Genomic DNA, 240,532 nt, shown 5'->3' on the forward strand with positions numbered 1-240,532 from the left:
ATAATGATATATCTGGCAAAACCTCCTGTGTCTCTGTATTTAGACATGATCAACAAGGCCAAAACTTGAGCACAACATAGACGCTTTTTAGTTCAGTTCAGTTTCATCTGGTTTCAAAATTGAGGTCACCGTTAGTTCATAATGTAAATATAGGTGTAACTGATCAAATCTACTATTACATCATAGCCTGGTTCCAGTGACGTGGCTGTTCATGGCTGGTGAGGCTCTGATTTCATCATAATTAGATTTACAAACATATGAACCTACAGAGTAGCTTATTCACCATTTAATTAGCAACAGTGAGTCGGTTATGTTTAAAGTCTCATAGCATACATACAAACTGTAACACACAAATAAGCACACTTGATTAAAAAAAAAAAGTTATGTTGTTACCTACATGTAAGGCACGGCGAGTAGAAAATAAATGAATGGCTGCAGTTTGCTGCCTGTCACTTCTTCTAAGATAGCATTAGTATGAGTAATCGTGAACAAGAAGGTCACTCTGATAAAAAATATTTACTATCAGTGTCATGATTTTTTACATACGTACATTTAAGCTATATCACATGATAAAAATAACTGTGGTGCTGATTAATATTTTTGAGTCTAGCGGGGTGAAAATACTGTATCTTGCAAAAAAATAAGAAAAACAGATTGTCTCTCTGTAAAAAATGTCACTATAATCTTTCAATGCCTTTTATGAGATGCATAAATAGCACACTACCAAATGACCAAAAATGTACAAATTAATTTTGAAAAAGTAAATAAAGATTGCTCCACAAAACCAAAATGTGAATTTATAACAGTTTTGTTAACATTCAACATACAGATGATGCAGGGCATCAACTGGTCCCCACTATACTTTAAAATAAAAACAGATTTTTAGCTAAACAATCTGATTTCAAATACAAATATGAGGTTTGTTGTTACAAGACCTTCTCAAGGCTTGCAGAATTCAAGCTTCAATGAATAGTGCATTGCAATAACACTCTAGTTTTTCTTCTCATCAAAACTCATTTTCAGCTGTTGAGAAAGGCTAAACCTTGCCATGGGAATGACAAAACTAAAATAGATGTCCCCTAGATTTTTCCTGAAGATAGTCTGATATCTGCTTGTCTGGTGTCCTTCACCCCCCTATTCCTCCCAAAGGGGAAGATCGGGCAATAATGAGGGAAGAAATCTGTGACAGGTAATGGGATTTCCTGTACTTTTAAAGATTATTATGCTTCTCAAGGGATGTGAAGGTGGTACAATAGAACTTACCCTCGTTCAGATAGGCACATCATTTATATCTTTAGATTAGATTTTGTCCTCTGAATACAACTGAGACAGAAAGGCTTCATGACGTATTTCTGTCCCAACATCCTTGAACACTGACAGCCCTGAGGATGAACTGTTTTTTATATATGTCACAAATCAATGCATTCCGTATAGAGATAATTGGGTCAGAAAAACAGAACAACTCTGTCGTCCCTGTTTGCAGTAAATTGTGATGATTTTCACCAAATAACATTTATCTTAAGGTGAGAAAGTTGCTCAAGTTGGTAAGCAGAGAAGCAGAATTCACAGAAAGAGGTGTTTTTATACTGACTGGGGTACAGACTTGAATTTTCACAGACAGCAGACGCCTTTTCCAAGAACTTGTTTTCACAAGTCTGTCTGCTACATAAAGCTAAAGAAAAAAGTAATAATAATGGAAACAAACTGTGTTTCCTTTGATTTGTTTTATTTTCTGTAATGTACAGTACAATTAACGAAAACCCAAGCAGCGGGATAAGTGTCAGCAAGTTTGTTGTATAAATGCCACAACTAATACTGTTTGTTCTTGCCAATTAAAACAACAACATGAGTCAAAAGCTTAGAGGAAAAATACTGTTTGCATTGCATATTATTACAAAATAATTGCACAACTGGAGTCAAAATTAATCATCACGTTTACTCTGTACATATTGTTTTGTCAGTATGTATAAGAACTGGTTGGGTTTTTTTTGACCACATTAGAAAAATACATCACAGTATCATTATAAACCACATGTATTTTTTTAAAATTTAGCATTAGTCCTTCATGGGCATTTTCTACTAACGAATAGGGTGTTTTCATTCAGATGATGTCATATAAACAACGTGAATCCAATCCATTCCACAACTCTTGGCGATGTTGGAAGTATGTTGATGGAATACAAAAAGCCACTAAAGATAAAATGCTTCAAAAAATAATTATCATGCCGTTAACATCAAGAACTAGTACACCGTACTGGGATGCAACAGAGAAACAAAACAAACAGAGGAGTAAATGAGCAACCAGTCACCATTTGTTTTATCTCTAAGCAGTCAGGTGAGGTGACAGACAGTGCACAGCTGTTTGTACAGCATCATATCAAAAGACACATATCTAATTTTTAATGACATTTGAAACTAGCTGCTGACACTGGCTGTCCACGCTTACAAATATCATATAATTCCTGGCAAAAAAACCCCCAACTATCTGTTTTAGTTAAAGAAAATCCGGGAAAGACTATGGTTGTATTATCCAAAGAAGTGTTAGTAAAAGGCTAATTAAAGTTATTATGAAACCTCACTTATGGTACATGGACATGCTTTCTATCCTCATGAAGATTATTGGGGGTTTATGCAAATGTGTTTAGAGGATTTAGAAAAGACCATGTTCCCTACAGATGTAGCAGTGTGGCTGCTGAGATCATCAACTGTTTGCCTGGCCCCCCTCTGCTGTTTGTAAGAATCAATGCACAGCAGCATCATGTGCTTGGTTTGTATTGTTAAGCAAATCTTGGGCAATGTTTGTAAGATAAAGGCCACCTTTATCTAGGTCTAAGAAGGTTTTGATATTTTGACAAACAAAAATCATTCTCCCAGCTTTTATTTTTGACCAAGATAGAACAAAAGAGATGCTTTTCACAATCTTAACTATTTCATCTTTAATAATGTACTCAATCCATATAGCTCACTGTCAAATAAATTGAAAGTTATGTTTTCTGTTTATTATAACTGTTTGTTGTTTATTGCTCATTCTTAATTATTGTTTATTTTATTGCACGTAGCATCCTTTAGAAAAATGTTGATTCATCATCTTTTAGCAGTTAAACCTGTCCTGAAATTTAAATATCATACTTACGTGTTATGTTCATTGAGTATTGTCTATTAAATCTGAATTTGAGTAGCTTATAGATAAATGTTTACAAATGTAGTTAAGTGAGACCTGTGTCTGTCAATAAGAGCACCATGATCTTTAATCCTGGCAAGACTTTTTTTTTTTTTGCGACACAGCTTGCATTTGTAATCACACCGACAAAAACATAGAGATGTGAGCAAGCTTACCCACAACGTCCTGAGGAGGAAAACAGCGCATCATTGCTTCAGACACTTAATGCAGGGAATGGTGTGACATGTGAAATGTTCAGTTAAAGAAATATATCTACTGTAGGTTTGTGGGGATCATCTCTCCCACCTGCATGAAAAAGATCATGGATGGTTACATTATTAAATTCATTACTAAAAATGGATGTTCAGTGACACTAAGTGCCACTATTGGTTGATGTCCTGTCATACAAAATGCGAGAAATTCAAGATGCATAGTGAGGTCATCTCTTTGCACCAACATTATATACCGGCACTAAATGGCTTGCAGAAGAAGGTCCTTGAAAAATTAAAAGAAACACAAAACACCTTTTATAATGAAAAAAAGCAGGATTTAACAGTTTCATACCGATAAAGGAGCAATCTCAAGATTTTGACTGCAAATATTTATGTTCATTTCTGTGTGTGTACTGACAGTCTTCTTTAAACAATGAAACATGGTTAATTCATTTTTCTTGTAAATTAATTACAGTTTTACTCTTTGAATGCTGTCATTTGTTTCCATTGTAGCTTTTTTTGCTCTGTATGAACCCTTGTCCTTTGCTTGAGCTCAGAAGTTACACTTTCATGTCATGTCATCGGTTTGTGAATATAAAGTGCCACTGTGCTTCCATCTTGTGTTAACAAGACATTGAGACTAGCTGTGAAAGGTCAGTGAGAGGCCAAGTGTAGATGAATACTCCATTTCCATGGAAGCACAACGAAGCAAATTACTCTACAATATATAACTTTTCTGCAGTAGAGTTCATTTTAGTAATGGCTGTATTTTTTTTACCAGGTCCCAAGGTTCAAGTCTGTATACTGTATGTGTGAAAATACAACACATTATATCATCTGTATGGAGCCTACACATCCCTTCCCCATACTTTTGCAGATAAAAACCTGCAGTATATTATCTAGTTTACCTAGAAATCTGGCTCTTGTTATTCAGGACTGTGCCAGCACAGATCTTGTTAATCGCTTTAACAAACATTGCTTCTCCAGAGTGGCATAAATCGAAGCAGGAAACAGTTGTGGCTCCTTCACTGTGGCCTAATCTGAGTGTATCAGCTGGTGTCAACTCACGGACAGAAAATCCATATGCTGTCTGTCTGCATAGTTTGCCAGATATTGTTTGTGTTGTGTATGACATGAGGTACTGTTGAATAATCTGATAACAAAGCCAGCTGGTAGAAGGAAAGAAAAAAGCCCAACAGACAATGTTGTATTGAAAATTTACGTTTTTATGTTTACAGGAGTAAGCCTCTTAACTCTTGTGAGTTGAAAAGCCATTTAAAGGTCAGGAAAGAGAGAGAGATGTAAACTACAGTTTACAGGCAGTCATTTGCCTCCAGTTTTCTGAATTCAGGACAAATTAATTTTATGAACAGGAATGTGAAGACATGTGATTGCCGTACTGCATGGGCGAGTGGTGGACATTGGGTTTTCAATGACTGCCATCTAGTGGACATGTTCAGATCCCCCATCCAAATAGTGGGACACAGAACTGACAGCCAGTGTGTCTCTGCCATTGTGCATGGTTTCTTCATTTACAGTTGAGAGAGGGAGTAAGCTATTTCCATTTCTGAAATTTTTGAACAATTTGATTACTGTATTCTTCAATTTCCAGTTCTGAAATTGCTTGGTATCCCAGAAACAATCTCATGTGTCATTTCCCCACCTACAGTATATATGTGAATAAGCTCACTTGAAAACCACAGGCTGTCACATTTAACTCCACCCACTACCTGTCAATCAAGCACCCCACCAATCACGACGCCCAACCGAAACTTTTTCTATCCGGGGGCATCTCCCTGCGACGAAAACCGCTGTGAGGTTAGTGTGTGTGACCTGTGTCTACATGTAGACGGAGTTAAAACCGGCTATTTTCTGACGTATAACAGCTCCACGTCGAAGATGCGTTGATAGTTTGGATAGTTGGATATTTGTTCATCTGTTTCTTTTTTTTTATAAGTCAGAACGTTTATGTATTTATTCATTCATTCATTCATAATTCATTCATTCACGTTCCTCGCCCACGCCAGTTCTTGGTCAGCAGGGGAAATATTGTCAAAAAAAGAAAGAAAAAGAAATCACCTGCCACAGTGGACAAAAATGTTGTTTTTAAATAAAAACCAATGATATGACCCAGGCATAATCACTGGCATAATCACTCAACATTACAAAAGCACAATCGATGTCCATACCCCAACCCCAACCACCCTCCCATCACTACATGTTTACTGTATTTTCGTTTTCATCATGTCCAAATGATCATTTTCCATACTGCCAGTGTGTGTGTGTGTGTGTGTGTGTGAGAGAGAGAGAGAGAGAGAGAGTGTGTGTGTATACTGTAAATGTGTGCAAGCATTTGGAGTTAAACAAAAGTAATTTCCCCACAGGAATTATTAATAGATTTTTTTATTTTTTACCACACACACACACACACACATACACACACACACACACACACACACACAGAGAGTGTACTGCCATCACTAAAATATACTGTACATGTCTTGCATACTTCCTTATTTTGCTGACATTTTTATTCACAGGCTTTCTGCAAATTGCCACACACTTCAAACTCATGCCAACTGATATTTTAGCATGCAGTGGATGTACTAGAGCAAATGAAGCCTCATGACGCTTTGAACTGCAGTGAACCGATTGAAAAGCTTCAATGCTTCATGGGGCTTCATCTGCCTATCACTAACTATACATGGACAGTTAACTTCACAGTTAACATAATTTTAGTGTGTAATAACTGTTCATTACACACCACTGAATTCATTCTCTAAAATACTCAACTAAATTTTCCTATTTTGCATTTGCTCGTTTTTATTTTTGTTATTTTTACTCCTGAGTTGATTGTTTTAGTCTATCACAAAACACAAAGTGTGAAATCAGTCTTTTATTTACAGTATGTATACTATATTTTTATTTAACTTAAATATGTACACATATTAGAATGCTTTTAATAATGACACCATATGTTACACATTACAATGCATTACACAGTACACTCTGTTATTACATCTGTATGAAATAAATCAGATTTAAGGTAATTGATTAGTATTTGTGTGTTGACTGAAGTTATTATTTATTCCAAGAGAAGCATTACGCTCTCATGGGAAAAAGTTAAGATTATTTATATATGCAAATTTTTTTTGCAATGAAATTATTAAAGCAAATTATAAAACAAAAAAAGCAAATATTTCTAGCATCAATAAAAAGCTTTTGTTTTTTTAAACACTGCAGAGGAGACTCAGGACTTTGTTATTCGTTTACTTATTTAAACATTGCTATACTGTTTATGAGTTCATGTAAATTAGCTAATTCTGCTCAAAATGTGTTTTAGAGATAGCGTCTTCCTTGGAGCATTTTTGCTTTGCATCTTCTTGTGCAGAATTCTGGTGATTACAACTCTACTCAACTCAGCCATAATTTACAATGAACACAAAACACTGTTGCCACATTAATAAAGGCCAGCTTTATTTTTCCTTCTCACAATGCTTTGATACATTAAAGGTATTTCCAATCAAATGGATAAAAGTTCAAATAACTAAGCTGTAAAAGGATGTAAAACAAATGCATTGTCACAATGTCATGGTCACAGCACAGCAAAATGAGTTTTCCTTTGAACACCTCTTCAAAGAACTGTTACAAACAAAATTTTGAAAAAGTGCCTTGTTGAGAGATTGTTGCAGCATGTTTTTTCAAACATTACAAAAAGTCCTACAATAGAATTTTTTAGCAATACGTGACATTTAGTGGACTAAAGCAGAAACCATTTCCACGACTAATGTGCTTTCTTTTAGTAAAATAAGAAATGATGGTGTGAAATGTCTTAAGGAAATTACCAAATTAATTACACAATGCACACTAATGAGCAGACTCATTTATAAGGGTGACACATGGCATAATCTGACAGCTTCTCACACAGAATGCCATGAAATTGCAAGATGTTAATAAAATCACATTTGAAAAAAATCTATGGAAAAATGTAGTGAATAAAACTCGGGATTTTGAAAAGTAGATTGAATTGACTGTGAAAAGCTTTGGATATATTCCTTAGTTACAGAACACATTTTAACTTACTTTCTCTCAGGAATTTCATTGCTATTAAAAGGAGCTGATACAAATGGCTACACACAGTTAGATATATTTTTGTACGAGCAATCAAAATAAGACAGTAGTCAGTTTCTCATAGAGATGAATAATTAGTTCTGTTATAACTACCACTTAAATCATAAGTGACCTGAGTTGAGGAGCAGTCTGTAAAGAAGTTAGGGAAGGCCAAAGTGCACAGTGTGTGGTCGTCTATGGGCCCAGCTGCCTCAGAGGGGCAGTAGACAGAAGGCTGGACTGGGCGCTGGATCCCCGAGAGTTTCTTAGAGTTAGTCCAGGGCTCAGAGTAAAGGATACCATCCACTAAAGGATGAGCATCATAGGAAGCAGGGTCCAGGCCACCCATCTCTGGCTGCACTCGGAGGGGAAGGCTTTGATAGAGGTCCTGATCACTGACCATGTTGCTGTAGTCAGGCCCCAAGAGCTCAAAGAACTCTGCAGCCTCGGGATTTCCTCGTTCTAAGTCCTTGAGCGTCATCCCTGAGGTGGAATTGACTTTGGAGCAGTTGGCAGGCTCAGTAAAGAAAGAGGGAGGCAGATTGCGATGCCTCAGGGGTGGTTTCTTGGCTTTTTCACCCCTTATATCCTTCACAGGACTGAAGAGGGCTGCCAAGCTCTTACTCTGTAAGTTAGCTTGTACCCCCTCACGCTTGGGTGGCATTTTGTTCTGCAGAGGACTGGACTGAGCCAGGGGAGAGCCTTGTCTTTGTAATGGGGCCTCTACTGTGTTTCCAGGTGTTATAATTCCAGAGCACCTCTTGATCTGCTTCTGTAGATACTTCCGGTGGTTGACTTTCCTCTTGGATTTTACAGGTTTGTCCAAAGCCAGCTTGATATTGCTGGAAGCTGAGTCTATGAAGCTCAGCAAGTCCCTAGTGGTCTCTTTGTAATCCTCGTCATTATCTGCCTCACCAAGAAGACTCCCATCCAGACCTTTCTCCACATCGTATTCCATCACTGAACCAGGGAAGCAGAAATTCATGAACTGGGGGTTCATGATTGCAGCCTGAACAGCCATTACTGTTGAGGCCAGCGGCTACAACTGTGCCACTCACTGTGTTCCCTGAATCTGAAGATTCTTCAGAGCATCCTTTTTTTTAATCTGACAAAGACTTAGTCCTGATACTGCTCATAAACTTCCTGTAAACATTCCAGAAAAGAAGTGATGGGGTTCGTGCAAGGCAAGAAGATCTTTCAGGGGGCTGGCCCAATGATGTCATAACATCAAAGAGGAGGGGCAAAGAGACCACAGGATTTAACTCTTTGCTTGTGCCTGACCACCTGCATCTAAGATAGATTTATGTGAAAGCCCCCTCTGGGTTGTAGACAATTAACTCCATCAGCTCTCTCTCATTTAACTGTTTGTGTGTGACTGAACCAAAACTGCTTTCATCAATGTAGAGGTTATCACTGTAACAAAGATCTTACAAAACTTAAGAATCCTGATAGGCAAAGAATTTTTGAAAGGTATAATAATTCTAGATATTATAATGAAATATACAGGGGGGTTTTAGAATTAAAGTTAAATAACTACTAATATGTAAAGGTCGAGTTCCATAAAGGAATATATCATAAACTTCTTTACTCATGTGAGTAAACTCTTGCTTGCTTTTTCAAAACAGACAACTTCCTGCCATCGTCCCTGTTTTTCTGCCTGCATTTCCAACCAGAAATCAACTTGTGATCTAATTACTGTTCATTTAACTATCAAACAGAGGCTACATAGTGTTGGGGAAATGCTTCTCTTTTGTGGGAAAATCTTTGTGCTCAAACAGATGCCCCTATTTAGGAGAATCTTCCCAACTGCTTGCTTGTGTCTTAATCTGCTCATGGCAAAAGTTGATTTTTAGTGCATTCCCAGGCCAGTGGGAATATCTGCCCTGGCCTGACAACTATTATGGGCTGCCTTTGACATAAAGCCCTACAGGGTCTAAATAGCCTCTATTCTTCGCCCAGCAGTGAAAGGGAGCTTTGTGCCAGAGATTCATTAAATTGCACCTCACAGCCCCTTCGTAAAATGGGTCTCAATAATGAACAGTCGATTTAACCAGAAAAGCTGCCGGAGCTGTTAAATTAAAGGGGAATAAAGTGAAGCTCAGCCTCGGTGTGCCGGTAGAAATGCTGACCTTAAAAAAACCTGGGTATAGAACTTCTCTTGTAAACAAAAATGTATTTAAGGGACATTTCTTTGCTGCTAGTTAATACAATGCCAGGTAGTTGGCAGCGCTGATCCCGTTTTAGTGGAAGTTCAAGTAGATTTTGAAAAGGGAAATATAGTCCAATTAAAGGTGTGACTCAATGTTATTATTTCTATCTACGTTTGTTATGTGAAATAAGACTGAATGAAATTGACGTTGAAGTAAGGCAGTGACTAATTTCAGAGTTGCTTCAATAAAAAAATAAAAAAAAGTCTGAGGCAGGGAGGGAGTAAAGCCGTTAACAACATTCTTTATTATGCTAATTTCAGGGGAGAAAGGGGACAGAGAAACTGAAACTGATAGCACTGATCTAATTATCTTTGGCCCAGCCCAAGGCTGAGTGAAAAGGAGTCCAGAAAAACAAAGAGTTAGAAAAGAGAATCTTTCTGTTTCTACAGATGGCAATGAAAGACATTCTGTTATGACCTAGATTAAATAAATCATACTGAGATACAGCACAGACTTTGAATATTAAGTTGCACTCACTTCATCTGGAACGAAAGCTGGGTATTTATTCATGAGTTCAAAATGTTTTAGTCCCCTATGTTGACAAGTGTAGGAGGAAAATGAAAGTCAACTGAAGGGGTATCATGACACCATTTCAGTGGAGGAGCATTGGGTGCCCAAATTTATTTTGAATGCCACTCTTGCCAGCAGCGTAATTTTGGCGTTTTGACATTGTTACTGTCACACCAGCCATATCCCCTCTTTTTTTTCTTCCTCCACTCAAGCAGCTTTGGCTTTTGTGCTGGTGTGTTATTCACATCACAAGGTCTGACGCACAGACCCCGGAAACAAGTTTCTATTGTTGCATAAAGGCTAAGAGGGTGAGAGGGGATGGGCTGAGGCATTTTGGAAAAAATAAAATAATGAACTGAGAGCACAACTGAGGACTTTGAATTTTTATTGATTCATTTCAGCATGGAATTTACTTTGTTGTGGTTTTTAATTTCGATATTTTAGCAAGTTCCCCCTCCGGGATCCATCCAGTATTCAAATTCTGATTCTGATTAACAATTCTTTTAACATTAACCACCAAGGTCACATTATTGGCAGAATTTTCAAAAGCTCAATTTGTTTGATTTAAGCCTCTGGAGAATTCTGAGAATCTCATCTGTAATATACTTTGTCTTTTCCCACAAGTTGGGTTTCTCTGTTAACGTTTCTGTCATACACTATCTTTCCCAGAGATTTGACTGACCCAGCAGTACCCAAACCCAAGGGACCTGGGTGTGGAGTAGAAAATTTGTGGCACACACAGGCTTAATCTCTTCCTAATAGTGTGTGGTCCCTGTCTGAACAGGGACATACTCAGAGTTTGGGGTCGGGCGAATACTAATAACAGCGCTGATTGATGGGTAGTGTCAGAGACTTAGAAAAGGCTGACAAAATTAATGACCTTTCAGAGTCCTGAGAAAAGTTTTAAGGATGGCATTTAGTGGCTGAGACCCTGTCCTCCCCCATGTTTAGCTATGTTTCTTTCCATTTGGGTGTCTGAAATCCAGTCATGCCTGTGACAAAATGTTGAGAAGTCAGGCTTTGTGTCCGCTTGTAGAAAATCAACTTACATACTCATCTCTTTCACAAATATGTTTTATTTCAAGAACTTCTGCTTTTAAAGAATCAACCAGAATAGCTAAAAGAAAGTTACAAAGCAAGATGTGTTTCCAAGAGAAATAGTCATAGTCTTGCTATTTGAACTTGTTTTTCTTCTGTTTATTTAAGCAATGAGGAGAGAAAAGATGAGACTTAATGGGGAATTACATAAGTTTTCTTCAGTCCAATGCCTGCATTTACTCCTCACTTCACTCTTAACCTTCCATCAACCTTTCTCAACATCTTTTGCACCCCAGGAGTTGTATTAATAATATTACTAGCAGGAGGGAACAAACCAGCGTCTACGGGCTGCCTTGCTACTGCAATTTAGAGCTTTAATGGGAGCTGGTGAATAAATGTGTGTCAAGAGGAATCCCACAGGTTGGTCCACAGGGGTGAGGTCAGCAACCCTAAAAGCAATAACCACCCACCACTCACTTTATTGGCATCCTCCGATTAGGCTTTTATTAAATCTCAAGCACACGCAATTGTTCCTGCTCAAAGGAAGTAACTTATAAGTCTGAGTCAAAGTGTGAGCTCTACAAGATAATAAGTAATATTATCATTTCCACAGAAAGACGTTTTTTTTTAGATGACAGCACCTTGAATGAAGGCAGTACAAGACATTGTTTTTCATTGAAGAATGATAAATTGATTTTATAATGAAAATCACTGCAAAGCGGACATGAAAGGAATGGATTTTCTTTATATTTGGTGCCAACTTTTTCTTTCCTGAGACCGAGACAGTGAAAGTGTTGAGAGACCTTCTACAATAGTATACACCTAGCTTTTACAAATGGACCTGACTGACAAGAAAGAACTCAGTGACGTTGATTTTTAGTGATGAAATTAAAATACGGTGTGAGCAGCTCCTAAAGCTGGAATTCTAAAACTGACTGAAACAAGACAATACAAGTTTGGGCTAAGTTTTAGAGACCTTAATGTCTTTTGGGGGGGAAAAAACACATTAGGTTAATTTAATCTCCTGATAACGATTCCAAAAATAAACTGAGGCAACATTCTTATAAATAACTCCATCCAGGCATTTTCTTATCTGCCTTGCGGGTGATGGGTCTCCTGGAGCCTATCCCACCCAGCCAATCATGTGGCCACATGAAATACAAACAACCACAAAAGCTCACATTCACACACCTATAGACAATTTAGTGCCACCAATTCACCATGGTTTTGAAGATGGGAGGAAGCCGGAGAACCCAGAGAGAGTTGTGAAAATAAAATAACTTTCAGATGATTACAATAATTTTTAAAATCAAAATCAATAATGAGGATAAAAGCAGAAAAAAACTTTGATTCTGTTTCAAGAGTCATCCCTATACACTGATTAAAAAGAGACAAACTTTGGTATAGAAAACATATTTAAAGCTTAGAAATCCTGGATTTCGTCAATGTCTCAAACTCTTAAGAATTTATTGTTCTTAAGGACTAGAGGGTCGATGGAGTTGACATTTCTTTTTCGATTGTCTGATCCACTCTTGAAAATATATCACCTCCAACGACCGGGCTGCTTTGACTGAAGGTGGGTCATGGTCATTGCTGTAGCGCAAGTCCAAGTGATGGGCTCCTTCAGGAATCATTATAGACACCAGAGAATCTGTAATGTTGTAAGATACTCCACCAGCTGACCACGGGTCCAGTCCTCCATTACTGATGCACAACAACAGACAGTTTGCATGGAAAATACATGATTAGATACTCTTACAGAACGGTGTTCAAGTAGAGCAAGGAGCAGCAGCAAAACACAAACACATTCTAGTGAATTCACACTTTATAAACAGTCAGTGTCTTACATATTCCCATCCAGAGGCATTTTAAAAACAGAATGGATATAGGTGAAGTCATTGACTGATTAATTTTTATCTAGCATGCTATACTAACGTTATAAAACAAAACACAAGATTGTATGTACAGTCAAACCTCAGTTTTCAAACGCTTCTGTTCTCGACCAAATCGGTTTTCGACCAAACCGAAAGTAGCCGAGCGTACCTGAACGCGACTCACTCGGGAGCCAAGTGAACTCGAATTCCCAGGATGCTTCCTCCGTAGCGCATTCGTGTTCAAAGTTCGATAGGATATCTTTTATTAAAATAAAACACAGCGTCTATTTCTACCCTTTTTTATGTATGGTAAACAGTATACAGTGCAGTTTATGGTGTAAACCGAAAGAAGCAGAGCGTACCTGAACGCGAGTCACTTGGGAGCCGAGCGAACTGCCCAGGATGCTTCCTCCGTAGCGCATTAGAGTTCAAAGTTCGATAGGATATATTTTATTAAAATAAAACACAGTGTCTATTTCTACCCCTTTTTATTTATGGTAAACAGTATACAGTGCAGTTTATGGTGTAAAATACTAAAAATAAAAAAAATAAAAACTTGTTGTTTTTTAGACTTGGAACGGATTAAAATTATTTACATTAATTATAATGGGAAAAATAGTTTCGGATTTCAAACAACTCGCTTTTCGAACAGCCTTCTGGAACGGATTATGTTCGAAAACCGAGGGTTGACTGTACTCCAAATGCACCACTGACAGCTCATTAATTACGTTTCTGACAGTCCAAACTTTTTTATAGTTGGACATATGACATTCATATTTATTCGATTGGGTACGACATACTTCAATGTCCGTCATGGAGGGATATCTAAATCTTTTTGCATATACATTTTAGATACACCTGTCTACCTCTAGCAGTTGCAGTTGCATGCAGAGATTTGTAAGCAATATTTACCTGAAGATTATGTTGCTGTGGGAGGCTATGTCCTTCCCCCCGTAGACTGTGCCAACCCATTCAGATCGAGGCCTAACACCAAATATGGAGTTACACTCATCAGAAAAGGCCTGGAAGTTCCACTCTTCAAATTCAAACATGTCATGGACGCCATCTGTGCACATGGGCATCACCATCTCTGTACAAGCCTGGATGAAGGATTGAGCATTTAATGTGGCAGCTAACAGACATCTGTGAGGTGTTTTATTCAGAATGACAAGACTGATTCATGTGCTGTGTATTGGAGCACCTGGTAATACCAGCCCAGAAAGCCCAGGCTGCCAGTTGCTGTCTGAGATGTGTTGAGACAGGAGGAACTTCCAGTGTAGTTGTAGTAGACCTTCACTGCTTTAGAGACACCGTGCAGCAACTGGTAGTCAGACACAGTGGAATCCAAAGCAAGATACTTGCACACCACCTTGAAAATGTTGCACAGTAACATGCATAAAAAATAAAAAAAATCATAGCATTAAAAAAAACACAAAAATATCTATTTCCCTTATATTGTTGTTTGCAAGACTGAAGATTTTTTTTCTTGTAGCCCATAAGACAAACATCCATCATTTACTGAAAGCAAACGATCCATCCAACATTTTGCTCTCCTCATGACTGTTTTATCTAACTACAGATGATTTCTTAGTGTCAAATCTAGATGGTAAATATCTGAGTTTTAGCTTCCGTTAAATTTCACTGCCCTGTTGTTATGGTTGCAGCAGCAGAGTTGGCTGCCACTGTTGTTTTACACTCTTTGTGAGACAGACAAACTGAGCTTTCTTGTTTAGAAGTTGGAGGGGCACTGCACTAGTGTGAAGTCTGTTACTAAGGCTTTTGTCTGCGGGCTGGGGAGGAGTTGGTGGTCGATGGATGAGGAGGGCCACCGACATGTCCAACTAAAGATTTATACCATGAACAAAAAAACACTGCAATTGCTCCAAAGCATCCTCTCCTTACTTTTCAGATAGGATTAGGCTTATGTATTCATCTCTGCCAACAGATTTCCCTCCTCTAAACCTTCAATACCCCGTTCTCACACTCACTCAGATAATCACATTAGCTTTGTCATTAAAAAAGCTTCTCTTTGCACCCACTGCCTAAACCGCTTAAACCCACCCATAGGGGTCGCATACATTAAAGGCAAGAAGCCAAAAAACACAAAATGTCAGTTTAGCACTTGTTTTGCCTTTCATGGTGCTCCAGGATGTGTTCAGTGGTTACATGATGAACAAACAAATATAGAATCAAAAATGTATCACACTCATAGAGGTTCAATAATGGGACTGCTGTATGGGGAACTTGGAGGGGTGTCAAGGCACCCAACAAAGAGTAAGGGGTCAATAGCAGGGCTTGGTTTATGCACGTGATATGCCAGGGTGATGGATAGAATACACTTCATCCCAGTCAATCAGCCTTCGCTAAACAGCCGCTGCCTGTCACAAACACTTTGGCATAAAAACAAACGAACACTTTGTAATGTCGAAAACAGGAAGGAGAGTTTTAAAAACACTATTTGCATTGGCCGCAGTAAATGATTGCAGTTTGGTAAGTAATGCATTTTTATTTCCACATCAAGGGTCTAGTGAAGTATTTACTCCAATCACATTTAAATGAGAGTGGTGAATGTTTGTTGTAACTCCTACACGAGTGGCTCTGAGCAAAAGTCCCGAACATCCGGAGAAGAGCACTTGAGAGATCTGATGGAGTGTGGAGCACTGATAAAAGTAATGAAGAAAAGAAAAGAAAAGAAAAGAAAAGAAAAGAAAAGAAAAGAAGTTTCCTAGGTGCTGCTCTTCTAAAGAATATTAAAAACTGAAAAGAAGCAAGATCCTTTTGAACAGTTAAAACATTAATTGTTGTAAACAACAACATGCAAGACAACAACACACACTTGCAGCACAATCAGCTGAGTCACACATTCTTTTCTATTAGTAATAGGCTAGCAGACCAAATCTGGTGTTAAACCAAAGACACCAATTTTAACGTTACATTTCGGTGTGAAACTTCTGCAAACAAACACTTAAAAATTAACCAGAACTTTTGTCCATTAACACTTATTTTAAAATTCTGTATTTGATTGTGGCTGCATGTACCTGGATTGGCCAAGGAGGAAGAGGTTGAAGAAAGTTTGCTTCATAGGGGTAGTCCACCATGGCCAGATTCACCCAAGTCTCCTGCAGCCATCTCTTAAAACTAAAAATGTTGTTTTTGTTCTTTAGAGGGGAGCACAAGCTGAATTCTTCTGACAGCCACTGAAGACCAGAGACTTAAAAGACAACAACAAAGAAGATTGCTAGTCACTCCTTTCTTATGTGAAATGTACAGTACAGTCCATGTTAATTAAAACAAGATGATATAAAACCCTCATGACAGCTCCCAAATGATAATACAATGAATATTTAACTCTGATTAACTTTCCAATGAAAGAACAGTCTGTCATTCTTTTTACTGCCTTACCAACTTCTTAAAAGCCATGAAGTACGTGCTTTGTGATACTCTGGACAATCGTCTGACATGACAGCCTTCTATTTTAGAAATAATTCAAACAGAAACCAGAAATGCAATGCCATGTTGGTGCCATCAAATACTCATATACTAACAAATTATTAAATTCAGCTTACTAAAGTTGCAGTACAGAACATCTGTCTCATCTTTCGGCTGGTCCATTAAAGTAATTACACAAAGACTACTGACATATTTATGATGCTGTACGCAGCCACACTAGCTGTAGCCTACTTCAGTGCTATGGTTGTTTACCTTTCAGTAACATAAAACTATTACTACTAAAAAAAACACAACAGTAAAATTAGTTGTCACAACTGTGATGCTGAAGTAAGATTTTACTTGTCCTCATCAATGTTTTTACAGTACCTGTTCTGTAAAGCATTAAAATGATCTAGTACCACTGTTCACACACATTCTTTTAATTTGACATCCTATTAGAATCCTCTCTTCTTTTGGCGCATCATCACCACCGATGGTGTGACAGGAATAAAAAGAACCACTCAGTTCAGTGAAGCTTATTTCAACTGTCTTGAACTGAGATAGTAAAAACAAAGCTTCTCGGAGATCCTGCAAGTAAAGGTACTGTATATTTTCTTACTCAGATGTCAAGAGAATATAAAAGAAATCCGGCAGTCTAAGTTATGCAGGTTGTATATTTTATGATCTATGTTTTGTGCTGTAGAATCTGTGACCAGAAGAGAGGCTCTATGCATTACAGTGTAACCATCAGGAACAGCTGTGTGCTTTCTGGTGTTGGTAGACAGTTAATTAAATTCACATGTAAATCAACATGCAGATATTCTTCTAGTCTAATCTTCCTCATGAATAATTATTATTAATTATTCATGGATCTTTTTTTTTTATTCAGTATAATTCACCTGTGACAGACTCTGACAGTGTAGCATAAGATAAAATCCACTCATCATAACCCTGAGATTTACCGGTGGAAGACACATTTTTAATGGCCTTCCAAGACTTTCTGATGTTTGAATCGCAGTTGTGTCCACTTCTGGCAAAGTCCTGTGTTACTACTTTGTAGAAGTCTCCACATGGAACCAAACCAGTGAACTGCCAAATTGGTGCAGAGGATGCCAGAGCACTGAAAAACACAAGGAAACAAACAGTATATTGATGCTGCATCAACATTTTCCTGAAAGTGACAAAAGCTGCACATCAGTTATCTAGAGTGGATGATGTATGCTGTAGAAACATCAGGATTGCACAGGCACAGTAGAAGCACATGAATAGTTGATTTTTAATTGTCTATTTAATATCTCAGATTTCTGGTGTCAAGGCTCCACAGTAGGCATGTTAAAGAGATCCTGCTGGCCTCTCATGTTTATTAAACTCATTTTCCTACTGGAAAAGCTGAAGCAAGAGCTGAACAAGCAGTCTGTACAAAGCATACTGAGCTTCAGAAATCAGATCATTTTCTCATTCCTCTCACTCTCCTTCAAGGGGAAGTGATGACAGATCACAAAAACAAAAAGTTGCCTTCCAACTAGAATGTCCCTCAAACTACAGAAACGTCTTACCCAACAACTATGTGAGGATATTTCATCCTGAGCCAGGCAGAGAGCATTCCTCCATAGGATCCTCCGACTGCAATTACAGGGCTGTGCTGAGCTCCGGGTAAAGTTGTCTTCAGGTTTTGAATTAGCACTGCAAAATCTGCAAGGGCCTGCTCCGAGGTCAGGTAGTTCAGGTGTTTGCTGTCCTGCAAGCAAATGACAAGTATTCTTAAAAATTTAAGAGGGAACTAAAAATTCACAGGGAAAAGTATTTTCTTGCTATGAGAGTTATTTTTTTGTTGAAAAATGTTTGATACCTTTAGACACCTATATCATTTTACTTACACTACCACAAATGTTTCCAACAATTTTTTAAAAAGAGAAATCTTTTTGTTCAAGGGATCATTGTTATTGTCAGTGTTGGTCGGTAAAGAGTGAGTCCCATGACTCCACACTACTTTTGTCTTACATTTTGGTTAACATAGACAACCCCAGTGCCAGAAAATGCAGACTGTGCATTTCTACTGTTCAATTTTACACAAACAGTCCATGTTCACATACATTGTAAGATTCTTGTCCAAATGGCAGGGAATCTCCATAGTAACGATGCTCTGCAAAAACCAGCATGGCGTCCAACTTCTCTGCAGTTTCCCACATGAAACCCTGCAGAGAAAATTATAAGTGTTGAATTAGACAGAGGATCATGTGAAGTCCAATTACAATATACCAGATGGGATATTTACAGTATTGTTGCAGAACCAGGTGATGTCGCCTTCATTGCCAGTGTAAAACAAAATGGGTCCTCCAGGCTGCTTCCAGTGTTTGTCAGCTATAAGGTATCTCTGTCTGAAAGTGCCATCCTCTATGAATCCAAAATGATCAATCTGTAAAAGATTTGTAAATTATTTATTCAATATATAGCATTTGAAGCAATGGAGTCTACATAGACTACCTGTGATGGGAGGAAGTGGAAATTTCTCAAGCTGCATTCCAAGGTAATGAGCGAGGTATTTCAATTTTGTTCTTAAAATGCTGTTACCAGTTTAAGGGATGTCACATTAGTTTCGTTTGATGACCTTTGACCTTTTCATGAAATGTCTAGCATCTTCCCCCTTTATAGCTATTGTTTCCTTTGGACTTTATTTAAACTTTATTTAAATAATCTTAATCTTTATTTAAATTTGATTTAAATAAAGTGCCTGTGGTCTTTATTTAACCAGCAATTCTGCTGGTTTTTGCAGAATTGCTGGTTTGCTTTAACAAAAGCAAACCGACTTTGCTCCAACGTTATCGAAAGCTGGAGCAAACCACAACTTAGCAGAGAAAACAACCACATGAGGCTTCCAACTGTCCTGCACTTGAAACAGCCTGAACACTTCATACAAAATGTTGTCCAGTTTTTTCCCCCTCCTCTCTCACTTCACTCTTTAGTGGATACAAAAGAGGCAGCAATTTTATGACCCACTGACAGTAAAAAGATTCTGGGACCTCAATATGTTCATTCAAACCTTGGCTCCTTTGCTCTTGGCAGTTCTTTTAAGTGTGGGGAGACCTAGAGGCAGTTTAAAGGAAAAGTCCAGTTCAGCAGCAACATCTCAGTATCAGTCTCAGTGGCGTCGGCCGCCCGAGACATAAAGACAGGCCTGCGTGGAAAACAGTCCAGTTTCCTTCCTATTTTAAAAACATTTTAATTGCTTGCTATATGTTATGTGTCATTTCTTAAAACTAGAGGAATACAAAGTCTACAGTTCTTAAAATCCGAACCTTTTCTTCAATATGCATTTGCACTGGGATTAAAATGTCAGAACTAAATGACTATATATAATATTAAACAGATAAATTGCTCTGCCAGAAGGATTCCTTGTGAGTATTTATCGAACACACATCCTGTATGAACAACCCAAACTTGACATGAGACCACTGTCATTACTGATCCACACCCTTTTATTTAGCGCCACTGTGTGGTTAGCGCAGGAAGTCCAGGAGCAGATTTTTTTTCTGCTAAAATTCACTTCTCAAGTTGCTCAGGTACTGAACTAGTGTGTCTATTGTTGCAAATACAAGGAAAAATATTTCAGATGTTCAGGTTAGGTTCCAGCAAACGGATCCATGAGGGAAACAACCAGAGCACCAACTCCACTTAACTACCTCAGTTCATTTAGAGGACACTAAAGGACACTTCCATTCATTGTCTGGAGGCAAAAGGATTTCCTTTGGACAACTGCTGGATCACTCAGCGCTCCTCTCACAGCAGCTTAACCTACAGAAACGGCAGAGGAGGGTTTGCGTGGTTGATGATTTGAAAAACAGCAGACTTGCCAACAGATAAGGGACGCATAACCGGGATTGCATTTGTTGTACTTGTTGACAAGTACGATAAATATTGACCCTTCTCACACCCACCAAAGAAAACACAGTGGACAAGACAATGAACATCAGAGGGAAGGAAATGCTCCTCATCATCTTGTCAGCATGCCTGATTAGGAAGGATGCCGTGGGCTTCCAGGTGTGGAGCACTGTCTCAGGTCCAAAGTCTGTTCAGCACAGATACACGGTAAACAGCCTGGAAATATCATCCTGTAACGCTTCATTGTTGATGACTCCAATACTTGTTTTATCAACTGATCAGTTCGGTCTTTAGAATGTCTAAAAAAAAATATATATTTTTTTTTTAAATACTCTTTTAGGGAGACATGTTGTAACCACAATGGGATGTCTTGTTTTGTTGGAACAATTGTCCAATGTAAAAATATATTTAATTTAGTTAAAATTAATACAAGGGAATACAAACCAAGGGAACACAAACAGAACACTTGAGAGTTTAAAACTATCAAATATTTGACATTTTTGCTTAAGTAACAAGAACTGTCAATTAATTATCAAAAATAGGTGCAACCCACAAACTTTAGCATTTGAAAAAATGCTTGATCCTTATTTTAAGTGGGTTGTCATTTCTCGGAGTCAATAGTCAAGTCTTGGCATTGTTTGTAAAATCTCCAACATTTATTTAGAAATACATTTCAAAGGGTTAACTGACTTTCAAGCTTAAGGGTTAATAATAAAAAAAACTGATGCTGTAAGTGTGCTGATTCAAAAAATGAAAGTGACTTCCTCTCTTTCTCTGAAACCCTGTAAAGCCTTCAAATTAAAAATCACAACACCTTAGGACATGAAAAATATAAATAAAATGACAGGTGTTATGTTATTCTCTACATGTCGCATTTACCTTTTAAAAACTTTTAACTCAGAAAGAGGAGCACAGACGCAACTGACACTCTTGTGACTGTATGAGTCTGGTTCTCATTGGACAAAATATAGAGCTGCTTGCATTCCACCACATGCTCTCAATCTGCTATCTGTAAATGGCAAGAGTAAAGCCTGGATGGAAATCTCTATACAGCCCAGAGATAAAGCATTTCACATTCACTGGGCCCTGGAGACCTTTTTGGGCAGGGAGCCAGGAGGGACAGTTGCAGTCATTTGTGATGGTTCTCTCTTAACTACAGGAAGAAAGAGGGAAACACCCATTGTCTGCATACACAACAAATTAACAACTTATACAGATTTATGAAATTTGAGAAGCTTAGACAGCGTCTGTGGTCCATAAATGAGTAAACAGCAAACCTTTCTTTCCAGAAACGATTGCTGATATTTATCTGCTCATACTTACTGTGGTGTTAATTTATCTGGTCAAACATGGAGATTACTTACTTTTTTTTTTCGGTGCCTACATTTAAATATTGTCCAGCACAAATTCAAAAGTGGAGAAAATGAAGTGAAAGAGGAAGTAACAATTTAAAAAAAAAAAAAAAACCAACAGACACGTCCACAGATGGATAAACTGCATATAGAAAAGTTTTTTTTAACTCACCTTCTGGTCAAAATAAAATGTTTTATAGCTGATGAGGACGTCATCGCGGTCAGGTGACCTGTGAAGTCTGCTGAAAAGTTGCGATCTAAGGGCGATCACGTGTAAACAGCTAAAAAAAACCCACAATATACATTTAGCTGCAGCTTTGTTCAAAACCTCCATCCTGACTCCAACCTTGATTAAAACTGCTGTCAACCTAAAAACATCACAACATCTGGATCTTCACCACATCACAGTGCTTCATCTCAATCTGTGCGCAGTGGGCGGACCTGTCCCGTACGAGACAGGAAGTGAGAATCACTTGTCAGCAAATCCAGAGACGCGCTGTTGTCAGTCTAAATTTAGGGGGAGAGGCGGTCCGCACCTCGACGGGAAACTCCGCGTTCAATGCCTTCCCGATACTTTGACAACTTTATTTTCATTTTACTGTCAGGGTATAAACCATGTTCTCTGTACGAAGCCACCCGCTCACTGCAGCAATGTTATGTTTGGATTCAAACGTAATTTGTTGTACACGAGCGTTGTTGTTGCTATCTGTTGCTAATACAGTGTAAAGAAAGTTAAACCGGAAGTATATACCGGAAGCGGTACTATACGATTATGTCACGGGTTCAAAATTTTAAGACGTTTAAATCAGATTGTCGATCAGCTGCCTGTGGGTTTTGAGATATTTATTTTGAAAAACACGACCAGGAAGTGGAAGAATATTACTGTGTCTGCATTTGATACGACTATGACTAATTTAATTTGACAGTTCCTCGTCATGACCGCCAGGGGGCAGAAATCACCTGTGATCCTGATCACGGTAAATCAAGGTAAGCAACAGCTACCAGGACTGGGCAAAAGAGAATGTTTGTTTTAACCTTGGTCCTTTTCAAGTTTGTTTGTGTGAATACTTGGTCAAAAGAATGGTTAACCGGTGTGTGTTTTTCAACGTCACAAATGTATACAATCATCCTGAGGTAATGGTGAAACCAGTTTTGTACGACAATTGTAAATCCCATATACTTCTCATATTTTTTGAACATCTGACATTTGTCTGGAGTGTACCTTCATCCACACGGTGCATGAAAGACTTTTTTTGCCTTTGAAATTTTCAATGGCTTTTTTCTTTGACCCCCCCACCGGCCAGGTCGGTGAACTACAAGACTGAACACAGGGTGTCGACTGACATCAATTCAACCAATATGGCAAAAGAACTGTTTCCGTTATACGTTCAAAATAAAATGTTTTAAAAATCGGATTATATTCAAGTTATGCAACATTAACCCCGCATGCGCGTTAAATTAGGAATAATTTACATAATAAAACTCAGGCCATCACATAGTGGCGTGATCTACTAATTCTCCTGATTTCTGTTTTTGTGTGCATCTCATATCCAGTTCTATTTAATATTTAAAAGAACCGAACATAAATGAGAAACAAGGGCAACCTGAAAAGATGCGTATGAATTCAAAATTCAAGTAATGCATAGCCCTTTGCATTTTAAAAAAAAACCCCACAACTTTGGTTGGTTTTACTTGTGAAATTTGATTCGAAGATGTGACATTTTAGTATGAGATACACACAAAAACAGGCGGTGTGCCATTATATTTACAGCACTCAACCAAATCGTAGAACACTGGATCCTAAACACATCAGGTATTTCTGTGAATTTGTGCATAATTTCTAAATACTATCTTCTGCATGTGAGAAGCCTGTGTCCTTTTTCTTGAACTGGGTGCAGAGATCATCTCTGAACAACGTGACGAATACAAGACATTTAGTCAGATTATTTAATGTTATACAGAGTATTTTAAGGATTGTTTTGTGCACATAAAGAAGCATATGATCCCAATAGTGTTTTTCTTTGTATTTATCATACTGTGTTGACAAATAAAGGCAAATTATTAACAATAATTAACTGCCATTAAATCTAAGGTAAAAAGCAAAATAAAATGCTGGCCAGTACAAAAGGATTACTGAAAATAAAGTTATAAAATCAAAGTGCCAAAAATGTACTACAAGTCTGTACGACAAAAGACACAATCTTACATTAAGTGTGCAGTATATGGCATTGTGCAATACAGTACATTACAGTTATGGCAAATATATGAAAGTTTAATGCTACAAATTATGTCAAAACATGCTAGATAATTTTAAAAAAGAGTTCACAATAAAAGCATATGATGCATAAGAAGTCATATATGAAACTACATGAACATACCCCTTCGAACAGATTAGAAGTGATACAATTTCATGGTTAGGCAGCAACAACAAAGGCAGAAATATTTACGTCTATTGAAAAAAAAAAAAGCAGGTGACAGTAAAAAATAAATTAATCAATTAGACTGTTTAGAATTTCTACTGACAACATGAGCCTTCCAAACCGCAGCATATTATATCAACCAACTAACGGTAAGCACTTCAAGTAACCTAAAGAAAATAACGGTAGTCACAAAATACTTTTTCAATGTTGTGTTTATGCTTGTGTTTCAGTTTGTGTTGTCTGGCATAAAACATATTTCAGCAGCAAGTAAGAATCTTTCAATGAGAACAAATATTTCACAGTATGTAAAGACGGGTGCAAATAACTCAGAAATCAGATTAAGAAATTAAATAAAACTGTATGCCATTCTAAGAGCAGTGTACTTAGTGAGAAATGAAGGGTTAAGCAACAGATTTTTGGGTTACGCCTGCCACTTGATCAGACCTGGTAATCTTAAAAACATAGTGTATGTAAACATATTGTTACAGTTTACTGACAGTGGTGATGACTCTTGTTGTCAGTTGTTTACAATCTGTAACAAAACACCTGTAGAACTCTATACTTGTGTAATACTGCTGGTGAAGGTTGATCTTGAATGAAAATGGATCATTAAGCCCAAACAGAGAAAATCTGCAATTTCAATATGAAGTGGGACCAATTGAGCTGTACTCAGATTCCACGTCCAACTTTATATCCTGTTGCATTAAATGGCAGACTCTTAAAACGTTTCTTCCAGGAAGGCCAAAACTGAAGTTGACTAACTTCCTTGTACAGCTTAAAAAGGCATGACTAGGAAATAAAAGACTAAGAAGTGGCATTATGCCATCTTAGAAGGACGGAGGAATTAGTGTTCAGCCAATGGCGACTGAGTGACCACAGCCTGAGCTCTCACTAATTGATGTTGCAGCAGTTCAAATAACTGATGGTTTTACCCTCACCGGGCATCGGAGCAGTGTCATTGTTATCCAGCTTGTTCTGCTTGGCCCCTCGGATCAGCTGACAGGCCAGGTCGAGAAAAAGTTTCTCAACATTGTCAGACTCTTTGGCGGAGGTCTCCAGATACAGCATACTCTGAGCCTCAGCAAAGTCTTCAGCCCTCTGTCGGAGAACCTCTCTCTTCTCAGCCAAATCTATTTTATTACCTGTGAGAAAAATAGTGAACATCATCCGTCAACACAACATGTAAGAATGGGGCTTCTTACATCACAATCTGAACAGCAGTTCATGTGTGGGTGTAGATGAGATGGGTATGGGATAGATGGAAGCAAAGACAGCGTGGGAGTTTTTTAATCCAGACCACAAAAAAAAAAAAGATTCTTTCTCTGAGACATGAGTAAGATTTTAGAGAAATCAAACAATAACATGGCCAAAATGGCATTTTTCTTTAGAAAACTATCCAGCTTTGGGTGAATCACACTCATATTTAAATGTGCTTCGCAAAGGAAACCTGTTCCAGTACAACATGATGCACACCGATATTTAAAGTTCTCTCACAATGACTCTGCTGATAATAGAGGCCCATAAATTATGAAGGCACAAAGTAAAGCTTCTTACCGACTAATATAGTCACCACTTCGTTGTTAGCATACTGCTCAATCTCCCTCAGCCACTCCGGAAGGCACCTGAAGGAGTCCTCACAGGTAATGTCATAAGTAAGAATGAGGGCATTGGCACTACGGTAATAACTCTGAGTAATGGAGCGAAATCTCTCCTGTCCAGCTGTGTCCCATATCTGCAGCTGGAAAACATAATTGATGAAATGAGCAACTTTCTATCCAAGCTACTATAAAAAAGAAAGCATTTGATTTTGTGTATAGTAAAAATATATGTGTGTGTACCTTGACCTTCTCCCCGTTTAGTTCAACTGTTTTGATCATGAAATCTACTCCAATAGTTGCCCCTTGTCCAGGTGGAAAAAGGCCCTAAAATAATTTTTTTTAAAAACAGAAAATGTAATGCAGTCTAAAAATCTATAATATTAATTTCTACAGTGATATGCTCAGACTTTTACAAACCTGAGTAAAGCGCCGGACGAGACATGTCTTCCCAACTCCTGCATTTCCTATGAGAACTATTTTGAACAGGTAGTCATAATCTTCCATACTCATGCTAAACTGTGAAGAATAGAGGAAAAAAAGAGTTGAGTGATTCAAGTGTATCAAACACTTTAATGTACAATGCTTTTATTTGTCTCCAGTACATGATGCCAATTTGGGTATTTTTATATCTTCAAAGCAAGAAAATTGTCAAGGCAACTACCAAACTGATGTGAAAGTGACTAAAGCCAGACATAACATGACCTGTTTGGATGATCACTGTGTTGCTTGTTTTAATATAACATTAAATATTGATATCAACACATTGAACTTTTTCTATGACGTTCCATCATTAGGGCTTATGCCGATGTCAATATCAAGAACAACAATATCCACTGACATTGTGTTGCTGTTTCACTTCTCCACTGCATTTCCCCATTTTTACATCCTATATTTGCGCACAATAACAACATTTTTGACAATCATAAAGGCCTTGCGTCACTCTGGACTACAAACACTGTCATGGTGACTGATCAGTAGAATTAGGAAGACTTGTAGCTAACAGGTCTCTGTTTCTATTGTCGCTGTGGACAAATGGCCCACATGTGGACCATAAGAATCCCGATTTCCGCCACCATCATCGTGGATTGGATTTGACACCTGCCTGAAGATAACATGTTGACTACAATGTGATTCACGCCTAAACTAACTGATCACAGAGCTGATCTTAAGAATATTACAGCTGGAATCGATGATGTAGAAATGAAAATACTCCCATGTTATATTTTTTCACCGTGTATCTGATCTCTTTGGAAACACTGTTGAATGCAGCATAAACTTAATCCGAGTCAACACAACACCTCCTCTCATTTATGTTTCATTCCCTGCCGGAGTTGATCAGCTTTAGGGCGCAGCTAGCAGTAGCGAGTAGCAGCTAGCGGCTGACTCTAGCCATTTTGGTACTAGTCTGCAGATGCAAGAGAGGAAAAATCAAAATCCGCCCTGCGTATCGTCCCTGCAAAAAGGTAAGACTTACCCAAAACACGAGGGTGTCCCGGACTTACAAACACTTGGTATGCATCGGTCACCTCATCAAACAGGCTAATGCACTGCTGGGCAGGGCAGAATTCCTCACTGTGTATCCTCAGCAGCAGCTGAAGGAGAAGACTGCATGGATGATGTCATCAGCTCCGACCATTGGAACTCAGAGGCTTCTGCACATCCGAGGAACTGCCGCTGCTTTTATTCCACTGCGTCTCAACCCTTGGCTCTAGAAACGTGTGTATCTCAGTTTCATTTCGCAATGCAATGACGAATAGGCTCATAACTGATCAATCCAATTGTTGATGATCATGCATAACATGATCGAATTGAGTTCGATATAGGGTACATGATTTATACATGATCGAACTCAGCAATACATAAAAATAAACTTGAGAATAGAATGGAATTAAATAAATATTGAGTTGTGTGTAATTAAGGAATCCAATGAGGCACCAAGAACATTATGTACAGTATATAACCAATGTATATGTCAACACCAGTGTCCATGAACTACTTTGTTAAGTTACTGATTTTATCACCATATATTCTCTTTCTTACTCGTTAATGTGATTATTGTGTTATATATTATTGTATATGGAATAGGTCTACTGGTAATTTTCGCTTCGTGATTTTTGTTTGTTCTCATTAAAAACAGAAAAACATAAATAAATCCATTTTCTAATTTTCACTCCGGTTTGGACTTCAAAGAAGGAAAATGTTCTGTATCTTAATTCTGGATTTCTATTTTAAAACAAAAAAAATAAAATGACCATTCATTTTTCTGTAACTGTTTCTGAGACAAAGATCGATCTGTCATTTTGCCACCATAATAAACAAAATACACTGTACAGTAGTAAATTTGTCATCGGACTTTGGTTGCTAGGAAAGATTGTGCGGAACGACGTGACGTGTCACAGCAGTCCACCGGACGTTGTACTCGGTTGCACGAAATGTCCTTGACTTCCTCCGAGATTTGTTCCCGATAGGTCATCAATATTTCTTAAACGAAAGCGCATTTTCTCGCCATGGGGATCATTCCAGACGAGGGAAAAGGTATCCCTCCTCCCAACCTCGTTAACAAGGACTCGACGTGGTTTTCGTTCTTAGGTTGGTGCACCGCGCTGATTCATAATGGATTAAACCACAGGCCGGTGCTAAAAGCAGGTTAGCATGTTTGTTGTTATCCAACTAGCTTGACATGTATGTGTGCTGTCCTCTCAGTATCATGCTAATCACAATGAAATGAGTCGCAAATGATAAAATCTGCCGTGAAACGTTGTTGAATGCGTCTGATTCAACCCTTTGACACATGTTCGTTTTTTCAAAGTATAAGTCTGGTTCTGCAGACTGAAGCCAATAGTTATGCCCTCGGTCCTATTTTTAATGTTTTTACAAAAAAAAAACTAATAACTGTTCTCTTGTAGGTGTTCATCGGCAGGTCTTGCTGGCAACCATTGGTTGGTTCGTTGGTTATCACTTTTCAAAATATGCAAAGTACAAGTACGCCAAATTTGATCAGGAAATGAATGAGTACGTCAGACTCCATCCCAACGAATTTCAGGAAAAGGGTAAGTGAATTGAAAGACAGACTCCAACAACATTGCTATTCCAAAAGATATTAGTTATAAATTTAAAACAAGTTTACACTGCCATTTTAATCCAGATTGGAAATCCAAAATTAATCAAATCTGGAAGCAGGGGATAATGAGTTAGCTTTGTGGAATATTAATGGAATTACATTGGATAACAGTGATGTTTTATTCAAGTCAGAGGTACAATTGATAATAGAAACAACTGCACTGACCTAATATTTTTAATACAAGCATGTATTACTCCACACACGTTTCATTATGCGTGTAACCCTTCTCAATGTGTTTTAAGACAGACCAGAATTTTAGAACCACAATATGTCTCCACAAACAAATTTTTAACATGGTGGCCCTTGTATGTGTTTGTCACAAAGTGTTTCTGATGTCTTATCTCACCAGAAAAAAAGACATTTGCAGAAATCATCGAGCCATTCCATCCTGTACGCTAAATTTCTGTGGCTGGTGGTGGAAGAGGAAGAAACCTGGAAAACATTTGCAGAATGTCCAACTGATCTGTGTTTTCTGTATCTGAAATATTTTGTCATTTATTGTGTGAAATATAGTCATGTAAATAAAAAAAATATCAAAAGCCAACATTTTCTGGAATATTTCTGACAAATTATACTATTAATCTAAGATCTGGGCAGCCTAGATGACTACTTTGTTTTAAGACTATCACATCAGTTCACATTTTTGCAATAAATACATGTAGACATTGAAAAATGGAAGGAGGTCAAATGACAAACACCTTTCTTTTGACTAGAAATATTACCCTTATGTGTCCTATGGTACAGTTTTGCTTCTTTCTTGTAAAACTGTACTTTCGTAATTTTGGTGGGATGAAATTTTACAAGGATTTTTTTTTAAATCAAAATTTTAAAAATTTGGACCTTAAAGCTATAATACAATGATAAGGCCATAATACCCTGCACAAGAATAAATTCCACCTTTTACCATTGACATTTTATGTGCCAGTGACTAATTTTTTTTTATCAGACTCCAATTGTGGCACAAGGTTTTACATACAACTGTCTTCAATTAAATTTTTGGCTGAACTTTTTTTTTTTTCTTCAATCATGACATTTTCCACTATGTGGTTAAGGGTTACATAATATGCTGTCTCATTGAAGCCTAGAGTACATAGAGAATATTTCATGTTTATTAAAATACATTTGTTAATACTGTAATCCAGAAGTGGCGTGGAAGGGTTAAAAGTACTGTAAGTAAATTTAATGTTTTGGATTTAATGGAATGAAATTGAAAAATGTTATCATAGTTTTATTTTTATTTCTTTATTAGTGTTTTTTATTACACTTTTAAGGAACTGAATGTGGTTTTGCATGAAGAGTAAACATGATGGTGGACCTAATTATCGTAAAAGTATGGCATATAAGGTTAGCTATCAAATTTTACAAAATTAAAAGCAAATCGGTCAGGACATTACAGAGAATTTATAGGGAAATGAAGTTAGCAGGGATAGTCATCAAACACATGCTTGACTCGTCTTAATTCACCAAGATTACAAGAAAGTAGCGCTATTTTGATAAAAGCAATGGGAGATTAAACAACACTGTTTATGTAACGTAATTTATCATGCACAGTAAGAGCATGCATGTCAATTGGTTGATAAAATTAAGTTAGTTTTACTTTTGTTTTTTATTTAGGGTGGGACTTTTTTTACAAGGCTGGAACAGATAAGAATGTTTTTAGTTATTTTTAATGGGAAAAATTTGTTTGAGATGAAAGTATGACCTACAAGCTCAGTAACGGAACACATTATCTCAAAGTACTACTGTATCTGGTGCAGTTTTTATTTGGTGTCATACAGATTCTTCAAATCCAATTATTTTGTAGTGAACTAAGCCGCTTGCTAATTGTGTGAACTTTCAGACATTTTTTTCCCTGAAATTTCTTGCCTTCCAGCAGAGAGTGGGTTTGAGGGGGAAAAATTAACAAAAGTATGTTGAACACCTTTCTCATATTTATGTAAATTACATGGACCCATATTTGCTATACAAATCCATTATCCTACTTACTCGTCTCTACTGGTTATAAACTACGAATGACCCACATGGGTGTGAAACATGACAATGGGAGTGAAACTTAAAAATGTTCCCTGGCCTCATACCATGTGTTCATCATATTCCTTAAAAATGGTTGGTTATCTTGGGACTACTGTATTCCAAAGCTTCTTTGGCTTGGTGGAGTATATTAAGTAGCCACTAAGCAATAATCCTTTAGCTGAATAGATTTCTATTTTGACCCATGCAGAAGATCAGTGAAGAAGTGGCCCATAGTTGCTCTCAGTTCTGCTGTCCAGTCATACCAATTCAGGTTAGGAAATTTAGATCAATAATTCATATTAAAGTAAAGGTAATAAAAACTATGAGTTTGAATAACATTGTTCCGAATAAAGTTGGTAGATTTTTTATCTTTTTTTGTATCCACTTTAATGTGTATTTTGCAAATCCATAGAGCCACTAAAAATCAAAAAAATAAATGTGAGTAGATCTTAAGTGAATGGATGTGCGAAATTTGAATCTCAGGACATAATCTGAATAATAATAAAGCAATAGTTACACAAGTTAGCTAGAGTCAATGGACTCTTTGAAACTAAAATAGGACATTGCACAGACAGACAGACAGAGAGACAAATAGATGGATAGGAGTCTTCTGTCAGTATCAATATACTTATTGATTTAAAAAAAATACTTATTAATTAAACTTGTATTAATAATTTGATTACTATAAGCAGCATAAAATTGTTAAAAATGTGCGGTAGGTTCTACGTAAGTAGATAATGAATGGTAAATGAAAGGAACAATGCATCAAAATATTCATAAAGAATATTTTTTAAATATCACTAAGTCATAGTTTGTCTTATTATAGTTATCAAATTCAGACACAGAATTGATCAGTTTCTGAAACACTTTTATTCCATAGGTTTTAACTTAGAGGCTTTTGGTCACTGAGTGTCAACAGATTAGTCTTAGAGATGTTTACATGTCTTTGTTTCATACAGCATTTTAAGTAACATCAGAATTGGTTTGATATCCATATATCCTGCATGTTTCTCTAATTTCCTGCCCCAACAATGTCCATGTATTTCTCAGTAAGGCCTTGAGTCTTCTCGGTGAGGTCTGTCATTACAGAAAACAGTCCTCGCAGGTGGAATCGGAAGATAGTTTCAGGATCTGCATCTGAGAAAGACTCCAAGTTCTTGATGAGGGTACTGCTGTTCCTAGTTTTGCGCTCATCCAGAGGAACCAAACCACTCTCCACTGTGTTTCTTATGGCCTTGAGCATCAGGTAGTTAGCGTACAGATCTGTGCAGGAATTCTCTGCTACATCACAGGCAAGCACCTCGTCAGAGGGCACATCTCGCAGTAGGCTTGGCAGGAGAATGGTCTGCTCCATGTTGCTGACGGCAGCGCTGTATCTCCTCAGAGTTAACAGCAGGCTGTTTTTGTTGAATCTGACCTCGGCAAGCTGCATGTTTCCAGTTGGAAGTGAGGAATTGCTCCTGTGCTGTGGTGGCTGACAGAGCGGAGCAATGTGCAGTGCAAAGGTAGGAGAGCAGGTACAGGTGAATTTATATGATCAGCGCATGTTTGATGTTCATTGGAGTTACGTAAGTGCATCATCCGATATGCTTGGGAACGCTTTGAGTGCTATGTGGAGTCATACTCTTATCTTTATTTGATTTACACAATATGCAGCTTCTTTGAGGTCAAAATAATGTCTGGCCAATGGACACCAAAAAGAACCTTCCTCAAATCATTAACCGGGCAGATCATTATGTTTGAATGATCATACTGTCTGTTCTGCGAGAACAGACAGTATGGTGTGAGACAGTATTAAAAAAAAATCAGCTGAGGGATGTCACATTTTAACTCATAAAAAATCTTAGTTCAAAGCTAAGGCCAGTAGCACTTAGTTAGGATGGTTATTTTATGGATTAAATTCCAGTTCTTCTCTTATCCGCTTGCTCAGAGAACTGGAAAGGCAAAAATTAATTGAATTCATAGTTTTGTAGTCCAGTCTGGTAAAAGAAAAACCTGCATCACAATATAAGTAGAAGATTAACAATATCAACACTGAACTGAAATCAATCAGATGAGCCTGGTTACTCTAAAAATAATAGGACAGCTGGTCATTAGATTCCTACACTTGTGTGGCTAGCTCAGGTTTTTTCTGCACAACCAGAAGCAAAGCTCTGCAGACAGCCTCTACCTTGGCAGACTAACTCAGAAGAGGAACCAAGTGATTCTACGAACACAAAATAAATGTTTTTTTAAAAAACACATTACTATTATTGTATACAATGTAATTTTGGGATCTGTAGCCCGGTGCAGCATGGTTGCATCGCTCACCTCATATTACATACAGAATCCAACACCATTTTGGAACACTGCTGCTGTGCACATGAATGCAGTAAACCTTTTTCATCCTAGGAATAATAGTTCAGGTGAAATCTTAATACAACAAATCAAAGAATTATATTATTCACATTGGTGCTGCAATAATTTTCCTTCAAAAAAAACAAAAAACTGTTTTAACAAAACAATTGTATTGACTTTTAAGGCAACACTGTAACCACAATTATTGTAGTTTAACATAATTAAATGTTACATTCATTCTTCCTGACTTATATTAACATTAAATCTCCATTCCATTTTTAAATACATATAACCTCTGTTGATTTCATGTTGATTTTGCACAACAAAAGGAGACAGCAACAATGTCAGTATCTTAAATGTATTGTGTTGAAGTGTTAGAAATACCCAAGTACTGTACTTTAATTGTAACATAAATGGCGTAGGAAATGATAGTGGCGTTTAGCTTAATTTTTAAGTTGTGCAAGAAATTCAGAATTTGGCAGTTTGCTCCAATAGGATACATTTAAATTCTAAATGTGAAATGTTCAATTATGACTTGATACTATGAAATTATTGTAAATTTTAAGTCTTGGTAAATAAGCCTCTCTGAATTTTACAGTATACATTATACATTATCCCATGCCATGTTTCCAGCTCAAGTCAAAGTCAAATTCCGGTGATTTATCCAACTTGCTTTTGTGCCATCTACTGGAAACAGCTGCACCCCCCCCACACACACACAAAAGTGACTCTGAACACATCACCTCTAATGAGGACTTGTAAATGTGAGAGCACAAGCGTTCTTCAGGCTATAGATGGAGATGGGGCTGCGCGGTCAGTACATTTAGTTTTTTTCTGTGCAGTTTGACACAGGACTTTGCTCGTCATCCATTATGCAGGCAGACTCTTTCCTTCCACTGCTGCGTCCTTAAAATCCACCCCAAATTATCCTGATTCTTCACAAAATATAAGGGATTGTTACCCATTCATTTTATAGCTTTCTTCCGTTGACCTCTGACAATAATCTCAAGGACGTGGGTAAGATCCATCATCTTGGTGAGCATATCCATAATGTCAGGATGCTCCCTGGCTCCACTGATGAACTCCTCCAGGGTCAGTTCACCTTAGGACACAAGCGACATCATAAAAAATGACCTCAACACCTTTTAAATATTAGAGTTTGTCATAAAGGGCATAATTGTTTTGCAATAAATCATATATGAGGTGATTTCACAGCTGCTAGAACCAAGTTTTAAAACTTATGTCATTTTTTAGGATTGACCTGGTCATGGTTTCTGTTTTTGAACTAAAAATAATGTTGTGCACTAATGACTCACTATGTCATTACACTAGAGCTTACCCTCTCCATGGACATCAATCTTCTCATATATAAGTGTCACAATCTCTTCTGGAGGGATGTCGTAACTCCTGGTGATATCTTGTATGGCCTGATCAAAGAGATTACTATATGCATCATCTTAATATCACACATTCTTACTGCTGAACACAAAAACCTACACATTTGATAAAGTAATATTCAAAATGTATATTCTTCTGCATCTACTACTGAACATAGAGGGTTTCCATTACCACAACTAGGACAGGCATAAACCTGAATACTTACAAATAAATTACACAATTACTAATACAATGATGGCAAGATGTCATGAAGTCTGTGTGGGGATGTGCGTGACCTCTTCAGTAGGTGAATTAGGTCACAGTCAAAGCTTGAGGTAAGATAAGACACCTCTGGATTAGGTGTCACATCTAGTTCATGGAAGGATAAACCCTTTTTTCTTCTTGCTAGAGTAGCTAAGCACTGAGTTTCACAAAACTGTGAACTTGTTGATATAAAATATATTTTACCTTAAATATAGTCTCCAGTTCGTCTTTGTCAATCTTCCCATTTCCATCTTGATCAAAGAGCTTAAAGTACCACTTCAATTTCTGGTTAATTTCTCCTTTCAGCAACAAACTTATTGCTGCAATATATTCAACAAAGTCAATATAGCCATCCTGGAAAGAGACACATGAAAACTGCTATTAGAGGATAGACTGTAATGGACAGTCTGATTTTCTATTTTATCATTCCATTCAGAGATTTTCAGACACTGAAATACATATAACACCAATATACAATTAATGGCCTTTCTTCCTCAGCATTGTGACGGAGCACAGAGCTGGCCAAGTAGAAAAACAGACCTCCACTCAATGACAATTCTTCTTTAAACTCCATAGATATTTTAAGAACAGTCCCTCTAATGTCAAACTCACACGAAACAACCTGTAACGATACACAGCCTCTTACTGTTTGCTTTAATTATATTTGACCAATTATTCGATCTATACAATTCATCGGGAATTGACAATGTCACTGTCTCATCAGTTGCAATATTGCACCAGGCATAAATAGACTTTAATGGGGATCACACAAACCATTTGGGTGAGAAATTGTGAATGAGGTTCAGAAATTTTTTTTTTTTCTTACCCCATCCATGTCAAAAGTGAAGAAGACCTGGTCCACATAGCTGCTAGCCTCCTCAGTCATGCCGTTCATTTCAAGCATAGTCTTGAGCTCAAATAGTGTTATGAGCCCTGATGGAGACTCCCTCATGAATTTTGTGTACCAGTGGTGCATGTCCTCCTCCAGGATGTCATCCAGGCTGGAGCAGTGGGTGCCCATTATTCCCAATAGAGTTTTTTGTGCAGGATTCTCCAGTCAGTGGTGAAGCTCAGACCAGAGAGGACAGAGCACTGACAGGAATGAAGTCTGGAAACCTCATGCAACACCCTTAATCTTTAAATCTTGCGATATCCAAAAGGAGAGATAACCCTTTAATTGGATAACAGCAGAAGTCTTCCAAGAACCACTGCACATTGCACGCTCTCTGACTGCAGGAGAGGGGCGTTGAACACCAGGAAGTTGGTTCCAAACTAAAGGAAACATTCTCAATTTGGGCAGGAAAAGATTTGTTCTTTGTTTTCTTTTTAGGTTTGTTATAAACACTTTTCCATTTTCTGTTTACACATTTTTTTAATCATTGATCTTTAGTGAGTTAATTCCAAGTATTTAGAATTTTTTTCTACATACACCTAAGATTTAATTCTCAGAAATAAATGGTCTAAATTTGCCCATGGGTTTGTGCACCCATTCACTAATGTTAACGCACACCTCGGGATTTCACAGGAGATGACCTGGGGGGCGGGGGCATGGAGGGGGATTCCAGCTTATCCTATTTTTAAACACGACTAGAGAAGGGGGATATTTATAACACACAAAATGCACCTGAAGCTTTGAATGAATTGTTGTGCAAATGAGTCTAATCTATGACACAGACATGGGTTGGATAACTTATTAGACAGATTATTTATCTTGCACTTTATTTTTGGGAATCTTCTGTGACCATGTGTAAAACCAAAAGCTTGAATTTCAATTCTAAAATAATAACAGCTTTATTACTGAAATTCTTGAAGATTTGTTGAAGCATTTCAGGTTTAGATTTTGTAGTCTGAGATATAGTATAGATATATACTTTACCTTGCATGCACCCTGGGATGGATTACTAATGCCTGACCAGCACTCCAACCGATAGCTGACCCCTAAGGATTATGGGTGCAACAAAGGCTAGAGAGTAGAGAGATTGCAGCTTAACCGAATCAGGCTATCAAAGTCCAAAGTCCTTATTATAGCAAATCTGACTCTAGACAGTTGACAATCCTCAGATTAGATCTTGAAAAAATTGACATTCACTATAGACATCAAAGTTAACTTACATCTAGTACAAAAGGTAAACATTAAATGGATGGATGCTACCACGTGCCATGGAACAAACTCTTTCACTCCTGCTAGAAAATAAAGGAAATGTTTACTTTAACAGAGCAGACAGAGATACCTGCCAAAAGTAAAGAACAGCTTAAGTTAAACCAGCTGGCCACTCAGAATCGAGGCTGTCTTAGCCGAAACATGCAGGTTTTGTTTGTGTTTGTCTTGACACAGAGCAGGCAGTGGAATTTTGTGGGAAATGAATGCTGAAATCTTAGATTTCACAGATCTGTACTGTTGTTTAAACTTGACCCTTTGTGACATCATGTCAGGTAGCAATGACATTTGAAAACTACTAAAATATAGAGCGGCACGGTGGCGCAGTGGTTAGCACTGCTGCCTCACAACATGGCGGTTCGAGTCCCGCTCTGTGCGGAGTTCGCACGCTCTCCCTGTGTCTGCGTGGGTTCTCTCCGGGTTCCTCCCACCTCCAAAAGCATTCACTTCAGGTTGATTGGCCGTTCCAAATTGCCCGTAGGAATGAGTGTGTGTGTGCATGGTTGTATGTCTTTGTGTGTGGCTCCGTGGTGCACTGGCGTCGTGCCCGGAGTGTCCCCCGCCTCACGCCCTATGCCTTGATAGGCTCCGGCTCCCCGTGACCCGCTGCGGCGGATATAGCGGTGGTAATCTGAAGATACTGACATAAAAATATACAACTCCTCAGAAGTGGTGTCATGGTGGAAAAATAGCAGTCCCTTCTTCCACTTATGCTACTGTTAGATATTGTGCTTCATATACAATATCAAAAACATAAGTCAATCAGAACTTGTATATGATTGTTTATCTTCTTTTTATTGGATTGTGTTTTGGAATTGAAATTTACATTTGATATCAGTTTCAATAATGGCAAATAAATATGTAAAAATATTCTTTATTGCAGAATTTAATGTTGTTTGATTGTTCTTACTGCAAGAGAATAGCTGATTAAAAAATTCATGGTAAGATGTTAATTGTTTCTTATTTTGGTGCAGCTGACTGAAAAGCAACTGATTAGTACCCATATGGTGGAGGGAAATAGTTTTTATGGAGCAGATGTTTTGGCATCAGCATTAAATATTAAACTTATTAATGGACAGATTATATTATCACAGCTTGCAATCTGACATCCTGACACAGTTCTGGCTGATAAACACTGTATACAAAAGCAAGGCTATTAAATGCAATATATCTTAATATATGGAAAGAATAAAATAAAGCATCAGTTCAGACAGACAATGGCAGCAGAATAAATAAAATAAACAGATTGCTGTGGGACATGTACTCCCTCTACTGTTCAAATACAGCAGGCTGATGAGGGGGAAAAACATTTATTCATTCATTCATTCAACTTCTTAACCGCTGTTTTCGCTTTTGGAGGTCATGGGGTTGCTGAAGCCTATGCCAGCGGACTGATGGGCAATTGTCAGGGTACACTCCGGGCAAGAAGCCAGTGCACCGAAGAGTGGGGAAAAACATGTCAAATAAAACATCAGTTACACAGTTCATGATTTTCCAACAATGTTTTGTCGCTCTTCAGGCAAATGTCAATAACAAGTTCCAGTTTGGGTTTGAAAATCATGTTTGATTGGGAAATAAAATGCATAACTAAAGCAAATAGAAACACTTTCCCATGTATTATTTGATTAAAAAACACTTCAGTCACAGGTTTTGCACAAATAAACATGGAATTAATATAAATAATTATTACAGTAAATACACATGGTATGGTAATACACTATGCAATCTCAAATCTGATATGAACAATTATTTCAAAAACTCAACAAGGTCCTGCTAATTGTTGGTTTCCCTTATATGGCAGATGTTCATTTCATCCAGAAAAACGCTGTTGATGAATGTTCACATAAATTATTAAGGCCTGTTAAACAGAACACAGCGAGGTTATCCAGACGCCCTCCTCCCACAATAGGTTTATGTGACTGACCTTTTCTGTGGTTAAAAATGCACCATATGCAAACTTCCTATAGACTCGTGTTTTGATAATCACACTGAAGAAGGCAAAAGGTTGTAGAGTTGCTTGGTGTCTGCTTAAAACCGCTTTTGCAGTCTGTTGAGGAACACTTGTCATTGCTGTGTTAAAAACATGTTTAAGGAACCTGGATCGATGAACATGGGCTCTGACTCATCTGTGTCCTGGTCATATAAGAACTGTCTGAACACGTTGAAAACCATTTCCCTGCTCAGAGTAAAGTTTCTCAGCTGATCCTGCTGGTCTTCTGGCATGAGAAATGTCAGCTGGTAATCAACGATGACTGAACCATTTCTGCAAGTAAAATAAAAACAGACCATTTGTACATTTTTCGCTTTGGAGCTTCAAACAAGCAAACACTTAGATTTCATCTGGCAGTGCTCAAAATTCAATGCAGAACCACTGGTTGTGCTGTGTGATTACCTGAAAGCATATATTTCAGCCTTGGAGAAATATCTTCCCAGAGCAGGAGAGGACCTGTAGAGGTCAGAAAGCTGGGTGCGGCAGGTTCAGACATGCAAAAGCAAACAATAGATGAAATGTTTTGGAAGATATGAAGCTGCTGTCACTTCATTGTGAAGTCTACTCTGCTGCCACATTTCTTTGATATAACCAGTTAGAGAGGGTTTTCAGCTCTTGGCATCGGCAGGTATGAACAGGTTTCTGTTTTGTAACGCTGGCGGGTGTCACTGTCCCAGTTAAAATGTTTCATAAATGTTTGTATGGATTTTTAAATATAAACTTTTACTACTATTACTATTACTACTACTGATATTGACCTTAATAACCACTGTAAACAGCACTCAGAGTGCACATCTATGTGAAGGCAGCACAATTTCAATACAGATTTCCACTAAAACCTGATGGTTTGGTTTTGAGACCTATTTCCTCAAAAGCGATGAAGAACTTCTTGAGTGATTCTGCAAACAGACTGATGAATGTGCTGATAATGTTGTCAGCAAAGGGTGGAATGTGGTTAACACAGGGTTAAAGTTAAACCTACTGTAACTTGGGTAAAGGTTATAGCAGGGTGGTCACAAAAATTGGAAAAGATCAACATAAGGTTGTAATTTACAGCCATTGTAATATAGTTATACTGTAAACAATTTGAAAGATTGCTATGAAACTGGTGGAAGGGTGGGGCGTGTGCCATGGGAAAATAACCACAACTATAAGTCTGACAATGATATCAATGTGGTTTCAAATTCTACGAGGTGGTTTTAAAGATAAAGATTCATACTGTGAAGTTCAAGCTAGCATGGGTCTGTATATCTATATTGCAATGGCTGTAAATTACAACCTAATGTTGATCTTTTCCAATTAACTTCATGTTCTTCTCTCAAGTTGGGACAGGCAGCCAAATGGACGTGCTGTATAAAAGAGATTTTATGGGCTCAGGATCACTTTGAAACAGCTAATCTGCAAACTGCACTCTGCTTTTATTTACATTTTACAGAGTGTCCCAATTTTTAAGATAAGAGTTGCGCTACATTACGATTATGTAATACTTAATGTACATATTTTTATCTTTGATGATAATTCTATGATAAGTTATTAGAGCAGATGTCAGGCTTTGTGGATCTTTGCCTATTGGTTGGTTGTACTTATGACGTGTTTACACAAAAGAGACAATACACAATAAAAAAAAGTTAAAGATGACTCTGACTTCATTGAGCCATATTTTAACATACCTTTTCTTGACAGATATCCGCAAGTGTTTGACTTTGATTGGATGAAAGGACAAAAAACTCTTCTGAGAAGACCATATTGGGCATTTGGAAGCTCCCATCAAAAAACAGAGGAATTTTAAACAAGGAAGGGTCAAAATTCTCAGTGTCCTCGTGGATTGCTGTTCAAAGTGAAAACGAGAAGAAAAAAACAAACATGTATATGTTGTTATGAGCCTTGTTCTGTCTTAACCTTCTGTAATACTCGCTCATCACGGTGAGAATTGAAAATGATCTAGCATGAGCATTGTTAAATTATTAATCAACAATTAAGATCTTACCTGCACATATAAGCAGTGTAACTATCACAACAGCAACGATGAGAAGAAAGATAAAGATGATGACCATCCATATTCGAACTTTCCAGAAGACAATGTCATTCAGTGTCTTCTTTATTGTGCATACAGATCCTATCTGAAAACATAATGAAGGTATTTTTGCAGTAAGTAGCTGTCTGTTTGATAAATTTGGGGAGATTGGGGGGATATAAGAAACAAATGAAAAGTTTTCACACCTCAGGAGAAGTGTATGTGTTTCCAGTACTCCTGTGCTTGTCTGCTGAATGACTGACGGGCATCTTCTCTCCATTATGATCAGTACTCTGACAAAAAGACACAAGTACTGTGATGTGATTTTAAGTAATTTCAACAAATGTGACTTACATATCTACGCAACTTCAATCCAAGCTCACCTGCACATGAAGCAATAATTCTTTCTCTGTAGCACCAGGGATCCTGTAGGCCAATCCATCTCCATTACCTGCTGTTACCTAAGGCCAGACAAATGCAACCCTGAGCATTCCCTCCAGCAGTTCCCTTCTCCAAAAATTCCATTCCTTTTTAAACTCAACACTAATACTGACTTGTTCACCAGAAAACCATACACATAGACCTCAACAGGATATGTTGAAAAAGTAATTTTCCTTTACTTTTTCAACATATCCTGTAACTACCACATAAAATTGTCATGCAGTTATTGCTCAACACTGGCCAACAGACAAATAAATGCAACCAATTGTTATAATAATAATCATTGTTATTCTTATTATATCATTATTATTTATTATTATTGATGGAGGTCAATGTGAGACCTTCTCTTCAAGATGTTTGTTATATGTTACCAACAGTCCAAAGTCAGGTTTTTCTATTTCAATTATACCTTTGAATAGTTAAATATTTTGCCTTAAAAATGTTGAACTGCCATTTGACTACAGCTAAAATTCAATGTTTAATACGAACAAATAAAAAAAAACAGCTAATCAGCTTAGACATGCCATGTTTTTAATTTGCAGAACTATTATTATTTATATTATTATGATAATGATTGGAATTACTACCAACCTACTGCTACTGTAGGAATATCAACCTTGTCATCTCACGCTGACCGCCTCACCTGCTCGTTAGACTGGAATGCTGATCCATTGTTTTTATTGGTGGAGATCGCCTCCAGTTCCACGTCCATGCTGGTTTCCTCCCACTCCCACTGGCTACTGGGAGTTAATAGTTAGCAGGTCCCAACCCGGAAGTTTCTATTGTCAAAACTTCAATAATTTCAGGACAATCCGCGGGGAAATAACCGTGTCAGACGGTCCTCATGACGGGACGCGGGAAAACCAGTTCTGGTGTCGGTCGGGGCTGCTCCGGGTTCCGGACCGCCAGCCCAGGTGCGCTCGATGCGGGAACGTTTGCCGTCTCAAGGCAGCTGACGTGGGGAGGCGTTGTCGAGAAGAAAGACCGCGGGGGGAGGAGACGACACGAGTGACCGTGACGCGTCGTCCTCACTGAATCATACATTACTGACTAAAATTCTCAGCTGTCACCCCGCTGGCATGTCGGTGATCTCACGGACACTGACCGGTAACACGCTACCCAACGCGCGTCAGGTGATCCAGGTGTTTCCTGCGCGTAAAAGCAGGTTTCTCTCAAGACATTCTTGACATGCCTCGGATGCCCTGAGCCCGCTGGTTGTGTAACAGGTGACTGTGTGTCACAATACAGTATCCAGCGGTGGTCACCTGCCGCTGCACCTGCTCTGAGCTCCACTTGAGACAGGACACTTGTAAAAAGTGTGAAAAGAAAGTGTGAACATGTGGATGAAGAGGTTAATTTTTTTTTTTTTAGAGGGTAATGGAAATATAGTTGATTAATGCAGTCATTAGACAATATTTGTAGCCAGATTACAAATCTAAAAGGATGTTAAAAATGTTTTTTACTAGATGTTCATACCATGTTATTAACGCCCTGAACAACAGCTATACCATAACCTAAAACTTATTATACTGTAGGCATGTATGAGGAATTTTATTTTCAGAAAAAATAAAATAAAAATAATTCACTTTTCATGCTGGATAAGAGAATATAAATCACCTGACCTGATTCAAAAATTGTGCATGCACACAAGTACTTTTAAATATTTTAGAAATGATTGTAAGAGGATCTCTACTAAACTCTGTGGAAGAAAAGTATGCAAGTCTATATAGTAATAAGACACATCAAGGCCTAATTTGGTCAACCCTAAATTGGTGTAATATCGTGGTTTTTCAGTTGAGATGGTTTGGACATGTTCAGAGGAGAGATAGTGAATATATTGGTAGAAGGAAGCTGAGTTTTGAACTGCCAGGCAGGAGGCCTAGAGGAAGACCAAAGAGGAGGTTTATGAATGTAGTGAAAGAGGACATGAAGGTAGCTGGTGTGAGAGAAGAGGATGTAGAAGACAGGGTTAGATGGAGGCAACTGATTCACTGTGGTGACCCCCGAAGGGAAAAGCCGAAAGGAAAAGAAGAAGATTGTGGTTTTTCAATCAAAGCTTGAGGAGAAAATCTGTTTGGTGGAGAGGGACCTGGCCTTCGGCCACATTTACATTTACACATTTATAGGCTCCAGGGAAAACCCATGACCCGGACCTGGCTATGCGGCTGAAGATGAGAGGATTGCTTCAAGAACAGGAACGAATGAATGATTATTTTACAACTAACACACTTTTCCCCTTGTAGGCATGAACATATGTCAATACACTAGTTAAACATGTAGGCTTTATGAATGTCACTCTGTTGTATTTCACTTTATTCTTTTACACTTTATGAAACAGCAAACTGAATAAGCAAAATCAAGATAAAAAAACCCAAAGATGCACATTAGAGTAATTAATCAGCCAAATTGACAAAAAAAATTCCTGCACTTTGTGTATGGAATAATTAAATAATTAAAACTCCTCAGTGGGCAGTGCATGTTGGTCACTGTGTTGTTATGTTGTTTGCAGGTTGACTGAACAGGAAATCTGTGGCCTCCAGATACCCTTGGCACTTCAGAATAGGTATTATCATTATGTTTTGAGTGGAGTCTGTTGCATCCTAAAGTTGTTCATCTTAAAGTGTTTGTGTTCTATACTGCGTCTACACAATCATTCACGCAGACACACAAATAGCACTGACAGCTTTTCCACTGTAGTGACATTATAGCTGTCCCTGGTTGTTTACTCTGGCGTCAGTTCAGCAGCCTTTCAGGTCATCATTTCCTTTGCTGAATTGCTTTGCTGAAAAGACAGGAGATGAACAACATGCAGAGAGCCTGGAACCCCGAGAAGAGGCCTATATTAGGAAAGTAACTAAAATCACCTGTTCATGTGTACGGAACTTCAAAACTTCACTTTTAAAGTACCATTAGTTTTAGTTAATGTGACTGAAGACTGTCCGAACAGAAGCAATTGTGTCAGGAGATAATACATGTATATAGTATATATAATGTTGAGTATTTAACAGGACAAGTCTACTAGAATAAAACAAAAATGTCAATACTGACCTGTATTGATTATTTTCAGCAAAACATGTGACCAAATAGATGCAATGTCAACATTTTTCTCATAGAGCGAACGACTGCTTATTATGCATTATCCAATATTAACTGCAGAGGCCCGAAGTATTCCACAGTATGTCTATAATTTAGATATGTTGTACTTTACAAAATGACAGGCATGAAGAGAAGAACCCTAACATACATTAAAAGAAAACAAAATAAGCAAATTGCATAATGTCAACCTGAACTTGAAGTAATTTGGTCAGATGTCATGTTTGGTATGTGCTAACAGACAACAACTGTGTGAATATAATCTTTTTTTTCCTTCTTTCAAATCAGCATTCATTATTTCCTTCTGAGGTTGAACTCTTCACAATGACTTTAGTTTGAGACAAATGTCAGCAAAGGAAAAAAAATAATGTAATCATAAAAATATGAGTCTGGTCCTGCTCTGGCTGCAGAACCAGTACAGTATGACATAAACTCCTCCACCTGTTGCAATGTGAATAATACTGTGTGCAGAAAACTGCTGCTTTGCCCATTGCCAGTGTTTGTACGACCTGTTCCATGTATGACCAGGGGGGAGCAACAGAGGGATCAAAACCAGACTAGAGGATTTTTCAAACAGTTTTCTTCGTAAAATCATTAAATAACTTATTCATTTGTTTTTTTTTACATACATACATAAATATTCACAGCTCATATCTGATCATTTCCTCCATGTAGTTCCCCCTGAGTCATTTCCCCTTCTTCTTCTTCTGTCCTAACATCACCCTTTATCTGCTTGACAGTACAAGGCTCTGCAGGATGTTGTTCTTCCTCCACAGTCTCCACGCTCTGGGGTTGTTCTACTTGCTCCTCCTCTGGATCTCTCAGGCTGTCAACGCCACATTTTGCTAACTCATCCTCAGGTGTTAGACAGTCCCCATCCTTCTCTTCAGCCTCTGTAATTTTTACTGGCTGTCCGTATTCAACTTCTTCTGTTGGGCTTTCCAATACTTGGTCCTTGTCCCCATTTTCTCTTGAGCTGTGTAGTTCACATGGGGACAGGACACCTCTCCCCTCCTCTCCTGCTGATCGTCTGTGTTGTCTTGTAGGCGGGCGTCGCTTGAAGGATAGCCGTGCACGAGTCTGTGTGGAAGCAGGAGAGAACCAGCGGGGAATTTAGGTAATGTTTTTAAACATAATCTATAAAATACAGTCTATTCACAGTTTTAAGACAGTTAAGAGTCTACACTCAATTTCAATTTATTTCAATCGTTAATGGTTTCTGATATCAGTCTGAGTGTAATTAGTATATGTGGGAGAGCACTGCATAAATTGGTGCCTGGAGACTCTAACTAGGCTAAGGAGATTACATCTTCAATCCGCCTGTAGCGGCCCTCATACACTCCAGGGGCATCGTACTCCAGCTTATGAAAGGCCTGCTTAAACAAGCGAAGCAGCCCATGAGAAACACATCAGAGATGTTGACCACGTGTCTGACTGTGACATCATAGCTCACTCAGCGAATAGTGGTAGGGAAACACAGGGTCCTCAATGTGACACAAACTTGTGCAGCTCAAGTTTATTATTTGATGACTTCAGGTGGATTTTCAAAAACCTTCATACATGTGAAAGATTATCTAGTTTAGAGTTTATCATAGCTAAGAAAGTCATGACGCTGTAACAGATAGACCAGAACTATTTGTCATGGAGGTTGTCATGGTAAATTTCAGCTTTTCAAGAGTTCATGTTTACCTTGTTGAAGCTCGGCAGTGGCGTGGAATCAGGAGGGTTATTGAAACTGATGGAATCTTCCTCTTCATTGAGTAGATGTGAGGCCCCCAGGCTGGGGCTCAGTTGACTGCAGGGTGTGGTGGGGGACAATGGTTCTGGTTTGAGCTTCACCTCAGGACTCTTGGGTGAAGGCAGTAGAGCAGTGGGTGACAGAGCAAGATTGGCCTGCAGGAAAGAGTAAGATTAATATGCTACAAGCTATGTAGAGAATAAAAACAGAGGTTTCAGAGAGTGGGACAGGTAAAATCCAACATTGTCTGAAATGAACATTTTTGATACATACTTAATACATTATGTTACTTCCATCATAAGTGCATTAATGAAATAATCAATCGTAAAAATGAGTTACACAGATATACACGGGACATTTCTCTGGAAGCACCTGCCACCCTCCAATATTCACACCTGCTACATGTACAACCTGGTTAAAAACAGCAGCAGCCATTTTTCCTCTAGGATACAAGTGTATAAAAAGTCTGTGTCTAAGACACTGTTTGAGTTTAGATGACATTATCCTACCTCCACTGGGGAGAAGAAGAAGAGGGAGAAGCGACAGCCCTTTTGTCCCATGGCTGCCAACCGTGTCTAAAGGAACGATGGTGGAGCCTCAGCAGAGGCTAGGTAGCCCATGATCCCATTAGCTCATTAATCTGAGCCAATTGAAGCAACAGGGACAGTCCCTTCCCCCCTTTTCCTCAAACAGCTCAGGCACTGGTGTCAAATGAACAGTGGGTGGCAGCAATGCTTTGAATATCACACTACCCCTGTTAACTCCTCTCTGTATTGGTGAGACCTATAAAAGAGTCCCGCTTCCCTCATTAAAAACTCTGACATGGTGCCTTTACCTGAAGTTTCCCAGTGATGGGTGAGTTCATCTTGATTTTAAAAGGCTTTGGGAAAGAAATAGTTTTCTGCAAGAGAACACAAACATGCAAGACTCAAAATAAGACTTCAAAAAAAGGGAAACAAGAGAAACTTAACCAGCATGCTGGGGTTTTTTGTACCCTGCCTTTAAATATTTAACAAAAATTTATATAAATCCATATTAAGTAATCTTATATTCATAAAGTGATTGCAATCAGAATGATGTATCCATCTCTGGACTTTTATTGTCTATTTTGCAGCAGATTATTGTTTGATGTGTTGATTTTGTTGCAGTGAAAAGTTGCAATGAAAATATACAGTGAACAAATTCAGCAATGTTACCCTCTTAATTAAGAAGACACATATTTACAGTATTGGTCAGAAATGACTTACATCTGACTCTTCATCATCATTTTGATGTTGTAACTTCAGGGAACAAGGTGGTCTTCTTTGAAATGGAAGCTACAAACAACAATAAGTAGACATGGAAAGTGAAATCACTACAAACACGATATATCAATTGACAAAAATTTTTTTTGATTTCGAACATTTTTGCATGTTGTAAAATACAAATACCTCATCCTTTGAGGTGGGCATTGGAAAAATATGACCTTTGAATCTTCCTGCCAGCTCAGCAACAGACAGCTTGGATGGAGAATCCTGTTAGAAAAGTAAAAAAGTGGCGCACAAAGGATTTACAAATGAATCTAACTGATTTAAAATGAGTGATTATTCTGTGTTTTAGGATTTAAAATAAACACATCTGACATACCAGCTTTCATCTTTGCACAGATTGATTGTTCGCTATGACATTTCCTGCTGATCTGAGATATTAAACAATACCCTTAGATGCACAATGTGATCAGATTAATTTAGATCTATGTTTGGTTTGGTTTTCATTTCAATTACAACTTAATATTTCCTGTTTTTGTCAATCAGCATGACATGTGCAGAGAGTCATTTCATAGCTGAGCTGTTGGATGCTTTAAAATGAAGAATATGTTTCACTTCATTGCCAATTGAGAGCCACAGCACAGAGAGTGAATAAGGAAACAAAAAACCCCCCAACAATTTCATCAGTGTGTAGAGTTCTCTGCTGTCCTTGAAGACGGTTATCTTTTCTACTGCTAAAGAGCCTGTTTCATTCCAGCACAGGAAGCAAACCCCTCTCTCTACAGCTGTGTAACATCCTGTGACAGCAGGGACCTGTCCTTACAGGCTTATACTGTTATCACTTCTTGGCCTCTTTACTTTCAGTCTCCCACTCCTCCCAAGCTGATTGCTAAACATCCCTCCTCTGCACAAATATAAAACTTCAAGACAACATATCAATATCACTTTGTTGATCACGTTTTAGGTAAAACCTATGGACTGTGGGGGGAGGTCAAGACATCTGTTTACAGCTTCAAGCAGCCTGAGCGTTCCAGTAGGACTGAACATTCTCATTCTTCATGTCACCAGTTACAAAACTTGTATTTTACAGTTATTGCTTGTTGTGATCCGCCCTTTCTCTCTTTGGCTCTCATACTATTTGTCATCTCCATTACACTTTATTTGACCACTAAAAATTCACGATTCTCCTCACAGCTGCCAGTTTTATCACATTTCCTGTGCATGCACTCTCAGTTCACTCCCCTCTTTGCACAGTTTGAGCCATAGCCATGGAAACATGGTTGTCCCAAGTTTTACAGACACACATTCCACATGTTAATCACACAATTTATTTTCATTTTTCCTTGCTCTTACCATGACCTCACCTCTTTACTTTCACCACACAAAAATATTAGAACACCAGCTAGTCCCACACTGTGTCTGTACCACATTTAAATCCTATAATCCGAATCCCAACCCTTTTCCTGAGTTCTTTTTTCTCATCCGGAATAAATAGTAATCATAAAGGACCACCCAACCTCCACACCGTTATTTTGTAATCTTTAATTGTTTAACTCTTTCCTGTCCTTCCAGAACAAATGACTCCTTTAGAGAACAACCTCCAGTGCAGGCAAAGGAAGCGGGGCTTTGTTTAAATGATAGCAGAGATGTTTTGGGTGAACAAAATCAATGTTCCACCTCAGCTATTGTTCCAACTTTAATGAGGTTTGTCTACCAGCCCCTTTAAAACATAACGTACAAATGTTTGTTTAATTTCCATATAATAACCTCTAAGATATTTAAGGAATACTAAAAGTATAATATTTGTATGTGTATGTTTGGTATTTGGTATCATATTTTACTGTTAATGTTAAGAAAGAAATGTACAAGTATGATTTTCCATGTTAATTACCTTTAAAAGCATGTTACTTCAGAAAAGTCATCCATTAATATTCTTCCATGTATCTTTTCACAACAATAAGCCCTTATAATTATTGAGCTTCTTCATGTGGAGTGAAAATCAGGGGAAATGACAATATATTGACTGTTACTTAAAAATAGAGACTTTAGTTTTTAAGCTTTTAATCTTCCCTGATTATTATTTTTAAAAACTGAGTCATTGTCTGAAGTATTTCCTGTTTGTCGCTTTGAATATGTTTTAACTAAAGTATGTCTCTCATCTCATTTCACTGTTTCAATGAGCTGGCATAAAGAAACCTTATTTCCATGAGAAATGCAAGCATTTTTGCTGTTTATCAGTAATACATGCAGCTTAGTCACCTGGGACCCCATGCTCACTGAAGAGTGGGAAACTTTGGGCCACTGCAGCAGAGAGCAGGGGAAACTATTTCTGGGGCTCTGGGCCTGAGAAAAAGCCCCAGAGTTGTGTGGGCAGCTTGGGCCGTGGCTCTGCTCTGTAACCCCTCAGCCCCTGAGAGACTGGCCCTGATTATGCTAGACCACATGTGAAACATACCGTGCTGTAGCATACAGTGCAATTGAGCATGTCTAAACAAGGAAACGATGAAAAAGAAAGCCACTTAAAGCAGAGCCTTACCCGTGTGATTAACTTTATTTTTTCCCAAAACAGTGAAGGAGTAGAAAGGTCTACCTCCTTTCAAAAAAATCAGCTATTTCTGGACTGACTCCCTAGAAACTGCACTGGATGATTTCTTCACAGTCACAGACAACAGCACTGATGCCCAATGATCAACGATAGCTTTCTGATTATTAAATAGCAATTAAAAAACAAGTATTTTCTTGCCTAAACCCTAACCCAAAAAACTCAAAATCTGACCATAAAACAAATGTTGATACATTGGTACATGGTTATCCTCCATCAAATCCTGAAGTAGTAAAAATTTGTGTTTACGGATATTATCAATTTCCCTGGCGGAACCTCATTAAGGGATCAATAAAGTACTACTACTACTACTACTACTACTACTACTACTACTACTACCAGGCGTCTAACATTATTTTTCATTTAATAAAAGTTAAATGTGTGCATCTTCAGTGAGCTTCATTTGGATGACAGAAGGTTCATTTTAATTTCCAGGCTGTGTGGAGACACGAGGTTTACTGTATGATCATCGGATGTAGAGAGAACAGAGTCAATATCACAAAAAGCTGGCTGTTGTCTGTTCCTGTGACTTCTAGTTCCGCAGGCAGGGAGAAGTACATGAATAGAGTCTCAGTAAATCCCAACATATCTCCTTGATATAACAGTAGTGGTCAGAGAGCAGTGACCATGTAATCCACCATGGATCTGATTAAGATGATGTTTGGCTCAGGGCCTTTAACTCTTTGTTTTCTGCTCTCAATCTCCATAAGCTGTTTCTGGTGTGCCCCACGAATAAAGCCCCACACTATAGCACAGATGTTAAGCAAGATCTTTTTATTAACATCCCTAAGGGTAAGGGCTTCAGCTTTAGCCTGCAGACTTTGTTTTCCTAAGTCAGCTTGTTCTGCCTCGGGGAAAACCCAAGTGAGCTGCTCCCTTCTGCCTATACTTGTTGGTGGTAAGAGAGCAGACAGCCATCTTCTCCCTCGCTCTTTCCAGGAAAACATGATGTGTTTTTGGCCTGGACATCATCTGAATATCTCACTTTTCCACAGCTCTGACTAAAGTGTGTTATTTGTGTCTTTCTACGCATTGTGTTTGTAAAGGTACCCTTGAAAGGCCCTCAGTCGGAGCAATGAGGTAAATGGACGCACACATCTGCAGCACATGCAATTGCTGCCTCTTTCATAAGGGAAATGGGTGGAGCTGCAGATGTCGTCTAGTGCTGCAGGGTGGGGGAACAAATATTAAATAACACAATAAGCATCTAGCAAGGAGGAAAATGAATCTGGATGACATGGGAACAGTTGATAAAGTTAAATTCTCAATTGGAATGCCTTTTTCCTTTATGAGATCAATGGCACAATTAATGATTGAAGTTCCCAGCTACTAAAGTACACTATTTGACACGGAAACTATATAAAGATATATTAACACATGTAAGAGCCAGTCCTGGTAGTAGAATGCACAAGGATATTGCAATATGATAACTCCAGTGGCCTGTATAATATGATCTGAGCTGTTGTTCAGTGAGAGCTGGTGTGGACAGAATGATTCCAAAGTGTTCGTTGCAGAAAATATTTCCTAAAAGCATCTGTTGGGGATTCTACATGGTGTTCTGGTATTCTCATCCACTCTGATTTCGCAATCACACCAACAAAGACCATCTGGACAGAGGATCAGATAGCTGAGGACGAGGTTAAGTATCACAGTCATACTGTAGGATGATTTCATTCATCGACCCAGCACCTTCCCTCTGCAATAGCATGCAGAGATCCAGTGCCAAAGGGTATGGCATTCATGGCTGACTTATTTTAGTGTCCAGTAGTCTGCTGTTTAATAGGAATAAGGAGGGACATACAGTGTGTGAGAAGTCGTGGCTCCACACAGAGGGTAGTGGAAAGTCTATTCATGAATTCAGAAGTAGAAAGTGACTACATTTCAGTTTGCAACTCTTTGTAGGTTCGCACTTTTTATATAGAAAAAATAAATAAAATAACAATTTTAGCTTTGTGATAAAAGAAGAGTGTGAGGAGGAGCAGATATGATAGTTCAACTGTTCGGCGGGGAGGTTTGGAAATAAATTTAAATCATCTTGACATTGTTTTTTCGAGTTTCTGTATGAAACTCATGTGCTTAACCTTTATACCTATACAAGTTTGCAGATGTCTGATATCAACTGACTGCCACTCTGAAATATTCAAATCAAGCCTGGTTTGACGGAAATTACTCCCTCAACTTGCTCCCAATGTCTCAAAAGCTTGACTGGAAAAACTATTGTACACTGAGAAAGAGCTTGAGAGAAAAGCTGAAATCAGTTTCCATGTTTGAAGTCATTCCACTGAGTCTAAGCATCGTGACATAACTTCCTTCAAGCTTACAGCATATGTTTTCTTTAACAGATTATTATGTCCTACTCAATATCTCCACTCTAGTTCCCACCCTGGCTATCTCTCTGGCCCACACACTGCTCCAGACTGAAAGTCAGGGCCAGATAATGAGATACAGAGAAAAACACATTAGCGTATGTGACTTTGAGGGGCCTATTATGACAGTACATAATAACAGTGTTTAAGAAAAGAACAACAACTGCCCTGTAAATGAAAAGCAGCTAAGCAGCGATGGAATTAGGACGCTTTATGATGCATCTTATTGGTCATAAAGGAGCAAATGTCCTTCAACGAACCAAGCTTTCACACAGTTACTTTATGACTCAAAATGTAAATGTAAATAATGCAATAAAAGGGGTTAAAAAAAATTCACAGAACAATGCAACCAATCTGTCAATGTCGGTACAGTGTGTAATCAGTAAACTGCTCATTTTATGTTAGCAATTTTGCATCTCACATAGTCTCATACAGGTTTTTTACATTGAATCTTTGTCAACCTAAACACGCATGTGCATCTTGCAGGCCTAACATGTGAACCTCTAGAGAACATCATTTAGTAGTGTGCAATATGTCTGTCTCAGGTGGTTGTTTAAACGATGAGTGAGTAGATATTGAGTGCATTACTCACTGTGCATAAAAAGTCCAGATAATGACAACCATGCAGTATGTGCTGCAGCGTTCAAGATGAAAGTAATCTCTGTAATCCTAGTTTTTGCGATGTCCAACATCTGGAATATGTGGCCACATAATTATCTAAAAATACAATATGGATGCCCTGATGATTGGCTTGTCAATAGTTAACCATGTACATCAATAAAAGATATACCAATAATGCATATTATTGCGGACATCATTGGGAAAACTGTAATGGTGTAATAATCACATCCCATTTTAAATGAGTATCCACTTGTTCTCATTTCTCAGTTGATAGACTAAGAGGGGAAAAAGATATGAGATCAGTTAATCAAGTGGTACTATTAGTAATAAAATTACTTTTGTGATGACTGTAGTCTCCCTCAGTCACATGGCAACTGCAGCTAATTATGACTCAAGCTAGTTGTAGCTGCTCCACTGTTACTGTTACCACAGGGGAAGCAGGATATGTTATGAGACTGTACAGAGTGCAATAACAATGAATATATGAAGATATTTGCAATCTGCTCATTCTGCTGTTTTCTACATCAAATCAACTCAAATTAATGCCTTGGTGGGCATTTTTCACTTACAGCAGTAAGATCCAACTCGAGCATCAGTTGCATGGGGCAAAGTTTGTTTTTTTTTAACTGTTTTAAATTGGTATCCATTTGATACTTGAGAAACCATTCATGACTTGTTTACTCCATGTCATATTCTACACACCAGGTCTGGTGGGAGTGACTGTAGAACAAATGGCAAATGTATGTATAGTATGGGGAATATTCATGTAAAAATAATAACGAGACACAATTTAAAATTGTATTCCATACTGTTGATGACTAAAACGGCCGAAAACCAACACATTAGCACATGTCTGGCTGGTGCAGACTGAGGCCCCGTGTTATTGGGCTCTTAACTTTACTATGAATTATATAACAAACGTGCACGCCAAATGGTTGGCAGGGCAATCCTAAATACTCACTCCTCTGGCTGTGGTTTTATTTTTCCATCAAAAGAAAACCCATCAGCACAAACCACAACCCAACGCATATAGTACAACTCCACAGGTGCATGCACGCACACTGAAGTGCACATATTTGTGGATTATATAGTTAAAATGTTGTCATTCCGGCAAGTAAAACACAACGTTTAATAATTTCCATGTGTTAATCTCCCTTGACGGCTCAATTGAGGCAGCTGGTGTAAATCATTCCTGGTAAACATGAACCCATCTTATCTAAGCCTAGAATATAAACTAATGTGACATCATCAAAGCTGTAGCAGTTTAAAAGACAGCCAGTTCACAGTCAGTAGTGGCTCAACATTTGTATACAGATACTTTAAGTAAAATATACAGTAGCATGAAAATATTAGAAAAATAGATGGAAAACTTTCCAGTACAAACTATGAATATCATTGAAAACTGGTTGCTTTTCCCCAAACTCATTTCTGGGGTTAAAATCTTCAGTATAGTAAGAAAAAAACACTGATGTGAAAAACTCTGAGATTATCCTTTGGGGGCGCTGAGAAGAAAAAACAGACGGACGACATTAAACACACTAACCTAACAAAACTATCTGGATTGTTAGACTTGACTTCATGACTGAAAGGTTTTTGTGACAGTCATTGATATGTCATATTTTACTGAACAGTCAACAGAAGTTTGATTCTGAAAGTGATAAAGTCAATTATAATTAAAATGTTAAAAAAAATATGACTTTATCTGTGATAAAGGCAAATTTATCTTGACATTGAAGTATGAAATAAGCATTTAAATTATTGAAGTCAATTTAATTTTTCATTGTGAGGTTTCTTCCATAGTCGAGTCTGCTTCCCCATCTCAAAGCTTAGTGTCTTATGCATTTTCAGGATTATTAATGATCCTAATACTTCATCTCTCATCTCTGGGGGAATCCAAATACTTTTACTGCAATTTTTGCAACAGTGAAAGAAACATACGTTTTTAAATCTAAGATGAACTGTCTTAAAGCACATGTGTGCTAAGTTTGAATGGTGTAAGCACATAGGAGCCTTTCTGTTGTAGACAGCTAATGTTCCCACTCACGTGCTGTGGGGAGGAAAATGGGTGTTTCTCTTCCTTTTCACCACATGACATTAAATACTTGAGAAGATGTGAGAAGTCTAAGGGAATGCCTTGTTATGTAGGGAGGAGGCCACAAATCTGTGAGCAAACCCTGCAGGAAAAACAGTTGAGGAAAGACTTGGACAGGCATCCTATACCATAAAGACACATGTTTTCTACAGCTATTCTTAAACTTAGACATGACGGTAAAGGAAAGTCAGCCTCCAGGGAGCAAACACATGGTGAGGGCGTGATGGGTGGAAATATCTTATTGGAAAATTCAATCTTAAATGCCACATGGATTACAGGGAAAAGAAAATTAATCAGTAGCGTTTCCTCAACAGATTTATCACAATGCACAAACATCATCATCATCATCATCATCAATCACGAAAAATAATCTGTTAGGCATTAGTTAGAGATGCTATCAGCCTGAAGCACAATAAAACTATAGCTACTGTCACTGCAGTGTGTGTGTGTGTGTGTGTGTGTGTGTGTGTGTGTGTGTGTGTGTGTAGAAATAACAACTCCACCCTTCATTAGGACAGAGAAATACATTCATCAATATGAAGTTGTTTTTTTTAGTTTTTATTTATTTTAATATTTAGTAATATTAAAATCGTAAAAATAGTAAAATCAGAAATATCACAATTATGCCAAAGATTATTTAAATTCTTTTACAGTAATGTAAAGTCATGTGATGCTCCTTGTGTGCACTAAACAAATGCATTACTGTATATTAAAAAAAATAAATCTATTTGCTAAACAGTTGAACAGAGAAGTCCAGGTGCCTCCAGAAATATTTCGGTAAGAACACAGGCTCCTCAGAGTCCTCTATGATGGGATGTTCAACCCAAACTCAGTTGAATCACCTTAAAACATTTACAAGTAAGCTCAGACCACAACAAATGGATGAGTCTCTTTTTGTTTTACCTCCATCCTGGGGAATGGACCTCCGATCGTCTGCTCTGGCTTTATTTTTTGTTTGTTTTTCGGGTTGACTGCCCGCAAGTGGAGAAGAGAGTGAGGACAGAGCGGAGTAGAGTGTTTATATCTGGAGCCAAATCATTCTCACGGGAGGGGGGCGTACAACTTTTACACGGACAGTACTTGTCCTCCTCAGGTCCGTCAAGTTTGTCCTGCTAAAAATAATAGTTCCGGTATAGAATTTCAAAATAAAACACACTGTTTGAATTCCTCTTAAAGCAGTAGCGGGAGCAGGTCAGAAAACGTTACTTCATATTTTACTTACAGACAATACTAATCGTACCGATCAATCAATAGTGACATCTAAGAGCCTACTCACTATGAGCTAAGAATTTAAAACATGTTTCAGTTCTTGCTACACCCAAACGGGTTCATTCTGCATTTCTTCAGCCATGCCAGCTGATGGAAAACACCTGCTGTGACGTCAGCAGTAGGAATGTGGCCTGGTGAGTAGAGCAGCTGTTTTTTTGTTTGTTTTTTTTCCTCTCCGTCAGAAGTAACACTCATATATATATTTGCATCTGAACATTAGTTGTACGTACATTGTTAATAGCTTGAATCGAATTTATGCCACACTTGTAATTTGGTACGTTCTTTTATTTTGAAGGTGGCAAAATGTTGTTCCAGCTGCCTTGTCTGCAGGCTGTGAGCCGTCCTCACCAGACTACCACAAACTAGGTGCGACTAATTACTAATTAGACTGTAAAGGGTTTAAAATAATTATAACAACTTAAAATATAGTTCAACAATCAATGAGAACTCATTATCTGCTCAGGTAAGATGCTACTGTGCACATTCTATTTTTATTGTGTTCTGCTTTGTAAAGAGTGTGATAGGGAAATGATCAAATATTTATCTAATAAAATATTATTAGATTTAGTCCGATTAAACACAGAAAAAAAACCCCACCTCCCACCACAGGATAAACATCAGTTTGTGCTAGTATGAAGTTATCATAACTTTTATCATAGGTGTGAGAAAGATGACATGAAAATCATTGAATGAAAGTTATGTCTGAGTGGGGGAGGAAAAGCCCATTGAAACAATATAATATGTGTGACATTTGTATGGATGTGAAGAGGCCTTGCTACGTACCTCGTTACACATGGACTGACAAGAGTAACTCTAAATGCCCCACTGGGTGGGGGTATAAAATGGTATCTCTCTTTATGAATCATTTGCAAAATGTTGTCAGACAAATCCACAAAGAATAAATTACAGCTCAATCCGTGGATGCTGGCTGCAGCTCTCTCTTTCAGTAATGCACCAATTTCAAAAATTGTTGTTCCATTAGACCAAAAAACCTGGGATAATACAATAGAATTTAAATAAAAAATTTACTTTTCTCCCATTATATCTTTTTTACTGCAGAAAAAAATACACTTGGCAAGATACTGGCTGCTGTTGTCCTTTTAATTTTATGATTCATAGCAGCTTCTTACTAATTAATAATGTGTTGACAATCTTATTAGCAAACCACTTATAAACCATTCACACAATGTTTGTGAAGGTGGCTTTATTATAATTAAGTTCCAGTAAAAATAACAAGAAGTTCTGTATGCCCTTGTATGCCAGTGGCACGTGACGGTTATTCCATAACACTCTATAGTTCATATTTTGTTAGATCATTTCAACCATCCTTCAGTACTTACAGGGTCTCCAATCCTCCAAATCTTCTTCTTCTTCTTATTCTCCTTTCAGCTTTTCCCTTCAGGGGTCGCCACAGCGAATCGATTGCCTCCATCTAACCCTGTCTTCTGCATCCTCTTCTCTCACAACAACTACCTTCATGTCCTCTTTCACTACATCCATAAACCTCCTCTTTGGTCTTCCTCTAGGCCTCCTGCCTGGCAGTTCAAAACTCAGCATCCTTCTACCAATATATTCACTATCTCCCCTCTGGACATGTCCAAACCATCTCAGTCTGGCCTCTCTGACTTTATCTCCAAAACCTCTAACATGTGCTGTCCCTCTGATGTACTCATTCCTGATCCTATCCATCCTGGTCACTCCCAGAGAGAACCTCAGCATCTTCATCTCTGCTACCTCCAGCTCTGTCTCCTGTCTTTGACCTCAGTGGCACTGTCTCTAGACCAAACAACATCGCTGGTCTCACCACAGTTTTGTACACCTTTCCTTTCATTTTAGCTGAAACTCTTCTATCACACATCACACCTGACACTTTTCTCCACCCGTTCCATCCTGCCTGGACACGCTTCTTCACCTCTTTTCCACACTCTCCATTGCTCTGGACGGTTGACCCTAAGTACTTGAAATCTTCCACCTTCTTGATCTCTTCTCCCTGTAACCTCACTCTTCCACTTGGGTCCCTCTCATTCACACACATGTACTCTGTCTTACTGCGGCTAACCTTCATTCCTCTCCTTTCCAGGACAAACCTCCACCTCTCTAGCTTCTCCTCCACCTGTTCCCTGCTCTCACTACAGATCACAATGTCATCTGCAAACATCATAGCCCATGCTGATATATTTGGAGAGTCCAATCCTCCAAATATATATCAGCATATTCATCTTTTTTTTTTTTATTACAACAAAACTATAAGCGTAAAAGTAGCTGGATCAAGAACGACCCCTCTTGGATAGAGTGGATGACTAACATTAGGTATTGCATTCAAAGCTGAGCCTCCTCTTGCAACTTATCAAATACCAGAACACTGCAAAAGATGGATTCTGATTTGGCACATCTCTTACGCTGTTTTCTGCTGAAAATGGTGTTTTGTACTCTTAACTTCATTAAAATCCACACTCATTGCAGGTAATTTTATATAGCTTATTTTTTCAGCTATTCTCTGTCATTCTGCTGAGAGGATGGAGGAAAAACAGCTAGTCACTTATGGGGGTTGTTGACGTAAAGAGAAGCCATTTAATGGTTAGCTGCAGGAAGGGTGGAGACTAACATTAACATTTTGTTCCTTCAGGTCTGTGAATCAGCAGCTGAATCAATTCACATGAAAAGTCTGCTGCTTAAAATAATTTTTTTTGCGATTTCTGTCATTTTTTTGTCTCAGTGTAAAGCAAAGATCACACATTCAATAACACATTCTAGTGTAGAGGATGTGCATAATCCTGCAAGTAGGCCAGGTAGCTTTCATGATCAAACACCTCAGGGTTACCAAGCATGTGTTAGCCTGAAATTTGCACAAATCTGTCAAATTATGTTGGAGAAACTTGGCCTTGACTTTTGAAATAGTAAGGTTTTTGGTTAAATAATTTCTAAAAGCTTTAGAAGTGAAGTGGTAATATAATTAAAGTTTATAATAATTATTTTAGCCATTAAAGGTACAGAAGGTGCACGGAGTGCCTGCTGATTTCTTAAAGTTTGAAATTAAATTAAATGAAAATCTTTGCACTTCTGGATCCATGGAGAGAGAAAAAAAAAACTCCTTTCACGGGAAAAAAATGAGAAATGAAGATTCCTGTCTTATCCAACATCCATTTTACTTAGCATTCATGTGGTCACATGGAGGACCAGCAGGCATAGGAAACCAAACAGGAGGTGAAGTTTTGCTGATAATTTGCAGAAATGGACAGAAAGTGAAGGCTTATAAGCATCACTTACAAACTCATCCTATAGGTGGACTGCTGTTTTCATGTAGATTCCAAGAACAGAGAGAGACAGAGAGACCCTGGTTCCCCCCTCTGGTAGAAATGTCAATTACGTCAGCTACATTGACATAATGTTGGTGAACGCAGCTGCATTACAGGATTGCAAGCAGAGTGGTAAGCAGAAGGAATATAACATCACAGTAATTAATAGAACATTAATGCTACAAGCCTTTTGAAAAATATACCTATATATTTTATTTATATATCTAGCATCACCTTCCTTTCGGCACATCCCTTTAGGAGTCACCACAGAGTGTCATCTTTATTCCATTTTAGATTAACGCTCACATTTGTTTGGCAAAGTTTTTTCATGCTGGATGCCCTTCCTGCCGCTTCTTCCACTGTTGTATGTCGCGGGGTTGCTGGAACCTATCCCAGCAGACTTTGGTAATGGGGCAGGGTAAATTCTGGGTGTGACACCAGTCCACATGGAGGACAAGCAAACACGTATGCACACACTCACCTCTATGGACAATTTGAGACTAGCCAATTCACCTGAAGTGCATGTTTTTGGGGGTTGTAAGAAGCCAAAATACCTGGAGAGAACCCGCACAGACACGGGAGAACATCCAAACTCATGCACGGAGCAGGGCTCGAACCAGGAACCGCTTTGCAGTGTGACAACACTGCTACTCACTGCGCTTCCATGTCGCCCAGCATCTTTATTATAATTATGATAAATAAGTACCTCTGTAATTCAGATCTGTGCACAGCTGTGTGCAGGATGTGAGAGGTTTGATGATAGAGTAGAGGTCAGGGCCTAAAGAGTAGAACTTAAACAAACAAACTGTATACTTCAAAACTAAAAGATTCGAGGTGGTGTGAAGAAGGCCAGAGGGAGGTGTTGACAGCTCTGCATGAGCTGTTTGCAATCGCCAGCATTATCGGAAAGGAAAATAAGCAACAGAGGAGCGTGTGGAGGAGTCTGTGGGATATACGCTAGAACCCACTGCTTCATCTCCTCTGACAGAGATGAATGGCTTGGTGAAAAAAGTGTCATGAGGATGAGTCAGGCGAGAGCGACTTTGTCTCTTTGTGTTTGTGCAAACCAAGGCCTGGTGAGTCATAGGTAAATATCACACAGCCTCTTTTAAAGAACAAGATGTATGGGAGAAAGTGAAAAACTTATAAACGCATATTTTTAGTTTAGACTTTTTATAGGTTATAAAGCATAACTTTGATGTTACCTTTCTTGCTACTGTGCAAGAGGCACCAATGTGCGTCATTTCTAATGTGAATGCAGCATCAAAGAAAGAATTGCACAACATTATGCAAGTGGAAGCAATAAAAACAATAAAACCTGGCACTGCTGACAACCTGATACTTTTTTTCCTTTTTAAAATGCACTCGGAGCAGCCATTACTTTGAATATGGTGATGCAAGGACATTGGCTGGTATTGTAAATCAAACATAGAGCCCACATAATATAATAGCAGTGACAGATTAAATATGATAGGCGACACATATGCATCACCAACACCTCAGGGCGCAGGTGGTCTCTGCATCACACACACAAACAACAGGTACCCCATTTCACTGTAATTTGTTTTTTTCTTTTCAGGTTTATGTTCCGTCTGTTAGAGGGATGGTAAACAGCTTTACACACACACACACACACACACACACACATGCACATGCACACGCACACATCTGAACAATTAATGGCCCACAGCTAATAGGCTTACTTGCTTTGTTTTTCTTGATTAAGAGAACAAACAGCAACAAGTACGATAACAATTGTTCACCATACATTTACTAAATTCAATTTTACAACTGCCAAGACCACAATTAAACATTACAAATGAACAGTCACGTCAAATGTGACAAACATCATTTTTCACTAACAAAGATGAATGATTTGCTGCTGATTGATACTAATTGTTGACTGAAATGGTGCATGTGTTCATTAAGCACTGACATCGAGCAAGAAAAACATGGAGCAGGGCACAAGAGGTAACGTCTTTTGTATGGCGTGCAACACTCAAATAAGCAAATGTAAATGACATAGTTTTCACTGAAACCTCTATTTTCTTGACAAAAAGATAATCGTCAGGCACGACTGAATATCTTAAACAGTAGCTGTGAACAAAATGCCACCGAGTGGTAGAAATCTAATTTTGCATTGAAGTGCAGAAAAGCACTTCGATCTTTTCTAGCTCAAAAAAGATCAAATGCAACAAGCATTCCTCCGCTACACAACTTCAACAGGTTTCACCTTTAGCTTACACTCCTGAAAAAAGCAAATTAAGTCAAACAAGCCTCTAAAGTTCACAGGGCCTCAGACTCCCGTCAGACTTTCGTTCAAGGTGGAGATGTGGTCATTGACACAGAGTTGTCTCAGACCATGGTGAGCTTGTCTGGGCCTGTGGTGTAACAGGAAGAGACGCTTGGCTGCAGTCCTGTACTTCCGTGACATGAGGTTGTAGACGACAGGGTTGATGGAGGCGCTGAGGTAGCAGAGCATCATGGAGGCCATGTTGAATTTCTGGCTCAGCATGGCCGTGTCATAGTCGTCCACCTGGGCAAAAAGGTTTCTACCAATGTGGTAAGGCAGCCAGCAGATTATGAAGGCCAGCACCACCACCACTGGGAGTGAAATCAAATTAAATGAGGAAAATTAGTACAATTTTTAGTACATAACATAGTTCTATTAAATACTTATTTCTCTCTGCTTTTCAGCTAATGTACACTTCTTTGAAGCACTACTCAAAAGGTCCTTGCAGTGAAGGACCTTTTGAGTAGTGCTTCAGTAGGCCTTTACAAGATTTATGTGATTATTACCTAAAATAGCGCATACGCTCATTCTGAAAAGATCCATGTGATAAGATTTGATTTAAAGAATATGTAGTAAAGAGTATCTAGTAAATAAGTGCACAAGTCAAGGGCATCTTCTGTTTCTTCAAGTACAGCAATCTATAATTCAAATCAAATTTTTCAAATAAGTAACATAGAGCATACAACACAAACATCCGAAATGTCACATAGGCAATACAAATCCCACAAATAAATTTAAAAAAGAACAAAGGTTTATTGAGCTTTTGAGAGACACATTAATCACTAGCTCACTAATGTTGATCAAAATTTCCCAGTGGATAAAATTGCAATGAGTTTGCCTCTGAGGGGTAGTAGGTTCTGAAATTAGAATCTGATCTTAATAAATAAAAGAGACAGGTATTTGGCCCTCATAAACCAAATTATTTATGAATAAGTAATTGCAGTTATTCATAAATGGCAATAATAAGAGAGCAGAAATACACCGGCAACAGATACTGAACAGATAAGTGATATATTGATCTTCTCTAGTTGTATGGGAAGAATGATCATTGCGTGACTGCTGACATGTGTGACATATGCAGATTAAAAAGAACTGTGAGAGCATGCAAATTTCCATTAAGGCTGATTCATGGAAGCCTATGATGACAATCCAATTTGGGATTCAACAAATGTGGATACAAATGGCAACAGATCTGACAACATGAGCTCTGTGCAATGTGTGCTCAGCTAATGAACAGAATTAATATCCTAATGGATGCATCATGATTAGGTATTTGGTCAATGCAGTTTGGCCTAGCTACAGTCTTTTACCGTTAAACAGGGTTTCCTGCACAATATGCCAGAGCTGCATATTAAGCCAATCAGTATGTGCAGTTGCAGAGCATTAGCTTCAGACAAAATGTGATTCACCAGCTGATACCAGCAACAGCCTATTGTACCAGCTTTCTCCTCCACACACTAACTTGCATTAAAAAGCCCCGTCAAAGCACCCTGAGAGAAGTGTATTGAACAGGCTGGTGAAACCACTTTGGGTTTAACATGTAGTACAAATTAAAAATATGTAGAAATTTTGATTAAATATTCATAGAGAATGAGTGGCAGTGTGCCCTGATTGCTGTCTGTCATCAGCATTAATGACACATAACACATGTCTCCCGACATTAAGAACAATAAGAACAACTCACTTACCCAGAATCTTAACTGTTTGCCTATGGGATCTTTCACGGGCCAAAGCACAGGGGCCTTGCAGATCATTTTTCATTTTCCACAGTTTACACCCAATGGAGCCGTAAAGGAAGAGAAGGCAGAGCATTGGACAGAAAAAATAAGTGGTGGACATCCAGAGCATGATGTGCAGCTGTCCGGAACTGATGGCGTAGCTTGTGTGCTTGCACTGCCTTGTGTTGTCATCTGGATAGGTGTCATTGTCGTACTCCACCCCAACCAGGAAGAGTGTGGGCGCGGCAGAAACCAGGGCAAAAACCCAGAGGGCAAAAATTATGTACTGGACCCTGCGTCTGGTCACCACCACCTTGGTCTTGAGGGGGAAGCTGATGGCCAGATAGCGTTCAATGCTCAGAGCAGTGATGTGAAGTATGGTGGCAGAGGTGCACCCCTCAAATATGTAGTGATAGAAGCGGCACACTGCTTCACCAAATAGCCAGGGCACATACTTCCACAGGCGGTAGAGGTCAAATGGCAAGCACAGGAAGATGATAAGATCAGACACCGCCATGCTGGACAAGTAGAGGTTGGTGGTTGTCTTCATGTCTTTGAAATGCTGAATGATAAGAATGGTCATGGTGTTGCCTGTAACACCGATAATGAAGATGAGGATGCAGATGACAGTGACAGGGATGAGGGTTGAGGTGGGGAAAAGGGAGCCCTCGTAGTGGTGATCGTCGATGTTGTACTGATCCATGGCCTCTGCTGCACCAGCATGAAGGTCCACCTTGGGTCTGGTCCAGGGCATGCCAAGCGCCACGACGTGCTGGCACACTAATGTCAAATCAAGACTCAAAAAGTAGCTGCGTAGAGAGAATCGGAGTAATACAGGACAAGTCTAAGTAGGTTCTCAGACATCCAAGTCAAGGAAAATCAAGAAGAGCACACAAAGAATCAACAGCTTGTTTAAGGTTGGTTGAAGACAGTTTACCTCTCATCCAAGAGGCTTCTTCAGTTTGGACAAACAGGACAAGCCCTGACATTTCAAAAGTTTGGTCTTTCTTAACATCTCTGAGGTTGATGCATGGATGTATTTTGTAAATTTTTCTTTTAATATGTTTATGACATAACTGTGATGATATACGGTACTCTTCTTCAATGTCTGAGCAATATTGCCTGTGACTAAACTAAAACATAGATCTAGAGAAGAGAGTTCTAATCTGTCAGTCATTATAAAAGTAATGTGAAGGATTGCACTTCTATGTGACGAAATTATACATCAAGATACTTTTGAGAATTTTTTATTTAACCACAATGTATTCATATATTGTATTGCTACTATAATCCTAGGTCTTTCATGTCAAGCCATTCATGAACCAAATAAATTTATCTGATTGATAATACGAAATAGATCTTAATAACCATAAAAAGAAGAATTACATTTTTCAGGTTATTCAGGTTGAAGTTTTCTCACTAACACCTTGCTCTGCAGTTAATACTGTCATTTAGCAAATTTAATATTGTGCTGTGAACTGTGATACAAAATCATAATCATCATAATCATTTTACAATGGAAGTGCCTTAAAATGGGAGTTTGATAAGAAACATAAAATGTGAGAAAATGGTTTTAGACCCCTTGGAGAGTTTTTATTTTCTACATTTTCTGTTTATATTAACCTCAGGCAGTTATTGCTTTCTTCATATTCATGTATAATCTGACTGCCTGCGAGCAGTGCGTTGTACCTGGCATTAAAAGGCTAAAAGGTAATGCTCTATGTGACTTTAAATTATTTATTCCTGCATATCTTTGTAGGGATTATGTTAACTCAAAACGGACACTAAATAAGAAAACTTGCCTGCTAATTAATTTTCATGACATACAATTCTGAAAACAAGCGAATGCAAAAAATACATAGCCATATACAATAATTCTAAAAATGTGAAATATAATTTTTTTCTAAAATGTGGAAAATCACTAGTACAATTCGTTACCTTTTGCTATAGAGTATAAAGATATCCTTATTTAAAAAGTAACTTTGGCGGGGACGATACCTTTGAAAAGAAGCTGGTCTCTCTATCGTTTAACTTTTTTCTTCAGCTCGGTTGTGTTACTGTGAGTCGATGCAGAGTAGCAGCAGCAACAAAATCTCATGAAGTGGTGGAGCCAGTCGCCGAGGCTCAACAAGCAGTTGAGCTCTGGTGAGGGAGGAAGAAAGGAGCACCTCCTCCACAGCACCCCGAGGAGTCAGGGAGTAAAACTGAGGCTGTCTGCCCACGTGTTTGTCTAGTAATCTTCATAATCAAATGATGATGTGACTGATGACGGTTTAAGCATATGGACTGAATAAGATTTGAGGGGACCCCACCAACAACATTGATGCTCTTCACAGAGAATAAGCACAGCTTTAGGTTGGTAGTAATGTGGATAAAGAATAAATATATAAGCAAAATATACTTTTAAGACAAATATAACTTTATAAATAAGGGCATCAATCACTGTAAAGCCAGCTTGTTTGCTAGATTTTCTGGAACAGTCATTGAAAAATGTGTTCTGTCCATCAGCTCAGTTTATCTGCAGCTCCTGTCTTCCTAATTAATGTGAAGTCACCTTTAACTTTTGAAAAATAAATATCAGTGATGCAGTTGATGGATGCAATGTTGACAAATTCTGTGAATTCTGGTTTATAGTTACAAGTAGAATAAAATACCGTAAAAGTTTTTATGCTGTTGCTCGAAAGAAAAATCAGGCTGTACTCCTTTTGACAAAAAATAAATATTTTGGTGGTGGATGTAACACTTGATCTACACCATACTGGTTTTTGTTCTGTACATTACTTGTCGTTCCCTACCAAATGTGTTGCAAATAAAGGCCTCCATGGCACAACCATGGACATACTCAGGTGTCACTTCCTGCTCTACAGGTTTTCATGCCCACAGTAGCATTAATCACCACAGCCTGAATGACCTGCTGGATGACCAGCAATGTGGTCTGTTGGTTCAGAGCCACCATATCCATTAGATCTCAATGAACCTTTGTAACAAGAGTCACACTGACATGAGGTTGTATTTGAGTGTTTACACAGCCAGATGCACCACTAGGAACTAAAGGGTCAGCAGGAATGTTTGTCTTTGTTTATGCCTGTCGAAGACCTGACAGGCAGAGCTTATTTGTTCATTTTTATTGTTTAAAAAAAAGGTCCAGTCTGTCTCTCAACTAGAGCTAAGAATGTGACCGAGATTAGTAAGCCCACTTTTCACTCTCATTAATCACAGCTCTCTGTGCAGGAAACAAGAACTGTACCTTCTTTGAAAGTTTTATCTTCTCATTCACATTTTCAGACAGTCTACAAAAATTATATTGATATATATATATATATATATATATATATATATATATCTCATCTGCTAATATGGTAGTGTAGCAAAGTAAATGTATGTACTACTAGCACCTGACAATGTGAGTACTGTCAGTACTTTTAGTGTGAAGACTTCTGTGATGGCTGCGTCCCAGTTCAAATCATGTTAATGTTACACTTACAGGCTAACCTCCACCCTGGCGCGTGGAGCTCCTTTTAGGCATCTTATTTGTTTCTATTTAGTTTCTGTTTCAATTACTACATAGCATCTGACTGAGAAGGAACATGTTCTGGCAATAGTGGATAGATTGTGTACTCTGGAAAAAATGTTTCCATCCACATTATGTCGGGTGACAGCAACGTATGATTATCATATATGATTATTTTGTAGTTACTGATAATCTCAAAAGTAGACCTGGAATTCAAACAAAAAAAATTTATTTCTGAAATAATTTAAGTAATCAAAAATCAAAACTTCACACATGATTAAGAATTATAAATCTTTTATTGTGCATGGATCCTTTGTAGATATCATGGCTATACAGATACAGTTTCGATACATATCTATGATTATACACTTTTCCCATAACGAACATTTTTAAGTGATATGTCTGGAAGTATGTATAACAAATATCATTTTGGAATGTACGGTGTATGAGGTAACTGCAAACATTAAAATTACATAAAAATGGTCTATTTTTGTGCATATTTTACTAATTTTTGTAGCATTCCATTAATTTCTCCAACAAAAGGTAGTAAACCCAGATTGGAGAGGTGTTAAAATGGCACACGCTGCAATCGCTATCAAAAATAGGAATTTGAATTATTTAAATGACAAGGAGAAGACATTTGTCTGAGACCCAATCATGTAATTATCCAAGATGTTTTGCAAGGTACCTGTATTTCATTTTTATGGGTGCAACAGCAATTTATCTGCCCAAAACCAAACAACACTAGACCCTACGGCCAGATTACCACTGAAAACTCAGTTTAGGCAATCTGCTACAAATATTTAACACATAAAGAAAAGGCAAATTTAGATTCACAGGAAGTACATGATATAACACAATTTGTATCTGTCATTCGTGTTCCATGATTCATGAGTACTCAGGATTTATTATTTTCTCTGACGAGTATTAACTTATATTACTTCAATATTATAAAAAAATATACTTCACACATATATAACTTGACAAAACAAATCAAAATTAATCATGATACGCAGGACTACTTTCAATAACTCTCCCTATTACATTTTATTACAAACACTAAATAAATGCTGCAAAGTAAAACACATTTTAGTGTTTACTAATACTAAAAAGAAAAAGAAACACCAAAACATAAGAAAAATTAAGAAAATTCTCCCAAGATTTTTTTTCCTCTCCAATTAAGGCCTCTGAAACAACCGGTTTGTATTTATTTTTCTTCTTTTTTTTCTTGCTAACATCAGCTGTTTCAGTGACACGTTATGTGATACTACAACTTTTAAAACACCCAAAACACAAGGAGGGCTTGCACAATCTCAAAGTGTAAAATGCATCACAAGACCAAGACGCAGTTAGTCAAGGTTTTCTTTCACTAAGGTGCAAAAATCAATTACTGGGGGGGGGGAACAAAATAAAACAAAACATACAGGTAAGCATACATTTTTTTGTGCTGGACAACAATAATTTGGAGTAAAGCAGCAGTATAACTATATAATAGTAAAAATAATTAGAATTCACTGTTAGTTTGGTTTTTTGTTTTCTTTATACTGATTTTTTTTTTCTCAAACTTACAGGTCCTTGTGTCTTCACTGTACAAAAATATACTAACATTTCTCCAGTCATTTTTGCATCCTTAAACATTCTGAACATCAAAAAAGGTTGGAAAGTGCTAAATGAGCCTTCTATAATATGAGCAAGATTTAAATTTCCATATCCTCTTTTGCAAGTCCCCTGAAAGTCAAACAGGGGGTAAAGTCCCTTCATCTGGCCCTGGAGCTATCCCAGCCGTGTACCTCTGTGGCATGAACTACGAACTACATACAGTATACATATCTGGACACGCACACACACATGCACACACACATACAAACAACCACGCACACACACCACTGTGCAAACACTGGCCCACCAGGTCCCAGGATCAAATAGCACATAGGTTAATGACACACCTACATACTATTATCAGAACAAGTCTATCAAAAACAATTTCATACTAGACACACCAATGGAAATATAAATAATGACTGTTATCAATATATATATATATTATATATATATATATATATATATATATATATATATATATGTATATATCTATATATATATATTACACACACACATACACACACGACAGGTTCACAAGTCCTTAACGCAGGAAGCCAATCTTGATGGAACACAAATTTGAATAAACCACAAATTTGGGACATGATAAAGGCAGGAGAGTCAGGAAACTGTCAGGGATGTCAAATAGATGTTCCTCGAACTTTAACTGCTATTCTGCCCTCACTCCTCAGCCCTTCCTCACTGCAACGCACCCAACATGATTACTCATTGACAACAGAAAGGTACAAAAGGAAGTGTACAAAACAACAGGACTGAAGAAAAGAATAAAGCTATAACCCTGCAGCTGGGTGGCACACACTGCTCATTTAATGACAAAGTACTGAATGACAAAAGCGATCAGAATAGCGATGACGGCAAAAACCATGAGGAGGAGGAAAGCACACTGCTCATCTGTCAGGCTTCGTCTGGCTCGGTTGGACTCTGTGGTGGCCCTGGACCCTGAGCCGGCCGAACCACTGCCCGCTGCTGCATCGTTCCGCTGGGGAGAGAGGGTCACTGTGGGGCTGTAAGGACCACTAAGCTCAGGAGTATCCTGGCACTGCCTGATAGCGCACACCCGGAATCTGTAGTCACTGTTGGGCTGCAGGTTCTGGACATGGAAGGAAGTAGCAGAGCCTTTGTATGCCTGCAAAAAAGGAGATAAAACGAAAATACTTAAAAAGTGTTGCAAAGAACTGACAGAAGCGAATTGCATCAAAAACCTGTTTCCTATACATGAGTCTTGAGCCATAGCCACTGAGTCTGACAATAAGGAAGGACACACACTCCTGCAGGATGGCAGCCACATATTTCAACTGCCTAATTTGATTGCAATAATGTAGAGAGATTAGCATAAACCTGCAGTGGCCATTACTCCGCATTTATCATGGCTGGAGGCCCCTGAGAGGGGAATGAATCTGTTGACAGGGACTAGACACCTGGGATGCTTTACAGATTAATGACCTTTGCATAATGGGCAATTTAAAGACAGCAGTGGCTCATACAAAAATGCAGCAAAGTCACAGTGAAAACATTACACCTCTAGATCCATCTTGATCTGCATAAAAAAGCCACTGTGATAACCGGTATGCAATCCACACATAGGAACACCAGACATGAATAGAGACAGCCAAACCTTCAATCAAAAATGGCAGTACCTGTTTAAACTCAGAGTTTCCCATCATGCACTGTAAAGCATAGAGGATTGGATCTCCCTTCATTGGCAGCAGGGCCTCCCATGTGACTTCGCAGCAGTTGTCATCCAGACGTTCCACTTTCGGGGCTGGAGGGTGGACGAAGAGGGAGACGATGTACACTCTGATAAGCATGCCTCTACCACTGGATTATGAATTCTAATTTATTCATAAATAAATACAATATAACATACAAAAACTCAATGAAAAGGAAAAAGATTGCATTAGCGATGACACTTACATCTAACTCAGAACCCCTTATAACAAGATCACTATATTTTTGCATTTTTGTACAATGGCTCATTTGTGTAATGCAGAGTAAGTTCTAAGAAGCTTTACAAGTTCCCCCTTAAGCTCCATGATAATGAGTATAGCTCTTTTTTTACAGGTGTTATTTAAAACAAAAATCAAAAATGATAAGCTAGATGCAGTAAAGGGTTAATCATTAAAAAAAAAAAACAGTAACAAGGAGGTTTATGATCCCCTGGGGTATTATTTTATTATTTAGCTTAGGTTAAAGTGGCTAGCCTGAATTTAAATCAGTTGGTGGTGCATACTTCACCGTGTGGGGCAGCAGGCAGTGTTAATCATTGCTGACAAATTGGCACATAACAGTCTTATTCAAAAGAGACCCAGCACTGAGAATAAAATCCACTTCCTCATTACGGACCTCAACTTGTGAGATCAAAAGAGGCTTCGTAGAGGCTGGCTAATAGCAAAGCAAAGAGCCCAACAACCTGACTCATGTTGACAAGTGAATCCAAGACTTCTGGGTCTTAATCAAACGCAGACTCAGGCAAAGTGAGGGTTAAAGCTGAGCATGTCAGCCGTGAGTTATCATAAAGATAATAAGAGCTGATCTGCACCGGGTAGATAGAGACAGAGCGAGCGAGTGAGTGAAAGAGACAGAAAGAAAGAGGTGCTGCTGTACCTTTCACAGGGGCTGGAGGAGAGCGTGGGGTAGTGAATGTGTAAACATTGGAGAAGGGCCCTTCGCCCGCCTCATTAAAGGCCTGGATGCGGAACGTATAAGAGGTAGACTCATTAAGCCTCTGGACTTTGTGTGTGTGGCATGGTCCTTTATACAAGGACAGAAATCTGCAATGACAGGAAAAAGAATAAATTTAATGAGTAGAAGAGAAAAGATGATGAAATGCAAACAAGATGAGAGACTCCTCTGTCAGGAAAAAGACTTAAAGTAGATCATTAGTTTCTGTCTTCTTACAAAAACACTGGTACATTACTTTCTATGTACTTCACGATCCCTGATGTAGATATTTGAAGCTTCTGTTCCCACACCTCTCTCCTGTCAAAGATTTGACTCGTGTCACGCTCTTCACTTCGGCTCACTGACCTGCCACTCTTGTCCCCCATCTGCAGCTGATACTGGAGGGCATCTGAGGTTGAGGCTTTGGTCGGGCCATCGCCCCACTTGAGCCTGAGGGTCTGGTGGCTGAAGGCGGTGCACTCCAAACGGGGTGGCTGTGGAGGCAAGGGCTTTGTCTTCAGCTTAAAAGAATGACTAAAAGGTCCTGCTCCCAGGCTGTTCAGGGCTTGGATTCGAATCCTGATACAAAAAAAGAACATATTTCTAAATCAGAGAATTGAAACGACGAAAGTGACTTAAGCAGAAACACTGCAGTGACTGTCAAAGCGGCATTAACCGTATCTGATTTCATTAGTCAATGGTGATGTTCAGCCTTTTGTAGGGATCTGTAAAAATGACAACAGATCTTGACAAGGCATCTTTTTGTGAACACATTTACCCGGAGTCGGCAATTTAATTCATCCATAGTCAATGTGAACACAGAATATCGCAAAATATATGTTACTACAACATCCATCCATAATCCATCCATCCATTCTTTGCAAAAAGATAGCAAGTTATACAAAGATATGCAGTGGTCCCTCCATAATCACAGGAATCCTGTTCTAAAAGTAACCCACTAAAGGGAAAATTCACAAAGTAGTCAGCTTTATATTTTACAAATATTATAGATGTTTTAAGGCTGTAAAACCCCTCACTACACAGTTTATACACTTTTTTCAGACGGGCATCAACATTTCCACACTTTTCTCTCATGCTTAAACACACAGGACGCAGAACACAATGCATCGTCAAAAAAAATATGCAAAATTTCACAAAAAACCCCAAAAACTGAGTCTGCGAAAGGTGAACAATGTTTAACCAAGGGATCATTTTAGTACCAAAATAAGAAAGGCACTAAATAGAACGCATGTTTCATGCAAGGCCCAAAAAGACCGCTTAATAATATCACATCCAAATACTACATATTTTCCCAACTATAAAATTAAACTAATAAAAATGGTTAAAAAAAATAAGCACAATCTCGCAATCTTAAAGGAAGTCAACAACAATAATTTGCTCCTTTCATCCAAACCCTCACAAAAATGTGATGATTCTTTCTTTTGGGTACATGCCTCCCTTTTTCTGCCGCGTTAATTGGACTCCATAAAGCAATAAATGAGATATAAAGGGCCAACAAAGCTGTATCTTCAAATGTTAAATAGAACAATAAATGCTCCTGATTGTTTATCTGTAAAGATCCAGCAACAAGACAAATCAACAGACATGCATGAGAAAATCAATTTTGACACAGTTAACTAAGCAGTGATAGGTATTCAGTAAGTTTTATAGGTATAAGAGGGTTGTTCACTCGCATCTCCAGTAAGTGATACTGAGAGGTAATTATCACTGCCAAGACTACAGGCAGCATGCTATTCCACAGTAACAACCATCATTTACTACATTCTCAAACCAGATTAAAATCTAAATAAAATTATCTACAGTACTACCACTTTACCAACTTCTTTGGTCAATGATGCAGATAGATTCATAGATTAATGTTCATTTCAAGTGTTGCTCTATGATTGATGAAAACACATTTGACGTCGTTATGTTTGGGATGTGAGATGTCAAGAATTCAAACGCAGATCATTTATCTAAATATCACTGTCTGAAATGTTTTGTCAAATCTGATGTATAATTTGACACACAGCTAATAAATAAAACACATTTTTTAATCTAGTATCACACTTTTAAGTACAGACAGTGCCCAACTTACAAGGACAATAGGCTCCGTCTGTTCGTAGGCTAAATTGTTCGTAAGTTGTTATATACATAGTTCACCTTCCTTCCTGCTGCAAACCCCCGCTGAGCAGCACTGCTCCATACGCACATGTCCAATCTCCTTCATCTCTAAAAACTACTGTAACTTAGGAAACAGCCTCTCAGAAACTATTGTGTTCCTAAGTTGGGACTGCCTATGTATTACATTTCAAACAATATAACAATGAAATTATTATTTCATTTTTACATTTTATTACTCTTGGAAGCTCCTTTTGATATCTGGAAGGTAAAGGAGCAATACAACATTTTGATGTCGGGTTGAGGAAGCACCCACCTATAGCTGGTGTCAGGCTGCAGGTGCTGGATGATGTGTTTGGTGACAGGACCAACAGCAATGGGCTGGCGCTCTCCAAGGTCAATTAAGTAGGAAGTGATCTCAGAACCATGATCACACGGGGGGTCCCAGCAAATACCCAGACAGGTAGAGGGAGAATAAAACTGTGGAGACTGAGGATGACCATCTTCGTCGTCGTCTTCTTCTTCTTCATCTTCATCGGTTTTACTCTTGTACCTTTGCATCTCTGATTCCTTTAGTGCATATATGTTGCTGACGCCTGCAGGCACAGAGCAGGGTGTCTGGCACAACACTGCCTCGCTGAAGGGCCCCACGCCAGCGACATTCACAGCCTGTACAACGGCAGATCACATGAGTCAGATGTTGAAGTCAAAGGCAGCTCTCACTTGTGATGTGTAAGAACCCATGTAACACTTAAGTTCATCCACAACGCAGATTTCCAGTGAAACATGATCCTAAGAGCTTTAATGAATTGTAATGTATGGTTTGGGGATTCCCCCCCCCTCCAGTTATAAAATGACATACAAAACTTGGATCATATGGGTTAGTTTCTGCTACACAATGCCAGCTCCTATGAATTAAAGTTGGAAATGTAAGAGTAACTCAGAGAGGACCAAAGAGGAGTGTGGGTTTTACAAATGTTGTGATTAGAGAACAGTACATTGCATGAAATGGAAGTAAGAAGGATGAAAGAACTAAAATTTAGTGATAGAGATACCAACAATAAACTTCGAAGTTTTGATCTCCAGTAATTATCACAAATGATCAACTAATCAGTTACAAATACTTTGTCATTCATGAAACCAGTCAAAAGCCAAAAACGTGTTATATGGATTATAATGAGGAAAAGGTTCCCCCAAACATTTTGTTTTGCTATATACATTTGTTCACCGATGGAAGTGTTGGTAATCATAGAGACCCTAGCTTTTAAATGATATCCAGCCATGGTTCTCCGTGCTCACCTGTACTCGACAGAAGTAGCTGGTTGCAGGCAGTAGCCCCTTCATTTCGTGGCTGAGCCCTGAACCACTGTAACACACCTGCATGCAGCCCTCAGCAGCTCCCCACTCCAGACGAAACTCTGTCACCTGAGCTCCATTACAAGGAGGGGCCTAGAAGACAAACAATGAGAAAGCTCATCAACACTTACATTGATATTACAGTTTCAAGTAATGAAATATGTGGAAGTTTTATGTTCCGTTAACAGAATGATGCATTTAAGGCAAAGGAGAGGCAGAGGACAAAGTACACTCTGGCTTACCTCCCAGCTCACAACCACACAGCTGGGGGATTTGCATGTGGTGGAGGGAGCCTTGCACTGATCAGGGGCCCCGGGGCCAGTTGTAACCTCATAGCGCTCTGAAGGGTGTCCAAACTATTCGTAAAGCACAAAGGATTTAATTTAAGTAAGAAAACCACCCCCCCGAAACTTTTGTTTAAATATTGTTTGATGAAAAATTATTGAAAGCAGCTGCAAGGCAGCAAGACAAGCAAACATAAACAATCTCTCCTTTTAATGATAAATCGGTGTTGACATTCTACTCACCCCAGCCTTGTTCGCTGCCTTGAGCCGGAAGCTGTAGGTTTTGCCAGGCATTAAACCTCCCACGGAGCAGTCCAGCTCTGGACCCTGGTAAACCTCTCTGCTCTCCTCAGACTGGTGCCCACTCATTTCTACACTGTAGCAGGACACTGGGCTTCCTCCATCTACCTGAGGGGGCCCTATGGAGTTCATGAAACCAGTATTTATAAGTGGGTATATTTTAAAATTTGCTTTCCTAGAACAAATACAATAATATACAAATAAAATGCACAAAAAAAATCAAAACACCAACTGCATAATCAAAGCCCACTCCTGTGAAGTAGTTTACTAGACAAAAAAAACAAACAAAAAAAACTGCATCACCAGAAGCGAGAAAACATCCCACACAGATCTCAGAGAGAGGAATGACTCACCCCAGCGCAGTTGCACTTCCTTGGCTTTGGGCTTGCCTACTAGCCGAGGGGGCTGGCATAACCCTGGAGGCACTGCGGGAGTCTGTACCTGCAGGGTTTCCGACAGCTTGCAAAGGAGAACAACACAACAATTAAGTGACCCAGTATAAATAAACTGGCATCTTTATTTATTCATTCTTAAATATTTTGTTCTATGCATTAACTACCAGACAGATTTTAGGAAACATGGCATCAAGGGTTGCAGCAAGGAAGACCCTACCCAATTTTCAAGTTATCCATATAAAGGGGAAAATCATCTATTTTCCCCACATTATCTAACTGAGCAATTAGGATTTTTATTTGTGATCTGGATTAGATTTTTACAAAGAACTGAGTGACCATCTCATTTTATTAGTAATTATGGCACTACGTTATACATATTACAGAAAAAAGAAACACGTGCCGTTGCAAAATTCCTATCAGTTTCTAATAGAATTGTAACTGATTCCAGCCCCTGTGGTGATAGTGAATGACTCACCGGGCTCTGTCCACCCTCGCTCATGCAGTAAACACGCGCCTGGTAGGAGCAGCCAGGCTTCAAGCCTTCACACACATGCTCTTTGGCAAGCCCTGAGTAAACCTGCACCCATGACAGGCCTAGGAGCAAACAAATTAAAAATACATGTTATTAATTTCAACAAATTTATATCAAAATAAAACTTCAATAAATAAACATTTTATTCGTGTCATTTTAAATTACCAGTCAAATCCTCAGACAGCTCCACAATGTAATCTGTGACTTCTGCTCCACCATTATCTTTTGGGGGTTCTAAATCATAAAAACAAACATCAAATATATCATTAACAAACTACACTACTAGGTAGCCAGAAAATTGCAAGAAGCTTTGTTTCATTGTGTCTGGAAATTTACTTAAAAAACATTTTCAGAAAGATTCAGAGTTGGGGAGTGATTTGGTGAAGGTAGACTTGCTGCCTCCGAAAACACCAGAACCTCATTCACTAGTATATGTAAAAGTACAGGACAATTGAACCTTCTTTAGAAAGTGATTGCAGAGACGAGAGGTAATTTTAGAAAGCAGAGGGATATATGTTGAGATTTTCAGAACTCAGATCCTTTTTCATGTTGAAAGCTAAAAGCAAAATACACGTCGTGGGTGACATGATTTCCAAGTGAGATTTAGGAAGGATTGATGCTAGTGTCTGAGGAGGAAACAGTCATTCATCCACTGCAGACGAGTGGAAATGTCATCTATTTAATCTATGGTCAGGCAATGCTCATAGAGAAGAGTAAAATTGTAAACTGGTCATTCAAGAAAGTTTACACCGTGTAAGACTAAAGGGACTTTAAGGGAAACTCACCCCAGACCATCTTGAAGCTTGTGGGCAGAACTCTCCCTCTGATGACAGGCCTGCTGGGACTGCTGGGTTTGTCTGGGTGTGTGATGAACTCCACCACCTGGCTAGGGTTACTCTTGCCCTCTGAGTTGTATGCAGCCACCTGGTCAAGTACATGAATACAGCCAGTCATATTACTCCTGACAGAATATTGGCTGCTTTTTGCAAAGATAGTAAATGAGGACAAGTTCATAAAGGTCACAGAGTTTCTTGATAGTGGACCATGATTAAACTCAGACACGTGAATGAAGGAATCCAACACTGCACCACTTCCTACATGCACCTAAAACAGCCGCAGAAAAATAGATTATAAAGACAATTCAGCTGCAGGCCTCTAGAGATACATATCAACCTAAATGATTTGACACACTAAGCATTGCAATCAAGCAGTCAATAGCTTTAATGGCATTTGCATTTCAGTGTTGCACATCTGCAATTATATGGAAATCTCAGCAAGCATGCCAAGTGTGGTTAATCCATACTTGGCATGCTTGCAGAGAATCAAGATAAACGTACACGGCACCCAAGCTGCATTCACCCTGTACATCTGGATAATTGGAAATGAGAGAAGAAGTCTTGAAAGTGACTGATGTGGAGAATTTCTTGGTTGATGTTCTTTTCTAGAAATGAGTACAAACTTCAGTCTGTGCATGGGCATGAGTTCAGATTCTTAAGCAAGGCACAATGCAAAATAGGAATTTTTCTCAACTCTTAGTGCTGGAAAATAACTATAATTAATGACAATCAGTCAAAGTGCAGATTATGTCCATTCATGTCATATCTATATGTAGTGGACGAATATCACTGCACTGATTCCTGAGGAAAACTACTTAAGAGTAACATGCTCTTTAAATTTAGCAACAAATTTTGCAGAGGAATACAAAGGACTGAGAGCACTGTCGCATTATTGTGCTACAATAATTGATCTGAAAAACCAAACAGCACATGGTTAACCACAAGAGGAAAAGGAAGCTGGTAGTCATCCAGCCATTAACAATGAAGACTGAAGGCTCATGATTAAAGTACCTAGGAGTCCAAATAAAAAGAAATATTGCAATCTGGACTCACAAAACTGAAGCAAAGAATTCTTCCGCACAAAAGTATATTTGGCTTGACTCGTGTGGAGTGTGCTCCGCTTCTGCTCTGTCTTTTAGTAAATACACTGGGTGCTCACATGCTGAACCATTATGGTGATCCTAATAGAACATATTGACATTACAATGAGTGTAGGTGTTTTGTACCATTTTCTACTTGACTGTCTAAGGCTTTCCCCTGTTTGATAATAATGTGGATATCAATGTAGTATTCATAAACACAGTCATCATCACAAGTGAGTCAGTAGCTTTAAAACATACAGCCTGAACTCTGTACCCTCTAAACCAAAATGGGTATTTCCAAGAGTGAGATTGCCCCTGAAATTAGCAAATAAAAGCAGAAATGTCTAAGTCCAAGTTAAAATGTCTTGTAGTCCAAGTAAAACTCATAGTCATACAAAATATTACTCAATGTTTGCTTGTATCTTCACATAGTTAATGCAAGCTTTCAATTGTTGGGGGGTGTAAAACCACACTTGTCATAGGGGGGTACAGCCCCCCGCACGGGGGATCGGGGGGCCCCACGGGAAATTTTTTAGAAAATGGGGTTGTTTTCTGGTTGCATTCTGGTGCATTCTGAGGGCAAAATCTTCTGTTCAGTTTACCTACAAAAATACACTAAAGTCAACAGTTCAAGCTGAACTATCTTTATTTCTGTCCTACTTTATGCAGGAATAAATGTGAGATTCAACAATTGAAAACTTGCATTCACTATGTGAAGATAGTCATACAAAATATTACTCAATGTTTACTTGTAAGTTTTACTTGGACTAGAATACATCTCAACTTTGACTTAGACAACACCATTGGTATGCCATTGTTTAATTAAAAAAAAAAAAATTGATAATATTATTTTTCATTTCAATTTAAAAGGCATATAAAATAGCAAGCGAGGTGAATACATATTTACATGCATCGCTGGTTATTCCTGCCGGTCATAGAGATCAAAAGTCTAAGACTACAAAAAAGTATTGATAATATCTTTCATTTACCTTCTGATCGGTCTGTCACCACTCCTACCCCCTCTCAGCATTCACCATTTGTTGTTCAATTAGAATTTTAACACAAAATGTACTATAAAACACTCCATTCTCATTTTCTTTCAATCGATCGTCCTCGCCTTGTCGTACACCAATTTGTGGGTTTAGCTTAGAAAAAAAGAAACTTTTTGTTTTTCATTGGACAAGAGGAGGTCATGACCCGAGTGCATATTTAATGATCGGGAGCGTTCGGGTCACTTTGGCTATTTCCGTCGGTATGCTTCGGCTAAATCCTGTCGGCATGCGGAAATAGCGGCGCCGGCGTAAATAGCGGCGCGAGCGAGCGAGAAAGTATTAAGTTTTAGCCTTTTTTCCGTAAAAATAAGAACGCCACTGTGGCTACAGAGTCTAAAAACTTTGTAGCCACTCCGGGATTTACTTTGCCTATGGCATCCTGAGCTTGCTAGCGCAAGCTCAGGATGCCAAAGCTTAAAAAGCCAAAGCTTCAAAAACTATTAACTACACTAGTTTGACATTTTATGCTTTTTCTCCTTTTATTCTCATCAAGCTCAACTAGCACTACATACAGGCTGTCTGCATCTCACTTCAGATTTCTGTATGATATTCATCAGACTGTTTAACTTCCGGCTAGTGTGAGGTGAAGAAGGTACAAACATAATCACAAGATACTGCCACTGTCTATGTACTTCTTCTTGATAATTGGGAAACAACTATAGAAGACAAGAATCCAGGAGTCAGAGAACTCAGCCCGAAAGACCTGACACCACATCAGCAGCTAGATCTAAACCCCAGACAGAGATTCTATCTGGTTCATCTGCTGTTCTATCTCTCTCTTTCTCTTGCCTTGTCCCTATTTCCATTATATTTCTTCTCCACCCAACCGGTCAAGGCGGTTGGCCACTCTTCAGAGTCTGGCTCCGCTTCCAGAGTCAGGCTCTGCTCTTTGGGGCCTGCCTGGACTTTCTTCCTCAACGAGGGAGTTTTTACTCGCTGCTGTCTCATACTTGTTCTGGAGGCTTCTGTTGGGTTTCCCTAGCAATGTGGCGCAGTGGGTAGCTCTGTTGCCGCACAGCAAGGCGGTGCCATATTTGAGTTCCACTCTGTGTGGAGTTTCCATGTTCTCCCCGTGTCTGCGTGGGTTCTCCAGTTTCCTCCCACCTCCAAAAACATGCGCTTCAGGTTAACTGGCCGTTCCAAATTGCCCGTAGGAGTAAGTGTGTGTGCGTGTTTGTCTGTCTCTCTGTGGCTCCGCAGTGCACTGACATCGCATACGGAGTTTCCCACGCCTCACGCCCTCAGTCAACTGGGACAGGCTCCAGCTCCCCGCAACAGCGAATGAAGCGGTAGACGTTGACGCAATGCATCAGAATGAGCGATGGCTGAGACACAATAAGGCACAGCGACAAGGACAGAGATGCTTGCCTATCCCTAAACTTGGTCACATGACTGCCAGTCAAAACACTATTGAGGATAAAATGTAATGCTTGTTTTGATTCTCACAAGGACTCCACATATGATGAGCATCAACATCCTCCTGTTTATGCATTCAGTCGCCCACCGCCTTTACTGGCACAATCCTGCAAACGAATGAGTCATAGGGCCACTGTGGGCATCAGCACCCTCCCAGCCTGAATACTGACCCCTCCACTGAAACACACTCCACTGCAGTCTAAGGCAGTGGATGACCAGCTGAAAAGATTTCACACATCACAAGGATGCCTTACCCTAAACTTGTACTTTGTATTCCTGTGGAGATTCCTGACGTTGCAAGACAGTTCTTCGCCGTCGTAGCTTGGCTGAAAGCCATAACCCTAGGACAAAGACAAATGACAGAAAGAAAAGAGCTCGGTGAGCAACGACTTACCAAATTACGATCCAAAACACAAGAAACAAAATGGTCTGCAGGAGATGAACAGCTTCAGGGACCAGGGGGAATTTTTTATGTTCTACCTGATGGCCACTATGTCTACAGGTAGCTGCTTTAGTGCAGAGAGAGGTTGGAAAATGTAACAAAAAGAAATTTATGAAATGTCAAAAAGAAAAAGATATGAATTTGTTTTGGTTGGCTTTAATTGGACAAGAAAACCCGAATGAACTCAACAGTTAGGGCATACATCAATCAAGAAAATGGAATTCTATTAATAGCTGATGATGGTTATGAAAACTGACAGGTTTTTATGATACTTGATACTTGCTGTCTGAAGATGAACTGCAGACAACAACATGTAATGTGCGACACTGCCAAAAAAGAAAAAAAAAACCCTCTCCTTTTGTTGCTTAGGGTTTTGATCTCAAAGGACTTCTCTATTTAAAAACACAGTGCCAGTGAGAGACATACCGAGCCTTCCTCCTCCATCTCCAAAATATAGTAGATGTCATCTTCCTTTGGAGAGCTAGTGGGCCTCTGCCACTTCAGACACAGCCAGGTCACCCCTGCCATCTCCAGCTCTGGAGGGAAGGGTGGCAATGGCACACTGCATGAGGTGAACAGGTCCACCACTTCACTGAACTCGCTGGGGAGGGCAGAGAGAGACAGAGGATGGGAGAGAATGGAAGAAAGAGACAGGAGACAAGAGTGAGGAACACACATGCACACAGATGGTGACAGTGAATGGAAGAAATAGTGACATAAAAAAGGACAACAGGGAGGATGCATCCAGGAAATAATCTAATCTGTGAAACCACCTACCTTACACCCATGTCATTTTTGGCAGCAAGGCGGAATGAGTATCTTGAAGCTGGCGAAAGCTTGGTCACTCTGTACTGCTTCTGGGGCCCGTAGTAGCACTGCTCGTAAACCCCAGTGCCCTTTCCCTTTATTGAGTAAAAGGTCTTCAGTTACAATAAATCATTAAAAATCTCAGTTACAGATGCAGCATGGGTGCACAAAGCATTCACAGCTCTTGTCATATCAGCCCAACAGCTTTTGTAGATACATACAGTGCACATTTCTTAATCCTTGTTGACATGTAGTTAAGTATAGTAATATATTTAAAGCATCAACTTCAATGACTTTTCTTTTGTAATTTTCATTTTTATACCGTTTGGAAGGTGGTGAAACCCATTTTAAACATGTTTAGACCTGGGAATTTAAAACTGTTGCTGTTGTAAAATGTCCAAAAAAGATCTTTCAAAAATGTCACAAACAGGATGCGGACAAGATGAGGTTAACCACTTTGTTAAATAAAATACGGTATAAACAATATTACCACATGATTGCATTCCATGTTTCTTCCAGTTTTACAATGTCACAACTTCTTATTGGAATTAGTAATTGTAATAAAAATAAATACCTCATCCCATTGAAGAATGTAGTTTTGGATTTTTGAGCCATTGTCACATGGAGCCTGAGAATAAACCAGACATACTTTGAGTTTAACATGCTAATATAATATGCACATATACAATAACATTGCATAGGTTAAGACAGGGCTTTGGATGACCTTTAGGTGTCATAATCACCATCATTGTTTCAATATTTACTGCAAAACATTTTCCATAACTGCTGCTAATTACATAGCAGCAACCTTCAGCTCTACTCATAAATAATGTGACTCCAGTTGCACACAACATTCTTTGAAGTTTGCTGAGCATGGTGGCTCTTGTTGGCTATTCACACATATTGAAGAGGCAATCTGCATAAAGACACTGAATGGTGCCGTAGGGAAGGTTGACAAAGAATGACTTGTTTCTAAAGTTCTTAAATTCTCTACGACAGTTGTGGGGTGTCCTACTGAGTGACTTAACAATTTACCATAGAAGGCAAACGTATATAAAAAAAGACGCTATGGTTTAAAGTTTCTGACTTTCACATGCTTTCTCCAACCTAGTTGATTTTGTTGCTTGTCCTCCCCCTTTAAATCTGCAGGCTTAAATCCCAACCTCATGAAACGTCCTGTTGTATTTACCTTCCACTGGAGTACAAGTGTGTTCTTGGTCCCACTGGTCTTCTTGGGAGGATTTGGTGGATCTGGTTCACTGCTTAAGGTGGTAAAGCTCACAGCCTCTGATGGGCTTCCTTGTAAAAAGTTACACATGGCCTGGACCCTAGGCAGAGGGGAAATAAGCGGGTAAAAAAATTGTTCCCCAATGTTACAACACTAGTTACAAACAAAAGCATGATGAGGGTTACCTTATGTGATAGTCTGTGGCTGGTCGAAGATCTTCTAAAGCAGCACTTAATTCTTCTCCACTGCATCAAAGGAAGGAAAAACGTTTAGTATTGTTTCAAATAACTGTCAAAGTAAACTCCAGAAGAGCTATTGCTCTTCAGCCATAGTAGCATCCTGCAGCCAGTGCTCACCGGTACAAGCTCTTGTACTTTCCATCTTTGCCACTGAATGAAATGGAAACCTCATAGCTGAAGGGCTCCTGAGAGCTGCAGTCATCGTCCACACTTCCGTTCTCACTTTCAGGCTTGGTGATCGCTCTCCAGCTCACTGCCGCTCCTCTTGGCTGGATGTCTGACACCTAGCATATGAAAGTGTCATTAGTTACCAACCAAGAGTCTTCATAACACTATTAAAAAACAGACACAGAATGAGAGACTTTGGTCCTCTAACAAAATCACATGAAAAATGTGAAAACAGTAATTTTAACAATTTGGAAAAAAGATCAAGTCGGGTAAATAGTGCTGCAAAGTGTTTCCAGGTCCAATGTATTTATAATAAGAAAAATAAATCTAGAAATGTTCATGTTGTTGAGCAGTCTTGTTAAGTAAATTTCCCTCTTGCTCATCTTAAAATTCATATTGTCCTCTGTATTTATAACCGTTCTGCTGCGAGTTTTGTATTTCTCAAATATTTTTTATAGAATTTCAAAGCTATGGCTTTTGTGTAGTTCTGTCTAATTAGTGGCCCAAGTCTAACATATAATCTTCAATTTTGTAACAAAATAAATATGAGCCATTAAGCACACAACCATGACTAAGTGAGAGAATGGTAATTAAGTAAAAAATCTGTACCACTATTAAAGCAATGTTCAAACCTTTCTGTAACGGCTAATATCTTTGCTAGAGGCACATTTGGGAATAGAAATACCCACAAGGTTGCAAGTCAGGATGCCTGATTTCCTAAGAGAAATGTCTCAATGATGCTAATGGAATGTTTAATAGTGCAAAACATTTGCACCATTGCAAATTGCATTACCCTTCCCTGAACTGCCACTGTACCACAGTGGAGGGATTTGGGTGCCTAGTGATCCTTGTGAGAGAATTCTAATTTGGTAGGGATCTGAATAATAGGGCGGAGGAGGTTGCTGGATGAACAAGGCAGACCTAAAAGAACCATGAGGGCTTACTTAGGAATGTCACCAGGAAAGCTTCAAGCACATACCAGGAATGCCAGAGGATACGGAATCTGAAAAAGACACTTTCTATGATATCACTGCTAGTGCACCAGTATGAAGTGGTCATTTCAAGGCTGCGGGTGCTGAAATCCACCACAATCCAACTTCTGGACCTCCGAAGTGAGAATCAAAGTGCTGTCAAACTGAGGCAAGAGTCCTACCGGGCTTGGTTAGCTTGTGGGAATCCCAAAGCAGCTACCCCAAGCCAAGCCTGTTGTGTTCAGTCTTTCTCAAAGTTCTGGAAATTGTATGGATGTCAAGGTTGACATATCTCTTAAACGTTGCACTGACATTGGGAAAAGTGCCCCAGTGATTACAAATGGTGGTTCCTCTTTTCAAAAAGAGGGACAAAAGGGTTCCCTGCCAAGTGTGAAGCAACTGGGATGAGGAACATGACCTCCAAATCTGAGGCCATGGGTCTTGATCAGAAAACTGTAAGTTGCCAACTTTGGGTCGCGGAAGAGTTGCTATAGCAAGTGGAGATGTTCGAGTATCTTTGGCCTTGTGTGAGGGAAGAATGAAGCATGAGGTCGACAGAGAGGTCGCAAATTTGGGGTAGCGAATCAGAGTAGTTGAGCTGCAAAGAGAAGTTCTTGATTTAACGGTCGATCCACATTCCTAACCTCACCTATGATCACAAGCTCTGTAGTGACCAGAAGAACAAGATCGTGGATAACTGTGACAGAAATGAACTTTCTCCATAGGGTGGACACGCCCGGCATCAGGAATATGATGAGGCAAGCGTTCGGACATCCTAGAGAGACCTGACGGAGTCGCTGCTCCTTCACATCAACAGAAATCAGTTGAGGTGATTCAGGCATCTGGTCAGGGTACTCTTTGGATGTCTTCCTGGGGAGATGATTCAGATTGGAGAAGACCCCAAATAACCTGGACACGATGGAGACAATGTTTCTCATCTAACTACGGATCTTCTTAATATCCTTCCAAAAGAGCAGGTGGAAGTGGATGGGCAAAAGAGTCTCTAAGACTGCTGCCTCCGCAACCTAGATCCGAGTAAGCGGAAGAAGAGGAAGATAGAGGCAAACTGCATTATTTATATTAAGAAAAACAAGGAGCAGACAAATACTAACCACTGGTTTACTGATGGTACTCAATAGTGCTTGCAGGGCTTGAGCTTCCTTATCCAGCTCTGAGGAGACAAACACAGGTGAATATGAATAAAACACAGTATTAAAAAAAAATTCCGAACGTAATCTCTCCACCATTACAGGGACATAATGGCCAATTACGCAGTACAGTAATCCCTCGTTACTCGCGGTTAATGCATTCCAGGACCATCCGTGAAAAATGAAATTCCACAATGTAGCGTCAAACAATTTTTTTTTTAGTATTTACAGTAATTCAAACATTTATGAACCCTCCCCATACTTATATCAAACCACCGTATATCTATAATACCTTTTCCCACACTCTTCTAGATTGTTTAAAACACTTTTGTGTTTCACGGAAGTGTGCTGCGTTCTGAGACTCACGGAACGCAGAGCACACACGGATGCTGTCAGCCAATAGCATGCGCATACGGTATCATGTGATTAACTACTAAAAATCCGCCAAAATCAGCAAAAAGAAGCAAAGACAAGGACCTGTTGTTCTTTAGAATACCTCCTGGGAAAGTATCGCGCTAAAAATGCTCACGCGCTAGTATGTCAGTGGGATTATCCATATTATGTTAGCATTGAGCTAACCGCAATTTATTACTATTGGACTGTGTGGAATTAATAACAACTCTAGTTGTTATTAATTCCACAGTAAATTTAATTGAAAGCGGCACCTTTTTGCTGTTCTTTTGACACAACCGTTCACCGCACAGGTAACAATATTTTTGGTGTTAATCGCGTCTAGAATTGCATTGTTTCTCATGGCTGCTAAGCTACCTTTGGCCCCAGTGACGTATGATGCCCACGTGACCACTGAATGCGGAAGCTGCTGCGGAGCAGATTTTAAGCTTTATTGACCAAAAGGATGATGCTACACACATAAAATTTATTATTTCTTCTATGTTTCACAATGATGAATAACATATATGTCACTTAAAATTAACTTTACTGTCCCTTTAAGGCCCCTACAAAGCATGTGTGAAATTTTTAAGGTTTGTAGAAAAGTAATGGTGAGAATTTCAACATTTTTAAGGCTACATGTCAGTGGTAAACTGGTCAATTTTGTGGGAAAGAAGTGGAATATTTTTTAAAAATTATAGTAATTCCTTAATTATACACTGGGGTTATAAAGAAGAACTGTTAAACTCAATGATTAATGAGCAGCCAGAGTTCATGTAATCAAGAGTAATGTTGGCAGTGTTACTGATCCCATCTCCACAACCAGCTGCTGCAGCTAATGAGGCACTATTCTAGTACCTGAAAACAAACCACTCCTGATATTCAGAGAGTACTGTGTTAGCTCTGTTGCAAACATCAACAAGCCTCCACTCTTTAATCTCCTTACCTCCTGACTCTCTATTTTTGCCCCTCCCTGTATGCTTGTTCGGGCTGGCCAATGCGTGAGTGAGCTGTCCCTGTTCGGCCTCCAACCCTTTTCCTCCAACTCCATTAGTAATGTCCACCACTGGAGGGCTGTTGCAAGTCTTCTGTGGCGACGGTGGAGGACTGTCCTTTACATGCCCTCCTCCTCCTTGACGCTCTTTCAGTTTCTTTTGTAGACGCTCAAATGTTTTACTAGTTCTGTCATCTCTGTGAACAAACGGAGGTCGTCCGTGCTGGGGGTGAGATTCTGCAGAGACTGAAGGAACATAAAACACTTGTGAGTATACAGACACAAAGAAGCAGCCAGAGAAGCAGGTCAAAAGCGGTAAACCTGCAAGCTAATATGAAAGGGCATACACATAGACAAGGCTGTAGTGAGATACTGAAAAATTCAACAGTCTAATTCAGGCCTTGCTTTTTATACCCTTACTCTGCAAATCAAGTGTTTGGGGCACATACTGTACATTGGAGAAAATACAGTACGCATTTGATCCCCCACCTATTTTGAGGGTTTGCACACTGACAAATAATAGTTTACAAATAGTTTCCTACTAGAAATATGGACAGAGCCCAGACTCTGCTCGCACACACCCTGCTCTGAGTAGACATGAGCTGGATGGTATTGGGAGATGTACTGAGAACCCATGTCACCAACACCCCCTGCTATGCCTGTGTATAAGTGGGGCGGTGGGGGCATCATGGCAGGGTGTGGGATGAAGGCAGACAGGTGGGCGTGGGGCGGAGGTGGAGGGTGATGGAGAGGGGAGTGACCCCCAGGATGGAACTCTGGTTGCTGAGGTAAAACCAGAACCCGCCGTACTCCATTCTCTTCTATTATCTAAGAGAAAAAACAAATTAAAAAAAAAAAAAAAGCTCTTAGTGCAGATTTTAAAGCAATTCTGAGTTCAACAAGATGTCAGTCAAAACACTGGATTGAAAAAAGAAGAGAATACCTGTGAAACATATCCAGGAGGCACATAAATTGGAGGCACTGAACCATTTGGAGACATCATGGGAACCTGAGCAGGACCTACAAATGAACAAGATCAAACATTACAAATCAGGAAAACAGCTGCTTACGCCGTGGTTAATGGATTGAAGGAAGATGATGACACTAAAACCAAAAGCATAAAAATCATGACTAAATGTCTCCCTCATATACAAATGAATCAACATGAACAAAGCTTTTTTTTTAAAAAGCTCACACTATTATTTGTAGGTATTGCTTAAATTGTAACATCTGTAGCCACTATGAAGACTGATGCATGAACAATAATTGTCCTATTTGTTAAAGCTATTAAACTTAAAAAAATATTAACAAAAAACAGTAAAAATTTGTTCTGGTTTCAGTCCTGGTAAACAGGACAAGACGGTCTTATGAGGCTCTTTATGATTCTGAACAAAAATGTGTTTTAACACAAATCACACAAAAACTTGTCTGTAGGCAAAAATAATCCAATAGTCATCCACTCGTCAAATGGATGAAATCACGTCTACTAATGACTTTGTATTGATTATTTTGATAGTCGACTAAATACTGATTATTTTTTCGATTGGCCAACTAATCGGATCATACATACATTGAATGTAAAACAGACACCTTGACGCACCAGCGTGAAGCTGCTCTTATATAACCATTAGATTTCAACAGATAGATCATCAAAACTTTATTTGAAATACACTGTACCTGTAGCAGTAAACAATTAACACTTCCGCATAAAGTGCAAACATCTTAATCTGTCTTTTGCGTCAAAAATGCAACAATCAGGTAGGCACGTGTAACTAAGGAATCATTTAAGTTTAGGTCTCACTGACTCAAATATAAAAAATGTGTTTTTCAATTTTATTACACTCTGACACCATATAACCCCAAATTGCACAATAGTCTTGTTCATAGCCAGGAAAGTTAGCATTTCTACATGTATTGAATTAAAGCTTGCTCTATTTTAAGGGCAGATACCCCCTGCAGTAGAGAAAATCTGCTCTGATAGGGTGGAGGTTACAGGGATGCACAGAAAAGATTTAGGTAGCTTTGACAGTGTAGGGAAACAACCCTCATTTTCATTCAATTTCAGTTGATCTTCCTTTTTAGCAAATGATGCCTCTTCAAAGTACAGCCAAACTTCATTTATCACAACTTGGATCTTTCCGTCCTCTTCAGATTCTCCACCCTCATTTTCACTCAAACTGTCTCAGTCAGACTGAAGGAGGGTTTCCAGAGCACTCTTTCTACCTGAACCATTGGTCCTCTGCAGTTTTGCATTCGATGTCCCAGTTGTTTTTGCTTCTTTGACAGCAAGCACTGCAATACTCCCTGGCAGTCTGACGCCATCTTCAGGAGTCAAAAACTTCTGCTTTCTGTATTTGTGGTCCAAGGCAGCTGCAAGAAGAACTGGATTTTCTTTGTATCCCTATTATCTCTTTTTCTGCACTGGAATTGAAAGATTTTCCTGAGCTTGTCTCATATTGTCTTCAGTGTACAGGCCGGATCATCCCTTTGACTACCTGTGGATGAACTGAAGGGGTTGTGTGCTGCTGTCCAATTCTTCAAAAAGCTCTGACTGCTCTGGCTTCAGGTCACAGTAGTGCTTCCCCCCCTTGGAGTTACCTCAGGATCTGACAGAGTGGCAGTGAGAGGCCAGGGCTGTTCAAGGAGTCTTTCAATCATGTGAAATGTGCTGTTCCATCTTGTACTGACATCCTGGATCACTTCATTATGCTTAACGTTCCTTTGCTCCTGTTTCATCTTTAACTTCGTACTCGCCAGCTTGTTTCTCTCCAAGGGCTCCACTAGCTGCCTAGCAGCACCTGGAGCTCTTCTGATGGTGGTTTCTTTTAGAGCAGTGTTGACTATGAGTTGGAGTGTGTGTCCAGCCCATCCATGTTTTTCTTCCAGCACTTGCATTGCTGCCATCATATGGAACCCTTGTTGTGAACTATTGCTTTTCTTTTGGTAGGCAAGATGTCAAACTTTGCTAAAAGAGGCACGGTTGAAGGTTGTCATCTTCCAATCTTCACTCAGGAAATGGCAAGACACTCCAAGGTAAGCCTGTGTTGCATGACCGGTCCACACATCGGCAGTCAGGGTGGCAAACTGTTGATACCCCTGAAGGTCTCCTTTACCTTAAAAATATGATTTGGAAAAACAGTAAGCATTATGAAGAAAATTATAGACATCTTTATTTCACTAACAACTTCTTTTAGTTCAAAAAAATTCAAACTGAAATTGAGAGACAAAGAAACTGACCTTCTCCAACACTGATTGATTTCTCCATCGATGTGGTGAAGTGGAATCTGCCTTGTTGGTAGTTGCCATCGTAATCCGGGTTGAACTGTTTAACTATCTCTTGAAACTCTTAATAGTCCACCACGGACAGGGGTCACATGTCTGTCACCAACATGACTCAGTCAGGACATTTTCTTGCAAACGTGCGCAGGTAGCTGACTTTGTAATTCTTCATTGCTAATGTTAACAATTACTGCTATGTGAGTATAGGTAGTAAGATAGCTCTCTGTTTATGGTAACATTAGCAGGTAACTAGCCAGTTAGCTTACCGAGATGACAGTCCGTTCAAGCTACACCGTGCTTCCTTTTCAGGTGCTCGTGAATGGCAGTTGTGCTGCCGTGGAAGGCAAGTTCTGTCTACCAGATGTTATATTGCAAACTCTTCTCTTTTATCGTCTTAAAATACATCCACACATTTCAGCTCCTTTGCCACCGGGCAGCCATGATAGCAGAGCCCGTCTGCTAGAACTTCAAGTGACGTCATGGATGAGACCGATTACCACTATTGCACGTGCGTCAAGGACAAAACGGCAGAAGCAGAAGTGGAAGATAGAAAAGAAGTTTCGGGAGAAAAACAAAGTTTAAAAAAAACAACAATGCGTCGTCTATTAGTGTTGATTTTATTGGCTTATACTTAATTGTACCATGAAACAGAGTGAGAGCGTGAGAGAAGGGGAGAGACAGCATGACACTCATCTCCTTTGAACACAGACTGAACCATTTACAGTCCCTATCTCTGCTGAAGGCTTGATATGCATCATACAGAACAAGTGCTGAGACCAGTGATTTCTAGGTCTTTACTTTTTGACATCCGTGTCCCACTCAATACTAACTGAATAATATTTGAGCTGGGCTTGAATGTCATTGAGTCAAGACTATTGCCCTGACAGAAGCCTTTACTATCTGACAGAGAATTGGAGAAGAAAAGGGGGAAATGATAGCATTCTTATGCTTTAGTTGTTTTTTTAAGACCGATACATACCCTTGTATTATTGCCAGACCATTTGATGAGGAAATGCAAGTAGTTTATTCTTGTTAAAAATTACTACAAAAAGCAGACATTTCAATATGGATTTTTCATAAAAGATGCATGAGATAAGAGGCCAGGGGTTAAAAGGAACGGAAGGGAAAATCAAACTGCTGAAATGAAAAAAAATCCAACCAACTCCAACCAATCAATGTTTAAATGAGATATGCTATTTAAATACACAGACCATTACCCCAAGTACAGCCAACCTGAAACAGTCTCCACTGGAAAGAAAAGCTTATGTTGCCAGATGAACTATACCAACTGCATTTTCATTTCCGACTGCATTAATTTTTTATATACGCCAGTGGGTTGGAAAACACCACGTTTTAAAATTGTGATAAATACTGAGAAACAACATTTCTTGTGTTCCTCTGTCATTGAGCAGCAGCTTAGCTCAGGTCTGGGAAGTGACAGCTCAGCAGAAAGCCTCTGAGCCAAGTTTGCACATTCGTGCATTACTCTTCTTGCAAACCTACGACACTAGGCCCTAATGGCAGATGTCATGCTGAACAGAAAAGACATCCACAATACACTGGCTGTCCAGAAGCCTTTTTGTGGAAGAGTTTCCTTTCATGTTTATAAAGCTGTCATTAACAGAGAGAAGGCAAATCAAAATGAGCTGCAATAATTGGCCTATGGACTACACATGCTTCTCTTTTGACATCTGAGATCACTTTCAAGTACTGAAATTCAGTCTCTACCTCTTTCAGAGAGTAACAACAAAGATTCTTATAAGACCTTGACTTAACTGGTTTCTTCATAAAACCCCCAGCTAAAATGGTTACTGTTAAAATTGGCATCTGAACTTTCTGTTTAGAAGTCTGAGTCTTGCAGAACTGCATTGTGTTGTATTTAAAGCAAAATAAACATTATTAAGATACCTCATTACAACACTGTTATGCAGAATCTGTATATTGTTTCCTCCAGTCAGACCTGTCACTAACCGAGCAACATGGCTTACATAATATCGTGTTGTTGTTTGGATGTGTCATAGTATGTTGCAACAGCTTACTCTAAACTGTAAAATAGTGGCTGGAGCTATAAATAACAAAATACCAGAAACCAGCTGCATGGAAATAGAACTTATCTTTGATTCAAAAATAATCAGGTCAAATTTGTATTTAGCTTCTAACTGACTCATGGAAGTCTGATTTAGCTTGTCTACATTTCAATGCATTAATAATGCAATAATTTGCACATTTAATGTGATTTATTTGCTCCAATGAATGTAGAAAAATTATATCATATATCATTGACTCTGCAAAATGACAAGATGAAAAGGAAAATCGGAGGAGGATGGGAACAAAAATATGAAGGGTACTTCTATGAATGAGTTAGAGTGAGTTAAAGAGCGACTTTGATAAAAAGTTGGAAGAAGAGCTACAACTGGCACTAGACACCATGGAAGAAATGAAGGACGAAATGAAGAAAATGTTGAAAGACAGATGAAAATGACAGAAGAATTGTTATCTTAGAACAAGGACAACAAAGAATGGATAATGTGGAACAAAGCATTCGTATAAAAAATGTGATCATCACTGGCATCAAAATTAAGCTGAGGAATTACGTATATGCTGTGGCCAGAGGAGAGGGAACTGAGCACAGGGCTGACACCGAAAACTATGGAGCAAGTGATTTCTCAACTGAGGGATCTGGAGATTAATATAGATACGGACTAGATTGAAACATGTCATCCACTACCATCTGGAGGTAGGAGACCACCTGCAATGCTGACAAAATTGCAGAATCTTGTACACAAAATTGCTCTTCTGAAACAAGGCTTCAAACTGAAAGGAAAAAATGTCTACAAAAATGAGAATCTCACTAAGAAGAATGCTTATATCACTAAAAAAGCTCAACAACTGAAGAAGAATGGGCTGATCGACAACACTTGGACGAACAACTGCAGGATCTTCGTCAAAACAAAGGGGCTTTCTCCAGAATAGATGAAAACAATGGTGATCAGGAGTGCAGAGCAGTTGGTGAAATACGAGCAATAAAGATGGATAAGAGTTGTTACTACACCGAAGATGTGTACAACAGAATCACCTCAATAGTGGGAGCCTCTACACCAATTTTGGACACATCAAGGAGCCATAGAAGAGTTGAAAAACCATTCAATATCATCAATGTCAGAAAAATGGATTAATGAACAAAAAAAACGGATTCTGCTTGGAGGGATAACGCCAAGTTTGAGACTTTAAAGACCAGGTTGATATCTTCTGACAATTTAATAGCATGTGTAACTGTTAAAGTATCTGTAACATACTAGTTAATTCTTAGATAAACAGTGTCTGCTGAGGGAGGGGAATATGATCATTATATTGTTGTGAAAAACACTGGCAAGGTTATCTTCTTGTTTTGACTATCCATGATAACAAAGCTTGTTGTTCCTAGGAAGAATGTAAATATGGTTATGCTCTAGGAAAGTGGTCGGCAACCTTAAACGTTTGGAGAGAGGCAAAAAAACTAAAATCAAACTTGTCGGGAGCTGCAAAAAAATCATAAGTCTTGTGTGAAGGCAAAAAAGGCTGTGTCTATATTAGCCTACAATCAAATTGACTAACTAGTCCACAAATGCGTAATGAGATTTATGATTAAATGTTTATTTTCCATGCAGATCATCCTGGAAAGGATTACGCACCACATAAATACTCTGTTGTACCTAATTTGGTGCTCTAAGTTTAACATCCATTACTACATTAATGTACTATGTTTTGCTGCATTGATGAACTCCTTAAATCTGCTCCCAAATGAAGCCCACATATCAACCATCGCTCCTAAATAATCCCCGTTCAGTGTGTGATGGTGATGAAAGTCTCTGGACTCTTTCAGGTAGTGGAGGTGAGAGCCTTCCTGTACATCCCTGATGAATACAGTCAGCTTGAGCTCCAATGACAAAACAGTGTTTCTGATCCTGGGGACTTTTATTGAGCATGTTTAGGTGATGTGTTCTACACGACCAGTGCTATTAATTAAATCATTTCTTGTTGCGGCTCATCGGAGTTTACATACCTGCAAAACAGCGCTGTCTGTTCAACATCGATCAAATCACATGACTCATAACTTTTAATTGATAATGCTGGACTTGAATTCATGTCCTTGATTTGCTAATTGGTTATGTTTTGTGTCCTTTCCTTCACCGTCTGCAGAGAGAAGCATGTCTTTAATTTTCTGTATTATCTGTTTTGTTTATTTTAATGAAGGAATCCTTCATGTAATCACCATCTATTAGAGATATAGTCAGGGGGAGTGATTGTTGGAACCACCTTGGCCACAGCAGTAACTCTGGTCAGATAGCAGGCGCCACACAGGGAACAGTTCAGATTTCTGGTATTTAATAATTTGCAGTATTACAAAATTTAACTTTGTGAACAACTCGGTTTTTGTATGAGAAAACAGCCTCCGTAAATTATATTGGTAACTCGCTCTATCACTAACTCACAACATACCATATATACAAAAACATCATCTAGGACCAGACGGCGCATCTGAGCTGTCTTAAAAGGTGCCTGCCTAAAAATAAACACGGTGACGTAACAAAACAGGGAGTGTCAGCCTTTTTTTTTTTTCGGATGCTGATGTTGATGTTGTAAATATGATGAAGGTGTGAAGTCGGTTATATTAACCTGTCCAAAAAAAAATACAAATACATACGAAAAATTTTTTTTTTTGCTTTTTAAAAAAAGAAATTGAACCACGATATGGACCCTTCTTTGCACTGCTTTTGTTTGTTTACAATGGATAAGCCACAGAATCCCACAAGCAAAAGAAGGGGCGTGCCTGTGTATCAACAGTATATCTATATCGAAAGATATAAATCGATATATTGATACCTCCCACATTACATGGTAGCTGATATTGTTGTCTGCTTAGTGGTTAAGCTCCAAGACCTTGTGTTGCCTCCCAAATTCAAAAACAATTTTGGCAAATAATTTTCTTGGAGTTATATTCTTACAACTACTAACTTGAAGCTGTTTATGGTGTGCGTAATACCTTGTCCAACCCCCTTACTTGCTTAAGTGTTAGTTTGACACTATGATAGCAGAGGCTGCTGTGTCACAGTTGAGGCAACAGTGATCCCTATTTCTAACATTTGTATAGAACAGTGAAGCATAATAAAGTCACAACAACCTACCCTTGTGAAAGAGTCCTATGTCTACAACGCAGATATCTGTGACGAAAACGCAACACTTTAAAAACACTGGCCAAAGGGAAGTTTTTTGAAAACGCCGGGTATGTGTTGTCATGTCTGCAACTTTTTCTATCTGGGGGGCATCTTCCTGAGACGAAAAACGCTGTGACGTCATGGGTGTGATCCGTGTCTACATGTATACACATAATGGAGTTAAAACTGGGTATTTTTTGATGTGTAACATCTCCAAGTCGCATTGATAAACATGCTTGACACTTGAAATATTATTCGTCTCTTTCTTTCTTTATGACTTATAAAGTTTATATTTATTTATTATGTATATATTATGTATTTATTTATTCATTCACGTTCCTCACCAAAGACGCCAACGCCAGTTCTGGGTCAGACTGGGATGTGCTGCCTGCTGGTGGGAGAACTCTGTGGTGGAGGTCGTCCTCCAGGAGGAACAGCATCAATTTCAACACGTCCCGGTCCTCTCTCCTGTGGTTTTTGGAGTTTTTCTGCATATAAATGTGTTGATCAATGCACTTAGGCGGTTACGTGTGGACGGAGATTTTTTCGAAAACGCTGTCGTGTGGATGTGAAGTTTTTCCATCTGGGGTGAAAAAATTTGCATTTTCAAAAAGATCCAGTACCATGTGGACATGACCTCAGTGTCTTGATCATCATCAATTTCAGATTACAGCAACATTTTAGTGGGAGCTTAAGTTTTATACTGTTAATGCCATGTACTTTAAAGTCAAATAAAGACATTGTTTGGGTCGGTTGCCGCTGACCACTAATTTTGGTGACTGTGTCTCTGGCTGCCAATGCTGACAAACAAGAAATATGATGAATCACATTAGCGTTCATTATGGTATAGACCAAAATACCTGGTGTGTAATCACCTGCAGAGTTTAGGGAGAAGAGGATGATCAAAAAAACATTGAGTGAGGGGAGGAAGATGAGGGAGCCACACATATCCATGAAAGAGAAAAGGAGATGAGGTAGGGTGGAGAATGAGGGAAAAAAACACACCTACTCTTTTACATCAGACTGACGCACAAGTGCTGACAGAGATCAGATAGAAAAGGCCACATCCCCTCCTCTTCCATCCCCCCACCTCCCCTCCCCCTGAGTCAGCTGGAGCATTGCTTGTGCTGACGTGGCCATGAAGTACCAGCCTTCCAGAGGAAGCAGCCACAGGAAAAACATTAGTCGTCCTCCACAAAACGGCAGGCTGCCACTGAGCCAAGTATAACAACAAACAAGCTGCCTGCTCGAGCAATGCAAACAGAGTTGAGGCAACACTTTGGAACAACCATCGTCACCCATCAACATCACAGCCCCTTTACACCTCCCTTCTCCTACGGCAGGCAGCCAGGATCAACTAGTGTGGCATGTCTGAGTCGAGAAGGTGCCAGAGGTTATCGCAGGAAGGTGGAGATAATTGCTCACATTAGAGGAAACAACAGATGGGGAGAATTATCTGTCCAGACACATGTCCTCACACAAACATAAATATACACACACAAGACCTGCCCATTGGGAACTCTCTAAAATATTTATTACAATAAACAACAGTCAACATATCGCAAACATGGCTATGAAATAACAGTGACCCAAACAAACTGTCAAAGATCTATTGAATATAAAAGCAAACCCTCAATTAAGAAAGGCTGAATAAAAAGAAGCTAGACATAGGCTAGTAAGACACACCATGAGCTCTCAAAAAGCTCCCAACTGCATAACGATGAAACGAGAGCATATAAAGATGGAGCGGACTTGATTATTAATTAAACTAATAAACTGTCTCCATGCACAAATAAAGATGTAAGAGAGGCCAGGTGAGGGAAGACAAGAAGACTTACAAGCAGACATTAATGAGGCAAACAAAGGAAAAATAATAGTTTCTCCTCTTCATTTTTGGTGATAACACTGGTGACAATTGTTCAATTAATGTGTGGCAATGGCATATTGTTTACATGCAATTAAAAAATTTCCATCCATTATGAGCCATAGCATTCTGATAGCTGATCAGGGAGCCAAGGATGTGACCATTTATCCACAGTTTAGCCATTTCACATTGTGCGGATTCACCGTCAATCCAGGCATTTAGAGAAGGCAAGCAAAGTGAGGAGAGGAGCATTTACTGCTGATCGTTGTGCAAACCAAAGCCAAAGGGATGAAGATGTTCAGTAAACATGACAAATTTAAGAAGTCATATTTTGATGCCCAATTTAATTATATTCGTTATGCATTTATAAAGTTGTCGCTGTCCCATCGGCATGAAAGCCATTTTGGAAGGGGAAGAATGAATCAGTTACACTTTTTTCTGTTTGTTTTTTGATTTTCAGGATATAAAGGTCCCAATCCACAGCCATCCTCTCCTTCCCTTTTTTACCTTACCAGCCATGTTGAGAGTTTAATCTATAAACAGCTGAGTGGGCATGGATTGGCTTGCACTGGACATCCCAACCTTGACTTGGAGGAAAAACATGTTTGTTTTTTCACATACCCCTTTCTCCTTATCTTCCATAATCCCCTTAAACCTTCTTCCTCCCTGTTGCAATTAGAGAATGAATCACAAGCTCAATCATTCAAAGAGCCACTCACTGCAGAAGCTGTGCATAAACCATGTGTATTTGCACACCTGCATGCTCTTGTTTGTGTATATGTACTTCATGCTGGGGTTCATTTCACAAAGCAGGTTTAGTGGAGACCCTGGGTATCTTGGCACTGAAATGAGGGAAAGGAGTAGTGTCCCTCACTGCTGCGCCATGTCCCTCACAACAGTGCCATGAGGGACACCATCAGCCAGAATCATTTCAGAGTCTAAGTCACTATCATCTCCACAGTGGGCAATGAAAAACATACAATACACATTTCATTTGGTTATATTTATTTCTTACACAGTAGGTTTTGTATTATTCCAATAGCTAATGTACTAACACTTCACACGATTCACCTGTGACCATTGCCCACCTCCAACTTGTGCTCCAGTATTTCTATTTCCTGATCTGCCCTCCTTATCTGGCAGTCCAGATAAACAACTATCTGTTTTCTGTATTTTTTTAGAAAGTTAATTCTATAACCTTCTTTAACAGATAGTTGGGAATACATGAGGACACTAAACATACAGTTGCATACGGATTCCACAAAACAAACCACTGGTGTTTACTGAGCATCTATTTCACTAATAATCACTATTTCACTGATAATCTGTGCAGCTGGGACCCTTCTGCTACTGTCTAGCCATGCTCTGTTAAAAAACGATGAGAATGTGTTAATACATCAGTGGGGGCTAAATGTCACTCTGTATTGTACCAGAATGTTATGCAATGGGAAGAGAACAATCAGTAACATAAAATCTTAGACCACCTTTGTTTTCTTCAATGTTTTGTTAATATGGTTTTCTTTTTATCCATTAGTAACTCCTCTGTGTATCACGTTACTAAAACTTGAAATGCCTTAAAGTTATTATAAGTGGCACAGTGCCACAGGTGTTGATGTAAGAACTCAATTTTGGCTATTAGTTTTGGCTATTCAGTTTTGGCTATTATCAAGGAAAACCATGCAAAAAAGCTAGATGTCAGTTCTTGATTTCAGTTCTCATATAAAATAGGTATACAAATTGGTATGAATATTCTTTGTCATCTGTTTTTATAGCGTGCATACGTGCCTATGCATATTACTGTTTTATTTAAATAATGTTAAAAGTTTAAATATATTACATTATTTAACAGAACTTGATATAGATGAGAGCACATTTACTGTATGTGTGTGAAAGGAGAATAATTTTGGCAGTACAACAGAACAGGCGAACGTCCACTTAATATTTATTGTACAATGTCAAACACAATGGAATTGAGGAAGATCCCTAATGAGATGATGCAGAAGTCTGACATGTGTCAACAATGATTTTATACTTCATTCTCAGCTGCTGCCATGTGGGCTTCTCCCCCGCTGGATTGCACCTAAATAAAATAAATTAATGGGCTATTATTTGAGCCGTATCACTCTATAATTTCACTGTGATGGCAACGGACTCCGTTTAAAACTTGCGCATTGACTTGAGCAGCAATTCACTCCCATGCCATCACCTTCTTTGCAGCTGCAACGCTGTTCCTCTTCTGAAAATGTACTCCAAGTCTTCATATGTATAAATTAAAATCTGTACTTCAACTGCCGTAGAGTATGCAGAGTGCTTCTCGCCTGTCGTCATGGTGACTCGCTGAATTGGGGCTCCATTGATTATGGCTTATTAGAGTTGAGTCGCACCTGCTAAACTGCAGGTGAACTTACCCTGGACTGATAAAATTAACCTTCAGCAGCCTTTGTGAAACTGCAAACCCTGGGTTTACAGGCTCAGGGTAAGTCAACCCAGAGCCACAGGTTATACTCTGGGTTTGTTAACCCTCTTTCATGAAACGGACCACTGGCTGGAGGAGGATGTGGAACGCACAAATATAATATGCTATTATGGCTAATTTGTATGATGTTTCCAGTCCACTTATATGAACCACATGTGATTTATTTATAGGCTATTGTGAGTAACGAAACACCATCGCCACAATGTCGGATGTACGACATAGCGCATCCTGGCTGCTCATCAGGCAGAGAACACATGACTGCCTCAAGACATTCTGACAGAAAATACACTTAATACATCTGCAGCCACATAAGGAATAAGATGAGAGACTTTTCTTGGCCTTACAGATGAGGGGAAAGTATCCAGATGGACCTGACTGACCATCCCACAGGCAAACAAGGCTAGAAACTGAAAAGGGTGTGTGCAAGTAAATGTGAAAGTGTAACGTCACTCAAAATTTGTGTCTTTAGCTCCCTATCACAATCTGCATGGCTTGTGCATGAGAAGGTATTTCTATGGAACTAGATGATTCTTAAAGTATCCCCTACTGGATAAGCAATCAACCAAAGTGATGAGAATTGTCTCATCAAGAAAATTAGTTGGCCTATCTCTTGCTGTTGAGACAACCTTCAGGCATACAGCGGTGGTTGTCGTGGAACAGAATTGAGCTATGATTCTGACTGAAGCTATGAGGGGGTGTTTATAAGCCAACAGAATTCCCTTATGGCAAGGACAATACCATGTAGGATGGGCCACTCTAATTAGCTTCTTTCATCAAAAGTGTCTATTTCAAGGCAGATATTAAAAGAGACAAATATCTGTTATAAACTGCAATTTACATGACTGTCCATATTAAACTGTCGGTCAGACGCAGCAATTACACATCAAGCGACAAAAAAATACAATCAGAAAAAGATAGGTGTGGGATGAAAGAAATACTGAAAAGCATGATCAACCTGGCCTTGTAACTAAGACACACAGTTCTTTTCTATACAAGCTCAAGCTAAAGGTGATCACATGAATATGCGTAACACTCCTGTAAACAGGGATAATCTGTTTCTGTGAAAACAAAACGAATCAACCCAACCCCATGTGCATACATACATGCACACACACTTTTTTCTCCATCCACTGCAAGTGGTGAGTCATCCCTCTATTCACGTCACTGAGAGATGAGTGCACCCTGTGACAGGCCAGTTAGTAGCAGTCACACTGATCTATGTGGCACCTCTCAGCTCTTTGTTTCTCCTCTGATAGAGACTATGCATGCTCACTCCCTATCAAGAAGGTTTACTCAGCTTGTAATGTGGGCCAATGTGGGAGGCTAAGTCAGACAGGAGTAAGGAGAAGAGACTGCTGTGAGCACAATGATGGCTTCTTGCCTGGGTAACAATCTTCATGGATCAAACTCCCTTGGGTTAGTGCCCAGATTGCACCGAATTATATTATTTTTCTGCCTCAGCTGCTCAAATTACCATGGGGTGGAATGAACTAGAAACATGTAACTGAGGCCCATAACCTAAAAATGTAAGATTCCAAAGAAATATGAGACCATCAACCAGATGGTGTATCTATAAAAGAGAAAAGGCAAAAAATCTTCATCTCCCATACTGGAAATTCAATTAGCTTTGAAACTGAATGGGCAAACTTAGCATTTCACTTCTAATAGTAATGTGTTATTGAGTTTTTGTTACTTCTGCCACCCATGGTTGAAAATGGCAACGTGGTGTGCGGCTTTAGTTTGTTTGTTTGTTTGTGTGTGGGTCATTCAAAATTATTTCAATGAATTTTTGTGGTAAATCCCTGGGGAGGTGAACACGAGGTTAGATTTTGAGGTTAATGACCCTATGACACTTCCTAGGTAGTTCAAATTCTTTAGTGAGGGTTTTTGAGAAGTGTCATCATCATACCAAGCCAATCAAAGACATAGCGGTGTGAGTAATGGTATTGCCACAGTACTAACTTTCCACGATGGAGCTATGCACTCTATGAGTGCCCTCAAGCCTGACAGTGTCACCTGACAGTGTATGTCATTGCAGGACTGAAATACGCAATATCACACAAAACTATATACACATTGTTTTAAAATCACGGCTGCTATCAAACCATCATCTTTACAAGGCTAAAACATAATAAACAATAAGCCATAATTTATTATTAATTTACAGTGTTGAAATACTAAATCTGGGCCCATATCTAGGTTTTGATAGGAAAGAGGCGAAGCACATAATTTTTAGTCACATGCAGGGTGCTCCAAATCGCAAAAATGTATACCACAAACACCGTGGGCAGACTTTTCATGTGCATGCTTTAAGGTATTACCCACATTCTGTAGTGAAATACCTATTGGTAAAAGCATGTCCTGGCCTCATGTGTAGTCTTTATTCAAGATACCATCCTGCATCATCTATTGCACAAATGCGGTACTTTGATTTTGTCTGACTGGCATGCATCTGTTGAGCACAATATACAGTACAGTGATACCTCTACTTACGAATGTCTCTACTTACGAAATTTTCTACTTACGAAATTTCTCAGCAGGAAAATATTACCTCTACCTACGAAAGAAATTTAGACTTACGTAATGTAAAAACACAGTATCGGCTGATACTCGAATAAAAACACCATCGGTTGATACCCAAATCTCCCACAGGTTCCTGAACACAACATTCTCATAGCTGCTCTGCCATTGGCTATTATCTATTACGTATATTCCTGGCATCCCATTGGCTAAGAGGGATGCCACTCAACCTCTGTGTGGAGCTAGAACGGTGCTTATAGAGTGTCTCGGCATTTTGGCACTCGACCCGTGAGGTGTTCTGATAGTTTTGCTCATTTTGCTCATTTCCTCGTGGCAGGAACCATAAAAACACAAGTTAAGCAGTCCAGAGTTCTACTGGTGTAATTTGTGTAAAAATATATTAATGCATCTAACAAAGATCCATTCCCCATGCACGCACACGCGCGCACACACGCACACGCACACACACACACACAGAAAAACCTACACACGTGTGTAGGTTATTCTATTTGAATAAGTCAAACAAAAATTAAGCAGGCTCTGATTGCTTGGCCAGTGATTATTATTGGTCAGTATTTGCTCTTAATTTGATTGGTAGCTTTTAAATGAAGACAGACGAGAAAAATTGATCAGAAGCAGCAAAAATGAAATGCCATAAAATACCACACAATACACTTTGTAAAAAGAGACCACTACTTATAAAACGTCAGTTTATAGTAGATAAATGTCATGAACAACCAAATGCATGACTTAACAGGAATTGGAGTTTGGAATGACAAACACTAATTCAGTGTTCCCTGTCAGAGATGAAAGGAAACACAGCATCAACAAACTGCTGGGGTAGTGGCTTCAGGCCATGTAATCCTCAGAATAAAGACTATGACAATTCTATCCATATTCGCTGTTACCAAATTATGTGTTCTCTTTATTTTTTAAAACTGCCTAGCATCCATTTCTTTGAAGACAGCAATGTTTATGGCCTCCACATTTTAATAGTTTTTTTTTATTATGACACTGTCATCCACACATGATAACATAAGGAAGGTTTCTTTGTCTGGCTGATACCTCTATCAAGCAATGACAGGCACCAAAAACGATAATGAACATGTGGGCATTTAATCACAATCATCTTAAAAAAGACTGATATTAATTGAAGATCATCATCTTTGGAGATGTACTATGATTAATCGAGCTAGATGGGGTTTTTTTAATAAAGTAAAATTAAGCGGTTATTTTGTGATACAAAAATATTTCATGACACCACAAATTCCAACTCACCACAAAGACAGACGTGATGGTAAGAGAATATTCTTACCTGTGATACACTGAAACTGACCATCCTCTCGTCGAATAGTAAAGGCCTCACCTGGGTTTACCTGCACCAGGATTACCTGTAGAGACAAGGCAAATTTTCTGTTTCAAAAGTCATTTAATTTCACTATCAACAGTCATGGTAACAAAAAAAAGCAATCTGCCAATTTTGAGCATTTCTATAAGGCAACACAATTAAAGGAAGGAAAAAACACAAATAAAGCAGCGCCAGTAAAAATTTAAGGCCAAATGCTTCGAACTGCTTAGAATACGTAGTGTGAACAAAAGCTTTTGGCAGTTGAACAATAGTGTCATCAAGAAAATCTCAGAAAAACAGGAATAAGATAAAAAAGAAATACAAAATGTAAATCAATGAAATAATGGCTAAATGTTTAATTTTCACTTCACAATTTTCCAGGCATGTATTAAAGCAAAATACATTTATTCAGTGTGAAACTGTTCATAGGCCATCAAAACAAATCTATGTGTATATTTCAAGAACAGTCGGAAGATGATGCCTATACATGTCAAACATGAACAAAGCTAAATAACTCACTGTTGCCATCACCTTTCAACACAACTGTATTAATTTCAAAAGCTGATTCATGACTGAACTAGTTTTCCCTGTCTTAATGTGCATTACTCCACTTCATCCATGAAACTGAAAACTACCAACTGTTACCAGCTCAAACAATCATGCAGGTACACATTGCTAACCTAAACTAATTAAAGCTCACTTAGTCATTTACAAACATTTTGTGAATTAGAACTGAACAAGAAAAAGTCCAAAGAGCAAACCTTTTCAACTACTTCAATGTTCTTTACACATCAAATGAACTGATTCACTATTTTCTAAAGCAACAGGTCACATTATGTGACAAAACCCCAAACTACTATGTATCACCATGTATAGTCTAAAAAATCATCTCAAATTCACAACTCTCATAACTTATTAGAAGAAACTTCTAAACAATACACATAGCTAGGTTTTTGTTGCCCAGCAATGTTTGTAGGCGTGAGTTACCTCACTCTTGTGGATGTCGTAGAATCTACACTCCCTCGACAAAGGTCTTTGGCTATCGTTCTCTTCAAGTACAGAAAACATCAGCACCTCCATCTCTGACACTGCTGCCAGCAGGGAAAGAGCCCTTTGACTGCCACACACAAAAGCTCATATGTTCATACACACCCACATACGAGGCAGCGTCAGCAGCAAGTGTAGATAGTGAAGGGGGGGAGGGGGGTTCTAAATGAATTCAAAGTCTAGACAATACCAAGTCAGATGCATGTGTACGTTTGTTGCCCACCTCTTCTATGTAAAGGAAACTCCCCTCCGAGCATGATTCGCCCTTCATTTTATCATTGGAATTTACATTTTTAAATAAATGCTGAGACATTCATCACATGAAATCAAAAGGAAACAAATTGTGATTGCAAAGCATCTGACTGCTACTTACTGTTGCCCGCATTGCTATTCCTCATTCAGGCGTCGCTATTCATGCAGTCACTGATGCTCCAGGGTCTACCAGACCCTCCACTACTTCACCCAACTCTTAAGAAAAATCCCATGACCTGAGATGCTAACACATCTGGCTGCGCTGATCCTTTACACCCTCCACCTCCATCACCTCCTGCATAAAATCTAAAGGAACTCGAGAGTGGTGGAAAGCGCAGAAGGAGTTATTCAGGCAGATGGGACTTAGTCTCTTGCACTGGATGTAACCTTCACAGAAAGTGTAGCGTGAATCTCTTAGTTGCTCAGCCTGGTTCAGTCTCATATGGTCCATGGAGGCACTCGCTGCAGAAGACGGCTTGTTCACTCTTGCTTCTGGCTCCAGTGCAGCTTCCCTACCGTCAGTATCCACAGCAACCCCTTCAACAAATAAGCCACAGCGATGTATGCGCCAAACCTTCAGAGAAGAGACTGAAACCTTATCAGCAGTGGCCACTCTTTGCAAAAGCAGGTAGCTGAACCCATGAAAACAGGACCACAGTTACAAGAGAGACTGGATGATGCCTCACATCTGTTTGCTATTCAGTTTCCTTCTGCCTTTGCCACTGACTGTGTGCCAGTTCAGTTAATGCCTGTTGTGCTCCTTGAAATGGTTAATTTCAATAGCATTCCACCAGGGCGTGATCATAACACAGCTGAGCCGGCAAAGATATAAGGGTTCCGTAGCATGGGGAGTCCTTTGTTCTGCCTTTTTTTCACAACAACAACAATGGCGTGAGGGAGCAGAGCGACCCACGCAGCTCTGAGGCTGACACATACGACTACGCTACAGTCCCGCTCCCTCCCTCCCTTCTCTACCTCCCCCTCATCCTCTCCATGGCTCTCTCGCCCATTCAGTGAACAACATGCCATAAACCCAGTCTTAATACTCAAATCGATGTGAAAAGAGATGAGGTTATGGCAGTTCAATTGCAAAGCTCCAGCACTGGCGACAAAGGCACCCTTGGGTTCTTTATGGTCTTAATAGATTACAAAGCAGCCCACTGACAAAACAAAGACCATTTCTACAGCAACAAAAACGTAGCTTGCAATAATCATTACACACACACACAAAAATCAATCAGTGCCTCTGACGTGACCCCCTGAGAATCAGCTGATTTAAAAAAACAAAAACAAAAAAAAAGTTTGTTCAATGATGCCATGCAAAATTTACCCATCAAAGCACTAATTTTCCATGTTATGGACCAATGAAGCACCTCGAGGTGGGTCGTATTGTTAAAGCAATTTTGAGCTCAGAATTAAAGAGATAGAAGCAAGAAAAACATTTGAGCTTTTAAACTGCAACTAAAATCTTATTTTTGTCAAGCATGTTTTTTTTTCTTGAACAGAATCTGAGTATCAGTATCATAGAACATATGATAGTGTCAATGTAATAAACAAGATCATAGACATAGAGGAGTGGAAACAAGCATAGATATCCTTAATATTTCTGTCTTTTTTATAGTTGGTCAAATTTCTATCATATGCATTTTATTTATCTACATCTGTCTATCCATCAATCGATATATCTACGTATGAAATACTGTATATCTCTATCTACTTATGTATGTTATTAAGTTACACCATTTCATTATTTGTTATTCATTACATATTGACAGCAAAAACTGAAGCCAAATAAAGCCAAATGGCTTCTACCAAACAACCCTTTTTTCTTTTTCGGATGTTGTTGTTGAAGTTACAAATCTGACAAAGGTAAAGTCTGCTGTAATAACATGTCCGGAAAGAAAAAAAAAAGAAATAAGAAATATTAGGATACATTTATTGGGATTTAGGTTTTTGTTTTTTAGAAAATAGACTGGTACTAAGACATTTTAGGGTATTTTCATAAATTTATATTAAGACCGTTTATTCATTTCACCACCAACTTACAAAAAATAGCCTTGCTATGTTACCCTTGTATCAGCCATTAAATGACTATAGTTTTTTAGAAGCATGCTCTACAAGTTATTTACAAAGAGAAACAAAGCTATTATTTTGAAAAACACCGATAAATGTATGCATAATTGCCAGAAAAGATTTGCTTAAGGCTATTGTCAATGACAAATACTCTTGTCCATATACAAGCCAAGAATTAATGTGTGCCTGAAGCTAAGCTTATGAAATCTGAATTTGCAGTGGTACTTAAAAATTCCTTCAAGCTTTGCGAAAGTAAAGCCTCTGTCTATAATTTTGTGTGTTGCGAAAAATTAAGTAATATATCAGAAACTATATGGACCCTGTAACAGTGTTGGGATACCACAAAGGTTACATTTCACACAGATGACTAAGTGTGGAAGAAAGGTTTTTTTTTTATCACATTCATCAATCACTCAATCAAACTTAATTTATAAAGCACTTTTCATACAAAGTGAGTAGCCCAAAGTGCTTAACATAAAAATACAAAAACAGTTTACACAATATCCCCCCTATTCCCCAACACACACACACACACACACACACACACACACACACACACACACACACACACACACACACACACACACACACAAATTTAAAAACACTGACAAGGTCACAACATAAAGGAAACACTATCCTGCATTCGCCACTTTGAAGTTAGGAAACACCAGAGAGAAGTTAATAGATATGGAGATAAAAGATGAATGAATAGATTAAAATTCAATACTGTAATTAAAAGTAATAAAACAAGTAAACTGAGGTTAGAGGCCGGGCTAAAGAGGTAAAAATAATTAAATAAAATTCCATTAAAAAAACAGTCTAACAAAGTAAAATAAATAAATCAGTGACTAATAATATAAGTAAGATTCAATTACGAGCCAGGCTAAAAGGTTAAAAGCAATAATAATAAAGAAATTAAATACATAAATACACTGTACATGTTTAGTTAAAAGCCAAGTTAAAAAGGTGGGTCTTGAGTTTGCTTTTAAAAATGTCCACATTTTCTTGTTTTCCTCAGGTCCTGAGGCAATCCGAGGGCCATAATGGTAAAAAGAGGCCTTGCCACATATTCTGGTTAAAACTTTTGGAGTAATTAAAAGGGGAGTGCCTGAAAACCTGAGAGATCTAGAGGGCATATACAGTATGTTAAGAACAAATCAGATAATTAGGACCAAGACCATAAAGAGCTTTAAAAAAACATTAAAAGGATCTTAAAATTGATTTTGAAGCGTACAGGTGACTTTAAAATTGGTGTAATGTGAACTCTCTTTCTGGTCCCCGTCAGAACTCGAGCAGCTGAGTTTTGGAGATGTTGCAATGGAGTAATGCTTTATTTAGAGAGACCAGAAGGAAGAGCCTTGCAGTAATCTATTCTACAAGTGACGAAAGCATGCGTTAGTGTCTTTGTGTTGGTTTGGGATAAAAATGGCCTTACCCTGGCAATGTTCTTTAGATGATAAAAACCACTTTTAACCGTACTTTTGATATGAGCATTAAAATTTAATTTGGAATCTAGAATAACACCAAGGTTTTTTTTTACCTGCTCAGAAGTGTGTACATCAGGACCGATGACAAGTACTTCTGTTTTGTCGTGGTTGAGCTGTAAGAAGTTACCTCCCATCCATAATTTAATATCTAAAATGCATTCTTAAAGGGCATCTATTGGGCCAGTGTCATCAGGGGACACGACTATGTAAAGCTGTGTGTCATCAGCATAACTATGGAGATTAATGCCATGCCTCCTGATGACATCCCCCAGTGGTAACATCCATCCATCCATCTTCCACCACTTATCCGTAGTCGGGTCGCGGGGCAGCAGCTTCAACAGGGAGCCTCAAACTTCCCTTTCCCCAGCCACATCCACCAGCTCTGACTGGGGGATCCCAAGGCGTTCCCAGGCCAGTGTTGAGATATAATCCCTCCACCTGGTCCTGGGTCTGCCCCGAGGTCTCCTCCTAGCTGGACGTGCCAAAAACATCTCCCTAGGGAGGCGTCCCAGAGGCATCCACACCAGATGCCCAAACCACCTCAACTGACTCATTTCCATGCGAAGGAGCAGCGGCTCTATTCTGAGCCCCTCGCCAACAGTGGTAACATGTAAAGATCAAAAAGAGTTGAATCTAAAATTGAGCCTTGTGGGACACCACACTTCAGTTCATAGTTCTTAGAGGAATATTCGTCCATGCTCATAAAAATTATCTTCCGCTAAGATATGACTTAAACCAATTAAAACAGAACCAGAAATGCCAATCAGGGTATAAAGTCTGTCCAGGAGAATATCGTGGTCAACTGTGTCGAACGCTGCACTAAGGTTAGTCAAAACAAGAACGTTTCCTTATGTCCATATTGCACCTTAAGTCACTGACAACTTTTGTTAATGCTGTCTCTGCACTGTGTTGGGCCAGATGGATATTTTTTGCTGTTTCTGTACTGTAAAAACCAGATTAATATTTTTCAAAAATATTATGAGACTTTAAAAAAAATCATTCAACTGATTAAAAACAATTTTTTCTAAAATCTTACTTAAAAATGGCAGATTAGATACAGGTCTGTAAGTACTGAGGACTGATGGATTTAAATTTCTTCTCTTCAGAAGGGGTTTTGCTATGGCAGTTTTGACAAAGGATGGGAAAACACCCATCTGAAGTGAAGCATTAATAATGTTGAGCAAATCATGATCCAAAAAGCCATACATTTATTTAAAAAAGAGTGTGGGGATGGGATCTAAAAAACAGGTTGTGAGTTTAAGTTGAGAAATCACCTTTATCAACAACTCAGCATCAACCAGGACAAATTTTTCTAGTGTTTCCCCACTTGCAACGAGAGATTCATTGGTGTTAGAATCCAATGTTTGACAGTGGGAGAAGTTTGATCTTATTGTATCTATTTTAGTATTAAAATGGGCTGCAAATTCCTCACACTTTGAGTAGGATGACATAGTATTTGTGCTATTAAAAATGGTATTGATTAAACAATCAATTGTTGAAATAATAATTTTTGGATTGCTACGGTTGTCACTGATGAGTTTTGAAAAATATGCTGCACGGCTACAAATTCGTAGAACAGTTTAGCCAACTACATAAAGGATATACCATATTGCCATCATTGTAAAGATTTGCTTTTTGTTGTATCCAAGTCCAAAGAATGTACATCATTTACCATAGTCAGATGTGCCACACACTACATTTTTAACCCAGTAGATTGGGCTTGTTTTTATGGCTTTCAGCTCTGACGTTTCTCATCCATTGATGACTCAGAGTTCAGGTTTCTCACTATTTGTTCCTCTTAATTGTTTGCTGTGTGTTGATGTGACATAGCAGCTGGGTGGACAGGAAAAAGGAGCCTAACGACACAGGAAAAATCTCGTCAGAGTCAGATCTCATCAAGAAAGAACCGTTTCCCCACAGCTGATGGCACATGTGTTTGTGTATAAATACTGTAGTTGAAAGAAAGACAATGAATCTTGACCCTTGAAAGCATATGCCACAAAAGTAGGACACATATCACTCAGACCATGCTCAACTGACACCCAAGTTGATAGACTGACACCTCAGATTTGTTTTCCACCAGCAATTCAGTCATTTTGTTTATTATAAACATGAGACTAAAACAATTAAAATATTTGGCATAAAATCTTTGTCTAATTCCTGCAATAACATACAGCACGCTGTTTATAATGGATGATTACTTTTTATTCATACAAACTAAAATAAAATGTATGCCTTGATCAAATGAAATATTTACTTGATTTTCTCGATATTGGTTCACACAATTGATGCAGTAAAATGTGATTTGTCCCACTCACTCAAATAGTGTCCATAACACTGCTGAGTCACATGTTGTCTACCTCTTCACAAAAATGGACAAACAGTGGGCTCACTCGTTTTCACAGATGATTTACTGGCTGACCAGGAGACAAACGCAGTGGGTTGCATTATTGTTCAAAGTGTTCCAACACTTTGCGTGGGGTATGTTTACAAACGGGAACTGATTCTCAAACATTTCTCCTGATAAATAAAAGTCAAAGGAAATGCCGCCTGAGTCTAACTATGGTAATGAAAGGCCAACACCAACCACGGGTGAGGAAGAAGCTAGGTCTCAATATCGCACAGCAACAATAACCGACAGTATCCCACGGACGGCACATGGCCATAAGCAGACCACAGCTTCAGGTCAGTGTGCTTCCTGCTCACTTTGTATATTTACTATTTAATGTTGTGTGCTTTTCCAAACCTAGATCAAACAGCAGGTTTCTGCATTTCTATTTTTTTCTTTTTCATTTTACAATCTCAGCTCAAGTCACCAAGGGTGTCAGTAATAATATTCTTATTTTTGAATAACATGGAAAATTACAGAGGAATTTGGAACTGAAGAAGAAGATGCTCATACCACCCCGCAAATTTTATTCGAAGCTATACCTAAAAAATTTGGCACTGAAAGATCCTTCAAATTTTCAGAGCAGAATTATTTGCATGGCTGATTAAAAGATCAAATTATCAAATTAGTGAGAGTATTTTTTTTCAAAAAACCTTTAAGAAGAGCAACTGGAGAACATCGACCTCTGACACAGCCAGTAGTACGCTCTTCTCTGATATGCATAATCTCCAGAAGCAACCACAACGTCTGAATATACTTTCAAAAGAATCTGTGTCATCGAAAGTCTCTGAATTACACCTCTTCTCTTTCCACATGGTCGACCAATTCAGCCAAGTTATTCAACACATTGATAGGCTAGGAAGAAAGCAAACTTCTTAATTTACACTTTTACTGCTGCCTGTATGTCCTCTCCTCTTGTGTGTGTTTCATAGTGGCAAAAGCTGGACATTACCAGTAACATCTACAGACTCATCAAAGAGCAACGATATGGTGCTCTCTGAATAGCTGCATCAAGCTGTTAATATTACTGATTTTCTGGTTGCTGTTGAAGCTGACTTCAAGATTTGTTTGATTATTTTACACATCTCATCTTTGTCTCAACAACAGCATTTAAGCACTCCTTCACAACTGTGCCATCACCAACAGATTTTTTATGTTGCTCCAAATCCACTATGACTTTTTAGTGAACGTTTGTTTGCATTTTCCTCCGTTATTTTCCCTAAGCTCGGACTACAGGGGATAACTTTGCTCAAAATCTCAGTGCTTTGTTTCGTAGTGGCACTTAATGTTATCATTTTTAATGAATGCCACATGACGAAAGAATAAAAAAATTTTGTCCACTCATTGTTAACCAGCAGTTTTCCTCATTAAGCTTCCTTTGTTTGGAGCAAGCTATGCTGTCCTCACTGTCTCCCTTCCTCTGTGCTCTGCTGTACCAGTAAGCTCACAAAGGTAGTGGCACTTCCAGGTGCGCTGACCACACAGGTAAACAAACGATCTGACTGACTGAACTGAGTGGTGCTACTTCCATATTAACCAGAGCAGCAGCGGCCGCCGTCTTTGGCCGCAACTGTCAGTAAAAATGCCCCAAAAAATCTATTGTTGTGGTCACGGGTCCGAAGAGAACCATCACTTGGTCTAGATCAGGACCGCGGTCGGCCATTTACTGATGCCTGACATAGACCATTTATGCTACAACGTTGATGAGGTGGAAAATCTACTGATAAAACTCACAAGAATTTAGATTTACATATTATGTCAATGTTAATATTTTGATGTGAAATGCATTTAACTGCTTTGCAAAATTGCTAAGGGTCAGAAGTTCTTTATTTTTGGACATCTATTTGCCATCTCAGCCATGATGACGCAAATAGCGTTTTTATTTCTAATACGTATTTATCTAGTATTGCTGATTTTTAGTTGAAGGAAAAGAAAAATCTTTTCAAATAACTAGTGAGTGTATATAATGAGACTGCATAGCTTGGAGACCATCTCTAACCAAGGCAGTTACAAAATTCCAGATCTGTCTGAAACTGATTATGCATAAGCATTAGCAGAGACAACAGGTTGTGAGGTTCAGCTTAAAATTTACAAGAACAGAGTGATTCATCCATTATCAATTTTGCTAGAAATGAAATAACAAGAACTGAAGGGGAGGGTGCTAAAATGGATGAAACTACAGAATCATAACACAGTCATCTCTGAAAAAGGAATCATCTCAGGTAAAGACCTCAAGACAATAACTTCCTCTCTGAATCAGAATAATTGGTCAAACAGAGGGTTAACACCAAGCCAAAAGATAAAGAAACCAAGGACAATTTTCCTTGAAGCTACACTACTTCCACTAAAGGTCACAAATGCCATCATTGTGAATTGTCTTCACTGTCACCACATTCCTGCCTTGCTCTGTCAGGGCCCAGAACCCTCCAGCGGTTCCTGATTCCCACTCTGCAGCTGTCATGATATTTACTCACCTCTACAGACACACAACACACACATGCTTCATTTTATTCACTGCAATAATTACAACAATAGCCCCGAAATGTCTTAAATAATGTTCAGTGGAACTTTTTTATTACGTAATTTGTGACATTTGTTAATGCATTATGTCTAGTTCTACTGGTGTTTTAATGAATAAACGTACATGTCATGGTAACTGGTCAAAATGACATCTTATCACTGACCATTTTCCTTCCTGAATCTACATTGGCACACCCTTATTTTTTTCAGTTTACGATTCTGCAGACCATAGCATGCATTGTAAATCCATGCCTGGTACACGCAAGTAATAATGTGTATTGAGAGCCTGCAGTGTGTGTTAGACTTACATGGTTACCATACCATAAAGTTAAGGAAGCATAGCTCTAAATGAGCAAACCTTTTTAGTGATTACTGTACTAAAAGGACACCAAACAAAGAAAAAAAACAAATCCAAAATTTAATAATCAAGCAAACATGGTCAGGAAACATGGTCATAATCTGCACAACCAATGCTCATGCCATTCATTCATTCATTCATTTTCCAACCCGCTTAATCCGCTAACGCAGGTCGCGGGGTAGCCAGTGCCTATCCTGGCAGTCTCAGGGCGTGAGGCGGGGGACACTCCGGGCACGACGCCAGTGCACCGCGGAGCCACATAGAAACAAACAAACAACCATTCACACACACACACACCCCTATGGCCAATTTGGGACCGGCCAATCAACCTGAAGCGCATGCTGTTGGAGGTGAGAGGAAGCCGGAGAACCCGGAGAGAACCCACGCAGACACGGGGAGAGCATGCGAACTCCGCACAGAGCGGGACTCGAACCCAGGTCCGCCGTGTTGTGAGGCAGCAGCGCTAACCACTGCGCCACCGTGCCGCCCGCCGAGTGTGCATTATTGTTTTTAATTTTAGTATTATTACTATTATTATTCATTCATCTTCATGACCCGCTCATTCCATTGTTCCACTGTTCACCTGAAGTGCATGTTTTTGGAGATGGGAGGAAGCCGAGGAACCCAGAGAGAACCCACGCAGACATGGGGAGAACATGCAAAGTTTGCAGACTGGGACTCAAACCGGGAACTGCCTTGCTGTGTGGCAACAGCACTACGGTACTGTGCCACCCTATCATTATTATTATTATTATTATTATTGTTATTAATATTGTAATTAACAATAATAATATTGTTGTTGTTGTTGTTAATATTGTTATGTCATTGTTGTTGTTATTATTATTATTTCTGTTGTTTTGTTGTTAGCATAGTTTGATGAACAGGTTACACATTTTTTTTCATGATTCTTTCACGTCAACAAATATTGTCTCAAATGGCTGGGAAACAAAGAAACACAGTGTTTGCATGTATTAGCAACATGTATTATAATACATGTTGCATGTATTATTTTGACTGCAAAGTAGCCAGTTTTGTCCAAATGAGCTGCCAAAATGAACAAAAAATCATGGCTAATTATTACTTTATTAACATTAAGTCAAATGTATAAAAGCAATATAGGTAAACAATATAGATTTATAGATAGCAATTTCTTTTCTATATATATGTATTTGTGGATCATGAAGTATTGCTATGTCTTTGCATGTCTAAGACGAAAAAACATCAAGCTGTGATTTTTTTTTTTTATATATGAGCAGAGGAACCGCTCAGTGCTATGCGACAGTTGTTATTCCACCTCATAGGAACATATTTCAGGAAATTTCAGCTATCATGAGCAGGCAGTGTCTCAAATTGGTGTGAGCAGGAGGGTGATAATGTGAGCCAGAACAGAACAACAGCGTTTCATTCCTCTCATGTACAGGTAATCAGGTAACCTTTGTGGGAGGTGGTAAGGTAACTGAATTCCATGAGAAAACCCTCCCAACCCCACACGACTGGCAAAATATGATCTCTATGTGAACAAAGCAGTTTTTTCCACAGTGGAAAATTACAAGGTGGCTTGAAAAACACGTTTACAGAGCCACGCTAACATTAGCAAGTCTTATTTAGACAAATTGCCGAAGACCAAGGAAATGACGCAACAAATATCACTAGGTTCCATACTGAGCCCAACAAAGTCATGGAAAGTTAAGCAAATCAAAATGATGACCATCAAGATGACTCACTCTGGCTCATCAGAGTCACTCAATCTAGCTCTTAATACATGAGATGGTGCAGAATATTATCTCATATCCTGCATCCATAAAGCAAAAGCTGCTGTAAAAGTAAAGGAGGCTTGGTTAGTAACCATCAACCACCTGTCGCCTATCACATAAATTAAAAAAAAAACCATATCTGTATGAACACACACAGGAAGACGTGTGTGTGTGTGTGTGTGTGTGTGTGTGTGTGTGTGTGTGTGTGTGTGTGTGTGTGTGTGTGTGTGTGTGTGTGTGTGTGTGTGTGTGTGTGTGTGTGTGTGTGTGTGTGTGTGTGTGTGTGTAAACAGTTGTGACAATAAATGTGAACAACACAAAACTGATGCGTGATATATTTCAGTCCCTACATTAGGAAATGTACACTGGGTATTATCTGATGTAATTGTAACAAGTGCAACTGATGTATGAGGTCACATTGCTTTGACTCACTCAACAGGTACATCATGTACACACTCTGCTACAGCAGGTGGCAGCATGCAGTAAGACTGAACAACAGTGTTAGAGATGTCAAGTCAGGAAGTTATCTAAAGCATATCATTTTACATTTTCTGCTTGACACAAAAGAAATGCCAATGGTTTTAATTTTCTATAAATGAACAACAAGAAAACTTTTAGATTTTTATCTTTTAATTCAGTTCAGATTCCAACAAATAATGAAATCTTAACACTACTGGCGATGGGAGATTAAGAATTTGAAGGAACATCAAAACTTCCTTCATTATCAAACAAGTTAAAATCACAAATGTGTCCTAGTATGGTAGACACAAGAGGGCGATTGATTTTGCTAGGATAGGTTGTTCACATATCCAATAATTATGAAACAATGCACGCACACACACACACACACACACACACACACACACACACACACACACACACACACACACACACACACACAAAATGGTGGAGTGAGACAGGTACCAATGAGCTCCACCCTTAAACAGTAAAATCAGTAATAGGGGATATCCAAAAAAATTAACAAGGGTTTTTCCTCGAGGAGTCACTCAGCTGCCACGCAATGATAAAGGAGGAAATACTGCAGTAAGTTCAACTAGTTCATGCCTCTACTGTATACCAACATTAACCCTTACTGCAGAGAAAAATGTGTCCTATCCATGAATTTAAAGCTATTAAAAAAATGTTATCATTCAACCAATCATGCATCTGGAGGGGCGAAAATTATTAAAATCAGTCTGTTTTCTACTGAAACTACAGAGACACAGACAGATCCAGACAGATGTGTTTCTCTGTTTCACAGTGTTGTCAGACAACATTATAAGCCTGAAAGTTTTGAAAACAAGTGTTGATATATATACTGCTTCCCCTTACAGGATATATTTTATGACTTGTACGTTGAATGGCGATAATAAAATACGGCATTGAGATAATGTTCTTCACTTCAAGCGATCCCAATGATCCCAACATCCCAATGATCTGTCTGCGCAATGAGCTCTATTGCAAGTTAAATCCTGCTTTAAACATATTGTATTTTGAACACTGTAGTAACTTTTTTTTTAATCTATTTTTATATACTGATCTGATCCCCAAAGGGCAATTAAGAGCACACTCTGGTTAGTAAATAAAGTGCGCTCTCGCGCATTCACGCATCAAAGGTCGTGACTTCACCTCATCACAGATTTTTGTTAGGCAGTCACATGATACCATACGTGCATTCTATTGGCTGACAACATCCGGAAGTACCCTCTATTCCGTGAGTCTCGGACTTATGTGGGACACAAAAGTGCTTTAAACAGTCGATGAGAGTGTGGGAAAGGGTAATGCAGATAGAAGGTGGTTTAATATCATTTAATATCAACATGGAGAGGGTTCATAAATGTTTATCATGAATAATAAATAGTTCCTTGCTCCATCGCAGAATTCATTAATCACGTGTAGTTCCTGGGACGCATTAACCGCAAGGAATGAGGGCGTACTGTACTTCAAACACATGCATACATGTTAATTTGTAGCGCACACACACACACACAAAAGGGGGCCTGTAGGCAAGCAGAGGAAGTAGAGTGGCGGGCAGCCCCTTTGTGAAGCGCCCCAAATGAGCAACTTGTAATGGCAGACGGCGCCTTGTTAAGGGTGCCTAGGCAGTGCTCTGGAGGTGAGCTGACACCTCCCCCGGTCAGCTTACACTCCGGTTGTTTTTGGGCGGGATTGGGAATTGAACCGCCAATCTTTGGAACATTGGACTGCCCGCTCCACCACTGAGCCTCTGCCGCCTTACAAGAGCGCCTGCCGTCCCACAACGATAATTATAGTGGAATCCTACAGTAATATGGTAATTTGTAAAGTGAATATAATACAGGTAGTCCTCAACATACAAACAAAATTAGTTCTGAAAGGTTGTTCGTAAGTTGTTATTTATTAAATTTCAATCCATAATCGTCATTTGAAGTCATTTAAATTCCATTACCACTCTAAATACAAAAGTACTACTGTGGTACCTCTACTTACAAATGTCTCTACTTACTGAATTTTCTACTTACGAAATATTGCCTCTACTTACGAAATTTTGACTTACGAAAAACACAGTACCGGCTGATACTCGAATCTCCCACAAGTTCCTGAACGCAACATTCTCATAGCTGCTCTGCCATTGGCTATTACCTATTACGTATATTCCTGGCATCCCATTGGCTAAGAGGGATGCCACTCCACCTCTGTGTGGCGCTAGATCGGTGCTGCTTATGCAGTGTCTTTGGCATTCTGCCCTCGACCCATGACGTGTTCTGATAGTTTTGCGTAAATATAATAACTTTTTGAGGACGTATTCGCTATGGACCCCAAGAAAGTGACGAAGAGGAAAAGAAAAGACAAACTTTTTTTTGTCCATACAAACAAAGCAAAAGACCATAGAAAAGCGTGAAAAAGGGATGCATTTGGTTGATCTCGCCAAAGAATATGGCCGTAATGCATCTGTAATCGACACGTTATTAAAACAAAAGGAAGTTTAAGGAGTTTAAGGCATTGCGTGGGTGGTTGGAGTTCAAAAGGAGGACTGGAATTCACTCTGTTGTTCAGCATCGTGAGATAGGACCGCATGAACCAAAGAGGGCAAAAAACAATGGGGACAGCTGTTAAAAGGTAAATGACGTCATCTTTTTTTTTTTTTAACATTATGCACAACTCTCATTTATTGTGCAATAATCTAATCGTAACATCTATTGGTTACATGTTTTGATGCATTTTTATGCTTTATAAAACATTTATGTCGGAATTTTTGGGGGGCTTGGAACAGATTAGGGTATTTGCATGGAAAACGCGTCTCTATTTACGTAATTTTCTACTTACGTAATTTCTTTTGGAACTAATTAATTTCGTAAGTAGAGGTACAACTGTTTTCCCTAACACTTACCAAAAACAGCATCATAGAAACAACACATAATAAAAATGTCTTTCAGCCACAGGTTTTGGACTATTAAAATCAACAGAAAACCATTATAAGCACATGATATCATGTTACCATACAATAAATAATAATAATATATACTAAAATACATACATAGTTCTAATATCTACCCTTAAGGGTCATTTGTGATTCCTGCGTTTATTTTGAATTCAGTTCGAATCCTCAAATGTTGGTATCTTTAAATGTTTGGACATCAAATGTATGTATGTTGAGGACTATCTGTACTATGAAAATCACATGCCACTGCAAAATTAGGCAAGTGCCATGTCAATATTCATGAAGACATTGTGAAAAAGAAGAGGTCAACAACTCCAAAAGGTACTGTGCAGATATGCGCAAGTTTTTCCCACAACAGGCTCAAAGAAGCAAGTGAGACTCAGAAATAAACTGGAGCTAAAGCTTACCTGCTGGGGGCCCTCCCCGTTGACCATGGCAGGGGGTGGTGGTGAAGCCAAGATTGGAAGTTCAGTGCCGAGAAGCTGGCCGGACTCCAGAGGTGGGGTATGGTCTGCCATGTCTGCCTCATTCACACCACTGAAGAGGCTCTCCTACAAGATATAGCGATCAATGAGTATCTACAAAGTATAACACAAAGGTTTTGGTGTCTCAGTGAGTCTTTTAACTTACACCTGTGCTGAAAACCGTATCTGTCCAAATGGTCCACAGGATGTAAATTCTCTAAGCTCTACATGCAATATGAGTACAGCCTTACACTTTGACTACATCATTACAATATAAATACACCATTACACTACAAGTGACAGATGAAATTAAATTGAATAGGGATGATAAAAATTTTGGGAGGCTGATGATGTCTATAAGTTGTGTGTGTTTGTAACACACACACATTTATGAAGACAAAGGTTTTCTAATATTGATAGAATTTAGTTTGTTGCTGTTTCTGTTACTGCAGCCCTGACAAAATGATATACATATATACATACAAACAAATAAATCCTTTATTTCCATAGGGAAATAACTTTTTTTTAATAATTACGCTAATGCAAGCTGTGAACTTGTTTACGGAATTACTTACACTCTACATTCATGGACATCACTTACTGAATGTGATGGTTACTGATAGGTGATGGTTATGTGTTATTACCGTACATACACAACTGAGACAGATTGAGTGCTGTTCTACAGACCAAAGCAGTGTCAGAGTGACATATCACTGAAATCTCTTGGCCAGCTCACTTTGATGTGGTTACTGGATTTTTTTAATAGACATACATTTGACCTGGGTGGAAGAGGATTTTAATTAGATAAGCACTAAATTGCACAGATGCGGAATTTACCAGAATTTTTTAAATAAAGAAATCAAGCTCTGCGCATTATTCCCAAGGAATTAAATTAAAATGTTAAATAAAAAAAAACCCTAGTCATAGCAGAATTTTTAAAAGACAGTTTTAAAAAATCCTTGATCCATCTTTTTATCTGGAATCTTATGAAAAATTTAATCAAGTCAGTTCTGGCCAGAAATCTATCCTACCAACAAATTTGAAGGATCTTTTTGAGTAGTTTTTGTTAGTAATATCAAATAACTAAATTCAAGTAATCTGCTAAAGCAAAGCATAAAATGTCATCATGCGAAAAACTTGTCAAGTCGAATTTCTTTCAGAAATCATGAAAGAAACGGTTCCTTTGAAACATTAAAATGAATTTTGCCTCAAAGGGCTACAATGAGGCATTGCTTTTCGTGAGAAAAGCTGGGAAAATAATTACATGACTATCAAAATCCCTATCTAAAAACAACAGAACACCATGAGAGAAATGGAACATGTGTCCTTGAACCTTATTACACTCCCGCGCATGCGCCCCAGAGCTCCCAGTGATCTGGCTAATCTGTTATCTTTAGCCCCTCCTCTCCCTCAGCTTAAACAACCCAGTCAGTTTACAGCGTGATGGGCAATGAACCGCTTTTGAGGGACTTGTTCCTAAGAACCAATGCTTGGTTCGTCCTACAATCACTTGCAGGCTTCTTCATTAGGCCTTCAAGGCAACTACTGCAGTCATTTATATAAAACCCAAGCGTTACTATGCCATCCAACACAATTTCAAGTAGATCCATGGTCAAGTTTCCTATTTTTATTACTTAACACACACCGGAAACATTTTCAACAAGGCCTCGGTAAAGGGAAAAATCAACAATGGAGGATTATCTGACCACTTCTTCACATATTTCTACATGTTTCATACATTCAAAGACACACCGGCCTAATTGATATTCTGAGCTCACACAAAAAATAGCTCACTATTAATTTTGATAGCAAGTAATTTGTGAATGACCGATAATAAAGCGTCCCATATGCCGGTTCCTACACACACAGCGTCACCTGTGGATGACGCACGTTAATCAGAACACATTGTACTTCCCCCTCTGCGCTCCTATGATTCTTTGGGGAAAATAATTGTCGTCATGAAAGACTCAAAAATCACCGCAGCTAACTACTTACCACCGAAAAAACACCCATCCGCTTGTCCAACTTCATTTGAATTTGCATGCATCGCACAAACAGGCATTACTAATGCATCGACATTGTGGTAACATCTGGTGTGCAAAACATTTTGACTGTAGCTAAGAGAGCAGATGAAAACCTACAACATCTGTTTCTCGGTTACAGTTTTGATGAGAATCGAAAAACACCCCCCCAATGTATGAAACAGTGCGGAATTAATACTGGTGGTTTCTGCTATTAGCATTGCTTTATTATTTTTTTTTGCAATGTAGTGTTCGACAAAGGTATAGAGTGGACAAACCCATGCTAAAGAAAAAAGTAAGGCTTTAGAATGTGTAATGGCATGAAACACTTTCGATCGATTGGTTAGTTTTTTTTAACTAAACATCTTCCACATTTTATTTCATGTGACAGTTCTGATAAAAACCCCAAATGTTTTTATTTTTATTTTTATTTTTTTATGGCAGCCAGCCTTACACGACGCAACAGCTGGTAAACGTGATGCACACTGAGCTAACACTTTCGTTGCCTTAAATTTTCCAAAGTTCAACCAAAACAGCTGACATTTAAAACCTACCGGGGTGCTGATAGTAGGGTTAGTAAAATGAAGGAGACCTACCGTACCAACAATTGCATAGGCAAACGTTAGCAGAAAACCTGTAGTGTGTGCTTGGAACTGTCGTAGTCTAATTGTAATCTCAATGTTTACAAGGCATTGGAAAAACGAAAGACAACTTTATATAAATGCTCTGAAGAGATGAAGTTGAAACACGGTAACGCTAAGACTGTCAGGAACACAAGTGTGTTAACCGCTATTGCAAATAGCGCAGCTTATGTTACTCACTCAGTCGACACGGCAGCAGTCTTGATTGGCACGTATATCAGGGATGATTCCTTACAGCTCTTCCTAAAATGTTTAGCGTAAGCAATGCACAACCTGCAACACCTGAGTCGGACAACTTGCTAACTACCTAATAAACACCATAACGTGACATCGCTAACGCTAAGCTATCTGATGCTATCTGGCTAATAGTTAGCAAGAGGATGTGCTTTCCTCGTTATATGTTAGACAATCGCTCACACTGACGATACCGAAAGCAGATCGAAGTAAGCAACTATAAAGCGACAGTGACGATGTTAAGTATCGATAAAGTTAGCTCTATTGACACTTTTATCGAAATAACTTTCCTCCCGACCCTGCTTCTCGCTTAAAAGTAAGGAATTTCTCCATCGCTTACAGGGCTGTGTGCGCATGCGTAAAACAGGAAATCATGGCGAATCCCAAATTCCACGCCAGCTTTCGGAAATCTTTATGATAGTAACAATTCTGAACTAATTATTAACGTGTGTTATTCGAATCCTGTGTGCCTTGAGGTTTTAATTTCTAAGGAGGCCCTGCAGTTGACATGTCTATGATCGGTTTGTCCATCAAGTTAATTGCACTGAATTATGTCAATCAAAATGACTTTTTTTTTCATCTCTCTATTTTTGCGAGGCTATGGTGTTTTGCACAAAGTTTAGACTTACGTATACTTTTTTTGACAACTACCTTTACATACTGGTACGCTGCACAAATGTACAATTTATGGTACAATAAAAAAGTTAAAGGTGCCGAATTTAATAATCATGAGTAAATAAACAGACTTGAGGTTTCAGTTTCACGCTCGTCTCACCAAAGAAACCATCACACTGTCATTAATTTTACTTTCGTTTCAGACGCTGGTATAAAAAAAAAAAACCCACACCCAAAGGCGTTTTGGTTTTTAATTTTTGTTGTTGTGTAAGTCAATATAAAATCAGAATGACATGTAAATAAAAACCCAGACCGGATGTGATCATGTGACTCCAAAACAATAGCGCTCAATGTGGTTGCAGTTCCCTCGTCTGAACTGCAGACCGTCTGTGGTGCGGAGCGCTTCACCACGAGAACAGTGGGTATAGTGTTGTGTGAAACACGGATCACACGATCACCAGGACACTGAACAACCTGTCATTAGAATATTGGACATTCGATTGTATGGCGCAGCAACAGTCCGACATCTGCATTTTGGCGCTCTTGTTTTTTACCCAAATAGCCATATCCGGTCTATGGAAACGAAATAAAATCACAACTTTGTGTTTTCAAGTCTTTATTCAAAGCAGAGAGGAAGGGAAATTCTTTTACTTACGAAAAGTATTATTATTGCATTATTAGGAAATATTTTGTATTATTTGTTTGCTATTTTAAAACGACGAACACAATTTCTACTTGTTGTCCTTTCTTTTCCTCTTCTTTTTTGAAACTGTCGATCTTGCCAGATTTGATATTACTTACCCACCAGAAGATTTCTTGAGAACTTTCCAAGATCGATCCAGTTTAACACAGTAGAAGAATATTATGAGTTGGACACATTACTCTTGACTAGTCTGTTAATATTTTTCATTTTATTTTTTATCATTTTGGAGACAGTGAATGATAAATCCGCGTCTGTACCGTTATATTATTGAAAAGATTCTTCTTCAACTCAAGATCACACAAAATAACACATAGACACACACGCACACACAAACACATAGATACACAGGCATCAAATGAGGGTTGGTAAAGCTTTATTGACAGCCATAAGAGAAATGTTATATGTTATAGATGTTAGATGTTATACTGTATAAACGCAACCCCAAGGAAAGTTATGGCTCCACCTGGTGGACTGGATAAAGACATAACCTACTGTACTGTTCACATTAATGTATTTGTTAACTTCAATTAAATATTGTGAGCATAGGCCTATATCCTGATTACTTTGGAGAATGACATTAGTTGATCGGTGTGTTATCCATTTTAAATTTATGTAACAGTTTTCGCTGCAGTGGGAAGTATTAATAGTCTGTAATTAAAGGAGTTCAACATTTAATTTTTAAATAATCGTCAGATGTCTTTGCCTATAAGTTCCATGATGTTATACTCAATAAATAATCATAGATTTCAAAATTTCTCCAAACACACTAATTTCTCAATAATCACTTGAACTTTTTTTTATTGTCTTACTGAACAACAAGCCAATCGTAAGTGTGACTTATTGGATGGAAAACCTAACCAAAATCACTTCGCTATTTATTTATTTTTTTGATGGACTGGATACATTTTTAATGTTTCATCGTTAAAATAAATATTTAAAAATCTAACATAGCATGTTTTTATAGCCACCACAATGTACAATACTTCTAAAGTATTGAAAACTAGGAATTGGGTGAAAAAATATTGTCCCCAAATGAAAGCTCTATTTCCGAAGTTCCTCGAACGCCCCGCGCAATTACAGGAAGGGAAGTGGTTCAATGTGTTTTCACTTGTCGGTGTTGCACGATGAAAGCTAGCTGCAGCAACTGATAAGAATCTCACTTCACACCAGACTTCTGAAATGACCCCACCATCAACTTAACTTCAAAAATATGTTTGCGGAAATGTTTTTAATGTTTCAGTGTACACAGAGAAGACAACGTCATCGACGACGAAACACAAACGTTAGCTAGAGCAACAGCAACGTCACGGTAAGTATCAACAAGAACTCTTGCATTAGCATGATCAAAATGTGATCATTTTACAGCAATGCTAAGTCCTTGGTTCACCCGTGTAGCTGTTAGCTTGTGCGACCAGGCTTTGGTTTTCACAGTGTAACATGGCATACATGTTTTGCATATTTTGTTTCTTCGTTGGCTTTCATTCAGTGTTTGATATCTCAGCAGCGGTAATGTGCGGGTGAGGACAGATAGGTTTCATGAGGTCATACAATTATTCTCTAGAGTTAATGTTGTTTAAGCTAATTTACAACACAGTGTTTTCATTTCATGGAGTATTGACATATTGATCGTAAGTCATGCTCATACTTCGTCATTGAATACAAGACCACAAGCAACTGATATTAGTGTAGTTTGTGTGGGATAGTCGTACTGTAGCTAAGATGATGTAGAAGAATACTGACATTGATTGGCCATTTTACTGGATTAATATATGATGTCTTAGAAAATATTTACAGGTGACATAACTCACCGGAAGTTGTGCCCTGTTGCTGTCTGACAGACGGGTAAACTTTCGCACAATATGTTTTTCTTTTGTGTGTGTGAATTTGTTGCTGATGACTGGGGAGTGCTTACTTTACAAGGACTTTGTTTTGAGTTTTCGTTTTTTAAAAATAACTACAGTACTACTATTAAAACACACACACACACACACACACACACACACACACACACACACACACACACACACACACGACAGCAATAACTGCAACAGGTCCTAATTTAACATGTCTGTCTGTCTGTATCTGTCTGTATCTGCCTGTCTGTCTCTATCTGTCTCTATCTATCTATCTATCTATCTATCTATCTATCTATCTATCTATCTATCTATCTATCTATCTATCTATCTATCTATCTATCTATCTATTAATCATCCATCCATGTATCTACTCTATTTGTGTGTGTGTGTGTGTGTGTGTGTGTGTGTGTGTGTGTGTGTGTGTGTGTGTGTATTACCATACTACATTACGTTACTAGGGAACCGTACAGTGGATCGTCAACATCGACAGCTGACTCTGGCTGTTGTTGATGGATGTGCTTAAAAAATTGGATGAGGGTTCTTTGAAGTGTTTTCTTCTTCTCCTCAAGATTAAGTTATAAGGAGCAAAAACTTGCTCTTTGTAAACTAAGACAATTTTGTGAATCACAAGTGATGCTTAACGGTAGATATTGGAACTATATGTACATATTTTAATATATTATTTATTCCTATTTATTGAACAGTAAGATAATATTGTGACAACCTGTGTTAATGCAGACTGTTATTGTGATGTTGCCCTGAGAGGTAGGCTGTGCATGTGTTGTGCTGTGGATACGTTGTGGGGACTTGGGAAAAGGGAACTGGCAAATGAGTTGGTGACAAGCGAGAGTTGTCTGTTTTCAGAGTTCCTGTGTGAAGAGATTACTAAAGCCTAATAAACCCTGTGTCAGCTCCATCACTACTTCAGTTATATATATACACACACAGATGCTCCCCGAGATACGAAGATCCGACTTACAAACATTTTTTGATACGAACAACCACTGACTGATGTCTGAAAGTTCATCAAATGCTACATTGCATTCGTATTTTGAACTGTGTGCCACATCCAAAGTTACCCTTTCTACTTCAACCCCGTCAAGCAGCGCTGCTTCATACATGCACCTCCAAAACTCATCTCCTAAGTCTCATCCAGTTTGTTTTTGCAGTTATAAAAAAGATTTAAATTGAATATATATCAACTTATAAACAATTCAGCTTACAAACAGCCCCTAAGAAACTATTGTGCTCAGAAGTTGGGGACTTCCTGTCTGTATATTAACATTCTTTGATATCTTCTCTTTATCATTTCACAGCTGAGTATCATGCTGGACGTGGGGAAGTGGCCAGTGTTTGCACTCCTTCCTCCTGAGGAACTAAGGCTTATCCGGCAGGCTTGTGTCTTTGGCAGTGCAGCAAATGAAGCCATCTATGTAACCGTCAATGACGAGGTAAAGGTTCAGAAAGGTGGATTTAATCATCTTTTTTTTTTTACATTAAGCTGTGGCAAGTCTTAATTGCTTGTCTTACATTATATTATGCTATGTTGTATGTGGAAGCGACAGAAAAATTATTCAAGCTTCTCAGTCTCCAGCTGACACAGGATGAACTTCCATGCACAGGGATAAGCAGATAAAATAGGACTATCTTTAGCTAATACCCAAGCAAGCTCCATTTTTATCCTGTAGGGAGGTGTAGACCATACTTTGTTTTGGCACACAAGCTCATGTGTTGTTTTGCTGTGACTTTAACAGTTTCAATTTAGAGGAAGTCAACTGCGTAAAATATTTTCAATATTTCACTGAAAATAATGTGGTGCATGATGTTCCTCCTTCCATTCATGTGTACCATATTTTATGTTTTTATATCATATACATTATGGTAATGTTAAATGTAAAGGTATTTTTAAATTATAATTTCCCTTACATTTTTGGATAAATTTAATGTGAAGAGCACTTGATTGTCGTAACCATTCAACATTGTGAAGGACATCCCTCTTTTCTGAAATTTGATGTGTCTTCATTTTGACAATAATCAGCATGAGCAATGATTAAAATATCAGGGTACAGGACGGCGGAGCATGAAATGGAAAGAATTTATTTAAATTTACAATGCATGACTTTGTCAGTACTGTATGTCAAATTGTAATGACTCCTCATGACTCCCACAAAGAGTGGGTTTTATCAATTCTCTAAAGTACATCTGATCTGAGGTGTTTTTATTCATCATCACACAACGTCAGACTAAAGTAGTGTGCATTAAGACTATTATCATTTCATTTGCAATGTTTGGTCTTTGCAGGTCTTTGCCCTGGGCACCAACTGCAGCGGTTGCTTAGGCCTTGGTGATCTCCAAAGTACTATTCAGCCACGCAGGATTGATGTCTTGTGTGGAAAGAAGATTGTATCCCTAAGTTATGGAACGGGACCTCATGTTGCTATTGTCACTGCAGGTGAGTATTTCAGGACACTAGTTTTTTTCCTGAGGTGAAATTTCCACAAGAGTTGTAGGAATGACACCAGAAACAATTGATACATGCAAAGATTAAAATTATCTGGGGGTTTTTTTTTTGTCATTTTTGCCCACACATTATCAAAAATAGTCATGGTAAAAAATAAATAATTAAAAATATGAATGGGGCAGTTTAACAGCATATAGCAATTCTAAACATTGGTTAACTCATAGGGCGGCAGTGGGTAGCGCTGTTGCGCTACTTTTTATCTGTTATTGTTGATAAAATGTAAACCAGTGAGACAACCTGAATGAAAGTCTGCTGGCTTCTATTAAGATGGAGAGGTGTTTTCTTGGGGCCACAATGGCTACAGTCAGCTGGGAAATGGAACCACCAATCACGGACTGACCCCTGCTCTTGTGTCTACCAACCTACTTAACAAGAGAGTGAAGGACGTGGCCTGTGGTTCCCACCACACTATTGCCTTGACAACCGATGGAGAGGTAACATGTCCTCAGTTGTGTGTCTTTTTTAGTTTCTGTGTTTCCCCTCTGCACTTAGTTACCCAATTAAAATGTATCCCTGCTCAGGTGTATGCATGGGGCTACAACAACTCAGGCCAAGTAGGCTCGGGATCCACTGCCAACCAGCCCACACCCCGCCGAGTCAGCAGCTGTTTGCAGAACAAAGTGGTGGTTAACATAGCATGTGGTCAGCTCTGTTCTATGGCTGTGCTTGACAGTGGAGAGGTGAGAGGGTCACACTAGCCTGAAGATATGTGGCATGAGCAAGTGAAATGGTTGTACTTCAGTTGCTTTAGCAAAGCAAATGTTGATCATACCTTAAGAAAATTATATGAATTAATCTGTTTGTACATGAGTCATTACTAAACACGTTTTTCATTTGTTTTTTTTTAAGAAAAGTAGAGATTTTCTTTCTCCAAGTATCCAAAAGTTTTCCTGATTGAGAACATTATATTCCACTGTGACCATATGCATGCTTAAGTTTATGTTTTATATATATATAATTATTTTATTGCGTTTTGAAGTACAGTGATACCTCTACTTACGAATGTCTCTACTTACGAAATTTTATACTGACGAAATTTCTCAGCAGGAAAATATTACCTCTACTTACGAAAGAAATTTCGACTTACGTAATGTAAAAACACAGTGTTGGCTGATACTCGAATCTCCCACAAGTTCCTGAACGCAACATTCTCATAGCTGCTCTGCCATTGGCTATTACCTATTACGTATATTCCTGGCATCCCATTGGCTAAGAGGGATGCCACTCCACCTCTGTGTGGCGCTAGATCGGTGCTTATGCAGTGTCTTCGGCATTCGGCACTCAACCCTTGAGGTAGTCTGATAGTTTTGCGCAAATATAATAACTTTTTGAGGACGTATTCGCTATGGACCCCAAGAAAGTGACGGAGAAAAGAGGAAAAGAAAAGACGAAGAAAAGAGTTTTTTTTGTCCATACAAACAAAGCAAAAGATCATAGAAAAGCATGCGAAAGGGATGCGTTTGGTTGATCTCGCCAAAGAATATGGCTGTAATGCATCTACAGTCGCCACGTTATTAAAACAAAAGGACGTTTAAGGCATCCCGTAGGTGGTTGGAGAAGGTCAAAAGGAGGACTGGAATTCACTCTGTTGTTCGGCATGGTGAGATAGGAGCGCATGAACAAAAGAGGGCAAAAAACAATGGGGACAGCTGTTAAAAGGTAAATGACCATCATTATTATTCTTGATTGTTTGTTTTTTACGTTATGCACAACTCATTTATTGTGTAAATATCGTAAAATGTATTTATTACATGTTTTGATGCATTTTTATGCTTTATAAAACATGTCGGAAATTTGTGGGCTTGGAACGGATTAGGGCATTTGCATGGAAAACGCGTCTCTACTTGCGTAATTTTTCTATTTATGTAATTTCTTCCGGAACCAATAAATTTCGTAAGTAGAGGTACCACTGTATTGGCAAAAGAAGGTAGGGAAAACAAATTTGAAGATAATGCAAATTCATTTTTTTTGTATAATAATATGACATATTTGGATGTAAAAGCTAATATGATGAGTTAAACCACTGGCTGTGAATATACATTCTGTATTCATGGTCTGAAACTGTCCCTTATTTATAGATTTATGGTTGGGGCTACAATTGCAATGGACAACTTGGTTTGGGCAACAATGGCAATCAGCAGACTCCATGTAGAATTGCTGCTCTCCAAGGTGTCAACATTGTGCAGGTAGCAGTCCAGACAACAAGTACCGGTAACCTCATAAAGCTCTGTTTTTTGCTGTGCTCAATGCTTTTCTTCCATTTACAGGTTGCCTGTGGATACGCTCATACGTTAGCACTTACAGATGAGGGGTTTGTTTATGCCTGGGGAGCCAACTCGTATGGCCAGTTGGGAACAGGCAATAAGAGCAACCAAGCTCTCCCCACTCAAATAAACACAGACAAAGAAAGGTTTGTGATGTTTCACCCACTGTCTCAAATGGTTGCAACATTTCATAACCACAGGGTTCACAGGGCTGCTTGACAAAATCCTGAGTGATTGAGGTTTTTATTTTGGTTCTGAAAGCATGTAGACTCAACCATATATCTTATTGTCAAAATGCAAAAAAATGCTTCCATTTTTCAGTGATATGAGGTCATCATTAAGTCTTTGCAATATTAAGTCTTATTTCATTATCACTCTCTGCATCAGAAAGCAGCCATTAGTTTTAGTGCTGTGAGATTCAAGTTGTGTATTTGTCTGTAGGATGGTGGAGGTGGCTGCATGTCACACCAGTCACACATCAGCAGCCAAGACGCAGAGTGGTCAGGTTCTGATGTGGGGTCAGTGTCGAGGTCAGGCTGTCGCCAGCCCCCACCTCACCCATTTCAGCAGCACAGACGATGTGTTTGCTTGCTTTGCCACACCGGCGGTCACGTGGCACCTCCTCTCTGTCGGTAAGAGTTTCATAGGAACATAAATATTTCTCAAACTGAAGAGAAGCCAGTATTTCCAGTATAGAGTTTATCTGCATTTAGTTGTCTATCATAAAAGGTACGTGTGTCATAGGTATGAATTCCTGGTATAAATAAATTAACAGGACTTCCTGCTTCCTGTTCACTTCAGACTACAGTGTGTACTGATTAATCCCATTTGAAGTGAACTCAAATCGGGGAAATGAACTTGCTATCTGAGGTTGTTTTGTCTTTGTAAGTAATTGCATATTTCTGTGAAGTCAGTTAACAAGCAGCAGAAATGGTCTGTGCTTTAACAATTACAGTCTGCTTTGTTCAACTGTGCCTTTTGAGAAACAAATAGTGACTCAATGGAAATATTTGAATTTCTTTCTGAAGTGTAATATTTTCTAGCCTTATAATTTAGTAAAAAAAACATCTTGCTGAAAATGTCTTTTTTTTCCAGATTGTGATGATTACCTGACCGTTGCTCAGTCTTTAAAGAAGGAGTTTGACAGCCCAGAAATTTCAGATCTGAAGTTCTTGGTGGATGGAAAGTCTATTCATGTTCACAAAGCCCTGCTGAAAATTAGGTACAGAGACTTCACTTTGTATTTTTACTATGATTGTGTTATAGGGGGTGTATACTTTGTACTTACTCTGAGCAGGCCACTGCATTCTTTTCTGCTTTCTCTGACACTGTTGTCAAGAGCTGACCTTCCTTTCCTGACTATAGCATCCTGCTCTTCATTTTGTTCACAAGTGTATTTTTGTCATTCAGATGTTGTGATTGGCTGTAAACTGTTTAAGGCGCTTGCCATACCGCTGGAAATGTAAGAAGAACAGATACACAGTGATGTTTCAGGATTGTGGGATTTATTAATCACTGAAGCATGAAAAGATTGGATAATAGGGCATCTTGATCAGCCATCTTTTTGTTGCCTGTGTTTCAACGTTATTTGTTAGCCGGTGTTTCTTCATCTCTCTTCTGGATGTCACCGGGAGCCAAAGACAGACCTATCGTTTCCTGCTTCATTTTTATAACCACATTTGGACACAGCATGACTACTTGCTAGTCCTTTGCTTTTTTGCATTGTCAGTGGGAAGGAGCCAGAGTGTCTGCAACATCTCTCACTGCACATGCTTGCACGAATAAGCAACAGTGTAAAATGGCTTTTGTTAAGATTACATATGAGTGATTTTATTTGCACCCAGACAATAAAAAGTGTGTTGAGCTTGTAGTGAGCAACTATTAAAGAATATTAATAAAATATTGAGAAGCAAAAATGCTGTCAGCCAAATATGGAAAAGATTCTCATTTATTGTTGTTTGCAAAGTTTCAAAGCTGGCCTCAGGGAGTCTAAAAGTAAATGTTAAAGTTAGATCCCAAGACGACACAGATGCTAAATGTTCACTTTGATACAATCTGACATCAACTTTGGCAGCACATTTAAAAGATCTTGATCGGAGTTATAATCTCACGGTGGTGGGAGCCAAACAAAACGATCATTCCCAAATCGTGATCACTACCGAATAAAACACAGTGAGCTGCAACATACACTTACAAAATACAAATTAAACATGAGTAGTGATTAAGTAGTAATTAATTTTACCACTGACCAGAAGGACATGCAGATGACCTTAGAACTCTGTTTTTTATTTACATTGTTTTCCATCCTGTAATAATATGGGTTGAAACTTGCTTGACCTTTATGATCCAACATCTACTGTAGTAAACCTTTAGTTGTCGTGTTTTTTTAGTGGCAATTTTCATTCCAATTGAGTGGGAAATCTTTTTATTGAAAGTGCTGATTGTGCCGATTGCACGCCGCATCCCGTCAGTGTTAATGATCATCAAGATGATCGTGATCACAGCACAGTGTGGCAGTGATTACCACTATATGACACCGTAATTCTTGCATAAGGTGAATATGAGTTACAGCCTTGAACGCTGTTCATTCACATTGTTCCTCCTGGAATCACACAGTCAATACTTCCAAAACAAAGATATTTATATTCTCTAGGGGTAAAGTTAAAAAGTTTAAGGTATTTACATTTGATCAGAGCACTATTGATTTAGTTGATGATTATATCTTGGGGTCACCATTAATCACAACGGTAAATTCAACAAATCTTTAAATCTTCAAATTATCCATGCCAAGAGAGCCATGTTTAATTTGCTATCAAAGGCAAAGTGTCTAGATCTGCCCATTGATGTCACCTGTGAGCTTTCCGATCAAGTAGTCCTACCCATTCTTTCAGCTGTGAAATGAAATCACCTGGAAATGCTCCAGAAATGTTTTTATAAGAATTTACTTCATCTTAATAAGTCAACTGCTAACTGTATGGCCTATGGTGAATTGAGAAAATTTAATGTGAAAAATATGAGAAAAGAATGGTGAATTTCTGGTTAAGAATTTTGCAAGGTAGTCATCACAAATTCTCATATACTGTACTGGTTAAGAAATATCACGACTGCAATATTTTGAGCACTAGATGGATAAGGTTACATGGATATGGTTACATGCAATTTCAAATGAAGGTGGTTTTAATGCTTTTTAGGATAGTGTTCAGAACAATGATATTCGGTGGTTTAGATCTGTAATTAATCAAAGATTGGATGATATATCTATCCAAGACTGGCAAGCTGAAGTTAACGGGAGTATACTCTGCTCAAATTATAGAATTTTTAAAAGTAATTTATGTTTTGAACCGTACTTTAAGATACTCCCTGTCGATGATCAAAATATTCTGGTTAAATTCTCTTGTGGTAATCATTCACTCCCTATAGCTAATCAACGATACTCACATAGTGACTACATTGATTTATCCTATCCACTTTGTCTTTACAGTTGTGGTGACGAATTTCATTATATCTTGTCCTGCCCTGCTCTTGACCATCTCAGAAAACCTCTAATTAAATCTTACTTTTGGAAAAGTTGCCAAAAATTCATATAGTTATTCTCATCGTCCAATAAAAAAAACTATCAAACCCGGTTAAATATATTAAAGAAGTTCTTTATATATTTAGGCAATAACTCTTGCCCTGAATTCCTTTTGTTATCTGTCATGATAATTTATGTTTAAAAAATGTACTGTATATATTTTTTTGTCATATTGTACAATAGGTGTTGCATTTTTGCCATAGATTTACTTCTGTTTTTTGTAACAAACAGCTCAAATTCTTTGTAAGTTCTGTTATACAAGTTCTGTAAGTTCTGAAGGTTTTCTACTTTCCTCCTGTTGACCTAAATACATTATTAAAGTGTGAAGGGTTGTTTGTCTTTGTTGGCCCATTTAGCAGGTGACATCCCCGTGTCAGCTGGGAGGGGCTCTATCCCCCTGACCCCAAAGGATGAGTAGTTCGTACGGTACATAGATAATAATTTAGGAAATGAAATGTGTGTATATCCCTCTCTCTTCCTGTCGCTCTCTCTCTCAATGTCTCTTTCTCTCTCATAGCTTATATATTATTACTAAATGTGTATAATATATCCTGTAAAAACACATTTCAAGTAATGGTTCATTTGAAAACAGGCTGTGCGTGTGTGTTTACACGCCAAGGACCCTGATGGCAGACCCTTGACAAATGAATAGGACATAAGACATGCTAATATACTGTAATATCAATGTTTTACCATATCATGTGAGTCATGTGTGCCTTTTCCGTCTGATCCAGGTGTGAACATTTCCGTGCTCTGCTGAATGAAATGGATGGCGATGCAATAGAAATCCAACAGTTCTCATACCTGGTGTACAGAGCCTTTCTGGAGTACCTCTACACAGACACTATTAACCTGCCACCAGAGGATGCTATTGGTCAGCATGTCACGTGTCTCATTCATTTACACACTGAAAGTATACTTAGCATTTGATGTGATGCACTCATCTGTGTGTTCCTGTGAGCAGGGTTGCTTGATTTGGCAACATTCTATCGAGAGACAAGGCTGAAGAGATTGTGCCAGGAAACAATCAAGAGAGGCATTTCTGAGGAGAATGCCATCACTCTGCTCTCTGCTGCTGTCAAGTATGAGGCACGGGTAAGCTAGCCTTTGACACACAGTAAGACACCATGGTGATGGGGAGCTTCTCAGTAGCTAGTCCGTCATACTCCTCAGCTCTGACCAGACAGCCCTCTTCATTTTTAGGACCTGGAAGAGTTCTGCTTCAAGTTTTGTGTCAACCACCTAACAGCTGTGACACAGACCCAGGGCTTTGCAGACATGGACCATGACCTGCTTAAGAACTTCATTAGTAAAGCCAGCCGTCATGGGGCCTTCAAAAACTGATTGGACTGCCCCTGTAGTGATGTTTTCAACATGAGGTTTAAGTCCACCGAAGTCCTGAGGAGCCACCCTTGCGCAGGGGATTTTAATGCTGGAGAAACAAACCGTTCCAGCTGCTAACAGATGCTTGTATTAGTCCCCTAACCCCAGCACAAACACAGGAGGTGTGTGAGGTGTAACTATTACATCACATGACTTGTGACATGTGACAGGCTAAAAATACTGATCTTCCACAGTTTTTTTTTTGTGTTGATCATGCTCAACTATTTTGTGTCTCATTCTTTTGTTCATGTTACACAACAGTCAAATGGGCGCAGGGGCCTGTCTCACTGCTTCATCACTGCCCTTCATCAGTTGATCAAATAACCAGAGCACTGCAGTTTCTTTTTTGTCACATGTTCTAGAAAGAGTTAGTCATTTTTGAAAACTTGCACCTTTTTTTTCTAACTTTCAGGTTTGTATGAATGGGAATATCTGTTTGTAGTTATCAATACTTTTTGCAATTTTATTCTACATAATAATAGAGAGTTTGCTGCTCATGCTTCTGGTTACTGTCTGATGTTTTCAATGACTAACAGTTCTGTCAGCTCACTGAAATAGGTGTCACTTTATGATAGAGATTAACATCTTACTGCATGTTTACATGTATTCACAATTACTCTGACAAACTGGAAACTGACTTAAGCACATTGATTTCTATATAGCCTGTCGGTGATGTTACACGTTAAGCGCAGCTGATTTTACAGTTGTTATTTTAATTTAGTATGTTTACAAAAGTTTGCTTGTTTATTATTTTTAATACATGTTTGCAGCTCCCTGTGTTCATGCATTTTCATAGGACCACTAATTCAACATTAAATTTCTTTGCATCTAAATGAAATGTAACAAAACTATTTTACTTAAACAAGCCAGTTACACATAAGCGGTTTTTTTCAGTAACCAAAATGCCTGTGCTATTATTTTATATGGAAAATGTTTTAAGCTCTTGACAGAGGTGTTAATGTCAACATTTCATGATCTAAAATGGATTAAAATTAATAACTGCAGAATTGAATGTGTGTTGTCATTTGTGAACTGTTGGGGTACACTGTAAAGTAGAAATATTCAGCCCACACAAACCATTGTTTGGAAAAAGTAAACTGGCAACCAAAAATACTGTATATCGTTTAACACCTGTATATACCACTGCAGCTCATAGCCACTAGGGGGCAGTGTGTTTTGGGAAACCTGCCATTAATTTCCCCCCCCGTCGCTTCAACAGTTGCGTTTTACAGAGGAAGTATACACAGCTGCCAACAGCACCTGGCACTCAGTGGACTAATGTTTTGCACGTTAATGAAATTATACTTCTTGTTATAAAGCCATTTCATTTTCCTGGAAGAAAGGGAGTAAAATAATTACTTTTATTTGTTGTAAAATGAGGACAAGTTTTACATTCAAAGTTGAATTGAGTTTTAATTAAGTTCTCACTGAATTCTCAGTTCATTGTCATCAGAACTTGGAGAAAAGAAGGTCAATAATTATTGAATTAGCACAATATGAAAATGTTTAAATATTGGACAAAAAACATGGTCTTTAGTGCAGTCATGAATAAATTTGCTTATTTTCTTCATCACTTTTGGTTCCTGTGTATTTGTGGGTTGCATGTGTAGATGGTTTTGATAGATGAAGGCAGCACTGAGATTTCTTGTACTTTTGGGTTACTTTGACTGAACCAATGTCTTCCTTCCATCTCCCTTTGTCCTTTTCCTTTTAGCTGGTCCCATTATGGGTTGCCATTTTTTTTCCAGCATTAGTCAGGATATATTTTGTATTTTCCTGCAGCTCTGTGGGGACAGACGCCAGTGTCAACTGTAGGCTGACTCAAAGCATGGCTAAGTGTAGAATGTTGTAGCAGGAAGGGCATCCAGCATAATCTTTGCCAAACAAATATGAGCGTCCATCTAAAGAAGTCCGTATCAGATCAGATGTGGCCCAATCCGATATGGATCAGGTTATACAAATGCTGTTAACTTTAACTTAATTTCAATGTGAATTCAGCTACTGTTGGTCAAGGACGAATGAGAGTTGGATAGCGAGAACGGAAGAGTGTCGTGCGGCTTTTAGACAAGCGGTGAGACAGGCTACTGGTGTACAGGAGAGATTCTAGGAAGATTGGACAATTACAGCCAAGTTGGTCAGAGAAACAGGAGACTACTTGGGGTGTCTTCCGGTAAGGGAAGGAGACTTAGTGGTAGAATCCTAAAGTACAAGAAACTACAAGGAAAGAGTGGTAAAGAAGAGGTGAGACACTTAGAGGACAGAGAAGAGGAGACAAGAATACATTGAGATATGATGTAGAGCCAAAGTGGAGATGGCAAAGACCAAACGAGACATCTGATGACATATATTCCAAGGTGGAACGATCTGTACAATTTGGCCAGACAAGGGATTAAAATGGGAAGGAAGTGCAGCAAGTTAAAATAGTTAGATTAGGTTAGGTTAGAGACGCAAATATATTAAATGGTGACAGCAGTGTACTGGGTAGATGGAGGGAATACTTTGAGGGGTTGATGATTGAGGAAAAGAGCAAGAAAGTAGAGCAGAAGATGCAAAAATGACCTGAAATGTCTGCAGGTTTTTAGCCATTCAGGTCGAGGTAGATCAAGAAGAGCTAAAAAGAATCAACTGGACTTGGACTGAAGTTTTGAAGATCTGAAGAAGCTTGTTGGATAAGAGATGAAACATCCTAAGCAAGTTCAGTTGATTCTTTCTGGCTACCTTTGATCTCTTGCTCTGAAATCTGTACACAATGATGCCACCATATCCTGGTTGCACAGAATTTTCTGGGTTAAATAATACACAGCATGTGCCATATTTTGAGCTTCATACTCCAATGCCTGTGAGATCAGTAAACAAGTGTTAGCTGGTTTCCCATGGAAATAACATAAATTCCTCTCTGTGCAGCTATCCAGAGAATGCCATACAACTTCTTTAACCCCCAGAGACAAATTGAACATCAGTGGACTGACAAACGGCTCTCTTGGCAGCATTATGATGTGAAACATGTTAATTAATACAGATGCATGACTATTTATGGTTAGAAATAGATTTTTATTCTTATAAACTAAGATAAATCCAAAATAAGAAAGAACAAAAATAACAACAGAGGTTTTCAAACTCCAAACATGGTATTGGGGCAAGTGGTGACAGGAAATCTGTCAAGATGGTTGAGAACAAATCAGAATTTCACTTTTAAGACATGTATTTACACAGATCACAGTGAATGAAGGGCATAAGTACTATAGGTAACAGTTTTAAGCAAATGTCAGTTTAAAGAGTTGAGTTGTTCAGACATGCGGTTAAATAGCCGCTTATCATCCGGTACATGCAGCTGGTGGTTGAAGTGTGGGTTTGCAGGGAATATTTATTTTGCAAGGCAGTCAAGAGCTTTAAATATACAGTATATGGCTTCCATGATTTATTAAATCAAACATGAAAGTGTATTATCATGTCCACAAATAGATTTACAAAAGTATAAATTAATAATAATAGAGTTAGATGTTTGAGGTTCTTGGTTATTGATGCTTTATGCCACATAAGAACTAGAGAGCACTCAGGAAGTGTAAACCACCCCCAAGGCAGCACAGTTTCACCACTATGTGAAAGCACTTAAAAGCAGTGGTCACATGACAGTGTGAACCTCATACTGCTGTATGTTTTATGTATGTAAAACCACCACTTGAATTTAGATTCATTTTTGTGTTACAGTCAATTTTAATGAAATCTTCTAAGATCACAGCTTCCAGAATGTTTATCAACAGTTCCTTGGGTCATATCTCTCAAAAAAATGTCATCAAAATCCGTTCTTTTTTTGTAAACCTGCTAACTGTTAGACAAAAGAACAAACAGACAAGCTCATGCTGACAAAATCAGCATCCCCATTGTAGAAGTAATAGTCTCAGTGATGGAATATTTGTTTTCCCTTCTTTGCCCTTCACTGCTTTTGGACTCTTAACAGTTTCAACCAGGCATTTTTCACCTGTAAATCAATTATTATACAATAGACTTTTAGATGGTATCTTTGTAGAATGTTGTTTCTTCTTTCTTGCTTTCCAGTTGTGGTTTTAATAAATCAGACAGTGAGTCCCGAAACATAGTTGTACCAGTTTGTTTGTGGCCACCAGTATGACGTTAGTGCAGTTTCTGTTTCCATAGTGAAAAAAAGAGAGAATGAGCCTGAAACCATGGCAGTCACAACGAAGGTGTATGTTGTTCAGAATGTCTTTTACACAACTTCTATTTTTATGTTGTGTTGCTCAAACATAAGGGCTTCTACAGGCAGGTGGATGAGTTACTTAAGATACTTCTGGCCTCGAGTCAGCCTGCTTCTATTCAATGATTATATTATTGATAAGCATAAAAAATCTTTTGTGTGAAATTCCTCTTGCAATTAATTTATTTTTACTGACCACATTTGTAGTCACAACTATGTTTGTGTGGACTCTTACATAGCACTGATAATCATTACGCAACAATAGTATGTCACCTGGTACCTTTCTCATAAGTTCTTGTGTCTGAAAGCCTTAAGTTTTGGCCTTGGGGTTCCAGACAGTTTCCTGGCATTGTGAGAAAATTAACAATCCAGGGGTTTTAAGTACATGTTTTTGTTTAGTAACCGCATACTTGCATGTGAACAGCTTGTTTTTATGTGGTGTGTGGAACTATTTTGCGAGTGAAAGACAATAGTGCAGGTTTTCTATTTTCTTGAACATTTCACCCTTGCCTTGATGATGTTTATTTTGCAGCGGACCGACAAAGAGGGGCACGCTGGCTGTGAGACGCCTCCTGTCTCTTTGATTCTCTGCAGATTTCCCTTCATGTGTTTGACTGTTGTTGAAAATTCTGTGAAATCAAAATGAACCATATTTGGGTTAGTGTCATGCTCCTAAGCAAGAACACAATTGCATTGCTGGAATCAGGTCCAAATACGGAAATATTACTGTGACCAAGAAAAAGCAGAAGCTTTTTAATCTTTGCATAGTTTTGTCAAGATATGAACTGCAAAGTATTGAATTATCAGAAGTACATTCTCTTGCAGACAGTCATTTGTGTAGTGATGTGAAACCCAACGTAGTCACGTAACACAAATGCAATCAAATATTAATTTACCATGCCACTGGCGATGAGTTTTCGAGTGCCTTAAATGATCTGAGACTTTTCATTTGTAAATTTCACATTCATCCCTGCAACATTACTACTCCAACTCCAATGTTGTTACTAACTCCTAAAGGAGTTTTTCTGAGAAGTTAGATTTTTTTTTCACGGAGCACTGAGGAAAGAAAACAGTGGGCAGAGACCAACAATGGCTGAATAGAGCTTTTTTAGGACTGTATCGTTTCCACTGTCCCATATTTAATGTTCCATTTAACAAAACAATACTGTTTTTTTAATGTTCCGCCATGTCACGTTGTAGAATGTTCTCCTTATGTAGCAGCAACACCATAATGCAAAAACACTCCAATAAAATTGTGTCTTCATAATGTCTTCTATGGTTCGAGACAATCACCAGCAGCTGATGTATTTTTGCTGTGCTCTCCTCTCAGTGAGGAGTTGTTTGGGGTGATTCTTCCTTTAACTGTAGGAGCAGACAAAAGAGTGGGAGGAGTCAGATGGGAGGAGTTACTACAGCTTTTTCTTTTCCACTCACAGTACAAAAACTGCTGGGCACACCGGCTCAAAGGAGAAGTGGAACTGTCCAATGCTGTGCTGCTCGTGAGGATGTCTGAAAGAGAGACAAAGTGAGAAGTAGAAACTGAGTGAGTCAGCCTGTCTGTGAAAAAGAGAGAAGTGTGTTGGGTGGTAGCAATTGGACCCTAAGAACCAACAGAGCAGCAGACACGTTGTTCAGGTTTACTCCTTAGAGGACACCTGGAAGTTTGGTGCTTTCAGGACCCTGAGAGAGACTGAAAGCCAACAAGCTCTCTTCTGTGGACTAAAAAGGACGAGCCACTGGACTGAGATTTGACCAACAGAGGGATTCTCCTATGAGGGCATCTCAGCAGGCTTGAATATGGATATGTCATCTGTGGACTCAGCACCTTGGTGAGGGTGAGGCTCACTTAACTGAAAAGGACACACTTTTGTGTGACTGATTTATCTGAGTAAGTAAAGCTCAGTCTGTAACTTGCGGGATTGAGAGACCGGGCAGGGGGAGGGGAGGACACTCTTGTCTCTCCACCATGAGGTAACCCCCAAAATAACTCAAGTCTCAACTCATCAAGACAGGAGGGAAGTGTGTTGACCATGCACTGCAGTCCTCTAGAGAAACATTTGTCCTAACTGGACGAGGCTGGTGGGATAGGGCTGGTTTCATTCTACATTCATGGTGAATGCATTGTTCCAGGCAGCTCTTTCATTATATGCTATTAACAAGCAAGAACCCCCTCCCCCTCCTGTTTTTTTCTCAAAATGTACAACACCACTATCCCCAGTGACAATTTAACCTTGCAATGGGTTCCAGGGAACAGCTCTACTTGCAGGAATGATGGTTTCAAATACCCATTATACAGTACTATCTTCAGTATTGTTTTTGTGGTGGGACTGGTCACCAACGTTGTGGCTATGTACATATTCAACTGTTCTCTCAAGCTGAGAAACGAGACCACAACCTACATGATGAACCTGGTAGTGTCTGACCTGTTGTTTGTCTTCACGCTGCCCCTGAGAGTTTTCTATTTCATCAACCAGCACTGGCCCTTTGGAAGCATTCTCTGCAAGTTTTCTGTCTCGTTGTTCTACACCAACATGTATGGCAGCATGTTCTTTCTCACCTGCATCAGCGTGGATCGATTTTTAGCAATTGTGCACCCTTTTCGCTCAAGGGCTCTCAGGACCAAACGCAATGCCAAGATAGTATGCATTGCTGTATGGGTGCTCGTGCTTTCAGGAAGTCTCCCCACTGGATTCATGTTGGAGACCACCTCGCTTGAGAACAATAAAAACAATGCCACCTTCTGCTTTGAAAACTTCTCTTCCAAGCAGTGGAAATCTGACCTCTTTAAGGTGGTGATCTTTATAGAGACTGTAGGCTTCATCATTCCTCTTCTGCTCAACGTTTGTTGCTCCATCATGGTGTTGCAGACCCTGCGTAATCCTCAAACCATCAGTCGTGGGGGGAAGCTGAACAAAACAAAGATCCTACGAATGATTATTGTCCACCTCTTCATTTTTTGTTTTTGCTTTATCCCCTATAATGTAAATTTAGTTTTCTATGCTCTGGTCCGTTCAAAAACTTTGCAAGGCTGCTTTGTGGAGTCAGTTGTCCGAACAATTTATCCAATAGCCCTCTGCATTGCTGTGTCCAACTGCTGCTTTGATCCCATTGTTTACTACTTTACTTCAGAGACCATCCAGAACTCTATCAAGTGGAAATCTCAAGGCAGACAACCTTATGACACAAAGTTCTCTGAGGCACTGCAGTCAGAGAGCAGCTCCAACCTGCAGTGTAGCCTGAGGAATCTCAAAGCTAAAGTCTTCCACAATGAGTCTTCAGTGTGAGGGTGGTTCTGCCACTGGCAGAATGAGACACATTCAAATCCATTTTTCCATAGGAAGAAGAAGGATCCTCAAGACTGTGGGAATGGATTCATAGTGTTTCATATTTAAGTCCTCATCTCAGGACAAATGTTTGTTTGTGTCACAGTTGGTTGCATTATCACCACTACTGTATAGCTTTTGTACACATGTGTGGATTTGGTGTGACTGCTGGCTAATTTCCATTTCCTGTGGAATATACTGTAATTGTGTTAAACACAATTGCTCTGCCAGTGACCTGGAAGGGATGCAATCACTGAACAGAAGGACATTTAGATTACTGAGTGCTTAGTGTGCCTGTTTTTCTGTACATTTGTGGTGCTAACGTCATAGCAGTAGGTAATAATTTAACATAAAGATATATAAAGCTATAGCTTGTACAGGGCGTTGCTTTTGTTTATTGTTTTTACAATAGGGTCACAGATCTGTCTTTTTTCATTGTAGACTCTTATTATATGCACTGACAGTTTCCCACATGCTCTTATGCCATAGCAATGAATAAAAGTCATATACTTTTTAAAAACAAAACAAGTGCACTGGTTACCTTTTGTTATCTGTTCACTTCAATTCACTTTGAATCAGAAATTTAGCCTAACTGAACCAAACTAAAAGGGGCTTGTGGCTACAGTCGATTTACAAAATAAACCTGTAAAGTCAGTCCTGTATCAAAATAAGAAGATATAGAAATGGAAGTAGAAAGTCTGTTGGAGCCTGACTCCCCTGGGGAGTACCAGCTTCCTGTGTCACAACCAGTGGCAGAAGAGAGGAAGTCTTATCTTATGCCAATTGCTAAAACATGGCTGGACAGATTTTTAGTGAACAGTATTTATGTAAATATGTTTAAAGAGTATGTGTGCATCTATTGCATGCCTCAGCAATATCTGCCGAGACATGAGGGGGAGCAGGAAGTGATAGATAATAATTTTACGTTTAACGTGACCTAGATGAGAATTACATCATCCAGAAGCATATTGTTTTCCTCCTCCAAAAGGACCTGGTGTTTTAATTGTCAGCCTCAAGGGTTTTCATCTCTCAGCACAGAGACAGTAATTCAGGAAGCTTTTGCTCAAACTAAACAGAAATAATCATGTTTGCTCCTGGAGGTAACTGAAAAAAATTAATTCATGAAATATTTACTCTGCTGTGGACAATTTTACAAGTAATATATCAGTTTTGAGTCAGCAGGCAAGCGAATAACACAAAGCAAATGCTGCTGTTACTCTATTGACATGGCCTGAAGGACAGTCAGCATAACTCTTAATACTGATTATCAAAGTTGGTTTCAATGTCTAAAACTACTACATGCCTCTTAGACCCTTTCCCAGCTAAACTTGTTAAAGAATTATGTCCATTGCTGGGCCCTACTATGTTAAATGTAGTTAATCTTTCTCATACAATTGGTGTTCCCTTAGCTTTAAGTCAGCCGTAGTTAAACCTCTGCTTAAAAAGCTAGATCTTGACCAAGAGTCTTTAAATAATTATAGACCGGTTTCTAACCTTCCATTCTTATCTTTAGTACTAGAAAGGGAAGTATCTCAACTGCTCTTAGATTTGTTCACTTAGTTGCCTCTTCGAACCGTTCCAATCCACTTTTGGGCCTGCCATTCCACTGAAACAGCACTAACTAAAGTTGTAAATGATCTACTACTGAATATGAACGTAAGATTCAACTCTGTCCTTTGATAAGAATATTAAAGACGTGACAAAGATCCCCTTCTTTCATTTACGCAATATCTCCGTAATTGGGTCCTATCAATCTATGCCTGATTCAGATTTTGATTCATGCCTTTGTGTCCTCTAGACTTGACTATTAAAATGTTCCGCTATCGGGGTTGCCTCGGTCTAGCATAAGAAGCCTTCAGATGGTTCAGAATACAGCAGCAAGAATCTTAACTAAGACTAGGAAATTTGACCACATCACCCCAGTATTAGCTTCATTACGTTGGCTCCCGATTCATGTTAGATCTGACTTTAATGTACTTTTGTTGACAAATAAAAGCGTTAATGGGCTATCTCCCGCCTGCATATCTGATTTGCTTAAACCATACACTCCGATGAGGGCTCTCTGCTCTTGAGTCTCTTGTGTTCTCAAAGTAAAAAAGAAATCAGCTGGCTGAGGGCCTTCTCTTATCGCGCCTCTTTCTTGTGGAATAACCTCCTGATCGATATTGGAAAGTCTGAATCCATTCTCTCTAACATATAACTAATATTTGGAGGGGGAGGGGGCAGTTTTAATGTTTAGGTTCAAAGCCGCGGGATTTCTTTTCTGTTTTAGGCCCCTGCCTCTCATTAATTCTCTGCCCTTTTGGTCCCTCTAGCACCACTCTCGCCCCTGCTCTCTCTATCTCTCTGTCTCTCCCTGCCTCTCCTGTTCACTCTCTTAGGCCTGTGTGTGGTGGATCATCGGCTATCGGTGACCTCTGTCTGCTTCCTTAGCTGGTGGTATTAAAAGCTACACGATGGATCCGCATCCCCATCCCCATCCACTAGGGGAGTTTGGTTCCATTTCATTTGGTTTGGGTTTTGGCAGGGGTAATCATACACTTACTTTTTTTTAAGAACAATGACTAAGTCATTTATTTGGTCTGTCCTCAGAGTGGTGGATCCTTGGCAATTGGTGACCTCTGTCTGCTTCATTGGCTGGTTGTGACTCATTCTACTGGATGGATCATAGTGCTTGTGTCATACATTTATTGTTGTTATTGTTACTGTTATTGCTATTATTATTGTTTTGTTGTTAATCTGTACATGTGATATCTATTGCTTCGTCTGTCTGCTCCTGGAGGAGGGGTCCCTCCTCTGTAGTCTTCCTCCCATCCATTTTTTCCCCTGTTAAAAGGGTTTTGGGGGGAGTTGTTCCTTATCCGATGTGAGGGTCCTACTGCTCGCAGTACACAAAGGTCAGAGGGATATCATCCATGTGCAGATTGTAAAGTCCTTTGGGACATTATCTGAGAATCTGGGTTGTGTAAGAATAAAAAAACTTGAAACTTACTCTACAACTCTCCAGCCATGTGAGCAACTCAAGGTTGGCGCTAAAGACCTTGGTTGTTGTGAAAACAAACAAGTATGACAAGACGTTGAAGGAATCATTTGTATCAGGTGTAAACTTCACTTGAATTACAGCTACATGTTGTCTGATCATCACACACTTGTACTTTAGAAATGATCTGACAAAGCATTTTAAGACACCAAATAATTATTCTATTATTATTGTTCTGTGTTTTTACAGCATAAGCTCTTATCTGACCACCTGGACTTGATGACTGTTATCATTTAGACTCAAGGTCAGGAACAGAGAAGGACAAACAAAGGGAATCACATTTTAAGTTGAGATAAGACATGTAACTGTATTCATTATCCATATGTTAACTGTGATATTGTGCGAAGAACACATTAATAAAACGAACAGAATTTTTTCACATGTGAAAATGAAGGAACGCTTTTCTCAAATACCATAATGGTTTCAAGGAGTTCCCACTTCACAGTATGTGTGTAAACTAGTTGTATACAGTAAGCTGTGTGCAAAGAGCTGGGCCGCCTCTTAAACCCAGCAGGCCTTTCTGCATACACAACAGTTATCTAATCAGTACTGACCTCTCTGTCCCAGGAGGCTGCAGAGTGAAAAAACACAGACACCACGCTGTTTGCCGTCACACATGTTCTGGTTTCCAATCCACTCCAGTGATTATAGATCGGTGCATGAATCAAAAGATGTACTGAGGATCTGTGACATTTTTTAATGCGAATGATGCAAAAACTTTATGTAAAAATAAAACATTTAAAACATGAAATAACGAAGTTACTTGCAGAGCTTTAACATTGCTTCATCATGTTTGCGTGTGTGTTTGAGCAAGCGTGCCAGACACAATCAGGCCATGGTCCTCATCCTCTTCTTCAGATTCAATTCCTCAGCTCACATGACAAGGGAAGTGCCTGGACTGCTAAATGGATTTGGGGGGTTTGGAGTGGGGGTGGTGCTCCCTGCAGAGGACCGTTAACTACTTTCCCTGCTTTATTCGCAGGATACACTTATGAGAACAAGCCCATTATTACACTGATATGTGCCACTTTGAATATCTCCATTATTACCCCCCCACCCCCCTTAATTTTAGGGCAAACAGGTGTTATCATTGCTCTAAATATTTTTTCAGCCTTCAGGGAGACAAATCAAACAACTTTTTTGAATAAGAAGCAGAAGGCAATGAAACGTGCTCTGCTGGAGACAGAATATTGCATTGAGTAATCATTTATCAGGATGTGGTTTAACAGAAATAAGGATCTTGCTTGAGCTGGCACAACAGTATTACTCACTTTAAAATTAGATGCAGCACAAACTGAAGAACCAGAGGTGGAAAGAACTGAGTGGAGGGAGGCAGGTTAAACAACTGCACCAACCAGTTGTGCATGCCTCAGTAACCCTCCGTCACTTCAAACCATAAACAGTCTTTATCAATCCCCAGAGGAGTTATTTGACTAAATGCGCATGCAGAATGCATGAGAATAGTTATAAAACACCGCCTTCATGTGGGTACCATGATTTTTAGAAGCACACATGTGCTACACCAAATCCCACCCTGCTGAGGATATGAAACCTTATATTTGGTTCAGTGTATTTAAGCAATGCAGCCAAGAAATTTACTTTGGATATTTCAACCATGTGTAACCTGAGTGTGTCTTTACTTTAATTCAAGAAATAGGAGCCTGTCTGTGCTTTGGAAAGAGCCAATAACTTCCTGTGAGTCAGAGTTTGACTCAACAATAAATTTTTTTGTGATTCAAATTGAGAAAAGTATGACCTTATCCAAAGTAATTTAGTGAATTCATTCACTTTGTGAATCTTTTTAATTCTATGTGTGTGGGAATGAAGATGCTATTTGAAATAATGAAATTTTTCACAAGTGAAATTAACACTTTTTTGTTTTTTAAACAAGAAGCCACATGTAACATTGTAAAATATGACCTGTGGGAGAAGGGTGGTGAAGAGGTCTGTGAATGTGAACCCAGCTGGGATTTCACACACACACACACACACACACACACACACACACACACACACACACACACACACACACACACACACACACACACACACACACACACACACACACACACACACACACACACACACACACACACACACACACACACACACACACACACACTATAACTTATAATAAGTACTTGACATATCCTGTAGCCTTCATGTCTTTGAATTAATTGCATGGAGCAAACCCAGTCTGATTAAGTGCTGTAGGTTTGGATCTGTGAAATACGACAGTACATCAAGCTGCCTGCCTGTCTTCAGTCTGAATGTTTCAGCATTATTTTACATGGTGACACGGTTTAATGGAAGGATAAGTGTTCTGCTTCTTTCTATGTTCTACATTATGGGAGTGGTTGGGTTTTGCTTGAATTGGGAATCATTTCTCAGGAAACTCCAGGGGATTGACGCAACATCTGAACCAGCTAGTGTGAACACTCAAATCCTCTCCTGTAGCTGCAGAACGAGAAAACAAGAGAACAACACCCAACCAATGCAGCCAACGGTTTCATGATGAGGAAGAACATAAGGCGGCCCAGTGCCGCCTTTTAAACAATCACCTCCCACTTAATAAATGCTGCCTGTTACTGCAGCTGCTGAGCAATGCTGAAGTCTTATCTGTGTGTTTATTGTACCGTGTTGTAGGTGTTCAAGAGTAAAAACCAGCGATATGTGTCTGATCAGCGAGGCTTGTTCTGTAGGCTATAATCCTCCTCATGCTTCATAGAGAGGCTCCACTGGGCACATGGCAGGATTAGTGATACCCAGGCCCCACTAATACTAAATCACTGACTCATAAACAAATGTCCATAACACACCTCACAGCACAGCCATACATAAAAGTTGTGCGTACAGGTCAGGCTTGAGGTCAACGTGTTCCCCATGAGGAATTTTAACTCTCAGACCACACAATACTGTCCCTGTCCTCCTGAGCAGGATTTTGTCTCCTTTCAATGCAGAAAGCCCCCAAACCTGATAGTCTGCTATTTCTTGTCTGAAAGCCACAATTCTTTTAAAGATTTAAATATCTGTATCCAAATGTTGGATTGCATGCTTGAAATATGACCTAGTGATCCCTTTAAACCACTCTTCTGAAGAAACACCTATTTATTTTGAGATTAAGGCTTCACAGCAGGAAGCCTCACAGCTCATTGATACCCTGAGGTTATCTGAATCTGAAAAGTAAACAGAGGTTAGCCCCGTATAAAACACAGATAAGGCCAAGAAGATTGGACTCAGAGGTGTAATCTAATAATTAAGGTACAACAGCCGACACGTGATATCATATAATCAGTATTATGTGATGATGAGTTAACCTGGGCCCAATACAGCCTGATGGGAAATTGCATCTGTATTCAGTGTAGGCGTGATCTCTTGCAAGGAAAGTAAGTGAAAGTAAGTTGGAGCTGATTGTTAAGGTGGAGAATGACATGATATTTGTTTATATATGGGTGTAGATCGGAGAAGTGGCAAACATTTTGGAGTTCAATTTAGATGCAACTTACAGGAAGAAAGTTACGAAAGACCACATCACAGACTCGTCTGGTATTGATCTATTATTGGCTCAAAGGAAGAATGGCAAAGTGATTGGTCAGCGTTAGTCAGGGTTCGTGACCCTGACTAAAGGTAGATCGGTATCCATCAGGAATCAATATGAATGTGAGCCTCAAACGATGACAGTATTTAGAAGTGCAAATACTCCCAACAGCCAAACGGAAGCTGTCTCACTTCACATTGCTGCATTCCATTTTTAACTATTCTTGAACTTCTCACTGTGAGCGGCTGATGAATTGCAAAGTTTGACAGACCTCATTCGGCCACGCTGGGCCCTATTGTCTGAGACAGAGCAAAAAAAGAAAAACACCGACAGGAGACAATAGGGGATCATTACTGAGGCCTTGACATAATCATAACAATGACAGCTTCTATATTTATAGCTGCAAAGAGACTTCCAACTGCAGCGCTTAAGTGATTTGTTATTAACAGGAAGAGCTGTTAGCTGTAAAGAATAAACAACACTTCTCTTTACCGACTGAGTCATGGTAGTAGATTTCATTGTTTCCTCCACTGTGTGATTGATACCTGTGCAGTTATAAATGGCTGTTAAAAACTTCAAATCCAGCACAGGAATGAAGATGGGTATCTTAAAAAAATAAATGTTAAAAAAAAAAACATAGAAAACTGAGTTTTGTAGAAAAGGCCTTTCTAACCATTAGCAGCCAGAGATCATTGGGTCATCTCGCATCTGCACAGCTCTTCCTGAGTGAGGCTGGGGGTCCTCAGAAACCAGGACACAAACACAGGCCCTGTGACATGGAAGGGAGAGTCGAGATTCTTGGAGATAACACAACAATATTTCATCAAAGGTGCTGACAGAAAACAAGGGGTTGAGGTGTAGACAATCTGCCAAACAGGGCATCATTTGACAAAAAAAATAAAAAATAAAATAAAAATGAAGCTACTTGATTGACTGCTGTCAGGCTGCTGTAAGAAGCAGAAATTAAACACAGAAAGTACTTCTCATAATGCATAATGGCAAGACATGCCATCATATTGACCAAGAGTAGATACAGAGACACAGGATGTAGCATAAAATGTTGTCATGCAAAGAGACAGAGGAAATTCCACATCATGTTATTCCACTGATGTCTGTGCTCTGACTCCGTCTCGACTCTGATGCAAGTTCAAAATGAGAGCGTTGTGGTTGTGCTTGTATACTTGATGTGCAGGTGTTGTTGCACATTTCACTATCAGCGTCCTTTCTCTTAAGTGCAGGAGTGCTGCAGGAGCTACTCAGTCATAGAGATTTGTCTTTTTTTCTTCAACAGACACAACTTCACATCCTTCCTGCAGGAGGATGCACCATTTCAGCAGCTGGTTTGTCTGTATTTTCTTGTGCACAATTTTTTTGGGGGGAGCAGGATTTGCATCTTTGACTCAGCAGTTCAACATTTTTATGGATTTGTTTAATTTAACTGCCATAAGCTGCAAAAATCAAAAACAACATAATTTCCCACACAAACGAGGAGAAAAGACTTTCAAATATCGCTATTACTCAAAATGTTAAAAAAAAAAAAAAATCTGGCTGATAGCCGAAAGCATTTGTGTCAGCTGGAAAAATACTTAAATATACCATCAGAGAAAGCAAACAAATAAAATGCAACTCAAGGATAATGAACCGAATAACTAATGAAAATGTTTCAGATAATATTATTACAGTGCTTAATTTTAATAGAGGAAACCCTGAAAAAATATTAGAAGTATTTTTATGCTTTTCAGTTTTACATGTACTATGGCTTAAGTTCAAAAGAAGCTGTCAAGTTCATCAGGGGTGCTGATAGGACACCACCCTATCTGCAGGACACACACCACAGCGGTGTTATAGCGCTGCTAAGCTCCACCACTTTATCTGTTTCACTTTTAAACATGGACCACTGTGGAGGTACAAGGGAAAACATGTTAGAATAAAAATGCTGGGTGCTGCAGTGTGTCCTGGAGGGAGGGGGGATTCAGTGTGGCTTCAAGATGAAAGGGCAAACTGTAAACCCAGGCTTCCTCCATAAAATTAATTATGAGCAGATACAGTATCTGGGAAAGACTTCCATACAGAGTTCTTCTGTCAGCCGATGGGAGGCTTCCTTCATCAACAGACCTTGGCAGCAGGATACTCCATCCCTGGTGTGACTGTTGGTGAATCAGCATCATTATGGTTTTGTTGACTCAAAGGTCCTGAGTCTACATCCTGTTAAGCCCAACTGTCACGGGTGAGGCTTGGCTCTTGTTTTAATGTTGCCGACCATTTCATATTGTCTGCTTTTATTATGTATGTTAAAATGTATGTTGTTTTGTTTAATTGCAACTACAAGAAACAAGCTCTGATCTGCTTAAAATCATCCTCATGGTATAAATTTCTAACAATAAAGTCTCTTAAATGAACTTTCAAGGAGGGGAGGGAGAGTACTGCACTCTAACAACCATCTGGCTACATCTGATTGGTTTTAAAACAAGGTTCACATAAATCATTTCAACTCCACCTAGTGGCAAAAAACACCCCACACTAGCTCTGGGACTATTGTGGTCACAGCAGATTAAACACTGTTCAGTTGTGCAGATATTTGGTTTGTCAAAATGTCGCCAAGAGAACAACAGACAAAGAATAAGTTGAACATATTTAGTCTACTTTTGATATTACAGACGACATGGACATCAAAAGCTGTGGGCAGGCTCAAAATGCTGTAACCCCAAGGAGACCCAGCTGCTGTGGGCTAATGTTTCCTGCTTCCCCAAGACAAACAGGAGCTTCCAGACAGTTCCAATCTGCCAGGAATGTTATCATTGATAATCTGAACAACACACAGCAGATGTCCAAATCCATGAAAGAGACACACACACACACGCACGCACGAACACACCACACACACACACACACACACGTCAAACATCTCCATGTAAGAAAAGGCTTTATTACGAAAACAAAATGCATGACATTCAATGTGAGCTCATGGAAACCTGTACTTTTGTAGACTTGCATGTATCAATTCAAACTGGTTCTTAATAGGATCAATGCCCATCTTATGGGCATCAAGTGAACTGAGAGTTGCCATAAGCAAAGATTTAGTTTTATCCTTCATGTAAATAGTGACTTTCCACATAATGCAGGCAAGAAGAAACGAGGCTTCAGTGTCCCCAAACCATTTGCTCAACTTCATCCATCCAGTCATGTGGAAAATCTTCCTCAAAGTCTCTGTGGAGACAGGGAGAGAATGAATTCCAAACACTCGAAGAAAACTTCAGACAGTTTCTCTCTTCAAATACTAAAACCTGGATAGTCTTTTTGTTTTTTTTAATGAACATTTTGTATTTCCTTTATAGTCTAACATTCTCCTATCCGGCAGTGAAAGAAAGTGAATTACACTAGTATTATTCAATTTTTCTCAATATTCAGTGTGACCTTGAAGAAAACAACACTTTATGGATCTTCAATATTTGCACGCCTTTAAAATTGGATCAGATGTCAGTCACCAGCTGGTCTAAACAGGTGTTTTTGTTTTCATTCCACTCATGTGTTGTGTGTCCAGTCACACTAGATACAATATGCTCAGCTGTGTTAATATCAGGCTAAAGAAAAGTCAGGCTCTTACGTGTCCTCGTCATCAGAGCGAGGCTGAAGCCGGTCCTCATCTACAACTGATGCCAGCTCGGGGCCGTCAGTGTCATCACCTAAACATGGAAACATAACAGAAGCTTTAACTAACTATAGTTCTACAGATTTTTAAATGATATACAACTGGGTATGCCAATTCAAACAGACCTCCTCTTTTTATTAAAAAAGTGCTGAAGGCTCTGCTCAGTGGGGCCTTCTCCAACATACTCAGAAGCCTCTCAGGAGGACCTTTGTCCCATCGTCTCCTTTTCCTGTCCTCCTCTGGCTCTTCTGACACACCTGAAAATAAGAACACAGTACAGATGTTGTGATTCTTCATCAGACTTCTCCAAGCTTATGTCATTAGTCAAAACATTGATAACATTGTTATAATATATGTTATAGTAGAACCTATGAGGGTCTGGCTGGTTGTCGCTGTACTGCTTGATGAGATCAGGCTGGCGTCGGCCAACATCTGGATCACAGGGTCTGATGGCTCAGTAGCCCACTTCTTTCTGGGACCTGGCTCTTGGCTTTCACAGTGACCTTCAGATTAAATGGTAAAACGTTAATAAGGTTCATTTTTGTTGTCATTTTTTGTTATTTATCATTTTTACCTTAAAACCATTTTCCTTAATATAAAGTCAAACACAATTTGAAGTCAGATTTTTTTAATACCTATTTTAAATAAGTATGAATAATTACAATTATCAATAATTTGACTGCATTTTCTACACAGTCGGACAAAAATCCTATTACAGGTATGTGACATATATCGTGAAAAACATGAGCATGATGTTCAAATTTTGAAACTGACAAGGTAGTAATTTGCACCATCTTGAAGCAAAAAGATGTCATCAGTAGTGCAACATCAGCCAAAGGAACAACAACTCTTTCAAAAGGGTTAGGGTTAGGGTTAGGGTTAGCATCCACAAAGAGATGGAAAAGCTTCTGTTACTGTGGGCGAGAGAAAGGAGCTGGCAGGAGATACAGTAATGTAACAGATGATATCATTTGTGAGGTTTGCACAAACTATGATGACTTGAAACAGCAAGAATCAGAAAATTCATCATCGGAAGAATCGTTCAACGCAAGTCTTGGTTGGCTTGATAACTTTAAGCAGAGGAACATAACAACATTGTGATACGCTTACGCATTATTGACTTGACAGAGCAGGGTGTTACGAGAAGAACCTTGAACTCAGCATGAAAGAAGTTATGGCCTCAGGCTGTTACAGACAGGGACTTCGAAGGATTCAAGCCCAACTCCAAACTTGCTGCAGTGTTGGAAGAAATTGTGTCCCTCGGAAAGTCGATGGAAGATGTCTGAAGGTAGATGAGGGTGATGTGAATGAGCTCATCGAGATACATAATGAGTAGTTCTCAATAGAGGTATTGAAGGAGTTGCAGAGGATGCAACATCAGTGGTGTTGCAAGAGATTAGTAGTGATGAGGCCAGAGAGCCAGAGATTATCACTATGACTGGCAATTTGGGAGAAGTTTCAAGTTTTGCTGAAAAGAAACACCCAGAAAACGTTTCCACTGGTTGTGCTTTAGCACTTTTTAATAAGACTTGTCTGTCACATTTCAGCAACATTTTAAAAAGCAGGCAGAAGCAGACCTCCGTGGATAGCTTTGCAAGTTAAAGTGGAGAAATTGCAGGCAAAAGGGCAAACACATGCGAACAGTAAACCTTCCTCCCCTCCCTTCTTTTTTGGATCCACCTTCGTTCGCCGCATTTGTCTGTTTCCAAGGTAAGAGCACTTAAGAAAACTCTTTTGCTTTTCTTTTATATACATGTATGTAATTAATGACGCACAGGTAAAGTATACTTGTCTGAAAGTATGTTTTGTTTTAATAATTAAGAGGGGTTTGGGGCTTTTTTGCAAGGCTGGAAAGGATTAAAATTATTTTAGTTACTTTAAAAGGAGACGTGTTTGAGTTACGAGTTGTTTGTCTTACGAGTTCAGTCACGGAAGGGATTGAACTTGTATTTCGAGGTACCACTGTACTGTCTCAACTCAAACATGTGTACACTCCCAGTTCTATCACAACCATTTAGGTGATGTAGTAACTCTTTCCTGACTTTTTGTACCTTCAAACGTTGATGCTTTCAATAAACTCTTGTCTCCCAGGAGATGAGCGACCTTTATTCCCTCTTCTCTGTTCCATCTACGTCTCCCCTGTTCCTCCCTCTCTATCGCCTGTAAAGTTTCAAAGCAATGCAGAAAGTTAAACACATAACATGATCTCTGCAGCCATCTGAACTAACAGCAGTATGTCAAAGGTCAGATTCCACATGGACACAGCTGGAAAAGTTGTGTAAGAGTTTAAATTCTCGTTTCAACACCATGTTGTGTCAGTATGTTATGTCGGATGGGCAGCCATCAAAGTATTTCGGTAAACGTGAACTATTCAGTTGGTAATTGTTTTTACCTGGGATGGCAGATGTGTGCGCAGGAGTCTGGATACCCGATGAGACGTCAGGATGGTGTTCAGGGATGGTCTGTCTTTGGGGTTTGTCTTAAACATCTGCTTGATCAAATAATGCAGCTCATAGGGCAAGTGGTTTGGGAGGGGAGGGTACGTACCCCGACACACCTTAAAAATCAGGCTCTTCCAGCTCGGTGCCTGGAACTGTACGCAACGACAGGTGTAGATCGTCAGGAAAACAAACCACAGCACAATAGAAACGCTTCACAATAGGTAGTGAAAATGAAAGTTAAACTACTTCAAGACATTGTTAAGTAGCATGTCACTGTGTAGTGAGATGGCAACACAGCTGTTTCATTAAATGGTGCAATGAATAAAAAAGCCAGTCATTCCGGAGAGAGAGGGTAAATACCGGGTGGCGTAGGGTGCAGAGCTCATAGAGAACGCAACCCAGAGACCACACATCACTGCAGAACACAGAAACACAGACAGTTAATCATTCACATCAGACATCCATTGTCTGAGCCTGGTTAACCCACGCATCAGGAACCCAGTCGCTTCTCACCAGGGAATCTCAGCAGACTTCCCACAATATTTAGGGAAGCTTTCATTGCTCGTCCAATTATTGAGTGAGTTTCTCTCATGAATGGTTCAGTTTTAATGGAAAAATCAAGCCTGGAAGTGAAACTTGCAAATTTAGTAAAGATCATTTGTTTTCTCTAAATAATCCATTTTATGAAAAAGTCTGTTTGTTGTCTGTCCAGCTAATGACAGTACTAATGAGAGCCATCACAGGTGCTTCTTTATGACAATGGAAAGGATGAAAGAGAGAATCACTGATTGCTTCTAAATTAATCATTTGATCTTGAGCCATATAATGGAGTAATTAACTGAACAAATATAACAAACCTTTTATTGCTGTACGGCTTATTGTCCCAGATTTCTGGGGCCACATAATATGGAGTTCCAACATATGCCTGAGCATAGGACTTTGAGCTGCAACATAAATGCAATCACTGAAGTTGAAATAACACAGCAATAATTTTTTAAAATGCAAACTGTCAATGGTTATGTCTCTCAACCTGTACCTCTTCAGAATACATGCTGAGCCAAAGTCCCCAACCTTGATTGTCCCGTTATCTGTCAGAAAAATGTTCTAAGGAAATGAAAGGCAAGGGTTTATTTCGTGTGAAGCAAAAAATAACAATCGATGATTCTAGAGATGATGTTCGTGATGATGATGTTGCATTAGTGAAACATCATCATCATTTTGATGAGTACTGATGAGAATATGTACTCAACCAATAAAATATGACTGACATCTTCTTGTTCTGATCTAGACAAAGAAAACCTGATTTTCCTTAAGTGTTCAAAATAACATTTCTACTTACTTCAACACATTTAACTGTTTGTACAAACAAAATAAAATTAATTAAATATACAGCAATTATAGAAATACAGATAAGTTAAATGACTATAGTACCTTGGACTTCAAGTCTCTGTGCAGAACCCATTTATTATGGATATGCTGTGTAGCAGCACACATTTGAGCAAACCACCTTATGATCTGGAAAAAAGGTTCAAACAGCAACACAGAGAAATAAAATTGTGACCATAAGAAGAAAACAATTGTGATAATAGATGCAGGTAATTGAGGCCCACATCATCAACACAGAAATGTTCTGTTTTCTGTTGGTGGATCCTCTGGAGCAGGTCTCCTCCTCTGCAGTACTCCATAACAATACACAGGAGATCATCAACTGTAAAAACACAAACACATTATCTATTCCGCAGTCCAAAATTGAAATTACATGCCAGCATGTCCTTTAATGTGTTTTAAAGTGAGCGTTACATGTGTGAATACCTTCGAATGCCTCCCTGAACGCCACAATATTAGCATGTCTCATTCTGGAGAGCAGGGTGGCTTCGCTCCTTGAATTCTTCAATTTGGACTGATTCTATAAAAATGCAAATACATGTTGCAAAACAAATATTCTCCACGTCTATGAACAGGCAATCTGGTGAGTTATCAACACACATTTCCATATGATCCCATGGCTATAAACAATTGGAATTCAAATGAAGCACGCAGCTTAGTAGATGATGCAAATTCAAAACATCGTCATGTTTAATTCATTATGTTTCTGCCAATATCATGTTTTAACCAGAAATACTGCAGTAGAAGCACCCAGTTCAAATCAAGCTACAGTCTGAGTCACTATCTTGTTTGAAAATACCTTTGGAAGCTGGATTTCCTTGATCACATAATTCTCTTTGCTGGTTTTACACAGAACTAGCAAAGCCCGGCCGAAGGAGCCTTCACCGATGACTTTGTACAGGGAGTATCTCTCCATAGAGTTCCTTTATCAGCCACAGGAGATCAGAACAGCAAATAAAATCATAAAGCTACAACAAACTGAGCGGATGGAGGTAGCTTTGTTCTGTGGAATTTATTCTTTTGGGCTGAAGGGCTGAAACGGAGACATTTAGAACGTAAAATAAAGGAAACATGCACCTGAAACATATCTCGCTGAGCTGTTTGTCGCTCACTTCCTTGTTATTGTATGACGTAAACGCACTTGCAATGCCCGCGATGGTCACTAGATGGGGCTCGAGTACAGGAGACGGAGATCTGTACCACGGACCCACGTTTTCACAGAAACAAGTTCACCCGTCGCGGGGGTGGCTGGAGCCTATCCCAGCGATTTACGGGCATTAGGCAGGGTGACGCTCCGGACGCGTTGCCAACACATCGCGGAGGAGATACTGAAGATGTGTGGAGTGGAACAAGGCCCCTAGTTCATCTCCGTTCCCTTTATCTATTCCCCCCTCTCTCTTGCTATGAATTTGATGTTTGAAATAGATAAATAGAAAACACAGTGATTGGATTTTTATTTTGATACCCGAAAGCGGAATAAGCGGTGCGGAAAATGAATGAATGAAGTTACTCAACTTGAAATTCACAATTTACAAAGAAAAAAACAATATCAATAATATTGACGTCTTCTTAAAAATAGTTGCCTGTGAATAATTTTCAGATATTTCAGGGAAGACAATGGATGGATGGATAGAATTGTTTACGTATTATCACATGTCCCATGCACTTCAAGTGAATTGGCCCCGGTCTCAAATTTTCCGTAAGTGTGAGTATGTACGTGTTTTTTTTATGTGGCTCCGGAGTGCACTGGTGTCATGTCCGGAGTGTACCCTGCCTCACGCCGAAGTCCGCTGGGATAGGCTCCAGCAGCCCAGTGACCCATGACAGCGGAAGAAGCGGGTACTGAAGATGAATGCATGTAGAAAAAAGTTGACGCGTAAACTACAGAAAATAAATAAACTACAGAAAATGTTATCAGTTTGTCAGTTCACCTGCAAGATTTGAAGCATTTTTGTTAAACATTTACCAACAAATTGTGACCTATTTTCTTCCACTGGTTGTTGCTGCAATGCCATTTCTGCATTTTATCCCCTGTTGCAGACAAACCACTGAATGGACTGTTCATCAGTAGATATCAGGTACAGACTCTAATTTAACACCAGATATGAAAGGCACATAAAATGTGATTTGTTCTGGTCACACATACGAGCAATAGATGGATGGATGGATGGATGGATGGATGGATGGACAGTACAGTCAAACAGACAGACAGACAGATAGATAATTCTGTGGGTTGTGTAATTGTAAGACGTGAATACCAGAAGTCAATCAATGCTCCCACAATCCAAGAAACAGTACAGACATCAAACCCTGTTCTTCCTCCCTCACCCTAATCGAATGGCTCATCTGTGTTTCTAATAATACCACGAAGACCTGACGGTCACATTGTGAGATAATATTGTGTTGTGTGGACGCCTAAAACCAATTTGATCAAAAACTGTTTCACAGACCTTTGGAAGCTTATTGCTGAGGTGGCACTAAAGGAAAAATGAGTCAGTACGGTGATAAAAAGATGGAGGAGGTGAGGTCCATTGCACATTTGTTTAAAAGCAGTTTTTGGGCAGTTCACTCTTCCCTGCTCTGCCTCTGCCCCGTTCTCCTGGGCCGCAGAGTATGAGGACGCACTGGACATGATGTGTGTTTGTGTAAACCAGCCTCAACCCTTCTTGTGCGAACAAGCATCTGTGGTTGGAGCTGATTCTAAGACTTTCTGCTCATCTGACACAAGAATCAGTGACTTCAATAAAGTTACCAAGATTGTTAAATTTTAAAGAAACCAAGATGCATTAGTTACATATATAGAATGTAACAGCAAAACTCAATCAACCCTGGATTCTGAAACATCATACTTCTGTTTTAGGGATGAAAGATTGTTGAAGCTGAGCTACACTCAGGACAACCTGAAGTCCCTCAGAACCCTCAGAATCTGATGTCCATCTGAGAAAATGATGATCATGCTCACCGGTGTCTTTTATAGACTATATGTGTAAGGGCAGCTGGTGCGACTCACAAGGTAAGACACATTATAGGTTAAATTATTCATTAAAATAGGAGGTATGGTCCTTTAAAGTGCAGCAGAATCCCCCTAATGTCATCTGGCCCATGCCCAAATTATTGTAGTGTCCATATGTATGTTTTCCTCATTACCTCTCATTCCTCATTCTCTCACTTCACAGGGCTCTGGTTGCCCCTCTCAGCAAGTACTCATCCACCGGAGAAAAATAAAGGAAATAATGAGGTAAATATTGGGAATGCTGCAACATTTCTTCTGGACAGTAGCTTTTGGATTGTGCTGTACAAGCTATATGGAAAAATCTGATCTTTTTGTTTTGTTCTGTTTTTTTCTCAAGGTTATCTTAGTTTTGGAAGAAGCTTTGTGCATCACAGCAGGTGATGCTGATGTAGAGATGAACTGGGACAGCTATGCATCCAGCTGGAGATTCTCAAGTGAACCAATGAACATGTAAGCTCAGGGAATAATGAGAAAATAAACCATAAACATCAGAATTATACAGACTAATTATAACAATCTTAATCTGTAAGACTCACTAAAGCCTGTCCAACAAGTATAGTCTGTATAAAGTCAGAGTGAAAGCCTCGTTCCACTGATGATACATTACATTAAAAACTTTCCTGTGTATGAAATCTAAATATTACTGATCATAACATGACTACTGATGGGTGATGCCTGTTTTTGTGTGAGGAAAAGCCTTTATTACAAGATGGTCCTGCGTCTACAATAATGGTCATTGTTCCAGGTATCTGTGATGCACAATCCTAACATCACAGTCAGACCATGTGACAGCTTTTGAAGAATTGACAGTAGATGACAAGAAGATGGCTGTAAAAAAAAAAATATCAAGATGAATCCTTTTAACAGCCTCTAGCGTCCTGAGGTCAGGTGTGCTTGATTTATAGACTGGGTCAGCAGACTGAGGTTCAGTTATTATTCATTTTGAAATTTCAGTTAAGACAGGTTTAACAATATTCTCAGTTCAGGCTCTTTAGTTGTATTCCCGAAAGACATTTGAAGAATATGGCTTATTGACATCACATCCTAGTGACTCTCGAACTGCTGTGTCATGAGAAGGTCAGGACCAGGACATGGCCAAGCACCAAAAATGAAGATATTCACTGCCTGGTTAAAAAAAAAAGAAACACAACTTAACATTTAAACTAGTGCTGTCGGGCAATTAAAAAAGAAATCTAATTACAGGATTTGAAATTAATTTATCTAATTAATCACATTTTAATCTCATACCTGCTAGAGGCCCCCAAATAACGGATTTGAACTCTAAGACATTACAAAATTGTAATGCATGACTAATCAATAGAATGCACCAAGAAGAGAAGATTTGAAATCCACGTTTTTTATTGGTTAAGTGTGCTTAAAAATGAAATTCAAAAGAAAAAAGGCCAAGCACATCAGCAAACTAATTGGGCCAGGTGCATTTCTCAAAAATACAATACGAATACAGTTAAATAAAATAAATAAAATTCAGAAATAAAATAAGGCTGAGTCTCAAATAGGTACATAAGCAGACTCTCAATCAAAATGAATACTAAAGCTGACTCAATACAGCAATTCAAAATGAATAGTATAACATTCCTCTAAATAAGGCAACTAAATAACAAGATGGATAAGCTAACGTTCAACTCTGTGTCCTTGACATGTTTTGCATTTAAATGATACGTTAGACAGGAGCTGCTTCGGTACAAATAATAATAATAATAACAATAATAATGCATTAGATTTATATAGCGCTTTTCTGGACACTCAAAGACGCTTCACATCGGACCCATTATTCATTCACTCCTCATTCATACTTGGTGATGGTAACTACGTGTGTAGCTACAGCTGCCCTGTGGCAGACTGACGGAGGGGTCTACAGCGCAGGATCACTGCGTTTTTGTTGATAGTCCGTCTTTGTTCTTTTTAGAAATAAACTTTCCGCCCAAAGGTCGGAGTGGGCTTGCCTCGCTCTCCTGTGTCCATCTCTGTTGTCAGTCGCTCTGCTTTTGAATAGTGGCGCAGGTAGGAAGTGACGTCACTGCAGCCTACGGGTCCCTCAATGGGCCAAATTTAAAATTCTTGCACATTGATTTGCCACTTGCGATTAATTGCGTTAATTTTTATAGCGCGTTAATTTGCAGCGTAATTACTTAATCTAATTAACGCGTTAAAGTGACAGCCCTAGTTTAAATTATTCAAGGCTGTGAGATACTGCTGCACTGTTACTTCATTATGTTATCTCCGAGATGGAACATTTAATACATACGATGAAGAAAGAACACTTAAATGTAATTAGATGATAATGATAAAATTCTGAATGAAAACAAATTTATGGCAAATTAACAACTTTGTTGTGTCTGAGTGATGATACTGATGAAATTAAAAAGATGTTGCCTGATTCCATACTGAAGGATCATTGGCTCGACTTTAAAAACTCTTAATGATTGAAAGGGGAATGGAATAAACAAATGAGGTGAAATGAAATCACAGTTCCTTCTGACTTTTTGAGTAAAGTAACAACAAATAGAATCGTAGTTCTGAGTCAGCAAGCCTGATCCTGGAGGATGAAGATGACAGTGGGCTGATCCAAAGCCCACTTTACATTTAAGGCTCATCCATCCATCCATCCATCCATCCATCCATTCATCCATCCATCCATCCATCCATGCATCCATCCATCCATGCATCCATTCATCCATCCATCCATCCATTCAGAGAGAACCCATGCCGACACACGCAGAACATACAAAACTCCTCACAGGAAGGAATCAAACCGGGAACCTTCTTGCTGTGAAGCAACAGCCCGACCCACTGAGCACCCACGCTGCCCCACATTTAATATCCATTAAGAACCAAATATAAGAGGCTTTATCGCTGTTCTTTTAACTGAGAACACATCAATCTTGGATCCTGTCACCTTGTCTCTCTTTTTCCCTTCACTGGCTTCACTGCTGTTTATTGTTTATCCTCCGCAGGCCTTGGACATGGATCATTCTACCGCTCTTCCTTATGCACAGCTGTTTACTAATACCAATACATCATGTTCTTATAAACAGAACGACATCACCATCATTCATGATTGCAGGTGAAATGTTCTACAGGATATTTACATGATATTTCTCTGTGAATTAAGACAGAAAGTCTAGGATTAAATGAGGGTTAGGTGACGCATGCTTCTCTAAATTTTAGGAAATTAACTTATGTAAGCATTATTTAAGAGAATTAACAGAGATGAAGCACAACAGTGAAAGATTTTCTGAGTTAGATGATAAAATATTTGAAACAGTACTTGAACGGTGCATTAATCAAATTTGACCACTGGAAGGCAGAAGAAGGCAAAAACAACCTTACAGGCACACAGTCATCAACTCATTGAAATGAAATGGGTGTCACCTCGTGACAAGGATATTTTTGATGATTGAAAAGACATCCATCATATATTTTTTTATGTCTGCCCTTTAAAAAGCATAGATTTAGGTACCATATGCTGGTGCCCTGGTTGCACAAAATTCACTGAAGGCTTTTTGTTGACACAACATATTTTCCTGGGCTATGTTCCTGTTCTTGGAGACATGTGCAGTATTTTGAGACATCTACCACTAGAATGTGCCAAATGCTGGACATGTGGTATTTTATTGCTAAAACCGCAGTTCAGTCTCATGATAATAGTCTCAAATTCCACACAACTCTCTGGTGCCCACAAAATTCCGCAGGAAAATGTCACCAAGCAAAGAAAATTACCTTAAAACCCACTGGGTACCGATTAAACAGATTTATGTGTTGTTGTTTTACCAACGAGTTGTTTTTAAAGGGTGTTTTGCTTACATTCACTTTTGAAAAAAATATTAATCTTGTTAAGTGACTAATCCCCCCCCCCCCGCTCAAGCTTGTCAGCCTTGTCAACCTTGTCGATCTGTGCTGTGGGGCTTTGCAGGTAGATTGTCATGTTTATCAGTGATTGTTTGCAGAGTTATTCACAATTCCCCTTAAGTGTGTCAATAGGAGAAATCTTTTTAATTAATTGCATTTTACATTGCTGCTACAGGCCCGTAAATTATAATAATTTTACAAACATTTGTGAAGTGCTCATCATCTGCAGTCAAACAAAGACTGACTTTGTTACTTTGTGATCATGTCTTGGCTTAGTAAACCTAATATTTAGAATTTCTCTATATCAGTGTCGGCAAGCTCAAACCAACCTAACACAAACAGCAGTTTAAAGTTAGGTCTGCAGTTACTTAGGTTTAAAGGATCTCTGAGCTCTTCAATGGGAGATGAATTACTGTTTGCTTGAGAATAATACTAAGATGCCAACAGGCTGATTACAACTGATATGACGCTGGCATTAACAGTCACGGACCTCCTGGGAAAGCTCCCTGTTACTTATTGTGAACAGACGATACTCTTCATATGATTTACAACTGTCTAAAACATTATAGTGAAGTTTAAAAATGAAGCAGCACCAGGCATTTGGTAATGGATAAAATGTATCGACATATTTCACCTGGGAGCTCCTGGGCTTCTGCACTGCAGAGGGCTGATAGCAGAGGTGATTATAGTGAGCAGCGTTGTGGCAGTTTGCAGATAGCTCAGAGAATGCTGCTCTTGCATCTTCTCTCCATATATCTCACACTAGACTCTTCCATAGTGTTGTGTTATATTTTTACTTGATTGTCTGTTCCAGTCACATTGGGGTTTCTGCATGAGGTGGAAGCTGTGAGCTTGTTTTTCATACTTTAAAGGCGACTCCATTCAGGGACTTCATTCTGCATTGAATGGAAACTGTAACATCTCTGCAAGCTTTGACTAGCTCTCAATAAGTTTCATCCCTGAGACTTTACCCACGAGTTTCTCTATAAATTTGTGAAGTGGTGCTTTTTGCTTTTTAGAGAAAGTTACTTTAGTCAAGCATCACACAACCAAAGAAAAATGTTACTAACTTTAACTGAAATAGCTTGAAAGGTGATGCCAACTTGAATCCCGCAGGTTTTTTCATTGATGCCAGCTGCACACTAGGAATAGCTCTTCGGGAGGAAACAAAAACTCTTTGCTTCTTTCCTCTGATCCCACGGTGCCACCCTCCTTTAAGCAGGAAATAACCTGGGGGAAATGGAATGAAGTGGTGGAGAGGAAGTGTGAGGGACCGAGGGGATCATTTGGGATTTGGATGCATACAACTTATTTCTGATGAAAAATTTACATATGCTATTGACAAAGTGGACAAATCACACAGCCTACAGGTTGGCTTCTTCACTGAACCATGAGAAAGTTGATTCCCTTTACTTTTTAAAGCAAATAGTATAGAGCATATACATGTATATATTTACTTACAAAGTCATCAAATCAGAGGTCAACATAGAAATGTTATTCTGCTTTATGCCCATTTTAAATGTGTAGGCATATATATACATATGAACCGAACGAGTAAGAAGATTTCATCCATCCCTCAGATGATGAATGATCCTTGGATTTTCCTTAGATTTGTAATTTGTCCGGTGATTTGCAATCATCAATCATATTTGACTTTCAAGGCTCTGTTAAAGCCACACCTGTGGACCCACCACCCGCAGGGCGGATCGATGGGGTCGGGTGCGCTGACGACAGGGGGGCACGACAGACCAGACCAGGGCAGCAGAAACTGGCTTTGGGTACATGGAATGTCACTTCACTGGCGGGGAAGGAGCCGGAGCTTGTGTTGGAGGTGGAGCGTTACCAGTTGGATCTGGTGGGGTTACCTCCACGCATAGCCTCGGTTCTGGATCCAAACTCCTGGATACGGGTTGGACCTTGCTTTACTCTGGAGTTGCGTCAGGTGTGAAGTGCAGGGCAGTTATGGGGATACTCACACGCCCCCACTGGTCGCCCTTGTGTTGGAGTTTACCCCAGTGGATGAGAGGATCTCCTCCTTACGCCTTAAGGCTGTGGGAGGGAAAACTCTGACCGTTGTTTGTTCATATGCGCCCAATAGCAGGTTGGAGTATTCGGCCTTCTTGGGGTTCTAAATGGGGTCCTTCACTGGATCCCTGTAGGGGACTCCATTGTTCTCTGGGGGACTTCAATGCACACATCAGCAATGATGGAGAGACGTGGAAGGACGTGATTGGGAGGAATGGCCTCCCTGATCCAAAGTGAGAGCTGCGTTCGGGTTCTCAGCAGTAAGTTGGACCTGTTCTGAGTGGCTGTTGGCCTTCGCCCGGGCTTCGCTTTGTCACCAATTCTGTTCGGGATTTTCATGGACAGGATAGCGAGGCGTAGTCGTGGTGAGGAGGGTTTACAGTTTGGTGGGATGAGAAATGCATCGCTGCTTTTTGCAGATGATGAGGTCCTGTTTGCGTCATCAGCCTGTGACCTGCACTGCTCACTGGTCCGGTTTGCAGCTGAGTGTGAAGCAGCGGGGATCAGGATCAGCACCTCCAAATCTGAGGCCATGGTCCTCAGCAGGAAACCGGTACAGGTTTGCATAACAAAATGAATAACAGAAGCATCAAATGTCATACGGGCATGGTTTTCTCTAACACATGAACAGAACTGAAGCATCCAAAATGTTGTCAGCACTGGCGTCACGCTAAAAGTGTCCCCTGCCTCTCGCCTTTAAGTCAGCTGGGATATGCTGTAGCTACCTCCCTGACCTGCAAAAGCCAAAGAAGTGGATAAGAAGATAAATGAATGACCTAAAATGGCTGCTGTCCACATGCTGGCTTTTCTTAATTAATCCAATATTTCCTTCCAGTATGGGGATTACCGAAAAACTGATAATTCAGAAGTCATACCAGTGAACCGTGAGTTGTAATCCAAATGAGTTTTGAAGAACAGTTTCTGATCCTCTAAGCTGATGCAGTTTTTCAGGTGTATGTTCACATGATTCTTCATTTTCTATCCATATAAATAAGATGGTTCAGATCTGTAACAACAAAGTGCAAAAGAGGTATGTATGTTTTTACGAGAATCATTTTTGTTCTCTTATTACAAAAGTAACATTCCCATGTAATAAATCCTATTCTGAGATATTGCAGTGAGAGAAAAACTGTACTAATGAAGGCAGCAAGCATATTTTATCATATAACATGACACAATCAAACATCAAAACAGTAGGAAAAATATGAGAAGATTGTCAAATGTACACACTTTGGTCCAGGGTCACCCTGGCATATTCCATTTGTAGGAAAATAAATAAATAAAATTTTTATATATATATATATATATATATATATATATATATATATATATATATACAACAACATGCCAATCTACCAATCTACTCATCAACAATTTACAGTAAGACAGGTTATATTTGAGAATTCCATTAAAATACAGGGGACAGAATTGAATATTGACAGCATACAGATCATATGAATTGCAATATATGGTAATTTTATTGAAAAGAAAATCATAAAGAATAAACAGTTTTCTTCAAAGGTACAGAAATTAATTTACACACCAGATCTCTAAGAGCAGACTCATACAGTGAATTATAGGCTCCTGTAAGTGCAGTGCAGACATGTAAAGCACTGTTTGCATTCATTATAGATAAAATAATGTCTGCTGAGATGCGATGAAGGCGAGAAAACTGCTATTTTGCTGTGTCCTCCAGTATATTATGGTTCACATTCTTGCTATCTTGTCGTAATTATTATGCAAGATTTTTTGGATACTGATGTTAGAGAAAGAAAAGGTGATCTTGTGGACAGTAATTATCTTGCAGGATAAAAAAAAAAAAATTGATGTAGAAGAATAACTGTAGCAAGGTTAAACTGTAAAGGTGATTGAGTGCTTTCCCCTTTTAACAGTCCACACTGCAAAAATATTCAGCAAGATGTTGCACAAACTTGGCATGTGAAACTGTTAAATTAATATACATCGAACCATTAAATGATTGGGCTCCTGTGATTTCAGTACCATTTACTTCTGTTTTAACTGTGATTGGTCTTTTTCCTCACACTTATTTTTCCATAAAAGCACTGTACTTTACTGTTGCAATAGTTAATGAGGAAATAAAAACTTTTTTGGATTCATTTCAAGCACTCTTACTGAGTATTGTAAGCTACCCTAATAAAAGATTTATCAAACGATACCATTTTATACCGGATTATATCATTTAAAATTATGTTCCACCCACATTATTTCAAATCAACAACCCCTGGAGGGTCATCCATCCATCCAGATCTTGCAAACGAGACACAGCGGTCTCGTCTACAGCTGTTTCTTAGCTCTGTGGGTCGTGGGTCTGCTGGAATCTGAGCTGGCTACAGGCAAGAGGCGGGGTACACCCTGGATGAGATGCCAGCTCATTACAGAGGTCTGTAGATTCAGGGGGTCTTAAAAGGTCAGTTAAAAAATGCTACAAAAATATAGTTACTTTTAATTTGAAAGGATTTTATGCCACAGAAGTTTATTTATTTCCCAGTTAGTATAGAGCTCACAGAGTTAAGGAATGGTCCTTTCACTTAGTGGCTGACTAAATCCACTGCTCTTACCAGTTATTACACTGTTTTTAGAAGACAATAATCCACAAACAAGTAACAAGACCTCAGATTGCAAGATGCAACCTGTCAGTGTGTAGAATCCTTTAACTTGACCTCAATGTGTCGGCGTCTGCTGATGAGGCGTCTGGTTGGCACTTTACAAGTCACTGCTGGTATCAATCAGTGCAGCAGATCAGAGACAGGAGAATGCAGAGGAGCCATACTAGCATATTAAACAGAGCAAGTACTGAGAGAGATTTCTCTAGTGAGGATGGATAGGTGTGGGGGGAGTCGTAGTTATCTGGGGGATGCAAGGCATTGTGAGAAAATTGGGATGCTAATGAGGGCCAAATGCATAGAGAACAGCTGCAATGTAAATGAGCTGACTTTATACACTTTTGCACAGATCTCTGAAGCGTTGTTTGTTTATCAAAGGGGAAAAAATAGAGAAAGAAATGAATAAAAATAGCAACTCTAGAGCTCGGCACCTCTCGCACCTCTGATGACACAACTGTGTTAATTGGGGTTACCATTATTGTTACTCACACCATGCAGGTAGGAGAACCATCAGATACAGTCGGTATTAAGCTGACGGGTGCCTGGCTTCCCAGTGTCCAAAGGTGCGATTGCATCTCAGGCTTTGTCTGGAAGACTCAGAAGGTTTGAGTTGAGTAATCTGATCCAAAGGCAAACAATCTAACTGGAGGTCACGGGATTATCGGAATCAATTATGGGAAAAAGTGAAATTTACATTGCTGCCTATCCTTATCCTCATTATCGACCGCAGTAAAAAAAAAAAAGATTCATGCTGTGAGCACCACAAAGGCCAAGAGGTCATGGGAAAATCTTCTGTGGGAATGTGAGTGCAGAGCTGCACTGTTTGCTAAAGAAAACATTCTGTGACTCAAATAAGACTCAGAAACTAAAATTTCAATAAACATTTATTTACAAAACAATAATAACAACAAAGTATAATCTGAAGAGTGAATACAAAACACGTGGGAGTATGGTAAAGCACATTATCAATCACAATGTATATCTTATGGTAGTGTTAAATAAACTCTGCTTGGAGTTTTGGAATCTGAAACGTGGAGGAAGCAGGCAGCCATTTTCAGATCGCTTTACTTTACAGGGATTATTGCATTTCTGTCTGTGTTTAGGCAAGAATGAGCCGTGACACAGAAACACTTCACACAACAATGAAGAATTATAACTTTTGTCTTCATCACAGGGCACACTATCACATAAACATCAATGGCTGAAGAGGAGGAAGACAGAAAAGAGAATACTTCTTTTATTTAAGAATAGCTATGTAACAATTTTACAAACAGGATTGGTCCATATATTATTATCAAGAGAAGAACCACTTTTCAAAGTTGTGTGTGCTGCATAATGAATCAGTCCCTGCAGATGTCAGATGAGTAGTGTCCCATGATGTGCAGAGCACCACAATGACTTGGCGTCTTTGGTGCCTGATGTGCTATACTTGTGTGTGATTCCACTGAGCTGTACTCCACTCTCTTTCACCAAGCTGCCCACTACCCCCACCCCGTCTCTTCCATGCTTTCTTTAGTACGGGTACTGCTTCTGTTTCTTCCCGGCAAAACAGGACAGCCAGGTGCACAACAGCATGGCAGCCGCCGCCCCTGCCCCTGTGCAGTAATACGCCCAGCCAATCTGGCAGGAGCCTGCAAAAGAAAGCAGAGAATGATCATTTTAACTTTATTTTATCCATGCATCTCTCTGAAGGATAGTATAAGAGGAGGCCTGCAATGTTTACTTTAGTTTATTTAGATGTACAAAAGTCTGACACAAAGAAAACTGAGTATGGCTCAACTCCAAATCGGATGCACGCCATTCCATAAAGCAGCGCCACCACTACAAAGTGTTGCAGATGTAGCCACAGACACAGAACTGTTCCTCGCTCAACCTGTGACTGGCACACGCTTCAAAACAGCCTTCTTAAAATGATAAGCAAAACATGCACATGTAAATGTTCTCATCAAGTGAATGGGAAGATGCACATTCCCAGAGTATTCCTTGTTTTGTACATACAGGACGTACGCACAGACACACCAGGGTGTAAAAACATACAGTCCTGATAAGCTTGATTTGTCTTCACGGCACAGTAGTTACTGTAAATGTCTAAATGATCTTTCTGCAGTAATGTTGGTAATGAAATCAAGTAATTACTAGTGAAATACAGAATGCGAAAGCAAATAGAATCACGGTAGAATCAGGCCATTGACGAAAATTGTGTTTCTTTATAGGTTGTGATGTTAAAAAGCACAGTTTAAAACTTTCTCATCAAATCAATTTCACAGCACCTCCAACATGTTCTAAAGTGCTCTGATAACGCCCGTCACCGTGAACGTTTGTGGTTATAACAATAGTCCAACTGACTGAAAGACTTAAATAATAAAGAGAGCATATTTAGTGAAAATAATGTTTCTGGACATGTTATGAAACTTAGAAGTGTTCAAGGATATTTGATCTTCTACTGCTAGGTAGTTTTATGTACAGCAATAAAGAAAGTTAAAAAAAAAATGTCAGGAATGTGAAGACAACAGCTGCCCAAAGTGTAACAGTTGGATGCAATTCATTTAAAATGTGTATATATTTGAAGTATAACTTTTGTACATAGTGTATTATAAGAACATTACAACCTTAAATCCTACACAAACATGTTAGCGTTGAGATCCTAAAATGCTCTGGACTGCTCAACATTTCTTTCCAAGTCACAACATTTTCCACCCTTGTGTGAGTAAGCGTTAACATTATTGAAACAAATGCACTGAGCATAGTGTCACTTAAATTGCAAACAGACAGCCTGGCGTGGGACAAATACATTGGAACAAAATAAATATTAGGAACAGCAATGAAGAGAAATGCTGAAAATGAACCAAAATCCAAAAGTGCACACAAATTAAACTAAATAAAAACCTATCTTCCACGGTCTTATCTGAATTATTAAAGAAGGATATGGCCTATATATCTGATGCCTAATTTGGAAAGTGTTGTAATGACTGTCAACACATCTCATTATAAACATCAAATGTTGGGAGAATATCCAATTTAATAAATTTTATACTAGCCTGATGAGAGGAGGAGTTTTACTGACAAACCCTCTTCAAATCAACAGCCATAACTGAGAGGACTTATTTCATTTTAGAAATCTTGTATGGAGTCAAACTGAACCATAACAAAATCCATTAAATGTTGCTATAGTGTATATTTTATCGGGGTGAGGGAATACTCCATTTTAACACAATGTCAAATGAAAGCAATGACTTTGATTTTTCATGTCTGGTGAAAAGTCTGTGGATATAAATCACATAATTTGTTCTTTTCACATTGATCATCCATCCAATTAATTTGTCCTGCATCCATATTCACAGTTATCTTTGGGTTTTCCATGATTAATGAATGAGTCCACGACGGAAAGAATAGAAGCCCTCGTTGTGAACGCATCATCAGTGTGACACTCACTGCTCTCGTGGGACGACGTTGAGGGTACTACTGAGAATGAGTTGAAACCGAAATAACTCTGGTGCAGTCGTCTTCAATGGGCAGATTTTATACTCCAGGGAACTGAACAGAACACTCTACTTACTCTAACACTAATGCAAATGTGCAATTAGCGTATTGTTTTGAGGAAGGAAGTGCTAAATGAAAACTTATCCAACATAGAAAGATTGTCTGACATATCTGTTTAAGAGTTTACATTATATCATCATATACAGTGCTGCATATGGGGTGGCACAGTGGGTAGAGCTGTTGCCTCACAACAAGAGGGTTCTGGGTTTGATTCCTTCTTGTGCAGAGTTTGTATGTTCTTCCTGTGTCTGTGTGAGTTCTCTCTGGGTTCTCTAGCTTCCTTCTACTGATCAGATCATCATTCATTTGATGTAATGTAATGTTCATCCTCAATGACACAACATAATCCAATTTAAAAAAAAATCCTGCTCTATACCAGACAAACTGTCTGCACAATAATGATCCCAAGCATAGGAGTAAGTCCACCCCTACATGAATCAAGAGGAATAAAACGTAAATTTAGGAATGGACTAGCCAAAGTCCAGACTTGATCCCCATTGAAATTCTGTGGCAGGACCTGGAAAGAACAATTTGGGGTCCCAAACACTCCAATATGCAAGGAGTAGGACAAAACTGCACCAATGTGCTGTCAGAAACTGATCTCCAGCTATCAGAAGCATTTGATTGCTATTATTGCTCCACAAGTAGCAATTTCGTTGTATTAGACTATACAACAAATAATTGAGTTCAGCAGGGTCTCTATCCTTTTAAGCTGGTGATTGGAGTATTACATTTTTTCATAATTAACTCATTCTTCAAAAAACTTCATGTTCGATCATACTGCCTTTGTTTTACAGTACGATTCCACACAATTTATTTTGACATATACACTTTTATAATCTATTTTTTCCACACCAATGTAACTACCTATTAGTTGGTACTGCAAACATGAGCTAATTACACAACATAAATTGGCCTCCTGTCTATTTTCAGCACTCATATCTAACAATGAAAAAAAAAAACAAAAAAACAATGAATATCTGTTTATCAGTCTGGTCAGTATTTGGTAATTCTCCAGTAGTGAAAATAATTCACCAGGTTTATGTCTCTAACACTCATAGCCACTTGTAAAATGAAACAATAAAATGCCCGTGTCATCTTCTGCACTGAAATGTGGAGTACCTGCCATTTTTAGATGATGCAGTTTTATCTGCTAAAGAAAACACAAACTGTGAAGCTGTTTGTTGTTCAACATAAAACTTGCAACCAGCAATATCCCAGGTCTAGTAAGACACCCAATTTGAACCAACATGATTACAGTGGTCACTGGGCTAGTAGCTATAAAGCTCTTCAATGGCTTTTGGAGAGTTTGATGGCGTTAAAAAGAAAGCACGGGACTGTGTGGTTGAATGTCAAGAGCCACATTTAAATGTCTGCTGTCAAACTCCTTCTAAAGTTTGAAACGTTTCTTTGTTATGCAGGTTCTGTGTGCATATTGCATTGAGCTGCTGGACATCTTACCGAGTTGGAATTGGTCTGAGCTGTTGTTGCATGTTTGTTGTACTTCCTCACTGTCCCATCCCAACGGATAGAGTGCACAGCCAGACCCTATAAGCAAACCTGAGGAAAACACAGATTGAGTCTGTTAGTGTATGAATCATAGCAACTCCATCACTGCAGATGAAAAAAAAAAAAGAAAATCACATAACACGGCTGCAGTCTGACTATACACACAGGAAGACAATTACTAACTCATCAACAAGGTGTTTATTCAGCTCTTCCATTGTTTTTGTGAGACCTTGCCTCTGTAGAATTTTAGAAGTTAAAAATTCATCAAAGAGAGTTTTCTTTTTTACAAAACTGCATCCAGATGTCAAGCAAGGTGAATTTTGACTCAGCTGTTTTGGGAATACTCTCATTCTTTGGTTTGTGTTTTCATTGAAATGAGAAAAAAGTGAGCTGCTGATCTCCAGTGGACTGTTGGTGCATGTGATATCAAGTCATCAACTGTATCCAGCAGATATGGATGGAAAAAGCTCTGACTCATTCTAGTTGGTGTACATCTCACCAAGCCTCACATCCTTGCGTAAAGTGACATGCATTGTGATTTGAAGACTTCATAATGTTTTTACTGCATCAAAACAAAGTGCTCAGCTGCCAGCAGCTCATAAAACCACTGCAAATGAACAACAAACACCTGTAAATAGCTTGGCAATTTCTCAAAGAAGCAATGGTGAAAAAAAATACTCACACATTTTTTGGTATGCAATAATTATTGTAAAACTTAGGAAAATCCTGGAGGGACTGTTTTATGTCAGTGATTAAAGAGACTTATGACTGTGCTCAAAGCTGCACATGGAGACAAGAGGAAAATTTAGTCAGGGCCATTACATTTTGGATTAATATCCTTAATATTAGCCTGCAACCAGGTCTTGACAAGCTATTCCCTGGATATCAAGCTCCGTCTCTTGAAAATACCCTGTGGGTGCCACCGGTGGGCCACATTAGCTTAATCCCTTCCAATGTATCTACTTTGCAATCATTTTGGGATGAGGATGGCAACAGAGAAGGGGTTGAAAGCTCCGTCTTCCAACCTGATTACCCCTGCCATCCATGATTTCTGCACTGTATCTGTGACAGATAACAGGCATGAATTAATCCACATGCCAATGCACATGGGCTCGACAAACTGGCAAACTTTGGAGCGAGAGTGTGAGAAATGAAAAAGACATCTGAGTCTTTTCTAGCCAATATTATCATCTTATTTCTGGGATTAAAATAGACTGGCTGATTATGGCACCTGCAGAAGAAAATCAATTCAATGAAACTTTGGCATGCTGGCAAGAACGAGGACTCTAAGAAGGCTCTAACCAACTCGAGTTATCACAGCTCAGGATATGAGGGGATTGTCACACGCAGCAACTCAGCTGTTTTTCTTCAGATCCAAAAGAGAACTTCAGGCAAATATTCTGCATCAAACTTCGAATTGCCACCTCGACCCAAACAGTGTATGAAAAATACAACAGCAGCATTTAGCATAAATCCATGTTCAAGCAGCCACCGTACGTGAACATGAGGTGAGGAAGTGAAAAGATGCTACAATAATCTCAGGTATACAGTATATTGTTATTGAATGTGTTTTGATTCATATTTGTAACTATAGAGACTACAGAGCATGAGACCCTGATAAAAAATTCATCATTAATATTTATTTAAATCAAACATTCTCTTTCAAGTGTTGGATGAAGCAGGGAAATATAATAGCACATCATCATCATCATCATCATCATCATTGCAAAATAATATTGCTATTCAAAAAATTAAGATTTAAGCCATTCTTTAATGAACACATTTATTGAAATGTTCAAAGATCTACTCTGAACAGGCATCTCAGAGAGAAAAAAAAAGGGGGGGTGGGAAGGCCACTATGCATACTTTCCATATCAGGTCAGATGATGATGACATGGAAAGTGTGTGTGTTTGTGTGTGTGTGTGTGTGTGTGTGTGTGTGTGTGTGTGTGTGTGTGTGTGTGTGTGTGTGTGTGTGTGTTTGTGTGTGCATGTGTGTGTAGATAGGGAACAGACAGTAGGGGGAATTACTGCGAAAACAAAGAAGTCCATTGAGCAACCACTAAATATCACATTGGTTTCTATGTGAACTGTTGGGATCTGCGACACTACAGTAAATGAAATAATTATGAAGATTCATTTCAGCATCATGGTGTTGAGATAGATGCTGCAAAACACAAACATATATCACTATGGGAGAATATCAATGAAAATGTAAATGCTTTGCTGAGGGGCAATTCAATCCATTATATTACATATGGTCATATATTTCAATTTAGTAATGTTTTTTTCTAAAGCTATAATTAATTCCATCAAATCCTATCCTCCACACTCACGTGGGTTATTGAGAAGTGGAGGTAAGGAGGCTAGTTACTAGAATGAGGGAAAAATATTACAAAGAATGAAAAATGTTCTTGCATATAATGTTGGTAAAACAAGTTCCTGGAGACATATGATGAAGGACAACTACTCCCAGGCTCTGATTCTCCATGCAGGATCCATGTCCTTCACATTTACTATCGGACACCAGTGCATCCCAGTCTGCACAGCAGGACAGTCAGAGCTCTGCGTCATTTGACAGGCAGTTGTCAGCTACAACAGCACTTCTCAGCCTTTTTGTGCTGTGACCTCTCACACCTAGTCGCACCAACAGTGTTATGTTATGTGTCTCAACCATAAATTACACAATTTTTGGACTTTGTGTGATGTTTTTTTGCCCCTTTTAAGAACCAATAGGATAGTGGATGCTTGACAATCAAAACGTATATACACCATATGCCAGACTTCATAAAGCTGAGATCAAATTTAATCATCCCCTTGGGAAGATTTGATTTTTTGGAGTAAAAAATAACAGAATTTCACCACATTCAAATAAAGAACATTTTTTTAAACTCCATCCCGGCACAAAAAGCAGAAATTTTTTTGTGACCTTAGAGTCAAATGATGTGATTACAGGACCCAACAGGTGACAAAAACTCTAAATTTTGTTTTTCCACCAATTCCACTCATTGGTCCTTTTTTTGGTATAGTGAACCAAAGCCCAGACATAGGAAGAAAACACTGCAGACCATTGAATGGTCAGTCAGAACAGGTGCTGAGAAGGGACGCATTACAAAAGATTCCCTGCTCAGCTAATGTTACATTTAAGTAACCCAAATGGAAATCAGACAGCTGGCAATCCATTAATCCCCTTATTGTGGCATCTTTGTTTCACAGAGAACAAATTTGAGTAGGTCTTTTAATGTGGCCCATACAGGGCACACATGTGGCCTAGAACACCTCTGAGTGTGGTCTGAGTAACCACACCTCTAATGTCTCTTCTATGTTCAGGGTGTGTTCTAATCTGAAAATGGAGGCATTTGTTTGTGGCCAGATCACAAAGTACACTGATGATATCAGTCCTGTGCAGGGCCTGTGGTTGAAACTCATCTGATTTATCCTGCACACCCAGTGGCTAAACAGTCCTAGTGGCACATTGGTAAAGGAATGGCTTGAATGTGTCCTTTACATGACAAACATTTACAGGCCTTCAAAATAGGTATTGTCTTCACCTTATGTGTTTTTTATTGTAATAAATTTGGGGCCTCCAGCATTTAAAAATTGTGTCAAGCAAGTAAAAACGTTTATTAAACGAATAATAACGGACCCATACTAGCACTACCTTTGATAGAAGTGATTGCTGTTTCCATAGAAGGTCCATAGATGTTCTCTTCTATTTGAGACAGAAGCTCAAACAGACACTCATTTCCTATAAGAATGTAGTTAACTTAAGCTTACACTTTGTGACACATCTCCAGTAAGCTGCCACTAGGATGGTAAAATCATAGAACACTTCTTCAGCTATATTCTGACTATGACGCCAAAGAACAGAAGAACAGAAAGATCAGAAATATGAGAAAGAAAGAGAAATCTGTAGTTCCCAGGATAGACAGACACTGTGTTCCTTTGCCAAGACGCCTTTGGGAATTAAAAGAACAGGTTTCCCTTTAGCAGCTCCAACTGGTTCCTTTGGTCCAACTTAAAGATGCCTGGAGCTTTCAAGGAGATGAGGAGAGAGGTTCAAGTGTTATTCTGTCAACAAGGTCTGCAAGGTTTGTGTATTTTCTTCACTGCTTTATGCCAACAACTGAGCCCACTTTGAAACCTTGTTTCAGTTTCTTTGGCAGCCAGAAGATGTCTGATAGTCTTTTTTGGCAGACAAGGCGAAGACACAGAGGAGAAGGCCAGACAGTGTGAGCAGTTCACCATCTGGGAAGCCAGGAACTCATTCAGAGATTGAGTTTCAATTGATCTCAATGCAATTGTTATCCAAAAGACTATCTCAGGCCTAATGGCCTCTCTGAAAGGCTATTCTATGAACTGGCAGAGTTCACTTAAATGGACAAATGGACAAATACAGTCAGCTGCATAAAATATGATCTAATATAGCAATTACTTTTGTACATACTTGCATCGGATTTCATCATCATAATTGAGCTCACTTTTGAAATCACATTTCAGTGCTTTAAAAAGGACGCAAAGAAGTGCTTTATCCTCTAAGAAAAAACTCTATTCTTCACCGTCTTTCTTCTGGTAAAGCTTTTTACCTCACTCAAAAAGTGTCCCTTTCATATACCTCACATTCTCTGATTTAGGTAGTGCTGATGCCTTTTGTTAAACCTTCTTGCTCTGTGTCAAGGAATCAAGGAATTTCTTTATCCTCCTTCATGCCCCGACACAATACCATTCAAGGTTATCATTCAAAAGGCCAAAGGGAACAGGGAGAAAAGGCTGCTGCTAAGCTGGATACAATTTTGGTGGCCAGGGAAAAGGAGTGAGGATGTGCCTGAGTGGACTGGCTCATTGTGAGACATTCCCTTTTGGGCTTGTAGGATCATCCAATAGAAGAGCAGGAAATATAAGAGTAACCACAGGCCTGTGTAGTGCCAAAGTATTATCCATGTTTACAGGTACATTTGAATATTCTTAAGTAAAAATCTGAATATATTTGCCAATAGAGTTTATTCCAGTTAATTTCAATCCTGTTCTCCATTTTACATGGGCTCAAGCCCAATAATATTCCCTCTGCAATGATTTGCACACATACTGCATATTAATATTCATTGTTAGCGGTAGTGTCTGAGAGACGGAGGAGTCACAGGAAGCACTGCAGCATGTAAGTTAATGCTACGGTTTTAATCTCACTTATCAGACTCAGGGTTTACTGTTCCCTGTCCTACAGATGAAACAGTGCTATGCTAACGTGTTGCTGATCCAAAGGCAGTGTTTCTGATTGATTCTGCTTACATCCTCAGATGACAGTAAATGTGGTGATATTTACTGAGAAGCAGCCACAGGAAAAATGTTTATCGTTAATGTTGGTGCTAGTGGCAATTATTCCCCAGGAATGGTCAGTTCTCGGTGTAATGACGGGAAAGCAGAACAAGAGCAGTCATTGCCGGCTGCAAGATAAAGGGTTGCATGTGACAAATGACCCACTTCCAACTAATAAACAAGGTAACTAACTTTATTGTGCTCTGCTGCTGTGAAGACAACTACTCAATCAGGTTGAATTATGTCACACTGACTTCTATTCCCGTGGGGCTCTTTGGCTGCAATGTAAACATTTATTCCACCTCTCCTCTGTCGTATTTCTGACAAAGTAGCTGCTCAAGGAGTGTTTGCTGTGTACTAAACAAAGATAGAATTGAATGTGAGTCAATCAGGATTTCAGAATTTAAATCAAAAGAACTATTAAATGTGATTATTGATGCATAAGCATTTTTGCTCTAAACCACATTGTCAATTCAGCTTATCAGCCCAGTAACTAATGCACATCTCCAGCATGTTGAGGCATGTTTTCCCTCTCAAGTGAAACCCAAAGCACCCACCAACACAAAAAATGTAGTATGTCTGCTTTGCTTAACATGTTTGATAAACATGTTTGAGCATTTGAGCATTGTTTCGCTGGCAGATCTGATGTTTCAATATGAGCGGAGCCAGAAAAGGGCCTTGAGTTTCAGCTGAAACTTTATATGGTGGACCTGAGAGCTGGATCTGGATGGGGGATGGAGAGAAGCCAGATGTACAGTATACGGTGAATTCTACAAATTCCACATACTCACTGGCTGAAAGACTTTATTAGCAGTCTTAAACCATTCTGGGTTTTTTTTTTCCAGCGCATTTTCTTCATCAAGTAGGGAAAAAGGTGTCCCGATAAAGATGTTGAGAAAAGGTTTTCCCCTCACTGTTTCAGATACTTTATGATTTGTACTGTTTCAGATATGATTTGTACTGATTAGGATTTGTACTGTCCTTCAGAGAAGATCCATCAGTCAACAGTTTATTATTGACTGTACTTGTTGTTTATATTGCCTCTGCAGCTGGACTATCTAACACAGAAAACTCTATTACCAACCACGCCAGTCACGACAGAGATCTGTGACAAAAAGGCTCAAACATCCTCTCCATAACGAATGTCCCCCTCATCCCTCTGGTATTTACTACTGTCAGTCAAGAAAGGTTCAAACAGTTACAGACACTCCCTTGTTCCACCAATGATCAAATGTCATATTGAGCCTCATTGTTGGGCTGTGTTTGTGCTAAACCTGCATGCCTGTATTTTCATTTCACCCCAGCAACATGGCAGTGCCTTCCTTCAAATTCAGCCTGCATTTTGGTTTTTCCTGCACATGCAAAGTGGTGTCATAATAAAGTCAGAGGTATGCAGATGTCAGCGCAGAGCCTACATGCACCCTGTGATAACTCAATGTACATTTTGTGGCTATATATATTCATACAAATTTGCAGGATGAATACACCCATACAGTACTTCATTGTAAAATTTGATACAAAAAACTGTAAGGAGTCAGAGTGTTCCACACAGTAAATATGCACAGGAGAAAAGTGCTGTGTGTCAGAGGAAACTGGAAATACGACACTGATGTTTTAAACCACAACTGCAATTTGTGACAAACAAGAGATGTGCACTGTACCAAAAACACTGAAGACTTCTTTAGATGTAATTTTTTCCCCCATTTTGATTCCTGAGGATCTGATCAAAACCACAAGTCCACACTGACAGTAAGAATTAATTTGCTGGATTGGTTCCCTCTACTGTAATAAGTCTAGTTGCTCTCCATGCCCACCAATCAGTCACCATCGCTGACTCTGTTCAGACAGCACAGCTTGTGTTTTCTTGACCAGTTTCAGCTCTGCAACATTTATCCTCACAAAATTCGGTCTTATTGAATCACACCATTCATTTGTCACAGTTTTCGAGTACAACTAGTAACTAGACTTACCTCCACCAAGCAAATTTACAATTATTCTTTCATGCATCACTGACTGGCTTAATACTGTACAACAGTGATGTTTCTAACAAAGCTTCTGATGGAATGAACTCTGATTTCATGAGAAAAGTCAATGGGCAGGTCTGGGCATTAACTTTATTTAAGAAAACAACAATAATTTATGGACATGTAACTTTGATAAGCCACCTTTCGCTAATAGTCTTGAAATCTGTTGAAATTTTTCCTGCTTATAAACACACATACAAAATGCAGTGATTATACAACCTACTCTAACGGCGATCGGCAGAGATAATTAAAAACAAACCAATTACAAGAACAAAATTAACTCTTGGTTCATCAAACATTGAGTCTGTATTAAGCAGAAAAAACAGCATTGGATCAACAGCTCTGGAATGGAGCATAGCCCCTAAAAATTAAACGAGGTTGTGACAAATGGAAAACACATTTCTAAAGAGAACATCCTCTGCATGTGGAGACAATGAGTTTTGAACACAGAGATGTAGATATTTCTGAATGTCTCACCTATTCTTATGCCTCCTGTTAACTTCAACATGTCTCCTCTAATCTTTTATTCCACCTCAGACATTCCTGCTCCCATTTTCATTCATTCATTTTCCAACCCACTTAATCCGCCAACGCAGGTCGCGGGGTAGCCAGTGCCTATCCTGGCAGTCTCAGGGCGTGAGGCGGGGGACACTCCGGGCACGACGCCAGTGTACCGCGGAGCCACATACAAACAAACATACAGTCACACACACACTCACTCCTATGGTCAATTTGGGACTGGCCAATTAACCTGAGAGGTGGGAGGAAGCCGGAGAACCCGGAGAGAACCCACGCAGACACGGGGAGAGCATGCGAACTCCGCACAGAGCGGGAATCGAACCCGGGTCCGCCGTGTTGTGAGGCAGCAGCGCTAACCACTGCGCCACCGTGCCGCCCTCCCATTTTCAATTAAGATGAATAACCAACTAATACGCAGGGGAAATAAAACTGAAGATTCAGAGAAAACAGATCTCTTGATTTTCAATTTCGCCTCTCTTGATGCAGTGACTCTTGTGCTGAGGAAAATTTGGAATTTAAAGCATGTAAAACAGAGCAATGAGTGTGGGCGAGAAAACATACAGTAACCTCAAAGTTGCCATGCTGCATTGGTTTTAATTTGCAGCACTGGATTTTTTTCCACAGAAGTCAAAAGAGAAGATTAGCTTTTTTGATATCTTGCAAAATTTTAATGACTTGTTATCATTGTAAGGGTTGGGGGAGGAGTGGCAATGATAAGCTACTTTACTTGCACATGAGCAAAATACAGTCAAAGGCAACTTACAGCGGCTTCTGGGCAGCAGCTTTCCAATGCCCATTAAACAGGAATTTATTTTAACAATCACAGTAAGCGCACAACAAATTACGGAATTTCATTTTCAAGTATGACGGCTGAAAATTGAGTGACGTACAAAATGTGTGAAGGTACAAAAACCCTCCTCAGGTTAAGATCCGCTTCCTACAATCCCACAAGTGTAGCTCTGTAACTGGGTCATGTCGGATGTGTTAAGTAACAACCTCCTCCCATTGACAGAGCCTGACAGAAAACCCTAATGACAGTAAGCCACCAGACCAAAAGTCAGCATATACCTAGAGCAACGTTTCCCTGCTTTAATGAGCAGAAAACATGTTAAAGCACAGCCTTTTCTGAGCAGGAGAAAATCAAAGACGCAGCATTCCACAAATACATTTATGTTAATAGCTTTCCAATACATCATAAATGTTTTAGTAATCTACATACAGACATTACCAGACATGAAATGTTGCTCTGACATTGCTGGGGCTCAACATGTAAGCAGCTCCATTCTACAAACACAAAGAGCCTCCTTTCTAAAGACAATGCAATGCTTCAGGGATCAAGGAAAAACTGACTCTCACTGCCAAGTGAACAAAACCCTCCATAGCATGTGTTTAAAGTACGGGCCCACTGCGCTCACGCTGGAGGGGCTGGCTTATTACGCCTGAGTACAGAGCTAAAGCAGACCGACCTCAGTGCCAAAAGCTAATATTCATCAAACAGGTCCCTTTCACTTCCACTTCAGTGTGCGTGTGCGTGTGTGTGTGTGAATATGTGCAAAACTTTCAGAGCAGTTCTAAGAGTGAAAATCCCTATACTGTACACAAAAGGTTCATTGTAAATTCAAAAGGCTCATCTAAATTTTTATCACAACATCACAACACATACATATTCAAAAGGATTACAACAGAGGTAGTCGATAAGACTTTTTTTTGTAGAATCACTGAGAAAATACTTTTTTTTTTTAAGCTTCACGACTGAACAGACGGAGACGAGATTAGTTCACCTGAACCCCCATCATTTTAATGGTTTTTGTGATGGGGAGACACTTCAGGACATAAACTTATAAATACCTGCAGAATTTTTATAAGGAGGTCAACATCACTCTCTTTCATGTATCCACCCACCTGCCTAACTGGAAAATCAACACGTTAAAACTTCCATTTAACCTGTTGAAAAACCAATGAATCTGTGGATTCTGCTATTTGGCCACAGGCTGCTTGTTTCCATCGGCACCCAGTCTTCCTATTCTGTTGAGCTAACTGGCTTCTGTTAGTATAGAGGTGAGTCATATAAACCTTCTCATCTGACAAACTGTATTGGAATTTTAAGAAACTGCTACCTTTTAAACATGTTATTGTCATCCCTCTGTTCAGTGGATGGACAAAGGTTACATGATGATGCCCTGGTTGTCATTTGAGAGCCCTTGACAAAAGCATAATAGCCAAAATGAGAGCACCTTATGTAACATGTCAAATTATCTTTGAGCAATACAATAGGGCAATACAATAAAGGGGCGGTGAGCAGGTTGTGTGCGACAGTGGATGCTCTTGACATTTTGTGTGATACTGAATTGGTATTGTGATCCTACATAATCATATGATATCAGGTTTATCCTGTCTGCTCAAGGATGAAAAGCTATTTGTGCACCATGAGCCAGACAGATGACAAGACAAGCCTACTGATTCCATTTCAAATGCAGATTTACTATTAGCATGCTTTTTATGTTTGACATGTCTGTCTGACGGGATAGCAGTTGTACTGCGGTGCGTGGAAGCAGATATTGTCATGTGGAGCCAAATGTTGGTGATGAAAGTGCAGTCTCGTGGTGAATTATTGTCTTTTTAATAACACGTTGGCGAGGCCTTGGAAACCACGGGTAACAAAATATGATCTAGATTAAACCAAAGTTTCTGTTACACTGTGGCTCTGTAGGAAAAATAAACATGAAGCCACACTTGTTTATTTCAGTTCATGTTCAGAGGTCTGTTGTTATAAAGAATTATGGAACATTCAGAAAGCTTGAGGGTCTTCCCCCATACCACCAATATTTCTGCTTCTTACTCAGAGCGTTTTTGGCTCAATGGAATGACTTGGGGAATGACACTAATTCATTAAAATATGTAATGGCATAGAAACGTATCTCCTCATAAACAGTTCATATCTTGTCTGTTAAGCCCCAAGGCAAACTAAATCAAAACCATTTAAGGAAATAATACCAGCTGGATGAGTATGAACCAAAGAAATTAAAACCCAGTGGATTGAGGACTGGAATGTTGGCTAAAAAATGAGTCAATTATAAGGGTAATTAAAGAGAACACAGAAAACATGCATAATTATGAGATTAAGTCCATGGCTTTTGTTTATTTACTCCTCTGTCGATTTGGGAATATATGACACACGTGATGTAATGCAGAATAAATGATGGAATGGTTTTTTGGAGTAATGTGTTCCTAATCAGGCTAGAAATGTTTTGAATGGAATGGCACCTTCAATAACCTTTTACTATGTAGCTGATTCAGCATCTTCACCACACTACCGCCACTCACAAACATGTGGCTTCCCTGGAGTTGCAAGCCTTCCTATCCTAACAGTCAGTGGATGGTATAAACCTGCAGATTATAGCATGGGAGTAAGTGCAAATGAAAATCAATATTTCCTCCAGTCCTTCAAAATCTAACTCTCACTGAGCAGTTAGTGGAAAAATGAGAAAAACAGCAATGCTTTCCTTGAACGGTCATGGTGGTTACAATGAATATCCACTCATGCTCAGTTTACATGATACTAATAGTATGTTCAATCTGCATGTAATTCAATTTCCAATTTCCTCCATGCTTACTGAAAACATGAAAATACTACAACCAGAAATTTGAATTCAGCATGTTGGACACCAGCGTATAAAGAAGATTTTTTTTCTTGGTACTGAGCCTGGACAAATTCCCTCTTAAAAGTATTCACAACCTAGCTGTTCAGTTCCCACTAACACCTTCAGTTTTATAACAACGAGCAAACTTTTAATTCGGGTGAGATGGGATGATGACACATTACATGGTGAACTCGCTGACTTGACTTCGTTAAGATGTAGGAGGTGATTCACACCGGAATTTTGCTTAAATTACAACCATGGCAGATACATGTCAAGATTAACATCATCCACTATATCCTCAATTAAACAAGTCACTTCCCCGCCTCAGGTTATTTTAGTTTTGCGCAAATAGAGCTTTTTAAAATTCCATCAGCGCTCACGAGCGTGAATGATTCTCTAAAAAGGCTTAAAATGAGAGATAAAGCCTGGGTCTGCTGCACTGACATTAAATTGGGAAACTTTTGAATGCAACTGAAACATCACAACAAAGTGAGCCTTGCCCCATTAAAGTGCTATGTTGGAATAAAAGGTTCTTCTGTTCCGGATACACAAAGGCCACCTTTGATTTCTGGTCTACAATACGTCTCCTTCTCCAATAAATGTGAGTGCCTGTGAAGAGGAGACGGACTTACTCTTTCTAAAAAATTACAAATGGATTTTCAGGATTGAAGGTAACTGCATGTGCAAACTCGCTTTTCATGGCTTTTTCTATTTTTTCCAATACTGATTACTGTATCACTATTGTGGTATCCCAACAGCGACTGAGCAGTCTGCCAAAGACTGTTTCAGATTTCAGAGCAAGTCAGTCTGATTGATCGAGGCATAAAGAGTTTGTTCATAGGTCTAACAAGATTCAAATAAAAGATTAGGAGTCTGTTGAGTCTTGATTAATGTCAGGAAATGTAACCTGTGGTAGTGATGCATAATTATTATTTTTTTTAAATATATTATAAACAGGGCATTAATGGCAAAATTTATGACTCAGAATTACATCCCTCTGAAGTCAGTGAAGATAAAGCAATCACAGGGTATCCCCAGGATGCAAGCTAAATCAAAACAGAATTGTCACAGCACCATAATGAGACAAACAAGCATATTAAAAGACAGATGAGGCAGAAGAGAGAAAGACTAAAATGAAAGAGGTTTCTCAAAGGCAGAAAAGGTTTATTTATTTTACTGTTTTCTAAATCAGAAGAGACATGATGACGTGTGGGAAAAATTCTTCTACATATTTATACAGGACCTTGCCAGTGTCAAGCCGTGCCCCACCCCCTCGACTTAAGCGGTCTGATTAGTATTCAGTGAATTCATTAAGACACAATTGCTGGTGTCTGGGAACATGGGAACTCTTGATAGAAAAGAGGTTGAGTTAAGCCCACAGGGTTACTCCATACAGAGGAGAAAATAAAGCCACACACCCCCAAGCCTGAAGGTCAGTGTGTCCTTAGTCTGCAACTGATCTGATGCACACAGGAATACAACCACTGGTGGTGTCCCGTGTTATGATATATATTTTTGCCGGCATGCAAATATCTTAATTGTGCCTAAGAAAAGGGTGAATGTGAGTGACTTTTCTCTTGATTATGCTGAAGGACATCTACACAGAATTCATTACCCAGGAGGGAGTTTTGTGCCTTCAAATAGCGTACCCTGACTCCCACCTCCCCTACTATTGAAATCAATGTAGAGATGAATGAAAAGCAGAAACCAGGGGCAGCAGGTAGACACTTGTGATGGCAGCTGCGTTACACATTAGTGGGGTGTGCCTTGGTCCTGTCCCGGTAAATCAGTGACGATTCATTCCTCAAGGAAGCACTTAGATACTTCTGACAGTTTCATGAAAAATAACAACAACAACAACAACAAAAAACAACCCTGTCCCGCATGAAAGCTCCACAACAGTAAATCACCAGATAGGACGGAATGCAGTCATGGTGCACAGACCCAATATGCTTTCAGAAAGTCTTTTCAACCAGTTTGCAGTCATGACAGTGTGGGGAGTGTGTGCAAATTAACTTCCATCCATTTTGCTAGCAAACAGACTCCCCCCACCCCCGACAAAAGTCCTCCAGATGATGTGTTTCTGGGCTGATATTCAAACTGCATTCTTGTGCACCCACCTCTGCAGACACAAAGAGTATACAGAAGTGGGATTGAGAGAAAGCTGCCTCTCTAGCTGTAAAGAGCTGGTGAGAGTTGGAAAACGACTGCTATGATCAAACGCAACCCGTTACTTGCCTAAAGTGATTTAGAAAACGTATTTTAATGTTTAACTCTAATTCCAGATTTATTCCGTTGCCTTACTGCTTCCCATTTCAAAACTGTCAAGCCAAAGCCAAGCCTAGACATCCCTCCGCTTGCTAGACTTTATTGTTCCGGTGTGGTGCAGTGCACTCAGGTTTAAGCTAAAGCGAATACCAGATCCCTCGTTCTGTGTTTTCTCTGTTCATGTACCTAAAGTTTCGACAGTGAACATTTTACAATAAAGTAATTTTTTCCAGTGTTGAAATATCTTTATCTCCTCTCAATGTCAGATTGACAAACTTGTGGTTTCCTTTTATCTTGTCGCTATTATTTTGACTAGCAGCTCAACATTCAAATGTCTTTATTTGTCGAGTCCTTCCTCTGAAAATGGTTTCAGGTTATTAAAGAGTGGCGACACACGAGGACCCTTGTCTCAGATTGTGTTTCATGATTAAGTTCTTCTGTTTTACTTAGTCCATTGATGGATGTTGTTTTGTTATCTTATAACAATTTTAATTTTAAAGTGTTTTATAGAACCAAGAAAATTAAATTACTCATAACAAAAAAAGCGGTAGAAAAGCTCTTTGGATGTTTCGTAACATACTTGTATATGCTGGAAGGAAATCTGTGCCACATCCCAAAGCTTTATTGCAATTCTCCTTTCATCATCAAATAGATCTCAGTCACAAATAAATGTGGAAAACACAGTGATGGCAAAAAAGTTCCCCACATTGGGGAACACTACAAAGCAGAGGAATGCGAGGTGAACAGTCATGAAAGGAAAAGCACTAAACCTTCAGCAGCTGCAACAACTTGACAAGAAACTAAGAGGCTGAAGTGAGTGTCACACAAAACAAATTGCTTAACCTTTTTGTGACACACAGGACAAGAGAGGAAATTAAGTTGCTTGAGTAAGAGAATGCCAACAAAATATCTCGTAATGTGAAGAATGCTGACTTCAACATTAGTGGGAAGGTGCTTTCAAAGAATCATTTAACATCAGAAAATTGATTCACAACTCTTGTTTTGCTTCAAATAGGATTTGAATTCATTTTCTTTTGCACAATTTTATCATAGGCAAAAAGGTAATATAGACTTACAGCAGAGTGTAATGAATTCTGCCTCAGAACACATTTTCTTATGAAGTCCTGACATGGCAGGCACATTAGCTTGAACGTGACACCACAAGTGGGTCTATACTCAGGCAGCGCACTTTCAATTAGGAAAGATGGAGCACTTCAAAGTTCCGCCGATGGAGTAAAGAGAGAGCACAAAAGAACAATGAAGAGCCTGCACCCCCTCTCCATTCCATTCAGATGGAGAGAAAATGATATCGCAGCAACAAAGCTACAGTAAATAAATCTTCAGTGTATTAAAGTTCATGAGGAAAATAATGCTTGATGGTTTCAAAAAGCCTGAATCTTAATTAAATTTTTGAGTCTGTGGTCCTTCAGGTTTTTGAGCAGTAAGCACTACAGGACAGCTAACTTTAATACAGCATATTAGTTTTTTGCCAATTAATTGGACTAATGAGAATAAGCATTAATCACAATTACACCAGAAAACAATGACACAAATGTAAGGAGTGAAAAATGCAATGAAGGCTATGTGAAATGTATTCCAGAAAAAAAAAAGAAAAACAGCAACAAAGGCACACTCCTGTATGTGGGAGTTTGTGTTTGACAAAGATCAGTGACTTGCTGCAAAGGTTTAAGCTACCCATTACTGCTGAGTGCAGCAGCAATGGGATTAGTGGTACCCGGAGGGCACAGATGGCACCAAAATCCTTAGTCATTCTGAAAAGGTCACAAAAAAATACAGGTGAGCCACCCCCATCTACTCACCCACCCATTCACGGCTGCTAACAGATTCCCAAGGTTTGCTTCTCAAGGCTTTTGGTCCCTCAGCAATCGCCTGAAAACTCCACTATTGTTTGTTGAAGTGCACAACAGAGAACAGAACAGGAATACTATTAAAATGTCAAGCAGCAGCAGAACTGACAAGAAGTGGCAGAATTCAATAAGAAGCTTGAGGAACTATACGGGAGTACAGATTTTTATCTGAGCTGCTTTGTTGTGTTTATGGCACAGGATGTAAGAAGGAAAAGACATACATGCAGAGTAATATCAAACACATGAGTCTCTAAGGCCATTCAGAGAATAAATGAATGGCTGTGCACCTTGTTGTTCAGCCTGAAGGTAATTGTTGACCCTTTTTGTCCTTCATTTGTCTCTGTGATGGTACATGTACTCATGTCATGTCATGTTTTTCATTGCAATGATGAGCTTCGCATTCGTCTTCTGACTTGTTTTGCCATGCTGCGGTGTCTCTGCATTTCCTGCTACCATACGGCAGCATAGTCCCCAGGTGCCGACTCCTTCACCAGCACCATATGGCAACGCTGACAAGGGAAGCGGCATGCCACAGGACTTGTGGTGTCTCTGCCGCATGTTTCCTATGAAAGATCTGTTACGCCAGTGATCGAAGATTTCATAACTGTACACTGAAAATACATTTACGTATTTTCACAACTATATTCCAGGGGAGAAAGGCTCCAGAGCAGACTGTGAGCAGACTCTTTGGATAACAGGTGGTGTATTTATCTGTTGTAGGCCTTGGTCTCTAATGTCAGGAGTCTTCAAGTCTTCGAAGGTAAGACCATTTGTTTACTGCAATAAAAATAATTTTGAAAAGTGGTAAATAAAAAATCAATGTTGTGTGAGATTTTTTGGAATCTAATGGCGCCCAAACTTCCTGAACATTTTTTTAACCACTGAAACAAGACACTGGAGTGGGACATACCAAAATAAAATGTTGACAGGATAAAATAAGTTCTCACTCTGAACTGTGTGCCAGCAGGATATCAGGTAACTAGAGACAGACCATCCGCCAAGCAACTTTAGTCTGCCAGATAAAAGCACCACAGGAAGAAAATCTAAGATCTTGCCAACACCTAATTCTGTATCATAAGATTGTAATTATAAAAATATGCATTCCTCAGGAGATAAATATTTAATTAGAAAGGTAAAAGCCTTGAATTCCTGATTCTCACTTCAGCATGCAGCTTGCAAACCTCCTTTACTGAGAATAGACTGAGCCTGACAGCTGGCAAACCCATCGCTGAATTACATTACACACTACTTGGATGATGATAAGAGTCAAAACTCCCCATGCCCAAAACCTAGTGAATAGCTGCTAGAACTCTGTTGGGGGACATGCACTGCAGTGTGATTCTATTTTCTGGATAATAGAAAAGACAAATAATTCTCACAGTAATTTTTTTAATCTCATGTTCTTCCAGGCAGGTGAAGGGAGGGTTTCTAATGTTACACAGTGTGTATATATATACATATATATACATATATATATATATATATATATATATATATATATATATATATATATATATATATATATATATATATATATATATACACACACACACACACACACACACACACATATATATATATATATATATATATATATATATACATATATATATATATATATATATATATATATATATATATATATATATATATATATATATATATATATATATATATATATATATATATATATATATATATATATATATATATCTCCGGCAGAAATATATATATATTTCTGCCGGATACTTTACACTGATGTTGATGTTGAAATTCCTACACGATTGAAGTTTGGAACAGGGCTGTGGAAGACAACCAATTTATTCAGGGAGTAATCCCATGTTTCAACACAGCAGTATTTTGGTCGGTTCATTTCAAACTGTTGAATTGGAAGCACCTCTGTGCTTGACCTTGGTGAAAGAAACAATTTACATGCAAGTATTGTGATTGTTTAGGAAGAGCAGAAACATCAAGGACTTTAGTGAATATTTTGTCCTAATTTATATCGGGAAAACAGTTTTTCTCCAACGTTTTGCACCACCGTTGTTCAAATGTAAGCAACATGGAGAAGATAGTGTGAAACCACAGCTGTGAAGGAAGCTGTAAAGAGATTTAACTGACTCTAGTGACAGAAAAGCATGGGAAAGTGTGTGTTATACTGTGAAAACACTCACAGGATCACACCCCATGTGTTCAGTGCGTTCGTGTCAACAGGAAGTTCATTTCAAATGGGAATTGGTCACTTCTCTGTTTTGACCCGTTTTGAATTAATTATCCTTCATGTAAGAATCAATGATAATGTCAATTATTTTGCATTATTGATTTCCAATTACAGTAATCCAATCTCATATGAGATTCAAATCTCTAGCTTATCAGAATTGGAAGTAATGATCACATGCCATCTAACGTGAGTAAATGATTGTTTTTGCCATGCGACTTCCTTGCTTACAAAGCATGGCATATGTAAAATGTCACAGCAGATGGTGGCGTTGCTGTGTTACATGTCACACCGCTTTTGTTTGTAAAATTCTGGCATGGTACCATTTGTTTTTCCAGTGTAAATGGACAAAGCCTCTTTGACTGCACCGCTACATCTCTGCGAAAAGAAGGGGCATCGACACCAGAGTCAACACACACCAAACGACAGAGAGTCAGCACCAGCCCTGACATCTGTGACTGATTACAAGTTGTAATGTGCCACTGATAAATGTGAACACGATGCAGTGATGAATTTAACACTGCTCCCTGAGGAACAGGGACCTTCCATTACACGTCTCATTAATGCTTCTCCCACCCGAAGACTTAATTGATCCTCATGGTCCAACAAAGAAATCCCTCCTCCGCCAATCCAGACATTATGATACCTGCTAGGGAGGAGGAGGAAGAAAAAACCCCGAACAGCCACAGCAGCTCTTAACCCAACTAGCCCCATGTTCTACATTTAATTACAGAGCTAGGAGGCACTGGGTCTCTTGAAATATCGAGCAGTTGCTGGACCATGAAGGTGAATGCAGCATTTTATCACAATCACATCATTTCCCTGTAGGCAACTGATTCGCTGTGGCAACCCCTAAAGGGAAAAGCCGAAAGGAGAAGAAGAAGACATCATTTTATTTGGGGACAACTTGTTTTTCATCAGTAGAGAAAGCATAGGAAAGGACCACTGGTCTGATTGGCATGTCCTGCTGCCAGTTCTTTCTCTGTTGTGGTTTGTACTGAACTGAGCCACTTCATGGATGGATTCAGAGCAGAAATGCAAAGCATGAAGGAATTGCACTCCTTTCTACCCACAGAGGCTGACCACAGCATATGCTGCTGCTTATTATTCCCTGTGTCTGCCTGCTTTCCGTTGTATTTATAGCAGGGGGAACTTGATTTAGATCTGCTCCATCTGGCAATTCGCTGAAGGGATGGGTGCCACATCTTCCGCTCTCATTTGTAAGCACCCCCCACCCCCACCCCCACTCAGCTTACTGGCCTTCATTTTAAAGATGGTAAGTAAGATAGTGCGGTGTCACACGTCTCTCTGTTTTGCTGTAACATCAGTAGCTGCAGCACAGTTTATGATGCTAGCTGGAAGGCATTGTAAGGAGGGGGGGGGGGTGGAGTATATGGAGGTGTAAAAGTCCCTCCCACTTTCTCTGGTGATATGCAAAGATTCCACGCGCGTCCTCTTCAGCCCCTTACCTTTCACAACCCTCCCCCAGCCTTAGCTCCCATCAGCCCACAGCAGCCAGTGAAAGCGAGGTGAGATGAGTGAGGCAGAGCTGAGGCTTGGGTTACAGGGATAGATAAAAATGTCTTTACTCACTGAACGACAGGTCTGAATCTCCTTACATCTCAATAAAGGGATTTGTAACTATAAATAAAGCATGTGTAGGAGGCAGTTACTTCATTTCATGCAACTTCACTCCAAAGGATTTGTGGGAAAGAGGGAAAGAAAATGAAGAATCTTTGGAGCAAATGTTCCAAATGCTTATTTATAGAAGCAGAACAAGGAAATGTAATAAGTACTTGCATATATTAAAATAAAACTCTGTGTGATGTCACAAACATTTTCAACAGTATAAAAACAAACCAATTTCCACAATGAATTAGAATAGCTCTCAATAGAGAGAAAGATTGTGACAAACAAGCTGTGAAGTAATTGTCTACCCATGACTGAAAATCACCTCAAATCATTCCTTAAGCGTCCTTATTTCATTAACATTTTAAGTGTTCTTCACTCGGTGTGCCAGTGCACAGAGAGAGGTGAGAAGAAAAACGGCAGAGGGGGTGGTTAAAGATGGGCTGCTATTTTAAATGCCTCATTTCACGATTTTTTTTTTTTCTGCTGGAAAGAAATGTGAAAAATGTGAAATTTGATGGTCAATCAGGAAAGGCTCCACCTGAAAAAGGTCATTTATCTCTGTCACTGTGGTGGTAAGTGTAAGTTTGTGGAAGCTGTGTTTGACTTCCTCTCGAGGAGAACAAACAAGGACCTCGACCTCCAGCAGTTTTGTCAGGGGCAACATGTTATTCCCTTTGTCACACTTGTAAGACTTTCTGCGTGTACTTGCAAGAGTAAATAACTGGCCATAAGGGTGGTCTGCTGCAGTGTGGCAGAGCTCTAGTGTTACTATCTACAGTATAAAGTAAATCAAAATAATCAGTAAAACTCCAAGGTTGCATTCTATCGACTGAATGTACTGTTGACCTGGTCTGTTCATAATGTAATGGCACAAAATGCAGTTGCAAATGTAAAACCACTTTTTTCAGTGTGAGTTTAAATAAGTCAGAATATAGAGCTTCTGAATTAAATTCAGATGGATTCATTGTGTACCACATCACAATCAAAAGCACATAAATGACATGCAAAAATCTCTTTATTTTCAGTCTCACCATAATGGAGAACAAACACAATGGCAGGGAACATCTTTCCCTGCCTTGGCACCGTGTGCATGTTTGCTCAACTGGAAGACTGATTGTTTGTCCTCAACAAAGAAGCGTGAAAAAGAAATTTACATCACGAAAAAACAAAAATACTGATTCCTTTTTCAGCAGATGGTTGTGCGTGATATGTGAGAATCTTCCATGTGAAGAGGGAAATTGAAGAAAAAACAGAAAACTACACAAATAGTAGAGCGGTAAAACTAACCTCCCATCATCACCTCTGAGTGGAGAATGGTCACGCATGCTTGTGGCCTCTGAGAAGGCTGCAAGCTCCCTGCATGGATAAATGTGCATTTCTGCTCATTTTCATTTCCATGCTCACAGACAGAGCTTGGGGTAACTGATCGGCCACTGCTCATATTCCCACCTCATGAGCAGAGGAAGGCCTCAGGGTTCAGCATGCTGTATTTGCGCTGCATATGCAAACACAACAGGACCGTTGTTAGGCAGTCCTCGACCTGTAGCCTGTCTTGAAGACAGATGAGGCAGTGGTGTTGGGCCTGGGGCCCCTGGGCTCCCTGCAGGGACCTCACTATTGGCCTGCTATATTAGGTCTAGATCACAGATGACATGCCGCAGTACAAAATAACGGGATAGTGGAGAGAGATTGGAGTATTGCTCTGTTCTTCTAAAGGGCAGCAGCTAACGTGTTGCAGCTTGAGTTTTAAAATTGTTACATAAAATAAAGACAAAGGTGTTTTTTTAAAGTAGTGAAATAACAAATAAATATAGGATTAAATTTCAATGAGTCATTAAGCAAATATACCAAATATTCACTTCATCATTTTAAATGTGAGGATTTGACAGCTTATTCTGTTTTATATAATTCTAAATCTAAAAAAAATGTTTAGTACTGTGCGGGCAGCTGAACAGAAAAAGAAACCCCCTCAGGGTTTCTTATGAATATGATTCACATATAAATATTGACAATGACAAACCTACATCGGGCTTTACTTTCTTCTTTCTATTGTTTGGGCCTCTGTAACTTAATAATAATGGATCATCTTTCCAATTGTTTCATGTTACCCCTGGAAGATTAACAGCCTATAAAGTGGAAGCAGCCAATTTTCCCCATGTTCACTTCACCACCTCCACCAATTACCACTTCCTGAAGATGTATAGTCATCCACACATGTGTCAATAAATCACAGATGGCTCTGCACGCGACACACTGCCCTTGCTGGGTTGTTACTTTTCAAGGTCTAGCAATGGGGTAATTATCACGAAGCTGTAAGATAGAGGATGATGTTAGAGGATGATATGTTTGGGAAGTGGGGGGTAGGGGTCCTTTGTTGCTGCATGCACAGTGCAGAATAAATCATATGGTGAGGTTTTTTAAACGCAAGGTAAATGGCTGGTTGTTAGAGATAGAACAAATGTACATAATTTAACTGCAAATTCAGGGTTTTTTTCAGCAGGAAAAATCATTGAAGAAAAATGATTACCACTACCACATTGAAGGTAGATGGGTTTTTTTTCTGTTATTTTGTTGTAGTGCTGCATTCAACATCACAATAAAGGTAAAAATTTTAGAAAGTCGTTAATGAGGATAGTACTTCATTTTCTCTTTTAGACCCAACAGTGAATGAACTGCATTTAAAACTGCATTTAAATGCTGCTTGAACAGACTTGAAACTATTTGCTATTATGAAATTCAACTTACATAAAAACATTGCGCAGCAAAAGGGGCAAAATTAGTATGTCCAACCAGCTGTCATGTGTCAGATACTGTCAATCAAATACAGAGCAGGTAAATGCTGGTTTAGCTAAAGGACAAAAGCAGGACAATTGCACCCTTTTCCAGAGGTGAAAAGGGCCAGAGGTTGCATTAAATTGACTTTCTTGTTTAGAGTGGAAAGCACATCCAGACTACTTAGCAGCAACAGGAAGTTGTATCTCATCCCAAGTGAGCAGTAATGATCTGATCGAGCTTGAGAAGGGATCAGTTTCTCTTTCTTGCAGACATTAAAGATGGAAATCAATTTTCAAATGTTCAAATGGTCATTAAATTATTAATAATAATTGATCTGTGTATATATGTGGCTCAGCGGTGCTCTGGTGTTGCACCTGGAGTGCCTCCTGCCTCATGCCCCCAGTCGGCTGGGATGGGCGACCTACAATGGTGGATGAAGTGGTTTGATGAAGAATGATTGAATGTTAATTGCTTAAGTATTAAAAAGCTGAGGAGTGTACAAGACTAAAGATTTGCTGTAAAAACTGCTCTTGCCTTGTCTGTATTGTGAAGAGACTATTGAATACTCTTCCTTCAAGAAATCCCCAACCCATCAGTTCCCTTTGCCAAATGCCTAGGTCATGCTTGTGCCCGTCTCCCACCTGCTCCATCTCTGCAACTTTCAGTCAAACTTTGGAGAAAATGATTAAATTGTTCTGGTTTAGGCAGGAGTCTCTCAGACTCAGCCACACCCAGGTGACAGCACATCAATAAGTAGAGAGGAGGATGACTGCTTGAATATTTTAACTTGATGACGACTAGCAATTAAATCCCAAATGATATCTCTGTACAAGTCTGCTTTGAATTATTGTTTAGAAGATCTTTGTGAAAAACCAGTAAAGCTTTAGACTAGATTTCACACCAAAAAAAACTGTTTTTCTATCATAACAACCAAACTGTAGCCAAGAGCTTATGAAAACCGGAACCTATTAACTTTATTCCTTTTTGTGTCAAGTGTTTTTGTCCAAACATGTGGCTTTGAACTTCACTGGCAAGTCATCGGCACTCTATCACACATTCAGCAAAAAAACAAAAAGTACTTCTCAGTGATTCTGCTAAGAGAAATAGTAAAACACCAATGTTTTCATCACTTCAAAAGGCGTATGTGTAGTATGAATACATCCTTTCAAAATGAATGTGTGCCACTGGGGAAATCTCCACGCACAGGTTGCCAGTAGCTGGCCGACAACTGCTCAAAAAGAAAGTACTCAGCTTCTCTGAAGTCTCTTACTGTAAGCGTCTCTGGAGAGCAGGGAACCAACACTGTGGATTGACCAGTAACCCTATATTGTACATTTCTTTCTTTAGGGCACTTTTCATGGTGAGAGTGTTGTTCTGTGTTGAGAGCCCAAAGAAGAGGCAGATTCTGCGAGATCCACACTGACACATGAAAGCTCCATACCCTTGGGGATGCAGTCCGTTAAAATAATAAGCTGTCTTGCTTGAAACCTTTGACATTTCATTTCAGACTGTTTGCCTCTACTGTTTTTCCTGTTCCATTTAACCATTTATTTTCAATCTCAAATTGGTCGAGAAAATCTTTCTCTTAATACCTTACAGCTGTATGACTACTGGCTAGAATTGAAACTCCACGATTTATAAAGAAATTGTTATGTTATCTTTTTTTTATTTCAGAAGATAGCTGACATGTGCAGACAACATGTGAATGTACAAAGAGTTAGGATTCTGTGATTGTGGAGCCTTCAGTGAGGCTTCACTAATTGTAAAAAATTCGGATTTGATTCCAAGCAAATAAATTTAGGAATAGAGGGTGGTTGCTGGACATTTCTGAATTAATATTCAACAATCAAAGACTAAAATCTTTTGTAGAATAGTAAGATGCACGTTTAGTATAGTAAGATAAGTCTTAGCAGTCACACAAATTTCATTAAGAGCTTCAGCTTTTGCTTTGCAGACTGATCCAAAATTTGTTCCAGTCATACAGGAGGCATTTGCCAAGATGCTAAATAAAATCTTTCTCATATCCTAGAGCACAGATCAACAGCCAGTAAGTCCACATTCTTTTTAACCGTGTTCTGGCTTTTTTGACAGGCAAAATAATGGATAAATCATCTTCAATTGCATTGCTACAAGGAAATTAAAGCTAAATGGCATGAGAGCTCCAGGCATAGAGAAGGCTAGAAGGAAAGAGCCTCAGATAATAACGTAGGTTAATGGCCAGAACCCAGCAGGGTATTGTTGGGTTTCTATACAACCGCTCAGCTGCCTCTCCTTTTATTAACATCCTGTGCATACAACCTGGGTAAGTCTACAAGAGGGATTACGGACTCAATTTGGTGTCACTATCACTAATACGCAGTGGAATTATTGAACAACAGATCCTAAATTCTCCTACATGTTTCTATAATAGCCACCTTTGCCATTTCACATCAGAGAGTGGATGCAGGTACACAAGTGGAAAAACTATAATGGGACAAATTTAATTTCTAGGTGAGAAAACTGTGAGAGACTGATGTGGGAACAAAAAAATCAAACATCAAAAAGGCAATCAAAAAGCACACCCTACACTCTATCCACTTCATTATGTGACTGACAGTCTGTGCCATGTTATCAGTGGGCCTGAGTGCTCGTGACTTCTCTACTTCCATTATCTCTCTGTTTGCACTTGTCGAACCATTCGGTATCCATCATGAGAAGACTGAGTTCTCTCTCTGGAAAAAAAAAAAAACTACCGCGGCCAGCCACTTACTCTGTGGTTATCTTCAAACGTCAGCTGGCGAAACCCATCATGGTCAAGCTGAAACATGTTGAGCTGAACAGCTTTAGAGGACTTCACTTCGTGATCCAGCAGTACTCACGGAGATTCAGCAATGCTAGGAAAAATAAATCAGCTCCTAATTTACCATTACGTAGTCAGAGCAGTTCTGAGATGGTGCAGTCATAGGGAATCTCCTTTCATTTGTGTATTTTTGCTTGAAATAATGCCATGGAGGATGCATCTTGAGGAAAAGCCAAATTCAATTTTAGAAATGGTTTTATGAAATTCTAATAAGAGACATACCTTCAATTTAGTCACACTTAAGTCCTCGTCAGAGACTGAAGGTAAGAAAAGCAGTTGCCCTACGGGAAATGGCAACCAAGCCGCAACATCAGATAGCACTATCATGACACATACAATTGTGGTACCTTCACTAATAATCAAGTCTCAGTTGACAGTGCAAGAAATTAGCAGATATGAAAATATCACTGGCAGCGAAACAATATGCTTCATTGCCCAGGGGTTAGGCTCCACATATAATCACTCTCAGGGCTCGAAATTAACTTTTTTCTTGGTAGCACTGGTGTTCCCAAATTTAGAAGTTAGTAGCACCAGCAAAGACTTTAGGAGCACCTACCCATAAGCAAGGCAGTGACATAGCGATAGAGACGCTCCGTCCATCTCCGTTCTGCGCGCCTCTCTCCCTCGCCCAGGAGAGCAGCCGCAGCTGCGCTCTCATTGTTTCCTGGCAGGACCGCAGGAGCGCGGTCTCACAAAAAAGGTGCACCAGATTTTTTTCCCTAGTCGCACCGGTGCTCCCAAATATATTTAATAGTCGCACTGATAAAAATTTGGGCGCATATGTGACCAAAATGGGCACAATTTCGAGCCCTGACTCTAATTACAAATCCACTATTCTGGTTCTCTTTAAAAGGTGACATGGTTGTCTTGGGTTGTTTTTGACAAAAGTCTTCTGGTGTCCTTCCAACTTACCCACATGCTTATAAGCAGTGGGTGAGGCTTAAACATATGGGTGTGAACACTATAATAAGGTTTATGTCTTTCAACAAGAAGATCAATATTTTTTCAGATGCTAGATAACAGCACTTGTCAGACAACTCCAAGAACAAAAGTTTATCCCACTGGATCTGGATTGGTTTGTCCTGAAGTGATCCATTTAAAATAAATGCCACAAAAGAAAACAGGCAAACAATTATGGTGTTTGCTTAGGAGCTTTAAGCCCATGACTGGTGCTTGCATTATGCCTATAGACTTAAGTAATCCTGACAGCAACTTTTATTTAATCACTCAGATCCGCCACAAGGGATGTCAACTTCTGATCCATTTCAAACATTCAAACAACAGATGGAATGTGAGATTAAAAAACCTTAAATTGTGGTGCATTCAGTGAAAAAAAAGAGGTATCATAGTAATACTTACAGTATCAGGAACATATTAATTTTTCGAACAAGGTGTTTGTGACACTAATGATGACCCCTACAGCAAGTCTGACCTTTTGGCAGCTGTTTTTTTGCAGCCAGTTTTCTGTTTCCATAAAGAACTCCAGCAAATGCATGGAAAAGAATCTTGGTGTAGCCGGCTTGATATGCCTGGGAGAACAACATCTAAGGGGTTCAGATTGGTCCAGACCCAGAATTAGGGCAGAAAGCAAAACAGTGCTTCTTGATCAAAGAGTACCTTTGTTTTCATGTTCCCTGAAAAAGAGCAGAATTTCTCAGGTTTCACTTTGTATTTCAGTTGTCTGACATTTTCTTCCTCTTCAAGGATGAAAGAACAGGCAAATGCATGAAGGAAGACATTGGTGAAAGGAAAAAACAGAATATGTGACTTAATGACAGCAATAACATGGTGTCAGAGAAAGAGGCAGAATGGAGGACAGATAGTCGTAATAATGTTCTTCACTCTAATAAGTAAGGAAGAAGATAAAGCTTTATGAAGTATCATGGTAGATATGATCCAGCACAAAAGTTTCTCAGATGTGTAATCTAGCACTACTTCATTGCTAATTTATTACATTAATATAAATTTCATGGCATTAAATAATAGCCTCAAAATCTTAGCTGACTCTGCACAGTCCTTCCATTAAACTGTTTTTCAAAACATTCCTATATATGGGCATTGGCTCTTGCTGATCTTTATTATACACGTACAAATATGGGTGGAGCTTGTCATCTGTCCTGTTTATAGACTCCTTCAGCTCACTCTGAAATGAAGCTCACTTTGTGAATTCCAGAGACCTTCTGTTATGCTTTGACAGGGCTGCATTTTGTAACAAGGAGGCTCAAAATACATCCAGCCACTCCGTCTTACGGTGAGCTGAATGTTGAGACGTCTCATTCTGGAGCACGTTTACAACCTTTGCCATGAGGATCAATGGGGTGAACGCCTGATGTCAAGACTTTTCCATCCAAGTTTTTTTTCGTGTCTTGCTGTTGTTGCTGTATTTTGTTATCTTCGTCTGTCACAGGAGGCCTGGTCAGTCAAGAAGCTGATGTTTAAGCACTGTAGGGCGACTACAGTTAAAAAAGCTTTGGAATGAGGGACAACAATAAGAAGAATGGTGGAGTTTTGTTTCTTGAATCAACCACCAACATGCAGCTTGACTTCTTTATCTGAAGCAACAGAACATTGGCTGCTTCAAGACTCCAGGGATTTCTCCAAATGTTGACCCTCCCTCCTCCTCTCTCTCCTTTAGGTCTGCACCCCCTGCTGTTGTGGAAACCAGATCCTATCATGAAAGAGCCCACCCAAATGCTGCAGACCAGATGGAATGAGTCTGGGAAGCAAAGCAAAACTGGAGTCACACTGTGTCGCCCTCCACCCAAACACTAAATTCTCCTCAGTTTCCACAACTATAGCTGAGGGCTTCAAAATGCAGATCATTGTTCGGCTTGAGTCAGCTTTATAAAAACTGAGGCATGCATATATTTTTTCCGCAGACATAATTTCATGCAGCCCAATTACTGGTTTGTCATTTTATGGTAATGGCAGGAGTGACATTTTTCTCATGACTGTGCCAGCATATCTTTGACTGAATGTTTCTGAAGGCTCTCAAAAAAAAGCTCCGAAAACACATTTGACTCCCTCAAATATATTCCTATTTGTATCGATCACTACACACAAACACTTATAATTTGCAAATAGCAATTTATTATAGATAATCTTAATCTCTGGCACTCAAAATCACAACACACACACACACACACCCACGCACGCACACACGCACGCACGCACGCACGCACACACACACACACACACACACACTACCACTAACTGCTGTTGAGACAACAAAAGGAAAACTAGGAAATGTATTAACTTTGGAAAACTATGCAAGTCTACTCTTGGTTGGGTTGGGTGCACGGTATATTTTTACCCTGAATTCCCTGCATTACTTGAGGCAGACAGCAAAGACGGATTGTGGCCATAGCACACAGGACATTAACACATTAGCCACACACAGGGTAACTACAGGGAGTCTCAAAACAAACATGGAAAAGAAGAACTAAAGTCATCATTTAAAAGAGCAGATGCCTTCTCCATCTTGCCAGGTCATGAAGAGACTATGAGCAGTTCATGACAGGTGACCCTCATCCTCCTGTGACCACATCCTCAGCTGTTTTACGGCACCTTTACTTGTCTTCACTGTCTAGCAGCGAGGCCACAGATGTTTGAGTGACTAAATGAATGAAACAAGGTTTCTCTCCCAGAGCTGCTCACTGACCCTGATCCAATTCTTCTGGAGACTCTTCTCATTTCTAAACTTAACTTACCATCAGAGCTCTTGATGCAGAAATAAGACACTTGAACACAATGAGTAAAATAAAAGAGACATCCATGAGTCAAAGTGTGGAAGAAGAAAAAAAACCCCTCTCTTTCTGAAATGTGTGTTTGCATTGCCTCTTTGGGAAATGGAGGTTTACAATTTTACGTCTCTCTGGTTTGAGGGTAAACAGACTAAAGACAGGCAATTACGTTGGAATCCTTTACCAAAAATAGACCCCTCTCCTGGCTATTCTGCACTTCCTTTTTATTCACATATGTGCAGCCATAAATCTAAACCATATTCTATTTCCTATTTCCCCTGACCTACGGGAGGGGAGTACAAATGGAGTATTGACCCCACATTCTCCTCGCAAAGAAGAACAGGGTATAATTAACTGTAGTGTTAAAAGTATGGTGCCTCTGAGACTGTAGAAAATGGTATAAATACTTGGAAAAGTACCTTATCCTGTAGGGATTGGACCCAATCAATCCAATCCATACTTAATTCATCCATGCTCCTCACTGCCTGTGAATTCCTTTCAGATGTCAAACTAGGGAAATGTAGGTGAGTCTTCATCACATTTTATGCAATCATACCTTCTCTGTGGTTGCAACTAACAAACTCCATATGAGGTTTTTATCCTTGTAGCCTATTCCTAAATGTGACTAAAGTATTGCTCATTGTAAGTATAGTCTAGTGCAAAGGCATCAAACACCAGTCACCAGTGATACAGAGGAAGAGTGTCTGCCATCTGTTATGCACCTGTCTGAGAGTTGATTCATGCGTTCATTTACATTCTCTGTTTTCGGTGTCAGCAGTAAAGACATTTTATGTGTTAACAATTTATTGCCTGAGTAATCACCTAAGAAAACTTCACACCAAAAACAGATTAACTCAGAGACGGCAATAACTAACAGTCATGTCACCAATATGTCAGTTACTTTGAGGACATAAAAGAATTTCCTGTGATCGTTGACTCTCGGTCCGCCACTCTTTTTCAAAATGGGACACCTGGACTGAATCACATGGACATCATGATTGCTATGAAATTTGGTTCAGACATTCAGGTCAACCTTAGGGATGAATAAATTTGGTGATCCTGTCACTTTTCATCTGACCCAACAATGACTCAAAGTTACTTTGCATAGTACCTGTACTTCCAAAATCAGTGACATTTCCATCAGCCTCAGCTCTACCTTCTTCGTAATTCAGAGCAATTGAAACCATAACTAAGTAACTATGATGGTGAAAAGGAAAATTTTATAGCTGCTAAATAGCTTTGTTGCATTATCATTGGAATTATTATTGGCATGCATGATAGAATTTGTTCAGTTCAGCCTATTTTTAAAGACTAACATTGCCAATTAAATTCTCATCACAACAACCAAGCATTAACATACACAATTCTGTTACTGTTCAGAGAGACAAAACCACCCAATACAAAGCATGCTTACTACTGTGGCAGGGAAAAGAATGACTTCACAGAGGAAAAGGCTAAAATAACCCCTCTGTCTGTCTTTTCGTTGCCCAGACTTCCTGCTAGACAATACTAAATCCCTGTTGATGCTGGGCTTTCCGCCCTGTTTCTCTCTGTTTCCATCTCTCTTTTCGGTTACCCGTTTTCTCATTCTATCTTTCCGCCTTTCCATCTGAGCCTAGGCCCCCTTTCTGGGTCATTGGGTATTACCACAACCTATTTGTATTTTCTGCTAGCACAGAGTAACATGCACAGCCACTGCGAAGAGGGGAAGAGTGTGTAAAGGTGCCAAAGAGGGAGAGAAGAAGGCCACAGAAGGGTGAACAGAAAGTAGAATTAGGGGAAAGGTGAAACAGACTTGAAATAGAGAGTTGAAGACTGAAAACACTGAAAATAATACTCTAGTAACCAGACAGGTTAGAAAAAGGGATTGGAGAAGAAACAGTGAAGAAAGAAACAGTGAAGGGTGAAATAATAAGACGGACTAGAGGATTGAAGAAAATAGACTGACTGAGTTGCACAGGCTACGTTTGGCTGCTCTCTGGCTCCAATTTCCCTCGTGGCGGTGTTGGTAGAGGTTTGAAAGAAGTGTATGTTGAGGAAAAATAGCTACTGGTTACATGAGAGCATTACAGCATTGCAAGAGTGGCCCGCACTTTGGGTGATCAATCAACCCAGAGGAACAGATCTCCACTTTATAGCCAGTGGCTGGAAACATAAGCAATGAACGAGATAAAAACCATTACAATGTGTCTTGTCCGTAGTGGAAAGGCTTTGCTTTTTACTCCTACACACACGTCATTTGTTTTATGTAATGTCTGCACAGTGTCATCCATCAAATCAAAAGAAGGTTTACAAGAAGGAAGGAATACAGATGTGGTTTGGATGTAACAGGGAAACGAGACGTGTCAGAGAATATTTACCCATTGCTTCGGAAATGTTCCATGATGCAACATCAGTAAAATGACTTTCAAAAGACACTTTCCTAGGCAGAATACTCCCCCCCACCCAAAAAAAAGCACTTCATACCAAATCCTCCCTTATATTTGATGCAATTTCATTTTGTTGTATCTCTTGAAAATGAGTACTGCTGGTGCAAGGGGAGTGGAAGCACACATTCTGGGACTGGGTGGGATCCAGTTGGCAGGAACTCACAAAACCGACACAAGGACAAAGCTCCTGGCTGTGCTGGTATGGCTCTCAAACAGGACAACACACTCATGTGCCAAATAGCCCATGGCAACATTATGGAAGCCACAATGTCAGTCCATCTGTAATTTATTTACATGTCTTTAAATGCATTGCTCATGCTCGTGCCATTATAAAAATACTTTGAGCTCAGAAGGTAGTCCAAACAGATGTGGTCAATAAACAGTCCATGACTAGGACACTCTTGCATGTTGTGCATTGCTGGTTGGACAATAGACCTAGTCTAGAACTGAAGCCACAGGCAAGGGGAACCAAAGTAGACCTGGAGTTAATCCTATTTCAAGTGTAAATGCTCTCTGCAGTCTAATAAAGTCCAGCTCCTAAAAATCCACGCGAAGTGTGAGCAAACATGATGATGTCGCAGAGATGTGAACAGTCAAAACTTTCTTTTATGTCTCATAAATTAAAACCCTCATGTCACTCTGAGAGACCTCACATGGGGACATTAGAAAACAGAAAAAGGATGTGAAAATCTACAATTTCTGATTTCTTGTCATCAAAGTACATCCAGAACCCAAGGGTAATGTTTAATGTAAAAGACACTTAACATGGCTAATCAATAATAAATGCTTCTGGCCCATCCTGCAGTGATGACATTGAGTATTTCTTAAAAAACTGTAGCAAGTTTTTTGTACTTCTCACAACTGCAGAGTCCCTGATGACCACAGCTTTTCCTGATGGCATTCAAATACTGTATACTGCATTTGTTTCATCATCCCTCAGAGACAACACACCTCACAGGACTACAACTTCTCTGAAACATCAGTGGTTCTTGTTAAGTCCTCTTGTATCTTGCATCTTAAATAGTGTCCAAACAACTCCCTGAACAAGGACAAGTATAGCCTGTCATGCATCACATTCTTTTTCTTGTTTTTGCCTTTAGTCTCAAAGACTCCCCACACTTTCTCAATAACATACAGGCTTCATCCTTCATCCTGGTGATTCCATATCCCCTGACATTTTATCAATTTTCAAAAGGACTTTGATTTGACTTGACATTCGAGTTGACATTGTGTGAGGGTGCAGTGATGTGATCACTAGTGATGTGACTTTAAATGCAACAAATCAATCTATGAGATCATTGTTATTTGGATCACAGTATCTTCATTTCATTGATTGTCTTGAAAAGGCAACAAGGCATTGTTGTCAGAGAAATAATGGTTCTAAATTTGCAATTCACATCACGTAAAAGGGACATCACTGACATTCAATGTCAACAAGGGGCAGAAAACCAATGAACGTCATCAAAAAATAAATAAATCAAGAAAGAAAGTAAAAATTAAATATTCTGACCTCTACAACAATGTGGATATAGTCTGATCTTAATGAAGGTACTAAATGAGTATTTTAAAAGGCTTCTGTAATTCATCTCTGGCTTGAGTACAGACAGGCATCTGAACTCATTTTTCTTCACTGAGCTCTTTCCCAAATTTGGCATCTAGCCCTGACTCTCTCTCTTTCAGTAAAGTAGTTCACACAAACTCACATTGCAACTCAGACCCAACTATCCCAGAGGCAGATCATGCATCTCACTTTCAAATGCAACCTTCAAGCAGAAATATCATGAAGAGAAAGTAGAGTCTGAGTATGTAAAGAAAAACAAATTAATGACTGTCAGACCTGATGAGGCCCCCAGCTCCTATCATGATCTCTAATATTTAACTGGCAAATGAGCAGACCTGTCATGCAATCAAAGGCCCTGCCAAACCGCCAGTCATCTCTGGGTAATCAACCAGCAAAATGTCAAAACAAAATTGCCTGTCAAATAGAGAGGAATGATCTGAAGAAGAAAAAAACACAAAGACATTGAATAAAGGCAGTTTATTGTGTTAAGTGGACATACAAACCACAAAATGTGTGGCCAAAGAAACAGATGCCTATCCGATATGGAGATATGAATAAACCATACCCCCTTCCTTGTTGAATGTGAACAAATTTAGATAAAAAATTGTCTAAAAATGCAAAAAAAAATTTAAAACAATCAAACTAAAGAAACTAGCTATGACTTAAATCCATTCAAGACCTTCCAGTTTAAAAAAAACTTTTGCTCTCCAACCATCCCTTGCCAAATTATTCCGTATCTTAAATTATATCTTTAGCACACATCCATGCTTTGTTCTTGTGCTTGTAATGTGGTATTATAAAATTATGTTACATTGTAGTTCCTTTAATTTATACATGCCCCAAAAAACTAGTCTTACCCGGATTCATCCACACAGTGAAAACTACCTGCCAGTTGCCTGCTCTCTGGAATTAACAGTATAGCTCTCAAGACAGTAAATTCCCTTTCAAATAAACTAACTGGTGTCTGAGTCTGCTTCAGAGCCCAGATCTAAAACACAGCTGTAACAAAACCAATTATGAGATCTATAGCTTGTGGGCCTCTACAAAGCATGTGAGGAATTTCACTGAATTCTGTCCAATGATTTTTGAGTTCGACAGATTATTCCTATTACAGATGGACAAGCATAAACCTCTATGTTCCTTTGTCATGTCCATAGGTCTTAAATAGTACCTATTGAAAATAAATGTTAAAAAAGACTTTCCTCTCACTTTGCACAACTCTGCTTTGCTGCATCCAAAAGACAAGCTTGGATTCCGCAGGGCTTCATCAAACTCCTTAACATCTAAGTTGAAGCAGAGTCAAGAATCTTTTAAATTCTGAACCTCTTGTCTGTGCCCGTGTGGTCTCACGTCTATATTGCTGCACACCTAAGGAACTACAATGAAGGCAATTGTTTAATGTAAGCAGAATGCATAGTTGTCAGGCCTTTGATTTATGAAGCAGATCAGTCTTGTAGTGCCATACTAAGTCAAACTCTTTGGCCTGTAGAATAAATCTGATCTGAGTCTTTGTCGATATTAACCCTGAAATAATTTGACCATATAGTGAACCTGAAGAAAGCAACATTTTCAGAGAGAAAACAATACATCTGCAACAATAACATAATTGTTAAAGGTCATTCTTTCAGGTGGTGCTACATTCAACAAGATCACTGATAAATCCTTCAAGTCCTACATTATTCTTGGGATTGAGACAAATTAACAAGGGGACATGAATAGATGGATGTTTTACTTGTGGCATTTAAGAGGCTGTACTTCCTTAGAGATCTTCAAAACAAGATCAGGAATCACAAAAAGATACCAGCATCAAAAAGCCAACTACGAGCCTTCACTTCACCTGGCTACTTGAAAACTGCTGCATCTCCAACTGCTCCACGCTCTCCTGGTTCCTGCTAATCACTGAGATTTGATCACTGTTTTTTTTGGGAAGAATTTTAGCTCTACCTTTTTAATGTTTGTTTCTCAGTTGGGTACTCGGTGAATGAGAAGTGAATTCTGAACGATTCAGTCATCGGGTGTTTTTCCTCTCTCCAGAATCACACTTACTGAGAAGACAGCACACGGTGCAACCCACTGAGCTGTCTAATTGTGTCACTTCCAATTAGCCCTTGTGATACATTTCTGCCATTTGGCTCACCAGGGTACAAGTTAGAAGTACTTATCAATGGCCCTTGTACTCTATCCTACGTCACCATAAATTTCTGACTCCTTAAAAGAGACAAATCACCACGAAGACAGACAGGGAGTTTTTAATCCTATAACCCAAAATAGCAGCTATAGCAGTATTGCTGTACACACAGGATTTCTCTGAGCTGAGAAGAAGCTCTCCTTACAAACAAGTGCACACTTCTGTATAAACCAGCCAGCCTTCACCTTAATCATCCTCCACATTATACATCATTAATACTGTGATGTTCTTAAGTACAAGCCATTTAGAACTAGGGCATGGCACATTGCAGTACATCCTCTGATATTTTATCCTTCTGAAAAACCTGGAAGCTCTGTCAAAGCTGCCTCCAACCTGCATTTCTGTCGCATCACTTTTTTGATACCAAAAAAGTGATTTTAAGAAGCAGAGCGGTGGGCCACAGTATATAGGCAAATGTTCATGAGTTAATGAGATAGCTTGGGCCTCTCATTGCTTCTTAAACTAGGACAGAGAAACGAACTGCTTCACTGGAAGTCTTCCCTCGGCGCTCACGTCCCAGGAGATGTCCAACACACATACACCAAGCTGGTGCTGAGTAGAGTCAAGTTCACTCATTGCATTAGTGGAGTTGGAGCAAGAGAAAGACAAAGTTGAGGGTTTTATTTAAGGAGCACATTCTGGATCGAGAGCGCAAAAGACCAAAAGACATACACAGATGAGCACAGACACCTTAGGCACCAACACACTTACTGTGTAATTAACCACTGAATGTGGCTTCACCCCATCAATATTCATTCCATCCGTTTCTTTCACTGTGTCCCTATTGGTTCGAAAGTGTAAACTAATCTTACATCATTAGCCAAGTAACGCGACCAACAAATCTCACAGGAAGGCTTACCATTTGTTATGCAGCCAAGAATCTGAGTAAACAACTTTTTCTGTCCAAGAAATGTTAACCAGAAGTGCTTTCATGGTTATTAAGATTTCTATGGCTTGTCTTGTTTCCTAACAAATGTGATTTTGTTTAAAGAACAACACTTCTGTCAGAGAACTAAAACTGCAGCCAGTAAGACCTTGTAGTTCTATGTAATAAACTATTTTAGGAGTAATTGAGAATTTACAGCCTTAAAACATATGATCTGACATTTGAAACTTGATATTCCCAGATCTCTCAATAATGTAGATGTGAGCTTATGCGCAGCCAGTAAGAACACAACCACATCCTGAACAAACTGTTAAGGTAGGATTCAGTTGAGCTGTAGGTACAAGCACAGAAAAAAACAACAACTCACCTCCAACAAACTGGATTCCACCTGCCACTCGGCCAATCGTACGTGAGATGAGGTCAGAGATGCAGCAGCCCATGAGAGCTGTAAGCGCCACCAGGAGGAGGAGGCCACATCCCACTCCCGTTACCACCGTGCAGATCCTCCACTCCAAACTTGGGATACCGTTGAAGGAGGCATAACGCCCACATTGCTCCAGCATCACAGTGACCTGCCTCTCCTCATCTCTCACCGGATAGGAGCAACGCCGAAAAGTGCCAAAGGACACAGGCTTATCCATCTGTGTCCCCAGCAGCCAGTAGGGCATGAAGAAGCCAATGCAGGACGCAGCAGCACAGAGCAGGGACAGCAGGGCCCAGATAACACCCGAACATGTCAGACTGGATGCCATGGTAAACAGTCTGAGTGGTTTCACACAGTCACTGAACTAACAGCAGTTTTATGACGGTCGCTGTGGTGTGGGAAGCCTCGCAGTGTGCATTTAACACCAGCAGTCTTTACCTTCTCAGTGATTCCGGGTCCCTGTGAGGAGGAAGGCAAACATCCAGAATGAGCACTAGCAGAAGAATCTTCTCTGAGAACAAGCAGTCAGCTTTTGGAAAGAATAAAAAAACTACCTTTATAAGGTGAAAACTAGAAATTGTGCACTTGTCATTTTTATGTGCATCCATAATCATAGATGTGGAAAAGCCCAAGGAATGAAATATAGCCTGCATTTCATCATGTAAAGTACAAAAGTAAATATTTTTCTTGAATGATTAATTAAACAGATGACTAGACTGAATAAAACTGGCCATTGTATCATACAAAGGAATTGTAATTCACTGTAAATCCAATGAATGATCAACTGAAACGCGATAAAACTGGGGCAATTGTTAATCTCTATCTTATATCTTTGATAAGACAGCATTATAAATCAACGAGGAACATATAGATCTTGTCCCAGCAGGTAGCCTAGGATTTGAACAACTCCAATACAGTATTGTGAATGAACTTTCATTTTGAAAACAAAGATAATACTTCCCACAGGCATCATGAACACTTTATTAATAAACTTTAAATAAATATTATAGGGCGATCAAAACAGAATTACAAGAAATATAAGGCTATACTCTAATGTGTTATGACGAGCCCCATACGGAACGCTGGGGCAGTCCCGATCGTCCACTGAATGAGGGACCGGAGCGAATTTTCTTTCGGGGCGACATCACGGAACACGCTGCAGCCTGTTATCGCAGTGGTAACACCGTCGGAATGTAAATAATGAAAGCGAAGCTACGAAAAGGAGAAAGAAGAACGCTTACATTATGGGAAACCTTCGGTATATGGCGCACTCGGTGTGAAGCGGGAGGTTATTCCCATCCGTCGACTCCAGCTGTGTTGTGCTTCAAAACAAACTTTTCTGCAGTCGATTGAAAGAGGAGAGAATGCGTTCGATCTGAAAAAGGCAAAGCAAAAAAGTGGCCGCAGATTCTATTCACAGATCACTTCCTCTTCATCAATATTGTCAACCGGGGAAAAGATCAATTATTCACTCCTGTGCTGTGCAGAAACGTGCGGTGCTGACTGACTGAAATCTTCCCCACATTCCTATTCAGAGAGGGAGAGAGGGAGGGAGGGAGAGAGAGGGGGGAGGAGGGGAGAGAGAGAGAGAGAGAGAGAGAGAGAGAGAGAGAGAGATTTGATTTCTGTAGCTTTTTAACATTACGTTTATTCATTAAAGTCAAATTACAAAATGATCACGTTGACACAAAATCCCAAAGGTTCACGTAAAAAGGATTTCCAATAGCACTGCGTTTTCTGAAGAAAGAAACATCTAACCTTTTAACATTTATCAAATAAAAAAAATAAAAAAACGGACAATATTAAGAAAAACAAACAAACAATTTTCTTTTCTCCACAATCATCTCTTCTACAATCGTGTCTTTTCCTTTTTTTCCTTAGTTTTTTCAATATATAAAACTCATGTCTGTAAAAACTGGTTCGCCACTTCTTGTTTTGCTGTTCAAATGAAAGCATGTTGAGGTCAGGAAAGAAATGTTGTACTTTTGCCCTCGAACCTTTTGTGTCTTGCAGGAATTTTAAAAAATTTTTTTTTAAATCTTTTGCAAATAATGCTTTTCTTTTACAGCCTCTTTCAGACTGTTGTCATTTTCAATATCAGAGCCACTTCTATCAGGAGGTCTCTCAGGTGTTTCTTTAGCAATTTTCCTCGCTTTATTCATTCTTGTGTTAGTGTTTTTCTTTTTAAGAGCTATCTTTAATAATTCCTTGTCTATCACAATATCATCCTCCTCCTCCTCCTTCCCCAGGAGACACTACCATCCTGGCGGCTGTCTCTCTGGCCCCTTCAGCCTTCACTAAATCAGTCTGTCCATCCTTTGCGCTGCAATCCGTGTCCTGCCTGCTGTTTTTTGGCTCCGGATTGGCGGCCGGGGACTATTTAACCATCCTGATGGCTGTCTTTCAGAGAGAGAGAGAGAGAGAGATTTGATTTTTAACATCACGTTTATTTATGAAAGTGAAATTACAAAATAATCACGTTGATGTTGAATCCAAAAGAGATTCACGTAGATGATTTTTAATAGTACTGTGCGTTTTCTGAACAATGAAACATCTAACCTTTTAACCTTTGAATCTTTGAAACGCTCTCCGGAGGTGACCATCAATCATACAAATCCCCACCCAGGGGCTGGACTCACTCAACTCGTGCCGCGTTCAGGATACCACGGAAATTTATTAACTGAGGAATCATCTGAGCTGTTACGATTAAAATACGGACAGTGAGGGGCAAAAACCGAATTCAAATGAAGTCAAATATGAACACAAAGTAAATAAATGTCTTTATAAAACGTTTATCAAAACCAACTAAATTGATTTCAAGGCCAAATTGAAAAAAACAACAGACCTCTTATGTGTCTCGACTAATTCAGAAAATTGGAGAGTCGATGGAGGTGACTTGTCGACTTTGATGACATTTTGAGACAGTGAAGGAAATAACATTTGGAGCCAGTTAACTATATAACCATATGATCATGGAAAAACAATCCTTCTCATTGTACCATAATTTTGTCCAAACTTAATAGAATTTTCTAATCTTTGTTTCATCGCTGTCTTAATTTGGGCCAAATATTTAAAAAGGAAAAAAACCCCAGAAATGTTTGTTTATTGGTTTTATTTAAGTCAGTTTTTTTCATATTTTTCATTATTTGTGAACACAGTCAGACGTGTGTTGGAGAAGTTTGGAAATTCCCCTAGGAACCACAGTATTCCTTCATTAATGCTATAAAATCAGTGGGTTGGTATACAGTAAATGTGATAATAATAACAACAATAACTGATAATGAAAAGCTCTAGTAGGCCTGTCTAGATGGAACCCAACCTGTGTCCCATCCAATGCATTTTGAGAAAATTGGTACTTGATGAAAACATCTAGAAATCATCTTCTGGTAATACAGTATGTATTGTATTGTATTGTATTGTATTGTATTGTATTGTATTGTATTGTATTGTATTGTATTGCATTGTATTGTATTGTATTGTATTGTATTTGATTTGATTTTTGCAAAAACACTTAAATCACATTCAAACATTTTACAATTTTACATTAGATGTAGCACTACAGTGCTTCAGAAGAAGATTTTTTTACAAAAAAAAATCCAATCACATTTAGAACATTTAGAACATTTTACAATTTTTCATTAGATTAAACTTCAAAAACACTAAACACCCAAAAACACTAAACACCAATAAACAAAAGGAAATACAATATAAAATTTAGTACATTATAACAGGAAGTTTTCAAAAGAGAGGTGGTCATCAACTAAAGTGCATGGGACATTTTTGTAACACTAGATGTTCCTAAAGTTATTCAGGTCTTTTGTCTATTGTATTGTATGTATTGTCTACATCGATCGAAAAATATTCTATTACAATTTACAGGGATCCAATTGGATTTTAATGAATTACACCATGGTTGGGCGGCACGGTGGCGTAGTGGTTAGCGCTGCTGCCTCACATCACGGCGGACCCGAGTTCGAGTCCCGCTCTGTGCGGAGTTCGCATGCTCTCCCCGTGTCTGCGTGGGTTCTCTCCGGGTTCTCCGGCTTCCTCCCACCTCCAAAAGCATGCGCTTCAGGTCAATTGGCCGGTCCCAAACTGACCAAACTGACCATAGGAGTGAGTGTGTGTGTGAATGCTTGTTTGTTTCTGTGTGGCTCCGCGGTACACTGGCGTCGTGCCCGGAGTGTCCCCCGCCTCACGCCCTGAGACTGCCATAAAAGTCAGCTGAAATTAGACGAGTACGTAGTTTCGTAGTTTCCATGCAAACTGGTACACAGACGAGTGTCTTCATGTGGACACGGAACGTATCATTCGCTACCAGAACAAGACCGGACGTTTTTTTGAGGCGGACCAAAACATTTGTCAGGAGTTGACGTGGAAGTGTCCGTGTAGAATGGCTGAGTGTAAAGCCGAAATATCCACTGAAAGCCCTTTAGCACCGAACCAAAATGTACAGCCCCAACTCAATAACCCACTCTCAAGAAAGCTCAATAAAATATTGGAGACGAGACTGGATAATGACAAGGTAAACTGGGAGGAATTATCTTACTGCTAGCTAGCTAACGTTCTCTAAATTTTCAAGTCGGTTGCATCAAATGTACGAATGTTTCTGATTTTAAGTAATATTGTATTCCTAGTTACAGTTGGATTGACGGAGTGATATTGTCAGTGTGTGTGTGTTTAAACTTCATAAACACGTAATCTGATTTCTAATTGGCAATGAGACTAATCTTGTCCAGCTGTCATTCAGTGTGACTAGTATATAGTTATAGTATATATCTACCATAGTAATAACCCCAATAAAAATAGATTCTCTTAATTCCTCACAATTTTGTGCGTGCAAGTTTGTGTTTGTTACAATCGGCCCATATTACGTTATGTACTTCTGTCCATTGAGGATATGCTGGAGGCGTTGAAGGCACTCTCGGTGTTCTTCACCGAGAACAGTCTGCGCAGCAGGAGAAATCTTCGCGGTGACATTGAGAGAAGAAGCCTGACGATTAACGAGGAATTTGCACGAATATTTAAAGACGTAAAAGAGGTAAGGCTCAGATTTTTTTCCTAGTAATTTGGTGTCTTAAAATGGCAATATTTATAAAAATGTAACCACCAAAAGGATCTGTGCAATTATTTTATACAGTAGTCATATGCACATTGGACTGACCCTTGCATTTTGTCTACACATCAGTAGAAACGTGGTCACTTCTCATAGACACAGTTGTGTTATTGGTGCACATCAGAATATTTGAATTACTGCGTGAAATTTAGGTTCATGGATTGACGAGGAGTTTTATTTTCAAAGATTGGTGTAAGGTTTTTGGAAAATCACTCAGCTGTAGGAGCTAAATACTGTTGTGGAGAAAGTGAAGGTGGTTGCATTTGTTTCAGTAGTGCTGTGATTGTGATTTTTCATTATTCCATAGGAGCTTGAAAGTGTTAATGAAGATGTCCAGGCCATGAGCACATGTTGTGAGGAAATGACCAATAGATTAAAGGTATGGTATCATCTAATTGAACTGTAGGAAAACTGTTCTTTTATGTACTGTATAATGGTTTATTGAAGCTTAACTGTGAGCTGATGCTTTTGTATGTATTTTTCGACACATATTTAGACTTTAGAAACTTTAAAATTGTATTATTATTATTATTATTATTATTATTACATCCCGCTTAAAAGCGGTGATGTATTGTAATTGTCTGTGTTCATTCGTCCGTTCGTCCTTTAGTTAGACCACCAAAATCTTCGCAACCATTGAAAGATAGAAAGATGAAACAAAAAGCACATTACTTGGGCAGCAAATGGGATGAAAATGTCATTCAGTGACATTTTGAGTGATCTTGAGAAAACTACGTCAAGGTCAAATTTCAACTTTTTTACACTGAGGAACCGGATAAGATAGAAAGACAAGGGAGAAGGCCAGTGTCAGTAAGACCATAGATGAAAGCTAGTGTTTTGATCTATGAAAGTAAATCAGAGCACTATCTTTGATCTTTGACCTATGCAATTAGGTCAGGGCAACATTTTGAATTCAGGGTGTGGCCGGATGTTGCGGTCTGTGACTGCCTTACATCCCACGTCAAAGCTGTGATGTATTGTAATTGTCAGTGTTTGTCCGTTTGTCTGTTCTTTTGTCCGTTCGTTATTTAGTCTGTTTCATCCGTTCGTTGCAGATAGAAAGATTGGGCGACAAAGGGGATGGAAATGAGATGATGAACTTGACCTTGAAAAAACTAGGTCATGGTCTTTGACCTACCCAGAAAGGTCAAAGCTATGCACTTGTCAGATACTACTTTCAGGGTACCCTGACCTACCCTTTGCGGGATGTTGCAGTCTCTGACTGCCTTTTTATTATTATTATAACAAATATTTTTATGTCATTTTTTGAACTTTTTTTTTTCTTTCATCAGGCTGCTAAGGAGCAAACTCAAGACCTCATAGTGAAAACCAATAAGCTGCAGGCAGAAAAGTGAGTTGGTTCTAAATTAAGTTTGGTTGGTATTTGTTTTTGGGGTATTTTGGGTTCACATCTGAGCAGTTTAATCATTTATGTGTTGCACATAATATTGCATTATGTGGAAAAATGGGGTGTATTGTATACCCAACGGTAGTAAATGTATTTCCTGATTTCAGAATGTTTCCAAAATCTCAGGTTGAATAACATAATTTTGAAATGATGGTTCAAAATTATACATTTTTTTTGGAATATTTAGTCTTGTAGAAGTGTTGATTGGAACATTAATTGCAGCACTCAGCCTTATTCTGTCATTGTAAGCACAAGATTTGATGTCATCAAAATCAGAATTTTCCTCTCAGAATGTGAGGTAGTAATAAGATGGAAACTTTATTGTACATGATCAAAGTTCCAAGAAACCTCATTCAGCCATTGGATAAGGTTGCAGCCGGTCTCATCACATGAATCTCTGAATTAAATATTGAAAGACATCTTTGCATCGTTGTCAGTTAAAAACCAGAAATAATGCTCTTTTTGTCTTCCTTTTACCAAGTAATTAGCCCTTTTTCTGTTCTCAGTAATCAAAGCACATGACAGGAATAACATAGTGCACTTTGCAATGAGCTCAAACTTTATTGTACATCTTGTTTACTAAAACATGACCTTGTCTAAAGTGGCACTTTCTGGTTTTCAAGTAGTAGCCTCTGTCAAGATTAAAAAGATTCACAAATTTTATTAGAATGAAACCAAAATTTTTAAATTGTGTATTTTAGATATTTGCATAAATCAAGACGTGAAGCACCAAGAGCAAATTTACACACCATTTCTTTATAGTATCAGATCCGGTGTGGGGGCATGAGGAGTTAGTGAAGTTGTCTTTATTTTTAAAGAGCAGTGATGAATGATTCATGAGGTTGATGAATATCTCACCTGCAGTAATCGTTACAGTAGAATGTTATGTCTTCTGTGTTGTTTGACCTCAGGATATAGTTCCTGTTTACACAGTGTTACTTCTTTTCTTGTTGAATTCATTCTATTACATTTTGAAAGTAGCCCATCAGCATGTTCTTCTATTTGAGTGCATGCAAAGAAATTTGCTGACAGCACGAATTAAGATCCATTAGATATGCAGATCGAGGATAGACATACTGCTCACTATCATAAAGAGTCGTGAGTAGACTCAGCCAGTGTGTCTTGGCTGCTTAGTCAGCTGCATCTCTTGGAATACTGATGGGTGTTTAGTGATGTTTTTTGCTTTGTTTTTTCCTTTATTAAAATATTGACACAAAATGTCATCAGGGTATTTATTAATTTGGCCAACAAAGTGTTTGCAGGGGTTTGAAAGTGAGGCAGCTGCTCATGTTTGTTGATAGATGGAGGCCTGGGGTGAGATTCATTAATGTCTCTAGCGGTGTTGACCTTGGTGCTCAGTGACCTTGTGAGGTGACACATAGGCAGGGGCAGAGGTGATGATAATATTTCTGGCAGAAGACACTGCTGGCATTTGTGATGTACTGCTGCAATTTGATGCTCTGCTGGCACGGATTCAAGACCTGCTTGATGGAGGGGTGGCACTGAAAAGGAAACATATGAGCTCCAAGCCAACAGTGAATATGAATGATCACAAATTATATTATTTGAACAGGGGTCATGTGCAAGGTTGGTTGTTAAAGGTCTTAAATGAATGACCCTCTGATCCTGTTGTTTTTCTACATAGTGATCCCTTTGGGACTTTCTGTCCATCTGCACAGCATTTTAATTTGCTGAAACACAATGACCTCCCAGCCAGATGGGATGGATTCTCCATGTTTGTGTTTGACCTTGTCTTAGCAGTTTTCTTTCAGAAGAGCTGCCAGAGAAAGTGTACAGTCAAGCTGTCTTCCTCCACCCACCCAACAGTCAGCCCAATGAACCGCAACGCTCTTGGTCCGATCCATTTTGGGTCACTTACCTCTTTGCAGTGTTGAATCTGCCTTTTTCAAAGATGATTCTGTTAACAATTATTATAGCCGTACCATATTTGCAGTATAATCTAGCATTTGTGCTTGTGGGGCAATTCAGCTTTGACTGCAATTGTGTTCAAAGCCCTGCAGATGCCCCTGATATGTATTTACCCAGCAGACAAGGCCTGCCCCGAACTGTTTGTTCTCTTATCTGCCAGTGACACTGTGTCATTTGTCAGCTCTAATGAAATGGAAAGGAGCAGCACATTGCTTAAAGTGTGCCAAAGCAAAGGTAAAAGAGGTGTGCCTCTGGGAACAGATGACCTGTGTTTGTCTGCCGGCTTTCAGACATGCTACTCTTTTGTTTTGGCCCAGTGCTCTTCAAAGATGCTGTCAGCAAGTAAATAGGTGTTGTGTGTTGTTCCATAATGACAAGTAACGCTACCCACCTGCCCGATACATGTTATCAGCCGAACAAGTTGAGACTGCTCTCAAACTGTGAACTGTGTTACCTCGGATTGGCTGGAGCTGAAGACGCTCGACTGATTCTTTTTCATTCATTACTGACCCAGTCAAACACCAACTCTATGCCTATGAAGCTGTATGCTAGAGAGCAAATTCAGATAAATTATGTTACTACACCAAAGAAATAAATAGATTTCACTTGTTTCAGCTTCTCATTTTTGCATTGTGATCCCTACATCGTGTGATAAATTGATAAATAAGAAGTTATTTCATTTAGAAAAGCATTTTTGTAAGAATGAATTAAAGCATGCTCTTAAAGTGTCCTGCTTTGACAGAAATCCACGTCGGCTAATAAATCAAGACCTCTGGAGCCCCGAGAGAATGATGACAGTGTGAAATGACACTTGATCCTTTTTTAGGCTCAGCAAGGCTGTTAATTCATGACATGGCCAACAAAGCCTTTAAAATGCCCCATGATAGATTAATCAATTATTAACCAGTACTGATCATTACCCACTTGTCAAAGAAGCAAAGAAATGTGTCATAATTTTTTTCCTTATATACAAAGGTCATAAAGTATAACGGTCATAACCATATATATATAGCAAAATAAGTTAATGGCATTATTTGGTGGCAGGCCTGTGTTGTCTGTATGCCGTCGAGCTTGGTAAATGTTATTTACCAATCAAGCTCTCAGACCTTCAGAAACTGTTCAGGAAATCCTTGTGTTTTATTGCTTTTACAATTTCTGTGCTTAGACAGACAAAATCAATGCATTTACACCCCTGGGCAAAAGAAGACAACTATGATTTATCTTATTTTAAAAAATATAAATTAAATAAACACAATTTTGTACTGTATGTATTTTCTGTGTGCAGGGTAGGTATGTAATAGATGGGCAAAGCTTTCCTGTGGTTTTCTACAGTAAACCCACCATTTGCTGTCTGAAAACCTTTCACAGTTTGCTGCATTAATGCTGTTTCATCCATCTCAGAATACTTCACTGCTCAGAGCCCCAAATATTCTGCCAGCTAGTTTGGCCTTAATATGCACGCATATAATCTTTGTGGGGTAAGATCTGGACTGACTAGACTGCAACATCGGAGTATTCCATGCCGTGACATGTTTGTTGTTCTTGTGTTGTGCTGGAGCATTATTCTGTTGTTGATCCATTACACAACTTGTCTTGGAAAGAGCCCTTTTGGTAATATATATTTTTTGTATTCATTTGTGATGATGTTGATGGACAGTATCGAAGAAGCTCAGAACACCAGATGCAGGATATACCCTCCATACCATAGTTCCTCGTCAATGTTTCTCAGTGGTGATCAATCTGCTGACCAACAAAGACAGAGTTCTCAAAAATTGTCTCATCAATCATCACTGCAGAGAGATTTTGACTTCTCAGATTCACGAAGTGCAGACATTTTTTAAGACGCTCGGTAACAGAAGTAAGATCTTCACTCTTCATAAGATCTTCATTCTTCTAGTCCCTCTCAGTCAGCCTTAAAAACTGGGAGGTTGCTTATTTAGTTCACACAAAAACAAATAGAAAGGAAATTAACTTAGACCAACTAGACGTGAGTGACAAAGAATGATAAAGAATTTAGCTTTCTTTTTTTTTTCCAATTATTTTAAACAGACTCACTGCTGTTTTTGTTTTGTTGTCTTTTTTTCCCCAGGAGTTTTGTCAGGAAGCTTGTGCACTCACACAAGCTGACAAAAACAAATAAATGTTTCACACATTGCAACTCCTTTTCATCTATCACGAAACATTATGTAACTGCTATCTAAAAGAATTTTAACGGTTCACATTTTTGAAGGGAAGAAGACATTTTTTAGTTCATTGTTCTTTGAACACTACCGCTCTGCCTCTCTGGTATTCGGTAATTGCAGTTTGAGAAGAATGTGTCATGTCCTGACAGCACTTTGTAAAATTATTCAACTGCTCCATTGTTCCCTCGCCATCCATTGCTTTGCTGCAACAGTTCCCATAATCCACTTCTCCTCACCTTGTACGGACGTGTGCAGTTAGTCTTTTTTGTGATTTACTTCCCAGGGTAACCGGTTTGTCTTGCTTGAGGCCTGGACTTGAGAAAGTGGGGACATTTCCTATCTGCCGGGGGGAATGTGCTGCAGTTTCACATCTAACACTCTGCTGGTCTGCCATGTGTATGGAATTCAAATTTTTAAATTAGCAAATTATTAATTTCCAAACACTATTTTGAGTCTCAGATGAGTGAGTCGGTCAGTCAGATCAACTTGTAAACTCTTTGACTTGAAGGTGTGTTTATAATGCTTCATAAATGAAATCCTAGACTTTGACATGTTACATGTGACAAGCAAGATAAGGCTTATGAAGCCTTCATGACATGTAGGATCATCAGATGACCAGTAGATTTTTAATGCACCGCATGGACTGTGGGACATTTTGTTCCTTATAGTGTCATGCGCATGTGACTCCTGTAAAAGGAATAACTCATGTTTTTCGTGTTATAAATTCCATATGGACACCACTGCCTAACACAGCAGAACAGGATCCCATCGGTTTTTGTCTGTGCTTCCCACATAAATTTAATTATGAGTAAAAAATATATTGTTGAAGAAACTGCCATGTAGCGCCTCACTCTAACCCATATTATTACATTAGTATTGCTTGCGTGTTGTGTGAAGACAAGCATGTTCTCGCAGAAGAAACTTTTCTAATTATAATCCAGTCAGTTGAATTAATGTCCTCATTAGCATAGCTTGTTTTTCATATTTATATATCACCTTAATCATAGTGAAATGTCAAGAAGCCTCCTATTTAATTTGTAATCTCTCAGTGGCATGATGTGCCTTTATGCTCAGTTTAGTTTTTTTAAGTATGCAGAGTGCACAAATATAACTGTCTCCAGCAGAAGCACGGTTGCTGTGTCTGTAAAATGAAGCAAAATCTTAGCACACAAAACACAACAGCTCCAAATTGTGAGGCTAGCCAACTGGGCTATGAAATAGTCAATCATAGAATCCTGGAACAGATTTACGGCCATTTACTTTCAGCTGGCTGAGCTCCAGTAATAGTTGTGTGAGAGACAATGGTCTGACTTTGGGTGGGGTTCTCCTCCACCGGAACAACCTGGTGATTTACTGGTCCAACCTTGCTTTCACAGAGCGGGCCGAGAATATAGACAAGCTGGTTTGGATAGAATGATGGGGACCGAGGGAGATCTCACTCTTGTGCTCCTATCGCGTGACGGAGTTCCTTGTTAGACTGGGTTGGTTGCCATAGTCACTATTGTGTTGAGACACTTTCAGTGACACCAAGAGTTATTGCTCTGCTCCAGTTGATGGTGACAAAATCTGGCCGCCATTTGGGTCTGATTTGTTGAGTTTCTCTAGTGTCCATATGTCAGTCATTTACTCCCCGCAGCATGTGATATCTCCACTATGTGCCCCCCCCCTTCCGATATCCCACCCAGTTCAACAATAGGAAACATGTGGAGTATGACTGCCATCTCCTGCACAACAGCAAACATTACAGCTTGTTGACAACATGTACCTTTTTTGAAAAAACAAAAACAAAAAACCTTGTAACTTCCTCGTCCAATCTGGAAGGTCAAATGACCTTATTGTACTTTTACAGTCATAAAACTGAATGATGAAGGACAGACACATAAAATGAGAAAGGTTAAAGACTAATTGTGATAAATGCTGAAGAGAAATCATGTGACAAAACATCAAATAGAGGAAAAAAATATTTCTTGAGATATTAAAATGCCAAATATGTCAGGGAAATAAATGATAACATTTAATTTCCACCCACAGTCACGGCCTGGAGGTGAGAGCTCAGGTAGCTCAGGCTTTTCTCACCAAGTTCCAGCTGTCTAACGAAGAAATGGCCACACTGCGTGGTTCTCGGGATGCACCTATTACTGAGGTAATCTTCATTTTAATGTATTCTCATGAATTCAGTCATCCACATTGACAGCATTATGGGTTTGGTGGGATATTAGATATGAAACAGTATTAGAATAGAAGCTCCATCTAGCTCCATCCGAATCCTTTACTAGATCAGTGTTGGATCTTCTTGCTCTGCAAACAGGTTGCTGCTTTTGTAATGAGTTTTCAAATCGTCCACAAAATCCATATGGTAATGATAATTCTTAATCTAAAATGGACTTTTAAGTGTTTTTAATGCCCCCACATTGTATACTAATATGTTTGTAAAAACTGCTGGACAGAATTCAATAAATTTCACACCTGCTTTGAAACGGTCCTAAAGATGTATATCTCTTAACTGGTTTTTCCTTTTGCTTCCACCCCCTTCATCACCATATTTTATACAATCTGCTGTTCATGCTATAGACAGCTCTGAATACTTAATTGGCATGTAAAATAAGGCAAATCCTTTAGTATCTGCTCTATTAGTGCTGTTTGTGACCTATCCTAATTCATTCATTATTGTTTATCCAATTTCCCAGCATTTCTTTGAGGCTCTCAGCCGAGTGAAGCACATCCATGAAGATGTGAAAATTCTCTTGCGAACCAACCAGCAAACTGCAGGGTAGGGTGTTCACCTTAGTGTTTCTCTGTGCCACACTTTTTTTTCTTTTTACCTTTTACAATGGTTCTGGTCTTGTTTTTGTATTCATGCTTTTTATTTACTGGTACACTGTGAATAGTATAGCAGACAATAAAGGAAAACAAACTATTCAGTTGTGTATTGCTGTTTGTGATCTGACACTAAGGTTATTGGTATGTAATATGTGGTATTGGCTTCCATGCTTGTTCCAGGTTAGAAATCATGGAGCAGATGGCCGTGTTACAGGAGACATCATATGAGCAGCTCTACCGCTGGGCTCAGAGTGAGTGCTGTATACAGTGCTAAAACAATGATCACACCACACATTATGCAACGTCTCCAAACTGAACTGAAGAGAGCTCAGTATAACACTGTGCTATTTCTAGTCAGGGTAACTTTGTCTTTTGGATATATTTTGTCTAAAGAATGCTAGAAACCAAACCTGTAGCTGAGCCACGTGCTTCATTGTTGATATCAATCATTTTAATAATAAATTACATCAAATAAAGCCCACTGTGTAAGCATATAAATAGAAAATATTAGTATATAAGTAATTATTATTATTCTGTTGCTAAAAGAACAAATGTAGAAATCCAAAAAATGAAAATGCGTTAATGGTTAAATGACAGGCTTGTTGATTTGTAATTTGTCTGCATGCAGTAGTAATTACTTAAATTTAGGAATGTCTCTCATGTTTGTCAGCTGTCTGGTGGGAGAAGGACACTTTCGCAGAAACATTTCTCAGTGTTTTTGTGAAGAGGGAAGGGCATTTACCTGTCTCCAAGGTTAGATGAGGTCTGACAGGAGTGTGAGAGAGTGCGTTGAACCATTTTTCCCTCAGTCTGGTAAAAAGGCTGCAGCCTGTTCATTGTTTGTTTGAAGCGTAAATAAAACAACTTCTTGGTACCAAGTTGTCGGGAACAGATGATGAATAATTTTCTTAGTGCTTTGAGTGTGGTTCAAAATTGTTGCTGCAGTTAGGAAACTTGAGTGGAGTGTAACTCAAGCTTAGTTACTAGAGAGCAGCTCTTTAGTTATTTCAATCCATTTGCTACATAAACTTCTTGACTTGTCTTCCCACAAAGATGAATGCAGAGGATTGACCCAGGAGACCTGTGATATCAGCCCTGTGTTGAGTCGAGCCATGGAAGCCTTGCAGGACCGACCTGTCCTTTACAAGTAATGTACAAACATTACTGCTAACCCTGGGGGTGCAACTGCACTGTGATTTCACATAATCTGACTCCCTTTTCCAAGCATCACATGATATATGTTGTGATTAGTTGTGTTGTGTGTCCCTTCATTTATTGTCCTCCCCAATGCCAGTCAGTCTTCATGAACACAATATCAACTATAAGGCAGCAGTAACCCTGTGGAATTCACATCTGATTCAGATTCTGGTGCTGATTCTGAAGCGCACTAAGTTGTCAGGTTTGGAGGTGGATGTTTTTAGCCATTAGGATAAGTGTTTGCTCAAACAGGAAAAACATTTATAAAGGAAATGAACAAAAGCACTAAATGCTGATGTCTATGAAAATGAGTGGCACAAAAAAATGCCTGTACCCGCTGAGTTCCTGATGTTTACTCTTAATTTAACTTAGCCCCTAAAACAAAACAAGTCGCAGAGAAGTTTTTCACACATTTTCATGGAAACCACTGTCTATCTATCGCTGCATTCGCTGAAGAGCACCTATCTCAGTCTCCACAAAGTGTCCAATGTAATTTCTTGGCTTTGGATGTTGAGGCTGAGAGTGGAGACCAGCGTTCCAGTAATCTCAGTTCAGAACCATCTCATGTTTAGTCTGTCACAAAAGGCTGCCACCGCCAAGTAATCAAAACAACCTCAGAATCTTTCCTTTTGGAATCGCTGCTGGCATTGTTGATCTGAAACTAACCTCCAATACTCAGTTTGTACATAAACCGTTCACACAAGGTTTGGGTGCTGAATGTCACCTCGTCTCTCCTGTGTTTGCTCAGGTACACCCTGGATGAGTTTGGAACTGCACGCAGGTGTGCGGTGGTCCGAGGTTTCATTGATGCTCTCACTCGTGGAGGGCCAGGAGGAACTCCCCGCCCTATAGAGATGCATTCACACGACCCCATGAGGTACATCTGTGATCCAGAATATTGCTGTTTTCTACAATTCTCTTTCTTGGAGAAATCTAGTGTCATATTGGATTGCTGTAACGTGCCATCGGCAGATTTTACTTAGCTTATCATAAACATCCGAAAAAAAGTTTATTATGTGTGTTTGTTTTTATATATATCAATATGAATAAACTCAAATTTCTTAAATACCCCCCACCCCCAAGTAAATATATAAGTTAAAAGTATTCTATTGTATGATTATAAATGACATCCTTCCTATATCCATTAGACTTCGTTCCCACCTCTGTGCTTCTTAACCTTTTAAACTCAATTCAAGAGGATGTTAGATGTGTCAGAGTCTATCTGTGCTTCCTGTTGTACCACATCCTCTTCCCTCCTCCTCCTTCTCTGCCCAGGAGCCAAATGGGAGTCTTTCTCAGAATACTAGCCACGTTTGGAACAGAAAATCACATCTATTTTATAGGAGGCATTGGCAGTTCTGAGAACATTGAGTTTGTTCTCACCACCCTATGTCCTCACTCTAATTCACAAGCACACTCACACACAGAGAGAGGCTTACACTCGATAATCAAAGTTGAGGTTTGACGATTTCCAACGTTACTTAACACCAAAGCCACGTGTATATGTTTATCTCTGTGGAGTAAAGCACTCAACATAGCTGCGGTCATGGGTAACATTAACCCTCGGGTTGGCATATTTTTTTCACCCAGACTGTTTGGTTTCTCCTGCAGGTATGTAGGAGACATGCTGGCCTGGCTGCACCAAGCAACCGCATCTGAAAAAGAGCATCTAGAAGCTCTGCTGAAACAGGTTACTTTGAAAGGTAGGATGCATTCTCCATGAACAATGGGAAGTTATCCATGATGATCCAAATTTCTTTGTTTTGTTGTTATATCTTTTGAGTTAACAAAGCACAATTCAGGAACAGGGTTTTTTTTTTTTTTTTTTAACCAAATCTACACAAAACAGCCAAGCACTACAGTGATGCTTTTTGCTATTAAGGGATTTATTTTTTCTTTCATATTTGTTTTGGTCTGTTTCTATTGTTACAAGTTACACTTCTGCTCATTCTGGTGGCTGGTTTATTTTCCAGAGCAGAGCTCAAACACTGTTCAATATTCTTTTCCCGAAACCTTCTTCAAACATCAGCCAAGAACTGATGAGATGTCTGTTGCTGTATTATTTGTAACAATGGTTACACATTTAATTCTGTGAATGGGATATGGCACAAAAGATGATTTCAGGTCACAACTCAAACTCTCCAGTATTTCTTCATGAAACTTCATCTCTTGTGAAGAGAGCATGTGTCATTTGTTGTCTACCTAACTCCCAGAATTTTAAGCATTCATTTATTTTTGAAAATTAAAAGCTTGTTCAGATGCATGTATGCACTGGAACTATTGAAAGTACTCAATCAATGTGTTAAGAGATGTCAGCAGCAGTTCGTGTAGCAAATCTAATTCTTAAGCACAGTTAAACCCAATAGACTAATCCTGTATCATTTTATACTAATTTAATTTCTTCACGTCAGCAAGACAGCAAAGCAAGAGTTATCAGTCATCATCTGTGTTTGCTCTTTGTCCTTTTTCATATGGTTAGACGTGGAAAAGAACATGCAAGAGGTGGTGGGACACATCACTGAGGGAGTTTGCAGGCCGCTGAAAGTGAGTGATCAAACTAATTTCAGAAACTATTTGTGAACTGTACAGATTCCATCATTTCTTATACTCGTATGTCATGGATTCTTTCCCCAAGGTTCGGATTGAACAGGTGATCGTGGCCGAGCCAGGAGCTGTCCTGCTGTATAAGCTGTCCAACATTCTCAAGTTCTACCACCACACAGTGAGGTATTTAACATCACAATGTTTGCTGTCAAATAACAGCCAAGTATTGGCACACGAGCTGAAATAGTTCAGTCAATCATTGAGCAAGTAAATATAAGCTAAAAATATTCATAAACAATTATTCAGTAAAATCCATGGTGCACTGGCATCGCACCCAGGTATTGAAGATGAATGAACGAATGAATATTCAGTTAAATTGGACAACAAACAATTGTTTTTGTTTTAACATATTGTAGAAATAGCTGTAAGTTGAGTACATCAGTTACAAACAGGAAATTTAAGGGTCACCTAAGGTTCTATAAGTTTATGATGGGCAGTGTTTGCTATATTTAGACAAATATAAGAAAAGAAAACCAGTCTAAGGTTTTGAACCTCCTGCTTTTCTCCTGGATTTTTGTTCAGCTCTATCATTGGAACCAGTGCAGCTTCTTTGCTAATCACAATGGAAGAAATGCACTTCCTGAGCAAAAAGATGTTCTTCAACAGTCTGAGCCTTCATGCAAGCAGACTCATGGACAAGGTACAGTATGTGTGTGATTTGCTCTGTCATGGCAAACAATGCCATCATGTAAGGTAAATGACATGCGTTTTATTTTTTTACCTCTACATCTAGATTTCAAAGATAACGTAGATATTCCTGAAACACTTGTAAACTGTTTCAGCTTGTAGACCAAAGTCTTGAAAAGGTGCCAGCTGCCAGGAAAAAAAACCCCACCAAACTTGTCATCATTTAGTTAAATTACCATCCAAATACACTTAAGCACAAGCAGCTCTTCCACAGAAGACGCTGACTGTGTCCTGATCAATAGTATTTACGAGAATTGTCCCTGTAGCTCGGTGTTAATAAAATGGGGGCCCTCCGGGTTTAGGTGTCAATTTCGGCTAATACCAGGAACACAGGTTTCTCATAATTTCCTCTGTTAGGTGGTCAGGCTCCCTTCTATGTCCAGAGCTCAATGAAATCAAAATGGTCTTCATTAAATGCTCTTCGAACTCTAAACAAGCTGAGGCTCAGGGAAGCAGCAGGGAGCACTTGTATGTTCAGTCTGTCATGCTGCTCATTAGGGACGCTTAATGTTATTAGCGCTTATTGTCTTGATGAAGGCTGCATCCCACATACAGCAAATCTCTCTGATAATAATTTTGCACGTTCGCTCTGTCCATTAATGGCTTTCCCTTTCCTTGTCCTGCCAGGTGGAGCTGCCTCCTGCAGATCTGGGACCAACTGCCTCCCTTACTCAGACTCTCTCCCTCCTCAGGGAGGTGCTAGCCTCCCATGACTCATCAGTGGTTCCACTGGACGCCCGCCAAGCTGACTTTGCTCAGGTATACAGTATAATCCAAATGCATGGACACCAAGCTTATCACCTTTTTATAAATGAATGAATAAATAAATGTACACACACACACACACACACACACACACACGCACACACACACACACACACACACACACACACACACACACACACACACACACACACACACACACACACACACACACACACACACACACACACACACACAGTATATATGAAAGTCAGAAGTGAACACGACAGCTTAAAGCAGTTTCTAAAGCTTCCAGTCCATCCTAACTTTTTCTATCTGCCTGTCTAGATAGGTAGATATGTAGGATGGGCTGGAAGTTTTAAGCTGCTGTGTTCACTTCTGACTTGTAATACCTTGTATTAAACAAGCAGAAGCTGCACAAGGTTTCCTCTCCAACAGTGATTGCGTAGATACTCTGTTTAGTAATTCCAGTCATGCATTAAAAATAAAATAGCTGATTTGAATAAAAAGAAAATACATCTATTGAATGATGCGTGTCCTGAAAAACATTATTTGCCACCTCCTCACCTCTCATAAATAAACAGTCCATTTTAACCCTTTAAAGCTGACTGTATCATATTTAATACACTCAGCTTTTCAGGATTTTGATACTTCTCCATCATATAGTTGACTTTTTCCCCCCGATAAGCCTGGTGTATACAACCAGACACATGCACCTATATTTTCAAGGTGTAGAGACATTTAATCCACAGTAATATTTGAGATTTTAGAATATTTTTGGGTAATGGTGATGTGGGACAACTATGAAAAAGATTAACCGATCTCTGTGCGCCCTGTCAGTCTGTAGAAATTCAGTTTTTTACTTGTGAAAAGTCATTGTGAACAGGAAGGAATCAGAACTAAAAACCATCAATGTGTAACCCTAACCTTTTGTCCCTTGGTTCAGAGCACAAAAGCCTGATTTGATTGTCCTAGCTTTCTTTGTTGTTTCCAGGTGCTCTCTTGCATCTTGGATCCCCTCCTACAGTTGTGTACTGTGTCAGCCAGTAACCTCGGCACTGCTGACATGGCCAGCTATATGGTCAACTCCTTGTATGTCATGAAAACCACGCTGGCTCTCTTTGAGTTCACTGACAAGAGGCTCGAGATGCTCGAGTTCCAGGTATGCCTAAACCCTAAACAGTTATCTACGAATAAGTGATACATCTGTGGTTATAGTTCACAGTTTTATATTTAATTAGATGTGATCAGTGATGTGACTCTTAACAACAACACACCACACTTCTGTGGGACAAAGGCAGTGATTTTATTAAAATAAATTGTGAGTACGTGTATTGTTCATTACAGACAATTGATATGTTTTTCTCATGGAAAACCCATAGATTGCTGATCTTTAATTGAAGAGATTTAATTTACACTCTCACTGGAGGCTATGTGTCACGCATTGTTGTTCATGTTCCAATGCACCATATGTTCCTCTATTTTTAGCACATCTTTTGTGAGTGCACACCACAAGAGCTCATGTGGAAGTTTCATTATCAGTAGCATAGTGGTTCTCCATTAAACGCCGGTATCGCTGACTCATGTTTCAGACCTGGACGAGATTTTAAGCTGCTCTCTCCCACGCTTTCATAGATTGAGGCTCACCTTGACACCCTGATCAATGAGCAGGCATCGTATGTCCTGACGAGAGCTGGACTGAGTTATATCTACAACTGTGTCCAGCAGCACAGCGCTGAACAGGTGGGGCATTCAACTAACTACACTCTGGCATGAATTCAGTCATGCTCTCACAACTGTGGACTTTTTCTCACATCTCTCTCGTTAAATTCCCTAATGGCCCTCTTTTAAAATATATAAGCCTTTTTTTTTTTCTTTTTACTCCTGTCCACCTCTTTGGGTTTTATAACAGCTATCGTTATGGCTACCACATGACCAATGTCGCTAGTAGAGCTTAATAGCATTTCTATCAGATTTTTCAGAAAGAGAAAGGAGCACAGGGAAGCAGATCATATTATGCTCTCCAGAAGTGGTGCAAATGAGAGTGATTACGACCTGAAGCCTTCCTACATTTGTAGCACACTTTGCCAGCTGGCTCTGCTGTGACCGATAGTTATGGTTTACCATTCAAATCTGAAATCCTGGTTCATGTCAGGATACACCACACCCTGCTGCCTTTACTGCTGCTGGATGCAGTGTTTAATCAGGAGCTGTCATTCTTCTGCAAACTTCTTTACTCCTCAGGTGGCCCAGCTGGTTTTCTTTAAATAAGCCACTGTTTGCAAAGGCAATGTCATTTCAGGCTGTCTTTAAAATGAGAACATCCCAGATGTCGTTGACTTACAATGAACTAGCTAGTTACATTTAAACGTGCAAGGATTGATACACTATCTGCTTAACATTCAATATCCTAAAAATGTATTCGATGAATCTGTTTAAAATGTCACAAACTAGAAATCAGTGATTTCAGCCACATTGTTGTTCATTTCCTAGAAGAGGATTTTGAAGGCTCCTTGTATTATAACATGCCCATATCTCCATAAACTCCTTCCAGCTACCACAACATAGCTCTGACCCTTGCACTGCCGTCCTTTTGCTGCTTTTACTGTTAGCAATTTAGGCATTTAAGGTTGGCTTAATGTTGCCATTGTGGATAATAAGCATTAGTTCATTGCCTGAAAAGCACCTGCTGTGTTCATAATCTCAGTTATTTACTCATGTTGTTCAAATCAGGACTGGCAAGTTTAGTGTAGTGTTAAGTGTTTTATTTTACATCATAAGTGCCATCAGTATGTCTTTTACTGATAGATATTTACTCTCATTTCCATTTTGAGTATATATGGAACCTTTTGCAGCTGTGCAACAACCAAGACAAATGTTTAACCAGTCAACCAACATTCATCCTTTTAAAAAGTATGGTAGCAGTATTTATCATTTTATTATAGCACAGCTATTGTTGTCCAACCCAGGTGGAATTATTTTGTTTCATTAGTTTCATGAAAGAACACAACAGTACCCAACCAAGGTGTTCATGCCTGAAACATAGAAATAATGAATCATCATTATAGGAAGCTTGATGTAATTTAATTCATTCCGTCATCATCGTGTCTCTGCCTCCATCCTTGATGAGTATCGATGTTACGAAATTGCCTGATATCGTCTGGCGGCTGAATATGTTCCATCTTGTAATTATGTGTCTAAACTACACTGTAATTTTTCTCAACAAACTTTCTTCTGTTTTCTGCCTCAAGACTACGTGTGTTACAAAATTGATAGCTAACTTTAGTACCGTAATGTGTTTACAAACAAACAAATGACAAGAAGACTCCTTTTCCACACTGCCTGCAGACATGAATGAATGTGATGTTTGTTTATTACTGATATTGTGATCTTGAGCTGACTTCTAAGCAGATGTACACTTTTCTGTCTCAGGGTCCTCTGTCCCTCCTTCCCAACATGGACAGCTCCTCTGTGAAAGCAGCAATGGTGAGTTGCACTCACGTTTTAATAAGGCAACATTTTCAGTTGGAATCATTAATTTCTCACTAAATCACACTGATTTGTCAACAGGTCCAATTTGATCGGTACTTGTCGTCGCCTGACACACTTGTGATGCCGCAGCTCAACTTCCTGCTCAGTGCAGCTATTAAGTGAGTTCCTGTCCTTATTGTTGATAGTGGTTTCCTCCGTTCACGCAGGCAGTAGTCACGCTTCATGTTAAATGTTTTTTCAACATTGTGTAGTGGTTTCAAAGGTTGAAGAGCATTATAAAGTGTGATAAAAATAGAACAGGGGCTTTGACCTATTAATGTTCTACATTTGGTTCCATTGATTCCCAAATGCGATATGATCATTACTGCACTCCAAAGAAAACACTTGACTAAATGTACGCTGATTTTGGATGCTAAATTGCTAAATTCACCAACACAGAGGGGGAAAAAGAGAGGGACAGAGACAGAATAGGTTTGCAGGACTGCCTGTATTTGTCATATTGATCAGAAAATGCACATGCTTTTAGCTCAGTACAGCTGCTATATTGAAGCACTTTCTATGAGTCACGTTTACTGGGAAGTGCAGCATGTCTGAAGAGCACTCTGTACCTCAGGTTAATGTTCTCTATTAATGGACATGGGAGGACTGATGTGCAGGACGCCATTAATTAGCTTCTGGTCCATTTCTTACTTACACTCCTTCCCTGAAATCATTCCTGCTTGTCGTCTTTCTCTCTGTTGCTCAAGTCTGTTTCTCTGTTCACCTAGATATACAAAATCATCAATGAGCACTCTGAAAGCACTCACAGACTGTACAAATAATGGGAATGTACATTTAGATTCCCTTCATTTCACCTTTCTTGTTAGTGCAGAGCAACTGGGGTGGATTATGATGTTACACACTGCCCCGTAATTCTCTGTTGGCCAATTAAAAAACATAAATCTCAAGAGCTGTCGGTAGGATACAGAAGAGGAGCTCCTAACAAGCTCTGCAGTGCAAATGGTAGAACCTCCATTCAGACTTGCCCACAAAAAATAATGTCATTATCTATTTATTTATTTATTCAGTTTATTTTCTTCTTTCCAGACATTTTAGTACAACAGATTTTACTTTCATCAGTGTTGAGACATCAGCAACAACATCCGAAAAGAAAAAAAAGGGTTGACGGGTAGAAGCCATTGGCTTGCAAGGTTCCCGTCCCCTAAACCATCAACATCTCTCTCATTACAGCACATTGTCAACCAATTCATAAATTGCATGTCACAAATCAATTTCAATTATTTTATTCTGGTACATTGTTGTTTTAATCCCTCTATTTAGTCCAATAGGCATGCGTCTTTGCACACATCTTTATCAATTCTTGAGAAGAGTCCAAATTTTGTTAATGTTCATTTTGCGATTCCTTTGAAGGGTTGTGTCTGGTCAGTAGTGTCCTTGTTTTCTCAGCACTCCTTTCCTTTCCACTTTCGTAGCAGTCATAACATCTTGCATGTACTCAGTTACTGCACAATGGTTACAGTGACATTTGTTTCACAGGATTGACAACATGAAGTTTAATTCATCATAACAGTGCAGTCCTTTAACCATCATTCACGTCAGAATTATAACCATGCAAAATCATGTTTTTAAATGCTTTTTTAAAGGCACTTAGAGTTCCTATACTCCTAATTTCATTATCCAGTTTATTCCAGAGTTTGACACCAGAGAACAATAATGAAAATGTTTTTAATGTTGTTCTTGCTTTTTTCTGTACAAATGCTGTGTTTTCTCTTCGTTGGTAACTGGATTCATTAATCTGTATTTGTGATTGTATGTTTTGAGGTAAATTGTTATTGGCTGCTTTATACATAAGTTGCACAGTTTTATAGCTGATGATGTCATGTATTTTCAGTAGTTTAGATTTAATAAATAAGTGGTTTGTGTGAGCTCTATAATGTTTATTGTGAATAATTCTCAAGGCTCTTTTCTGGGTCAGGAATTAAATTATCCTCAGGTGTTATGTGGATTTTTCCATAGGAATGTAATCATTTACACTCAAAATGAGAAAGAAACGGTAGACAAAAATGGGATCTTTTTAAATACTTCAGTAGATTTAGACAATTATTTTCTTGTTTGAATTCATTGTTTGGGCTTTTAAACGTTAGCATTGATGTAGTAAATGAAGCTCAAAGTCTGTGAATATTAAATTATTACAACACAAGATTAAACACATTAAACTGGAACCAATTCTTTGACATTAGAATATTGAATTTTATTTAAGATTTTTGAAAGTATGTTGGTTAGTCAGCCACTGTGACTAATTCATGACACTTGTGCATTAATCTTGTGATATGTATAGATGGCAGTGTGCACCACATACTGCTGCTCATTGTTTTGACACAGTGGGGCACTCAGTGGTCGCTGAGGGGGAAATAATAATTGGGACAAATTCTTTCTCATGGCTGACTTATTTCAGCTCTTTATCAGTGCCTAATTGCAGCATAGCTCCATTTTCCCAATTTAGACCAGAATTGGACTGACTTTAATGGCTGAATCTCAACTGCTTCTGCTTTTGTCAGTATAAAAATCTGCACATTTCTGTTTTTGCAGGGAGCAAATTTTCCGCCAGTCCACCGAACTGGTTTGCAGAGCCTATGAGGAAGTTTATGCAGCACTGCTTGGCCCAGGTAATGCCTACAAAGATCCAGAGAACCTTGTACCAAGATCACCTAAGCAGGTTCAGACCTTGCTGTCCTGAGAGACACTTTTGGTCACCTGCTTGATTTCCAAAAACACAGGACGAGTCCAAGCGACAGTCTGCAGGTTATTTAAAGAGCTGTGTTATTTCTACATTATAATATTACAATTGTATATAATAGAAGTTAACTTGGGTTTTTATGTAGGTGGAGTGGGATGTGGGTTCTGACACATCCTCCACTGGACAAGGAGGAAAGAATATTATATGTATGTTTTCCTTCATTCACTTTGTCTCCTTCCACTGCAGCAGGCAGTCTGGTTGTTTTCCTCTCTGTGACACATAGTGAAGGTCTCATTGTTCCATTTACTCATTTAGTTGTGAAGATTTCTGTAAAATATTAAACATTGTACAAAATATGAAGTCTGAATGAAGAGTTTTTTTCTTATATCAATACACTTTAAAGTGAATATTCAACCTCAATGCCAAGAGGCCCTGTAATATTTGGTACAGAGTTTGTTTATTTGTAATCTGTTTTCTTCTTGGGGGGGTTATTTAAGTTGTAAAAATAAAATGGGAACTTCTCTTACCATCTTATTTGAGTTTTAAAAATGTTGAAATAATAGAGTCCAGACATTTGGCATAAAGCCTACCTTTGACTGAAACCATGGCCTTTTAAAAAAACTTGAGGTCATGTAAGACAGGAGAATTTCTTCAAAATTAAACTCAAATTTTCTAATAGGCTGACATGAATCCGCCTTTCTCACTGTGCTTCCATTTGGACTACATACAGCATCTAGGATTCATTCCAACTATCGATCCGTTCATCATTTATCCATCCATCATCCATCAATATGTAGTCACTCTGTCCTGACCAAGAGATTCCAGCTCTACCTTACAGAATGACTGCTGCTACAAATGTTTGAGGGTTCGACAGCAGATGACGCTTCATCTTCCTGCTTAGTTCCCTCTCCACAACATTCTGGTAAAAGAGAAGCTGGCTAGCGTTGCTGCTGATGCTGCATCAATAACTTTCCCTTCACTCATTCCGTTTTACCTTTGCCTGTGTACAAGATCCTGAGATCTTTTTTCACTAGGTGTAGCGACTCTCCCGACAGAGGGTGCAATCCAGAAATTCAGGTTTTGGAACAAAGGCCTTTAACTTGTACGACTGTCTCGTGTTTATATTTTTATATCCACAGTCTTTAAAATGGGGCAGCTTTTCCCCATATCTTGTCATACTGTTTCAAATCACAGAGGGAGCACAGACATAACAAAGCATTGATTTCATAATAATTTTCAGCTTTCATAGATTCCACAGAATCCTAAAAATTTTGAAGGCTCAAAAGAATTGGCTCAAATCCACAGACACCCAAAAATACACACAAAGATATGGCTAGTTTTACTACAATGAATGCAATGTAGCCACTGTGTATTTAATCAGATAATCCCAATAGTTTGTTAGTTTTGACCTCCACAGAAAGTAAAGTCCACAGGGTTTAATAGTCTGGACAGGATGGTTTATGATGTCATATTTGTGAAAATCTGACATCACTCACTCCGTGTAATCCCCTCCAATGCGCCAATGAAACAAAGAGAAGTGATTATTGAACTGGTCTGTTGTTATGGTCTCTGATATTCTTGCTATCTGACAACAAGGGTCATGACAGGAGTTCTCAACTTGGCTGTGCTGTCAACAGTGAGTCCCAGGATTTCCCCAGCCCACAAAAAGTTACTCACATATCACTGGCTAGAACATTTAGTCCTGGGAATAATTGTAATACCACAGACTTCAGCATCTGGAGTTGTTAAGTACTTGAAATAGACTCACAATATCTTCTTCAGTTCTGCTTGACTTGGATATGATCTCAGTTTTTACTCAGAACTTTTTAAGACTAAGTCAGGTGAGCTTTTAGATACGTAACTAGAGATATAAATGTACTGCTAATATGAAATACACATAGACACACTGTGCTTGCCAGACCTCTCAGTTATGTGGGAACACACATGTGGACATACACAGTCAACATGTCAGCTGGTAGCTGCATTAATGAATTGGGTGATGTGTGTGTGTGTGTGGGGGGGGGGGGGTCACTTAGAAGCAGGTAGTGGAGAGCAGGGTGACAAACATTGATCTCATCATCTGCTCCATATGACAGTGTTCACCAAGCCTTTGCCTGCTGAGGCGTGAGATCATCAAAGATCTGGGTTTAAGGATGATGCCTGCAGCATTAATTTTGTTTTTTAGCCTCTCAGTGCAATGGCTGCTGATTAAAATCAGTCCAGGGCTGATCACTTGACTCTGATCTTCTGGTTCAAGTGAAACTTTGAAAGGAAAATGAGTCAAACAAATGCACAGTCATACTGTCTCACTGCCCTCTTGTTCTCCTTGTTAATGCTTAGAGATATTATGCGCTACTTCTTCACCTTGAATCATCACCTCTGCAGAGGATCTGACAACAAGTTGGACAAGATCAGCGAGGCTTTTGTTTCGAAATAGGGTGATGATGTTTTCAGGTACATCATTTTGTGAAGTCTTACTACAGTTCAAATGCTGGAAAAATGTAAGCACTAGCAGAGTCAGTAATAGGTCAATAATAAGGTGCATCTAAAGTAGTCAATGAAAATAATCCTGTGACTAATGCCTCCCACTAAAAATAAGTACATGTGCGTGACATGACTTTTATTTTCTGTGAGGGAGGGAGCACTTTGAGGGAGCACTTTGGAAAAACTGATGTCAGTACTGTTGCACATTGCCTGTATTTATTTGTCATGAAGAATGTAAAGCTTTACAATAAAGTCATGCAATAACTTAGTAGCTCAGGTAAATGGACAGTTATTAAAATGTACTGATAGTATAATTATCAAAACATTCTTGATTTTGGTTTTCTAATAAGTCTAGCATATGTTTCTAAGTCAAGTTCATTCTCCCACCAAATTTAATGTAAAACCATCCAATGTTTTTTGAGTAATTCCACCAACAAATAACATAACGGAACAACAAATTATCAGACGTGGTTGAAAACCTAATCTCCTTGTTGGAGCTAATCCATTACGATCAAGTACTGTACTGTATCATCAGGGTTTAATTTCTATTTAGTTCTCAGTCAGAAACAGACACTGCTGTAATGACTGTATGGAAAGTGTAAATAGAATTTGTTTTGTTTTTCCAGACCAACCAAACAGAATAATCTGCATACACGAAGAACCTTATTCATGATATAATCGATATTTTCATCATTTTGCTGCTATAGTTGTGTTAAATGTTAACTTCACCATTATCTTACCGTATTTTAAGTGAATATTTAACTTCATTACTTGTCTGCCCTTTCCATGACTCCGAACTTTTCACTACAGCCTTCAAAAGTAGTGGTCAAGGATACATGGTTATAATAAAATACACATATCCTTTCCAACATTTTTTTAAACATTTCACCTGGTAAAATCAAGGTTCTGATTGATGAATGAAGAGTGAAAAAAAATCAAAACTTCCTGGGAATATGAGACAACCTAATCTTTGAAATACTCCTCTGATTCATAATCTTCACACACAGATACTATATCTGATAGGAAGTTGTAAAGAGATAATATAATGGACTTTGCGTCACAAAACAAAGAATAAAAATAGGTATGTGGTAAAGTGTACTATTCATGTGTTATATAGTATCTTCATTCACAAATTGTGCTGTACTTGGTGATTATAGACAGCTATGATACCTTGTTAAACTTTGAACACAACATTCCACAAACCGTGATATATTTACATATATCATTATCTTAATCAATACTGTGGGTTCAGGCTAGGATTGAGAATAGGTTCAAATATCTCCGCCTTAACATCAATGCTGCTTGCAATTATTTCTCCATGTCAACGTTACTATCTGGAAATACTATCACTTTGCCAGCTTCTCTCTATCCTTAGATGTTCTTATTATGTCATTATTATGTAATTTGTCTATCAGCACAGAAAGGGGGACACAAACACGAGAAGGACTGACCTGAAACACAAGCGCGGACAGTAGCCTGATATTTTATTCAGATTTTCTGCTGCTTCTGTCAATCTAATTAGAAATCCATTCAGTGCACTCAACATGACACATTCATTCAGAAGCTTCAAAACTGTCTGAAAAGGCAGCATTTCTGCAGCTTGTGAATGTGACACATAAGATTTATAAATTATTAATGCACGTCCATCTGGCATTGAAATCGACAGGCATACTCCCTGTCCGACCAGATGCATGTCCAGGTGGCCTGATAAACAAAGCATATCAGAGACAGGAGCAGCACAGTGTTTGGTTAGTTGTGGGCTGGGAGGAAAGAACGGAGATGACTGGCCAAAGATCAGCCAATGATGTAGCTGCCTTGCCCTCATGCAGTTGGAAAAGGTTGGACCCCTGATGGTGCCCCAGAATCCTTGTGCAGTATTGGATGTAGCTGTGATACTTTATTGTGTAAGGTTTTCGTCCCAGCAGAAACATGTTTACTTTTGCTGGTATGAACACTTTGTACAGAATCCGGAGTGTGTGTTTAGCAATTTCCAAATTGTTTCATTAATGATGTTCCGTGTTGTTTATTTCTCCGCAAGAACTAGACATCTTTGAGTTGTGTTAATCATAAAATGGAGATACACACAATATACACACACACAATATGATAAAGACTGCCTGTCATCCAGTTGTAGTCAGATATGTGGGTTTACTTCCTCTGGTCATTATTTACCACAGTCCATGTCGATTTTCAACTGGACTGTGACTTTTTTTCCCCCCATCCTTTTAAAAGATCACCAGGTCTGTCATCAAATCCATGAACCCGAGACACAGACCTGTTCACACCAACTGAAAAGAGAACAAGAACATGTAACAAATTTACCATGACTAATGCCTCTGAGTAATCCAACATGCTGTCAATCATTACTCATACGAAGAGTACTGTCTCCCGCTCCCATTGGTCCGAATGTGGCCGTGTTGTGCTCTTCTTCAAGCCACGGTCCCATGACTCCCATTCTGTGGCAAAGAAATGATGTGTGTGTGTGCGTGTGTGTGTGTGTGTGTGTGTGTGTGTGTGTGTGTGTGTGTGTGTGTGAGCATGCGAACAAGTGCGTGTATGCCAATAAGCCAGCAATTACATGGGTGAGGGTTGTTCTTGTGGTGTGGGCCACAGCCACCAAGCTGGTCACAGAACTTTTATGTGTCTCTGTTCAGGGACAATAAACAAAGATATATGTGAGCACAAGCTATAGCAGGATTAACTCTGTGGTGTTTTGAAGCCAGGATGCCTGGGAGAGGATGCAATGATAGGAGGCAGACGTCCATCAAACCTGGCAGCATCCGCTCTGGCGCTGTACTCCATCACTGTAGTTCTAGGTTACGGTTTAGTGTCATTGTCTCATCCTAACATCAATTATACCACATTTGTATATTCATGGTAAACTGGTGAAGTCCAATACTTCTGTGCATTCCTAGTATTTTACTTTTGACACACCTAAAGTCACATTTAAAAAAATTTCCTTTGGTTGTTTAACTGTTTTAAAATTATTTGATATTTTT

The 240,532-nt window shown here is 39.1% G+C and overlaps 15 protein-coding genes across 21 annotated transcripts; 4 read left to right on the forward strand and 11 right to left on the reverse strand.

The window, feature by feature from the left end:
* Positions 1-6,813: 6,813 nt before the first annotated feature.
* Positions 6,814-8,619, reverse strand: LOC137597134 (protein FAM181B). The gene has a single exon (XM_068318101.1). It carries the CDS (start codon positions 8,501-8,503, stop codon positions 7,562-7,564), a length of 942 nt encoding a protein of 313 aa, XP_068174202.1. The 5' UTR covers positions 8,504-8,619; the 3' UTR covers positions 6,814-7,561.
* Positions 8,620-11,260: 2,641 nt separating this feature from the next.
* prcp (prolylcarboxypeptidase (angiotensinase C)) lies at positions 11,261-23,355 on the reverse strand. Of its 2 annotated transcripts, XM_068318172.1 has the most exons (10): positions 21,947-22,082; positions 20,479-20,609; positions 18,819-18,959; positions 18,637-18,738; positions 18,100-18,281; positions 17,506-17,663; positions 16,153-16,325; positions 14,316-14,483; positions 14,027-14,214; positions 11,261-12,944 (listed from the first exon to the last, which is right to left on the reverse strand). In XM_068318172.1, exons 2-10 carry the CDS (start codon positions 20,536-20,538, stop codon positions 12,716-12,718), a joined length of 1,401 nt encoding a protein of 466 aa, XP_068174273.1. In that variant the 5' UTR covers positions 20,539-20,609; positions 21,947-22,082; the 3' UTR covers positions 11,261-12,715. The 2 variants fall into 2 exon arrangements, with proteins under 2 accessions (XP_068174273.1, XP_068174272.1); XM_068318171.1 differs by lacking the exon at positions 20,479-20,609 and having other exon boundaries at positions 21,947-23,355.
* Positions 23,356-23,661: 306 nt separating this feature from the next.
* On the reverse strand, positions 23,662-28,036 carry rab30 (RAB30, member RAS oncogene family). 2 transcript variants are annotated; one of them, XM_068317691.1, is made up of 5 exons: positions 27,267-28,036; positions 26,210-26,303; positions 26,033-26,116; positions 25,749-25,932; positions 23,662-25,336 (listed from the first exon to the last, which is right to left on the reverse strand). In XM_068317691.1, the coding sequence occupies exons 2-5, from the start codon at positions 26,300-26,302 to the stop codon at positions 25,086-25,088; spliced, it is 612 nt and encodes a 203-aa protein (XP_068173792.1). In that variant the 5' UTR covers position 26,303; positions 27,267-28,036; the 3' UTR covers positions 23,662-25,085. The 2 variants fall into 2 exon arrangements, with proteins under 2 accessions (XP_068173792.1, XP_068173791.1); XM_068317690.1 differs by having other exon boundaries at positions 26,210-26,308.
* A 127-nt stretch (positions 28,037-28,163) lies between these two features.
* ndufc2 (NADH:ubiquinone oxidoreductase subunit C2) lies at positions 28,164-29,452 on the forward strand. Its single transcript, XM_068317692.1, has 3 exons — positions 28,164-28,438; positions 28,699-28,842; positions 29,263-29,452. The coding sequence occupies exons 1-3, from the start codon at positions 28,300-28,302 to the stop codon at positions 29,310-29,312; spliced, it is 333 nt and encodes a 110-aa protein (XP_068173793.1). The 5' UTR covers positions 28,164-28,299; the 3' UTR covers positions 29,313-29,452.
* A 2,325-nt stretch (positions 29,453-31,777) lies between these two features.
* On the reverse strand, positions 31,778-32,438 carry thrsp (thyroid hormone responsive). The gene has a single exon (XM_068317911.1). It carries the CDS (start codon positions 32,356-32,358, stop codon positions 31,939-31,941), a length of 420 nt encoding a protein of 139 aa, XP_068174012.1. The 5' UTR covers positions 32,359-32,438; the 3' UTR covers positions 31,778-31,938.
* Positions 32,439-33,645: 1,207 nt separating this feature from the next.
* Positions 33,646-35,925, reverse strand: guca1c (guanylate cyclase activator 1C). The gene is made up of 4 exons (XM_068317971.1): positions 35,731-35,925; positions 35,109-35,258; positions 34,603-34,690; positions 33,646-34,365 (listed from the first exon to the last, which is right to left on the reverse strand). The coding sequence occupies exons 1-4, from the start codon at positions 35,923-35,925 to the stop codon at positions 34,229-34,231; spliced, it is 570 nt and encodes a 189-aa protein (XP_068174072.1). The 3' UTR covers positions 33,646-34,228.
* A 1,921-nt stretch (positions 35,926-37,846) lies between these two features.
* Positions 37,847-42,608, reverse strand: LOC137596765 (TPA-induced transmembrane protein homolog). The gene is made up of 7 exons (XM_068317499.1): positions 42,151-42,608; positions 41,450-41,527; positions 41,273-41,359; positions 41,040-41,172; positions 40,723-40,880; positions 39,455-39,525; positions 37,847-39,325 (listed from the first exon to the last, which is right to left on the reverse strand). The coding sequence occupies exons 1-7, from the start codon at positions 42,217-42,219 to the stop codon at positions 39,127-39,129; spliced, it is 795 nt and encodes a 264-aa protein (XP_068173600.1). The 5' UTR covers positions 42,220-42,608; the 3' UTR covers positions 37,847-39,126.
* A 1,195-nt stretch (positions 42,609-43,803) lies between these two features.
* Positions 43,804-56,309, reverse strand: zgc:153184 (uncharacterized protein LOC751652 homolog). Of its 2 annotated transcripts, XM_068318220.1 has the most exons (7): positions 56,170-56,224; positions 55,219-55,348; positions 47,769-47,852; positions 47,586-47,654; positions 47,174-47,239; positions 46,290-46,493; positions 43,804-45,680 (listed from the first exon to the last, which is right to left on the reverse strand). In XM_068318220.1, the coding sequence occupies exons 2-7, from the start codon at positions 55,267-55,269 to the stop codon at positions 45,249-45,251; spliced, it is 906 nt and encodes a 301-aa protein (XP_068174321.1). In that variant the 5' UTR covers positions 55,270-55,348; positions 56,170-56,224; the 3' UTR covers positions 43,804-45,248. The 2 variants fall into 2 exon arrangements, with proteins under 2 accessions (XP_068174321.1, XP_068174322.1); XM_068318221.1 differs by lacking the exon at positions 55,219-55,348 and having other exon boundaries at positions 56,170-56,309.
* Positions 56,310-62,127: 5,818 nt separating this feature from the next.
* On the reverse strand, positions 62,128-64,596 carry mlnr (motilin receptor). Its single transcript, XM_068317892.1, has 2 exons — positions 63,813-64,596; positions 62,128-62,435 (listed from the first exon to the last, which is right to left on the reverse strand). Exons 1-2 carry the CDS (start codon positions 64,594-64,596, stop codon positions 62,128-62,130), a joined length of 1,092 nt encoding a protein of 363 aa, XP_068173993.1.
* A 3,034-nt stretch (positions 64,597-67,630) lies between these two features.
* fndc3a (fibronectin type III domain containing 3A) lies at positions 67,631-123,077 on the reverse strand. 2 transcript variants are annotated; one of them, XM_068316829.1, is made up of 26 exons: positions 122,685-123,077; positions 119,786-119,929; positions 104,045-104,120; positions 88,339-88,415; positions 87,977-88,223; positions 87,348-87,641; positions 85,976-86,034; positions 83,842-84,008; positions 83,671-83,730; positions 83,447-83,585; positions 82,832-82,885; positions 82,228-82,352; positions 81,877-82,051; positions 81,263-81,349; positions 77,408-77,546; positions 76,788-76,856; positions 76,566-76,684; positions 76,049-76,154; positions 75,639-75,814; positions 75,354-75,467; positions 75,055-75,204; positions 74,072-74,424; positions 72,001-72,213; positions 71,578-71,744; positions 70,611-70,735; positions 67,631-70,099 (listed from the first exon to the last, which is right to left on the reverse strand). In XM_068316829.1, the coding sequence occupies exons 2-26, from the start codon at positions 119,894-119,896 to the stop codon at positions 69,776-69,778; spliced, it is 3,726 nt and encodes a 1,241-aa protein (XP_068172930.1). In that variant the 5' UTR covers positions 119,897-119,929; positions 122,685-123,077; the 3' UTR covers positions 67,631-69,775. The 2 variants fall into 2 exon arrangements, with proteins under 2 accessions (XP_068172930.1, XP_068172929.1); XM_068316828.1 differs by having other exon boundaries at positions 87,938-88,223.
* A 2,071-nt stretch (positions 123,078-125,148) lies between these two features.
* On the forward strand, positions 125,149-136,661 carry rcbtb2 (regulator of chromosome condensation (RCC1) and BTB (POZ) domain containing protein 2). 2 transcript variants are annotated; one of them, XM_068318056.1, is made up of 12 exons: positions 125,149-125,365; positions 127,229-127,363; positions 128,214-128,364; positions 128,701-128,867; positions 128,955-129,113; positions 130,512-130,619; positions 130,701-130,843; positions 131,139-131,329; positions 131,793-131,919; positions 135,006-135,145; positions 135,236-135,366; positions 135,475-136,661. In XM_068318056.1, exons 2-12 carry the CDS (start codon positions 127,238-127,240, stop codon positions 135,613-135,615), a joined length of 1,584 nt encoding a protein of 527 aa, XP_068174157.1. In that variant the 5' UTR covers positions 125,149-125,365; positions 127,229-127,237; the 3' UTR covers positions 135,616-136,661. The 2 variants fall into 2 exon arrangements, with proteins under 2 accessions (XP_068174157.1, XP_068174156.1); XM_068318055.1 differs by having other exon boundaries at positions 130,512-130,843.
* Positions 136,662-141,329: 4,668 nt separating this feature from the next.
* On the forward strand, positions 141,330-143,704 carry LOC137596835 (lysophosphatidic acid receptor 6-like). The gene has a single exon (XM_068317596.1). It carries the CDS (start codon positions 142,063-142,065, stop codon positions 143,149-143,151), a length of 1,089 nt encoding a protein of 362 aa, XP_068173697.1. The 5' UTR covers positions 141,330-142,062; the 3' UTR covers positions 143,152-143,704.
* An 8,970-nt stretch (positions 143,705-152,674) lies between these two features.
* On the reverse strand, positions 152,675-158,357 carry nek3 (NIMA related kinase 3). 2 transcript variants are annotated; one of them, XM_068317271.1, is made up of 14 exons: positions 158,322-158,349; positions 158,044-158,167; positions 157,671-157,764; positions 157,469-157,566; positions 157,290-157,373; positions 156,895-156,962; positions 156,716-156,802; positions 156,219-156,273; positions 155,810-156,010; positions 155,469-155,577; positions 153,786-153,920; positions 153,543-153,674; positions 153,373-153,451; positions 152,675-152,975 (listed from the first exon to the last, which is right to left on the reverse strand). In XM_068317271.1, exons 2-14 carry the CDS (start codon positions 158,158-158,160, stop codon positions 152,909-152,911), a joined length of 1,326 nt encoding a protein of 441 aa, XP_068173372.1. In that variant the 5' UTR covers positions 158,161-158,167; positions 158,322-158,349; the 3' UTR covers positions 152,675-152,908. The 2 variants fall into 2 exon arrangements, with proteins under 2 accessions (XP_068173372.1, XP_068173373.1); XM_068317272.1 differs by lacking the exons at positions 156,219-156,273; positions 156,716-156,802; positions 156,895-156,962 and having other exon boundaries at positions 158,044-158,357.
* An 11,285-nt stretch (positions 158,358-169,642) lies between these two features.
* LOC137596707 (lipoma HMGIC fusion partner-like) lies at positions 169,643-211,678 on the reverse strand. Its single transcript, XM_068317419.1, has 4 exons — positions 211,395-211,678; positions 210,097-210,612; positions 173,778-173,876; positions 169,643-170,407 (listed from the first exon to the last, which is right to left on the reverse strand). The coding sequence occupies exons 2-4, from the start codon at positions 210,479-210,481 to the stop codon at positions 170,289-170,291; spliced, it is 603 nt and encodes a 200-aa protein (XP_068173520.1). The 5' UTR covers positions 210,482-210,612; positions 211,395-211,678; the 3' UTR covers positions 169,643-170,288.
* Positions 211,679-214,488: 2,810 nt separating this feature from the next.
* Positions 214,489-235,415, forward strand: cog6 (component of oligomeric golgi complex 6). The gene is made up of 19 exons (XM_068317145.1): positions 214,489-214,678; positions 215,051-215,194; positions 215,577-215,648; positions 216,562-216,620; positions 222,821-222,932; positions 223,477-223,559; positions 223,790-223,860; positions 224,663-224,756; positions 225,555-225,683; positions 226,418-226,509; positions 227,286-227,350; positions 227,442-227,533; positions 227,933-228,050; positions 228,725-228,856; positions 229,815-229,982; positions 230,456-230,563; positions 232,253-232,306; positions 232,391-232,470; positions 234,902-235,415. Exons 1-19 carry the CDS (start codon positions 214,547-214,549, stop codon positions 235,047-235,049), a joined length of 1,953 nt encoding a protein of 650 aa, XP_068173246.1. The 5' UTR covers positions 214,489-214,546; the 3' UTR covers positions 235,050-235,415.
* The last annotated feature ends 5,117 nt before the right edge of the window (positions 235,416-240,532 follow it).

This window comes from Antennarius striatus, chromosome 6, assembly GCF_040054535.1.
Source record: "Antennarius striatus isolate MH-2024 chromosome 6, ASM4005453v1, whole genome shotgun sequence".
NCBI lineage: Eukaryota > Metazoa > Chordata > Actinopteri > Lophiiformes > Antennariidae > Antennarius > Antennarius striatus.

What these genes read in the sequence shown, in the direction of transcription:
- LOC137597134 (XM_068318101.1), bottom strand. Translation starts at nt 8,503, where the DNA reads ATGGCTGTTCAGGCTGCAATCATGAACCCCCAGTTCATGAATTTCTGC.
- guca1c (XM_068317971.1), bottom strand. Translation starts at nt 35,925, where the DNA reads ATGGGCACCCACTGCTCCAGCCTGGATGACATCCTGGAGGAGGACATG. An exon ending in AACTGGAGACTATATTTAAG is followed by an intron (nt 34,691 to 35,108) that starts GTAAAATATATT and finishes CTCTTTGATCAG; the next exon opens with GCCATACAAGATATCACCAG. An exon ending in GATTGATGTCCATGGAGAGG is followed by an intron (nt 34,366 to 34,602) that starts GTAAGCTCTAGT and finishes TTGTGTCCTAAG; the next exon opens with GTGAACTGACCCTGGAGGAG.
- cog6 (XM_068317145.1), top strand. Translation starts at nt 214,547, where the DNA reads ATGGCTGAGTGTAAAGCCGAAATATCCACTGAAAGCCCTTTAGCACCG. An exon ending in TATTTAAAGACGTAAAAGAG is followed by an intron (nt 215,195 to 215,576) that starts GTAAGGCTCAGA and finishes ATTATTCCATAG; the next exon opens with GAGCTTGAAAGTGTTAATGA. An exon ending in GGGATGCACCTATTACTGAG is followed by an intron (nt 222,933 to 223,476) that starts GTAATCTTCATT and finishes CCAATTTCCCAG; the next exon opens with CATTTCTTTGAGGCTCTCAG.
- LOC137596835 (XM_068317596.1), top strand. Translation starts at nt 142,063, where the DNA reads ATGTACAACACCACTATCCCCAGTGACAATTTAACCTTGCAATGGGTT.
- prcp (XM_068318171.1), bottom strand. Translation starts at nt 22,108, where the DNA reads ATGGAGGTTTTGAACAAAGCTGCAGCTAAATGTATATTGTGGGTTTTT. An exon ending in CCTGGTTCTGCAACAATACT is followed by an intron (nt 18,739 to 18,818) that starts GTAAATATCCCA and finishes TTTTCTCTGCAG; the next exon opens with GGTTTCATGTGGGAAACTGC. An exon ending in TATCCTCACATAGTTGTTGG is followed by an intron (nt 17,664 to 18,099) that starts GTAAGACGTTTC and finishes TGTGTTTTTCAG; the next exon opens with TGCTCTGGCATCCTCTGCAC.
- rcbtb2 (XM_068318055.1), top strand. Translation starts at nt 127,238, where the DNA reads ATGCTGGACGTGGGGAAGTGGCCAGTGTTTGCACTCCTTCCTCCTGAG. An exon ending in ATAAACACAGACAAAGAAAG is followed by an intron (nt 130,844 to 131,138) that starts GTTTGTGATGTT and finishes ATTTGTCTGTAG; the next exon opens with GATGGTGGAGGTGGCTGCAT. An exon ending in GCCACCAGAGGATGCTATTG is followed by an intron (nt 135,146 to 135,235) that starts GTCAGCATGTCA and finishes TCCTGTGAGCAG; the next exon opens with GGTTGCTTGATTTGGCAACA.
- thrsp (XM_068317911.1), bottom strand. Translation starts at nt 32,358, where the DNA reads ATGCAGCTTGCCGAGGTCAGATTCAACAAAAACAGCCTGCTGTTAACT.
- LOC137596707 (XM_068317419.1), bottom strand. Translation starts at nt 210,481, where the DNA reads ATGGCATCCAGTCTGACATGTTCGGGTGTTATCTGGGCCCTGCTGTCC. An exon ending in TGGAATCCAGTTTGTTGGAG is followed by an intron (nt 173,877 to 210,096) that starts GTGAGTTGTTGT and finishes TGTTTTCCTCAG; the next exon opens with GTTTGCTTATAGGGTCTGGC. An exon ending in CTCAGACCAATTCCAACTCG is followed by an intron (nt 170,408 to 173,777) that starts GTAAGATGTCCA and finishes TTTCTTTTGCAG; the next exon opens with GCTCCTGCCAGATTGGCTGG.
- LOC137596765 (XM_068317499.1), bottom strand. Translation starts at nt 42,219, where the DNA reads ATGGACGTGGAACTGGAGGCGATCTCCACCAATAAAAACAATGGATCA. An exon ending in ACACATACACTTCTCCTGAG is followed by an intron (nt 41,173 to 41,272) that starts GTGTGAAAACTT and finishes TTATGTTTTCAG; the next exon opens with ATAGGATCTGTATGCACAAT. An exon ending in TACACTGCTTATATGTGCAG is followed by an intron (nt 40,881 to 41,039) that starts GTAAGATCTTAA and finishes CACTTTGAACAG; the next exon opens with CAATCCACGAGGACACTGAG.
- zgc:153184 (XM_068318220.1), bottom strand. Translation starts at nt 55,269, where the DNA reads ATGTCATGTGGTGAAAAGGAAGAGAAACACCCATTTTCCTCCCCACAG. An exon ending in CCATCACTGGGAAACTTCAG is followed by an intron (nt 46,494 to 47,173) that starts GTAAAGGCACCA and finishes TCTTTCCTGCAG; the next exon opens with GCCAATCTTGCTCTGTCACC. An exon ending in CACTGCCGAGCTTCAACAAG is followed by an intron (nt 45,681 to 46,289) that starts GTAAACATGAAC and finishes GCTTCCACACAG; the next exon opens with ACTCGTGCACGGCTATCCTT.
- rab30 (XM_068317691.1), bottom strand. Translation starts at nt 26,302, where the DNA reads ATGAGTATGGAAGATTATGACTACCTGTTCAAAATAGTTCTCATAGGA. An exon ending in TCGTCCGGCGCTTTACTCAG is followed by an intron (nt 26,117 to 26,209) that starts GTTTGTAAAAGT and finishes AAATTATTTTAG; the next exon opens with GGCCTTTTTCCACCTGGACA. An exon ending in AGTGGTGACTATATTAGTCG is followed by an intron (nt 25,337 to 25,748) that starts GTAAGAAGCTTT and finishes TTTTTCTCACAG; the next exon opens with GTAATAAAATAGATTTGGCT.
- ndufc2 (XM_068317692.1), top strand. Translation starts at nt 28,300, where the DNA reads ATGGGGATCATTCCAGACGAGGGAAAAGGTATCCCTCCTCCCAACCTC. An exon ending in CAGGCCGGTGCTAAAAGCAG is followed by an intron (nt 28,439 to 28,698) that starts GTTAGCATGTTT and finishes GTTCTCTTGTAG; the next exon opens with GTGTTCATCGGCAGGTCTTG. An exon ending in CAACGAATTTCAGGAAAAGG is followed by an intron (nt 28,843 to 29,262) that starts GTAAGTGAATTG and finishes TTATCTCACCAG; the next exon opens with AAAAAAAGACATTTGCAGAA.
- fndc3a (XM_068316828.1), bottom strand. Translation starts at nt 119,896, where the DNA reads ATGGCAGACCATACCCCACCTCTGGAGTCCGGCCAGCTTCTCGGCACT. An exon ending in CTCCTGGATATGTTTCACAG is followed by an intron (nt 88,224 to 88,338) that starts GTATTCTCTTCT and finishes TTTTTCTCTTAG; the next exon opens with ATAATAGAAGAGAATGGAGT. An exon ending in GAAACTCTGAGTTTAAACAG is followed by an intron (nt 70,100 to 70,610) that starts GTACTGCCATTT and finishes CCTTTTTTGCAG; the next exon opens with GCATACAAAGGCTCTGCTAC.
- mlnr (XM_068317892.1), bottom strand. Translation starts at nt 64,596, where the DNA reads ATGCCCTGGACCAGACCCAAGGTGGACCTTCATGCTGGTGCAGCAGAG. An exon ending in GCAAACAGTTAAGATTCTGG is followed by an intron (nt 62,436 to 63,812) that starts GTAAGTGAGTTG and finishes TTTCACTCCCAG; the next exon opens with TGGTGGTGGTGCTGGCCTTC.
- nek3 (XM_068317271.1), bottom strand. Translation starts at nt 158,160, where the DNA reads ATGGAGAGATACTCCCTGTACAAAGTCATCGGTGAAGGCTCCTTCGGC. An exon ending in AGGAAATCCAGCTTCCAAAG is followed by an intron (nt 157,765 to 158,043) that starts GTATTTTCAAAC and finishes GCATTTTTATAG; the next exon opens with AATCAGTCCAAATTGAAGAA. An exon ending in AACCAGCCAGACCCTCATAG is followed by an intron (nt 153,675 to 153,785) that starts GTTCTACTATAA and finishes TCTTATTTTCAG; the next exon opens with GTGTGTCAGAAGAGCCAGAG.